Source organism: Schistocerca serialis, chromosome 2, assembly GCF_023864345.2.
Source record: "Schistocerca serialis cubense isolate TAMUIC-IGC-003099 chromosome 2, iqSchSeri2.2, whole genome shotgun sequence".
In the NCBI taxonomy this organism is placed as follows: Eukaryota; Metazoa; Arthropoda; class Insecta; order Orthoptera; family Acrididae; genus Schistocerca; species Schistocerca serialis.
The window spans coordinates 500,511,343-500,781,123 of NC_064639.1; the positions used below are offsets into that span (position 1 = coordinate 500,511,343).

Consider the following 269,781-nt stretch of genomic DNA (forward strand, 5'->3'; position numbering starts at 1 on the left):
CAACGCTACCTTGGGGGAAGACAGAAATGTTTTACTCGATGACTTTCCGTCAATTACTACGACGTGTGACCTCTCTGACAGGAAACCACGAATCGAATCACATAACCGAGAAGATATTCCATAAGCACGCAATTTCACTACAAGCTGCTTGTGTGGTACAGTGTCAAAAGCCTTCGGGGAATCCAGAAATACGGAATCCATTTGAAATCCCTTCTCAATAGCACTCAACACATCGTGCGAGTAAAGAGCTAGTTGTGTTTCACAAAAACGATGTTGTCTAAATACCTGTTGACTGTATGTCAATAGACTGTTTTCATCGAGGTAATTCATAAAGTTTGAAAACAATATTATATCTTCCAGAAATGTTACAGGTCCATATAATTCACGCTGAATTTATGGCCTTTAGATTAGACTGATTTATCGTGTAACCGAAGTTTAACATGTTCCTTTTAGCACTCATGTGGATGACCTCACACTTTTCGTTATTTAAGGTCAACTGCCACTTTTCGCACCATTCCGATATTTCTTCTAAATCGTTTTGCAGTTTGTTTTGATCTTCTGATGACTTTATTAGTCGATAAACGACAGCGTCATCTGCAAACAACCGAAGACAGCTGCTCAGATTGTCTCCCAAATCGTTTATATAGATAAGGAACAGCAAAGGGCCTATAACACTACCTTGTGGAACTCTAGAAATCACTTCTGTTTTACTCGAGGACTTTCCGTCAATTACAACGAACTGTGACCTCTCTGACAGGAAAGCACAGATCCAATCACAAAGCTGAGACGATATTCCATAAGCACGCAATTTCACTACGAGCCGCTTGTGTGGCACAGTGTCAAAAGCCTTCCGGAAATCCAGAAATACGGAATCGATCTGAAATCCCTTGTCAATAGCACTCAGCACTTCATGTGAATAAAGAGCTAGTTGTGTTTCACAAGAACGATGTTTTCTAAACCCATGTTCACTGTGTGTCAGTAGACCGTTTTCTTCGAGGTAATTTATTATGTTTGAACACAATATATGTTCTAAAATCCTACTGCATATCGACGATAACGATATGGGCCTGTAATTTAGTGGATTACTCCTACTACCTTCCTTGAATATTGGTGTGACGTGTCCAACTTCCCAGTCTTTGGGTACGGACCTTTCGTCGAGCGAATGGTTGTATATGATTGTTAAGTACGGAGCTATTGAATCAGCATACTCTGAAAGGAACCTAACTGGTATACAGTCAGGGCCAGAAGACTTGCTTTTATTAAGTGATTTAAGTTGCTCCGCTACTCCGAGGATATTTGCTTCTACGTTACTCGTGTTGGCAGCTGTTCTTGGTTCGAATTCTGGAATATTTACTTCGTCTTCTTTTGTGAAGGCATTTAGGAAGGCTGTGTTTAGTAACTCTGCTTTGGCAGCACTGTCTTCGATAGTATCTCCATTGCTATCGCACAGAGAAGACATTGATTGTGTCTTGCCACTAGCATACTTCACATACGACCAGAATCTCTTTGGATTTACTGCTAGGTTTCGAGACAAAGTTACATTGTGGAAACTATTATAACCATCTCGCATTGAAGTCCGCGTTTAATTTCGAGCTTCTATAAAAGATCGCCAATCTTGGATATTTTGCATCTGTTTATAGGCTGGGCAGACTGGCAAAACACGACAGGTGGCGAACTGTGGCGGAACTAACATCAGACTTTAATGCTGGGCAGTGTACAAGTGTGTCTCAACACACAGTGCACTGAGGAATCCTAACGATGGGCCACCACAGGCGACAAGACAAGCATATGCCAGTGCTAACACCATGACATTGGCCCGCAATCACTGGCAATGGACGTTGGCTCAGTGGCAGACAGTTGCACGATTTGTGGAATCCCAATACCTTCACCATGCCAATGGGTGGGCGCAAATCCGTCGTCTTCCAGGGTAACAGCTCCTTGACACCTATACTGTGGAACAGAGAGAAGCTGACTACGGCTCCATATGCTCTGCAGTCTATTCACATGGGCATCCATGGGTCAAGTGGAGCTTGTGCAAGGCACTATGACGGCCAAAGAGTATCATACACTGCTTGCAGACCACGTACACCTCTCCATGATGATCATGTTTTCCAATGGAAGTGGCATTTTTCAACACAATAATGCGCCAGGAGTGTGATGGAGTGGTTGGAGCAACACTGTAGCGAGTTCTAAACGATGTGCTGGCTGCCAACTTGTCAGATCTGAACACAATCGAATACACATGTGACGTCATTGAATGTGACGACAGAGCTCATTGCCACTCTCTCTGGTATTTACAGAAATTAGGTGACTTGTGTGTACAGCTGTGGTGGCAACTTCCTCAAGCAGCCTATCAAGGCCTCATTGCTTTCATGCCACAATCTGTCGCCACTTTTACGCATATTGGCTATTAGGTTGGTGGTCATAATGTTCTGACCCATCAGTGTAAAGTATATCAGCGCCAAGACACAATCAGTATCTTCTATGGGAGATAACACCGGTAATGGTAATGATATCTGCGCCACTGAAGTGGTTAGTAACCATGGTTTTCCAAAATTCCTTCATCAAATAAGATACAATGAAATATTGCAGGATTCGAGGGTCAAGAAAAGCTGTCATCATGACTAACTAAAACAAATGTCGTGTGACTAGGGCCTCCCGTCGAGTAGACGGTTCGCCGGGTGCAAGTCTTTCGATTTGACGCAACTTCGGCGACTTGCTCGTCGATTGGGATGAAATGATGATGATGATTAGGAAAACACTACTGGGTAGTCCCTGAGTGGAGAAAATGTCTGACCCAGCCGGGAATCGAACCCGGGCCCTTAGGATTGACATTCTGTCGCGCTGACCACTCAGATAACTTAGGTGATACCCTCTGTATAGCAAAGCAACTTCAGCTACTTAATAAAGGCTATATTTCTGATCCAGACTGTATATCAATTAGCGCCCTTTCAGAGTACGCTGATTTAAGAATTCAGTATTTACCAGACATATACAACCATTCACTTGACAAAAGATCTGTACCTAAGGACTGTAAAGTTGCATACGTCACACCAATATACAAGAAACGAAATCTAAGTAATTCACTGAGTTACAGAACCATATCACTGATATCGATTTGCAGTACGATTGTGGAACATACACAATATGATCAAACGTATCTGGACACCCACAAAAACATACGTTTTTTATATTATGTGCATTGTGCTGCCACCTGCTGCCAGTTACTCCATATCAGCGACCTCAGTAGTCATTAGACGTCGTGAGTGAGCAGAATGGGGCGCTCCGCGGAACTCATGTACTTCGAACGTGGTCAGGTGATTGGGTGTCACTTGTGTCATACGTCTGTACTCGAGATTTCCACACTCTTAAACATCCCTAGGTCCACTGTATCCGATGTGATAGTGAAGTAGAAAAGTGAAGGGACACGTACAGAACAAAAGAGTACAGGCCGACCTCTTTTGTTGTCTGACAGAGACCGCCGACAGTTGAAGAGGGTCGTAATGTGTAACAGGCAGACATCTATCCAGGCCATCACTCAGGAATTCCAGACTGCATCAGGATCCATTGCAAGTACTATGACAGTTAGGTGGGAGGTGAGGAAACTTGGATTTCATGGTCGAGTAGCTGCTCATAAGCCACACATCATATCAGTAAATGCCAAACGACGCCTCGCTTGGTGTATGGAGCGTAAACATTGGACGATTGAACAGCAGAAAAACTTTGTGTTGAGTGACGCATCACGGTGCACAATGTGGAGATCCGATCGCAGTGAATGTCATCTGCCAACATGTGGTGTAGTGCCAATAGCAAAATTCGGAGGCGGTGGTGTTATGGTGCGGTCGTGTTTTTCATGGAGGGGGTTTGCACCCATTGTTGTTTTGGGTGGCACTACCACAGCACAGGCCTACATTGATGCTTTAAGCACCTTCTTGCTTCCCACTGTTGAAGAGCAATTCGGGGATGGCGATTGCATCTTTCAACAGATCGAGCACCTGTTCATAATGCACGACATGTATCGGAGTGGTTACACAAAAACATCCCTGTAATGGACTGGCCTTCACAGAGTCCTGACCTGAATCCTATAGAACACCTCCTATAGAACACCTTTGGGATATTCTGGAACGCCGACGTCGTGCCAGGCCTCACCGACCGACATCGATACCTTTCCTCAGTGCAGCACTCTGTGAAGAATGGGCTGCCATCCCCCAAGAAACCTTCCAGCACATGATTGAACATATGCCTGCGAGAGAGGAAGATGTCAACAATGCTGAGGGTGGGCTAACACCATATTGAATTCCAGCATTACCGATGGAGGGCACCAGCAACTTGTAACTCATTTTCAGCCAGATGTACGGATACTTTTCATCATATAGTGTATACTGTGTTCAAACATTATAAATTATCTCAAAGAAAACGATCTATGGACACATAGTCAGTACAATTTGACTAAACGTCGTTCTTCTGAAACGCAACTGGCTCTTTATTCGTAAAATTAACGAGTAATATCGATGGCGGATTTCAATTACTTGGATATTTCTAGATTTCCAGGAAGCTATTCCTCACAAGCAGCTTCTGATTAAATCGTATGCCTGTGGAGTACCACGACAGTTATGTGACTGGTTTCGTGACTTCCTGCCAGAACGGTAACTGTTTGTAGTAACTGATGAAACGCCATTGAGTAAAACAGAAGTGATATCTGGCGTACCCCAAAGAAGTTTTACAGCCCTTCCGCAGTTTCTAATCTCTATAAACGATTTAGGAGACAATCTGATAAGCAGTGTTACATTGTTTGCAGATAATGATGTCGTTTAGCGTCTAGTAAAGTCTTCAGAAACTGTATATCAATAGTTAGACTGATTTAGATAACTGTAGGGTGCAAAAAGTTCTATATGAGTCTAAATAAAGAAAAATGTGAGATCCTCCCCATGACTACCACAAGAAATCCGTCAAGTTTTGGTTACATGACGAATCACACAGATTTTTGGGGATTGCAATTAACTGTTATGGGGAAGGTGACCTACGACTAGTTTTTTTTTTTAGGAAATTTTGTAGATGCAACATCTTCTATTATAATAAGAAGCATACATTACACGTGTCTGTCTTCTTCTGGAGTGTTGGGGATGGGATCCTTACCAGATGGGATCGATGCAGGATATACACAGATGAACTAGAATATTGTGACCATCTCCCTAATATCCAGTATGTCTACCTTTCGTACGTATAAAAGAGGTGATGCATTGTGGCATGGAAGCAATTAGGCCTTGGTAGGTTGCTGGAGGAAGTTGGCACCACACTTGCACACACAAGTCACGTAACTCCCGTAAATTCCAGAGAAGGGTGCAATGAGCTCGTATGCCACATTCAGTCGTATCACAGATGTGTTCAGTTGGGTTCAGATCTGGTGAATTGGGGGAGCCATCCCATGAACCAGACCTTGCCACATGGTGCCTCAAAACATTCCATCATACTTTTGGGGTTGTGACAGGGAGCATCATCTTACTGAAAAATGCCACTTCCTTCAGAAACATGATCGTCACGAAGGGCTGTACATGGGGTGCAACCAGTGTACAACCGTCCTAGGACATCATGGTGCCTTGCAAGAGCTCCACTAAACCCTTGGATGCCCATCTGAATGTTTCCCAGAGCATAATGGAGCCACCACCAGCTTGTCTCTGTCCCACAGTACAGGTGTCAAGGGGCTGTTATGGAATACGACAGATTCGTGCCCTCCCCTCGGCATGATATAGAAGGTATTGAGATTCATCAGACCATGCAATGCTCTGCCAGTGCACCAAGGTCATGTATCCTCTTCAGTCGTAACTGCCGATGTTGTGGTATTACCTACCTCCAGCAAAATACTAAAAGCTTGTTCTCAACAGATAAGTAAGATTCTCAGCCACCTGTGTAATAGCTCTCTGGAACAGGGCATTTTCCCTGATAGACTGAAATATGCTATTGTTATACCTTTGCATAAAAAGGGGGATAGATCTGATGTCAACAATTACCGTCCAATCTCCCTTCTAACAGCTTTATCCAAAATTTTTGAGAAAGTAATGTAGCTTCACATATCTGTAAAAATGAAGTACTAACAAAATGTCAGTTTGGTTTCCAGAAAGGTTTTTCAACAGAAAATGCCATATATGCTTTCACCAGTCAAATTTTGAATGATCTGAATAACCGAACACCACCCATTGGGATTTTTTGTGATCTCTCAAAGGCTTTTGATTGTGTAAATCATGAAATTCTGCTAGACAAGCTCAAGTATTGTGGCATGAGTGGGACAGTGCACAAATGGTTTAATTCGTACCTAACTGGAAGAGTGCAGAAAGTTGAAATAAGTAGTTCTCGTAACATGCAAAGATCAGCACATTCCTCAAACTGGGGAACTATCAAGAATGGGGTTCCACAAGGGTCAGTCTTGCGTCCTTTGTTGTTCTTATTATATACACTCCTGGAAATTGAAATAAGAACACCGTGAATTCATTGTCCCAGGAAGGGGAAACTTTATTGACACATTCCTGGGGTCAGATACATCACATGATCACACTGACAGAACCACAGGCACATAGACACAGGCAACAGAGCATGCACAATGTCGGCACTAGTACAGTGTATATCCACCTTTCGCAGCAATGCAGGCTGCTATTCTCCCATGGAGACGATTGTAGAGATGCTGGATGTAGTCCTGTCGAACGGCTTGCCATGCCATTTCCACCTGACGCCTCAGTTGGACCAGCGTTCGTGCTGGACGTGCAGACCGCGTGAGACGACGCTTCATCCAGTCCCAAACATGCTCAATGGGGGACAGATCCGGAGATCTTGCTGGCCAGGGTAGTTGACGTACACCTTTTAGAGCACGTTGGGTGGCACGGGATACATGCGGACGTGCATTGTCCTGTTGGAACAGCAAGTTCCCTTGCCGGTCTAGGAATGGTAGAACGATGGGTTCGATGACGGTTTGGATGTACCGTGCACTATTCAGTGTCCCCTCGACGATCACCAGTGGTGTACGGCCAGTGTAGGAGATCGCTCCCCACACCATGATGCCGGGTGTTGGCCCTGTGTGCATCAGTCGTATGCAGTCCTGATTGTGGCGCTCACCTGCACGGTGGCAAACACGCATACGACCATCATTGGCACCAAGGCAGAAGCGACTCTCATCGTTGAAGACGACACGTCTCCATTCGTCCCTCTATTCACGCCTGTCGCGACACCACTGGAGGCGGGCTGCACGATGTTGGGGCGTGAGCGGAAGACGGCCTAACGGTGTGCAGGACCGTAGCCCAGCTTCATGGAGACGATTGCGAATGGTCCTCGCCGATACCCCAGGAGCAACAGTGTCCCTAATTTGCTGGGAAGTGGCGGTGCGGTCCCCTATGGCACTGCGTAGGATCCTACGGTCTTGGCGTGCATCCATGCGTCGCTGCGGTCCAGTCCCAGGTCGACGGGCACGTGCACCTTCCGCCGACCACTGGCGACAACATCGATGTACTGTGGAGACCTCACGCCCCACGTGTTGAGCAATTCGGCGGTACGTCCACCCGGCCTCCCGCATGCCCACTATACGCCCTCGCTCAAAGTCCGTCAACTGCACATACGGTTCACGTCCACGCTGTCGCGGCATGCTACCAGTGTTAAAGACTGCGATGGAGCTCCGTATGCCACGGCAAACTGGCTGACACTGACGGCGGCGGTGCACAAATGCTGCGCAGCTAGCGCCATTCGACGGCCAACACCGCGGTTCCTGGTGTGTCCGCTGTGCCGTGCGTGTGATCATTGCTTGTACAGCCCTCTCGCAGTGTCCGGAGCAAGTATGGTGGGTCTGACACACCGGTGTCAATGTGTTCTTTTTTCCATTTCCAGGAGTGTATTAATGACTTGCCATTCTATATTCATGAAGAGGCAAAGTTAGTTCTCTTTGCTGATGATACAAGTATAGTAATCACACCTGACAAACAAGAATTAACTGATGAAATTGTCAATACTGTCTTTCAGAAAATTACTAAGTGGTTCCTTGTAAACGGACTCTCACTGAATTTTGATAAGACACAGTACATACAGTTCCGTACAGTGAATGGTATGACGCCATTAATAAATATAGACCTTAATCAGAAGCATATAGCTAAGGTAGAATATTCCAAATTTTTAGGTGTGTCCATTGATGAGAGATTAAATTGGAAGAAACACATTGATGATCTGCTGAAACGTTTGAGTTCAGCTACTTATGCAATAAGGGTCATTGCAAATTTTGGTGATAAACATCTTAGTAAATTAGCTTACTACGCCTATTTTCACTCATTGCTTTCATATGGCATCATATTTTGGGGTAATTCATCACTGAGGAATAAAGTATTTATTGCACAAAAGCATGTAATCAGAATAATAGCTGGAGTCCACCCAAGATCATCCTGCAGACATTTATTTAAGGATCTAGGGATATTCACAGTAGCTTCTCAGTATATATATTCTCTTATGAAATTTGTTATTAACAACCAAACCCAATTCAAAAGTAATAGCAGTGTGCATAACTACAATACTAGGAGAAAGGATGATCTTCACTATTCAAGATTAAATCTAACTTTGGCACAGAAAGGGGTGAATTATACTGGCACTTAAGTCTTTGGTCACTTACCAAATAGTATCAAAAGTCTGACAGATAACCAACAAGTATTTAAGAAGAAATTAAAAGAATTTCTGAATGACAACTCCTTCTACTCCATAGAGGAATTTTTAGATATAAACTAAGGAAAAAAAAAGAAAAAAATATTTAAAAAAATAAAAAAATTAAAAAAAATAAAGTTGTTATATTAACGTAAGTATGTTGTTAAATTAACCTAATTATGTCATGTATTGGAAAATTTGACTCGTTCCACATCATTACGAAATATCGTATTCATGATCCATGGAACTAGTATTAATCTAATCTAATCTAATCTAATCTTAACATCGACACATGCATGTGTCATCAGCTGCGGAGGTCCATCATTAGGAGTGCTCAGTATGCTGTGTGTTCAGACACACTTGTACACTGCCCAGCATTTAAGTCTAATTTTAGTTCTGCCACAGTTCATCGCCTTTCCTGTTTTACCAGTCTGCTCAGCCTATGGCGTCCCACATCCGTAATGAGGGGTCGCTGCACAACCTGACAATGTCTGGATGTTGTATCAGCTTGATTTCACCATGTGTTGAGGATATTCCTTGAACACCTGACAAGTCGTGCAGTTTCTGAAATGATCATGCCAAGCCTCATGGTCATCACTGCCTGCCCTTGGTCAAATTCACACAGTTTTTGCACCTTCCTCGTTCTACACATGGACAGCACACTCACTGAAACTACATGCACAATGCGTGTGTCTGACTAGCAGTCATTCCTTGCAGTTGATGCTGCTATCGCCTGGATGGGTTTATATCGATAGTAGGTCGATAGTCATAATGTTCTGGCTGACCAGTACAGTTTTGTACTATCGCAAAAAAGGGGAGACTGTCATAGATACGATACACTAGTTGGCATGGCAATCATTAAAACAAAGGTGTTTCTCGTTGCAGTGACATTTTTTCACGAAATTTCAATCGTTAAGTTTCTCCTCTAAATGCGAAAATATGCTGTTGATTCCATCTAAACACTGAAAAATGATCATTGTAAATAAATAAGAGAAATCAGAGCATGGGAAAATTCAAGTGTTTGCTTTTCCGATATGCTATCTGAGAGTGGAGCGCTATAGAAATAGTCTGAAAATGGTTCAATGAAAGCTCTGCCAAGCATCTAAATCTCAATTGCTGAGTTGTCATGTGGTGGTAGGTGTAGATGAAAAGCGTTATTTAGGTTTTGTCAGACAATTTCGGAATCCATGCAGCAACTGTGATTTTTATTGGTTCTGTAAATTTCCTTTTGTGCAGCTCCACACCTGTAATATAGGAGATGTCAGTATCTTTACAATCTACATAATGTATACAAATAATATATACAAATAACAGCTTACAGTTGGGTCCATATCTAGTTCACTTTCTCTGAATATGGCGCATAGAACTTATCATTTACTTGGTGAATCATCTGCTCGTATATTTTTCTGTACTATATGCCAGTAATTATTCTTATATCTGAAACTTTTTTAAGGTTGAAGGGAAAGTCTTTCCAGTTTTAAGTGTTTCTTATTACCTTCACATCCTTCTATTGATTGCTACTTGTTTATTGAGATTCTTTTTTCAAAAATTTGTAGTATCTGCTAAGGACAAAGAAATTATTTATTGTTTTATGGGGTTAAACAATATCATTTGTTTCCAGGTTTCTGGGATATCATAATGGATTCATGTTGGTCTTTAAAATATAGAGAGTAACAGAAAAGTTAAAATATTAAATCCATGATATTATTTTCACTTCTTTTTCAGTATAATTTGAATGGCTTTTTTCATTACCATGAAAATGTTTTCGTTCACATGATGGTAGACTCGCCACAAACTTTAATTCCGTATTGCATATATGTCTCAAAAAGTCCATGGTTGACAGTGCACAAGAGGTTTTGATATGTATGCTGAGCCATTTGTCTCATTACAAGTTATCGGAACAGAGGGGCTCATTCTGTTCAAGATATCTCCTTACATTAGAGCTCAGAATATGCTCTAAGAATCTATTAAAAATTCATATCAGTGATATTGTACCACATTCATTAAACTTAAAATTTACAAGACAAAAGATAATACAAATTCCAAGGTTTGCCTGTAGCATGAACATTTCTTCAGAAAATGAACAGGTAGTAATTATGGTGACTAGGAGCTTAAAACCAAAAATTGCAGCAGGTGATGATGAAGTACCAGTTTCCATCATAGTAAAGACTGCAGTGTAGATTGCAGAATCTTTAGCACATATTACAAATTTGTCCTTTAGTGAAAGTGTGTTTCCTTAGGAGCCATTAGAAGTAGAGACAGACATAAAATAGAAAACTACAATCCCAGTACTTCTTACTGCTTTCTCCAAAATGTAGAAATGGATGAGATGGAGAGTCTACATCTACATCTACATCCATACTCCGCAAGCCACCTGACGGTGTGTGTGGTTACCTAAACAACAATGAACTTTGAAAATTTAATCAGCATGGTTTTTGTGAAAAATACAACACAGAAACTGCAATTATAGACTACACCCAAGAAATAACTACAAATTTGGAGAAAAACAAAAGTGCAGTTGGAATCAATTTAGACCTGTCAAAACCTTCAGTAGTGTCTGCCAAGAAATGCTCCTTCCTGTAATACCTATTACAGGGAGAGCTAACATGTGGTTTCAGTCATATCTCAAAAACAGATCTCAAGTTATAGAGCTTACCACTGTTGATTCAAATAAAAAATAAGGTTAGTTTGAAATACAAAAGAAGTGTCTTTAGGAGTACCCCAGGGCAGCATCTTAGGGCCACTGCTTTGCTCATAGATATGAATGATTTACGGTTACAGTATACTACAGCCCCAGTTGTATTATGTGCAGATGACATAAGTCTAATAGTAAACGACTTTAAAAATTCATTACACTCCTCTACTGATAAAATTCTAAGAAGTATTAAGACTTGGTTCACAGCAAATAAACTTACACTGAATGAAAAAAACAGTCACATATAGTTTGGTAAAATGATTGAGGGTGAAGACATTAATCTACAACTGAATAACAGATTAATAGAGAGAGTGAAGTTTGCAAAACTGTTAAGAATGCATACAGTTGAAGCTAACAATTAAGGGGATACGGAATCGGATTTTGGGTTAAAAAATCGAATTTTTTTTTATTGGTGTATTATATTCTGCCATGTTTCCTCTTTAAAATGACGTATCATACATAGCTCTACTACAATTATAACTATTTTATTTTTATATATTTGTGAGATCGGGTATTGCGCTTTAGTTATACACGTCTCTCGTGGCTGACCATGAACTTTTTGGCAGTACCTTTAAAGTGACATGAATTCAAATATCCCGGTTTCCAGCGACTATTTATACACTAGTTGCCCGAAAATGTTTCTCTCTGGTTTCCTCAAGTTACTCTTTGACTTTGTGGCGGGACTGTTTTGTAAACAGTGTGATATAAGAAAGTAGTTGTTGTTGAGTTATTTCGTATTTAGTGCTTCATTTTTCGCAGTGAAAATGCCTAGAGCTAAAGCAAAAGTATTTAAAAAGCGTGTGAACTGGCAAAAGAAAAGAAATAATGATTCATTAGCAAAGCAAAGCAGTTCATCATCATCACTGTTGGAAAATGTGAATCCACTTATTACTGATTTGCCGAACGAACTTACACCAAATGAAAACAGTGCTTCTCATAAAAAACTAAGAGATTTGGAAGAGAAATATAATTTACTTGATAGAGGGAATGAAGTTTTTGAACTCATTGATACGAATATATTGTGTGAAGCTCTTGAAAACAGTTTGTGCTGCAAAAAATGTCATGGAAACGTTTCTCTGAAAGTAGAATCCCATGTTGGCCTGGCTGCCCAGTTTAATTTAATATGCAGTGTTTGTAAATACAGCTGTAAGTTTCCAAGTTCGGTTTCAGTAACTGTAAATAATGGATACAAGAAAACTGAACTTTATAGTGTAAATATTAGGTTAGTTTATGGATTGCGAGCAATTGGTAAGGGCAAAGCAGCTGGTGATATGCTATGTGGTGTTCTAAATCTTCCAAGTGCACCTTCAAAGTTTGAAGCTTACAATTATGTACTAGGATCTGCAGTTGAAGATGTAGCACAGAAGTCAATGCAGGTTGCTGTGGAAGAAGCAGTGGAAGAAAATGACGGCAGTCGTGACCTCACAGTGGCGTTTGATGGCACGTGGCAGAAAAGGGGCCACACCTCCAACAATGGTGTTGTAACAGCAACTAGTGTTGATACTGGCAAGGTTATTGATGTTGCAATAATGTCTAAATACTGTAGGTGCACAGGCAGGCTGAAAAATGAACACAGTGATGACTGTATTGCTAATTATTATGGTAGTAGTGGTGGCGTGGAGGTTGCTGGGGTGAAGAAAATTTTTCATCGCTCTTCACAGTGGTATAATGTTCGCTATGTCAAACATCTGGGAGATGGTGACTGTAAAGCATTCAAAGAAGTTTTGGAAAGCAAACCATATGGGAACAGTGTAAATATAAGCAAACTTGAATGTATAGGACATGTGCAGAAGAGAATGGGTGCCAGGCTGAGAAGGTTAAAATCAGTTATGAAAGGGAAAAAACTAGATGATGGGAAAACCTTGGATGGCAGAGGAAGATTGACTGATTCCATAATAGACCACATTCAGAACTGCTATGGCCTTGCAATCAGGCAAAATACAGGCAATCTTGAAGAAATGAGGAGAGCTATATGGGCTTTATATTTCCACACCGCATCCACGGATGAGCATCCACAACATGGTTTGTGCCCCAAAGGTGAAAACAGCTGGTGTAAATACAATAGGGGACTAACAACAGGAGAGAAATACATTCACCACCACAGTCTACCATCAGCCATCATGGCAGAAATAAAGCCCATTTTCAGAGATCTGGCTGACAGAAGTCTTCTGATGAAATGTCTTCACGGAAAAACGCAGAACCCCAACGAGTGCTTGAATAGTGTGATATGGCATCGTCTCCCAAAAACAGTGTTTGTCGGAATTAATACACTACATTTTGGTGTGTATGATGCTGTGGCAACCTTCAATCTTGGAAATATAACTAAATGCCAGGTCCTTCAAAAGTTGGGTATGTGTGTTGGTTCCCGTACGGTACGTGCTATGTTCTTTTTAGATCAGCACAGACTAAGGCATGCTGATAATATAATCAAGACATTAGTGAAAAAAGCAAGACAGGTGCAGAGGGGTGCCAAAAGAAGACTTGAAGATGATTATGAAGACTGTGAAGGGGGTATTAGCTACGGATCAGGAATGTTTTAATCTTCTTTCTCCGTTTCCCGTAAGTTTACTTTTTACTTCATCTAGGAACATTATCTCAGGTACTGGTCAACCTAGAAGTCTGAAATTTTTATGACGTAGTGACATAGGTCCCTATTACATACTGAAACAACGATTTTTTAATTACTTGATTTCCAAAAGACTTAGGGGTGATAGTCTAGTAAAAAGCGATGGAAAAAATTTACTTAAAAATAAATGTACAATATCTCTGTAAGAAAATACTTTGACAATAAACTGTGGTTTCAGTATTGTTGTAACATATGAATGCACATACAGTAAAATTTTTACCTCTCTGTCTCCAGTAGTTTGTGAGAAAATGTTCCCTATATTAGGCATATATTAACATTGCGGGGATAGGTGATTCCATATCCCCTTAAAAGCCTTGTAAGATTCCTTGCACTGACTTTACTCAACTTGTTGCGCACTGAGAGTTGGAATGAAATTTTCATTGTGTTTCCTCATGTGGAATAGTATTGTGGGCCAGCTCAAAATCTAATTAAAAAGAAATTTTTATCCTACAAAAACAGGCTGTTCGAATAATCACCCACACTCCTACACAAGTTCACCACAGACCTCTTTTCAGAAAATTACGAATACTTACTCTGCCATCGATCTATAGGCTATATTTAAATGTGTACTCTTAACCATAGCAAATCTAAGCAATACTCACACAAATGCTGTCATAACTGTAGCATAAGGAACAGGTTATTATCTCCACACGGAACAAATAAAAAGAGCACAAACTAAGAAGTATGTATGTTATGTGGGTATTAAGCTCTACTATAAACTGCCTCAATACATTAAAGAATTATATAAATTTTAAACTAGAACTCAGAAAATTTTTAATTGATAAATGTTACCACTCATTAAATGAATATATGGGATATCAAGAAAATATTTTATCAACTAATCTCCAATATACATAATGCACTTGTGTGATAGATCCTGTGAGAAATTTCTATCTTCATAAATTTCAGTTAATACAACACAGGAGAACTATCTAGATTACTATTTATTCTATATGAAGTCTTTCCTGGGAAAAAATATTATTCACTATTCACACGCAAAGAAATTGTAATTTTCTGGTATGTGTTGTAGGCAGTTTTATTTTGTACATTCCATATTTTTAATTCCCGTGCATGACAAGTCCAATATCGTTTATGTAGTGACATGGATGCTGAATAAATTAATTGGACAGCACCGCTACCATTCTTGTAGGCACATTGTTCGGACAATCTTGTGATTCTATGGTTAACAGAGAAGGTAAATCAGCTGGTGGTTGGGTATATAATTAGAAAGGAATTCCTACTAAGAAATGAAGTTATTTATAGTACTTCAGCTACTTCGATGTCACTGATTTAAAGATCTTGCAGTGATATACATTTTTCATTTCAATTTTATGTATTTGCATTCATCTGAGCACTGAAAACATTTATGGGACGTATTGTTCTTTATTGTTCCCAGATTAATTTTTTGTGTCATAAACACTACTTCGGTTAGTCGCATTAGTTGAAGACAAATTCACACTGGCTGTCATGTCACGTCACATCAACCATTCCACAGTGAATTTCAAATGGCGGGATTCACACAAGTTGTCAACTGACTGTTACGTCACGCCACGAGACGTCAAGGTTTCTCGGGAAGAAAGTTTTAACAGTGTCATCCTCTGCTGACATCGGAAATTAACCAATTTTCGCTATGCTCAGGCATCATATTGTAGTGTATTTTGTTCATTTGCTTCTTCTTAATCTTTATTTTCGTACTGTGCTTTATTTTCGTTCAAAATTGCAACTGTTCCATGACAATATGAGTATTTTTTCCATAGAGTGCTCTTCCACAAGCGAGGTCAGATATCTAAAAGTGAGAAATTCTTTAGGTTTTGACAGTAACAGAAGAAACCTGTTGTTCACACTGCATATAAATAATAACATAAGCTGTTTCTGACATTATTGGTTACGTAAGAAAAAACACAATGAATAAGGACAATAGGATCTATCTATTCCATTATAAACATAGTTTAATATGTTAGTGTGTATATATTTTCACTAGCAAATAAATGTCGATGGTTTAAAATGTTGTTTCACTTCTCAGCATCTTACCACACAAAACCGATCGACTACATACGTTATGAAGTTTGCTTTCATCAGGAATAACCTTTATTGTTGTTGGTTCCTCAATTAGGATACTATACTACAACTTTTTGTATCACGGATGGTAACTCATAACTTCACTTTTACCGTTCTGTACTGGGCTAGGTGAATTGACGTGACGTAACGTGACAGCCAGTGTGAACTGGCCTAATGACTGAATTCCAGACATAAATTTCGTCATGTCGCCATAGTAACGCACCGAATCTTTGATATCAACGGTGTACTGGATGTGGTTGTCCATGGTTAACGGTTTTTGTAGCTACTAGAAATCACAGAACTGAAACAATTTACTACAAGTTCTCTTGTTCTCTGAATCTACAGCTGTGTTCTTGTAATCTCTAAATGATGGACAAAAGCTCTTTTTATCTTCCTGCCAGGACCTTCGCTGCGGCAGAAGCAATTGAGGTAAGTACCGTTATATTCCGCACTAAAATGAAGCCAGAGTTATACAATTCGAGGATTAACGTTAATGATTGCGTAAAAGTGACTCTTACATTTGCATATGAATGTCGACGAATAAATAATAATCGAAGGGGCGTCGTCACAGATTACATTTCAGGATGCTATACGGGCTGATTGTAGTATCTTTGGTGTTTGGCGTTTATGGAGCCGAGAATGTACGTTATTTCCAAATTTGTTTGCTAAATTGCTTAGTTTGGCTGGAAACAGTGTTTTTAATAAGTGTTTACAATCACACGTGCTAATAGCCTGATTGTGGAAAGTCACCAGTTTCGCTCGTGGACGTTTTAGTGACGTGAAGCTTTGTGGCGTCTACCGGCAAGAAGATTAGACAAGGTAAGTCGTTCTGACTTTTTTACGTAGTGTTGTTAGTTTGTCTTCTAATATTACTGTGTGTGCTATGATAAGTAATTAAGTTAATAATCGGGTTGTACACAGAATTCCTCATTTCTTTTTAGTGAGAAGTGCTACAATTGTAGAAATGGGAAAACTGCAAAAACACCAACACAACTCACAAAGCGTAGTGGTGTCTTATTTTTCGTACTTCTACATTTGCATTTGCACAGAGGCTCCTATGTTGAAACACATGCCTTTGGGTAGGGTGAGATTGATGTTATTGCATGAGGGTTAACACTGTATAGTTCTGTTGGGTAATTAAGTTCCCACTAATATGAAGTACGGAAGTAAGAATGTTCTAGATCTATATGGTTGTTTAAACATAGTCTTTTATATGGTTGCCCATTTTGTTATCTTAGTGATATTTACAGTTACCTTCAGTCTGACAATTTTTAGGTAAAATCTCAAATATCTAATACGTTGAAATTAATCACAGTTTAGCACAAGACAAATAAATTTGAAAGACAAATTTGCTAGTGACCCATGTCGAATGGGTTGAATTGTGAGACAGAATATCAGGGTGACCCAGAAAAATTACTTATTACCAGTAGATGTGGTAGAAGTGCCCCGTAAGGTTATGCATTCATTGAGTTCTGCACCAAGTTATTATCGAAGAGTCAGCTGCTGTTGACTTGTTCCATTTGTATATGATATATAGATGTGAACATATTCAGAAGCTTTAGATTGAAGGTGGTCACAAGGGCCACTCGTGCTGTATCAAGCCATGCTGAACTACTGGGCCTCAGTACGATCACACTTGTGAGTATATCTGTATGGCAACTTTAACGGGCTTGTTTAAAGATTCTTTTCTTCCAAGTGCAATACATCTGGATAACATTAAATGTATTCTTGGAGACAATTCTCTTCAGCCCAACAGTTGTCTAACGTAGTAGTGTTTGTGGTATAAAATTTATTTGTATGCCACCAAATGCAACAAATCTGTCAGCTACCGGATGTCATGTTCTTCAGGTGTGGGAGACGTGTACCGTGAAGAGTCTGAGGCAAAGGAGGTATCAGCCAGCGTTAGTAAAAATGTGGAATGCCTTGAGGCAACAAGTATACACAATTTAAAGAAAGGTTTGTTTGCACTTTTGAAATTTTTGAGAAGGATCTAGAAAAAAAAATACAGATTACAAATAGTGGTGGAAGATGGAGAAATAAATTACGTGCATGGCACTGACATCTCAGTAGGGGGTGTGAGGAATATATATTTTTCACTTTCGCTCATTCTTAGTTTCTTCAACATAATTGAAGTACCACCAGACATTGTTTTGCCAATTGTCTTGAACATGGCTGAATGAAAATTCATGAACTATCAAGGATTTTTCTTTGATTTTGTTTCAGTTCACTAATACATTTTGATCTGTGAGCTTTTATAGTTTTATAATTTTCATAGCAGTGTTATGATACAGATACATTTACACATTTAATCAGATATTGCTTAGCACTAGAAAATTGATGTTTTGATTATAGAGATTAAAAGGAATAAGGGGTGCTTTCTATGAAGCAAATAAATCAGTGACATTTGATTTAAATCCATTGAATGGTCATCAAAACCTGAGAAGTTAACCCAAGAAATGTAGTGTGAAGTTTGATAATGAAAGTGTGTGGTTTATTGGTGATTTTAATGTCCACAAAACTAATACTCATGTACTTCCAGTTTTTCTTAGTAGATTAGGTACAGTTCACTTCTTGATACCTACAAAATTAGATAACAGCTATGTCATGTTTGCTCAGACAATTACTGTTGTTTTTGGTGTTGATATGTTAGGATTTGCTATCTAATTACATATCTTGCTATTGATGCAGGCTCATTGACATACATTTTCTTTTTATGTTAATTGCTGTAATGAAGCATTTTTATTTTCCTTGGTTTGGTGTATGGTTTATGTCATATTTGCAGTTTCCAACTTGTTTAGTATTTCAAGTAATTTTTAGTATACATTCTATGCTCTTTATCCTTTATCACTCATTAAAATGTCATCTTACAGGGTATCATACTGTTGCCACCACCCTTAGAAGCTTCGCAATGTGGAATACTGCATTTCTTTCAGCTAAGTCTTTGTGGAATACGACACCACTGCAAGCTCAAATTCGTATGGTTCAGTTGCTGTATTAACATAGCCGATGAAAGAACATGTCCCTCGCTTGAACAGAATGTCTGAAGGGCCTGTGTGACTTAGTCTATATGACCCATATACCAAACAGTTCTGTATTATTATCCTTTGCATTGCATCTCAGCAGTCGGAACATGTTTTTTAATTGTGAGTTTACATGTTGTATTTTGTCAACCAGAAACTTCACTTCAGTAAAGTCATTGTATGTTGCAGGAATATTGTGACTATATATGTAGTGAAATTATTGGAGGCAAGGCTCACTGCAAGGATTAACAGGTGGGATGTTGTAAAAAGAGTGAGTGGTAGTCTAAGAGAACAGGTGGTCTTGTAGGCTTAATGGTTACTGATTAAGCAGTGTTGCTGACGTATATTGGGGCTTGCTTCACCTCACTTAAGTTATGGCTATATATAGCACTGTGGTGATATCACAGAAGGGTGAGGAGAGACACCATTGTGGAGAGGAGGATTCAGAAAACTATACTGCATTGAGTTGTGAATCCTCTATGTTAGATAAAGAAAAGAACTTGTGGTAATTAATGAAATACATTACTTTACACTGCAGCAGAAGATATTAAATATCACAGCTATTTCATACAGTGTAATGTTTCCTTCTACTGGGAGATGAAGAAGCTTGCACAGGATAGAGTAGCATGGAGAGCTGCATCAAACCAGTCTCAGGACTGAAGACCACAACAACAACAATGTTTTCTTCAGCTGTTGGAAACACAGTTTCAAAAACTGGTGTTTCAGTACACCAGTATGAGTATACCAGGCACAGCTGTGGGAAATTTTTGCTCAACCCCCAACTAACGATCGTGGAGTAAGGAATAACAATAGCTTTACGCATTGATTGCCGTCCCACTCTTGTCATTTGCCACGATTGCTTAAGAACCCTAGAATCCAACCATACTATGGACTGTTGTTATAGCTTAGTTCAAGTCCTGATGCCCACTATGCCCTTTGTTGCTATTTTGTTTTTCAGAGTTTACACTGATATTCCGTGAAATGCAAATTCTCTCAGCATTTCCTACCTCAACAACATCTTTCTAATTTGAGAGCAGACCCCAAGCTCTGGTTAAATTGAAATCTCCATCCCTGTTTATTAGGCTTTCTGATACTGTTATTTCAATACACTCTTTAATTATGCTCTTGATGTTTCCAACACAATACTGGCCTCATCATATTGTGCTCAGCAACAGCTGGTTTGCTTGAAGGTTGTAGTTGGGTGTGCAGCTGATGTTCCTTGCATCTCTGCTTGACTCCTGATAGTCTGCCTCAACTGAGACATTGGAAATTCATATGGGATGCAATACACATCCACCTTTAAGCAGTCTGGATCATCTTTAATATTACAAACAAGATTTTTTACCTTAGTTGAAGGGAGTGAAATACGTTGGATGGTATGTTTCTGTAGGAGTCTACTGATCTTTATGGATGATGGGCCAGCATAAGGTAGATAAACAATTCTTCAGTTCTTACATAGTAATTTCGAGTGAGAAGATTGCAAGATGTGTTTCACTTGCCATGTAAATGTAAAACATTGGCATAAATGCGCACTTTTACTATACATTGTGAATTTTAACAACTGACAGGCATCAGAGGAGTGCTACATATGTAGACACACCAAGTTCCGCTAGGTGCATTTTTGCTGCGTGTTTTTACTTGTGGCAAACCTGCCGTAATTTTATTTTTGATAAACCTGTATGGAATGTGCAATATACTCTCCACTGAAGTATTAACATGGCATGACTAGTGAATGCACAATGGAACACGATGTACAACTAAAAGAAAATTTAAAGATGTGAAGATGACAATCTTACCTGTTGAAACCGGTCAGTAAAAACAGCTTTGAATGTGATCTCGCCATCAGAAAATTTTCTTTAATATTTCCAAGTGTGTTTTGATAGGTTTTGTGATGTGGTGTCAAGTGTTGTCATGCTGCAACATCACATTTTCATGTCTGTTGCTATACAGTGGCCATTTGCCTTTCAGTGCTCTGATCAAACCCATCAGTTGCTTTCAGTAATGATCTACTGTGAATGTTTCCATCAACATCAGTAGCTTCAAAAACCTTCTTTCTTCCAGCATCATACTGGTGTTAGACATCAAAATCATATATTCCGAACTGTTGAAACCATCTCTGCACGTTATCACTAATAGGTGCTTCACCATTGGTCTTTGCCAGCATTTTATGAGCCTCAACAGCAGATTTTTCATTGGAAAGCAGAAAATCAAAACTTCCCACAAATGATGAGAATTGGGCTCGCAAGTTGAATATTCGGTTGAGAACAACTTTTTAAAGCAATCACAGATTGACTAATATTTTGACAGTGTTATGTTTACAAATGTCTAAGCTTATTGTATGACAAGACCAACCACCTACACCACCACTGACCACTACTCTCATCTGTTGCAAATCAGTATAAGCAAAGTTGTAGACCTAACATCAGATATGAAGATCTTCATCACCTTTGTGTCACCTCCTGGAGAAAGGCAAAGTTCTTTGTTGTGGCCAATGAAGATCATTAGCAGTTATCACTGGTCCTTTGGATAGTATATCATGGTCATAAACAGGTTGTGTATTAATGTGACAACTATTGGATCTCTTTAAATGTGAAACCTGTATGATTTGATGCAAAAAAACTCATAAAACAGACCTTTACCATCCATCTTATTTCATCTGTATGCTAACTGTTACTGTTGGATGGATGGCAATATGTTAAAAGGACCCAGCTTGATAGTTAAAAGTTGCTAATGCAAGCTGCTACAAAGAAGCCTATCCCAGCGATTTCTGGTTCAAATCCTTGTGATGGAAGGTACTTCTTTGCCTAGATGTTACCTGGCAAGAGGTCAAATCATACAGTATTTGAGCCCCAGAAAGTTCTCCAAAGTCCTAGTCTTGATTCCAGACTTGTGTAGTTTCTCCCAGTGTTCACATGTAGTGCAGATGGGGTGACCCATCAGACGTTGACGTTAAGTTCGTTGTTACCTTCGGTGTTTTTTGAGAAGTCTAGGTTTTCATTCAGCAACTTGCTTAAATTCTTCCTTTCTATCATTCTGTACTAATCCATAACATTAAACTGATCACTAGAGTGAACAGCTGTTCACTTGATACAAATAACTGTTCATCAATTTAACACGTTGGGACAATGCAGTTGTAATCTGCCTGCATTTCGATGTGGACAAATAGACAAGCTTCTTATTGACTCCCTCCCTCCCTCCTGTGGGGTCTCTCTGTTACGTTATGTCAAGTATTTGACAAGCCTGGCATTTGGGAAATGTGCTATTGGTTAAACTTACATACGTTAGATTTATTTTATAGCTTCTAAACTATATTTTGCAGGTGCTGACATGAATGGTGTGAGAGCTGGAGACTGGGTGTGCCCAGATCCAAGCTGTGGCAATTTGAACTTCGCACGTCGAACAGCTTGCAACAGATGTGAAAGAGAGAGAGATGGTGGACCAGGTGGAGGAAGCAGCAGCAGGAGACGGAGGGGTGCTGCACCTGAAATAGGACGAGCTGCTGCTGAGAAGAGTCGTGGCCTATTTAGTGCCGATGACTGGCAATGTGGCAAATGTGGAAATGTCAATTGGGCTCGCCGCACTGCTTGCAACATGTGTTCTGCTCCACGTGTAGCTGATGAAGCTGAAGAACGCACTGGTCTTGGAGGCGGTTACAATGACCGTGATGTAGTTGAGTATGTAGAGCGTGACAGCGATTCAGATGGTTACGATGAATTTGGACGTCGTAAGCGCAAGCGCAGGGGATCCAATAGAGATTCTGACAAAGGACGCAGTCGTAGTCCTCAAGAGGAGGAAGACAGACACAAAAAAGGTGATGATGAAGAGGAAGAGGAGGAGGAGGAAGAAGTAGATGATGATGAAGAAGAAGAATCTGGAGATGAAGGGGACTTAAGTAAATATGACCTAAGTGATTGGGGTGTAGACTCCAAGAGGAAGTCACGCTCACGTTCCCGCTCACATACGCCTGGGCCTCCAAAGAGAAAGAGCCCTGGACGATCTCGCTCCAGGAGTCCAATCAAATCCTCTGAATCAGTGAAGTGAAGTGTTCCTCTTTGATACTGTACAGTCTGCAGGAGACTGTGTTCGCTGTCTAAATGAGCAGAGGGTTGCATAGAATGTTTGTTTCTGGACAAGATTCAACTTTTAGGTTACAAGAGGTAGTCACGTTCAGTCTCATATTCTGCTTATTCTGTGAGCATTCCATTTTTCTTTTCCCAGAAATTAGCCATTGTTAATAATTGTTTGGCTTATGGACTGCAGGATACTGACTCTCTATTCTCATTGCTCATCTGAAAAGCACTGCATCTGTTAAAATGTTAGAGAAATTGCAATTATGTTTTATTGTTGATTATGGGTAGAACCACTTGTTCTAATTCAGCACCTTTCTTCATGTGGAGGGCTTAATGAGAATAACGATGTATGGAAGAAAATTTGTTTCCAAAGACATCATCTCAAATCCTTCTCAGCCTGAAGGCACTGTTTACTCTGTAAATAAATGTACAACCAATGATGAACTGTCAGTATGTTTAATGATGAAATAATGTGGCATGAATTTGAAAAATCAAGTGCCACTCAGTGTTTTTGTAATAAATTTTTATTTGTAGCATTAAATGCTTGTTGGCATTTCACTTCTTTTACCTGATGGTAATTGGTATATTGTGATTTGCTGTCATATTTTGTAGTTTAGAATGCATCATTTCTGTTGTATGCTTCTGAAACAAACATGTATAAGAAAGATTGTATCTATATCAAATAAATGTGTATGTGTTGTGAGGAGGGACAGTGAATGGTGTTAGTTATTCCCATTATTTTTATTAAATCTTTGAGCACATTTTTCAGAATTTTTGACTTTTCACCCAAAATATTTTATGAATAGACCATTTAATGATCTATGTGTACCTACACAATGGCACTGCAAATATTGGTGTAATGTGAGAACTGTTGTTGTAATTAATCTTACATTTTTTGTAATGTGGTAGAATAAATAATAAACTATAATATATACTGTACAAGTTAAAGTTATCTGGACTTTGAATCAAACTACATGTCATACAATTATGAAGCATCCCAGGTAATTCCTTTTGTGAGGCTGGTTATTTGTTTAACAAAGAAGGTGTTTACATTCTTTACAGTACTTTTTTACTTTTTTAATGTGCTTTCTGCCTACTCCCCCACCCATTGTCCTCTCCTCCCCCCTGTTAAATATGTACAGTCTTTCAAATAAGATGTAGCCACTGCCACAATCCGAGTCATTCACTTAAAGTGTCAGTAGAAGCAGCTGCCCCTTAGAATTCAACATCTGGTCATCTGCATGATCTGGCAACAACACAGAATGCAGAAACATCTATCAGAAGTGTTGCCTCCATTACAAGCTGTCAGTATTGTATCAGCTCATTGTATAGTGGTAAGTGTTGTACGGTAGCTGCAAAGTCCCAGGTTTCATCCACTTATTCCTTTATTTTTAAACCACATTACAGTACTTTTTTACTTTTTTAATGTGCTTTCTGCCTACCCCCCCACCCATTGTCCTCTCCTCCCCCCTTTTAAGTATGTACAGTCTTGCAAATAAGATGTAGCCACTGCCACAATCCGAGTCATTCACTTAAAGGTGTGTAAGCAACATATTATTAGCTTTGAGTTTAATAGAGTGAAGTCAGCTCAAAGCATTTAAATTGTGTGTGTAGGTGAGTGTTATCAGATAAATCACATTATAAAAGGATTTTCATGTTTGAGGAAAGATCATTCTGGCATGAGTGCTATCCTCATTCAGGAAGTCTCGATACTTGTCATATGTCATGAATTACTATAATTAAACCTTCATGCTAGTTTTGCATTCCGTACCAAGATTCAGAAGTCAGGTGTAACAGTAATGTATGCTTTAAAGCAAAGCAAACTGCTAAAAGTATCAGTTTAATGGCACCTCAAAGATAACCAGTAATAGCAAAACCTCCCAGAAACATTTCTTCGAAAGAACTTGCGGTTGCTTGAGTGTCTGCTTATAATAATGGCACCTTTCAGCCAGCCACCAACTGGTGGCAGTGGGTGTCTGCCTGACCATTGATACATGGTGCACCTTGGGCACATTTTGATCTGGTATTGGAAAGGACAAACATGTTTAGGAGTTGTTTTTCTGTGCAAAATAACTTCAATAAAGCAAGTGAACACCATGCAGTAACACAACGTACGTAGGTTGCTACGAGTAAATTTATCAATTGTCCCTTTCTTATTTGAAGTTCTAATACTTGTCTTGCTGTTATGTATTGGATTTTGCATAATTGAAACTTATGAACTTTGTTCAAGGTTTGTAAAAAAAAGTTGAAACTGGAAAAAGGTCTAATACTTGCAACATATTGTTAGCTTTGAGTTTAATAGAGTGAAGTCAGCTCAAAGCATTTAAATTGTGTCTGTAGGTGAGTGTTATTAGATAAATCACATTATAAAAGGATTTTCATGTTTGAGAAAAGATCATTCTGGCATGAGTGTTATCCTCATTCAGGAAGTCTCGATACTTGTCATATGTCATGAATTACTATAATTAAACCTTCATGCTAGTTTTGCATTCCGTACCAAGATTCAGAAGTCAGGTGTAACAGTAATGTATGCTTTAAAGCAAAGCAAACTGCTAAAAGTATCAGTTTAATGGCACCTCAAAGATAACCAGTAATAGCAAAACCTCCCAGAAACATTTCTTCGAAAGAACTTGTGGTTGCTTGAGTGTCTGCTTATAATAATGGCACCTTTCAGCCAGCCACCAACTGGTGGCAGTGGGTGTCTGCCTGACCATTGATACATGGTGCACCTTGGGCACATTTTGATCTGGTATTGGAAAGGACAAACATGTTTAGGAGTTGTTTTTCTGTGCAAAATAACTTCAATAAAGCAAGTGAACACCATGCAGTAACACAACGTACGTAGGTTGCTACGAGTAAATTTATCAATTGTCCCTTTCTTATTTGAAGTTCTAATACTTGTCTTGCTGTTATGTATTGGATTTTGCATAATTGAAACTTATGAACTTTGTTCAAGGTTTGTAAAAAAAAGTTGAAACTGGAAAAAGGTCTAATACTTGCAACATATTGTTAGCTTTGAGTTTAATAGAGTGAAGTCAGCTCAAAGCATTTAAATTGTGTCTGTAGGTGAGTGTTATTAGATAAATCACATTATAAAAGGATTTTCATGTTTGAGAAAAGATCATTCTGGCATGAGTGTTATCCTCATTCAGGAAGTCTCGATACTTGTCATATGTCATGAATTACTATAATTAAACCTTCATGCTAGTTTTGCATTCCGTACCAAGATTCAGAAGTCAGATGTAACAGTAATGTGTACTTTAAAGCAAAGTAACAAAAACCAGTGGGGTGACTTTTTGCTCAAATGTCATTAGTCTCTTAAGAAGGGCAATGTGAATATTGTGCACCACCATCTGCTCCACAGGGGTTTATCTATAGCAGCCAGCTTGAAACCTGACTTTATATCTTTACTTTGAGCCAGTAGGTTTATTTATGCATAGACTAAGATATTACGCACTTGGGACTTCAAAATGATCAGAATGTAAGTATCGGTCTGTGTCATACTGAAGTAGTATGAAATAGTGGGTGCTTGTGTAGATGCATAAAGAAACTTCATAAATTATTCATTGCCACAATGTCAAACAAAACAGGTACAGTACTGAAAGATGTTTTGCCCTTACACTGTGGGGCGCTGAAAAAAGCGAGGAGACGTGATGCAGAAATTTTCTTAAGACTTCCATACCAACTTTTGGTCTGGCTGCTTTGTAGCTGTCACAGAGTAGGTAAAAAGCTGCCTTCCATCAAAATTATTACTGAGAACCAGTGGAGCACGATCCTGTTACCTCAGAGTTAGCCAACAGCTTCAGCATTCATCTCTCCTTTATGCTCCATTGATGGCCAGGACAGATAAATTGCAATGTAAGAGATGAGATAAGTTGCAGTCTCTGTTTGGAATGACCTTCCTCGACTCAAAACAATGAATTGATAATGATGTGCCACACCTTAAGTGAAAATCCTTCAGCAGTAATGACAAGAAAATATCAAGTTAATTTGACAGGATACTTCTTTACCAATTCAATCAGAATGCAAAGATTTTGCATTGCTTCCCAGGTTCAATTATACTGCCAGCAGGTAGAATGTTTCCCCAGTCAGTGCTTGGTTGAGTGGACTCAGAAGCGAGTACAGCTTGCATTTTAAAGAAGCAGCTGCCAAGGACCGGAATACGAAAAGTGTAAGCCAGTGAATTTTATTCCCATTTCTGTAACAGCTTGGTCAACCTATTGTGTGTCGGGGTTCTCTCTGTTTTTAATGTACTAATATAAAAGCTCTGTGACATAGGCACTTTTCACTTTAATAATCAAAGGCATTAGCAGCTATTGTATTGCAAACATTACAAATAAATGATACTTTTTGTTCTTTTGGTATTTATAGACTGAATAGTTGTTTTGCTTAAGGATGAGTTATTCTCGACATCACTCTCGGCCTTTTGCATTTCTTGATGTGGAACTATATGTAGTGCGTAGGTTACCAAGACTCTGTGGAGTTTACATTTTTCAATCAGATCAATGGTTTTTCCATTCGATTCGTGTTCCTCTGTTTTGAGATTGTGGCAATGACAGCAGTCTTAGTAAAAATGTGTTCTAAGCTTGTAATGATCAAAAGAGGTGTTGCCTTCTCTGTGAATTGCATCTGGTGAATGAGCTTTTCAGTTTATAGTAATAGTGTTATGGATTCATGGTGTTTATTTTGCAGTTGGTCCATCTGAGTATTATTAGTTACTGTGCTCTATTCCGTAACCTCATTACAGATATGGGAATGAAGATCGCTGATTCATATTTTTGGTGTTCTTGCTCCCAGTGGCCAAATCTTTGAGATGCAAGCTGTACTCACTTCCTTGTCTGCTCAACAACATATTGCCTGTGGAATCCGATTCTTCCTGCTAGCACCATAACAGAAACACAGCAACAACACAATATATCTCAAGCAACGTTGTGATATGTATTAGCCACCAGTGAGGCAATAAGAGAGATTTAGTTACTAAAGCTGTTTGCTGGCTCTGAGGTAAGTGGGTCATGCTGTTAAGTAAAGGCTGTGTTTGGTGCTTGGTTCCAATTCCTTCAGAGGCCAGCTTTTTACCTATTCTGTGGTAGAGCTACAAACAGCCAAATCGAAAGTTGGTAAGGCAATCTTAAGAAAACTTCACCATTGTAAGTCTTCTCCCTACTTTCTGTACCTCATCGTGTAAGGGCAAAAAACTTATAATACTGCACATTTGTTAATACTGTTTTCTGCTTCAGCCAACATAATTTTTGGTTTTTGGGTATGCACAATATTATGTATGAAATAGTGGAGCTGAATAATTTATGAATTTCTTTATGCATCTACAGCAACTACTACTACATTTCCCCCACTACTTGAGCATGACACAGGACAGCATTTAACACAGATTGTTTTGAATACCAGAGGGCGTAATATCATACTAATTCATGTTGATTTGGACACACTTGTATTGCATGCACTTCCTTTTATTAAAAATATACTTTTATGGTAAGGTTACTGTGGTAAGTTGTAATTTACTTGTATTTGTGGAGTGTATATTTTAATAGTGTTTTTCCATTAGTTTATTGAACACAGCAGTAAGCAGAAGATTTAAATTAACTATCAGCAATCTATTCTCTAACATTGCCTAAAACAATGTGACAGTGCTCAGATAATTTAGCAATCCAATATCTGTAGAAACCTACTGGCTCTTCTTAAGTTGACACAAAGACATTATAACTTGTCACCAGTGACAATATTTTGTAGGAATGCTCAATAAATGAACTAATGATGTCCAAGCCAAAATGCAGTAACAGGACCCCATTGATTTTTGTTGCTAGTGAATGCAAATGTTGCATGAAGGGTAAACAGTCTTAGTTCATCATGTATGCCAGCTATCAAGACTAGCTGAATGTGGAATCATTCATGCCAGAATGACCTTTTTTGAAACAAGCAAAGTCTTTTCTGACTAAATTTATCCAAGAGCACTCTCCCCACATAAGATACAAATATTTCAAGCTACTTTAACCACCATTAATCCCAACGCTAACAATATATTGCAGATGTTAGGCTTTCTCTTCTTGTGACTACTTTATAATGATTAAACAAGATTCATGAGCTTGAAGTATGAAAAATCTAATACATATCTGCAAGAGAAACACTAGGACTTCAAACAAAAAAATGAAAATTGAGTAATTCACTCACAGCAACCTGCATGGCGTTAACTTACTCAATCAAAGTTATTTCATGTGTAAAATCAAATTGCAATAATAAACAATTTTTGGCTTGCCAATGCAAGAGCAGAAACATCCCAAAGGCATGATTTGTTGCAATCACCTAAGTGGATGCTAGCCTGCATCAGATGACATGTAGCTGATGATGGTTGTATGGTGAAGAAAAATTCGAGCATAAACTATTTTGATCTTGACACAGGTGAAGCAATTTATCTTCGGGTTTCCATCAGACTGATACTTTTAACAGACAGAAAAAATGCAGTTTATAAAATAAAGGAATGAGTGGACTGAATCCTGAGACTTTGCATTTACATTGTGTGACCTTTATCACTAGACCATGAGCAGGTACAACACTGCAACAGCCTGAGCAGGTAACAACATTTCCTCTAGAGACTTGCGTTTCCTACAGTGTTGCTAGATTGTGCAGAAGACTAGACTTAAAATTTTGAGGGGCAGTCAGTTTTATCAGCAACTAAAATGAACGATTTGGACTTTGTCTCTGTGGTGGGCAGATTTCATAACAAAAACTGTACATTTAATCTGTGTCATAGTTGCACACACAAATTTCATTTTTTAGTGATGTATTGTTTTCGTAATCGTCCAAAGTCAGTATCAGAAATGGCAAACAGAAAAGCAGAAGAGTGCTATCTGAGTCTAGAATTTATATTTCACAATTACTCTGCACTTCTGAATACATGTGTACAAATAGATAATGGGTAACTGCAAGTGTTGGTGCCAAAGTAAAAGGTTAACTTTCCAGTGGTATCAGTGGTGTTCTGGGAAGGGGAAAAGTTTAAGATGCAGAGTGTGTGGTATGTTTTTTTGAGCCATATATGTGAATGATTTAATATACAATATGATAGTGTGTTTTTAAATACAATTGTTTGAAGGAACAAAGGAGGTGCTGTGGAATTTTTAATAATGAAATTAACTAGTGACACTTTAATCACAACAGCAAATAAGTTGCCATAGTGTGAATTCAAACACACACAAAATTATTGTGTCAAACCAAGGAAATACACACATAAGGTGACCCTAGAATTAGTTACTTTTACCATCTTTTTTTATTATGTTTATATGCAGAATGAAGTGACAAATGAAATTTTGTACCCAGGTCGGGATTTGAACCCACGTCCCCCACTCACTAGACAGATGCATCAACCACTACGGCACAGTGGCTTTGCACAACTGCACAGACTAATCTAGCATGCCTCCCTCCAAGTCCAAATTCTCTTGGACACCTTAGTCCTCTTGGTATTCCCCCAAACTTGAACAGCATTGCAGAGGCATTCCAACTGTGTTGGAATCGAATTAAATGGGGATCCTGCCTGAAATCTAGACATAGGTGCTTTGTTCTTATGAGCAAGCTTGGAAATTTTTCTTCAGTGTGACTGAATTTAGACTAGATTTAGAGAAAAAGGTCTCGCATTTCACACAAAACATAACTCAGGGCTGTAGTGATTAAAATACTATTTCTTGTAGTATTTAATGTCCATGATTTTAGTTCATTAGTTCTGCTGTCTAAGATGACAGTCGTTCAATATAAAATGAACTTTACATAAGTATACAAAATATTTACTTTTGGACTTGGCTGTGAGATATACTAGATGGGTAAACCTGTTGCATTTCATTGTTCCCTCCTTTTCAAATGGCAATTTTCGTAATTATTTGTGCTGTGGAAACGAGACATGATATGTGATGCTTCTTTGTGGTAAAATGTTGAGTTGGATTTTGTAAAAACTGAGTGGTGTCAGATTATCATTTATATACTAAGACTACGAAGCCTGGATAAATATATTGAGAAATAAAAACAGATTTCTAAAAATCTCCTGAACTTGGCATGTTAGATACAGTAATCTTCATTTTATGGAGTTTAATTTTATTATGTAAAACTCTTTGACTGATGACAAACAAAATGTCTACTTTTATTTTTGTGAAGGCGATGTAATCTGAAGCAATGTGTAGTAGTAGTAGTAGTAGTATGAGCTGTATCATAACTGCCTTCTTTATTGTGAAGACGTGAGACTTTAGTTGCCTCTGTTATGTATGTACGGAGTTACATAGAATAAGCTACAAAGAGAGTGAGATGTGATGTAAAAAGTTCTGAAATTTCAAAGCACCTATAATCTAATACAGTTTTTGATAATTTGATCATGAGTAGGGTAGTTTGAATTTATAGATGTGCTATTCATTAAAAACTAAATCTTTTTTGTTTCTTTTTCAATAATTTGACAGCTTTTTCTTTTACTATGTCACCATCTATATGAATGTTACTGAAATATGGTGTTCTTGGCATTGCAGGCCAATGATATTTTGTAGTGTGCAACAATAATAGTTATTTGTGTTACTTGAGAAATAAATCCATTACATATAAATTTCACTTTCTTCTTGTCAACTATTTCACGAGCAACAAATATTTTTTATGTAATTAACAGATCTTGTTTGAGATGTCCATAAAAATGCTATTGTTGATTCATCTAGTTGCTTGTTGTCGAGTTTTGATACTGCTGTCACATCTTGCATCATGAAATTTTACGCTTGAAAACTTGCCGAGAGGTCAGTGGAGAAGTTATGGTCACTGTGTTTAACTGCACCTCACTGACAGTAAAGAGGTGACCATAAACTGCCGCAGTATACAACTGAAGATGGTTATATGCAATTATCTAAGCTATAATTTAAAATTATGTAAAATTGACTGATGACCTCAGCTGTTAAGTCCCATAGTGCTCAGAGCCATTTGTAAATATTGGATTGTGAATGATATCACTTTAGGTGGCATATTGCAAATCATAAACACCAGTTTATTCAGTCAGTACAAATTAAAACCACAACCTGCTACAGTTAAGTACTGAATTATTAGTTGCTGTGGCCACAATTACAAGTCTGATTCTGTGGAAATGCATCAGAACTGGTTCCAAACTCAAATTCACTAAGTGCCAAGTTACTCCGTAACTAATTAATACCATCACATACAGTATGTTGTCTGCCATGGTGTAGCAGTTACTGCCATTTGTTGTGATATTCAGGTCAGCGGTTTGATTCCTGTCTCTGACAGTTATTTCATTATTTAGGATTTGTAATTTCTAGAAGGGTTTGGGACTTATCGCAGGCATCACAAGCAGTCATAAAGGGTGGGCACAAGTGAAGTCTTACTTATCCCACTGTCATTCACAAGATGAGTCTGGACCACACAAAAGAAAGGTTGGACAGGGAGAGCTCTTGGGTCACCAATCACCAACTAATCCCCAAGTGTACGTGCATAGATATAGTTGAACTATTCAAGGAAGGCCTGCTCAGTGCCTTTAATTGCCGATGATTCTTTGTTACAATTGCTGACTGCACACTGGATGAATCTGCTACCCTGCCACCAATGAGCCCCAGCTTGATCTTAGTACAATACTGGTAAGTGTTGACCATTCAGTGTCAGTTTTTGGGTACATTCAAGTGTAGAGAGAAGATGAGGCAAACCAAATGAGACTTATGTGAAATGCCACATCAACATTGGCAATCATCCCACAGTCATTGCTCAAACAAGGTGGCTTCAATTAAAAGATGGATAATTCAAAAGAAACTGGGGAAGATGATGCAAGATGATGTAGTTCAGTGTCGGAAAGTTGTCGATTCTCTCTGAAAGGAGTGAAGTATTTCTCCACTTTGGTTATCCAGACTGACTGCTGGTAGATCGAAGCTGAGAAGGAAATGACTGCATTCATAACACCTGATGGTCTCTGAGTACAAAGTTGTGTAGTTTGGTATGTGAAGTGCTCCACCCACATTTGGACACATGATGGACAGTCTGCTTTGACTTCTTAGTGGATGATGTGTATTTGGAATCTAAATTACACTGTTCTTTTCTTGAAGCATTTGAAGAGCACTAAGTTACTTAACAATTTGGGATACATGGAGTCTTAGCTTGAACTCAAGAAAGTGTCTTTTTCACACAAGAAATACGAGAGATATTTAATAAGTAATGCAACACATTTTTTAGGCAATTTTGGTTGAAAAAGTGAGATTTTGTTGTGGGACATCATGGAATATTCCTGATTCAGCCCCTACAGTTTCAAGAAGTTGCAATAGGTGGCACAGCCATATGTTTCCTTCAAAATGGTGTCCCTAACAGAGATATGTTCCAAGCAGAGAGCTGTTATTGCATTTCTTTTGATGGAAAACCATAGCATCACAGATACTGATAGGTACTTTCAGAATGTCTACGGAGACCTGCCAGTGAACAGAAGCATGGTGAGTCATTGGACGAAGCTTTTGTCATCATCACAACAGGGTTGCACAGATCTGTCCGATGTCCCATGTGCTATCCACCTGCACACAGTTGTGACTCCTTGGAATGTACAGACACATTCGTTCAAAGTCATCAATGGATCAAAATCCAACACTTTGCTGCTGAGCTGGACATCTCTATTGGTAGTGCTGACACACTCATCCACCGGTTGAGATACTTTTAAAGGTATGTGCCGATTGGGTTTCTTTCCATTTAACAGAAGACCATCTGTGCGGAGTCACTTGTGCATCACAAGGCTGACCGTGACAAATTTTTTGTTGAACATCGTCACAGGTGATGAAACATGAGTTCATCACTTCAAACTAGAATAAAAACAGCAATCCATGGAATGGTGCCACACCACCTATCCTCTGAAGAAAAAATTCAGAGCTGCACCCTCAGCCAGTAAAATTACGGCAATAGTCTTCTGAGACTCTGAAAGAGTTATTCTGTTTGATGTCCTACGTCATGGTGCAATGATCAATTCTGAAGTGTATTGTGCTACCGTCAGTAAACTGAACAAACTATTTCAGTGTGTTCGTCACCACAAAAATGCAGACAAACTTCTCCTTCTCTATGACAATACAAGGCCTCAACACAAGTCTGCACATCTGAGAGGGGCTCACGTAACTTCTTTGGACTGTTCTTCCTCATCCACCCTACAGCCCATGTCCCACACCTTCTGACTCCCATCTGTTTGGATCAATGCAGCATGTACTATGTGAGAAGCAGTTTGTGGATAACGGGGAGGTTAATGATGCAGCAAGACACAGACTTCGATATTGACCAGTAGAGTGGCACCACACGGGCGTACAGGCCGTCCCAGTAAGGTGGCAAAAGGCCATCATATTGAACTGAGGTAGGGTTTTTACCCAAAAGAGTAGGGGTTAATGTGGTGTTTGGAGTCTTGAGTATAACCCGCTTTCAGAAAAAAAAAGGTGTTGCATTACTTATTGAATGCCTCTCATAAAATATTGGGGCACCTAACTAATGGGTACAGACTCTATACTGTTCTAGAATAAGTAAGATCCATAACAGGTTCTGCAATTTCTCAGCACATTTATGATGTAGCAGGCTTCCTTGCTGTGTGTTCCTACTACAGACATTTCATAATGGATTACAGTTGCAAGACACAGTCACTAGATGAACAAGAAAGACTTTTGTTAGGGAGGTATTGGGATATGGCTAATTTTGATGAAAATTCTGACACAGAACTACACACTGATGCTAGTCCGCCGCTCGTGGTCTCGCGGTAGCGTTCTCGCTTCCCGAGCACGGGGTCCCGGGTTCGATTCCCGGCGGGGTCAGGGATTTTCACCTGCCTCGAGATGACTGGGTGTTTGTGTTGTCCTCATCATTTCATCATCATCCAGGAAAGTGGCGAAATTGGACTGAGCAACGATTGGATAATTGTATGGGCGCTGATAACCACGCAGTTGAGCGCCCCACAAACCTAACATCATCACCACACTGATGCTAGTGGCTAGTGGTTAAAGGATAGCTGTAATACTAGCACAGACCTAGGAAATTACTGAAACACTGATTGTTAACACCTACATAGTACTCCAACTGTGAGAAGAATTACCATCATACTGAGACTGAGTTCCTTGCAGCTTTTAAACAATACGTAAGTTCTGATCCTGTTTAGATGGCAAATCATTTGATTTTGTAATTGACCATCATTTATACTAAATGACAAGCCTGAAAAATTGTTCAGTATAATTGGCAAGATAGTCATTGCAGTTTCAGGAATATGACATCAAAGTAGTGTATGTATCTGAATGCAAACATAGAGATGCTGACTGCCTATTGCAGACTACATTGTAAGTACAGTACAGTGTTTGTGGTAGCCTAGTAATCGTTACACAAAAAACCAAACATTGCAGCTGCAAAAAGGGAAGATCCAGCATTACTGAAGATCAAGAGGCCTTCCAGAAGAAAGAACCATAAGGAAGAATTCAGACTAATGCATGGAACATTTTATAAAAGCAATTTCAACCATATGGGCAGAAATGGTAACTTGCCATCTCAGACAATTTACAGCTAGCCATTCTGAAGTATTTCCATGATGCTCTGATGTAAAGTAACCTGGAATTTACAGAGACTATTGACTTGATTATAGGCCAGGTCTCTAATGTATGGAAGTAACTCGTCCACAGTAGTGAGAGGTTGACGGCTCAGGGCACTTTCAGACATCAATAACACAGGCGGTGCATAGCACCTGGGGAATGAATGAACAGGATATGTGCACACACCCACAGCAGCAATTTTCAGGGGCTTATTTATGAAACATTGGAAGTTACTAGAACAGTCTATCTAAAAATAATAGGAGCTCTCTCTTATGAGGCAGATAGTTCAGCTCTATCTGTATTTTCATTGTGAAGTGTTAGTTCTTGTTGATGACCCTGCTATCATAATATTCACAATATGATACTGCAAAGTGTAGGGTTCAATACAAATGGAAGGAGTAAAGGTAACAATTCAGTCTAATTGAGGCATTGAATGGTTGACAGGCACATAAACAAAATTGAAAATATTATCTTACAGACAATGTTCAACTGAAAATTTTGCTATCTCAGACAATGTCCTGAAGATTTTGTTACCTCAGACAATGTCATCCTTCCAAGCTAACTAATACACCATCTGCACCCATGATATTGCCCTGGTGTTGTACTTCAGGTGAGCTGAGGACTTATCAGGTAGAGGGAAGGGTGACCGACAGATGGGAAGGAGAGTCCTCAAGGAAACAGGAAAGATAATAACACCAGTGAGCTCACCTTGTCTTGTCACAGGAAAGGGCAGGAGGGGTCACCCAAATCAAAGGAAAGTGGTGCATGGGGGAAGGGCGTCCAAGGAGACAGTTCATCCATGGAATTTAGAGAAACAGATATTTCAGGGTGGGATGGGTGCAGATGGAACAGGTTCTGAAGCAGCCACTCAATTTCAGCATGTTCTGCAACTGCATGATCAGTTTTACTAATGGCCACAGTTCAGCAGTGCTTATTTGTTAGAAGGGCTACTGATTGGTGGTCACATCCACGTAAAAAGCTGTGCAGAAGCTACAGTGGACTTTGTATATGCAAGATTTTTTTCACCAATGGCCATCCCTCTGAAGGAGGAGGATATCCCAGCAATGGCACTGTAATAGGATGTGCCAAGTGGTTGCATAGGACATGTCTTCTACTGGGATGTGACCCATGTGGCACGAGGTGGGACCAGATGCGGCAGAATGATGAAGCAGTATATTTTATCGATTGGTTGGTCAGTGGAACATCACTTTGAAAGAGGGTGAAGGGTTTTATGATGGATACTCCTAATTTCTGTTCACAATGCTGGTCAAAACCCAACTGGAAGGTTGTTCCAATTCAGAGTGAAAGTGGGGGACAGGCAGTTGGGTGCAAGGATGGAGGGTTCTCTACACTTTTGCTAAAACTATGTCATCTTCCCTTCAGGGATTCCCATTGGAGTCACAAAGCATCAACGTAATACATGTTGATCGAAACTACTGGCAACAAATCTTGAAGCACGTGTCTGAATTGTCTTGATATCTTTGTTTAATCTGACCTCATGGGGTTATGAGCAATACTCAAGAATGGATCGCACAGTGTCCTATATGCTGTCTCTTTCATAGATGAGCTGCGCTTTCCTAAAATTCTCCCAATAAACCCAAGTCGATCATCTGCCTTCCTTCCTACTGTCCTTAGATGTTCCTTCCATTTCATATCACTTTCTAATGCTATTTCTAGATATCTCATTGATGTGACTGTGTCAAAAAGAACACTGCTAGTTCTGTATTTGAACATTATGGGTTATTTTTCCTATTCATCCACGTTTTTTTAACATTTAGAGAAAACTGTCATATATCACACCAATCAGAAATTTTGTCTAAGTCAACTCGTATCCTCCTACAGTAAATCAGTGATGACAGTTTCACATATACCACAGCATCCCTTTGAAGGAATAGGACAGATTCCTGCCCATCAGGGACTCCCATTGGAGTCACAAAGCATCAACGTAATACATGTTGAGCAAACCTACTGGCAACAAATCTTGCAGCATGTGTCTGAATTGCTTTGATATCTTCCTTTAATCTGACATGGTGGGATGACATGGAACAGATTCCTATTCACCCTGTCTGTCAGATTATTTATACAGAGAATAAGAACAGTCCTATCACACATTCCTGGGGTATTCCTGATGATAGCTGGAGATTCCTATTCACCCTGTCTGTCAGATTATTTATACAGAGAATAAGAACAGTCCTATCACACATTCCTGGGGTACTCCTGATGATAGCGTTGTCTCTGATGATCACTAGTCATTGAGAACAACATACTTGGTTCTACTACTTAAGAAGTCTTTAAGTGACTCACTGGGAATCTAATTCACGTACTTGGACCTCTGTTAACTGACTGTTGTGGGGGACCATATCAAATACTTTCCAGAAATCTAGGGATATGGAACCTGTTGCCCTTCATCCATAGTGCACATGATACTGTGCGAGAAGAGGGAAAACTGAGGTTTTCACTAGTGATGGTTTCTAAATCAATGCTGTTTTTGTTGACAGATGTTTTCAAGTAAATTTATTATAGTCAGACTCAGAATATGTTCAAGAATCTGCAGCAAACTGATGTCAATGATATTGGTCTGTAATTTTGTGGGTCCATTCTTTTACCCTTCTTATATACAGAACCACCTGTGCTTTTTTCCCAGTCAATTGGGACTTTGCACTGAGTGAGAGATTCATAATAACTGCAAGATAAGTAAGGGGCCAATGCTGTAGAATACTATCTCTAAAATCAAATTGGAATTCCATTTTGACTAGGCAACTTTTTGATTTTCATTTCCTTCAGTTGTGTCTCTGTGCCAGAAATGCATATTACTATGTCCTCTGTATGGCAATCTGTATGACAGTCAAAGGACTGTATGTTGGTATGATCCACTTACTTGAATTTTTACTTAAACATGAGATTTAAAACTTCAGAATTCCTTTCACTGACTTCTATTGTCATGCCAGATTGGTCAATGAGTGACTGGATAGAAAGCTTCGAACTGCTTAGTGATTTTACATAGGACCAGAATATTCTCTTTTGCTAACGTATGCCAATGGAAGTTATTGTATCATTCGTGTATCAATATTTTTACACACACACACCAATTTATAATAACTATTGCTTATTATCAGTTGCATGCTCTTTTTTGAACCAAGAGTAGCAATAGTCTCTGCTTTCACAGCCTTTTCCAAGTTTTGCTATTAAATAGTGCAGGTTCTTTTCTGTCCTTAATCCACTTACTTGGCACATGCTTCTCTAGAGCACACTTTACAATCAGTGTAAATTTTGCCCATAATTTCACTACATCCACTGTATTGGAACTAAATGATGAGCATTCATTGTCGCAGTGCGATGTTAAAACTGCTTAGCTTCTCTTTCCAGGAAAATTCTCACCTTTCCTTCCTAATGGATTTATTACCTCAGCATGATGATATCATCCCTGCCTCTTTAGTGATACCATCAATAAGGTCAGGCCTGTTTGTAACTACACGGTCTAAAATATTTCCACTGCATGTGGACTATTGAACTAGTTGCTCACAACAGTTTTCAGAAAATGTGTTCAAACTACTACATAAGATTGCCTCCCCATACCACCTGCTGTGAATGCATAGATGTCCCAGTCTACATTCGGCAGGTTAGTCGCCTCCAGTACGGTATGCTCTAGGTATTTCCATACTACTGAGCTTGGACTTTCGTTGAAAGATTCTAAAATTGTCATGGCAGAATTTTTTGGCCAATAAAAACATCTGATAACTAACTTAGAGTTCATTTAGGCCCATTACTAACATCCAGGTGGTAACTTCACCTCTTAGAGTCAATTTTGACCTCAACAAACACAAGATTTTTGTTGATTGTAATGAACACTCCCCCTCTGGTGGTATATAATCTAGCTTTTTGATATATACATTCCATGTCTTTCTAAATGTTTTGAAGCTTTCTACTTCAGGTATCAGCCTGCTCTCAGTTCCAAGAATAATTTGCGAGTGACAATTTCCCTGGAGAGGTATAAATTCAGGAATTTTATTACAAATACTTGGACAATTTACTGTTAAAACCATGATAGTCAAAGTGTCTTTACTTTGCATGTGGTGTGATTTTCCTCTCTGCATATCAACTGGCAAGCATTCACCAGAGGACTTCAAACTACTGCCTAACCTAGAAAAAGCCCATGTCTACTCCACAAGTACTCGGCTACCTGAATAGCGACATATCAACTGGCAAGCATTCACCAGAGGACTTCAAACTACTGCCTAACCTAGAAAAAGGCCATGTCTACTCCACAAGTACTCGGCTACGTGAATAGCAACTTCCTTTTGGTAGTGCACACCTGAACTATCAAGAAGTATCCAACTATTTGTAATGGATCACCCTCCTCTAACGTTACCTTTTTTTTTTTTTAAAGAAATATCTGATACCATGTATATTATCGATTCTTGTGTAGGTGAACATTATATCAGCTGTCTAACTGAATGAACTTCACATGATTTTGTATACAATGTGTTATATTTCAGGCTAAAATATGTAAAAAGGAATCAATTTGTTAGTACTCTGAATGTACAGTTAAAATTACTCTTCTTTCAAAAATATTTGAAATAATGAAATTTCTGGTATACTTGAAATTCATATTATTAATTGCACAACCTAACACAAATGATTAAATTTATTTCTGGACTTATTTATAAAATAAAGTTATATCTTGGGGATGATTCTTCTTTTGTCAAGAAAGTTTGTAAACACCTTTTGCTTTGTAAACTCTTTGGAAATTGTGAGTACTGCAGAATGTGGTAGTAGTGGGCATGCCTCTGATGGAAATGCACATATATTTTGCTAACCTTGTCAACAAAAATGTTTATTAGTGTTCTAAAATGGAGATTGTAAAGCCAGTGTGATATAAAAGAATGGGATAAAAAAATATATTCATAGCAACAGGCAAATCTTCATTAGTTATTCAGTTCAACAAGAACGAACAACATTATAAAAATTACAGCCCCAAGAGCATACCCTAGACACAAGGCTTCGAGCCAACAACACTGATACAAGATTACAAGTTCTCCAACCTATCACACAGGTTCAAAAATCTGCAGGTAAGGCTGTCGCAGGATTGATGGAGCCTGTGGTTGAGACTCTCCACTTGGTTTCATACCAAAGGACCCCAATCAACTCTGGGAACAAGGTTACAGATTGAGAGCTCTGGTTGTATTCCATGAGCAAAGCCAGCGCTCTCCACAGCTTCCTCCAGTTGCCCACATGAAATGAGGATGGCCTCAGAACCCAAACAATAGATGTCATTGCTGCCAAAGCAGTCCACAAATCCACAACTTGTGTGTTACTACACCCTTGATAGCCACAAGCATGGCCTCCTCCACATCTCGTATGAAGCTCGCTTCATCCCCACTCACCCCTGCCCCCCTCTGCCCCCCCCCCCAACCTCCAATGCTGCAGGAGCAGAGCCCATGACTGAAGAAGCAACACCTGTGCACCTGTTTTCTGCCATTGTTACACCTGGAGACAGAAGCCTGAAGACAGCTGGCTGTGACCAAAAGTGTCTTCAGCTGTCCATGAACTGGCCAACTCCTCCTGTGTCAACACACAGCATGCACACGTCTTATCCATATTAATAGTACCAACTTAAGAATTAACTACAGAAGCAAACAGAGAAAGTTAAACAAGTAACATGCTACTCCCCTGGTGTGTCAGAGGTGGCAACTGAAGCCTGATAGGTACCTGCAGTGACGAGCATTGCCCTCCAGACCAAGACCACAAACACATATCTGTTGTCATTTCCACTCATGCCTCTAATTCTCCAACTATCCACATGAACCAACTGCAGTGAAGTTCCTTCCCCCACATTACCCAACATCACTTTGGAGTAGAACAAGTTAATAACATCCTTTGCTAGGACTTCAACTACCTATGATTCTGCATCAAAAAAATTCATCCCACCTCTTCCAAAATGGTATTTGCCACCAGCCCAGTCTATGAAATATCCTTGACCATCCAAATGCTAGCCTTACTCCTGACCCTTTGTTATATAGGTTGTATTCCTGTGTAAGACAAAGGTGCAAGAACTGCCCAATGCAGTTACACAATAGATACCATTCCAGTGCTGTGGAAGCAGTCATGTCATACTCCAACTGTGCTGTAAGCCCACACAGTCTTTTATTGTAACATAACCTTCAACCAACTATCCACTCAAATTATCTCGACTCTAAACTGTCTCCAAGAGCAAAACTGACAACCCAGTGGCAGAATATTTCTCTTAGCTCAACAAACTCAACTTTATTGGCTGCTTTTCAAGCCCTGCAGTCTGGACACTCCTGGCCCCCAACATGAGCTGCTCTGAATTACATATTACATAGATGGGAATTGTCCTTACACTCCCTCAATCCTGACCGCATTCCTCAGTCTCCATAAGCTCCTGTCCCTCTTCCACCTTCTTTTCTGTCCCTGTACCTCCTTCTTACTCTGTTAATCAACACTTACAGTTCCCTCACCTTATCCTCCTCTTCCTCTATTTTATCTTCTTCCTCTCAACCCATTTATCTCCCTCATCATGTGTGCCACATTCATCTCCCTCTGCCTATTCCAGGGCAAGCTCACTGCTTTTTTACTTGTGTCTGTGTGCTAATTCAGAAGATGGATGTTGTCCAATAGACCAACAATCTTTTAAATCTTGTTTATGTGCCTCTTAACTACACAGTGTCTCAGTTAAATGTTATTTACTCCTTCCATTATTTGTTAATTAATTATGTATTTTAAGACTATAACTGTGCATAAAGATTTTGTGAGTGTGATTATCTGTTTGTACCAAAATTTTCTGCTCAACCACATGGTCTTTTGTTTACCTGCTTAGTATGCCTGGTTTCTTTGTCACTCTAGCTCCAACCATCACTGCCTCAATGACAGGAGGAATGTACAAAACTGTGATAGCCAGTTTATATCCACTCTGCTGTGCTCAATATGGTGTGTCACATCATACATAATCTGCTTAGCCGAAGTTTTTATTACCATCAAAAGTTTATCAAAGTCAAAACTATTTACATATGTAAATCTTCATAAATGCAAATATGAAGATTATTTAAAAATAAAGTAAATGTTAACCATGTTCAAAGTTATGATTGCTTTTTGAATGCTATTGCTGATTAATATGAAATTTTCTGATTATATTAGTAATATTTAGTGCACTTTTGGCACAGATATATCACAAACTTCTGAATAATTACATAGAGGGTGTCTTTCACAAGAGCTGTTAAAAAAAATTCAATAGTATTAACTCTGGGGAATATGGGAGTAAATAATGTGATTTAATGCTTTTTATCAAGCATCATTATAATGTTGCGTCTCAAGTATTCTTAACAGGGCAGTCAGTGGAGTAATATTAACACTTCTACTGTAGTACTTTAGGCAGTGTAAGATGACAATCTTCTGTTGCTTTAATTTTGTTTTTTGACATATTGTTAGTTTTACAATTTCCATACTTGTAGATTATTCTTACTTGCCAAAAGTAAGACAAATTTGATATATTTAAGGAAAATTGTTTTGAGTTAGCCCCCTAGTTGTACTTGTTACATGAAATTGGTTGTTGTAGCTTGATCCGTTGACTTAGTTTGCACATTACTTGCAGTTTAGGTGCCTAGAGAAATGTAATTTTGAGATTTTCTTCTGTCATTTTTAGCTATGCTTGAAATTCTCACAAAATCTAATAAATCATTTTTTTGTCTTTGTTAGACAGTCAGCCACTGCTTACCTTCTATTTTTCAGCACATCCCATATATGCAGAAATGTTTGTACTCTAAATTTAGCTCTTCAGTTGTGGACAGTGTTGAACGCTACAACTGTTTTTTAATTGAATCAAATTCTTGGAAGAGCTGTAATATATTTTTGCTTCAAAAGGATAACTGGTGTTCTGCTGTGTTCTCTCTCTCTCTCTTTCCTCTCTCTCAACCATCCCCCTCTCCTCCTCTCCCTCCCCCTGTGCCTGCCCACTTTCTTCTGTCACTCTTGATTTCTCTTTATTTTCTATTGAGGTTTGGTTCATTGGTTCTTGCTCTGTTCCATTCGCATGTGGTAAGAGGGAATGAAGGTGGACTGTATGCCTCCATACTTGCTCTAATCTACTGAAATATGAGATGGAGGCAGTGGAATTGCTGCAGTATCTGCTTCCAATATTGCTCATGACATTCGCTTGCTTTATTTCTTCATTGATAGTCCTCAGTGTCGATGTACTGCATTGTTATACTGGCTGAAAATGGGGGGGGGGGGAGGTGGAAGTTCAACAATGACTACTGTAAACAATGTAGCCAACATATGCGCAATTACGTTTCACAATTCTTTACTTTCACTGTTCATAAACCCCCAATAGTACACAATTATATGGCCAGTTCACTATTGGTAAATGTTGATAAGCCTCATTAATAGGTTGCAGGCAAACATCAGCATACTGCTACAATAGTTTGCTGTTGAACATTGAAATAATGAGAAATGAACTGAGCAGAATAGAATGGGCTAGAATACTAACCATCAACAAAGGCATAAATGAAAACTTTTCTGCATACATATGCAGTATAAAAAATACATTAGATAGTAAGTGCCCTATAATTACCAAGAGATCTAACCATAGCAATATGCACAAACCACAACATACAAAAAAGTGTTACATCTCAATAAAAATCAGTATCCTCTTACTCATGCTGAAGGACAAAATTGAAGGTAGTCAAGAAAACAAGAACAGATACATAAACTTTAGAAAAATATACAAATCTGAAAGTAAAGCAGCAAAAGTGAAAGAAGAGTATATTTTAATTCTAAAATCAAATGTAAAGCTTCCTGGAAAATAGTTGAAAGTGAGATGAACACAGGAAAGGGAAGCAATCAGTAACCCAATTAATCGTAGCATTCACAAAAAACACATCATAAATTCAGTAAATGCCCATGTACCAAAAAGTGACAATTTCACTGATGCAGAAGCTTTTCTTTTGCAATCACAGAATAAAACAGATAAAAGGTTTACCTGGAATAGAATAACTGTTACAGATATAAATAACTCTGTAAACAAGCTGAACAACTCTAGAATAGAAGACTATTATGGATTCAGTAACTTTGTAATAAAGGCTATAATTAATGAAATTAGAGCTCCTCTACTCTACCTTGCAAATAAAATCCTTGATGATGGCATTTTTCCTGATTGCCTTAAAATTATGGTTACACTCCCCATACACAAAAAGTGTGGCAGAGAAATACCAGATAACTATAGACCAATAACAGTTGTCCCAATACTGGCCAAAACCATAGAGAGCTGTTCACACACACAGATTTACATATATTTTGTGAGCAATAAATTACTTAATGACAGCCAGTTTGGATTTAGAACTAATCAATCAACCATAAAAGCTATTGAAAGCCGGATAACTGAAATCCACAATACTTTGAAAGGAAACTGACTACCTGTGCATCACTCCCAGACTTAAGCAAAGCACTTTATTCAGTATCACTTGAGGTACTTGTCAAAAAATTAGAATATTATGGTATTGCAGATAAACCACTTAATTTGATTAAATCATACCTAAATAAAAGGCAACAGTTCATGTGTGTGAATAGTGACAGGTCAGAACTAATGAAAATTAAGAGAGGAATTCCACAGGGCTCCGCTCTTGGACTCTTTATCTTTATTGTCTGTGTTAATGACTTCTCAAACTACATAGCATGTAAAAATGTCTTACATGGAGATGATATTGTAATGTTCACTTGCTTTATTTCCTCACTGATTGTCCTCAGTGTCGACTTACTGCGTTGTTATACTGGCTGAAAAATGGGGGTGGAAGTTCAACACTGACTACTTTAAATGATGTCACTGACAGGTGCATATTTGTGTTTCACAGTTCTTTACTTTCACTATTAAAAACTTCCCCCCCTTCTCCCCCCTCCCCCCACCCAATAATACATAGTTATAGGGCTAGTCCATTATTGGTTAACTTTGATAATCATCATTAATAGGTATCAAGCAAACATCAACATACTGCTACAATAGTTTACTGTTGAATATCTATGAACAGTAAAAACCTAACCACATAGTTCACAGTTATTGCAAGATAATATGGTACATAATGAACAGACATTGTCATTGTTTCAACATATGGCCTATTTGTCTTACACTTATTTCACAGTTAAGTTGTTGCCTTGTTGTTGACCTAATCAGCACGGGTTTCTCATCTGAAAATCTGACGTGGACTTACTGTCTCGGGGAACAAACATTGGGCTTTTATATATCATTACAATAATAGGTACTGAAACTATACAGTGTTTGATGTTTAAGTTACAGAAATCACAATTAAAACTTAACTCATTAAATTAACTGAAAACATCAAAAAATTGGTTCTTTTTAACAGTTAATTCTACTACAAGGGTTAAGCCATATTATTTGTTTAAATCAAGAAATTAACAGATATAGTCATGTAAACAATTCTTTTGACAGAACTGGTAATTACTTTGGAATTAATTAAGGGCTGGCTTTGCTAGCATGTTTTCAAATAGAACCAAACAAATACTTAAAGAATGCCAGTGTTTTGTCTTCCAAATGTTTATAATTAGTACAGAATTTATATTTGTTTATAAGTCAACAGGAATTTAAGTTACAAAACAAGTACTGATTTCACCCTATAACAAAAGGTACTAACTAGGAATAGTCAAAATAAATTAGAAAATCAATTACATACATAAAACTAAGCACAAAATTATACCTGGTGTTATAGTCTTTAAAACTGGGGGCCCACCTTTCTCTTTTATGAAAATGAAGATTATACTCACTTATGTTAATGGTAAATGGTCAAAAATGAAAAAATTAATTTTAGGAGTCAGATGGCAAAACAAGAGAGGAAGTAAAAAGATCCCAGCTTGCTTTGTCACAATATGACCACGATCTCCACATGTGAGAGTATGCAAGAGGTCGTAAATAAAAATAATGAACTTTTTGAACAATGTAGGTTTTGTGTATTGCTAACCAGTTATGTGTAAACAACACAAAAATGGAGGAAATTTATTTTAATCTGAAGGTACAGAAAGAAGAGAATCACAGTGTCAAACTATTGGGACTAAAAATAGACCACAGGCTCACATGGGATGACCATATAAGGTATCTGACAGGCAAACTTGCACACGTGATATTCCTGCTGTATAAACTAAGATATTCCCCCATTAAAGTTTATTGGTGTTTCACTACTATGCATTATTTCAGCCACAGCTACAATATGAGATTATGTTATGGAGTAATTCAAACGCATAAACTGTGTATTCAATTGGAAAGAAGAAAAAAAAGTTCAAATGTGTGTGAATTCGTAAGGGCCAAACTGCTGAGGTCATCGGTTCCTAGGCTTACACACTATTTAAAGTTACTTAAACTAACTTATACTAAGACAAACACACACACCCATGCCCGATGGAGGACTCGAACCTCCGGTGGGAGGTGCTGCACAGTCTGTGACATGGAATTGGCAAGAAAAAAGCAATTACAGTACAAGGATTGGCTCCAAGAGAAACCTGTAAGGAGCACTTCAGCCTATTAAGCATAATGACCCTTCCAAGTCTCTCAATGTATAACTGCTTAATATACGTAAAAGAAAATTTACAACAATTTACACAGAGAATGAATTTACATTTGCACAGCACTAGAAATAACTACATGCTTGATATACCATATTCTAGGCTGTCACTGGAACACAACAGTCAGAAACACCAAAGTCTAAAGTTATACAATAAATTGCCACAATCATTCAAAACCCTCACCCTCCTCAAATATAGGGAGGTGTTAGACACATGGTTTAATAATAAAGCATTCTACTCAATTTAAGAATATATTGGAAGTAATTTGGAAGGAATGTATAAACAATGAAACAACGTAACTATCATCAACTATAGCTATATTTCATTCCCGCTATGTTCTATGTATTTTTGTGCACTACATAAATATTTTCTTTTATTTGTAATATAAATTTTGTATATGGTGTTGTATAAATGTTAGTTGATAAACATTGTACTTGTGACGCAGTCTGTCCAGCCATGGCTGGTAACTGACGAAGATATAGTAAAGTAAAGTAAAGTAACTAAATGTGTAACTATCATTAACTAAATGTGTAAAACTGTATGATTAATTCTTGAATGTAAACTACATAATAATTATTACTGAAATCTTCTGATCAGTAAGAAGTTTATCTATCTGTGAGTATATGTAAAATGAAAATGTGTGTAAAATGTAAAAAATGTAAAAAAAAAAAAAACTACTAAAAAGATATACATATGCATAATGTATAATGTAAAATTAGTAATAACTGTACTTTTATGAATATGTAAAATGTATTTTGACAAAGCCAATTGCATGGTAAACATGCTGGAAAGCAAAAAAAATAAACATATCAACATATGAAAACACAGTTCACAGTACGTGCGACACTATTTCTCAAATAAACTGAACAGACATTGTCATTAATTGTATAAAAACTTGGCCTATTTGTGTTACCCTAATTCCACTATTAAGTTGATGCATTGTTACCGTAACCGATACGTAATTCCCATCTGAAAATTGGGCGTGGACTGGCTGTCTCAGGACCAAAAATCGATCTGTTATATATCCCCACAATAATAGGTATGAAACTACACATTGTTTGATGTTTAAGTGACAGAAATTACAATTAAAACATAACTCATTCAATTAACTGAATACACCAAAAAATTCTTCCCTTTTAACAGATCCTTCTATCGCGAAGGTTAGGTCAAATTATTTGTTTAAATAATGAAATTAACATGCTGGTAATTGTTTTGGGCTGGCTTTGCTAATACATTTTCAAATAGAGCCAAATAAGTACTTTAAGAATCCTAGTAGTTCTTCTTCCTAATGATTATAATTAGTACAGAAGTTATATTTGTTTATAAGTCAACAATAGAATCTAAGTCACGAAACAATTACTGATTTCACCCTATAACAGAAGGTATTACCTAGGAAAGCCCAAAATAAATTAAGAAAGTAATTACTTACACAAAACTAAGCACAAAATTAGACCTGGTGCTACATTCCTTAAGACTGAGGGCGAACCTTTTTCTTTTATGTAAATGCAGATTATACTCATGCATGTTAATGGTAATTAGACAAAAATGAAAATAAAATTAATTTAAGGAGGCAGATGGCAAAACAAGAGAGGAAGTGAAGAGATCCCAACTTGCTTCATCACATGCTTAGCAACTTTATCCTCTCTTGTTTATGTACCTACTGATTGCTCAACATCTCAGCTATATGATGAGATGCTAACATTGCTGCTTCCATTATTATTAACTTTTAAAATTTGTTGAAAAATGTAATAACTCTGATTTATATTCTTGTATTTTGATGAATTTAACTGAAATGGTGTGTGTTTATACCCTTTGTTTTATATGAAATGTAGTGATTTATTCTATGCTATAAAGTTTTTATTTTAAATGGACCTATAGTTTTTTCTACCATCTACCTTGCAGAAACACTAATCTGAAAGTCTCCTGATTTAAACATCAGAAATCAAGTTTGCACACCTTCTTACTGGAACTGTTCATATGCAAAGCATGGGGCTTACAAGGGGTTTTAACAGTCACCTCAAAAACATAAATTAGTTTCTTGCTTGTTCACAGGTATTGCAGGTACATATCTGCAGCCCAGGTACACACTGAAATACTCATTCCACAATACTTTTGCATGCTGCTAGAGGAGCCAAAATAATATGATGCGCCCCATTGATAAAGTGTATTATAGTGTGGTATTTCATTTTCAGCATTTGATGGAGAATAATGCTGCAACGATACATGTTGATTTGGTGGAATACATAGGGAACTGTAGCATATTCCTAGAGCCATCATTTAAAGCTGGTTCTTGAAACTTGGTTAACAAACTTTCCCTGCATAGTTTATGTTTATCTTGAAGAGTCTTCTGGTTCAGTTCCTTCAGTAGCTCTGTGGCACTGCGCCACATATCAAACAAACCTGTCACCATTTTTGCTGTTCTTCTCCATATATGTTCAAAATCCCCTGTTAGTCCTATTTGGTATTGGTCCCACACACTTGAGAAATATTCTAGAACTGGTCACATGAGTGACTTGTAAGAAGTCTCCTTTGTAAACTGATTGCACTTCCCCAGTATTCTACCAATAAACCAAAATCTACAACCTACTTTACTCATGATTGAGCCTGTGTGATCATTCCAATCCATATCCCTACAAAGTTTTATGCCCAAATATTTGTATGAGTTGGCTGATTCCAGCTGTGACTCATTGATATCATAGCCATAGGAATGCATGTTTTTTCATTTTGTGAAATGCACAATTTTACATTTCTTACAATTTTACATTTTTAAGCAAGTTGCCAGTCTTTCAGCACTGAAATTTTATCAAGATCTTATTGAATATTTATGCAACTTCTTAAAGGTAGTGCTTCACTATGGATAACTGCATCATCTGCAAAAAGTGTGAGGTTAGTATTAATATTGTCTGCTAGATCATTAATATGCAAATGAACAGCAAGGGTTCCAACAAACCTCTGCAGGGCACATATGAAATTACTTCTACATCTGATGACGACTCTCCGTCCAAGATAACATGCTGTGTCCTCCCTACCAAAAAGTTCTCAATCCAGTCACAAATTTCACTTGTTACCCCATATGATCATACTTTTGACAATAAGCACAGGTATGCTACTGAGTTAAAATGCTTTTTGGAAATCAAGAAATACTGCATCTACCTGACTGCCTTGACCCAAAGGTTTCAGTATGTGATGTGAGAAAAGCACAAGTTGTGTTTCACATGATTGATGTTTTTGGAATCCATGCTGATGGTAGCAGTGGAAACATTGCAGCTATGTTAAGGCAATCCATAGGACTTCTTTAGCCATCTCGTCACTGTGATTGAGCACTAGTTGTATTGCTATGACACCAAAACAAAAGAGCAAAGCAAGCTGTGAAAATGTGGATTCACTGCCACTGAAAAAGGAAAAGACCTAATCTTCACTGAGAAAGGTGAGGATGAGAAATTTTTGGGATGTTAACTGATCTTGCTCGTAAGGGACAAACTATCACTGGAGCATACTACAGAAATATTGTGGTACATTATGGGAGGCTCTCAAGAGAAAGTGGCATGGGCAGCTGCCCAAAATGGAGTTTTTGTTTCATGACAATACCACAGCTCTTTCTGCACAGGAAACAGTGATACACATGCTCCTCTGGGCTGTCAAATTTTGCCTCACATTGTATCCTCCAGGCAGGCCATCGAGTGACTACTTCCTCTCCCCTTGCTTGAAGAAACCATTGCATAACAGGCATTTCCAGAATGACAACATGAAGATGTATGAAGCTGAACATTTCCTGAACATTGAAAGTAAAGACTTTGACAAACAAGATCTCCCCAGGTCATTTATCATTCGGAAAAATGTGTTGCACTGAAGAGTGAGCATGTAAAGAAGGATTAACACCATCACCAAGTTCCATACTCACAATTTGATTTTTTAAAGTGTTAATCAAAACTAAAGGACTACTCCAAGCACCAGCTGAACTTGTAATGTGTGGTACATCACATACAATCATGTCTCAATTCTCCCAGTCACCTAGCTGATACTCCAAGCAGTGCACTTAATCAAATATTTCATCCAGGCTTGTCATATTACCAAAATAATGTCTTATTCTTTCCACAACTGTGAGGTCTATTGAAGCAATCTCTGCCTCTGAAAACACCTTAACACCACTGGCAGATAAATTGTGATTTGATTTTTGTACTCCTGAGATGTTATTGATAGGAAAGAAAAGCAGTATATTTTACTGTGAGGACTTTTTTCTTTTAACTTCCAGTTGGTCACAGCACAAATCCAGTAAAGCTTTGTACAGATGTGTTGCACAGTGTTTCTAGTATGCCCATCTGCCACATCATGTCACACTTTTCAGTACTGAGTGCACAGTGAGCATGTAAAGATGCCTGGAAAATAGTGTCTCCTGCCAAGTGTGATGCATCTCTTGAGAGGTTTCACCTGACTTCTTGCAGCCCATGTAACATAACTCTCATGAGTTTCCTCCATCACGTTATTTATCGGCTGCACTGCAAGTGCAATGTGAACATTCGTGCAGTGTTTTCAGTGGGAATGACAGCCCACCATACAGCCAATACTTGGCTCACTCTGATTTTCATCTCTTCTCTCACATGACCTGCTGACTATGAGGGCAGCATTTTCTCCCAGACCAATGTAAGGAATTGGCAGAAATCATAAATGGCTGCCTCTTATAATGCAGGTATTGGAAAGTCCACACCACCCTATGATAAATGTCTAATTTGGGTCAGCATATATGTAGAGATGTAGCTGGAAGGTGTAGCTAAATGTTGAAATTAAAACATTTTTTATTTTTATTGTGGTTTCCATTTTGAGACTGACTGGAGGTCATGATGAATGGATATTTATGCCAGACTGTTATGCCAGCCCTCATGTATACTGGACATAATGCCAAAGAAATGGGGTGAGTGTCCTGCGAGGGCTGGTCCAATGATGGAGTAGCCCCACTGATGAAGTAGCCTCATTAGCAGCTTCATATGTTGATGTTGGCAGTGGCTGAAGGCAGAGTAGGGAGGTCAGCCACTGCAGTGTAGATGTCAGGTGACAATAGTGGGGCCCACATGAAGTGTAATTTGTCTGGAACAGGTAGGCTGATTTGTCATGTTTGGTACATTTAGTGTTAACTAATATTGTCACTGTGTCAGCACTGTGGTTCACAACCATATAAGGCAGTTCTAAAGGGACTTCGACAGTGTCCATGTGATGCATAATGTGAGAGCATGTACTGAGGTCTTTCTGAAAGAAAATAGCTGGATCTGTCTGCTGGAATGCTGTGGATGGATGGAAACTAGAAAAGCAGATCTTGACTTTCTGAATTAAGAATGGAGGCTGTTGAGTGGGTAGATTTGTTGTTGGCTAAAGAATTGCAATGGAAACCTGATGGTCTTGATGTATGCAAACTCTACCACTGGTGCACCAAGATCAGATTTGAATGCCCATTAAAACCAAGCAGCAGGAGGAACAAGGCCACCAACCAAGAAGAGCTGATGGTATGATGATGTATAAAACCACATAATTCTACCACCTCACAAAAAATGTGGACACAGATTGACAGCCCTGGTCCATTTACATTCATTGGGCAGCTGGATCATGAGATCCATTTGGTTAGAAATGTTTGTGTGACCATTTTTACCAAGATGTCCATCAGGGGCACTGCTTCCACCCAGTGGCTAGACCTACCAATTGCTGAAAAAATATACTTAAGACTTTCACAGGTATGAGACTTTCTACCAGGTTGATATGGGCATGAGAAAAGTGTTGTGTAAGCTCCTTGAATGAACAAATTGGTTAGTGGATGTGATATCCTACTTTAGCAGCTTGATAAACCAAACCAGTTTTTACCCACAACCTGCAATCACATCTCACATCTGTCCATGCAGATCTGTCTGTCACCATCTGTATAGTGCCTCTGGCTCCAGAATGAGTGAGCCCATTTGTGGAATTAAAAACCTGTTTCCTAAAAGACAATGAAATGAAAGGGCATGTATAGCTTGGATAAATGTTGCATCACATAAGGAAGCTGGCCATTGAAAACTTGTGGAGATGCAGTCCTGTATTTGTCTGCTTGATAAAGCAGCATGTCAGCATTATGTACCATAGCCAGTTGCAAGAAGTTGATGCCCACAGTAACCACATTTATTCTAGAAAAATATCTGTGCACAACATTATCAGCACTTCACAGATGAAAAGCATCAGTAGTACCCTGGCTGATAAATTCAAAATAATGAAATTGTCATGATGAGAAAGAGATATGAGGTATGTTGAAAACCAAGGAAACTGATTTGTGATTGACAAAAATTGTGAAGTGGTGTGCTTCTGTGTTTGTTTGGTCTAACATGCATAATGGTTTCATAGACTATTAAAATTTCTCTGTCACAGGTGCTCCATTTTGGTTGCGGCTCTGTCATTTTGTGGGAAAGGAACCCAAGTGGCTGCCACATACCACTTACTTGCTGTTGTGTGGCTGCTCCCATTACAGTCTGTCTAACATCAACAGTGATAGCCAGAGATGCAGAAGAAATAGGATGTGCTCAAAGGCATCTGCTGCATAAGAGCACATGAACATCCTAACTTCTAACACCTAACATATTTATTGGTTATTTTTCTTTGAATGATGTTAAATGTGACATAGATACTGCCTCTGAAACATATGGTTCTCATATCTACCACACTACTGCTTCTCAAGACTCAGTGAAACTTGGCAACAGGGCTGTGATCATACCTTCAGTTGCACACGTTTAAAGGTGCTTTTGTGCACGCACAACTTGCATGGCGTAATTGCCTTATGGGCCAAATACATCCAGCTTTGATTGTCAATGTGCACGAGTAATGATGTGCACAGCCCTTGCCACTCAGCTAGAAGTTTACGTCAGTGGCACCAGGTGGTAGCACACTACGCCAGACTTTTGTAACCATTCGCTTGGCATAAATCCTGCTAGATGATAGCACACTCCTCAGATATGCTAATTCACTCACCACATTCTGCATTGAAATGAGATCAGTCATCAGTACATGTTAAAGTTGTACTGACAGTAATCCTATTTTGTGGTTTACTGAATGATTTATACTATATTAAGTTATGAATTTTGTCATACAGTAATCCATTTGATGTGCTGACAAGGGAAACTCCCCATCTCACCTTCCTCTGATTTTGTTGTAAGAGGGCTCAGTGTACAGGCCATCGAAACCTGAACGCAGACCAAACAGAAAAACGGGAATAAGGTGTACTGAACTGTAAAAAAAAGAAATAGAAATGGTCCAAGGGAAAGAAGTGCAATGTAGAGCAAGCTAAAACAGCAATGGCGTTACGGTTAAGTGATCATGGTGTTGGACTACTAAGCAGGCGAATTGTGATCAAACCACCAGGTGCCATTTCTTTCTACTGTTCCCTGTATTCAAATTTATGTCTGTGTCATAGTGTAACATCCATTAGCAAAAGCAAGGTGTAAGGAAGGGACCTACAATGACTGTTCATTCTGCACAACTACTGTATTAGCAACTGAAAGGAAGAGACTTTCACATGGGAACTGCAAACGTTTGATGACAAGGTGACAAGTCTACTGAATCCTTCACCAGTAAACACATCTGCTCTGTCATACACAACATTAGTGACAGTACATGTGTCATATGATACGAATCTCTCATCAACACAACTAATTTGTATGCCTGGTAAGTGGGTGAGATATGCCCCCTTGCCCAATTTAGGTGTTTGTTATGTATGTGAATGTGATCACTCCCAAGGAAATGATGAAAACATAATAGTTTGTCACATAAGCAGCAAAAAATGAATGCAACTGTTTCACAATCACACAGTTTATCTGTGATCTGTCAAAACATATGTTTTTAACATTTTTGAAGCTCTGTTCTGTTTTGGAAGTTTCGACTCTTGCATTCCTTTGTTGTAATATAGGTCACACCTGTTTGTTTTTTTCATTTCTGTGAGATGCCTTTGTGGTATCTTGCCTGCCATTACTATTCATCATGTTTATTTGTGTCAGTAACATATTCTTACCACATGACTCATATTCTGTAACCAGTGTATAGTACTCCCTGTTGTGAAGCTTGATCTGCATTCACTTTTTGATGGGCTGTCCAGTGGGCCATATTACCTCCAAATCTGAAGGGGAGGCAATGGGGAGTTTCCCTTGCAAGAATCATAAGGGCCTAAAGCACACCACTGTCTATTGTGAGCTTGTAGGGTTTATTCAGGCTTCTGAAATCTGTTGATCTAATGGTAAGTTAGGTTTATCTGTGCTGTAGGCCCACTTTGCATATATGAAAATTCACAAAAGCAGTAATGTTGGTTCCTTTGTTATTAACTAGAATGTGTAATTGATGGCAGTATGCTTTAGGTCCTTATGGATATCAGGACCTCATTTTTATTCTAATCGAGTGACCATTTTGCTATACTTTACACTTGAGTTTAATCATTAGCACAAATGCAACTTTGTGTTTGAAGTTGGTTGTTTACTGGGTGGGAATTGGCTTTCATGCACATTGTAAACATGAACTATGCTGAATCTATTTTTTTAAACACTAACAGAAAAGTAAAGCTGTGAGGAGGGGTTGTGAGTCATACTTGGGGTAGCTCAATCAACAGAGCACTTGCCCACAAAGCAAAGGTTCCGAGTTCAAGTCTCAGTCTGGCACACAGCTTTAATCTGCCAGCAAGTTGCATATCAGTACACACACTGTTTCTGAGTGAAAATCTCAATCTGGGAACAGAAAAATAAATTACCAGGAAAAGTAAGCCACAAAAGAACTAGGGTCTCTGAGAACAGATCCTTTGATTGAGAGAGTGGCGAAATAAATAAGCATGATTAAAAGTAAATATTTAACAAGGAAGTGTACAATTAGCACAAGTTGTTGTGAGGGTGCAGCATAAGAATATCTGATTTTTCAGCCCTAAGGTAAATTTGTGAACTACTACATCTCTTAGGAATCTTGCAGATTTGTCTGAAAAAATGTAAAACCACAATAACTCCCACTTACACAGAAATGTAAAATGAAGAGTTGTGAAAGCTTACACATTATTGCCACTGGATGTGCTAGAAGCACTTTAAACTGGATGAAAGCTGATAACGTCTCTAGAATCCTCATGATGTTGGGCTTCAAGGCAAATCAAAGAGGGGTACTTGTGTGGCCACAGCATCAGGCAGATAGCACCTGCAGAATTTCATCATACCATAAAAACAGAGTAACTGTTGAAAATTCTCTCATCCTTAGTTTGAAATGGCCAAACATCACAGAAGGTCACCAAATGTCCCCAAAATTTCACCTCTTTCTGCCTAAGCATACATTTATCTTTGCTGATGTGCAATCTGTAATGGGAAAGTTATCAAAAATAATCTGGAGATGTTTATTGTGTCCTATGACAGAACTGGAGAAAACTAACATACCATCCAGATAACCGAAGCAGAAAGGCAGGCCCAAACACTTTTTCAATGACATGCTACCATGTTTGAGCTGCATTCTTCAGGCCAGATGACATTCTGATGTAATCAAAGTGGCCAAAAAGTGTAGTCACTGCCATCTTCTGCAAATCTGTGAGTGCTGCTGGAACCTGGTGATATGGGTTTTGTGAATTGATAAAACTGAACAGCTAAGTGCCTGCTAATGGGGCTGTAAAGTCCTGGAAGTGTGGAACATGATAACCATCAGGAGTTGTCTGCATCTTTAAATTATGATAGTCCTCATAAGGATGCCAAGAACCACCTTTCTTCTTGAGGGCAGATACCCACAAACTATCTGAACGTCAAATAATCCTCGCAGCCATTAAGTCTGCAGATTCTTTCTTTGCTCTCACATACTTCTCAGCAGGACTTAATTTCAGCTGGAACAGCATTCTGGCACCTCCCATTGATTTTTAATGCACTTGAATTCAAGGTGGCACCAGAGATTAAAAATCATACATATGTATTAAATTGCAGCAGCAAGGTACTGTGCTTGTGTGTCTTGCGTTTGGTGTGTCTTGCGTTTGGTGTGTCTTGTGTTTGGTGTGTCTTGTGTTTGGTGTGTGTTTGTGTAATAGGGATCAAAGTAACACTGCTATGGGGACACATGGTTGCACCTATTATTTATTTTTAACCTCAGTTTTATTGTTGTGATAATAAGAAATTATGTTTTGTAAAAGGAAAAATGATTTTTTTATTGTAAGTTTTATCACAAGTTTTTAAAAATTGCTATTTTTATGGCTGGGTGGAGGTGGCAGATGTATCTAAGATTTTAAAAATTAAGCAGGTGCCAAACAGTGGGCTTTAAAAGTAACCGGTGGTGCCAGCATAGCTGGAATGTGATGTCTAGTGTTGTGTAGTATTCCTCTGAGTGGTGCAGACAGCTGTTTCACATCATCCTAGGTCACCTGGGGAGTAAGGTCATCATGTAACATACTTGAGGGCAACAGTGTGATCAGTAATTTGAGCTCATAACACAGAATTGTCTGCAATAAAAAAATGTTTTCTCTTCCTCAAATATCATTTCTTTTCCAATTAGTTTACTAACAGTGCCTATATTGTAAGAAGTTCTTTTAGTAATGATGATTTTCTGTTGACAGATGAACACATGGGTGTCCCTTCAAGTACTGCTGTGCATGAAACCACAATTTTTTTTTGTTTATGTGAACAGCTAATATGTTTGTAAACTGCATCACCATTCATTTGAAATTGATATTCCCATATGAACTTTTTAGTCTGAAAATGCTGTAGAAAATCCACCGCAGTAACAGGTTTGGTGACTAACAATTAGGAAGGTCCTGTGCAATTTCTTCATGAAACCTGAAGTCACCACATTGCTGCACTGTCGGAAAGTAGGTATCCTAGATTTATGCACAACAGTTGGTCAGGAGGTGACAGAAGATGGGTCTTCAAGTTTTACTATTAGAATACTGGCATCAAATTGCAGGTTAATTAAATAAATCTGTGCATTGCTAGTGTCTTGAATGTACAATCAGTGTATTGTAGGAAAACTGTGGAAAGCAGAATGTCAGTCTGACATGCCTGGCACAGTCATAACTAATACAAGGGAGAAATCCTCCATTTTGTGATTGAGCTGATGTCTACCAATTATGAAGTGAAAATTCTTGTAGAGGTGGTTTGTAGGCACTTTATATCAGAGCAGTCAGTCACACCTATTCCTGACTGCTGCACTCATTTAAGTAGTTGCCTGGAGGGGTGCATTTTATAGTCAGTTGTCCAAAGTCAGAATGGTGGCAACACTTTCTGGGGTGCTTGCTGATGTCACAGTGATTGGTCTATTGTTTGGCTGGGGGCTGCTAGAATTACCAATGGAGGGCACTGAAGTCATGCAGTAATGCCCTAACTTGTTCTGCTAGCAAGAGGAACCACACCAAAGAACTTATCAGTCAATAATAAGGCAAATATTTTCTATACTTTCTGTCTCGTTCTTAATGTTTGACTGTTGGCATCACCACAGATGGGAGCAACTAATAAAATTAAAAACAGGCTGCCACTAACTGACAGATGAATCATGGGTGGTACACAAGTACACAGAAAGATTTGATACGTGCATTTAAAAGTTCGTTCTCTCTCTCTCTCTCTCTCTCATGTGTATCTATGCACTGTCCACAATACATGCTTAGAGAAATGGTCACTTGCTATAATTCTTTATAAATGTAACATAGTCCTATTTATTAAGGCCATCCTCAGAGAGCTTGCATCACAGATGGCATTGTTGAGATCTTCACAAATCTCATAACCGAAGGCAGAAAGAGTGTGAATGTGAAATCAAGAGAGGTGTTGAGGGACAATAATACTATTGCTACTTTATTTTAATTATTGTATTACATTATACACAAAATAGAAAGAGTTGGAACACTGACAATTTTAATATCTTTCCAGTATACTGGTAGGGTACTTTAACAAAGATAATCGAAAAGCATACAGTTTGCTTATTCTTGTTTATAATTAAGATGGCACAACAAATTTTTTTCCAGAAACCTAATATCATTATAACTTGCGTGTATTCGTAAAATTTACTATATGGTTTTGAAAAGATTTGTGGTGTATACACCGAGTGTGTGTGTGTGTGTGTGTGTGTGTGTGTGTGTGTGTGTGTGTGTGTGTGTATGAGAGAGAGAGAGAGAGAGAGAGAGAGAGAGAGAGAGAGAGAGAGAGAGAGAGAGAATGTGAGAGAGAGAGAGAGAGAGAATGTGAAAGAGAGAGTGACAGTGTATGTGGCACAGAAGGGGGAAAGGGTCTCAGGGTGGAGAGACTTCCTTACTAACACATTGTCTATGTTGCAGCCTGCTGAGGCTCCGGGCTATGTGCTGTCCCAAGATGATCCATATCCCTCACAGCCTGCTGTTCCAAGATTATACCGCTTGCCTCCAGGTAATAGATATTTAGCTGTGATATTTATTCTTTATTCCTAAGAAAGCATCAAGGGTGAAAATACAAAACAGAAGGAACATTTATTTATGTGAAACCCAATATGCTGGGGAATTGTTCATGGACTTTCGTATTGCACATTCCTAGTTTTTTGGGATTTAAAAACGAACTGAAAGATAATAATTTTAGGTGAATGAAATTTTTAAAATAGTTCAGGTAATAAAAGTTATAGAATAGCTGCTGAAATTCAAAATAGTAACTGACTAAGTAGCAGTAAGGGCAGGAATAAACAGATGCTCATAAAATTTCCAATGACTTCATCTGCCAAAAGAGAAAGGGTTCAAAGAAGCAAGAATAAACTGAGTTCTCACTTGTCCTAATTTCCCCTCTCCCCTGATCTACATTCTTCTCACTTCTTCTAGTCCTTTCTTGCAAATGAAGGAAAGCTAATAATTCTGTTTTTGTCATTATCTTTCTATCTCTGCTGCTGCTTGGAAAGTATATATTTTTCTGTTATATTTAGTTGTAATTTCATTCTAATGACAATATACGTAAAATTGTAAATGAGAACATTTTTAGATGCAAGGGATGACACAAAAATCATTTGATGACAGAAGCATGCAGGCTAATTCTCACTTCTCTTAGTAAGTTACATGTGGCTCGTGGGTCATACAGAACTGAAACCATCTCATGCAGTTTATTAACAGTGATGGAGTTTATGTTTGGCAAACCTAAACTTCCCCAATTGCAGGTGTAGTAACATGGTTCACGTTTCCGTCGCACTTCAAAGTAGACCGGGAACTGTCTCATAGGCATGCCCGATGTGAACCGACTGGGCACGGCCTGTGCTGCCTGAGTTGTTGTTGTTGTTGTTGTTCTGCTGGCAGAGGTCGCAGCCGAATTCTCGCATGCCCTCTGGTGGACTGGACTATTTGCGACAACTACCGTCCGTGACGCGCCGTGCCGATGTGTGCCTCCCGCGATCTTTCTGGTGGCTACTGCACTCCTTCTTCGGGGAGGTGAAGCCACTGTGATCCACTGCATCGGAAGGTGGAGTGTCGTGCAGGAGTGAAGACCTCCACGTCCATCGGAAAGCTGGAGTCTAGGGGATCTGCCAACCCTCGAGCCGGAACTTTCGAATACGGCTGGAAGTGACCCACACGAAGAGGCCCCCGTCGTCCCACCGCCGGAGCCCAGGACAGAATGGGAGACAGGCCATCAAACTCTGGATCCTGGTCCACCCTGGGAGGGGCAAGACCCAGTGGCAGGGATGATGGGGAAGGGACAACCACAGGTGAACCAGCCTCCTGAGAAACCGGGCCTGCGATGGGGGCCAGCTCTCGCTGGGGCATCGCTAACGATTGTGATGCCGGTGCTGGAGCTACTGGAGACTGCCAAGGCTGAGAGCCAACGCAGTGCGGCGGAATCACAGGGGGGAGGGGTGGTAGTGTCCCCTGAGAAACCAACACAGGTGCCGGCAATGGGGAAGCCAGTGCCCGAGGGGTCGGAGGGTGGGTGCCCAAACGTGGACGTAGCTGATTTTGGTGATGACGTACCTCCCAGTCCCCCATCTGCAAGGTATAGAGCCGGCGGCCATGTCAGTGCAGGACCACCGCCGGTATCTAACGTGGATTGCGACCAAACCCACGTGCCCAGACCGACATACCCGGTGGAAAGTACTCCATTCTGCGAAGACAGGCAAGGACTGGGTTGGAGGAGGTGCAGCAGAGTCCTAGGTTGGCGCCCGTGGAGGAGCTCTGTGGGGCTGCATTCTCCCATAGGTGTGATCCGGCATACCGTCAGGAAAAACGTCAACGCCTCCTCCGCAGGAAATTCGTGCACATACTTTTTCATCTGCGTCTTAAATGTGCGCACCATGCGCTTGACTTCCCCATTCGATTGTGGATGAAAGGGGGGAGAGCAAATGTGCCGAATACTGAAGCACCTACAAAAATCCTGGAAGGTCTGCGACATAAACTGAGGTCCATTGTCCGAGACCAGGGTGACTGGCAGACCTTCCACAGAAAAGATTTTTGCTAGTGCATGGATTACAACTTCTGAAGTGGTTGAGGAGCAGCGAACCACATATGGAAATCAGGAATAAGCATCAATGACAATGAGCCAAAAGCCATTGAGAAACGGGCCCACAAAATCGATGTGCACACGTTCCCATGCCTGGGTTGCAGGCGGCCATGAAGAGAATGCTGTCCTGGGAGATGCCTGTTGGCTCGCACACTGGGAACAGGTGGCCAAGTGCTCAATTTCTCTGTCAATACTGGGCCATTACACATGTCTGCGAGCCAAGGTTTTAGTACGGGAAACACCCCAGTGCCCCTCATGTAATAACGTGAGGACTTCCCTTTGCAAACTTGCAGGAACAACCATGCAAGGAGCTGTATCATCGGTAGCCAGAAGGAGAACTCCTTCCAAGATGGAGAGGCGGTCTCGTAGAACAAAATAATTACGAAGAGGGTCCGAGACCTGGCCTGGAGGTCGGGATGACCATCCCTACTGAATGAGGCGAACTACTTGCCGGAGAACCAGGTCAGCTGCCATTTCCCTGGCGACTCTAGAACTAGTGATCGGGAAGCCATCAACTACTTGGTGGGACGCTACATCCAAATGAAAACATATATCTCTTCTCCATCGAACTTAGGATCCGGGCCCACCGGAAGACGGGAAAGAGTGTCTGCGTTGGCATGCTGTCTGGTAGGGCAAAAATGAATGTCATAATGGTACTTAGAGAGGAACAAGGCCCAGCGCTGTAGTCTGTGGGCCGCCCGATCCGGAATCGGAGAGGCGGCGCCAAATAACGATATTAACGGCTTATGGTCAGTGATTAACAAACTTCGTGCCATACAAGAAAAGGTGAAACTTGGTAACAGCGTAGACAATGGCCAAAGCCTCTTTTTCTACCTGGGAGTAATGGGCCTGTGTGGGACTAAGAGTTTTAGATGCTAACGCCGGTGGCTGCTCGGAACCATCTGCGTTGTGATGGGCCATGACCACCCCCACCCCATACTGTGAAGCATCTGTAGCCAGGACCAATGGCTTATGGGGGTCAAAAGTAGCCAAACACGGCGCTGACGTGAGGAGGCATTTCAGTGAGGTGAACGCTCGCTCGCATGCAGGCAACCAATCAAAAGGAACACCCTTGCGCAGAAGGCAGTACAGGGGGCGGGCGATGGTGGAAGCCCTGGGAATGAACCGGTGGTAATAGGCAATCTTGCCTAAAAAAGCTTTTAACTCCTTCAGCAAAGCGGGCCACGGAAGGTCGACGATACCTTGGACCAAACTTCCTAGCGGCTGGACGCCGTGCCGAAAGATTGTGTAGCCCACATACGCAATGAACGGTTGGAAGAAGTTTGACTTACGCAGGTTGCAATGCAAGCCCACGGACCTGAATTTGAGATAGACGGTGTGAAGGTTGTGCAAGTGTTCCTTCATGCTGCGGCCCGTAACAATTATGTCGTCCAGGTAATTAATACAATGAGGGATTGTCGACGTGATGTGCTCAAGATAACGCTGGAATATCGCCGGGGCACTGGATATTCCGAAGGCCAACCGCTGGTATTGGTAAAGGCTAAACGGGGTGTTGACAACTGCCAGCTGTTTGGAGTCCTCATCAAGAGGTATCTGATAAGCATCCGAAAGATCGATTTTCGAAAAATATTGGCCTCCCGCCACGGCGGAGAACAATTCATCAGCACGAGGCAAAGGATAGGTGTCCACCACCAATTGGGAATTAATGGTGGCCTTGACATCGCCACAAAGACGTAATTTTCTCGAGGGTTTCCTGACAATAACGAGGGGCGAAGCCCACTCACTAGAAGAAATGGGAAGAACGACCCCTAGGGCTGTCAGCCGGTCTAGCTCTTCTTTTACCTGAGGGCGGAGAGCCAAGGGGATCTGCCTCGCGCGTAGAAAACGTTAAGTGAGCTTCAAAGTCTGAAACACGCCCCAGGCCCTCCTCAAAGATATTCGGAAAGTCAGAGATCAAAGATTCCAATGATTGATAGGGAACGTCTTTGGAGACCAACTGTATGGTGTTAGTTATAGAAAAACCGAAAGCTTGAAAGGCATCCAAGCCATAAAGGTTAGCGGAGCTCGCATCACTGACAACAATAAAAGTAACAGGCCGAGTGACTGATTTGTAAGTCATGTCGGTAGTGAATTGACCCAGTAGGGGAATGAACTGTTTACCATAACCGCGTAGACGCCGGTAAACTGGCGCCAACGGGGGCGACCCAAGGTCAGAGTAAGTTTGTGCATTCAACAAAGAAACTGCCGCGCCCGTATCTACTTGCAGTTGTAATCGGCGCGACCGAACCGACTCCTCGATAAAGAGTTTGTGTGCCAGTGCGTCGGGAGCCTGGCCCGATGAAACTGCCTGAATGTCAACGTCCATGTCCTCTGGAACTGCGTCCTATTCTTTTGAGGCTGAGCGGCAAACTTTAGCAATGTGTCCTTTTTTATTACATATGCGACAAACGGCCCAACGCTGGGGGCACTCCGACCGATCGTGATGTATATAGCACGACGCACAGGACGGTAACAGGGGCCGGCGGCCGGAACTCCGTTTACGCGCCGTGCGGGAGCGGCCGTAACGGCCGGATTGTACCGCTCGCACGTCGTCCACCCCGGACACAGTGGACGCGGCTGCGCCGCCCTGAACCACCGCGACGTCGCACCACGCTTCCAACTGTTGACCGGCGGCGTGAGAGACTTCATACGATTGAGCAATGGACAGGACTTCCTCGAGAGAAGGGTCTTCTAACCGCAGGGCCCGTTGCTGGACCTCCCTATCAGGGGCCGAACGAACAATGACGTCGCGCACCAAAACGTGGGCATACGTCTCTCGCGACTGCTCCGTGACAAAATGACACTTGCGACTAAGACCGTATAGGGTAGCGGCCCACGCCCGGTAAGACTGATGGGGCTGCTTCTTGCATTGATAGAACTCGACCCTAGCCGCCACAACATGCGTGCGGCGGCGATAATATGAAGACAGCAATGAACACAATGCGTCAAAAGACAAGGACGAGGGTTCCTGCAACGGCGCTAGCTGCCGCAAAACTTGATACAGCGAGGGAGATATCCAAGACAAGAAAAGAGCACGACATACCTCCGCATCGGCAACATGAAATGCCTGGAAATGCTGCCGAAGGCGATGTTCATACGCGTCCCAATCCTCCGCCGTCTCGTCGTACAGGGGAAAGGGAGGAGGGAACTGCGCTGGAGCAGACGGCGTGGAGAGCAACGCCGGAAGCACTTGTTTCATGGTGGCCATGAGCTCCGTCTGCTGCTACACCAAAACCCGCACTAAATTCTCCATGCCGCGGAGAAGCTGCGAAGCCGGAACAACGACGCAACACGCGAAAGAACGACCCTACTCGTCGCCAATTGTGTAGTAACACGGTTCACGTTTCCGTCGCACTTCAAAGTAGACCGGGAACTGTCTCATAGGCATGCCCGATGTGAACTGACTGGGCACGGCCCGTGCTGCTTGTTGTTGTTGTTCCGCTGGCAGAGGTCGCGGCCGAATTCTCGCGTGCCCTCTGGTGGACGGGACTCTATTTGCGGCAACTACCGTCCGTGACGCGCCGTGCTGATGTGCGCCTCCCGCGATCTTTCTGGTGGCTACTGCAGCAGGCTTTTCAAAACTACCATTCTTCTGTAGCTGTAATCTCTAGGAAAGACTGGGGGACTAATGACCTATGCTGTTTAGTCACCCTTAAACATCCCAACAACCACCACCATCTAGGAATGACTCATTGTTTGGCATGACTTCACCACCTATGTTTTGAGAATGGCAAAAATCTCTGTAGAAAAGAACCTCAATGTATGCTGTGTAGTAACTAGGTGGATGGCTTTTTAAGTAGAACAGTCATCACTGGACAACTTCTAGGGAATTTCCTTAGTTGCATTCACATAGCTAGATACATAGAGCCTTAGTAGACTTGGCGTTTTTATAGCTCTTTGCATGACAAAAAATGAACCAATTGCTCAACCTTTAAACAATCTCAGCAGTTCAAGTGCACCATTGAACAGCATCAACACCCAAAAACCTATTAGGAGAAACGGGAACTGTAGTACACCGAATCTGGTGTTTAATGAGTTACTGTTTCTTAACTTAGGTGGGCCCTTGTTCATGGTAGAGTCTTTGAACAGGGCAGACTGGAATAGCTTACAGCCTTCGTTCAGTGTCATCTGGTGGCCAGGAAAACTTGGTTCAGTGGCATGCTTGACAGTAAAGGGGTGCCAAAATGGTCAGGGATGGTATGATAATAAACCTGCCTTGTACTCCTGGTTCACACTGCACTTCACTGCTCTATTTACACCAGACTGCATGCAGTATTCCAGGTGTTGATACAGGGTCGCTGAACCAGGTGTCCATCATCAGGCTTTGTACAGCCACAGTTGATGGAAGGACATCAAGGGAATGTGACTTACAAAGGCAATGCAAAAAAACACAGTAGTAATCCTCTTACTAAACAAACTATGACCAAATGATTAATGGAAAATCTCATATAAAGATGTGAAACAAATACTAACAAAGAGATAGAGGGGCTGGCCAGTACCTACCTCAGCTCAGTTCAGCCGATAGATACACAAAATAGAACAGAAAATTTTTATCCTAGCTTTCAGAACTTTGTTCCTTCATCAGGGAGGAGAGAGGGGAAAAAAGGAGAAGAAGGGAAAGTGGATTCAGTTACTCACAACCAAGGTTATGAAGCAACAGGGGAAAGGTAAACAGGGAGGGTAGCAAAGATGGAGGCATGGGTGTCAGAGGGAAGCCAAAGATATTCTACTGTAAGTACTGTGCCAGCTTCAAACCAAAGTGGATGCATACAGAAGTAAAGAGGTATATAATATAAACATATACACAACTTGTTGGATAAAAAGATGCATGAATGGCTAAAGAGGAAAGGGAAAGAGGAGAAGACTGAAGAGTAAATGGGAGTGAGGTTGGTTAACGTAGGTTCAGTCCAGGGGGATGGCGGGCTGAAAGGATGTGTTGGAGTGCAAGTTGCCATCTCTGCAGTTCCGAGGGACTGGTGTTGGGTGGGAGAAGCCAAATGGCACGTATGGTGTAGCAGGTTCCTAGGTCCCTACAATTATGCTGGAGGGCATGCTCAGCTACTGGGTATTGGACATCTCCTAGACGGACAGTTCATCTGCGCCTGTTCGTGCGCTCAGCCAGTTTAGTTGTCGTCATACCAATGTAAAAGGCTGTGCAGTGCAGGCATGTCAGCTGATAATGACATGTGTTGTTTCACATGTGGCCCTGCCTTGAATTGTGTATGTTTTACCAGTAGCGAGGCTGGAGTAGGTGGTTGTGGGGGGATGCATGGGGCAGGTTTTGCAGCAGGGTCAGTTACAGGCGTAGGAACTGCTGGGTAGAGAAGGTGGTCTAGGAATATTGTAGGGTTTGACAAGGATTTTACGGAGGTTAGGGGGGCAACAAAAGGCAACTCTGGGAGGTGTGGCGATAATATTGTCAAGGTATGATCTCATTTCAGGGCTTGACTTGAGAAAGTCGTATCCCTGGTGGAGTAATTTGTTGATGTATTTCGAGGCCTCGAGGCATAGAGTACAGATGCAGATGTAGGTGCAGTTTTATGGGTAAGTGTCAAACTATAAATCCAAAGGGTCAAAGTTCCATCTCCCATGTTCTTAGGATCTATTTCTGTTCATAATTGCTTCTTTCATCTATAGCTATGATTTGTGTATCTGAAAAATGTGAAGTTTCAGTGTGGCTTAGAGCCCAAGTTAAACCATAGGTTCCCGTATAAACTACTGGGAAATTCAGTACACAGAAAGGAAGAGCATACTATCATTAATAGGACCATGCCTATTACAGCACTGTATTGTTAAATCAACATAGGGCAAGTACACTTTCTAATACTGTGTACAGAAGATCAGTGGACGTTGAGGCTACAGGATACTGTTTGATGTGTCTGTTCTCAGATGGTGGCTCTGTGCCAGCTGGGGGTGTGGGTCAGCAACTGGCTGAGGATAGTGTACCTGTGCCACCACCTTACCTGCCACAGCCAGAGGACCTGCCAGAACCACAGCTGGTACCAACCACTGCATGGCGCTCAGAGCCTGAATGGCGTGCACACAACTCACGGATCATGTCAGCTGCTGCTGCTGCCGTGCACACTGCCAACCTGTGAGTATTCCACCATAACAGCAATTGTGCCATCAAAGTAACAGTAGGCTGCTTCTACTAAGACCTTAAATTCAAATTTTGTGTTGTCTAAGGTACGCAATCACAATTTAAAGAGACAAAGTAAGAAGTGATATTTCTCATTTATGTATTTTCACGTTTGTCCTTCATAGGTAAGCCCCACGTTGTCACCCAACAATGCCCTACAACATTACTGATTTGAGATACCTTTCTGATTGTTTCACAAGTTCCTAGAACAATAATCGCCTCATTGATGATTTCAGTGTCTGGCAACACTGTTGTTAATAGCCATCTCTTGGTGGCTTCCAAGGTGATACTGCTGTTTCCAGCCGCTCTGGACAGAGCAGCCAGAGATAGTGGTCATGGGTGCATAAGGTGTGACTGTGCGTGTGTTTTTATTTCTTTTCTGAAGGAGGATTTGGTCAAAAGCTCAATGTGTAATAATCTTTTTGTTGTCCCTGTCTGCAACTCAACATGTCATCTTTATGGTAAGTAACAATTCACCTTTTTTATAATTGTTTATATTCCAACCTGGGTGTTTCAGTGAACAGTACAGAGAATTCAGCAATACAAATGTGATTTAGGTATGTTCCATTATTATATATTCTTTCTTTTTCTTCCAGATTTGGGTTGTGAAGATTTACTTTAGAGCTGCCAAGAATAGCTTTTGTGATATGCAAGCTCCCTGAACGATTCCTCTTTCCATTCTGACTTTTCCACTATCCCAATGGAATGTAACAAAAACTGTGATACTGACATAAATATTCTCCATCGTACTAATGTCTTGTTGTTGAAGGCTGTGAATACAGATTTTGTTGAAACTGAATCAAAAAAATTTCAAACTATATAAATACCAGATAAAGTGATAATTTATATTCATTGGTTCATTCTATAATCTAGGTCATGCCATGTAAGTGGTTCATTGTGACACACACTTCTAAATAAATATGGATGGGAAAAGTGTGATACAGCTGTAACAGATTTTAGACTTTCAGGTCATTTCTACCAAATAATAATAGAAAAATCATGTTTAGAAAAAAATCATAAACTACAGTTCTACTAAACACCTTTGTCAAAATGCAAGATTTCTCAATATTTTCTAAAAAAAAAGTCAGGTTGAAGTGAATACAGAAATCAGGTAACTGCAAAATGGAACAATAACAAAATAAAAGATGTTCTAGGATCAACAAGAAATGTGGTTGACAAGCTAAACACTGGTGATGAAATCGATTGTGAATGTGGACTGGTGTATGTAGGCAAGACAGGATGGCCAATCAGCTCACTAATTGCAGACCATCGAAGATATATCTGTCTGGGACAATGCATCAGGTCAGCGTTGGTGGAACACCAGGGTGAGTGCAATAAAGAGGTAGTGTTCTGTGAAGCCCGGGTACTAGAGACACAGGCATTTACATTGTGGAGGAAGATTAGAGAGGTGACAGAAATAACCAAGAGACCTGCCACTGTGAATAGAGAGGACAGGTATAGGCTTCTGGCATCCTGGCTGCCTGCAAAGTAATTCACACAGGTATGCAGGAGACCACGGTGGCCATACATGCATAGAACACATACAGGCAGTGTGGTTTTAGTTGCCTGAGACTGCAGTCATGTATGTGAGTTGCATTTGCATGTGTGTGTGTGTGTGTGTGTGTGTGTGTGTGTGTGTGTGTGTGTGTGTGTGTGTACGTATGTGTGTCTATTGTTGACAAAGGCCATTGGCCGAAAGCTTTAAGTGTGAAAATCTTTTTGTTGTGCCTATCTGTGACTCAGCATCTTGGCTATATGGTGAGTAATGACTTCCCTTCTCAGAATATTGATGTAGAACGTTAATAACATTTGTTTTTTTTAAAAAAAGCTTTAAGCATTTTCACATAAAAAATTAGAGGCATTAATTTTCAGCACCCACTTGTATGTGTGTATGTATATGTATGTATGAATCTACACTGAGGTGACAAAAGTCATGGGGTAGCGATATGAACATATACAAATGGTGGTAGTATCGTGTACACAAGGTATAAAAGGGCAGGGTATTGGTGCAGATGTCATTTTTACTCAGATGGTTCTTGTGAAAGGGTATACAGCATGGTTATGGCTTCACAACAAGAATTAACAGACTTTGAACGAGGAATGGTAGTTGGGGATAGAAGCATAGTCCAGTGAAACTGTCAGAAAAAAAGCCTGTACCTTGCAAAAGGTGGGGTAGAAGATTTAATTTTTTTAACTCGTTCATATTGTTGGAAAGGTTAGAAAACCAAGTTTTGCCAACAAAATTTCTCTTGGGAAAACTTTCTGCAGTCAAAAAACTTCGAGAATTTCGGACTTTTTTCAGTTTTTTTCAAAATATCTCAATTTCATTTGCTCCTATCGCTTTGACGTCTATTTTCTTTTTTTGAAGAACACAAAATTCTCTACAAATTTGATTCTTACCATTTTTTTCTACTCCCAGTATCTAAGGCGCTACAGCGCCTCAAAAAATACCAATTTTTCAAATTTTGAGCATAGTGGCAAGATACCTAATTTTTGAACACTATTTTCTCAGTTTCTGTTTGTGTAGTACAAATACATTATACATCATGTTGTAAGTTGGAATTTACCACCTCACTTTCAGGTATTCAATTTCTCTGTATGCAACATGAGGATTGCTGGGCACCCAACTATTGTGATTCTTACATCACTACCTCAAGTTCACTATGGGCCCCTCAATCCAACAAGCTCCAAAATGTTGCAGGAGCATTCTTCAACCTATGTGGCATCCTCCAGTACTGATAATGACCCCAGGTTCCTGGCAATGCTCTCTGCAATCTGCCCTACAGAACTACCACCATCTGATGGAATTCACTTCTTAAATTAATTTTGAGAAATACTGGCTCTGTCCCAAGTTATTGATTATCTCCGTTATGTTGGGTACGGGGTATGCATCCGCCACTGTCTCATTATTAAGGTGATGGTAATCACAGCAGAATCTGCACTTCTTAGAAATGTCTGTAGGCGCAGTCACAATATTTGCTTCTCCAAGGACTATTGCCCTCTTCTATTATTCCATCAGCCAACTGCTGGTTAATAAACTCCATAACCAGTTGTAGATATCAAGGTATCTAATAGAGTTTTCAGTACACTGGTGTTTCATTTGTGGGAATTAGGTGCTGTGTTATGGACATTGCTGGCAATGGACCCTGAGGAAAAAACAAGTCTTTGAACTCCAACTATAATTCCCCTGTTTGCACTCTCTCTACCCCATGTAGATGCTCCATCTTCTTACATAATGCAGTCTTAGCAGCAGCCAGTGGGTGCTCACGGTATACAGCCTCTGTACACCAATCCTTCTCCTCCAGAACATCTAAACTTGCTACTAACATCTCCTTCATCAACTTCACTTCTTTGGCACCAAAATTATGGAGATTTATGCCTTCCTGCCACCTCTCTAGCACACAGTCATGCGAATCAAGCCTCAGTGTATTAGTACACAATTTTATCAGATTGCCCAGTATGATAGACTCACCCAACAGCAGCTCTACACTAGCAACAGCCTTCCCTTAACTAAAATGTTTTTTTCATTAAGTTCTGCTACACATTGCCAAAGGTCAATTTTGTCATGATGTTGATACAAAAAGTCTAACCCTAGGATCATGCTGCAACCCTTGCTTATATGAGGCACTATTTACACATTTTGCTTAAACTGCACTGACTCCAATTGAATACCTACCCTCCACTGACCCCAATGGCCTTGTATCATTACCTCCCACCCCATGCAACCTACAGTGTGATGGTTTATATCACCTCTGACCCACTCGCTGTGTACAGGGATAGGTGCATGTGCCCCTACATCCTACAAAAACTCATACTTCTTGTCCCTTATAATATCTATTATTGCACATTCCACCTCTGCATACATACTTGTTGCTTCTAACAAGGAACCCCTTGAGTGCTAGGTGGCAAGTTCAGCCTTTAGGAAGGCTCATTTGAAAGTATTGTGTTAACAATTACAAAAGGAAAAATATTAGCTGCTAATGACTCACCATGTGCATCAGGAGGGCAGCAGAAACTGAGTGCTTGGGAGGTGAGGGTATTAACCTTCTGTGGGATGTATGCATTACACTTCACAATATGGACATAATTGACACCCAAGAAATATTCAAAACAAACAATTAACATGCAACATGAGCACTGAATGAAAAATGGTATGCCACAGTGTTCAAAAAGTTTCGCACCATCAAGATCGAAGGTGAACCTATAAACTGTGCAGGACATTCAGCTAGGTATCCACTTTTAAAGAATGCATATAGAATCATACTGGTGTAATGAGGTGATGAGAACTGATGGAATGCAATGGCATGCATCCAAATGTGAAACAGTCTGTCATGGAGCTTATCATGAAACTGGCTATCCCTTAAGGCATAGTACGATAATAAGTGATTCATAGGCATGGAAAAACGCGACATCCGGAGGCTGAATTTGTCTAGTTCCAGGTGGTGTGAACTGCACTGTCTCACACTTTTCAGGAGGGATAGTTAGCTCTAAAGGTGTATAATTTTTATAAGCTGACCAGGAATCAAGGAAAAGCAAGTTGGGCTTCTTTCTGATGAAACAACTATTGTTGTAGATATAATGCAATGTTTGCTTTGTTTATCATTGCCATTGCTCTGCTTTGTATCAACACCACTAGCACTGTACCACTGTTGTGAGTCACTTGTCAACTAAGCAGTTCAACTATGCTCTGTAGCCCCATGCTGTGCTCACCATTGGATACCTTATGACCCCTGTCGCCATTAGCAGCCAATACTTTGGTTGCATGGTGGACAATAGTGTGGCATCGAATGCGTTAAACATCATTGGCCTTTTGCTGCCTTGCACTCAAAGTGTTCCTTGTAAGTCTAATGTGAACATCTTTTGGCAGGCTTTGGGTTCCCCCTTGTGTTTAATAGCTGCTTATTTCTTCCCTGTCCACATCTATCACAGTTGTCAAAATTCCATTGCTGACACATATGAACTCTCCCCCACTGAAACTAGCCGCACTGCCTCTGCACATGCATTGCCCATTCACATTTGTAACTTCTTACATTAGTGGAGAACATGCCACGTCTATCACATACACCTGTTGACATAGCAATCTCATGACATTCCATTCTTAGCAGAATTGAACCATTTGAAGCACCTGGGTGTAGCCTTCTTGACATATCATGTGATAAGCCTCTTAGGAAAGTGTTGATTGCTCTTTGTTCAGCTTCCTGCAGCAAAATTTTATTTCATTCATTATTCTTCCCCACCTCAAGTGTACCCACATCCACTTTTCTCATCCTATCAGCAAAATCTTTAATGTTTCCCGATGCCTCTTTGCAGTGGTAATCAATCACTCCAAGGGAACATAGCACAGTTTTGTTCCTTATGCCTCTGCAGAAGGTCCCTCTTCACTTGTTCATGTTTCACTGCATTCCTCAGCGCCTCTCTTCGTCTTACAGAGGTTTAACGTCTTCCAATAGATGTAATTTTTCCACCTGTAATAACTGCTGATGTCATCACGTTCTCCACCAATGATACCACATCCACATCCTTCTGGAAAAGGCAACGATTAGGCTAGCGGCAGCTGGATCTACCTCACTCTTGTTACTGGAGCGATACTGTTTGTCATCCTGAGCTGCATTTTGCCCCCATAACTTCATGTTATCTGTGACAGCTGTGTTACATTTTCCATAAAAAGACATACTGCCCCACATCCCTTGACTCTGCTACTGTGACACCTTTTGCCCACAGTTACCCACAGTACACACATCAAAAATATACAAGAATTCAGACTAAAAATTACCAATAAATTACACTATACACCTTATTAACCATCTAGACTCCCTACATTGCCACATAATGTGATCACAACAGTGGCACATCAAACAAGTTACTGACACTGACTCTGTGCACAGTGCAGTATGCCCAATGAGACTACACTGTTCGCATGTAAGAGGCACCAAGTACTGCTCCTTGCAGTTACCCTGACATTCAAATGATTAGCCAGTTTCTCTGCCCTTAACAAAGTAACCTTTAAGTTATGGTGACACTCTGACCTAGACTCAATGTCTGTCACACGTACCAAAAATAACCAACAGTTCTTTCGCCCACATCACTGTGTTAACACTGCAGGCCATTGTCCACATATCAATCTGCATGAATGATGAACCATCTGCTGCCCACTGAAGATGGTCCTCCTATGTCTGGCATCAACTGTAGCTAACCCAAGAGGTGGTGGGTAGTTCCAGTTCAGGATGGTGGACAATGAAATGCTGGTGCGGGATTGCAGGCTGGTGATGCCCCAGAGAGACTTTTTTTTTTTTAATAATACATCATGTTTTTTCAGAGCAAGGTGATACCACAACCTCCACTGCACACGGAGAAGGCTGTGTGACCTAGTAGATGACAGCCAGTGTCCGGCCAGCTGGTTGCAACACACGTACCCAGCTTTGCTTAAGCCTGTGCTCAGAATGAGACCCATGACTCCGTTGTGTGAGTTGCACCACAAGCGCCTTACATCAGCAGTACTTAATGCTGATCTTGCTACTGTAGCTCGGCAATGAATGGGTCCACCCTAGCAGTGATGGTGGAAGACGACTGCTGTGCATGGGATATGACCCACCGTCCCCTGGGCAGGAGTCTGCTTTGTGAGGATGGCCTTCTGCACCACAGCACTAAGTCTGGGAATGGACTAAGTATAGGAAATAGGTACCATGACAAGAAACAACCTATGACTGCTGCTGGCTGCTCCGTGTTGATCTCCTCTTATGGTGTAACCCCCACATCTTGGTAGAACTGCTGGGCTGCAAATGATGCTGCTGCCAAAATGCAGCTACTTATACAAAACTGTTACGCCAATGTGCTACTTCTAGTCACGTACTCAATGACATCACTGGGGCTTGTTGTTGGAGAAATCCCCTTGCCTGTACTGCAAGAACATGCATTACCGCCCTGATGGCAGGTTCACCAAGCGAGGCCACCCTGTCACACTGTAATTCAACAGCTCTGTTGTTATAACCAAAATGACAATGCATTGCGCTCACGAGCTACCTGCAGCTGCTGCACAGCAGCACACAGCCCTACAGATATGCCCATAAAATGGTAGCGGCACTACAGAGCTAAGTGCATCGTTTCCACGTAAACCATGTTATGAATAAACGTTGGTTCAGCAGTAGTGGTTCCTTTATTATGCTACATGTCATTACAAGAACAGCATGCGATTACCGTTGCGGGTCAAGGGAAAGGCTAATTCTAATAGGCAGAATATGCACGGTCCAGTCACGTTAATGTGACCACCACCTGTGTTCGATGTCAAAACGAGCAATAACCACTCACAGACGGCCGGTGGTAGCGCTAGCAGTGAAGTGCACATAAAGTGTGTTGGGGGACACGGAAAAAGGTGGAGAAGTGATCGTAATGTGGAAACTGAAAGATTTATCTGATGTCCAAAAGGGCATGATCATTGGCTTCCGGACCAAGGGTGGAAGCACTTCCGAAACGGCTAAGTTTTTAAACTGTTTGCGTGTCTCTGTTCTTAAAATATTCTGTACATGGCAGAATGGTACTACCCAAAACTAGCGCTGTGTGGTGCACCACGGGCTAGCGATGACAGGTATGAACAACGGCTGTGGCGACGTGTACAGGCGAACAGACGTGTAGCTATTGAGTAACTAACCATGCAGATGAACCAAGCAGTTACCAACAGTGTCTGCTCAACCACTGTTCAGCGAAAGGTGCTGCATATGGGCCTCTGCAGCAGATGCCTTCTCTGCGCGATGGCGATGGAAATACTATCGACGACAGTGCTGCCAAAGCAGTCTTCCGAAATTCCTTCACGAAAGAAGACGAAGTAAAAATTCCAAAATTCGAATCAAGAACAGCTGCCAACATAAGTAACTTAGAAGTAGATATCCTCGGAGTAGTGAAGTAACTTAAATCGCTTAATAATAGCAAGCCTTCCAGTCCAGACTGTATACGAGTTACGTTCCCTTGAGAGTATGCTGATGCACCAGCTCCATGCTTAACAATCATACATAACCGTTCGCTCGACGAAAGATCCGTGCCTAAAGACTGGAAAGTTGCACAGGTCACATCAATATTTAACATAGGTAACAGGAATAATCACCTACATTACAAGCCCATATCATTAACGTCGATATGCAGCAGCATTTTGGAACATATATAGTGTTCGAACGTTACGAATTATCTCGGAAAAAAAAACCGGTCTATTGGCACACAGTCGATACGGATTTAGAAAACTTCGTTCTTGTGGAACGCAACTAGCTCTTTACTCACACGAAGTGTTGACTTCTATTGGCAAGGTACTTCAAATTCATTCCGTATTTCTAGATTTCCACAAGGCTTTTGACACTGTGCCACATAAGCGGTTTGTAGTGAAATTGCGTGCTTATGGAATTTTGTGTCATTTATGTGACTGGATTTGTGATTTCCTGCCAGAGAGATCACAGTTCGTAGCAATTGACGGATAGTTATAGAGTAAAACAGAAGTGATTTCTAGCATTTCCCAAGCTAGTGTTATAGGACCTTTGCTGTTCCTTATCTATATAACGATTTGGGACACAATCTGAGGAGCCGTCGTAGGTTTTTTGCAGATGATGATGTCGTTTATCGACTAATAAAGTCATCAGAAGATCAAAAGAGATTCCAAAACGATTTAGAAAAGATATCGGTATGGTGCGAAAATTGGCAATTGACCCTAAATAATGAAAAGGTCATTTACATGAGTGCTAAAAGGAATCCCTTAAACTTCGGTTACAGGATAAGTCAGTCAAATCTAAAGGCCGTAAATTCAAGAAAATACCTAGGAATTACAATTACGAACAGCTTAAACTTGAAGGAACACAAAGAAAATGTTGTGGAGATGGCTAACCAAAGTCTGCGTTTTACTGGCAGGACACTTAGAGAATGTAACTGATCTACTAAAGAGACTGCGAAACCTACACTTGTCCGCCCTCTTTCGGAATACTGCTGTGCGGTCTTTGATCCTTACCAGTTAGGATTAACGAAGTACATCGAGAAAATTGAAAGAAGAGCAGCACATTTTGTACTATCGCGGAAGAGGGGAGAGACTGTGACTGACATGATACAGGATTTGGGGTGGACATTATTAAAACAGGCGTTTATCGTCGCGGCGGGATATTCTGGCGAAATTTGAATCACAAACCTTCTCCTCCGAATGTGAAAATATTTTGTTGACGCCGACCTACGTAGGGAGAAACGATCACCGTAATAAAATAAGGGAAATCAGAGCTCGCACGGGGAAGGTATAGGCGTTCGTTTTTTCCGCGCGCAGTTGTAGATTGGAATAGCAGAAAATTATTGTGAAAGTAGTGTGATGAGCCCTCTGCGAGGCACTTAGGTGTAATTTGCAGGGTAACCATGTAGATGCAGATGTGATGTACCCACGTTAACTGCCGTTCATCGGCTACGAAGACTGGAATTTGCACGCCGATATCACAATTGAACGTCCACCGACTGCGGACAGGTGGCCTTTTGGGGGAGGTGAATCACGTTTCATGCTCCATTGGACAGATGGCTATTGGCGTGCATGGATGAAACATCTGAACGCAGACGCCCTGCAACAACTGTCGGAAAGATCCAGGCCAGAGAGTATTCTCGTCATACCAGAAGGCGCAATGGAGCAAACAGATATGCGTTTATCCCTGAGGACAATATCCACCCTTACATGCAGTTTGTTTTTCATCGACATAATGACATTTGTTGTTGTTGTTGTTGTGGTCTTCAGTCCTGAGACTGGTTTGATGCAGCTCTCCATGCTATCGTATCCCGTGCAAGCTTCATCTTCCAGTACCTACTACAACCTACATCCTTCTGAATCTGCTTAGTGTATTCATCTCTTGGTCTCCCTCTACGATTTTTACCTTCCACGGTGCCCTCCAATACTACATTGGTGATCCCTTGATGCCTCAGAACATGTCCTACCAACTGATCCCTTCTTCTTGTCAAGTTGTGCCACAAACTCCTCTTCTCCCCAATTCTACTCAATGCCTCCTCATTAGTTATGTGATCTACCCATCTAATCTTCTACATTCTTCTGTATCACCACATTTCGAAAGCTTCTATTCTCTTCTTGTCCAAACTATTTATAGTCCACATTTCACTTCCATACATGGCTACACTCCATACAAATACTTTCAGGAAAGACTTCCTGTCACTTAAATCTATACTCGATGTTAACAAATTTCTCTTCTTCAGAAACGCTTTCCTTGCCGTTACCAGTCTACATTTTATATCCTCTCTACTTCGACCATCATCAGTTATTTTGCTCCCCAAATAGCAAAACTCCTTTACTACTTTAAGAGTCTCATTTCCTAATCTAATTCCCTCAGCATCACCCGATTTAATTCGACTACAGTCCATTATCCTCGTTTTGTTTTTATTGATGTTCATCTTATATCCTCCTTTGAAGACACTGTCCATTCCGTTCAGCTGCTCTTCCAGGTCCTTTGCTGTCTCTGATAGAATTACAATGTCATCGGCGAACCTCAAAGTTTTTATTTCTTCTCCATGGATTTTAATACCTACTCCGAATTTTTCTTTTGTTTCCTTCACTGCTTGCTCAATATACAGGTTGAATAACATCGGGGAGAGGATACAACCCTGTCTCACTCCCTTCCCAACCACTGCTTCCCTTTCATGCCCCTCGATTCTTATAACTGCCATCTGGTTTCTGTACAAATTGTAAATATCCTTTCGCTCCCTGTATTTTATCTCTGCCACCTTCAGAATTTGAAAGAGAGTGTTCCAGTCAACATTGTCAAAAGCTTTCTCTAATTCTACAAATGGCATCTATCAGCAAGATAATGCAACGTGTCACACCTCACAGTGTACGTGCAAGGTTCGAAGAGCACCGAGATGATTTTACTGTTCTCCCCTGGCCACCAGACTCTCCGGATTTAAACCCAGTCGAGAATTTGTGGGACCGCCTCAACTGGGCTGTTCGCGGTTTGGATCCTGAACCGAGAAAGGCAGTGCAGCTAACCATGGCGCTAGGGTTGTCATGGTTCCACATCCATGTCGGTACCTTCCAAAACTCTATGCACTTTTCCTGCACGTCTCGTGGCAGTCTGCGCTGCTGAAGTTGGTTATTCAGGCTTTTTTGACAGTTGGTCACATTAATGTGCCTGGACAGTGTAGGAAGACGAGGCATAGGAGAACTGCATCTACATCTACATTTACACTCCGCAAGCCACCCAGCGGTGTGTGGCGGAGGGCACTTTACGTGCCACTGTCATTACCTCCCTTTCCTGTTCCAGTCGCGTATGGTTCGCGGGAAGAACGACTACCGGAAAGCCTCCGTGCGCGCTCAAATCTCTCTAATTTTACATTCGTGATCTCCTTGGGAGGTATAAGTAGGGGGAAGCAATATATTCGATACCTCATCCAGAAACGCACCCTCTCGAAAGCTGGACAGCAAGCTACACCGCGATGCAGAGCGCCTCTGTTGCAGACTCTGCCACTTTTTGAGTTTGCTAAACATCTCCGTAACGCTATCACGCTTACCAAATAACCCTGTGACGAAACGCGCCGCTCTTCTTTGGATCTTCTTTATCTCCTCTGTCAACCCGACTAGGTACGGATCGCACATTGATGAGCAGTACTCAAGTATAGGTCGAATGAGTGTTTTGTAAGCCACCTCCTTTGTTGATGGACTACATTTTCTGAGGACTCTCCCAATGAATCTTAACCTGGCACCCGCCTTACCAACAACTAATTTTATATGATCATTCCACTTCAAATCGTTCCGTACGCATACTCCCAGATATTTTACAGAAGTAACTGTTACCAGTGTTTGTTCCGCTATCATATAATCATACAATAAAGGATCCTTCTTTTTGTGTATTCGCAATACATTACATTTGTCTATGTTAAGGGTCAGTTGCCACTAACGTATGTTTCCAGGTTAATTCTTAAACTATCTATATTTCTTGCTTCCATCTCCGCTTCATCTCCCAGTAATTGTGCTGCCTGTATGTCCGCAGCCTCGGCGGGGCCATACGACGCCACACTCTAGTTACAGCCCCGTCGGCATGTCAGACGCGTAATCTAAGACACAGTATAGCGATGTCAGTTGCTGTACGCGCGCCGGTGGTGACTGGCCGGCAGGTCGGACACGGCGACGCGCCAGTGCATGGAGCGGTCGGCGGCGACGACGGACGCGTCGCAGCGGGCGTCCACGGAGCAGCTGCGGGCGCGCGCGCACTCGCTGCACTGCGCGCTGGGCGAGCTGTCGCGCGCGGCCGATGCGGCGGCCGGCGAGCTGTCGCAGCTGCTGGCGACGCGCCGCCGCCTGCGCGCCGCCCTCGACGCCCTGCGGCTGCCCGCCTGCATCGTCGCCGAGTGCCTCGACCGCCGCAGGGACCGGCCCGGCGCCGAGCTCGTCGCCGACTGCGCCGACCGCGAGCTGCGCAAGGTCTTACACCTCTTCCTACTGTTGTTGTTGTTGTTGTCCAGAGACTGGTTTGATGCAGCTCTCCATGCTACTCTGTCCTGTGCAAGCTTCTTCATCTCCCAGTACCCACTGCAACCTACATCCTTCTGAATCTGTTTAGTGTATTCATCTCTTGGTCTCCCTGTATGATTTTTACCCTCCAGGCTGCCCTCCGATACTAACTTGGTGATCCCTGGATGCCTCAGAACATGTCTTTCCAACCGATCCCTTCCTCTAGTCAAGTTGTGCCACAAATTTCTCTTCTCCCCAATTCTATTCAATACCTCCTCATTAGTTATGTGATCTACCCATCTAAGCCCGCTCAGTTGGCCGTGCGGCCTAACGCACGGCTTTCCGGGCAGGAAGGTGCGCCTGGTCCCCGGCACGAATCCGCGTGGCGGATTTGTGTCGAGGTCCGGTGAACCGGCCAGTCTGTGGACGGTTTTTAGGCGGTTTTCCATCTGCCTCGGCGAATGCGGGCTGGTTCCCCTTATTCCACCTCAGCTACACTATGTCGGCGATTGCTGCGCAAATAAGTACTCCACGTACGCGTACACCACCTTTACTCTACCACGCAAACATAGGGGTTACACTCGTCTGGTGTGAGACATTCCCTGGGGTGTCCACTGGGGGCCGAACCGCAGCCAGCCGGGGTGGCCGAGCGGTTCTAGACGCTACAGTCTGGAACCACGAGACGGCTACGGTCGCAGGTTCGAATCCTGCCTCGGGCATGGATGTGTGTGATGTCCTTAGGTTAGTTAGGTTTACGTAGTTCTAAGTTCTAGGGGACTGATGACCTCAGAAGTTAAGTCCCATAGTGCTCAGAGCCATTTGAACCATTTTTGAACCGCACAATAACCCTGGGCTCGGTGTGGGGCGGCAGAGGGATGAAATGTGCTGCGGTAGTCGTCGTGGGGTTGTGCAAGAAAATGAAAGTTTTTGGAAAAACCGAAAGTAAGAAATTTTCAGTTTTTTGACTGCAGAAAATTTAGCCAAGATAAATTTCATTGGCAAAACTCGGTTTTCCAATCCTTCCAGCATTAAGAACGAGTTAAAAAAATAAAATCTTCTACCCCGCCGTTTTCAAGGTATAGGCTTCGATGTTGTATACGCTTTTTTCGTCTTCCCGACAACTGGACTGGTCTGTACTCATTTAAAGCAAATTGAAAATATTTGCACTAATATGAAACATGAACAATAAGAGTCCTAACACATTTCCATTGGGCATGATGATTCTTTCATCCAAGGTAACATACTACGTCCTCTCTATCAAGAGATCCGCAACCCAATCACAAATTTTGTTTGATACCCCATTTAATTGTAACAGAAAGTGTATAAATAACTTAAATGTCATTACTCGATATTACCGGGTACTGTGCACGCCAGCGATTGAATTATGCTGGGAACTGCTAAGTCAATGAAACTACACTGAACGAATGTGCAAGTTTTCATGCGTTCACTTCTACGCACTCGCTGGCTACAGTAAATATTAAAACGAAGCATCTTTTAGCGTCATCTCCTCTTTTCGAAATTTCGACATTGCGTAGTCAATTCCGATGTCTGGTGTACTTCACGATTTATGCCTGAAGGTACGGTACGGTGCTCCCATGAAATAAATCTGTTGTCTTTAGATCCTTCGTAAATCATTCATCATCATCATCATCATCATTTCAGACTGATTATGCCTTTCAGCGTTCAGTCTGGAGCATAGACCCCCTTATAAAATTCCTCCATGATCCCCTATTCAGTGCTAACATTGGTGCCTCTTCTGATGTTAAACCTATTACTTCAAAATCATTCTTAACCGAATCCAGGTACCTTCTCCTTGGTCTGCCCCGACTCCTCCTACCCTCTACTGCTGAACCCATGAATCTCTTGGGTGACCTTGCTTCTCCCATGCGTGTAACATGACCCCACCATCTAAGCCTGTGCGCCCTGACTGCTACATCTATAGAGTTCATTCCCAGTTTTTCTTTGATTTCCTCATTGTGGACACCCTCCTGCCATTGTTCCCATCTACTAGTACCTGCAATCATCCTAGCTACTTTCATATCCGTAACCTCAACCTTGTTGATAAGTTAACCTGAATCCACCCAGCTTTCGCTCCCATACAACAAAGTTGGTCGAAAGATTGAACGGTGCACAGATAACTTAGTCTTGGTACTGACTTCCTTCTTTTAGAAGAGAGTAGATCGTAGCTGAGCGCTCACTGCATTAGCTTTGCTACACCTCGCTTCCAGTTCTTTCACTATGTTGCCATCCTGTGAGAATATGCATCCTAAGTACTTGAAACCGTCCACCTGTTCTAACTTTGTTCCTCCTATTTGGCACTCAATCCGTTTATATTTCTTTCCCACTGACATTACTTTCGTTTTGGAGATGCTAATCTTCATACCATAGTCCTTACATTTCTGATCTAGCTCTGAAATATTACTTTGCAAACTTTCAATCGAATCTGCCATCACAACTAAGTCATCCGCATATGCAAGACTGCTTATTTTGTGTTCACACATCTTAATCTCACCCAGCCAGTCTATTGTTTTCAACATATGATCCATAAATAATATGAACAACAGCGGAGACAGGTTGAACCTTGTCTTACCCCTGAAACTACTCTGAACCATGAACTCAATTTACCGTCAACTCTAACTGCTGCCTGATGTCCATGTAAAGACCTTTTTAATTGCTTGCAAAAGTTTGCCTCCTATTCCATAATCTCGTAGAACAGACAATAACTTCCTCCTAGGAACCCGGTCATATGCCTTTTCTAGATCTATAAAGCATAGATACAATTCCCTGTTCGACTCATAACACTTCTCCATTATTTGCCGTAAGCTAAAGATCTGGTCCTGACAACCTCTAAGAGGCCTAAACCCCCACTGATTTTCATCCAATTGGTCCTCAACTAATACTCGCACTTTCCTTTCAACAATGCCTGAGAAGATTTTACCCATAACGCTGATTAAAGAGATACCTCTGTAGTTGTTACAATCTTTTCTGTTTCCATGTTTAAAGATTGGTGTGATTACTGCTTTTGTCCAGTCTGATGGAACCTGTCCCGACTCCCAGGCCAATTCAATTATCCTGTGTACCCATTTAAGACCTGATATTCCACTGTATTTGATGAGTTCCGACTTAATTTCATTCACCCCAGCTGCTTTATTGCACTGCAATCTATTGACCATTTTCTCCACTTCCTCAAATGTGATCCTATTTCCATCATCATTCCTATCCCTTTCTACCTCGAAATCTGAAACAATACTGATCGTATTTTCACCTACATTGAGCAACTCCTCAAAATATTCCCTCCATCTGCCCAAGGCATCCACAGGATTCACCAGCAGTTTTCCTGACCTGTCCAAAATTCTTGTCATTTCCTTCTTACCTCCCTTTCGAAGACTGCTAATTACACTCCAGAATGGTTTTACAGCAGCTTGACCCATAGTCTCCAACCTGTTTCCAAAGTCTTCCCAAGATTTCTTCTTGGATGCTGCAATTATCTGTTTGGCTTTGTTTCTTTCTTCAACATAACTTTCTCTGTCTACCTGAGTTCTAGTATGAAGCCATTTTTTATACGCCTTCTTTTTCCTTTTACAGGTTGCCTTGACTGTGTCATTCCACCAAGCTGTTTGCTTCATCCTACTTTTACACACTACTGTTCCAAGACATTCTTTAGCCACTTCTAGTACTGCGTCCCTGTACCTTGTCCATTCCTTTTCCAATGACTGTAATTGACTACATTCAACTAACTGGTACCTTTCTGAGATCGCTGTTATGTACTTCTGTCTGATTTCCTTATCCTGAAGTTTCTCCACTCTTATCCTCCTACATATGGACCTGACCTCCTGCACTTTCGGCCTCACAATCCCAATTTCACTGCAGATTAAATAATGATCAGTGTCATCAAAAAATCCCCTGAATACACGTGTGTCCCTCACAGCCTTCCTGAATTCCTGATCTGTTATTATATAGTCAATGACAGATCTGGTTACCCTGCCTTCCCAAGTATACCGGTGAATGTTCTTATGTTTTAAAAAGGAGTTTGTGATTACTAAGCCCATACTGGCACAGAAATCCAAGAGTTGTTTCCCGTTCCTGTTGGCCTCCATATCCTCTCCAAATTTACCCATAACCTCTTCATACCCTTCTGTTCGATTTCCAATCCTGGCGTTAAAATCACCCATGAGCAGAACACTGTCCTTGTCCTTTACTCTAACAACTACATCACTGAGTGCCTCATAAAAACTATCCATCTTATCTTGATCTGTCCCTTCACAATGCGAATATACTGACACAATCCTAATTTTCTTGCTGAACACTGTCAAATCTATCCACATCAGTCGTTCGTTTACATACCTTATTGCAACTAAGCTGGGTTCCATTTCTTTCCTGATGTAAAGCCCTACACCCCATTGTGCTATTCCTGATTTGACTCCTGACAGGTAGACCTCGTATTCTCCCACTTCCTCTTCTTTCTCACCCCTTACCCGAATGTCACTAACAGCTAAAACGTCCAGCCCCATTTTACTTGCAGCCTCTGCCAGCTCTACCTTCTTCCCAGAGTAGTCCCCATTGATATTAATAGCTCCCCATCTCATTACGATTTGTTTGCCAAGTCGTATCTTAGGAGTCCCTGGTTTGTCAGTTAGAGGTGGGACTCCGTCACCTCCAAAGGTCCGAGGCATTTTGCTCTGATTATTGCCAGCATCATATTTATAGTACCAGGGAAGCAGGTTGCTGGCCTTACTTGCCCCCGAGTCCCATTGGGTTTTACCCCTAACGGCTGAGGGACTAACCGGTGGATTTGGTAGTCTTTGCCGTATGAGCACAAAGGTGACCACGACTCAGAATATGTCCGAGATGCCCAGCCTTATTCCAAAGTAACTGGTTTCCCGACTGTCGGGACCACTTACTTGGCCACTCATACGTTGCCCGTGGTTCATGAGCTAGGACATGACTACAGGAACCCACACCATGAACCACTCGTAAATCATTTATTAAAAATAAACCAACTTTAACCAAATATCCGTGGAAGTATCAGTAGTTTATCGTAAATAGTATGCCTTCATTGTTGAATAATCTTTAAGATTAAAAGAGTGAAGTAAACTATAGTAGGGTTTTGCACTGAAGTTCTAACCGGTGCTCTTTTTAGTAAAGTCAATAAATTTTCTGCTCTAGAAGCTCTGACACAAGTAAAGATAGAGCCCACAGCCTTTGGTAATGAGTCCTGTGTCTTGTTTATCTGGTCATTATTTACAAATCCATACATATCAGTTACTAACTGCACCAGATAGAACGCACCAGTTTAACCATCACACTTCGTTGGTTCGCTTAATGCAAAGAAAAATAACAAAATGGTTCAAATGGCTCTGAGCACTATGGGACTTAACTGCTGAGGTCATCACTCCCCTAGAACTTAGAACTATTTAAACATAACTAACCTAAGGACATCACACACATCCATGCCCGAGGCAGGATTCGAACCTGAAACCGTAGTGGTCGCGCGGTCCCAGACTGTAGCGCCTAGAACCGCTCGGCCACTCTGGCCGGCGCCAAAAATAACAAAGGGCTATTATAATCAAGAGAAGAAGACAACATAAGTTACTTAGTTTTAAAATTTCGTGTAACCAGCGAGAGGGCAGAAGTGCTCGTAAACAATCTTGCACATTTGCTCACTACAGGCTTCTTGATTTAGCTGCTCCTAGCATAATACAACCAATGGCGCGCACAGTACTCTGTAATTAATTGCATGTCAGTTATTCATACACATTCTATTACATAATTATACTCTCGTTATTAAACGTTGGTATAGCACTGAGTAAAATTCTGTTCGGAAGACAAAAATCACTGCTTTCGCCTGAAAGGCTTGATGCATGGCTTTCGTAATATCATGTAAGAGAAGCACAAGTTGGTTTTCTCATGATCGATATCATCGGAATTCATCCTGAACGAGGACAATCTGTCCGGATTCCTGATAATGTTGAGCTCAGAATATACTCTTAAGATTCTACTATAGATGGATTTCAATGAGACTGGGCGTTAGTTTTGTGGATTACTTCTGTTACACCCCTCTTGTAGCCAGGTTTGACTTGTGCTCTCTTCCAGTCGCTGGGAACTGGTTTTTCTTCAGGGGATGTACAGTGAATTTTTGTTAAAATGGAAGTTCTGCACAAAATCTGACAGGAATCTGCCCACACACAATTGATCCTCACCTGTACCTTGACCTCTGTGCTCTGCCACACAACACACTGTATGAAACATCAGCAGGGATTAACAAAGGGCAAAGAGCGCCAGTGGGTCCAATTCAGAACAAACGAAGGTTTGTCAAGCTATCTATTAAAGCTGTCGCCAATAATCCAAAACAGACTTCCTCAGTGAACTTTGTTACTGCACTACTGTTTTAAAATGCTATTATTCCCGCCGGGGTCAGGGATTTTCTGACTGGGTGTTGTGTGATGTCCTTAGGTTACTTAGGTTTAAGTAGTTCTAAGTTCTAGGGGACTGATGACCATAAATGTTAAATCCCATAGTGCTCAGAGCCATTTGAACCATTTGAAAATGCTATTATTTACTACAAAACGACTAGGTTACGAATTGTTCCTTAATTGGGAAAAGCGTCTTGTATGAGTGGTCTCTTCTCCTGTATAGCTCGCACAATAAACGTATGTGCCAGCCAAACAGGGACCGATCCCAGCGTCCAACCTAATTTTGGTTAAATTTATTTTATAATTTCTGCAACTTAAAAAAAGAACTTATTAATCTTTCCAGGTGACTTGCTTTGAGACGTACCCTCCTAGCAGAGCTGTGGTTGGCTTGCTCAGTTTTTGTCGGACTCTGGATTTTTTTAGGCATGTAACGTCGGCTGGACCATTGGCTCGTACCTAGACTTGTGCTGTACCAAAACTACGGTTCAATAGCGTGTAAGAGAGAAAATGGAAGCCGACAACTTCCCTTCGTTTTTTTTTTTGTTTGTTTTGCGCATAATTAAAACCGCAGATCTTTCAGTGGTAGTCCCTTGCGTTTTTTATATCCTTACAGAATCTACATTGCGTTTTATAAGAGATAAAAATTTATTGATCGCGCAACGTCTGCGCTTTTATGCAACAAAAGCAATTACTTTCGATGAAACTACTGTTTCCATGCGCAAATACATAAAAAATTTATAATTATTGTTGTTATTGTGTATTCAATAGATCGTTCTCCATCGTGATCAAAGGCAAGAGTTTCCTGCTATTATTGACAAATGCAAAAGCTGTTAAAGAATAATAGAAAAATGTTTTATGTAATTAAGACAAAGTATTGAATCAATGTTTGATGTATTCTTGTTTTTCGTTTTTTTTTATCATCTTATTTCTTTGGCAAGGAATTGTGTTTTCTAGCGCTATATGATAAATCTATATTGCCTTCTTTATTTTTACTACGGCATTCTTCTGTTCCACGTTATAAATCAACAATTTTCAAATAAAACCTGAATTAAATATTGACAATTTCAGTTTCGCTATAAATACTGTTTATTCTTAAATATATCAGACAGGAAGATACTACGTCAAAAATGTTCCGTGGGTTACCCAGGCCTTTATATATCTTCACTCAGTTTCTAGACGGTTAACCACTTCTGGATTTTAGAGGACTCTAGTAAGACACCGATCGCATGCGTAAGGAAAGCGATTGTTGTGAGTTAACGCCTAATTGGTATGCAACACACCCAGCATTCAGGTAACACAGGTACGGCGTTAATTGACCAAAACTAAGCTTACTTATGGTACTCCACAGAAACCTATGGTAGTGTTACAACTCTACTCCTACCCCAGGATGAACAACAATTTTGCCTGGCGCCAGCCTATGGATTACGCCATATGTCGTTAGTGGCAGGATTACACCAGCCGTAAGCGCCTGTAATTATTTGCAACATGTAAAGCAGGCATCTGTCTCTTTGCACACGCTAAGCATTGCTTGTGGCACTTGTAGCAGTTTAATCTATGCTCTTAGGTTCCTGCGTAACCACACACTCGAAATCGCCAAATATTTGTTTCACCCTCGTACTCTAATCAGACAGCAGTCACAAACTCGAAGAAACTCATTCCTCAAACGCGCGTTTATATGTAAAGAAAGCATCGAACATTGCAAAAGTCCGAGAGTGTGTTGAAAATGCTAAGATGAAAAAGGAAATTAGCGTATAGCATGGCGCAAAACTACTTCCTTTGACTTTGTAATCCACATCCTAAACGACTACGCTGTTCCGAAGACATGCGATTTTCGTCTTTTGTGTCGGTTATCGTGGTGTTTCGTGAAGGCTTATATTGTTGATGCGTCGTTAACAGACATTTAATTACAAAGCTGGCGTGTTTCTGACAAATCCTCAGTGCGTCATTGCCTTGCAACAGCATACAGCAAGTTATAATATGAGGGTGCATTGGAAAGTAACACACAACACTTTTTTCTCTCCTGGTGCAGCAACTGGAATGTTGAAATTTCACGACGATATAGTCTGAAATTTGTGCTATACAGGGTATTTTGTTTCCATGTGCAGCTCTAACGAGAGAAGCCTGAACTAAGAAACAAACATGCAGTGCATGTTACTGTCGCCAACGTGTGGAGAGCACGAAGTGTAGTTCAATTTTTGTGAGCCAAATGACATAAAACGAGCGAAATTCACAGGGACATACCTGGCGTGCGGGGGGACGACTGTATGGACCGTAGCAGTGTCTCCAGGCGGTGGGTGTGCATTCTTCCAGGAGAGCCCTGTGAACCTTAGTGATTCGCCACGCTCCGGGCGGTTGGTAACAGCTGCAACCCTGCGGAATGTCGGAGCCATTGAGGCAGCAATTCCAAACGACCGGCGTGTGCGGCTGCGAACCTTGTCTCAGCAGTTCAACGTTTTCTGTGGTATAATGTACAATATTGTTCATGACACGTTGAAATTTCGTAAAATTAGTGCTCGCTGGGTGCCTAAGGACCTGACAGGCAACCAGAAGGGTCAGCTTCGATCACTTAACGCGTTACGCCGCAGAATGGCATGACTTTCTGAAAGGAATCGTTACTGATGATGAGTCGTGAGCATACCACTACATGCTGTAAATCAGGCAGGCCTCTATGAACTGCAAATATACTGTTTCCCAAGCGCGAAAAAAATTGAAAGTGACACAATCTGCTGGGAAAGTGCACGTGACAGTGTTTTGGGATATGCGTGGTGTGCTATTGGTGGACTTTACTGGACTCAGGACCACTGCAAATGCTGCAGCGTGCAAATAACTTTGGTTAAGTTGCGTCATGGCCCTTGTGACAAACGCCACAACATTAATGATGACGTCAAACTTCTTCAAGACAATCTTTACTCCTATATTGCTGCCCCTGTTCGTGAGGAAATTGCCAAATTTGAGTGGGAGATGCTCCAGCACCATACCTTGCACCATCGGACTTTCATCCGTTTGGTCCCATGAAGAAATTCCTGGCTAGCCAACACTTTGCTACATGCGGTAGTGAAATCAGCAACCTGCAGATGGCTGTACTCCAAGCAAACGGGCTTTTACGTAAATGGCATATTGAAACTGATACCATGACAGGAGAAATATGTTGTGAACATTGACGACCATGTAGAAAAGCAGATAAAAGATGTAAGTTCATTTGCGATTTTTTGGTTTTGTTACCTATTAAACTTTTTGGTAATAAAATTAATGTGCGTTACTTTCCGATCTTCTCTCGCACAAAACAGGTTTTTATTTAATTTAATCGTATGGCTAGGGCCCCCCGTCGGGCAGGCCGTTCATCGGGTACCGATCTTTCAATTTGACGCCACGGCGCGATCTGCAGTTGATGAGGATGATAGGATGATGATGAGTACAGCGCAACAACCAGTCCCTGGGCAGGGAAAATTCCCCGACCCAGCCGCGAATCGAACCCGGGCCCAGAGGAATGACAGTCCGTCACGCTGACCATTCGGCTACCGGGGGCGGACATAAAACACGTAAATACACCTAGATCAATACGGCGTCTGCCGGATCGGGTAACATGTCACTCTGACGTCACTTCTGAGTGAATAATGGTGTCTGGCCCTAAAGGGAAGTGGTATAATTGTGCTGTTAACGTACGCTGTCCTCACCCTGGAAAGCATTCCACTGGGTCATCTACAAAGATGTACTCTGGCTCTCCAAACCCTTGGCCTGCATGTATATGTCTGACCGATACCTTTCACTTCTGCAACAGCACCCACACCATTTTAGAGTGCATCTACAGTACTTAATGCTAAACTTATCTCCTTAGTTAAGTGTTCCATTCCACTCCAAACTATTATTCTACTTCTATATAATAATGTTAATTTCCCTAATCTAAACACTATCAAATACTAGTCAAAATATCCACGGGTGTGCTGCCGGTCTATAGTGTCCAACGGGCACAATATTTCGGCGATCATACATGTCGCCATCATCAGGTGAACTGACGGACTGAGCTCCCGTGAACGTGCCGGCACGGAGATCCGTACGCTATGGCTGCTCAGAGGGAACTGGGTTCGGTCGCGGCGGCGGCCGATTTACATACCCTCCGCCCGCGGCGCGCTCCCTCCGCCGTCCGCGCCCCGCGCCACGGTCGCGCGGTGGAACAGATTGCGACGGCGTCTGAGATGACGTCGGAGTGATGGCTCTGTCCGCCGTGGTCGTCACAACTATACGTTTGCTCGATTTACTCTTGATTAACCCGATCGCTGGTTCCCAAGCCTTGCTAAGATTATAGCCACAGTCACGGTTTATGAGGTCGTCATTGGTGCGAATTTCGATGGCCTCTCTAACAACGCTGTCCCAGTATCTCGACGTCTGTACCAGAATCCTCGTGCGGTCATATTCCATGGCGTGATTTTCCGACAAACAATGTTCAGCGACCGCCGACTTGCTCGGATACATCAGGCGAGTGTGCCTCTGGTGTTCACGGCATCGATCCTCGACGGTACGCATCGTCTGACCAATGTACGACTTGCCACATTGACACGGAATCTGGTACACGCCGGCCTTCCTCAAACCGAGGTCATCTTTGGCGCTCCCCACCAGTGCACGAGTTTTATTTGGAGGACAAAACACAGTTCCGACCCGATGCTTCTTCAGAATGCGAGCGATTTTCCCCGAGAGTGCGCCTGTGTATGGAATAAATGCAGTGCCTACCTCCTCCCTCGTGACTTCATCCATCTCAAGAGGTTGTGCTGCAGTGGTTGGGCGGAGAGCACGTTGAATCTGCCACTCTGAGTACCCATTTTTTCGAAATATAGTTCTCAGATGTTCCAATTCCTGGGGTAGACTCTCTGCGTCAGAGATAGTGCGCGCCCTATGTACTAGAGTTTTAAGTACCCCATTCCTCTGTGAAGGGTGGTGGCAGCTGTCTGCGTGCAAATACAGATCAGTGTGCGTAGTCTTCCGATACACCCCATGACCTAGGGTGCCGTCAGCCCTTCTCTTGACCAAGACGTCAAGGAAGGGTAATTTACCCTCCGTTTCAGTCTCCATAGTGAATTTGATGTTGGGGTGTATGGAGTTTAGATGTGTAAGGAAGTCAAGGAGTTTATCCATACCATGTGGCCAGATGACGAACGTGTCGTCCACGTAACGGAAAAAGCAAGTAGGTTTCCATACGGATGACGACAGGGCTTCCTCCTCGAAGTTCTCCATGTACAAATTCGCTACCACCGGTGATAGTGGGCTACCCATGGCGACTCCCTCCGTTTGCTCGTAGTATTCTCCATTAAAAAGAAAATACGTGGAAGTCAAGACATGCCTAAAAAGTTCAGTGGTCTTCTCGTCAAACTTCTGACTAATCAATTCTAGTGACTCTCGCAGGGGTACCCTCGTAAACAAGGAAACGACGTCAAAACTCACCATGATATCTGACTCATCCAACCTGAAGCTGTCAAGGCGTTTAACAAAATCCACGGAATTACGGATGTGATGAGGGCATTTACCCACATAAGGACTTAATATTCCCGTCAGGTATTTGGCCAACAAATATGTAGGTGCCCTGATGTTGCTGACAATGGGGCGTAATGGTATCCCCTCTTTGTGAACCTTCGGGAGTCCATATAGTCTAGGCGGTACCGGACCTTGGGGTAACAATTTCTTAGCGTCACCCTCCGGTAAATCTGCGTCCTTGAGAAGCGCCCTCGTCTTGTTCTCCACCTTCTTTGTAGGGTCAACGCTGATCTTCCGGTAGGAATCGTCATTTAGCAGGCTCTGCATCTTATCAGTGTAGTCCTTATGGGAGACAACGACTGTAGCATTGCCTTTGTCAGCCGGTAAGACAACAATTTCAGAGCGCTCCCTCAGATCACGAATGGCCGCCCTCTCTTTACTGCTGATATTTGACTTCATCGGCTTGGATTTCGTCAACGCACGACAAGTTTCACGACGTATTTCCTCGGCTGATTCTGGCGGAAGTCGAGCTGCAACCTGTTCAACAGCACTAACAATTTCTGCGACTGGAGTGAACTTGGGGGTGGGAGCGAAGTTGATACCTTTCTGCAAAACCGAGACTGCATCATCACTCAACACCATGCCACTCAAATTGATGACAGTCTTGCACGGAACCTGCAGAGATGGTTTGTTAAGGAGACGTGAGAACTTAGCTGTTTGACGTCCCGTAGCCTTCTTATGGGCGGAATCAGCTGACACCCAGGTGACACCATCAATCCAATCCCAGGAACAAGAAGTAAACTTACTTGCCAGTTGCAAATGTAGTTTGAGTAATTCCTGTGAGATAAACTCAAGGCTCCGGCGGGTGAATTGCACTCTCTCACGTACCAATGCCACATGGTATGGATAAACTCCTTGACTTCCTTACACATCTAAACTCCATACACCCCAACATCAAATTCACTATGGAGACTGAAACGGAGGGTAAATTACCCTTCCTTGACGTCTTGGTCAAGAGAAGGGCTGACGGCACCCTAGGTCATGGGGTGTATCGGAAGACTACGCACACTGATCTGTATTTGCACGCAGACAGCTGCCACCACCCTTCACAGAGGAATGGGGTACTTAAAACTCTAGTACATAGGGCGCGCACTATCTCTGACGCAGAGAGTCTACCCCAGGAATTGGAACATCTGAGAACTATATTTCGAAAAAATGGGTACTCAGAGTGGCAGATTCAACGTGCTCTCCGCCCAACCACTGCAGCACAACCTCTTGAGATGGATGAAGTCACGAGGGAGGAGGTAGGCACTGCATTTATTCCATACACAGGCGCACTCTCGGGGAAAATCGCTCGCATTCTGAAGAAGCATCGGGTCGGAACTGTGTTTTGTCCTCCAAATAAAACTCGTGCACTGGTGGGGAGCGCCAAAGATGACCTCGGTTTGAGGAAGGCCGGCGTGTACCAGATTCCGTGTCAATGTGGCAAGTCGTACATTGGTCAGACGATGCGTACCGTCGAGGATCGATGCCGTGAACACCAGAGGCACACTCGCCTGATGTATCCGAGCAAGTCGGCGGTCGCTGAACATTGTTTGTCGGAAAATCACGCCATGGAATATGACCGCACGAGGATTCTGGTACAGACGTCGAGATACTGGGACAGCGTTGTTAGAGAGGCCATCGAAATTCGCACCAATGACGACCTCATAAACCGTGACTGTGGCTATAATCTTAGCAAGGCTTGGGAACCAGCGATCGGGTTAATCAAGAGTAAATCGAGCAAACGTATAGTTGTGACGACCACGGCGGACAGAGCCATCACTCCGACGTCATCTCAGACGCCGTCGCTATCTGTTCCACCGCGCGACCGTGGCGCGGGGCGCGGACGGCGGAGGGAGCGCGCCGCGGGCGGAGGGTATTTAAATCGGCCGCCGCCGCAACCGAACCCAGTTCCCTCTGAGCAGCCATAGCGTACGGATCTCCGTGCCGGCACGTTCACAGGAGCTCAGTCCGTCAGTTCACCTGATGATGGCGACATGTATGATCGCCGAAATATTGTGCCCGTTGGACACTATAGACCGGCAGCACACCCGTGGATATTTTGACTATCAAATACGCCGGGAGAAACTCAAGAATCACTATCAAATACTGTACAATTCTTTTTGACAAGTTCAAGTGATCAAAATGGATTCTACGCGCCAGAAAGAGAAAGACAAATAAAAACAAAAACTTAGGTCGCAAGGCTTTATTTTAATTTTGTTTATGGTTGTTCGAGTCCGTTCAGTCCTCGAGTCTGCATTGTGTTTCTGTACGTGAAAGATTTGACAACACAAAGTATCGAATAGTTTTTGTTTTAAGATATACATACGTGCATAAACGTATCTAATCATATCTAAATGTAGAGTATGTAAAAATGGATGATTGGTGTCCTAATTCATAAATGGAAGTAGAGGACTTAAAGCCTAGAGCAGCGGAACTGGCAGACACCTATGCAGACAAGAAAGTAAACAAAAGTAATTCAATTTAGTCGAAGTAAATCAGGTGGCAATGAGGGAATTAGATCAGAAAATGAGGCATCAAGTTTTGCTTTTTGGGCAGCAAAGTAATTGCCAGTGTCTTAAGTAGAGACCATATAAAATATAGACTGGCAATAGCAAGAAATGCATTTATGAAAAAGAAGATTTTGTTGGCATATAACATAAATTTTAGTGTGAGAAACACTTTTTTTATGAAGATATTAGTGTGGAGTGCAGCGTTGTAGGGGAGTGAAACGCAGACGATAACAGTACAGAGAAGAAGAGAACAGAACCTTGTGGTGAAACATTTTGCTACAGAAATATTTTGAAGATTAGATGGGCAGATCGAATAACAAATGAAGAGGTACGGAAATGAATTGGAGAAAAAAGAAACTGATGGTACAACTTGACTACAAGAAGGGGATCAGGTTATAGGACCCATCCCGAGAATTCAAGTAATTGTCAGTTTAGTAATGGAGAGAAGTGTTGGCGGTAAATGGAGACCAATGCCTGGTTAAAGTAAACAGTTTCAAGTGGATGTAGGTTGCAGTATTTATGCAAAGCTGAAGAGGCTTGCACAGGATATACCAGTGCGGAGAACTACAGCAAACCAGTCTTCGGACCTCAACAACAATATCGGAGGCTTGACGGGAGTTGTTTCCACGGACCATCTGCCAATAGAACAGGATGTGGTGGAAATGATAATTGTGCTAAAGTACTCTGCACTACATCTACATAGATAGTCCGCAAGCCACCGTACGGTGTACCACTACCTGTCATTTCCTTCTCTTTTTCACTCACTACTAGTGATTCCCTTTCCTTTTCCACTCGCAAATATGGCGAGGAAGAAATTGACTGTCTGTATATTTCATTGATGAGGAAGAAATTGACTTTCTGTATGTCTCCATATGAGCCCGCCGCACAGCGTAGCCGCGCGATCTAGGGTGCATTGTCACGGTTCGCGTGGCTCCCCCCAGCAGAGGTTCGAGTCCTCCCTCGGACATGGTTGTGTGTGTCTTGTCCTTAGCGTAAGTTAGTTTACGTTAGATTATGTAGTGTCTATGCTTAGGGACCGATGAACTCAGAAGTTTGGTTCCATAAGAACTTAACACAAATTTCCAAAACTTTCCGTATGAGCCCTAATTTCTCGTATTTTATCTTCATGGTCCTTCTGGCCACAAAATCCTATTTTTCGACGTAGTATCCGTTCACTACGACGGCATTATGCCACCTTAGTGGGTCTCCGTCTATGTCCGTACGGTACTACTCTACTAATCGACGTCGAAATCAACGTCTGGCTGCGTCAGTAACCTTCCCGTCACCTACGCAGCGCTTCAAGAGAAGTGCATTCTTCATTGATAGAACGATAGAAATCGGAAGGTGCGAGATCCAGACTCTAGGGGGATGAGGAAGAACAGTCCAATGAAGTTTTGTGAGCTCCTCTCGAGTGCGGACACCCGTGTGAGACCTTTGCGTTGTCATCGAAAATGAGAAGTTCTTTTACATTTCTGTGGCGACGAGCACGCTGAAGTCGTTCCTCCAATTTGCTGAGAGTAGCACAACTGTGTGCGGCCGGCCGGTACGCGGGTGACCGAACAGATTTGCGCGACCTTGTTGCGATAATGACAGACGCCTCCCCCGACGACTCACCGAGCTTTTGTTCACTGCCAGGCATCCGTAGAAATTCTGCAAGCGCCTACGAATATTTGTGATGCCCCAGTTTTCGCCAAAATAAACTCAATAAGACCTCTCTGCTTGGAATGCACCCCCGTTATAGACGCCATTTTAGAGGCTAAGGTAGCGTCGTCACCTATTGGAACTTCATGAAACTATAGTGGCTGAAGCAGGAATATTCCACGATGTCCTACAACAACTTTCCCATTTTTTCAACCGAAATTGGTCGAGACAAAAATGGATGCATTACGCCCCTCCTAGGAAAGACCAGAGACACGATGCGAAGAGGATTTGCAAACATTAATACTCGTCTGGTGTGCTTTGGCAGGAGCAGGCGATGCTGTCGGAGGCAGCAGCCGAGGAGCAGCGCCTGCTGGAGCAGCTGGAGAGCCAGAAGGCGTCCGTGATGGCGGCCAAGGCGCGCCTGGAAGCGGACTGGAGCGACAAGCGGCAGGCGCACCACATCGAGGCGGCCAACGTGGCGCTGCGCAACGCCTCGCGGGACCTCTTCTGGCGGCCGGGCGCCGTGCGCGAGCCTATGGGGTCAGTCCGCTGGCGCGACGCGCGGCTGCAAAGGGGGAAGGAGTCTGGGTCTCGTGCCCACTCCCACCCGCCAAAAAAAAAAAAAAAAAATACATACACTGTCTGACAAAAAAGTGAAGCATCCGCAACGGGAAACGAAATGAAACTTCACATGCTGAGAGACTATGTGATGTTATCGAGTCAGATTTATAAAGAACTTGTCAGTATGAGCCACTTACCAGTAGACGCTACATTTCCTCTAGCCTGGATACATCCACCGATTCCGTAGGGAAGGGTGGCATAAAGTCGTTCTATCGTCTCTTGAGGCACGCTGGTCCACAACTGTGGTAACTGGCCCTTCATATGCTGGATACTGACACTGACATGGAGCTGACGTCCGAGCTGGTCCCTCACACGTCCTGTTGGGGCAGATTTGGGGATCTAGCTGGCCACGAGAATAGCCCAACGTCACGCAGGCAGTTCATAGAGATATGTGCCACGTGTGGACGAGCCTTCTGCTGTTGAGAAATGGAATCATGATAGTGTTACATGAGAGGCAATACATGAAGACGCAGATTGTCTTTGAGGAAGCGTTGTCTCGACAGAGTTCCCTCAGTCACTACCAACTGGGACCTGAAGTAGCAGCTGATGACGTGGGAGTAACACTGTTGTGCCTGTCCAAACCATTGGAAGAATGAGACCTCTCCCCAGATCGTCATCTTGGGTAGTGCAGAATTATAATTCATTGTTGAACACAATGTGAAGATACTCATCAGCGAGCTATGCTTCCCTGCCATGGCAGCACTCCAAATGCAGCCGTTTGAGTGGTATCGTTGACGGAAGCCTACTCATGGGACGGTAATTTCGTAGTCCGGCTGCTACTAGTCTCCGACTAATTGTGCAGGATGAAAGTAAATGTTTCAAGTAGCCCATTACTTGTTCTCGGGTGGCAGGCTGAGATGTGAAGGGGTTACGATGTGACTGGTGCACAATACTGCGATGGTGGTCAGTCGTGTCGACTAGAACCTTGCTGATGAGTGTGTCTTCTCGGCTTCCTATGCAGTCTGTGACGGTACGTCACACAAATGCACATTTGGAGAAAGGGAAAAGAAGTTTTTGCTGTGAGACGTGTGAAACATAAATTATCTTAAGATTATGTACGTCTGCGCGATGTATAACAAATAGTAAAAAACGTAAGTTATTATTATCAAAACACAAATATCGATGTAATTAACAAAACACAGTTTTTTTTGTTATAATCGCTGTGTAACATAGGTCAAGAAGATCAGAGACAATACTTTGATTGAACCAGCTCTCCTGTTTTTGTTTCGTCTAGAGGTAGGCCGCCATTGTAGCGCTGGATAATATTTAATGTAACTTTGGTTGTAATTTAGTAAAATATACTTATAATTTTTATTAGAAAGTGTGTGTTATTGACTTAGTTGTCACCTCTCATGATCGCAACCATTAATTATAATTAACAAAGCTTTTACAGTGCTTTCGTAGTGCAGGGAGCTCATCTCCTCTAGCAGGATTTAGTCGGCCATTACGCTGACAGTATTATTTAATTAAAATTTCATGTTATAATATTAAAGTAAACGTAAATGTGAGAGACTTCTCAATTTTAATATTCCATCAATTTCAAAGTTAACAAAAAGAGTAGTGATAGATTTCATTTACCAAAATTCACAGCACTGAATGAGTTCAGTATGTTTCATTTTGGCCGCCTAACGGCAGATGAGATTCTCTCCAGTTTTGCCTTGCAAATAATGAACAAGAAATATTGAAAATCATTACAGTCAATAAGCTCCGCAATATCTCAGTTAATCTTTGTGACATTTGGTACATAAATAACCAGTAGCCGGCCGGAGTAGCCGAGCGGTTCTAGGCGCTACAGTCTGGAGCCGCGCGACCGGTACGGTCGCAGGTTCGAATCCTACATCGCACATGGATGTCTGTGATGTCCTTAGGTTAGTTAGGTTTAAGTAGTTCTAAGTTCTAAGGGACTGATGACCTCAGAAGTTAAGTCCCATAGTGCTCAGAGACATTTGAACCATTTGAAATAACCAGTATCCCCTGAGACCCATATTAATAATTACAGTTTGCGTAAGAATACGCATATTTTCTTTTCTAAATAACAGCGCTCACGTAAACTATTTATTAGAAGGCGGTGAGTCGCGCGTTGTGTTTAAAAAATATTATATCGTACGTACTTCGGGGCAGCCGATGTCCGTACGAGTGTTATCGCGGTATAAGTTAATTGATAGTCTCATGCTAGCCCACAATATTTAAAGGCACCTCAACCAAAATCATATAATATATAAGCATAAAAATAAAAATATATAATTATCCCGTGATAGATGGCACCATCCATACACATACATATACAGTTATACCGCGAAAAGTCCAACATCGGGCAATGCCACATCCGAATGCATCAAAATGCTGGATATTACATGATCCGACCAGCTGATCAAGTAGAGACCCACAGTGAGGCTCCTGCTGCTGATAATGCTGTCTCACACAAGTCATAGCATCTCTTTCCTTCAAAGTGGCCACTCAACATCTGACGTTTTTCACACTCCTAACACATTCTGTCAGTTCCGGTAGCAACATTTAACACTGACAACACTAATGCACTCTGCTAACCAGTCTGCCCGTCACAGAGAATTCTGACTCTAATCAATTATATACAGGATTTCTCCGTAAGAGCGTGCAAAAATGTAACAGGGCCTAGAGAATGGTCCACTGAACAATTTGAGGTATGGTTAACTTGTCTACCGCTTTGTGTAGCATTTTGTTTTCCAGCTTATTTACACCTGACACGCGTACAAGTTTACACGTATGTGCTGTTTATTGACATGTACATTCTGTATTTGGTGCAAGGCGACAATGATATTGGGCCATATCTTCTACCTAGACGTCTGAATGGCCACCTGTACTTTGAGGTTCGTGCAAAGAGTTTGTGCAAAGAGTTGTAGGAGAACGTACCCTTGGCTGTTCGTGAGAGGATGTGGATACAACATGACGGTGCACCGCCTCACTTCAGTGTGGATGTCCGCGACCATCTCAATGCTGTATTTCCTGGTCGCTGGTTTGGTAGGGTAGGTCCTATTCTATGGCCTGCGAGATCACCTGACCTGAATCCCTTTGATTATTTCGAATGGGTATCTCTAAAGTCACTTGTGTGACAGTGGATACGGACATGGAATTAGTTTCCAGAATTGTAGCTGCCTGGGATGTGATTCGAAACACACCACGGATAATTGCCAAGGTCCGTCAGAATCTTGTTCGCCGATGTCGTGCTTGCATTGATGTTGATAGCCCTCAGTTTCAGCACATTTTGTAAGATACGGTACAAATGCTAAGTTCATTGTGTCATTGATGGTATTTGCACTTAACTCTAACTAACGCAAATAAAAAAAGTACACAGTAATGTGATTACTGTATTCCTATTATCTCCTTAACCTCCGAAACCCAGATTCCCTACCTCAAATTGTTCACTGGAGCATCCTCCATTTCCTGTTAAATTTTTGCACGCTCTTACAGAAACACCCTGTATACGCCGATGGCAGGTGCGTGTACTAAGTCACGCTGACGTCGGATCGTGTCTTCTGGGTGCTTCACTTTTCTGTCATGCAGTGTATATGAATTTCCTAATTCCTTAGTTAACTTTTGGAGGCTGCAGTACCTTAAAACTATGAGTCTCAAAAATGGTAGAGATTTCTATTGAATTGCAAGCTACCTTTAAATTTCTTGCCCATGTGGATGGGCCTGCGTCCTGTCCACCTGCGGAGAACATTCGAGCCAGGTAAAAGCGTCCATTCACAGCCGGACCGACTTGCTGCCGGCACAGATAGAACAGGCAGCCCGCAGTAAGTTGGGTAAGCCGAGACAAAAAGGGAAAGAAAACCACCCCACTAAGAGAAAAATTACACAAACATCATCTCCCACAATTTTAATTATTTAGCAACGACTATCTTTCATCTCAAGGTAAACTTTAGTTTTACTTTCTGGCAAAACTGTTGTCCTTGACGCTAAAAACATTTTTTCATTCATAACGTGACACTCGGAATGTACGCCAGTAGGACACGGATCCTAATGACGTGGTGGAATGACGACTACGAAGTTATAATTAAAGTTCACGCAAAGTTTATTTCGTCCACTCACACCAAACACTCACTAGCCTTTTACAAAACTTAATTTCTGAAGTGGCTCTGTCTTATACTACTCTGCAGGTAACAAATACAATATTAATATCTCTCGTTAGCAACTAATAATATTCATTATACTTGCTGTAACCAAGCAGTACTCTTCCTTATTCCTCTCGAAGCATCGTTATAAGTCAGCAATGACTGTGAACCTTGGAACTTGCAGTGGCTCTCGCAAGCACAAGAAATTACTGTACACACATTTGATACGTCACAGCGACTCACACTTGCGTCCCTCCTCACCCACCTTTTCTTAATGGCGCACTGCTGTTGCCAGAGACCATTTTTCTTAATGACTGAGACATTTTCAGTGTTTTATTGTAATATAAAGCCACAGATAATCTGAGTGCCAATACTGTACAGATGTTATAAAATTGTTTTTAATGGTTTCAGGGAATATTCCATTTACAACAAATTCATTTCTAATTTTTAGTTTATTACGTTCATACAATATTCAAACTAATCACATATAAAGAGGAGTTTTAAACAATCGCAGTAGTGAGAAGGAAAGCAAGTACATATCTCAATAGCAATGTTGTTTATAATCTTACATACTGCGTTGTAGTGTCACAGTGTGACTAAGTTTCGACAGCAAGCCATCCTGGGAAACCCTCTTACTTAGTGCCGAACGTAAAGCCTACAATAGCGTGAGACTTCGTGCCGACCATGGGAATTACACCTTTCCTCCATCATTCATACCCACGAAAGAATGAGCCTATTCGTCCTTACCTTTCCAACCGTTGCTTGAATTACTGTTCCTCCTAAATTTCATCACTGAATACAAGTCCTTGTATGTCATGCTTCCCATCGCGAATTCCACATCCGACTACTCTTTCTTGCAATCTTTCATTGCTTGCTATTAAACTTTCCACTTCCTCGAATTCCTGGAAAACTTTCGCACTATCTCATCATGCTCCTTACTCAATGTGAATCGCTATCACGGCTTCAGCCAACTCCTGCTTCCTGGTCCACAAATCCGCACAGAAACCTATCCATCCTAGCAGCTATGGTTCTCCCTTTCCTCTCATTCCATAAATGAAGGTCCTGCTGTTCCCCTCCAGCTCCCACTTCAGATATCCATCACCTCTCCATATATAACACACATTGGCAGATTCCTTTCCAACCCACTCGTTATACTCGCAGCAAGTTCCTACTACCCTTGTTACTTGATTGCCCACGTACCCATTCTTCTGCCCATTTTACAGGAACAGCTAATCATTCACCTGCAGTGAACAACCATCGAACTTGATTCATTAACAGAATTTATTTATTTCATTTTATACTTATCCACCATTTTAAAATAATCGTGAAAGTTTTAAAAATTAATGTACGGTACAAATTAATGTAGGCTGAAGAGTGATATAGGGGCAGTTAGTCCATCCCCGTGACAGGAGGATGTAATGACCAACAAAAGAAAAAGAAATTGCGAAATTCAGCAGAGATTTACACTGTACTGCAGGAAAATATTGACTGAGACAGACTCTTTGAAATTCTGATCGTGTCAGGATAAAATACAGGGAGCGAAATGCTATCTACAATACGCACAGAACTTAGGCAGCATTTATGTGAGTTGAACATAAAAGACAAGTAATAAATGAGATGAAAATGGGAAAGAGTTGTAGCCTGTCCACCCTGTTGTTGAATCTGTACATGAGTAAATGAGACCAAGGAAAAATTAGGAAAACTAAGTTCAGGAGGAAGGAATAAAAAATGTTCAAATGTGTGTGAAATCTTATGGGACTTAACAGCTAAGGTCATCAGTCCCTAAGCTGACACACTACTTAAGGACAAACACGCACGCCCATGCCCGAGGGAGGACTCGAACCTCCACCGGGACCAGCCGCACAGTCCATGACTGCAGCGCCGTTGACCGCTCGGCTAATCCCGCGCGGCAAGGAATAAAAACACTGTGGTTTGCTGACAACACTGTAATTCTGTAGGAGGCAAAGGACTTGGAAGAACAGTTGAATGGGATGGATGGTGCCGTGGGAAGAGATTATACGAGAAATATTAAGTGAAGTGAAAAGAGGATAATGAAATGTATTCGAATCACCGTAGGTGCTCTGAGGCAGTTAGTTTAGGAAAGGAGAAGGTGAAAGCAGATGAATTTTTGCTATTTAGGTGGCAAACTATATTGGTGGTGGATTTCTTTTAAGGCCTGAGTGTATTTTGTTGTTGTGTTTTCCGTGTTCTTCAACACCCGTGTGTTTTTATGTGAATAGAATAATTGTGAGTGCCGCATACGACGCACTTTAGCCCCTGGATTACGGGTCAGCGCACACCGAAATAAAGCATCAATAAAAAAAGAAAATGGTTCTATTTTTTGCTCTGGATTCGACATTGGTCCAAATTGGTATTGCAGCTGCGGTACGAACAAACCTAGTTGCTCACCCCATGCAGCTGTCATCTGGAACCAGGACGACGAGCGTATGCACCATTTTTTATGAGGTATGACTACATTTATCAGGATACTTAACCTCGCAGAACAATCGCTGTTTGACTTCGGAAAATCTTATTATCAAAAAGACCTCGTCATACTTTCATAGTTCCATTATCCGTTGATAATATCTTTTCGTGTTGGTTCTCTGAAAGAAGATTGCATTATATTATACGCATACCTATCAGAAGTTACGGTCAGGTGGGAAAAGATCGATCCAGTAATTCGAGTTGAATTTACTGCACGCCACACTCCTGCTTTCACATTGTGCAGAGGCTCTTGATGGAATTGATGAGAATTTTCAAAACTCTAATGTCGATTGTTCTGGGCGTCCACGTACCCCGATAAACGCAGCCACGCTTCAGCAGAAAAAAGACCATTTCAGGATTGGCCTGTCCATCATGTACAGGCTGTAATAGCCAGTCGCAGCACTGGCGTTGGGCAGCATTATCTGAACGGGACAGACGATGCACTACGCTGACTTGAAAAAGTTTAAGCTTCTCTTTCAGTACAGCTCTGTGAGCAGACGCTCCTGACACGCGACGTGAAACGGTAAATGCTGCAACGATTTTCTCGAACTTCTTTCCAAGGCCGTTCTTAAGTCGTCCAGGTTATTCCAGGCTAAAATCAATACACCACCTGACGCACTGTAGATCGTATTGTGATCGCGGCCTGTCCACAGGAGTACAGGCTTCCGCACAATGCCTGGGACAACGTGAAATACGCTACACAAAGAATAGTGATTCTGTCTTTTCTACAGGCGTTGTAAGCAGGCGATGAAATTTTCTTTTTTGCCCTCTCCCGATAGGAACACGAAATCTGTAAACAAAGCCAAGTTCGACGAGGGCAGAACACCGAATGAAAGCCAATAATGAGGACAGGGAAGTCCAGGCGCAGTGCAGGTTCGAAATCCAATAAGCCGTACGACGTGATTGATTGCAACGAACTGTGGGTATTACACTGATTCACGGCTCCCTGGCTGACCCCATTGCCACTGGCGGCTCGGCCCAAGTGACGTGTCTCGGATGCCTTTCTGGCGATCGCCTGCTCCGAAACTGTACCGCCTCTGAGCCACTATCGTTATCGACCGTTGGAGGGGATATTAAATTTCCCATATCTCAAACTTGCCATAAAATGCCAGAGCGGAAATACGAATCACAGATACTAAAGTACGTGATACGGGAATCACGAGGTGTATGCGAAGTAAAGCCGTGCCGCTGACGTCAGAGTGAATCCAATCAGCGCTCAGTAACCAGCAATTGCCGTAACGTACTGTGCTGTACTTGCGTTTACGATCGAAAACAAGGTTGTTTACTGCAGTGTGAATTTTTATTAGTGACTGGAGATTGAGTACAGAATTATGCCGTAATTATCAGTGTATTCCATGATTTTTTAGATTAAATTTTTAACTGAAAAATAAAAAATTCGCCCGTTGTACTAATCACAGCAGACAAGTACGTAAGTTAGAATTAAGTTTCGTGTATTTCCTAAAAACAATGAGACGAAACGAGGATGGATAAATGCATGTAAAGTTTCAGTAAAAATGCGCGTGTCTGATGAGTACATTTTTCTGATTCAGGTTATGCAAGGGATTTGATAAGTGAACAATTGAATATTCCTTCGAAACGCAATTTGAAGACTGATGCTGTTCCATCTCTAAATCTACCATTGTACGGTCCTGCTTTAGCGCGTAATAATGAGCCTAATAATGAGAGAAATATTGGGCACAAAAAAAGTTACTTTAAATAAGTAGAAGATATTTTACAGGTAAATACATTACAAAACAAGGAAGAAATTACTAATAGACAAGACATTAACCGTGAAGACAAACACTGCTGTGAATGCGTCAGTGCGTTCTTCCACCAATAACTAGAAATTATGGAAACACAGATAAAACATCTGAGGCAAAATAAAGCAGATTTACAGGAACGTCTCTCTCGAAGTAACGCAGAGATACTCAAATTAAAACACATTCAAAAAGTGATTCAGGGTTATTTTTGTGTCAACAACAGGCGGTTATGAAAGACGGTGTCATCTAAAGATATTGCAAAGGCTACGACTTCACGTTGCCTATATTAAAAATAGTTATCTTTTGTCAGGGACATATTGAAATATTCTCCAAATTTGAAAAAGACGTAGTTCGTAGCTTTAACGAAATGAGAGTAAAGAGTAATTTATGTTTAGACCAAGCAGAGGAGATCGTAAGACGACCACACAACAATGCTCAAATTGTGGTCATCAGAAGTTTGTTAGGAAAATGGGTGCAGCTTCTTCATTATAACTTTCACACAGCAGTTTCTAAGGACTTGTTGCCGGAAACGATTCAAGTAGCTGAAAACGTTGAATTGAAAGTGAAAGCATTTGTGTATGATATGTGGCCATCAAATAGAAAACTTGTAGGGAATCTGAGGGTTACCTCTGATAACTCGTGATTCAAAAAATGGTTCAAATGGCTCTGAGCACTATGGGACTTAACTACTGAGGTCATCAGTCCCCTAGAACTTAGAACTACTTAAACCTAACCAACCTAAGAACAACGCACAAATCCATGCCCGAGGCAGGATTCGAACCTGCGACCGTAGCGGTCGCGCGCGGCTCCAGACTGTAGCGCCTAGAACCGCTCGGCCACTGCGGCCGGCAACTAGTGATTCGAAAACCCACAAAATCAAAATAGGAAATTGTGCATAAAATTATTACGGAGTCATCTGCCTGACGATGGTTATCGTCCAAAATCTAGTAGTTTGCTCACGAAAGGACCGTTCATTATGTTGAACTTCAAAACACTGTCGTAGATTTACAATACGACCATAAAGTAACCATCAACCATTTGCTTGTTGCTGGTCCGGAAAGGCAAAACTTAAGGAAAGCAACTAAGCTGTTTTTCTCTCGCTGTAAACTCCGTCCGAACAGGCCTTGGAAGGCCCAACGATACCGACCGGCCGCCGTGTCATCCTCAGACCACAGGCGTCACTGGATGCGGATATGGAGGGGCATGTGGTCAGCACACCGCTCTCCCGGCCGTATGTCAGTTTACGAGACCGGAGACGCTACTTCTCAATCAAGTAGCTCCTCAGTTTGCCTCACAAGGGCTGAATGCATCCGCTTGCCAACAGGTCTCGGCACCCATCCAAGTGCTAGTCCAGCCCGACAGCGCTTAACTTCTGTGATCTGACGAGAACCGGTGTGACGACTGCGGCACGGCCGTTCGCTTCTCTCGCTGTAGGGCACGCCATTTGTCACAATCTTCGTCGATCAGTTATATTGGTGAGACTGTAAAAGTCATAAACAACGGATCTGACGTACTGAGCTCCAGAACTCATGTATGTGGATACAAATTAAAAAGTGCACATGGAAATTATTCACCAGAACAAGATAACGCGTTAGAAGAACTGCATGATACCATTCTCACAATGCGAGTAATAAAAAGAAAATAAGAGGGAGAGAAAAAAGGACAAGAAAAAATTGATCAGCGAATACACTCCTGGAAATTGAAATAAGAACACCGTGAATTCATTGTCCCAGGAAGGGGAAACTTTATTGACACATTCCTGGGATCAGATACATCACATGATCACACTGACAGAACCACAGGCACATAGACACAGGCAACAGAGCATGCACAATGTCGGCACTAGTACAGTGTATATCCACCTTTCGCAGCAATGCAGGTTGCTATTCTCCCATGGAGACGATCGTAGAGATGCTGGATGTAGTCCTGTGGAACGGCTTGCCATGCCATTTCCACCTGGCGCCTCAGTTGGACCAGCGTTCGTGCTGGACGTGCAGACCGCGTGAGACGACGCTTCATCCAGTCCCAAACATGCTCGATGGGGGACAGATCCGGAGATCTTGCTGGCCAGGGTAGTTGACTTACACCTTCTAGAGCACGTTGGGTGGCACGGGATACATGCGGACGTGCATTGTCCTGTTGGAACAGCAAGTTCCCTTGCCGGTCTAGGAATGGTAGAACGATGGGTTCGATGACGGTTTGGATGTACCGTGCACTATTCAGTGTCCCCTCGACGATCACCAGTGGTGTACGGCCAGTGTAGGAGATCGCTCCCCACACCATGACGCCGGGTGTTGGCCCTGTGTGCCTCGGTCGTATGCATTCCTGATTGTGGCACTCACCTGCACGGCGCCAAACACGCATACGACCATCATTGGCACCAAGGCAGAAGGGACTCTCATCGCTGAAGACGACACGTCTCCATTCGTCCCTCCATTCACGCCTGTCGCGACACCACTGGAGGCGGGCTGCACGATGTTGGGGCGTGAGCGGAAGACGGCCTAACGGTGTGCGGGACCGTAGCCCAGCTTCATGGAGACGGTTGCGAATGGTCCTCGCCGATACCCCAGGAGCAACAGTGTCCCTAATTTGCTGGGAAGTGGCGGTGCGGTCCCCTACGGCACTGCGTAGGATCCTACGGTCTTGGCGTGCATCCGTGCGTCGCTGCGGTCCGGTCCCAGGTCGACGGGCACGTGCACCTTCCGCCGACCACTGGCGACAACATCGATGTACTGTGGAGACCTCACGCCCCACGTGTTGAGCAATTCGGCGGTACGTCCACCCGGCCTCCCGCATGCCCACTATACGCCCTCGCTCAAAGTCCGTCAACTGCACATACGGTTCACGTCCACGCTGTCGCGGCATGCTACCAGTGTTAAAGACTGCGATGGAGCTCCGTATGCCACGGCAAACTGGCTGACACTGACGGCGGCGGTGCACAAATGCTGCGCAGCTAGCGCCATTCGACGGCCAACACCGCGGTTCCTGGTGTGTCCGCTGTGCCGTGCGTGTGATCATTGCTTGTACAGCCCTCTCGCAGTGTCCGGAGCAAGTATGGTGGGTCTGACACACCGGTGTCGATGTGTTCTTTTTTCCATTTCCAGGAGTGTATCTCTTATACCAAAAGGAAATGAGGAAGCAGACAGGAGTAAACCCAAAAAATAAAATAAAAGAACCTATTGATGATTTGCTTCCTTTTCAGAAAGGGTTTTTGATGTCTGTAGGCAGTCCGCGTTCATTGTTTAAGGAATTAACTGTGGAAAGCTACAAGTACGTCATGTCTTCAAAATGCAATTACGATATTCTTGAGAGCTACTTCTCCACAGTAAGACGGCTGGGGAGATTCTATGGCTACCCTTTGCCCACCACCGTCTCCCAAGGAGTTAAGTCTTTGATTTTGAGCCTAATACGAACAGCCGGCCGCTGTGGCCGAGCGGTTCTAGGCGCTTCACTCCGGAACCGCGCTGCTGCTACGGTCGCAGGTTCGAATCCTGCCTCGGGCGTGGTTGTGTGTGATGTCCTTAGGTTAGTTAAGTTTAAGTAGTTATAAGTCTAGGGGGCTGAAGACCTCAAATGTTAAGTCCCATAGTGCTTAGTCCTAATCACGAGTGCGTACGGACGTGTCTCGCGCGCGCTCCCGCAACTACGGTCTTTTGGTCGGTTCTATCGGGAACAATCACGCCAGTGAACGAAAAAACAGTGATCAGTGATGGATAATAGTGAAGTGAAGCAGTCCTACAAAATTTTCTCGTGTTTCGACTAGAGAAATAGTGCATTAGTGACTTCGCGGGCACATTTACAGCATGTCGGACCTCATCAAAGGTATTTCACTACAACTAACATCCACAAACACTACTAATACGATTAGGAACGCTTGAAATTACTAACCGCAGTGCTGTGAAAGTGTTAAAAACAATATGAAAGGAAAGTTATCGTGTGACGAATCATCAAAGTAACGTATGGTAGGATTTTTCCCCGTAATTAGACTTTAAATATCCACCAAACTCACGATAACATGTTAGAACAGTGAAGGGTAGCTTCCGAAGTGTCCCGAATAAAAATAAAAAAAAAACTGATAATAACGGACTTAGACTAAAAACGAAGACTAACATATGGTAGCAAGTCTCGCAGAACAGACTAGCTTAATATGAAGAAAACCAGTGTGAACAATACCCATACAGTGAACGGAAACGAGCATAATTCTGAATTATAGACATATTATAGGTAAAAGTCATAAACTGTCGATAGTGAGGAAAATTGACTACGAGTAACGTAAAGCGATACGCCGAGCGACGGAACGCAAAGTCCCGAGAGTAGGTCGCAGTGCGCCAGCTGACACGCACTACGCGTGAGGTTCGCAAGTAGGCCAAATTGCGCTGGCCACAGCGAACCGGTGTTGCTAAGCACGGCTCGTGTTTCCGCGCCCAACCGCGGGAGTCAGCAGCTTACGCGAGCTCACAGTCCCCACCTGGTCCCGCGAACCATGTGGCCGGCTGACGTGCGGAGCTGACCGCGGCGCTCGGTGTCGATCGGACATCGCCGGCGAAGCCACCCAGCCCACATTCGACCTCGCTCTGTGACGTATCGCTTTTGGGACTTACGTGTCACAATGTGGTGCCGCACACGCAATACACACCAAATAAAGGTCACTCTTTAAGAACTATAACACAGATCCGCAATCCTGGATCGAGCACGCCAACTAAGTGGTGCTAACACCACACCCAAGTCCACGAAAGGGACGCTTAGCAGAGCGCAGAGCAGCACCAGTTGCAAAGTATCGCCTATAGGCATGGCGTCTGGTACCCACGAATATGCCGTCATGTCACCGAGCCAGAAGATCGCTGCAATTGACGAGCTATTAAATGACATTGGGACGGAATTAAAGGCCAAACACGTATCGAGTAGCGTACTGAATACGATAAGGAATAAAATATTCCCTTTGGCTTTCCAACTCACGTCAGCAGAAGTAAAGGTCGAGCTGCTGCAAGAGCAGAACAAAGATCTACCGCGCGAACTTCAGCACTCAGCTGACCCAGTTGAGGACCTTAGAATTGAGTCTCTCACAGAATAGGTCAACAAACTCGAGGAAGACAATACGAAACTCGCTGAAATAAACCAAGAGCTCAGGGACCAAATTAGGGATCTGACAGGAAAGGTTACTGAACAGGCACAGCAACAGGCCAAAACACTATAGTTGAATTCTTTTATCTTGGCGGCTCGCGCATGCCCGCCCAGACGCGGGAGATTGCTGCGTTGCCAGTTGCACACGACGCACGCGCCAATAGAAGCAGCGCCATAGTATAGCATAGTTCGCAAGCTTACGTTTAGGGGGGAGCACGCAGTTCATGAATTAAAGCCACCACGGCCGCATTAACCCTTCCGCTGCTTCAAAGTCGTGCTCCCTGCATTCCGCGCTGTGCGCGATTTTGTCACTGCACTGCTCGCTTGTGCAGACACATCGTGTTCCGACTGCTTTGACACTCCTATCATTCGATTCCACAAAAACTATTTGGCCCAAAAATTAGATTTTTACACATTTTCTTGACTGATACCTTCCCCCCATAAATGACAATTTTGTTTCGATGCTCAACGCAGTTATTATGCCCCATTAAATATAGTAAACCATTGCACGAAATTTTGAAGAGTTTGCAGAGGTAAAGGTCCATAGAGTATACTTTCCGTATGGTCGATTTTAGTTGCCACAATTTACACTGAGCACGTTTGACTTTATTTTAAAGCACTTCAATCAATCAAAAGGAAGTAGACAAAATACATTAAACAAAACTGTGGACTTACAAAAACATTAGGACTTGAATATACCGTCTATCAGTGAAGTGCTCTGAGCTATGTGAAATATAATTTTTGTGTGTGGCACACACAAACATCATTTATTTGCTAAAACACTGATCAGCCAACACAAACGTTGAATATTGTGTTACCGCAGCACAAAACTACGAAAGGTGACTTGGCAATGGAAGAGACAAAATACTGTCCACTGAAGATGCTTCAAAAGAGAGAAACGCGTCTGGTCTAAATAAGTCGCTTATTACAGTTGCAGAAGTATTTCAGTACCATTGGTAAAACTGCGACTGTGGAACAAAAACAAGAAAGAGAACATGCGTACCATTGTGTATGTGCCATACCTTTCATTGACTGAAGTGCTTTAAAATAAAGCCAAACGCGTCCGGTGTAAATAAAACTTTTATTACAGTCGCGAAAGACGGAATATTACTCAATATTACATACGACACCTATGTGGTACTTAAATTAAATGAGATATTGTTATACAGTAAATTTATATGAAATTTAGGTATCTTGTCCACATTTCATTCTCAACATTGTAGCAACTAAAATCGACCATACGGAAAGTATACGCTACGGACTTCTACCTCTGTAAACTCTTCAAAATTTCGTGCAATGGTTTACTACATTTAACGCTGCGTAATAACTGCGTTGAACATCGAAACAAAATTAAATCATTTATGGAGGGAAGGTACCAGTCAAGAAGAAGTGTAAAAATCAAATTTTTGGGCCAAATAGTTTTTGTGAAATCGAATGATAAGTGTGTCAAAGCAGTGGGAACACCATGTGTCTGCACAGGCGAGCAGTGCAGTGATGACAAAATCGCGCACAGCGCGGAATGCGGGGAGCACGTGTCTGCAGCAGCGAAAGAGTTAATGAAGAGAGAAAGCACCAGAAATTTCAAAAATTGCATTCAAACTAATATAATTCGTGAAAAAAGGCACTTCGATATTGTTTTCAAATAATGAAAATATAAAGCACTGCACAAGGTTTGTCCCCACAACCTTTCATATAGCAGCCCAAGACTTTAACCGTTACGCTATGGCGGCTCTTTTACTACAGTATGCTGTGAGGGCTATAATACGTCACGCAAAATGCTGACAAACACTGTTGGTATGACTATGAATTACTCACGCTTCGTCGAAGTACAATAGGAAATAAACAACTGCCGCTGTTCTTTATTGCGAAAAAGCGGTTCGTGAGATTGATACAAACATCTTTCCTTGCTATCGCCTGAATTAGGAGTCTTATTGCTTGTTTGGTTTAATTAATTAATAGAATATGAAGCAATTGGTATAAAGAATGCTTTTTCCATACTTACTATGAAAGAATGTCTGCTATCAAGACATTGCTTTTGTTCTATTACTTTATTTATGACAACGTTTCTAGAACTGAAGACACTCGTCCATGCTCTGCACTGCAGTCGAGATCTGGCAACGTCGTTCTCTGTTCATTTGCTGACTGTGTTTTGTGACGTCAGATGCGCAGAACAAACCTAAACTCGGCCGCCAACATAAATGACGAGCACTTTAACATACGCTGCGGCACTCTCCTCCGCACCCAAAGAACATAAACGCATTGAGGTGGCAAAAGCCAAGCAGGCAACCACTCTCTTCATAAAGTCTACCAACAACCAAGACACGAAAACAATAAAACTAACGTTGACAAAAAACATCAACCCAAGACGAGACAACCTACACATTAAGTCAATAAGAAACACGAAGACAGCTGTGATTGTCGAAGCAGCAACGCAGGAGGACTGTAGGAAAATAATAGAAAAGACGAAAGATATTGAGAATATAGCGTGTGAGGGGCCCAGAAAGCGGCAACCTTTGGTGATAGTCTATCGAGTGACAGACACTATCTCGGATAGAGAATTTCTTGAGTGTTTATACGACCAAAATCTCAGTGACGATTTCACAAAAGACGGCAAAGACGTGAAAATCAGATTCCGCACAGGGCCCAAAGGAAAGGGATACAACCATCAAGTGTTGGAAGTCACACCCAGAATTTATTGGTACCTCACCAAAAGAGGAAGGGTGTACATAGACTTCCAATCCCTATCTGTCAAAGACTTTACGTCAGTGAGCCAGTGTTGCAACTGTTGTGACCTTGGCCATACAACCAAAGCCTGCGCAGATACAGGTACGACCTGTTAAAGATGTGGCAAAAAGGGCCACAAACACGCGGACTGTCGAGCATCAGAGCCCATCGATTGCATTCCGTGCAGGAACAGAAACCGAATTTGCAATAAGAGCAGGGGTGGCGTCTGCCAGACCTACAAACAGCTGCTTGATAGACTAATTGACAGTACTGACTATGGCAACTGAACACCCCCCTGAGTCAAACAACATGCTCCATAAATCAACCCCTGAAAAAACAAGATCATACAAGTCACCATCCACCAGGCACAGAAACCATCTACGTGCAATACTCTGGCGTAAGAGGCAAAAACTATTACCTGACGACTACCCCAACAATGGTCACATTCCAGGCTTGATACACAATACAAACCTGGAGGACAGCCATCATGCAATCACTGAATACATAGACGACCTAACACTCACAGGACAAATGTCACCAGAAGCCGCCAAACTTATCAAAAGACAAATAATGTACTGGATGACATTCCAGACGACCCTTATGAACAGGATAGACGAACTTGAAGACGAACTACTGAGAGTAGACATGATAACCCCAAATCCTGATACCGACAGACCAGAAAACCATACCACACATGACCAACCAAAGCAACTGCGCAAACCAGCGTTGCTAACGACGCAAGATCACCCATCCACTCCAGCACAACGACGCACATACGACACTACAAAATGCGAAGGACGCATCAAACCAATCAAATTTATACAAGGTGAGACCTTGAACCCAACGGTGCTTAACACAACCGTAACGCAAGCCAGCACAACTGGAGCCCAAACGGAAAACATGGACAAATCAGACACCTCAGACTGTAATCAAATCAAACGCAAAATAACTCTCTCTGACTCACTGACAGAGGAAGAAGACGACGTCTACTATTGCCCTTACGCCAGAGATTGTAGTGTTCATAACAATGATATTCGAAACCGTAATACCGACCTTGAACAGGCCACAGCGCCGGCAGACACCACGAATGCCATACGAAAAGCCGCAGCAACAACCGCAACAAAAGTCTGCGGAGGGTCTGGCAACAGAGGCGACAGTGCGCATAACATACCAAAAGCTGTTATGTCTGTCACAGATAGCGTAGATGAGCAGTCAAGTGGGAACCAAATCACGTCAAATCAATGCAGAATGGAGGCACAAACAAACAACACATCTGATACACATCAAGACTGCACAAACGAAACACACACAAAAAACAAACGAATCATCGCAGCCTTTAGGAAACTAAAACCGCATAGAAAACCCAAACAGCCTAAGAGAGTCAAGAAAGTGAAAGCGTGTGACGACCAATCGCGGCAATCGCAGGCTGCCTCAAAACCTAGTGATACGAAAGTGCATACCCCTGATGATACCAACACCTTCGCAGCCCCCCAACCAACAACCTCAATGCCGACGCCCAAGGAAACCCCCACAACAACCAACGAGGAAGCCAATCCAGCGCCCCCCGCAGAGGTGCACAACAACGCCACTACACCATCAAGACACGTCACGGCTGCAGAGACGCCAACACACGCCATCGACACCGATAGTTTTAGTTACGACAAGCTAGATATAAATGTAAAATTAAGTAGGTTAGAAGAAAGAGACATCTTAGAGACGGCACAGCGGATGCTCATCCGCACCCTACACCCGTACGGCCAATCTGTTTGTTTCCGTACATCAGAGCAAACCGATAGACTGATTCTCAAAACGGAGAATATTCCAACAGATCCAGACAGCCTACTAGACCTGCTCATGCAGGTGTGCGCCCGCAGGGAGGAACCATTCGATATGGACAAGCTTTACAAGGATCACGTAAGGGCTCATGGGAGAACATACTTCGATTACAGTCAAACTGGCAGCAAGTGCTACGCCACAGTTAAACACCCAAACTGCTAATAGCACAGCTTAATGCTATGCGGAGTATACTTGTAAATTCGGAGCTCCCACGGGTCCTACGTGAACTAAAATGTGACATTCTGTGCATACAGGAGCCCTACACTAGACAAGGGCATATCCCCAACTTTCCTCCAAGTGCGGTGACAGTTGCGGAGGGGACAGGCTGCATGGCATCTGTCATAATCCTAAACAAAGAAATACATCCAGTCAAAATTACAGAACTCTGTTCCGAGCACCTAGTTACAGTTGAAGTCACACGCAAGGGGGATACTTGGATCATCGCGTCGCTGTACGCCCAATTCTGTCATTGCATCAAACCATACGCAGACCTCATCAGAGATGTTGCGCAATACGCTGGCAACAAAAAACTTCTCATCTGTACAGACATAAATGCCAGATCAACCCTGTGGCATTCAGACAGAACTGACGACAGAGGTAGAATAATAAATGACATCATCCAAGAAAACAGACTACACGTACTCAACAAGGAAGGACATCACCCGACTCACATCGGACACAACGGTCATTCATCAAACATAGACATCACCCTCGTTAATAATGCCGCCATCAACCACGTACGAGACTGGACCGTACATGACCAGATCACTGCTAGCGACCAAATCATCATCACACTAGCCTTAAGTGGTACACCAAACGTCAACACAGAAACACTACCAAAAAAACTATTATTTGACAAAACAGACTGGGACAGGGTCAGACAAAAAATACATGAGCACATACCGCAAGACATCACCGGCAGTGTTGATTACAGAGCACACATGCTGACAGATATCACCACACACACACACACACACACAGAACACCTGCATACCCACACAAAGAATGACAAAACACCAAAATATTCCCTGGACTACACAATTAACACGACTCAAACAAGACTCAAAACGTAAACGTAAACTTTACCAACGAGCAATTTCAGATAGAGAAAGACAATTACGACTACACGACTACCGGCTTGCCAAGGATAAATATAAACTTGAGCTGAATAAGACCAGGAAAGACCATTGGAACAGCCATGTAGCAGCACAAACACAACCAAACATTTGGGGGGAACCAGACAAAATCGTGACAGAGAAAATTAAGAGCCCACTGGTTCTGGGAACGCTGCGACAGGAGGATGGTGAGATGACTAAGGGCTGGAGACGCACAGCGGAGTTCCTGCTGAGCAAACTCCTGCCCGACGACATCGCAGACACAGACACACCACAACATGCAGCACTGAGACGCGAGGTAGACACAGTATACACCACACCAACCACCAACCGTCACCAGTCCATTTGCGCAGGAAGAAGTGGCGACAGCGATCTCAGAACTCAAAAACAAAAAGGCGCCTGGACCGGATGGTATCCACTCTGAGGTACTGAAACAAATTGCACCGCAGATCACCCAGTTTCTCACAACGTTGTTAAACGATGCATTAAGTCTGGGCCGTGTGCCTGCAGTGTGGAAGACATCGAAGGCGGTTATCATCAAAAAGTCTCCAGACAAAGACCCATCAGACCCCAAGTCATACAGACCAATTTGCCTTATCAATACACTCGGTAAAGTACAAGAAAAACTACTCTGCAAAAGACTACAAGCACACCGAACACTACGGGGACTGACACCACGCCAATACGGCTTCAGGGAAGGGAAATCTATAGACGACGCAATTAACAGAGCACTCCAAATAGTATACGACACACCCTCCAAATACACACTTGCAATTATGATAGACATCTCAGGTGCCTTCGACAACCTCTGGTGGCCGGCCTTGTTCAAGAGGCTCAGACACCTGCAGGTACCGGTGTCTCTGTATAATAGTTTCATGGACTACTGCAGAGACAGAACGGTCCTTTGGCAAATGGACAACCAGAAAGTGATTAAACGAATTACAAAAGGCTGTCCACAAGGGTCGATCTGCGGACCCATCTTCTGGGACATAGTTATAGAACCGCTCCTACAGTTACTAGAGGAGCACATCTTGACAGATGGAGTTTTCGCTTATGCTGATGATCTACGCGTCGTAGTTTCAGCAAATAACCGTTCCCAGCTAGAAGAAAGAGCCAATGGAACACTTAGGACAATAACCCAATGGTGCACAGATAATACAAGATAGCAGGAAACAAAACAACTTATACATTGCTAAAGGGTATCCTGCGCAGGAACCCAATAGTCAAAATCGGGGACACAAACATAAAAAGACTAGCAGTCACACGCTATCTAGGAGTATACATTGATGAACGATTGAACTTCCACGAACACATGCGAATATGCACAAACAAAGCAGAAAAGATACTATACAAACTGGCTAGGCTAAATTCGGAACAATTCAGACTACCCCTGTCAGTGACACGAACATACCATTGCGCTCTCTTCGAGTCAGTACTATGCTTTGCTGCCAGTACGTGGGCCCACAGGCTAAATCTCTCAACCAACAGAACCATTGTACGTCGAGGCCAAAGAAGTGTTCTACTTCGACTAACAGGGGCATTCAACACAACATCAAATGACGCACTATGTGTCGTCATGGGAATTTTCCCCGTAGATATCACCATCAGGTACCGCGCAGCAATGTACTGGCTTAGGATGGGGAGAATAGACCAGGTTCGGCAGATCACTGGTGTACCGATTGAGACAACACGCCAACTCAGAGCATGGCGAGTGGATACCTGGCAGAGCGAGTTGGCCAACAGCGATAAGGGCCGCCGTGTATACAACTTCTTCCCTGACATCCGGGAAAGACTAAAACTAAAACATATTGATCCCAGCCGCGGTATGGTACATTTCATCACAGGACATGGCCCTTATCCCACGCACCTGTACCGCGTGAGTCTGCAGCAGACTAATAGATGCACATGCGGGGAAGAAGGTTCCCCTGAACATACTGTCTTCTTCTGCGGACAATGCACGAACATAAGAACATAAGACACACAGTACACATAAATCGCCTGAACACACAGAACGAACTACATGCCATAATACGCGACCCGGAAAGGTGGACTGAACTCAACAAACTAACGGACGAAATCTCGAAGATCCAACAAATAGAATACTTGCGCAACAGACCCTACCGAAGGCAAGTCGGTCCAAACAGACGTCACGATGCCCAGGGGGACACAGATATGATTAGCACCACGAGTGATGAAGAAGAAACAGATACAGACCAGGGCACCAACACAGATATTGAAGCGTCCAGCGCGGATGATCCATAGTGTCAACCAAGTCAAATTCAAAGAACAGAGTGGAACAACCGACAAGAGGTGCACAAGTCACACAGAATCCTAAAAACAGATTGCACCTTATATGTAAATAGTTAACAGCATCTCCATGTCTAATAAGAGCTTAAACCTAGGTACCTCTTCAAGGGACCTACGCCTTCCGTTAAGAGGCAGCGCACAGTCTGGATGGAAGGATCTTAGTTGTGGTCCCTCTCTTTTGAGCCCAACCCGACGGATACCTATGGTAGATCTGGGAAAACCACCGCTCAGGCTGTGTTGCTGGCGGGGCTGGAAGGTGCTAACTGCCACACCACGTATCATTGTAAGTCTCATTGGCTCAGTGTGAACTGTTTGTACAACCAACCTACACAGCCTATACCTCAACCTCCACTACACTAACAACTTCTGATCTGAAGCTTAAAGTGACCTTCAAGGGACCTACGCCCCCCTGGTAAGAGGCGGCGCACGTCCTGGATGGAAGGATCTTAATTGTGGTTCCTCTCTTTTGAGCCCAACCCGACGGATACCTATGGTAGATCGGGGAAAACCAACGTTCAGGTCGTGTTGTCGGCGGGGCCGGGAGGTGCTTGCGCCTGATGTACTCTACTAGGAGCCTTGTAGGCTCAACACAAACCGTTAGCGTCATTACCTTATTACTTTTACCACGAGTACCCTTTCATTAGCAACTTTGAGCCAAGCACAAAATCAGTTACCTCTCTATTGTATATCGTAAATACACTCCTGGAAATTGAAATAAGAACACCGTGAATTCATTGTCCCAGGAAGGGGAAACTTTATTGACACATTCCTGGGGTCAGATACATCACATGATCACACTGACAGAACCACAGGCACATAGACACAGGCAACAGAGCATGCACAATGTCGGCACTAGTACAGTGTATATCCACCTTTCGCAGCAATGCAGGCTGCTATTCTCCCATGGAGACGATCGTAGAGATGCTGGATGTAGTCCTGTGGAATGGCTTGCCATGCCATTTCCACCTGGCGCCTCAGTTGGACCAGCGTTCGTGCTGGACGTGCAGACCGCGTGAGACGACGCTTCATCCAGTCCCAAACATGCTCAATGGGGGACAGATCCGGAGATCTTGCTGGCCAGGGTAGTTGACTTACACCTTCTAGAGCACGTTGGGTGGCACGGGATACATGCGGACGTGCATTGTCCTGTTGGAACAGCAAGTTCCCTTGCCGGTCTAGGAATGGTAGAACGATGGGTTCGATGACGGTTTGGATGTACCGTGCACTATTCAGTGTCCCCTCGACGATCACCAGTGGTGTACGGCCAGTGTAGGAGATCGCTCCCCACACCATGATGCCGGGTGTTGGCCCTGTGTGCCTCGGTCGTATGCAGTCCTGATTGTGGCGCTCACCTGCACGGCGCCAAACACGCATACGACCATCATTGGCACCAAGGCAGAAGCGACTCTCATCGCTGAAGACGACACGTCTCCATTCGTCCCTCCATTCACGCCTGTCGCGACACCACTGGAGGCGGGCTGCACGATGTTGGGGCGTGAGCGGAAGACGGCCTAACGGTGTGCGGGACCGTAGCCCAGCTTCATGGAGACGGTTGCGAATGGTCCTCGCCGATACCCCAGGAGCAACAGTGTCCCTAATTTGCTGGGAAGTGGCGGTGCGGTCCCCTACGGCACTGCGTAGGATCCTACGGTCTTGGCGTGCATCCGTGCGTCGCTGCGGTCCGGTCCCAGGTCGACGGGCACGTGCACCTTCTGCCGACCACTGGCGACAACATCGATGTACTGTGGAGACCTCACGCCCCACGTGTTGAGCAATTCGGCTGTACGTCCACCCGGCCTCCCGCATGCCCACTATACGCCCTCGCTCAAAGTCCGTCAACTGCACATACGGTTCACTTCCACGCTGTCGCGGCATGCTACCAGTGTTAAAGACTGCGATGGAGCTCCGTATGCCACGGCAAACTGGCTGACACTGACGGCGGCGGTGCACAAATGCTGCGCAGCTAGCGCCATTCGACGGCCAACACCGCGGTTCCTGGTGTGTCCGCTGTGCCGTGCGTGTGATCATTGCTTGTACAGCCCTCTCGCAGTGTCCGGAGCAAGTATGGTGGGTCTGACACACCGGTGTCAATGTGTTCTTTTTTCCATTTCCAGGAGTGTAGTTTAGCAGGCTGGACATGGAGGTCTTAGTCTTAGTTTCTAGCTTTAACGTACCCTAATCTCTTCTAGTTAAGGTAGTTTTTAGGATGGTAGGTGTTAAGGCATGGTGAGCATTCCAAGACCCGGGCCGCCGCCCACAACCAGGTGACGGGCAATATTATACCTATAACTTCTCTATTCAGTTCTCTTCCTTCCTTCTTTCTAAATATTTAATTTCGTTTTGTTTATTAATATCTTACTTGATTTTGTATTAGTTACAAGTTTTTCTAATGCTGCACAAAAAAAAGATATCAAATGGATCTAAACAGAGCCCGCCTCCACGTGGCGGGACACGGGCAACGGTGTGAGTGGGACGGGAGCCGGTGTGGAGTTACTTTCAGTCACTGCGGACCCCGGACCCAGTCACAGCGGCTAAGTGGCAATATACGACCAACTATAAGAAATTAGACGGTGGGTCATAAAATATAAGCAGCTAGTGGAAAAAAAGTGCTTGGAGCCATTTGTACCTAATGCGAACGAAAACGGAGAAAGAATTTTATACTTCAAGTGGTAATATATTGACGGAAACCCGAGATACGAGTGTACAACCGTCATCTTCTAAGCAGCAAGACACTTATTGTCTACAGCAACGTGATTGCGATAACGAGGAATTTGAAGCGATTGATTCAGAAGTGGGAGAAATTATTGAGCACTGCACCGAATACGAAGGGGAAAACATTCCAGATTTGAAGGAAAATGTTGAGCTGTTAGAGATGATTGCACGTTATGTTGTTCTTAGAATTAAACGCAAACTCACCGAATTAGCGCATTTGTTCGGTAAACTAACTGATCACGTAAATGTGTCAGGAAAAAAATGGCTTCAAACATCTCGAGGAGATCTTTAATAAAGCCAGCTGAATCTTTTATGAAATTCGCTTTGAAAATGGAAAGAGAATTTCAGCTGCAATGATCGTTACCCAAAAGTTTTGTAAGGTCTAAGGATATTATAAATGAGAAGTAACCAGGAATGGAGGACTTTGCTGTAATGTATTTCGCAAGGACAAACACTTTCATCAGAATATAAGCTATTAACAAGGAAGAAAATGCAAAGATGATAGATGAACTGAGAGTCAACCAAGACAAAAAAGGATTGTCAAGTGCGAGAGGGGCTCGTACACTGAGGGTTCCACACAGACTTAATTACGTAATATATATAAATAGTTCACCCGTCCTGGGACACGAGAATCTCAACTATTTTTGCCTGTTATTGATACCGACACTGGCAAGATATTGGTCCCGGGAATTTCAAGACTGTGTCAAAATCTCTACAGTAATTCCTCGGACTAGTCCTGGCATAGAAAAAGAAGCGAGCAGAGGGGCTCGGTTTATGCATGTAGAGAGAGAAGAGTTACTAAAACATTTTTATTTACTTACTGAAACGTGACTACAACTTACATTTATGTTTGTCTGAAGTAATGTTCGTCTATTATGCTTTTGACGTGTGATGAATGCAATGTATGTTCAAACGGCAAAATAGTTTTTTATGTGTTGTAATTACAATTTAATAAGTTTCAGATTTTCTCTTTACTTGTACTGTGAAACCTTACTTCTCGTCGAATTTCATGATTACCGGTGAAGGTTTTGGTGAGTGAGTTTGCGAGTATCAAAACTTGTGACAAAAATGACCAAATCTTTTTTTTGCTTTTGACTTAGAAGGTTACAATTTTTACGCCGCCAAAGGACCATAGACCTTAGTATGTCACATAAATTTGAACTTGATATGCCAAACTCTTCCGGAGAAGAAGGGTCTTATTAGACGAACAGACAGAGAGGCGGATAAAAAAATGAAAAAAATACATCTTGCCAATGATATAATTACAAAATAACAATTTTTGGATTTTTACCCTTACTTGTAAAGTGAAACCTTACTTCTTGTGAAATTTCATGATTCGAAGTCAATGAGAAGCACTCTATAGCTTTTGATGAGTGATTTTCCGAGTTTAAAATATCTGACATAAATGGCCGCATCTTTTGATTGAAGTGACTTAGCAGTTCAGAACTCTTACACCTCCAAGAGACTATAGACCTTAATATGTGACATAAATTTGAACTTGATACGTCTGCCCGTTCCTGAGAAAAAGGATTCTTGACGGTTGCACAGACAGATAGACTGACTGACGGACAACAAAGCGACCCCGTAAGGTTTCCTTTTTTTACGGATTGAGGCAAGAAACCCTAAAAACTGTAAAAAAGTTCAAAGTTGTAACATAACTTTCCAGAATGGAAAAGAAAACCTGTTACTACAGTTAAAAAGTTTAAAATGGCAGTATAGGAGGTTTCTCTTCACTGAAGATCTATGAGGTCTAAGCTAGTGTGAGCCTCTCTTCCCCCACAAAAAAGCAGTGCTCTCTGAGTTGGTGAAAGAGGTTGACGTCCTTCGGCGGCTTTACGCTAGCATTTCACCGACCATAGAAAAAGAATAATCCAACTAATATAAAGCTTAATAATAATAATACACTAATACACGAAAAATCTCGATTTCATTCATACCTGCGTTAAGAGTTAATCATGTGTGCGCCGTGCCACATTTATTCGTTTATTCATTTAATACTTATTTCTTCACAAGCGTTTAAAGGCGTTAAAAAGCATCTCCACAAAGTATATGCAACATTTGTGTTTCAATAAACATGTACTTTTTCATAATTATTAATGAAAAAGTTACTTAATATTAATAATTACATTTAAAAAATAACCAAACTATTCAGTCGGTGACTCTGCCTAGTACATGTCATCCACTAAGCCACCATATAAATACATTATAGAAACGTAGTAGCCATCTGGTGTAGGGCTTTGTCTTAAAACTTTTTATTTTTTTTAATATCGCTTATATGGTACAGCATACAACAATATATAGCATGCCACTTGAAAGATTGAATAAAACTGACTTGTAAAACGTGGCCCTGTATGTGATATTTTTTTAAAAAATTTAAAAAGTTCTAAGGTAGAGCCCCAGCAGATGCCTACTACGTTTACACAATGTATTTACATGATGATTAATTAGATGACATGTACTAGACAGAGTCAACGATTCCCACTTTGACTATAGATAATGTGATTTTACGTCCTACGTCTTCTGAAGAAAACGATTTTAAAAACGTAGAAACCATCGTCAAGGTATTTTGCATTGAAGCTTAGTTCGATTCATTAGGTCTCATATGTACCATTCTTTTTCTTCTTCCTAAAAAAAAAGATTGTCGCATTTTATCTAGTTTGTAAAGTATATGTTTCCGTCATTGCCATAAATGAGGAACTGTGGAGATCTTTTACGAAATTTCGGGAATACTGCAGGATGTCAGTAACTTTCTGCACGGATACTTCACGGTCTGCTGTCAACTTCAGGTGTATACCGGCAAATACAGAGTGCCCATAAAGTAAGTATCCATTTTACGGAAAACGTTGGATTATTTCTGTTACAAGTACCGTGAAGAGACATCACAATGTTAACAGTTGCCGATAGACTCACAATTCTGGAACATCGTTTACGTGGCAAAATCTATGCTGAGATCCAGAGACTATTTCAGAGAAAGTATCGGAAGGATGCCCCTACAGGACTTGCCATTCCGAAGCTCGTCAACGAATTCCGGCGTACACTGTCTGTAGCTGATGAGAGACGCGCTGGGCGACCACTGGTCAGCGCACAATCCGTACAGCGTGTGAGGGAGCCTATCGAAAGAAGTCCAACGGCATCTACCCGCCGGCTGGGTCGTGAACTATCCATGCCGAAATCCACAGTGTGGAAAGTGCTTCACTACACCCTTAAAAAGAAGACATATCATACCCAGGGGCTTCACCAGCTAGATGATGAAGATAATGCGGCACGAGCAGCCATCTGTCATGATCTGTTGGAGGCTGTAGCCGAGGAGGACCTGATGAATCATGTTACGTTCAGCGACGAGGCGACATTTCATGTCTGCGGCGTCGTCAACAAACACAGTACCGGATCTGGGCAGAGGAGCAACCCCATGAATGCACTGAAGTTCAAAGGGACTCTCTCAAAATCAATGTGTGGCTTGGTCCCATGTACAGACAATTGCCAGAGCAACCTACCTGGACACGCTGCAGATGTTCTTGGAGCCACAGTTGCAACAGGATGGTATTCTTGCCTCTGTCATGTATCAACAAGATGGGGCGCCACCCCACTATGCAAACATTTTCCGGGGCTACCTGAACGGGACCTTTCCTAACAGGTGGATAGGAAGAGCTGTAGGTCGCATGCGGGGTTCCTCGCTCCCCCAACCTCACTCCCCCCGACTTTCTTGCGTGGTGTTTCATCAAGAGCCGAGTTTATGCTACCAGGGTGCAACATCTGAATGAACTGAAACGTCGAATAAGAGAGGCATGCTTGCTAATAACCGCTAAGTATTACAGCGCGTGTTCCACGCAACCACAAGGCGGGTGGAACAGTGTGTTGCCAGTGAAGGTGGACATGTTGAACAGTATTACCTACTCTCTCCAAATGTAATGTTTATTTTGTTGTAGCACATCTGGAAAATGAAAATGGATACTTACTTTATGGGCACCCTGTACAGTGAGCTACTCTGTCGAAGCAGCAAGTCCCACTGTGGTCCAGAGATTTCACGAAATACGAGGTTTATCCGGAAACTAAGGTTACAAGGTATGTAGCTTTAGCATGGAATGTCCGTGGGGGAAGTTGGTTCCACTGACCTGTAGCGGGAAGCCAGCGGAAGGAACGAGCATTCCCAACAATCAGTAGCTCGTCGATTAGTGTTGTGGTGACTGTTAGAAATGAGCGTCCTATTTCCAGATATCGCCAAGTGCGAAGTGTGCGCTATATTTCGCTTCCTAAGTGCTAACGGCGTGAACGCCGCTGCGATTCATCGCGAAATTGTTTCAGCTTATGGAGAGGACGTAATGTTAAGGGAGCATGTGACGAATTGGGTCCGAAATTTGAATTCTGGAAGGACAAATTCACGATGAGGACAGATGCGGAAGGCCGTCTGTTGTGACTGATGATGTGGAGCAGAAAATTGAAGCACATTTTCTCTCTGATCGCCGTTCGACAATTGACGACCTGCAAGCAATTTGTGCAAACATTTCAAGAACTGTTGTCCATGAAATCGTAACTGATCGATTAAATTATCGCAAGTCGTGTGCGTGATGTGTGATCAAGATGCTTACCGAAGCACACAAAATGAACAGAGACAGTGCCGCTCGCCAATTTCTTGACCGTTTTGAGACTGAAGGCGAGGCTTTGCTCAAATCTATAGTGACAGGAGTTGAAACATGTGCTTATCAGCATACCCCAAAGAGCAAACGACAATCAATGTAGTGGCACCACACTCACTCTCCTGCAGCCAAAAAACTCAAAATTCAGCAAACAGCGAAGAAAATCACGGTGTCAGCGTTTTGAGACAGAAAAGGGGTTCTGCTCGTTGATTTTTGGGAAAGAGGTGAAACAATAAATGCTGCGAGACATTGAGGCCATGAAGAAACTTCGCGGGGCCATACAAAACAAACGCTGCGGGATGCTGACAATGAGAGTCTGTCTGCTTCATTAGAACGCGCGTCTGCACACCGCTCATGCAGTTGATTTCGGCTGGTTGGAATCCTTTAAGCCATCCCTCTCACAACCCGGATCTCGCACCGAGTGACTATCATATGTTCATTAAATTGAAGGACCACCTTCGTGCAAAACACTTTTCCGACGACGACGAGGTTAAAATCGAAGTGAAGAGTTGGCTGAAAAAAGCGGCGGCAGACGTCTGCGACACAGAAATCAGGAAGCTCGCCCCACGTATCACAAAATGTATTGAGATAAATGGTGATTATGCAGAAAAATATTGCAAGACCTATCTACATCTACATGGATACTCTGCAAATCACATTTAAGTGCCTGGCAGAGGGTTCATCGAACCACCTTCACAATTCTCTGTTATTCCAATCTCGTATAGCTCGCGGGAAGAATGAACACCTATATCTTTCCGTACGAGCTCTAATTTCCCTTATTTTATCTTGGTGATCGTTCCTCCCTATGTAAGTCGGTGTCAACAAAATATTTTCGCATTCGGAGGAGAAAGTTGGTGATTGGAATTTCGTGAGAAGATTCCGTCGCAACGAAAACGCCTTTGTTTTAATTATGTCCACCCCAAATCCTGTATCATGTCAGTGACACTCTGTCCCCTCTTCCGCGATAATACAAAATGTGCTGCTCTTCTTTCAATTTTCTCGATGTACTTCGTTAATCCTAACTGGTAAGGATCAAAGAGCGCGCACCAGTATTCCAAAAGAGGGCGGACAAGTGTAGTGTACGCAGCAGTCTCTTTAGTAGATCAGTTACATTCTCTAAGTGTCCTGCCAATAAAACGCAGTCTTGGGTTAGCCTTCCCCACAACATTTTCTATGTGTTCCTTCCAATTTAAATTGTTCGTAATTGTAATACGTAGGTATTTAGTTGAATTTACGGCTTTTAGATTAGACTCATTTATCGTGTAACCGAAGTTTAACGTGTTCCTTTTAGCACGCATGTGGATGACCTCACACTTTTCGTTAGTTAAGGTCAACTGCCACTTTTCGCACCATTGCGATATTTCTTATAAATTGTTTTGCAGTTCATTTTGATCTTCTCATGACTTTATTAGTCGATAAACGACAGAGTCATCTGCAAACAACCGAAGACGGCTGCTCAGACTGTCTCCCAAATCGTTTATATAGATAAGGAACAGCAAAGGGCCTATAATACTACCTTGGGGAAGGCCAGAAATCACTTTTGTTATACTCGATGACTTTCCCTCAGTTATAACGAACTGTAACCTCTCTGACAGGAAATCACAAATCCAGTCACATAACTGAGACGATATTCCATAAGCACACATTTCACTACGAGCCGCTTGTGTGGCACAGTGTCAAAAGCCTTCCGGAAATCCAGAAATACGGAATCGATCTGAAATCCCTTGTCAATAGCACTCAGCACTTCATGTGAATAAAGAGCTAGTTGTGTTTTAAAAGAACGCTGTTTTCTAAACCCATGCTGACGGTGTGTCAATAGACCGTTTTCTTCGAGGTAATTCATTATGTTCGAACACAATATATGTTCTAAAATCCTGATGCATACCGACGTTAACGATATGGGCCTGTAATTTAGTGGATTACTCCTACTACCTTTCTTGAATATTGGTGTGAGCTGTACAACTTTCCAGTCTGTGGGTACGGATCTTTCGTCGAGCGAACGGTCGTATATGATTGTTAAGTATAGAGCTAATGCATCATCATACTCAGAAAGGAACCTGATTGGTAAACAGTCTGAACTAGAAGACTTGCTTCTATTAAGTGATTTGAGTTGCTTCACAACTCCGAGAATATTTACTTCTACGTTACTCATGTTGGCAGCTGTTCTCGATTCGAATTCTGGAATATTTACTTCGTCTTCTTTTGTGAAGGCATTTCGGAAGGCTGTGTTTAGTAACTCTGCTTTGATAGCACTGTCTGCGATGGTATCTCCATTGCTATCGTGCAGAGAAAGCATTGATTGTTTCTTGCCGCTAACATACTTCACATACGACCAGAATCGCTTTGGATTTTCTGCCAGGTTTCGAGACAAACTTTCGTTGTGGAAACTGTTATAAGCATCTCGCATTGAAGTCCGCGCTAAATTTAGAGCTTCTGTAAAAGCAAGATCGCCAATCTTGGGCATTTTGCGTCTGTTTAAATTTGGTATGTTTGTTTCGTTGTTTCTGCAACAGTGTTCTAACCCGTTTTGTGTACCAAGGAGGATCAGCTCCTTCGTTTGTTAATTTATTTGGTATAAATCTCTTAATTGCTGCCGATACTATTTCTTTGAATTTGAGCCACATCTGGTCTACACTTATATTATTAATTTGGAACGAGTGGAGATTGTCTGTTAGGAAGGCGTCAAGTGAATTTTTATCTGCTTTTTTGAATAGGTATATTTTTCGCTTTTTTTTCGAGAATTTGGGGATTGCAAAATTCAATCTTGCTACGACAGGCCTCTGTTCACTAATCCCTGAATCGGTTTTGATGCTTGTTATTAACTCAGGATTATTTGTTGCTAAGAGGTCAAGTATACAATTCAAGTAAATTTTGTTGTTGTTGTTGTTGTTGTGGTCTTCAGTCCTGAGACTGATTTGATGCAGCTCTCCATGCTACTCTATCCTGTGCAAGCTTCTTCATCTCCCAGTACCTACTGCAACCTACATCCTTCTGAATCTGCTTAGTGTATTCATCTCTTGGCCTCCCTCTACGATTTTTACCCTCCACGCTGCCCTCCAATGCTAAATTTGTGATCCCTTGATGCCTCAAAACATGTCCTACCAACCGATCCCTTCTTCCTGTCAAGTTGTGCCACAAACTTCTCTTCTCCCCAATCCTATTCAATACCTCCTCATTAGTTACGTGATCTACCCACCTTATCTTCAGCATTCTTCTGTAGCACCACATTTCGAAAGCTTCTATTCTCTTCTTGTCCAAACTAGTTATCGTCCATGTATCACTTCCATACATGGCTACAATCCATAGAAATACTTTCAGAAACGACTTCCTGACACTTAAATCTATACTCGACGTTAACAAATTTCTCTTATTCAGAAACGATTTCCTTGCCATTGCCAGTCTACATTTTATATCCTCTCTACTTCGACCATCATCAGTTATTTTCTCCCTAAATAGCAAAACTCCTTTACTACTTTAAGTGTCTCATTTCCTGATCTAATTCCCTCAGCATCACCCGATTTAATTTGACTACATTCCATTATCCTCGTTTTGCTTTTGTTGATGTTCATCTTATATCCTCCTTTCAAGACACTGTCCATTCCATTCAACTGCTCTTCCAAGTCCTTTGCTGTCTCTGACAGAATTACAATGTCAGATTTACTTCTTCTCCATGAATTTTAATACCTACTCCGAATTTTTCATTTGTTTCCTTTACTGCTTGCTCAGTATACAGATTGAATAACATCGGGGAGAGGCTACAACCCTGTCTCACTCCCTTCCCAACCACTGCTTCCCTTTCATGCCCCTCGACTCTTATAACTGCCATCTGGTTTCTGTACAAATTGTAAATAGCCTTTCGCTCCCTGTATTTTACCCCTGCCACTTTCAGAATTTGAAAGAGAGTATTCCAGTTAACATTGTCAAAAGCTTTCTCTAAGTCTACAAATGCTAGAACCGTAGGTTTGCCTTTTCTTAATCTTTCTTCTAAGATAAGTCGTAAGGTTAGTATTGCCTCACGTGTTCCAACATTTCTACGGAATCCAAACTGATCTTCCCCGAGGTCCGCTTCTACCAGTTTTTCCATTCGTCTGTAAAGAATTCGCGTTAGTATTTTGCAGCTGTGACTTATTAAACTGATAGTTCGGTAATTTTCACATCTGTCAACACCTGCTTTCTTTGGGATTGGAATTATTATATTCTTCTTGAAGTCTGAGGGTATTTCGCCTTTCTCATACATCTTGCTCACCAGATGGTAGAGTTTTGTCATGACTGGCTCTCCCAAGGCCATCAGTAGTTCTAATGGAATGTTGTCTACTCCCGGGGCCCTGTCTCGACTCAGGTCTTTCAGTGCTCTGTCAAACTCTTCACGCAGTATCTTATCTCCCATTACGTCTTCATCTACATCCTCTTCCATGTCCATAATATTGTCGTCAAGTACATCGCCCTTGTATAAACCCTCTATATACTCCTTCCACCTTTCTGCCTTCCCTTCTTTGCTTAGAACTGGGTTTCCATGCTAGCTCTTGATATTCTCTTCTCTCCAAAGGTCTCTTTAATTTTCTTGTAGGCAGTATCTATCTTACCCCTAGTGAGATAAGCCTCTACATCCTTACATTTGTCCTCTAGCCATCCCTGCTTAGCCATTTTGCACTTCCTGTCGATATCATTTTTGAGACGTTTGTATTCCTTTTTGTCTGCTTCATTTACTGCATTTTATATTTTCTCCTTTCATCAATTAAATTCAATATTTCTTCTGTTACCCAAGGATTTCTATTAGCCCTCGTCTTTTTACCTACTTGATCGTTTGCTGCCTTCACTACTTCATCCGTCAGAGCTACCCACTCTTCTTCTACTGTATTTCTTTCCCCCACTCCTGTCAATTGTTCCCTTATGCTCTCCCTGAAACTCTCTACATCCTCTGGTTCTTTCAGTTTATCCAGGTCCCATCTCCTTAAATTCCCACCTTTTTGCAGTTTCTTCAGTTTCAATCTGCAGTTCATAACCAATAGATTGTGGTCAGAATCCACATCTGCCCCTGGAAATGTCTTACAATTTAAAACCTGGTTCCATAAATCTCTGTCTTACCATTATATAATCTATCTGATACCTTTTAGTATCTCCAGGATTCTTCCAGGTATACAACCTTCTTTTATGATTCTTGAACCAAGTGTTAGCTATGATTAAGTCATGCTCTGTGCAAAATTCTACAAGGCGGCTTCCTCTTTCATTTCTTCCCCCCAATCCATATTCGCCTACTATGTTTCCTTCTCTCCCTTTTCCTGCTGACGAATTCCAGTCACCCATGACTATTAAATTTTCGTCTCCCTTCACTACTTGAATAATTTCTTTTATCTCGTCATACATTTCATCTATTTCTTCATCATCTGCAGAGCTAGTTGGCATATAAACTTGTACTACTGTAGTAGGCATGGGCTTTGTGTCTATCTTGGCCACAATAATGCGTTCACTGTGCTGTTTGTAGTAGCTAACCCGCACTCCTATTTTTTTATTCATTATGAAACCTACTCCTGCATTACCCCTATTTGATTTTGTATTTATAACCCTGTAATCACCTGACCAAAAGTCTTATTCCTCCTGCCACCGAACTTCACTAATTCCCACTATATCTAACTTTAACCTATCCATTTCCCTTTTTAAATTATCTAACCTACCTGCCCGATTAAGGGATCTGACATTCCACGCTCCGATCCGTAGAACGCCAGTTTTCTTTCTCCTGATAACGACGTCCTCTTGAGTAGTTCCCGCCCGGAGATCCGAATGGGGGACTATTTTACCTCCGAAATATTTTACCCAAGAGGATGCCATCATCATTTAATCATGCAGTAAAGCTGCATGTCCTCGGGAAAAATTACGGCTGTAGTTTCCCCTTGCTTTCAGCCGTTCGCAGTACCAGCACAGCAAGGCAGTTTTGGTTAATGTTACAAGGCCAGATTAGTCAATCATCTAGACTGTTGCCCCTGCAACTACTGAAAAGGCTGCTGCCCCTCTTCAGGAACCACACGTTTGTCTGGCCTCTCAACAGATACCCCTCCGTTGTGGTTGCACCTACGGTACGGCCATCTGTATCGCTGAGGCAGGCAAGCCTCCCCACCAACGGCAAGGTCCATGGTTCATGGAGGGGAAGTAAATTTTACTAAAATAGTTTTTTTTTTTTTTTGCTCAAAAAATTCTTGTAACCTTACTTCCGGGTTAGCCTCGTAGTCTGTACTGCGGGGATGTTTTAAATGCCGGAAGAACGAAAATGCGCAGAGAGCGACAGACCTTTCCACACGAAGGATTTGCTGCCTGCAGTTTGACCAAAGGAAGCCATTGCGACACGGGCTGAGGACGTAATTTCTCTCTTTATGCTACACGCTCGCCCGCTCTTTTCGTCTTCAAGGCCTGTACTGCAGATCTACTCGGCGTCCAAGCCATTACATCACCACGTCGAGTGTAGCCGCCGCGTCCTCTAGGCCGTCCAGAAGCGTCGATGACTCGGAGCTGTAAGGACATTCGTCCACACATTGCAGTCTCGTCGTCCTCCACATAAGGGGTGTACAGCGCTTTCATAAATTGTGATCACAGACGCAGAATAGTTTTTTGCTTCATCCGCAGTCCGGCCAGATAGATGTTAGCACATTCAACATTCAAGGGATAGATGAGAGTTTTCCAGGCCTGCATGAATTCTATCACTGCAGCTGTCATGTATGTCTGGCCAACACAAACTATTTCGTTCGAAGAAATATGTAACGTGAAGCAAGTGTAACTTTAACGGCACAAAAAGGCGTCACACACTGCTGTTGAGATACCCAAAACGACACGAACTTGATGCCGGTCATAGAGCCTACATTAATCTGCGTGTCATCAGATTGATCTGTTCGCGAACTTCATGTAGATCGTTTTTAAAGTGACTCGAAATTCTCGCTCTGCCATCTCTTTACATATATTCCGTCATGAGATTTGTTTTTGACAGTTCTGACTCAATCAGAGCAAGCTGCAGCATACTGTCAGCCGTGAGTGAACACTGGACTGAAAACTTAAATGCACTTGAGTAAATATCCTTTCCCGGCGGGGTCAGGGATTTTCTCTGCCTCGTGATGGCTGGGTGTTGTGTGCTGTCCTTAGGTTAGTTAGGTTTAAGTAGTTCTAAGTTCTAGGGGACTTATGACCACAGCAGTTGAGTCCCATAGTGCTCAGAGCCATTTGAACCATTTTTTAGTAAATATCCTTTAACGTTGTACAGAAAGCTACACACTGTTCAGTAGGTTTAAATTTTACTAGGCCTCCAGCAGACCTGAAAAAATGTCAGTGATAAACCGGAAGTATTTAAAGCCAAGTTAAAATGTTTCCTTGTGGCACACTCCTCCTATTCTGTACAGGAGTAGTTGAGAACTTTTCTCTGTAATGTATTATTTATTCGTACATTCTGTCACAATTTTTTTTTGTTACATTAGTTCATTTGTTTGTAAATTTTCTATTCAGTATACTGAAACTGTGTACGGACTCGTTCCGTGATCAAATAGTTCTGGCGCGCATGGTCCCATTTTGCACGACAAATAAATAAATAAAATAAAGTAAACACCGTTGCTATCGCCAACCACCACTTGTACGATGACCAGCAATTTACCGATATGCATGCGTCAGCTTCCGCTCCTAATGAGTTTCAAAACGCCGCTCATAAAAACAAAATTTTCCAGTGCTCATACCTCGGGTTCTATTGGTGACTTAAAGATAGGGTCAAGTTTTTTGGATAGGCCTTGGGCTAGACACCATTTGTATACCCAACAGAAGGCAAGTCTTAGTGTCACTTCTCTGTAGTACAGGGTCAAAGTATGAATATTACACACTTCCCCCAGTTTAGGCAGCAAATCAGTTGTCTCTGTTTGCATTTGACACGGTTCTACGATGGGTTTGATGAGACTTATGGAGGCAATAGTTCATGGGCGGTTCCTCGGATAACTCGAAAAAATGGTATTTTTACTATATTTTCGCCGTTATCAGCGAACCCAAACGCAGCCGAGGATTTCAAGACGGCTATGCAAAGCAAATGGCAAATGGTTGTAATTTTTACGATGTATTCCTAAAAGCCCGATCTCGAACCACCCTGAAAATGTTCTTCATTTATTTATCCGTTTCCGAGATACAGAGATTAAAATGTACCCTATTTGTACACGTAAAATACGCACGTAAAATCCGGTGACAAGCGGAAACGTTGTTTATAAAGTCGCTTAGAACACAGAAATATGCTGTAAAGGTCTGCGTTACCATCTGAGCCCCATGTTGCAGCACTGAAGCAGATGCAACATTTTTTTGCACGTAGAATCCGGCCTGATGCGTAAAATTAGTTTTGTGTTATTTCAGTTTCGCATAAGTAAGTTATCTGTATTTTACTGACCAATACATTTCGTTTCAATGAGTTACATGCCCTGCTGCAGCACAGAAAGTAAGAGAATCAGCGGAAAAATGTCAGTATGTTCCTGCTTATTAAAAAGACTCTGACTGAAACGTGGGAGGCCAGCTGCCTCATTCCACCTTCCTCAGCACCTTTAAAAGTTTCCCCAAAAATTTTGGCATGTGAGCATATTCACGCTTATTTATGCTGAGAGGGGAGAAGACAGTGGCAATGGCAAAGAGACGGAAGCAATAATAAATACTGGAAGACAGTAGACATTGGTTGTGCTACAGAAAGAGTGAAGGAGGCAGTGACAGTGTGAGAGAAAGAGAGGAACACAGTGGCAGTGGAACATAGCTGACAATGACAGAAAAATGCTAGGAAAAGAGTGTAGAAGACAATGGGGAGGGGGGATGGGGTGAGGAATAAAGATAAAGGGAAATGGAAGTGGGTGAGAGCCAGTGATAATGAGATACAGAGTATATTACAATGACAACTAGGAAGAGAGAGGTATGGCAGTGAGAAGAAACAGCGGCAGTAGGAAGGAAGGAATGATATATTAGCTGTAAGAGAGAGCAAGAGGGAGACAGGGAAAGTGAGAGGAGGCTCTAGTAGTGGGACAGAACGGATGAGACAGTGGCTGTGAGACAGAAGACTGTCAAAGGGAGATACAAAGAGGTAATGACAATGAGTTGTGCTGAAAGAGTAAGTGAGCCTGGGCAACTGGGAGTGGATGGGTATGAGCGACTTACAGCGATGCGCTATTGGGTGTGAGTGAGTTCCATATAGGGGAGATCGTAAGAGTTTGATGTGAGCTGCATGTTAAAAAAAGTGCAAATATGTTACTATACAAAATTTTTGAAATTTTTTTTAAAGTGCTAAAGAAGATAGAATGAGGCAGCTAGTGCCCCACTTTTCACTCAGAGACTTTTAAACAAATAGGAACATATTCGCATTTTTTTGTGCTCCGACAGGAGCATTTTTTCGCTGGTTAACTGTTGGCTTAGTTTTCAGTTCAAAGGCTGGTTTGATGCCGTTCTCCACGCTAGTCTAGCCTGTGCAAGTTTTTTCGTATCTGCTTAATTTTTGCAAAGTATACCGACTTGAACCTGATTGCTGCAGTCAAGACGTGGTCTCTCTGTACAATTTTAATCCCCTACACTTCCTTCCATCTCCAGCATTGATGCCTTAGAATGTGTCGTGTCACCTATTTCTTCTTTTTGTTAGTTTGTCTCATAAATCTCTTTTCGCCGCAGTTCGATTAAGTACATCTACATCTACATCATACTCCTCAAGTGACCTAATGGTGTGTGGCGGAGTGTACTTTCGGTACCGCTATCTGATCCCTCCAACCCTGTTCCACTCGCGAATAGTGCGTGGAAAGAATGATTGTCTGTATTGGCTCTAATTTCTCGAATTTTCTCCTCGTGGTCAATATGTGATATGTATGTGGGGGGAAGTAATATATTGTCCGACGCGTCCTGGAAAGTGCTGTCCCGAAATGTCAATAGTAAACCTCTCCGTGATCATTGAGAGAATGAATAGATGATTTTGACCAACGTACTGATTCCACATACGACCAAAATCTCTTATGGCTTTCGCTCAGGTCGGTGGACAACGTCTTACTTTCAAAATCTTTGAACGCCTCTCTCATTGCTCTCCTTAAGCTCATTTTCGCGTCGTTCAGCTTCTGTTTTTCAGCTAGGTTTTTACTTCTCATGAATCTGAGATGAAATGCTCTTTGTTTACGTAGCGCTTTTCGTCTTCTTCATAAGTTACTTGATTTCCCACTTGATCTTCAGCATTATTCTCAAGTACCACATTTGAAAGAATTATGTTCTCTTCTCGCCCGAACTCTTTCGCATCCACGTTTCACTTTCTTAACAAGGCTATACTCCGGACATTTACCTTTAGAAAAATCTTCCTAACACTTAAATTTACATTCGATGCGTAGTAACTTTTTTTTCAGAAACTGTTGCCTTCTATTGCCAGGCAGCATTTTATATTCTCTCTACTTAGGCGATCATTAGTTATTTTGCTGCTCCGTTTCTCATTTTCTAATGTAATTTCTCCAGTATCGCCTGATTACTTCAACTACATTCCATAACTTTTTTTTTTTTACATTTGTTCATGTTTATGTTATGACCTCTTTTCGAAACACTATTCATTAGTTTCAACTGCTCTTCCAAGCTATTTTCCATCCCTGACAGAACTGCAATTCGATCGGTAAATCTCTTAAGTTTTTTCGTACTTCTCTCAGAACTTTAACTCCCATTCCAAATTTCTCCTTAGCGTCCTGTACTGCTTCCTCAGTGAACAGACTGAATGACGTCCACGATAGACTAAAATCTTGCCTCGCCCCTTCTCAGTTACTTTTGCACTTTCATGTTCTTCAACTCTTATAACTGAAGTCTTGTTTCTGTACAAATTGCAGATAACCTTTCGTATCAATTGAATACATGAAGTCTGAAAATGAGTCCGTGATCATATTTTGGCACTTTGTTTTACAGCTCCACCTTGATCACACAAACTTTTACACTTCATTATTACCGATTTCGGCTACTGCCATCTTCAGATCTGTTACAAACAAAAATGGTGTGAAACTAACTACGTTCAGTTTGCTGACGTTAAATCTATAAAGGGCCTGGTGTTACGTAAGGAAGATAAAACATATTTACATGATTAACAAAAAATGGTTCAAATGGCTCTGATCACTATGGGACTTACTATCTATGGTCATCAGTCCCCTAGAACTTAGAACTACTTAAACCTAACTAACCTAAGGACAGCACACAGCACCCATTCATCACGAGGCAGAGAAAATCCGTGACCCTGCCGGGAATCGAACCCGTGAACCTAGGCGTGGGGAGCGAGAACGCTACCGCACGACCACGAGATGCGGACCGTGATTAACAGCCGCGTATACCAGCCGTACATACCATTAAGATATTCTGATGTAGTATCAACGTCAAACTAAACAAGTAGGTATGTAGTAAGTACTGGTGATGATCAGAATGCGTCTAGTATTTATGCAAAGGAAATGGCGTCAGCAGAGGGCACTATAGCCAGGCTACATGATTAACCAGTATTGCAAATATAATGGTTAAAATGCGGTATGCGTAGTCATTAACTGAAATTACTTCACATAGCAAAACGAGCGTCTGACAGTGAAACATATACTGACATACTGTACGTGGAATTAGATCCTTACTTAAAATCAACATAAAAAGTGCAAATATTAATAACGTGAAGCTCCTAGCCTGGCAAAATAAAACATACAATTGTGTAAAAGCCAGTATAAAAAGTGTAAGGTTAAAATCACAACCATAAAATGAAAACTTCCAGCATAACAAAATCAATTACTATATCCGTAATAGTAAGGAAAGTAACAGAACAGTGATTATTAATTAACAATTGTAACATCGACAGTCGATGATACGTCCGGAGTGGTATCTGAATGGCGGCACATAGAGGCTTATCTGTATGATGTTCTTGTTTTGCTGCGGCGTAACTTGCGGAAAAAGGCAGTCTCTTCGTCGCCGGCGGCCGCACGCCAATCCGCTAGGGCGCCCGCAGCTCTCTCTGAATACACCAAAGTAGGCTTTTAGGTTAAACTCATTCTGTTCATTCAGCGGTGATTCCGGCTGCCATTTTCTGTGTACATAAATCTCCATTTCCTGGAGTAGACTCAGTAACTGCCCCTTTGGCGCCCTATGCGACACTTTCATATTATTCTCTCTGTTTCCTATCTAATGTTTTTTCTCTGTCCAAATGTATACCGAAAGCGCTTTTATTTCGGTTATACGCGTGCTCTTTAAAACGAGTCTTGAAATTACTTTCTGTCTGACCGATACAAAACTTGTCACAGTCTTAGCAGATGTTCTTATAGACACCATTGCTGCTGTCATTTTGGAAGACGAGAGTGTGCATCTCATACTAATCGTGAACGTTTAGGAGAATGGCTTGCACTGTGTCACTAACAATGTTGGAAAAACATCCTAGTTCATGTTTAGGGCAGCATGAATGAATGGACCCAAGTCATGGCACGAAAACACCAGCAAATCATCACAGAACCGCCGTCCTGGTCCACACTCTTCACGCGCTGCGGGTTATACGTCTCACAGGATCTTCGGTGCACTCGACGCCTTGCATAATTTGAAAAGCGGCTGACTCAGATTGTAGGGCCCACATTACATACCTACAGCCGGCTACTGTCCACTTTCTGTGTTGATTGCCCCGTTGTGCACTTATCAGACTTTAAATTTCCATTGACGCATTTCCCTTCGCAGTGATTCATCTACATTTGCGTCTATATCACTACTCTGCAGTTCACACTTAAGAACCTGGGCGAGGGCTCTTCGACTCACCTTAAGACTATTACTCTACCGTTCCATTCTCCAACAGATCGTGGAACATTTAAATGTGAACTCTTGATTTCTCTTACTTTATTACAAAAGTCGTTTCTCCATATATAGGTTGGCTACAGTAAAATATTTTCACACTCAGTGGAGAAAGTTGCTGATTGAAATTTGGTGAAAAGATGTCGCAGCAACGAATGGTTCAAATGGCTCTGAGCACTATGGGACTTAACAGCTATGGTCATCAGTCCCCTAGAACTTAGAACTACTTAAACCTAACTAACCTAAGGACACCACACAACACACAGCCATCACGAGGCAGAGAAAATCCCTGACCCCGCCGGGAATCGAACCCGGGAACCCGGGCGTGGGAAGCGAGAACGCTACCGCACGACCACGAGATGCGGGCTCGCAGCAACGAAAAACGCCTTTGTTTTTAATGATTGCTCTGGCTATACGTTGGTGCCTACGATAAAGGTGCTTTCAGTGGAGGTTACGACGTGACTGGAGACGCCAGGTACTTTCACATGTCTACATCAATGTTTTTTTTTTTTCTGCTCTACAGTCGCAGCGCTGAAACGACACAGGATGCACTGTTCCCATTTCAGCGGAACGATACTCATGATGACTATGTGCAAAACCTAATCAGCAGAACCTAAGAAGCGAAACAGTTTGCTCACATACGGATCCCGGACGCCCAGGAAAATAATCTAGAGCGCTATAGCACAAGCAACGGCCAGTGACGTACAACCCGCGAAATGCTTGTACGGAAAGTGAGACTGCCGGTAAAGTTATTAAAGCGATGCTTCAAGCCGGATCGTACCCTTCGTTGTTTGTCGGATGTCACACACGAAGTCGAGGATTGTGACTCTTCGTCAAGAAGACAAACGCGCAGATGTCGTCCATAACCACAACTGTGGCGCAGATCGATGACTGGGGCTTCTCGTTCGAGCTAACTCTTCTCGTTCGAAGAAACTGAAGACCCGTTCGATGATTGTGAATCTATGGCGCAAGGGTCTACCATCGGTGCTCACGTAAGTGAACAACGCGATCAGAACGCTAGGATCATCCAGCGGCGTCATACAGATGACCCTTGACAAGATACAGATCCAAGATGCTGTAGTTGGGTCCGATTGGAACCCCTGAAATAGCAGGTCGCAGTTTCTACAGGACATGGGGCAATGCAGAGAGCTGTGCTGCAAGCCTTGTGCAGTAGCTGTTAGTGCTAGTGCATTGCGGGTCGTCAGTTCAAATCCCATCACCAGCAGTTGTTTGTTATTTAATATTCATTATCCAGAATGAAATTTTCACTCTGCAGCGGAGTGTGCGCTGATATGAAACCTCCTGGCAGATTAAAACTGTGTGCACCGACCGAGACTCGAACTCGGGACCTTTGCCTTTCGCGGGCAAGTGCTCTACCATCTGAGCTACCGAAGCACGACTCACGCCCCGTCCCCACAGCTTTACTTCCGCCAGTATCTCGTCTCCTAGCTTCCAAACTTTACAGAAGGTCCGCAGGAGAGCTTCTGCAAAGTTTGGAAGGCAGGAGACGAGATACTGGCGGAAGTAAAGCTGTGGGGACGTGGCGTGAGTCGTGCTTTGGTAGCTCAGATGGTAGAGCACTTGCCCGCGAAAAGCAAAGGTCCCGAGTTCCAGTCTCGGTCGGTGCACACAGTTTTAATCTGCCAGGAGGTTTCAATGGTTCAAATGGTTCAAATGGCTCTGAGCACTATGGGACTCAACTGCTGAGGTCATTAGTCCCCTAGAACTTAGAACTAGTTAAACCTAACTAACCTAAGGACATCACAAACATCCATGCCCGAGGCAGGATTCGAACCTGCGACCGTAGCGGTCTTGCGGTTCCAGACTGCAGCGCCGTTAACCGCACGGCCACTTCAGCCGGCGAGATTTCAATATTCATTATTTCTGGAAAGTACCGAAAAACTCAAACCTCTTATGTTCACGACGTTGTCATATTCTGGAATATTCTGTGTTTCTATAAATAGCAGCAGTATTAGTCCAGATCTGTTTTGTTCTGGTTCTATGTTGGTGTCCGCAATAAACGTGTTTTGTGTGCTAAGTGTTGTACTTCATTGACGACCCAGTTTTCGGACGTGAGCTTCATTGTGGTTACCACGTGACAGTATTGGCCATCCGTTAAAACAGCACACACGTCGGTTTGTAGCGCTGATGCTGGGTGCAGAACTGATATCACGCAGTCTTGCTAGGCTTCACTGCTGACGTGAGGCGTGACAGGATAGTGATGCGCACGTGTCAGTCGGTTGCATGGAATCAGTGCAGAGAGGAACTATCGAGTTCGGACTAGAGATGGGCAAAGTCGTTCATCCTTGGGAACTAGTTCACTGGTGATCGCTCTTTTTTGGGAACCGTTAATTTTTACTCGTTCACTGTTCATTGTGCTAGGTACATGGTTATTATGAAATATTAAAAATTAATAGCATAGGTGACTGAAGATGGAAGGCGCCAAGAGGGGAACTTGCCTCCCCACTGGAGTACAGGTTTTTTTTTCATAACAGAATTCTCACACACTTGTAATTTTCGGGATTCGGCAAAATATCTCGTTTAGCCAACTGTAGCGTTATGTGGCTGATAGCAGTGAAATAATATAAGGTGGCGCACGGAAAACCGGCTCCGAGTACAGACTGCTCGCCAGTTACGCACGATTTGTTGACCGCTATGAGCAGAATAGATAAACATCTAATAATTAGGCACTGAAGAAATAACAAATAAGCTAATGCAAACAACCTCGAAACAGTACATGACGATTGGTAAGCGACAGCGAGCACTCTAGTACTCGGTAGCAATTTTTCGTGCGCCACCCTCTGTCACTGAAATAATATTGTAGGAGTTATCGTATTCTCTTTACAAAATGTGACACCATAAACTCGATTACGAAGCGCGGGCTTCATTCGGTTGTAAGTCGGTCCGTCTTCCATAACAACGAACATACTCTTTTACCTTGGATCAAAAAAAGACGGAAAATGGCCACTCGTTTGTGCCGAGCCGAAGTCCTTCGCATGTGTAATAACAAAAAATCTTGCCTTTTTACATGTATTTCTTCTGCAGTTTATCGAAATAGTGAAGTAAAATGTTCAAATGTGTGTGAAATCTTATGGGACTTAACTGCTAAGATCATCAGTCCCTAAGCTTACACACTACTTAAGCTAGATTATCCTAAGGACAAACACACACACACCCATGCCAGAGGGAGGACTCGAACCTGCGCCGCGACCAGCCGCACAGTCCATGACTGCAGCGCCTTAGACCGCTCGGCTAATCCCGCCCGAAATAGTAAAGTAAGCTGGTACGCTGTTTTGTTACTTGAAAAGATGTATGTATTACATACCCCGTAATTTTTATGTTGTTTACGTAATTATAAAATAAATTTTAATTACCGTCCGTGGACGCTTAATACCATACGAAAAGAACGAGAAGTTCAGAGTTAAAAAAAAAAAAACAGATCTAGGATGGGCGTGCGAAGCCAACGAGACGAACAACAACAACTCGATGCTGAACTAACTATGAGCAGTCGGCAGTGGAACTGCGACGAGTGGCCACACGAAGAAGGACGAGTCCGGCCGGGCGAGACCGAGACCGAGACAGACGGGCACGGGACCGAGGTTGGAACGAGGCCGGCTGACGTGCCGTTGCGGGAACGACACCGATCGTTTCCCGTTTCCTGGAACTATAAGTAGAACGCCGCGACCGAAGTGAACTGTGAAAGACCGTTCCTTAGAATTCGTTCCTCGCTCGTTTTGTTCATCTTGGTGAACCGTTCTTTTGGGCCCATTAGTTCGCGAACGACCCATCTCTAGTCTCTAGTTCGGACTTGAATAGGACCACTCCGTGAATGAAGTTGCCCTATATGTTGGTGTATCAACGTGGACTGTGCAACGAATTAGTCAGGAATTGTGTATCACTCTCAGCTATGTAACAGGCCATAAGAACAGTGGTCATAAAAAGGGTCTAAATGACAGGGTTCAGGCCGGCCGGAGTGGCCGAGAGGTTCTAGACGCTACAGTCTGGAACCGCGCGACCGCTACGGTCGCAGGTTCGAATCCTGCCTCGGGAATGGATGTGTGTGATGTCCTTAGGTTAGTTAGGTTTAAGTAGTTCTAAGTTCTAGGGGACTGATGACCTCAGAAGTTAAGTCCCATAGTGCTCAGAGCCATTTGAACCATTTGACAGGATTCAGAGACGAGTGTCACATCTCGTCAATGACAAATCTGTTTCAAACCCGACAGGAACTGCCGCTGTCAGTGTGTGCAGGTCCATCTCAACCTGTTTCCAAACAAACGAAACTTGGTCTCGAAACCTGGCAGAAAATCCAAAAAGATTGTGGTCGCATGTAAAGTACACCTTTGGCAAGACACGCCCAATTACTTCACTGTGCGTTACGAGTGGTAATATTACCGATGACAATATCCTCAAAGCGAAGTTATTAAACACAGTTTTTCGAAATTCCTTCACCAAAGAAGAAGAAGTAAATATTCCAAAATTCGAATGAAGACCAACTGACAAAATAAGTAACTTAGAAGCAGGTATCCTACATGTAGCGAAACAGCTTAAAACTCTTAATAAAGACAATTCTTATGGTGCAGATGGCATACGAATTAGGTTCCTTTCAGAGCACGCCAAAACATTAGCCCCATACTAAGCAATCTTATACACTCCAAGACAAAAAGAAAAAAAAAAAACGCACCACGAAGGAACTATCCCAATGGGACTGAAGTCGGTAGATGTGATGTACATGTACAGATAAACAACTGATTACAATTTCAGAAAATTTTGATTCTCCACAAATTGAGCGAGTGAATAACGCATTTGTGAGCCTCTGCCCTCTAAGCAAGCAGTTATTCCGCTCGAAATAGATTGACAGAGCTGTTGGATGTCCGTCAATGGGATATCGTGCCAGATTCTGTCCAATTGGCGCGTTAGATCGTCAAAATCCCAAGCTGGTTGAAAGGCCCTGCCCATAATATTCTAAACGTACTCGGTTGGGGAGAGGTCCGTCGACATTGTTGGCCATGGTAGGGTTTGCCAAGCGTGAAGACAACCAGAAGAAAGTGACGCCAGCTGAGTGCGGCCACTGTTTTTCTGAAACGTATGCCCAGGATGTCTTCCCACGAACGGTAACAAAACGGGGCACTACTATCATAGGCACCAGTGTACAACCAGAGCAGAATAGAATTCCTGGACGGGGAATGCAGCTATTTATATAAACATGTAATATCAGTGCAAAAATGCTGCCATCGGAGCACAAAAAACGCGAATATGCCCCTGTTTATAAGACTCTGACTGAAAATTTGGTTACCAGCTGCCTCATTCTACTTTCCTCAAAACCTTTAAAAATTTTGCCCAAAATTTTGGCATCCGAAGCTACTCGTGCTCCTCTTAACATGTAGCTCACCTCTCACTCGTTTAATTAACTATTACTCGCTCACGCCCACTGGTCCATCGCTGTAAGTCGCTCATACCCATCCACTAAGCCGGCCGGAGTGGCCGTGCGGTTCTAGGCGCTACAGTCTGGAACCGCGCGACCGTTACGATCGCAGGTTCAAATCCTGCCTCGGGAATGGATGTGTGTGATGTCCTTAGGTTAGTTAGGTTTAAGTAGTTCTAAGTTCTAAGCGACTGATGACCTCAGAAGTTAAGTCGCATAGTGCTCAGAGCCATCTGAACCATTTGAACCCATCCACTACCATACGCCTATTCTCACTAACTCACTCATTCAGCCTATCTCATTGTCACTCTACCTTTTTGTCTCTATAGTTATCACTGTCTGGTGTCTCACAGCAACACTCTCCTTCGTTCCATCCCACCACTACCGTCCCCTCACAGCCATTATCTGTCTCTTTCTCGTTGTCATTCTCATACACTCTGTCGCTCATTATCACTGGCTCTCACCCACTGTCATTTTATTCTTCTCTTTATTCCTCTCCCATTGGCACTGTCTTCTCCACTCTTTTCCTAGCGCTGATCTGTCATTTTCAACTACGTTCCACTGCCACTACGTCCCTTTCTTTCTCCCACAATGCCGTTAACTCCTTCGCTCTTTCTATACCACAACCACTGTCTCCCAGTATTTATTACCTTTCCGTCTCTTTCCCACTGCCACTGTCTCCTTCTCTCTCAACATAAGAGAGCGCGATTACTTTCACAAGCCAAAATTTTTGTGAACATATTTAAGGATGCTGAGGAAAGTATAAGGAGGCAGTTGGTACCTCACTTTTCAGTCACTCTCTTAAACAGAACTCGCACTTTTTCTGTGCTCAGATAGGAGCATTTTTGCGCTGGCTCCCTTCTTTTTCACGCTACAGCAAGTCATGTCACTGATATGGGTCAGTAAAATTTTGAGAGTTCACTTACATGAAATTCAAATAACTTGAAACTAATATTACACGTCAGTCCGATTTTGTGTGCCCAAAAGTTTTGAATGCGCTTGAGTACTACAACATGGGGTTCCCAGGACACATCTGTCGATAACGGAGACACTTTACAGCATATTTCTTCGTGCTACGTCTCTTTATAAACTACGTTTTCATCTCACACCCGATTTAACCGCTTATCTTACGTGTACAAGTAGTAAATGGGAACTTCCATATACCGGAAATGTATGAAGATATCAACCAAATTTTCAAGGTTGCTCGAGATCGGGATCTTAGGAATATACGGTAAAAATCTCAGCTATATGCCACCCATAGTCATCTTGGAATCAACGGCTCGGCTTTGGTATCCAAAAACCAGGTTTTTCGGGTTTTCTCAGAAACAACCCGTGAACTAAATCAGGCTGTTCCGGCTCGAGAGCTCAGATGCGAACAACCGGGCGCCCGCGGGCACTGCCGGGCAGGAGGGAGTAAACAGCTTGCGCACGGGCACGCAATATCACAGGTGGGCAGGGCTGAGCAAGCAGCTTACATGCAGCACTGTACACAAAACACTGGCTAGGGACGAGGCCATGTACAAGGCGACCGATTATAATTAACAAAAAAAATTAATATAATCCAAATGTACGATCATTTTATTTAGTGTGAGAAATACATTTCTGTTTATTGAAGTGTGTGCAGATGGGACCTTTCTGCAGTCTTCAGTCATTTCGTTATAGAAAACAGTTGTTCATAACCAAATGTTGAGCCGGACGTAGGTATGATGTCACCTGCATTCGTGTGTCATTTTGGGAAAATCATCTGCATGAAGATCGTCGTGTTGTAAAATCTGTCCTTGAGCAGTGCGCTGTTTTACATATCTATTGGTTCTAGTTGCCTTTCTGAAGGAACAATATCTGGTACAACTGAAAATGGACTGCTAAACAGCTTTAACTCGGTTTGTGGGCACTTCGTGTCCTGAAAATTCGCCTCAAAACTTTGTTAAAGTTGTACGATAATTTCTGGTAATCACCAAAACTTATTTCTTCAGGCAATTAAACGGGTAAAAAATACTCGAAAAAAGTTGTTTCCCCTAAGAAGTTACCTTTCATATAGATGAAGCTTGTCCACGAATGCTTTAATTTTATCGCACATATCAGCAGTTAACAGGTCCTTTCCTTGAAGTGACGTATTTAAGCTGTTTAAATGTCTTGTAATGTCAGTTTGGAAGGCCAGGCCCGCTGCCCGCTTCTCGTCACTCAGTGATGGTGAAGTTCCATAAACAATGCAATTTCTTTCATAACTGCGAAAAATACATCAAGAACTTTGTATCTTCAAAGCCACTGTATTGTGCAGCGATAAGGAATATCACCACAGGCTGGTTCCAGGTTGTGCAAAAAGCCTTTGAACTGGCGGTGGTTGACACCGTGACGCCTTACAAAATTTACACACTTCACCGCGATCTTCACGATGTCGGCGCATTTCACACTTTCAGCACAAAGAGCTTCCTGGCGCGCAAACCAGTGTATGCTTGACATTCCTTTCCGAAATTCCGCCATAAGTTTTTTTCCTTTGCGGTGCACCATCTGTTGCCACAAGCCACACGGGATTAGCCGATCGGTCTTGGGCGCTGCAGTCATGGACTGTGTGGCTGGTGCCGGCGGAGGTTCGAGTCCTTCCTCGGGCATGGGTGTGTGTGTTTGTCCTTAGGATAATTTAGGTTAAGTAGTGTGTAAGCTTAGGGACTGATGACCTTAGCAGTTAAGTCCCATAAGATTCCACACACATTTTTTTGTTGCCACAAAACAAAGCCTGCCCCATTGAAAGCACATGTTTTCTACACACTCACAGGTAACCTGAAATATATCGTGACCTGTAATTGTGTACTCCATCGATATAACATCTAGCAACTCCTAGAAAACTTTTAGTTCAGATTAACGCCCTTAACAACTATTGGGAGCTAAGCAATCTGTGGTTTCGACAAGGGCTAAATGTCTGGCACTTCTGCTTTAGTTGATTTTTCAAATCCGTGCGCACATCACGGATCCGATGAGGTACCGTCCGCTCGGAGAGGCAAACTTCTTCAAATTTCGTGATGTCTGCTGGCGTTAAGCACTCGACGACGGCCAGCAGGCACGCTTTCACCGAGGGGCCATTGAGAATGGAGTTCCAATTGTTGCAATCAAGTGTGAATTTCGAAGCTTGATCGAAGCGCCGCATCAGTTTGGATTTTCGTCAGCGTGAACAGTCTACAGTAGTTGCATAACACATACGTCATAAATGAAATCAATACGCCGGCCGCTGTGGCCGAGCGGTTCTAGATGCATCAGTCTGTAACCGCGCGACCGCTACGGTAGTAGTTCTAAGTTCTAGGGGGCTGATGACCTCAGATGTTAAGTCCCTTAGTGCTCAGACCGTTTGAACCATTTTTGCATTACTGTCCAGCTCATCGTACTGCGTCGCGTGAAGAGACGTGTATGACGTTGTATATTATACTTCTTCGTTGTATTCAGAACTTTTGGCACACAAGGCACTGAGTCAATCCATCTTTCTCAAAAAACAAAAGCTGTTAATCCCAACTTGGCAAAAATTGCAAAGGGCTGCTTCTAGAATTCATTGCCGCCACTGCGAGGCACAAGAACTAACTAAGCGACATTCACGTAATGCAGCAGTGCCCATCCGCGGTGAAATGGACCGTTGCCAGCGGCCTACCCCTTAGCGCCTGCTTGCCGGACAAGCCCGTGCGCGCCCGCGGACGCCCATCCTCCATGGTGCGTTTGGAACAGCCTGAACTAAATGGTACCACCATAAGCCACATACAATTCAAAAAGAATGACCCGATTGGCTCCTTCTCCGTAAGCTGGAGGAAGTATGTCATATTATCTGTGTAAGCTGGAGGAAGTGTGTAATATTCACTTTGACCGTACACTGCAGTATAGTTACAGTAAGACGTTCCTTCTGTTGGGTACACAAACGCTCGATAGCCCAAGGGCTATCGAAAAACTCTTGACCCTGTCTTTATAATATTATGAAAAGGATAGTTGCTACTCACCACACAGCGGAAATGCTGTGCGGCAGATAGGCACAACAAAAACACTGTTACAGAATAAGCTTTTCGCCAACAAGGCCTTTGTCAAAAATAGACGACAAACACACACACACCACATACAGAAACGCTCGCACGCAAACGCAACTCACACACACATGACTGCAGTCTCTACCAGATGAAGTCACACTGCAAGCAGCAGTAGCACTGCATGATGGCAGAGGCAACTGGATGGGGGCAGGAGGAGGCTGGGTCGTCGAGGGGGAGGGATCATAGGGTACGGGTGGGGGATGGTGAAGTGCTGTTAGGGAGTGTGCAGTGACAAAGTGGAGACACGGCAGGGTAGCTAGGTGCATTTGGGAGGTGAGATGGAGGGCAGGGGACAGGTGGGATGGGTGGGGTAGCAGAAAAGTAGAGAACTAAAAAGACTGGGTGCATTGGTGGAATAGATGGCTGTGTAGTGCCAGAATCAGAACAGGGAAGGGACTGGATGGGTGAGGTCAGGAGGGTTACAGGAACGTGGGATATATTGCAGGGAGAGTTCCCGCCTGTGCAGTTCAGAAAAGCTGGTGTTGGTGGGAAGGATCCATGTGGCACAGGCTGTGAAGCAGTCATTGAAATGAAGAATGTCGTGTTCCACAGCTTGCTCAGCAACAGAACGGTCCATTTGTTTCTTGGCCACAGTTTGTCGGTGGCCATTCATATATACAGACAGCTTGTTGGTTGTCATGCCCACATAGAATGCACCACAGTTGTCACAGCTTAGCTTGTAGATCACATAACTAGTTTCACAGATAGCCCTGCCTTTGATGGGTTAGGTGATGTTTGTGACCGGACTGGAGTTGGTGGTGGTGGGAGGATGCATGGGACATTTCTTGCCCCTAGGTCAATTACAGGGATATGAGCCATGAATTAAGGGGTTGGGAACAGGGGTTGTGTAGGTGTGCTGGCCGCGGTGGTCGTACGGTTCTAGCGCTGCACTCCGGGACCGCGGGACTCCTACAGTCGCAGGTTCGAATCGTGCCTCGGGCATGGATGTGTGTGATGTCCTTAGGTTAGTTAGGTTTAAGTAGTTCTAAGTTCTAGGGGACTGATGGCCTAAGATGTTAAGTCCCATAGTGCTCAGAGCCATTTGAACCATTTTTTTGTGTAGGTGTGGATGAGTATATTGTGTAGGTTCGGTGGATGGCGAAATACTGCTGTGGGATGGGTGGGAAGGATAGTGGGCAGGACATTTCTCACTTCAGGGCACAACGAGAGATAGTCGAAACTCTGGTGGAGAATGTACACTATGTGATCAAAAGTATCTGGACACCAGGCTGAAAATGACTTACAAGTTTGTGCCGCCCTTCATCGGTAATGCTGGAATTCAGTGTGGTGTTGGTCCAACCTTAGCCTCGATGACAGCTTCCACTCTCGTTGGCATACATTCAGTTAGATGCTGAAAGGTTTCTTGGGGAATGGCAGCCCATTATTCACTGAGTGCCGCACTGAGGAGAGGTTCTGATGTCGGTCGGTGAGGCCTGGCACGGAATCGGCGTGCCAAAACATCCCAAAGGTATTCTATAGGAATCAGGTCAGGACTCGGTGCAGGCCAGTCCATTACAGGGATGTTATAGTCGTGTAACCACTCCGTCACAGGCCGTGCATTATGAACAAGTGTTCGATAGTGTTGAAAGATGAAATTGCCATCCCCAAATTGCTCTTCAACAGTGGGAAGGAAGAAAGTTCTTAAAACGTCAATGTAGGTCTGTGCTGTGATAGTGCCACCCAAAACAACAAATGGTGCAAGCCCCCTCCATGAAAAACACGGCCACACCATAACACCACCACCTCCGAATTTTACTGTTGGCACTACACACACTGGAAGATGACATTGACTGGGCATTCGCCATACCCACAACCCGCCATCGGATCGCCACATTGTGTATCGTGATTCGTCACTCCAAAAAACGTTTTTCCACTGTTCAATCGTCCAATGTTTACGCTCCTTACACCAAGCGATTCGTCGTTTGGCATTTACTGGCGTGATGTGTGGCTTATGAGCAGCCGCTCGACCATGAATTCCAAGTTTCCTCACCTCCCACCTAACTGCTATAGTACTTGCAATGGATCCAGATGCAGTTTGGAATTCCTGTATGATGGTCTGGATAGATGTCTGCCTATTAAATATTATGACCCTCTTCAACTGTTGCAGTCTCTGTTAGTCAACTGACTAGGTTGGCCTGTACGCTATTGTGACGTACGTGCCCCTTCACGTTTCCACTTCACTATCTAATCAGAAACAGTGGACCTAGGAATGTTTAGGAGTGTGGAAATCTCGCATACATACATCTGTTGGGCCTTGGGAAAGGTAGTGTTCCATAGTAGTAAGGGTATGGGCATTAGGGATATTAGTATAAAGGGAGGTGGTATGTGTGTGTGGTGGTAAAGAGGAAGGAACTATGGAGAGTCGATGGATGAAATGGTTTGTATATTTTATATAGGAGCGTAGGTTCTGGGTAAAAGGCTGAAGGTGCTGGTCTACGAGAGCAGAGATTCTGTCAGTGGGGGGCATAGTAACCGGCCACAATGGGGCATCCTGGGTAATTTGGTTTATGGGTTTTAGGAAGTATGGAGAAGGTAGGAGTGCTGCAAGTGGTAGGGGTGAGCAGAGAGATGGACTCCTGGGAGAGGTTCTGGGATGGGCCTAAGGTTTCGAAGAGAGACTGGAGATGCAGCTGGATTTCTGGATTGAGGTCTCTGGGGCAAGGTTTGTAGGTGGATGTATTTGACAGCTGCCAGAGTCCTTCTGCCAGGTGACCCTTGTGGTTCAAAACAAAAGTGGTGGAGCCATTGTCTGCTGGTAGGATTATAAGTCTGGGATCAGTTTTTAGATGGTGGACTGCAGTTCTTTCTGTGGATTTAAGGTTAGTTTGCATGTTGAGGAATTTGGGGAATGATGGTGAGACAAGGTTTGCAGTTAAGAAATTCTGGAAAGTTAACAGGGATTGTTACATTCCATCCTGGATTTTACATTATTTGGTCTTGACCCTATCTTTCTATCACTAACAGAAACCGAGGTACGAGCCCTGGAAAAATCGCGTTTTATGCCCGGCGTTTTGGAACGAGTTTGTTCAAGAATATTCACTACTGGCCATTAAAATTGCTACACCAAGAAGAAATGCAGATGATAAACGGTTATTCATTGGACAAATATATTATACTAGAAATGACATGTGAGTACATTTTCGCCGGCCGGAGTAGCCGAGCGGTTCTAGGCGCTACAGTCTGGAACCGCGCGACCGCTACGGTCGCAGGTTCGAATCCTGCCTCGGGCATGGATGTGTGTGATGTCCTTAGGTTAGTTAGGTTTAAGTAGTTCTAAGTTGTAGGGGACTGATGACCACAGCAGTTAAGTCCCATAGTGTTCAGAGCCATTTGAACCATTTGATTACATTTTCACGCAGTTTGAGTGCATAGATCCTGAGATATCAGTACCCAGAACAACCACCTCTGGCCGTAATAACGGCCTTGATACGCCTGGGCATTGAGTCAAACAGAGATTGGATGGCGTGTACAGGTACAGCTGCCTATGCAGCTTCAACACGATACCACAGTTCATCAAGGGTAGTGACTGGCGTATTGTGACGAGCCAGTTGCTCGGCCACCATTGACCAGACGTTTTCAGTTGGTGAGAGATCTGGAGAATGTGCTGGCCAGGGCAGCTGTCGAACATTTTCTGTATCCAGAAAGGCCCGTACAGGTCCTGCAACATGCGGTCGTGCATTATCCTACTGAAATATAGGGTTTCGCAGGGATCGAATGAAGGGTAGAGCCACGGGTCGTAACACATCTGAAATGTAACGTCTACTGTTCAAAGTGCCGTCAATGCGAACAAGAGGTGACCGACATGGCACTCCATACCATCATCCCGGGTGTTTCGCCAGTATGATGATGACGAATACACGCTCCCAACGTGCGTTCACCGCAATGTCGCCAAACACGGATGCAATCATCATGATGCTGCAAACAGAACCTGGATTCACCCGAAAAAATGACGTTTTGCTATTCGTGCAACCAGGTTCGTCGTCGAGTACACCATCGCAGGCGCTTCTGTCTGTGATGCAGCGTCAAGGGTAAATGCAGCCATGGTCTCCGAGCCGATAGTCCATGCTGCTGCAAACGTCGTCGAACTGTTCGTGCAGATGGTTGTTGTCTTGCAAACGTCCCCATCTGTTGACTCAGGGATCGAGACGTGGCTGCAAGATCCGTTACAGCCATGCGGATAAGCTGCCTGTCATCTCGACTGCTAGTGATACGAGGCCGTTGGGATCCAGCACGGCGTTCCGTATTACCCTCCTGAACCCACCGTTTCCATATTCTGCTAACAGTCATTGGATCCGATCAAAGCGAGCAGTAATGTCGCGATACGATAAACCGCAATCGCTATAGGCTACAATCCGACCTTTGCCAAAGTCGGTAACGCGGTGGTACGCATTTTTCCTCCTTACACGAAGCATCACAACAACGTTTCATCAGGCAAGGCCGGTCAACTGCTGTTTGTGTATGAGAAATCGGTTGGAAACTTTCCTCATGTCAGCACGTTGTAGATGTCGCCACCGGCGCCAACCTTGCGTGAATGCTCTGAGAAGCTAATCATTTGCATACCACAGCAACTTCTTCCTGTCATTTAAACTTCGCGTCTGTAGCACGTCATCCTCGTGGTGTAGCAGTTTTAATGGCCAGTAATGTACAAACATTATGAACATAAGAAATTATTGGAACCTCTCACAAATGGTAAATGCTACATAATACATGATGGTGTTTAAACTGACGATCCTCAGGCCGACAGCAAGCGACTCTAACCGCTACTGCACAAGGCATTCTGCACAGCTGGCGACAGTATTTTGTCGGGTGAGCTTACTTTCGCTGGTGTCAGATGTCCAGGTATTCTACACCGCCGGTCGAGTGAGTGAGACGGCGCCTGCTTTGCCGGCAGGCAGACGGACGAGGCGTCGTGGGCGGCGATGACGCGGGAGAACGTGTCGGTGGCGGCGGCCGAGGTGCGCCGCTCCGAGGAGCTGCGGGGGCGCGTGGACGCGACGCTGGCCGCCGTCAGCCGCGCGCTGCGCTCGCAGGCCGACGCCGCCGACGCCGCGCTGGCCGAGCGCGCCGCGCACACCGACCAGTGCGCCAGGGACATGCAGGCCGACCTGCTGCAGGTACCGGCGCCAGCATCATCTTGTACGGCCGCTGGGAGAGTCACGTCCATCATTTTCTCCAGTCTTCTCGCCACCTCCCTGCTCCAATATTCTTATCCCTTACTTCTTTACCCCTCTACTGTAACCTCTCTGTTGTCCATATACATTGATCACCCAGAACATTATGACCGTCTGCCAAATAGCTCGTAGGTCCACCTTTGGCACTGATAACAGAGGTGACGTGTCGTGGAATAGAAGCAATGAGGCCTCGGTAGGTCGGTGGAGGGAGATGGCACAACATCTGCACACACAAGTCGCCAAATTCCTATAAATTCCGGGGAGGAGGCGATGAGCCCTGACGCCAATTTCAATCACGTCACAGATGTGTTCACATCTGGCCGATTGGGGGGTGAGCACATCACTGTCTTCCTCGGACTGCTCTAGCATACTCCTGACCTTGTGACATAGCCCATTATCTTGCTGAAAAGTGCCACTGTCATCAGGAAGCATGATTTCCATGAAGGGGTGTACGTGGTCTGCAACCAGTGTAGGATATTCCTTGCCTTGCAAGAGCTCCATTGGATCCATGGATGCCCTCGTGAATGTTTCCTAGAGAATAATGGAGCCGCCGCCAGCTTGTCTCCATCCCGCAGTACAGGTGCCGAGGAGCTGTTACCGTGGATGACGACGAATTCGCGCCATCCCATCGGCATATTGAGCCATGGTAAAAATTGCTGTTTTGAAGAGCGCGCCACAGCGCATTGTGTGAAGCAGTCGCCCTCCGTTTCTGGCGGTGGCGCCTCTGGTGGGAAAGGGGAAAGGTTGCCTGTTCACGTGCGCTATGAGCTCGCCTGTTGGTTAGTCGGAGTGAGTCTGGGTCAGTCACTCGTCACCAGTTGCTGGTCTGTCTCTCGTCCGCATTTGTGCGGCAGTTAGTGTCTGTCTGTCGTCTGGAGTTTCAGTATGTCTGTCGTTCGGATCAACCTTCAAGGCCGGTTGGATCGATCGGTTGGTCGGTCGCGCACTGCGACACAAGATGCCTTGTCCGTCTTGAGCGTCGGCGCATGTGAGGTCGCCACGTGAGTCCAGTGGGCCACGCAGTATAGCGAGGGATAGTGGCTTCGCGGTCGACACGAGAGCAACAGGAGTCAACCCACGACGTCAGTCTGGCCGGTGCGACCTGCGACTTCGTGGTGTAACTAGTCCTCCGAGCGCTTCTGGGCCCCTTCACTTACCATCTTGTGGAGCTTGGCTCGGTCCTTTCCTGGTGCATGGATGTCGTTTTGCCAGTGGGCATGTTTCTTCTGCATGGTTGGGTCCGAGCCAGTATTTCCGCCATCGTGTGTCTGGAAGTGAGTGGGAGACGCACCAGCAGTGCATTCGCGACGGAGCAGCAGTCGCGGACGGAGCAGCGGGCAGTCGGTCGGTTCGTGGGCACCAGGAAAGACGGGAGATCGGCGCGCCTTCCTGCGTCCGGTGTAGCGGCTGGCAGCCGACGGTTCGGGAGAGCGATTCGGGGGTGCTGCGCCAGGTCTTTTCCAGAAATCGCATTTCATTAGAACTTAAGTTCAAATGGTTCAAATGGCTCTGAGTGCTATGGGACTTAACATCTATGGTCATCAGTCCCCTAGAAGTTAAGTGATTGGTGATATGTTCTGTGATTTACTCTCGTTAAATTCTACTTGTTTTCTTGGTCAGTCTCTCGTCCCCAGCTTGCTCGTCTGTCTCTCGTCCGCATTTGTTAGGCAGTTAGTGTCTGTCTGTCGTTCGGAGCTGCCTCTGTGATGTTTGTCGGATTCGGTGTGTTAACGAATTTATTGCTTGAAGTGTAACGGCCTAATTCCTGAAATATGTTTTTATCTTGCCTATCATCTTGAGAGGAGGAATATGTGTACCGTAGATCTTGTTGGCCAACCTTGTATAATTTTATGTAAGATTGCATTTCATGGGCTTTTATTTAAATGGTCATTTTAGTATATAAAGTTGCCACCCTTCCACCGTAAGGCTTTTCTTAGAAGTTAAAATCAAGTTGCACCGTCGGTGGCAAGTTACTCATTTAATTTTAGTGTTTTGTACCATTTCCATCACTCCTACGGGGTGCATAGTTTGTGTGCTTGTATGAATTGTTAAAACTTTTACTTAAGGTAATCTGGTGTGTTGCAGATTTGCACCAGTGTAGTCTTTCAGAGGTTGTTGTGAGCGGTCGTGACTACGGCCGTGTCAAAAGGGAGCGAAAGCTCATACACTCAAAAATTTGTTTCTTTCTGCCTCTGAATAAATTGTAACTTGATATTTAGAGGGTGCTTTCTGCTTATTATTTTCAATCTGTTTCTTAAAAAAAAAAAGGCTTTTGGGAAAAGCAATTTCATTTTGATTTCATTAGTTACTCCCTGGCAACTACTTCCACGCTCACGTAGTGTGATTAAATGTTTTAATGTTCTTGATGAATCGCTAGTAAATAAAGTAAATTCTTAAGAAAAAGTTTTGAAAGTAAATTCACAGTTCAATGATGAAGAAGATATTGAGATCCATCAAACCAAGCAATGTTCTGCCATTGTGCCAACGTCCACTATCAATGGTCACATGCCCACTTCAATCATAGTTGGTGATGTCGTGGTATTAACATTTTCGTAAGCACGAGTCGTCCGCTGTGGAGGCCCATCTTTACGAGTGATCGGTGCACTGTGTTCAGACACGAGACATTTGTACTCTGCCCAGCGTTAAAGTCTGATGTTAGTTCCGCCACAGTTCGGCGCCTGTCGTGTTTTACCAGTCTGCCCAGCGTACAACGTCTGACATCTGTCATGAGGTATGGCTGCCCAACCCCACGACGTTTGGACATGGTTTCACCTTGTGTTGAAGAGACTCACCACAGCACTCCTCGAACACCCGACAGTGGTGTAGTTTCCGAAATGCTCGTGCCGAGCCTCCGGGCCATTGCAATCTGCCCTTGGTCAAATACAGGTCGCCCACCTTTCCCATTCTGTATATAGACAGCTCACTCACTGATACTATGTGCACCGTGTATGTGTCAGACTAGCAGTCATTCCCCGTCAGGTGACGCTGCTGTCGCCTGGACGTGCTTATATCGATAGTAGATCTGTGGTCATAATGTTATAGCTAATCAGTGTACGTCTGATACCTGTAATGACCGTTAAGAGCCAAAAGATTATTTTTCGATCAGTTTACCGGTACTCATCCTAGCTTTATTGGCCAGAAGAGCTACATGAAACTGGAGTTGACAAGAAAAAGAGGAAGCACTAGGGGCGCCATGTGAACTTAGACACCAGACAAGAGCGTCCTAAGTAAAGCCAGAATTCACTGCTCTCCAGGTAGGAAATTTCTCTGAGCTAGTGACACGAGGTTTGTCACTCAGTAACACAATAGATACTGGCGTAATTAGTTGAAGGTACTGCCACCACAAACATTAGACTATTCCCAGATAGGAGTATCACGCAGAACTCAAGAATACTGCTCAGAACCATTGAAAACTTCTATAAAAGAAAAGATTCTCACGCAAGCGAGGGAGACAGTTTTGAGTGGCTTAAGGGAACCCTCTCTGTACCATCGTCGCCACCGAAAGAAGACGACCGCAATGAGCTGATACTGAATTCGTAAGAAGTAATGGGATCTAAATCTACAGACAGAGAATAAATACAAAGTCTCCAGTACCGTGATTGAAACTTGAATACCTTTCAGTAGTAGTTAGCCTTCTCCAGAAGACTGAAGTTAGTGATTTTAACTTTCAGTCATTCAGAATATCTGTGTCTTATTCAGAACGAGTTGGCAATCAACCCCTGTTCCTAGAACAATATCCCTGTTAGAGTTCAATGCAGATAGAACAGAAACAGTTCTACTGTGTATCTCTGTGGTATACACTAGTGGAGGATCGCCGTCGATTCTGGCCAAACTACCACTTTCGCTCTTCTCTGTATAAGTGTTCCAGAAACCAGTGACCTGATCGTCCACTAGTCAGGCACTTGTGCTTGTTATATTTTGCTGTCATCAGCATCAGCATATTACTACATACGCCACCCTGGCCTGCTCTGACCGCTACTGCCATACAGCAGTGCTGCTCATTCGCTGTTGGAGTACTGGCTATTCTTCCAGTTTTATTGTTCGTGCTAATACATATAAAAGCGAAATTCGTGCTAGACTAATGTGCGGACACTCTGTTGAAAGGGTACGTAAAATATCACTTCAAAAATCATTTTGCCCGTAATGGGAAATAGACTGACACTTTCCGTCGACAAGGGCATTGCATGAAAGATGGAGTGAGCAGCATTTGTCTAGGCTCACTCCAGCTACTCACTGCAAAAACGGAACTTCAAATATCTGTCGAAACACCAGAGAAAATGCGCCTGACGACTCTTGGGACAGACATTGATCAGCCAGAACATTATCACCACTGTCCTACTATCGCCATAAATCCACTCTGGGGAACATTCACATGGGCATCCATTGGTGGAGTGGTGCTCATGCAAGGTACCATGACGGCCAAGGAGTACCATACACTGGTTGCAGACCATGTACATCCCTTCATGACGATCATGTTTCCCGACGACAGTGGCATGTTTCAACAAGATAATACGCCGTGTCACAAGGCCAGGAGTGTGACGGGATGGTTCGAGAAACACAGTGTCGAGTTCCAATTGATGTACTGGTCCCCAACTCGCCAGATGTGAACCCAGCCAAACACATACGGGATGTGATTCAACGTAGCGTCGGGGCTCATCACCCTCCTCCGCGGAATTTACGGAAATGAGGTGACTTGTGTGTGCAGATGCGGTGCTAACTCCCTCCAGCAACCTACCAAGGCCTCTTTGCTTCCATACCACGGCGTGTCGCCGCTGATATTTGTGCCGAAGGTGGACATATGGGCTATTAGGTTGGTAGTCATTATGTTCTAGCTGATCAGTGTACATTTTACTCCTAACTCTGCTTCCTAAGTAGATATTTAGTGATATAGAGCAGCTGTGCACGTACAAAAACAAACTTCTATCAGCGTCTTATTGGTTCCACTTGAATCCCACCAAACGTGGGATTCTCATACAATGTTGTCTCACAAGACTATGTAATAAATGTATATTAACAGGTCTGACAAGCTCTCTATGGTTCTTAGTCGCCATGCAGCAGTCATATGAACCTACGATAACAGACTTTGTGGTCAGTCTTCAGGGGCGGTATTTGGGGGAAGACTCCATGTCAGATTACTCACAGGAAGAACCAATTACCAGAGGGCAAGCATACAACTAAATTGCCTCCCTGTATAAATGTTTAGTGTCATAGAACAGCAGTGCGCATACAAACAGATGTTAGACACATATTGTTGTTGCGGTCTTCAGCCCAAAGACTGGTTCGATGCAGCTTCCCATACTACTCTATCCTGTGCAACCCTCCTCATCTCCGAGTAACTACTCCAATCTACATCCTTCTGAATCTGCTTAATATATTCATCACTTGGTCTCCCTCTACGATTTTTCACTCCACGCTTTCCTCCAATAATAAATTCGTGATCCCTTGATGCCTCCGTAAGTTTCCTACAACCGATCCGTTGTTCTAGTCAAGGTGTGCCACAAATTCCTCTGCTCCTCATTACTGTTCAATACCTCCTCGTTAGTTACGTGATCTACCCATCTAATCTTCAGCATTCGTCTGTAGCACCACATTTCGAAAGCCTCTATTCTCTTCTTGTCTAAAATGTTTATCATCCATGTTTCACTTCCATACATGGCAGCACTCCACACAAATAGTTTTACAAAAGACTTCCTGAAACTCTTACCTTGCATCGCCAGTCTACATTTTATATCCTCTCTTCTTCGACCATCATCAGTTGTTTTCCTGCGCAAATAGCAAAACTCATCTACTACTTTAAGTGTCTCATTTCCTAATCTAATTCCCTCAGCATCACCTGATTTAATTCGACTGCATTCCATTATCCTCGTTTTGCTTTTTTTCATGTTCATCTTATCTCCTCCATTCAAGACGCTGTCCATTCCTTTCAGCTGCTCTCCCAAATCCTGCGACATCTCTGACAGAATTATAATGTCATCGGCAAACCACAACGTTTATATTTCTTTTCCCTGGATTTTAATTCCTATTCCAAATTTTTGTTTACTTTCCTTTGCTGCCTGTTCAATATGCAAATTGAATAACATCACGGATATGCTACAACGCTGTCTCACTCCCTTCTCAACCACTGCTTCCCTTTCGTGCTCCTCCACTCGTAACTGCCGTCTGGCTTCTGTGGAAATTGTAAATTGCCTTTTGCTCCCTGTATTTTATCCCTGCCACCTTCAGAATTTGAAAGAGGGTATTCCAGCCAATAATGTCAAAAGTTTTCTTTAAGTCTACAAATGCTATAAACGTAGGTTTCCCTTTCCTTAACCTATCTTCTAAGATAAGTCGTAGGGTCAGTACTGCCTCGCGTGCTCCTACATTTCTCAGAAATACAAGCTGATCTTCCCCGAGATCGGATTCTACCAGTTTTTCCATCGTCTGTAAAGAATTCTTGTTAGTATTTTGCAGCCGTGACTTATTAAACTGATAGTTCGGAAATTTTCACACATATCAGCACCTGCTTTTTTTGGAATTGAAATTATTATATTCTCCTTGAAGTCTGAGGGTATTTCGCCTGTGTCGTACATCTTGCTCGTCAGATGGAAGACTTTTGTCATGGCTGGCTCTCCAAAGTTAGTTCTAACGGAATGTTGCCTACGTCCTGAAGCCTCATTTCGACTTAGGTTTTTCAGTGCTCGGTCAAATTCTTCACGCAATGTCATAACTTCCATCTAATTTTCATCTACGTCCTATTCCATTTCCATAATATTGCCCTCAAGTACATCGCCCTTGTCTAGACCCTCTGCGTACTCCTTCCCCCTTTCTGCTTTTCCTTCTTTGTTTAGGACTGGTTTTCCATCTGAGCTCTTGATATTCATACAGATGGTTCTCTTTTCTTCATAGTTCTCTTTAATTTTCCTGTAAGCGCTTCTATCTTACCCCTAGTGACACATGCTTCTACATTCTTACATTTGTCCTCTAGCCATTCCTGCTAATCCATTTTGCACTCCCTGTCAATCTCATTTTTGAGACGTTTGTGTTGCTTTGCTTCATTTACTGCATTTTTATATTTTCTCCTTTCATCAATTAAATTCTGTATCTCCTGTCACCCAAGGATTTCTAATAGCCCTCCTGTTTTTATCTTCTTTATCCTCCGCTTCCTTCACTTTTTCATCTCTCAAAGTTGCCCATTCTTCTTCTACTGCATTCCTTTCCCTTGTTCTTGTCAATCGTTCCCTAATGCTCGCTCTGAAACTCTCTACAAACTCTGGTTCTAGCAGTTTATCCAGGTTCCATATCCTTAAATTCCCACCTTCTTGGAGTTTCTTCAGTTTTAATCTACAGTTCATAACCAATAAATTGTGTTTAGAGTCCACATCTGCCCCTGGAAATGTCTTAGAATTTAAAACGTGGGTCCTAAATCTCTGTCTTCCCATTATTTAATCAAACTGAAACCTTCCGGCGTCTCCAGGTCTCTGCCACGTATACAACCTTCTTTTATTATTATTAAACCAAGTGTTGGACACATATGCTTACCAATCTGTAATTGAAGGCCACAGACATAAAAAATGCTACAAATAGATTACGTTTTGCTTTACTAGGCAACGAGATAACATAGTTGAGACTTTCAGTTATACAAGTACCAAAATAGATTGATGTGGGACTGAAACCAGCACTTTCCAGGCAATTAAGACTGATAATTGTTACGTAAACTATCAAACAGTGATACTGAAATAGATGGTCCCCTATCTGTGATTTAGAAATCACCACGTGAAGTATTTGAAATATTTTTTAGTGGAGCATTTATTAACGGGTAGAGGGAGTGAAATTCGATTTGTCACCTTTGATGCTGCCAAATAATCAAGACTATGTGTATTATTATTATTATTATTATTAGCAATTATGCACTCACAACTATGCTTAGCAAAAACACCATTTTGCAATGCTACAATTAAACCACATATTAACGTTATGTGATAAGTGTTGGCTTTGGCAGTTAGTATTGTGTTCGACTGACACTGCAAAGAGTGGTGTGTTCCTAATTTAATAGACTGTCTCTCTGGTGTACATGGCAGGTGTGAGCGGCCATGACATGTTTGTGCTTGATGGCTGTTGCCAGCTGGATTCTGCACTACCGTGAAAAATGTTGCAGCCGTGTCTCTTCCACAAACTGTACGTGCGTGATTAATTTTCGAGAAAAAGCAGCTCATATCTGTCTACTTTCCCCACAAAGATTCGTACTGCAGAAAAAAATTTTAAAAATGCCTTAGCCTATCTCATTACGTTGTGACTGCATTTTGCTGGAGCTGGCTGACTGACTGCCGACGTCCATGTGTGTGTGTGTGTGTGTGTGTGTGTGTGTGTGTGTGTGTGTGTGTGTGTGTGTGTAACGACCTAAAGCAGGAAGACCAAGCGCTGAGTGCAGCACCATTCAGCCGCATGGAGAGGTCACTACAATGTGTGTGTGTCACATCCAAAGCCGAGAGAAGGTGTGATGTATAATGGCAGTTCTGTATCTTATATAAAGTTATTTTTATTATTATTGGATTCAAACGTGTTGCAACAATTCTCTCTCCTACTTCTTAGGGGTGTTACAAACCCATGATAAAAACTGATTACACTGGGCGGTGGGTGTGTTTTTACTTCAATCGACAGTCTGTATGGCATACCTGGAAGGCGTGAACAGACATGACATGTTTGTGCTTGGTGACCATTGCAGCTGGCAGTTACAGCTCTCCTACTACTCAGTCTCTCTGTGTCGAACTTGGAAGTTCCATAGACTGTCAATACTACTCATAATGTCTTAGCTGCAAACTCCCTAGAAGTTTAATGTACCACTAATCGTGTTTAGGATGTGTTGCACAGTTGTATTTTGTTGTTAATACGTCGCATTATGCTGGACCTAAGTGAATTCAAAGGTGTGGAACTGTCTTTCTTTTTATTTTATTTTATTTTTATTCTTCAAAGAGTAGCTTTCCGGTTCACTCAGTGTTTCATGTTAATGTGAGGTGCTTTCTGTTGACTGATCTCATATTAATATCCTGATCACATAGAGGCTATGACAGTGTTTCTTTTTTGTTCGTCTTGGCTATTCCTTCTGTTATGTAATATATGGGCGAATGGCAACTATGTGTTGCTGCCTGTAACGTACACAGGCTTGAGGAGTGAAGTGTACCGACTGCACTTTCTCATTCATGTATCATACAGAATGTTAATAACGTTCGAAGGCATTACTTTTCAGCTTGCCCTCGTACCTTCCACTGATATTTCCCACCATTTACAGAATACGCCAACACACTCTAATGTCAATGCGCCTTACGTTAATATTTACAATCATTCTTTAAGGCTGCCGCTAATGGTCTTCTCTCTAGAGCGTACACACCTTGGTGCATTATTGGACTATTATTAAAACAAATTTGCTAACAAACACCCGCAACCTAATCCTCTTACTACAGAGTAAAAGCCTACATTCGAAATCGAAGCAGTCAAAATCAGTGGAGCTATGACTGGAGGAGTCGAGAGAGAGGTGCTGTATTCTTTTTTCTTTTTTTTAAGTTTGGATACTTCTTGAGCACTGCACAGAATACATCATGCATACTCTCTGATGATGACAAAGTGACTTACGTTAATAGTTGGAGGTCAGTGGGGCGTAAAACACCATGATGTCAATGTGACGTCGAGAGCAGTGGGATGACACTCATATAATTCGAATAATAATAAAATTACTTTGTTACTGGAAACGGTCCAAAAGCAGTGGAGTCCCCCAACGACTGCCCAAGAGCATGATGATGCTCATGCAATCGAGTTATACTAATTACACTTTGGCGTTACTTTGGTGCACATATCGTCTAAATACTTTGGAGCACAGCGCACAATATGTCATACATACACTCTAATGTCAAACTGTCTTACGTTAATAATTTGGAGAACAAAAGTGCAGATTATTCGGATACTTTCGGGCATGCTATTGTCAACATGAAGAACAAGTATCAAATGGTGAGCATATCATTATTTATGGGCACTGACGTGGTGTTACACAGGCGTTTTGTGTGTGACATACCGACGCTACACATGTCTGAAGAAGCAAGTCTGACATGTGTAACAGTTGTATGAAGCCATCAGAGCGTTCACATACTTCCGAACACATTTGTTGTTGTTGTTGTTGTTGTTGTTGTGGTCTTCAGTCCTGAGACTGGTTTGATGCAGCTCTCCATGCTACTCTATCCTGTGCAAGCTTCTTCATCTCCCAGTACTTACTGCAACCTACATCCTTTTGAATCTGCTTAGTGTATTCGTCTCTTGGTCTCCCTCTCCGATTTTTACCCTCCACACTGCCCTCCAATGCTAAATTGGTGATCCCTTGATGCCTCAGAACATGTCCTACCAACCGGTCCCTTCTTCTAGTCAAGTTGTGCTACAAACTCCTCTTCTCCCCAATTCTATTCAATACCTCCTCATTAGTTATGTGACCTACCCATCTTATCTTCAGCATTCTTCTGTAGCACCACATTTCGAAAGCTTCTATTCTCTTCTTGTCAAAAATATTTATTGTCCATGTTTCACTTCCATACATGGCTACACTCCATACATATACTTTCAGAAACGACTTTCTGACACTTAAATCTATACCCGATGTTAACAAACTTCTCTTCTTCAGAAACGCTTTCTTTGACATTGCCAGTCTACGTTTATGTTTACAATAAATAAAGTCTTCACAAGTGTGAGTTAAACAACACCACAAACTAATAACTTCCGCGACACGCGGCGCGGGGAGTGGGGAATGCAGGGGGGGCCTTGGCACATGGGTGGCAATGGGGTAACACCGCTGAGATCGTGGCAGGCGGCGAATTCCAGGAATGCTGATGCTGCTGACACAAGCACAATTGCCTGAGCACTGGATGCTGATGGCGGCGATTCCGGAAATGCTGACGCTGATGTCAGCGAAATATAACAGGCACAACTGCCCGTTAAACTGATGCTGACATCAGCGAAAGTGGTCCATCGCCCGATGTTTACTCTGCCCAGAACCCGCAGTAAACCTCTACTCACACTTCAGCAATAAAGTTTCACTGCTCTGAGTAGTCGAGGATATAATCTAGGGAAAAGATATTACACCCGTTCTCAAGATTTAGTAGATATACGTAGGTTGGAACTTAAATAGTGGCAACACTGCTATGGTGACGCTATGCAATGGAGTCTACTATTGTCGCTTGTAGCACACATTGTTGACATACCGACCTTACCTCCGAGCAAATGGACTCGCCCGTCCCATGTCACCGGCGTGCGCACAATCGAGGGAAACACAGTCACTTGTGAGCGAGCGGTCTAACTAACGTAACGGTGTCACTATGTTTTCGAAAAAGGAACAACTGAGTTGGATCAAGATTGAATGTGCCAGAGGTCGTACAGCACGAGAGTGTCATCAAGGTCTTCAAGAGGCGTACGGGGAATCGGCATTGCCGTACACAACAGTGGCACGTTGGCTAAAAGCCTTCAACGAAGGTCGGCAAACATGCATCGGGCAGGTCGTCCTAGTGTCCCTGAAGAAGAAGTGCGTGCTGTTGCCACGTTAGTGGACAGTAAATCGACGCCATACGATTCGTGAGCTCGCTCACGAAACCGGATTAGTGCATACGACTGTGCTTCGCATCCTGGGCAACCGAAGAATTGCATCGTGATGGATAGCACATGACTTGACGGAAACGCACAAATGGATGCGTTACGACGCTGCTCAGACGCACTTGGAGCGCTATGAGCGCGAGAGGCGTTCTTACGCCGTATCGTAACACTGGATGAGACATGGGCCACATCGTACGAGCCAAAACTGAAACGCCAATCCAACGAATGGCGTCATTATGCGTCACCGCGAAAGCGAGTCAGTGCCCCTGTATGGTGAAAGTTGCGATGATTCTCGTGTACGACTGTGATGATGTTATCCTAAGGCATTACGTTCCTCCACGGCAGACCGTCAATGCACAGTATTACTGTTCGTTTTTGGAACATCACCTGCGACCAGCTTTGTGAAAGAAGCGGTGACACTTTCCGTGGGCGCATACGGCGCAAGCAGTGGCTGTTCTGTTCGGTCGATGGGACTGGAAAGTACTATACCATCCACCATACTCCCCGGACGTAAGTCCTTGTGACTTTGATTTGATTCCGAATATGAAGGAACCACTTTGTGGCATTCGCTACAGAACTGTTCCAGAGATTCGATAGGCGGTAGACCACTCCATTCGCACCATCAACAGAACAGGCTCTGCTAACGGTATACTACACCTTCCACATCGCTGGCAACGGGTTCTACACAACGCTGGTCACTACTTTTTAGAACAGTAACAGGTGCAAACATGTAACTCTTTTGTATCAGTTGTGAATAAATACAATAATTGCCACTATTTAAGTTCCAACCCTCGTATATTATAGTTAGTATGTAGGAACAAGATTTATATGTCTGTGCAGAATTGCTTACTTTAATAAAATGTGATAACCAAGGTCTGTAGAAGCCTTTTCACCCCAGAACTTCCTCTAATTAATTCACGTATTGGAAGCAACTATTTCAGTGACATTTCTCATTTTGAAGACTTTACTGAAAGACCACCCTTCAGCCATTTATGCCCAACCTTAATTCTTTTTAAGGCGCAGCTAAAACAGCACAACAGCTAAAACAGCAGGTCACTACAGTGCGATCAGTCATTAGCTGAAACACTGGGTTACTGAAGTGCGATAATTCATTAATATCGCACCTTTTGGAACATAGCGCATCGACATTTACCAAGTGTATTGGTATAGAACAGAGGAAAAAATAGTGTTATGGTCAGCCATGGGAAAAACCCCCTGCAGTCTGGACGGGTTGTAAGGCTGTTGACGGATTTATACTGAGACAGTTCACGCTCGAGTGCAGGGACTAGTAATAATACGGAACTGACCGTTATCACTGAGCAACAGCACTGGGCTAACCGCACTGGTCTAGATGCTGTAACATGCCAAAATCGTCATCAGAATTGTCAGTCTGAGTGTGGACTCAGTCGCTCAGTTAAATTATAGCGTGGAATTTGTTTGTGATTGTTTTGTTGTAAGGTTCCCTGTAGTAGCCGATTGTGTAGCTGTTTTAATTATAGCGTGAAGAGCCAGACAGAGTTTCTTGATGCAATAATTTACCAACAGACGAAAGTGGTAGCACATAGAAGTTCATAAAATAAAATAAACTTCCACAAATCATACGGCTGTTGGTAAATTATTGCATCAAGAAGTTCATGCCAGCCGTCGTCCCACGATCCGTAATGGATCAACGAAGACACAGTTTCTGTGATACTCTTCCATTCTTTGTTAACTGCCGATGGCCGCTTTTCGCCTTTTCTGAATCAGCTGAAGTCGATTTCTATCTTTGTCATTTACCGCTTCTCCCAGATATGGGAAATTCGGACGTCGTTGTTCCACAGAAGTCGTATTGCAAATATATTGCTGATTATTTGAAGAAATCAATGACGTATTATCTCTGCCCTCAGCTTCATATTGACACCTTCGTCCTTGATGATACTTCATTGTTTTCTGGAACTATGAGTACAGTTCACCGTGCTGGCTATTTCACATAATGCATTCGTTTCACCCACTTCGCCAGTCCCATGTACACTATGTGATCAAAAGTATCCGGGCACCCCCAAAAACAAACGTTTTCCATATTACGTGCATTTTGCTGCCACCTACTGCCAAGTACTCCGTATCAGCGACCTCAGAAGTCATTAGACATCATGAGAGAGCAGAATGGGGCGCTCCGCGGAGCTCACAGAACGTGGTCAGGTAATTGGGTGTCAGTTGTGTCATACGCCTGTACGCGAGATTTCCACATCCCTAAATATCCCTAGGTCCATTGTTTCCGATGTGATAGTGAAGTGGAAACGTGAAGGGACACGTACAGCACAACAGCGTACAGGTCGACCTCGTCTTCCGACTGACAGAGACCGCCGACAGTAGAAGAGGGTCGTAATGTGTAATAGGCAGACATCTATCCAGACCAACACACAGGAATTCCAAACTGCATCAGGATCCACTGCAAGTACTATGACAGTTAGGTGGGAGGTCAGAAAACTTGGACTTCATGGTCGAGCGGCTGCTCATAAGCCACACATCACGCCAGTAAATGCCAAACGACGCCTCGCTTGGTGTAAGGAGCGTAAACATTGGACGATTGAACAGTGGAAAGACGTTTTGTGGAGTGACAAATCACGGTACACAATGTGGCGATCCGATGGCGGGTTGTGGGTATGGAGAATGTCCGGTGAACGTCATCTGCCAGCGTGTGTAGTGCCAACAGTAAAATTCGGAGGCGGTGGTGTTATGGTGTGGTCGTGTTTTTCATGGTGGGGGCTAGCCCCCTTGTTGGTTTGCGTGGCACTATCACAGCACAGGCCTACATTGGTGTTGTAAGCAACTTCTTGCTTCCCACTCTTGAAGAGCAATTCAAGGATGGCGATTGCATCTTTCAACACGACCGAGCACCTGTTCATGTGTGTGTGTGGTTTGAGGTTTTCGGGCGCTAAACAGCGTGGTCATCAGCGCCCAAACGCATAGAAACAGGAACACATGCAGTGAAGGGACGAAGACGGACAGCGAACAAGGAGAACGGCTAAAAGACACAGACCTGACGCAGTTACAATCCTCACATACAGAGGCAAAACAAGAGGAGAAGAAACGCACTAAAAAAGGAAAGGAAACACAAGGAAAAGAGAACAGCATTCGAAGTGAAACAAGTAGGTAATCGTGACTGGCGGACCTCTTACCTAAAGCCTGGGTGAGCCAGTCACCCAGCAGCACATTAAAATCCTCTCCCTAAAATCCGAGGCAACACATTGGACAGGACACAAAACCGTAAGACCTTAACCACAGTCGTTGCGTCGTCTTGCAAAATAGAGGGCAAATCTGGTGGCAAGGAAACCACCGCCCTCTGGTCAGAGAATAAAGGACAGTCAAGTAAAATGTGACGGACAGTTATCTGGACGCCACAAGCACTGCAGATTGGGGGATCCTCCCGCCGGAGTAAAAAACCATGCGTTAAGGGACTGTGCCCGATGCGGAGGCGAGTGAGGAGAACCTCATCCCGCCTGCATGACTGGTAGGACGTACGCCATGGCCGTGTGGTGGCCTTGACCAAACGCAGCTTATTTTCACCGACTGCCAGCCACTCCTCTTCCCATTGACGCATAACACGAAAACGCAAAAGGGAGGTAACAGCATGGATGGGGACGGCACATTCAACAACGTGAGGGAGGGAACATGCATCTTTGGCAGCCACATCCGCCAGTTCGTTTCCCCTAATACCCACGTGCCCCGGCACCCGGCAGAAAGAAACCTCCTTCCCCTGCCGTTGCAGGTGGAGTAGGGCATCATGGATGTTCTGGACGACCGTATCCGCTGGGTACAAGTGTTGCATGGTCTGAAGGGCGCTCAGGGAGTCAGAACAGATGAGAAACTTAAGACTGGGAACACATCTCATCTGCTCCAATGCCTGCAAGATCGCAAACAGTTCGGCATCAAAGATGGTAAGCGCTGCAGGAAGCCGTAACTTGACGACTCGATCAGGGAAAACAACAGCACAACCAACAGAGTCCCCCTGTTTAGAGCCATCCGTAAATACTGGTACATGGTCGGCATGCTGGTTTAAAATATCGTAAAATAAGGAGGTAAAAACAAACGCAGGAGTGCAGCTCCTCCGGTACTCTGACAAGTCTAAAAGGACGCTGGGCCTCTGGAGCACCCAGGGAGGCAGGCGGGTAAAACCCTGGAGTTGGGGTGCCACACGCTCCACACCAAGGGACTCAAGCAAATGCTTGGCACGAATCCCAAATGGTCTCGTTGCCCTTGGACGACTGGAAAAGAGACGTTCCATAGGCGGTCGGGCAACAGTAGGGTATGCAGGGGAGGTAGGACAGGCACGGAATTGACACACCCGTCGCACCATGAGGAGTTTCCGCCGGATGGCGAGCGGCGGTTCCCCTGCCTCAGCACACAGGCTGGGGATGGGACTGGTACGGAAGGCACCAGTAGCCAGCCTGATACCCTCATGGTGTACTGCGTCAAGAATCTTCAGATACGAAGGCCTCGCTGACCCATACACAGTGCATCCATAGTCAAGACGCGACTGGACGAAAGCCCTATAAAACTGCAGCAGACGCGCCCGATCTGCTCCCCAGGACCGATGGCTCAGACACTTCAAAATATTCAGTGCCTTCAGGGCCCGCACCTTGAGGTCTTTAAGGTGCGGCAACCACGACAACTTGGAATCAAAAGTGAGGCCCAGGAACCTCACAGTGTCTCTAAATGGAAGAATGGTGTCCCTCAGACGCAATTCAGGGGAGGTAAAAGCACGTCGAGAACGATTAAAATGAACACACACACATTTGTCTGCAGAAAAGGTAAAACCCGTCTTCGCAGTCCATGCCTCTAATCGCTTTATCGTAAGCTGCAGCTGCCGACTAGCAGTGACAAGACTGGAGGAAGAACAGAAAACAGCAAAATCGTCCACAAACAAGGAGCACTGGGCAGGACTCCGGATAGTGGACGTGATACTGTTAATGGCGACGGCAAAGAGGGTGACACTTAAAACGCTTCCCTGAAGAACACCATTCTCCTGCACCTACAAATCAGATAGCACATTACCAACCCGATATCGAAAGAGGCGGCGGGAAAGAAAGGACCGAATGAAGATGGGGAGATGGCCACGAAAGCTCCACTGATGGAGTTGATTGAGGATAAGGCGGCGCCAAGTAGTGTCATACGCCTTATTAATGTCAAAGAATACACCTAGACAATGCTGGTTACGTAGGAAGGCCTGCTGGATGGCCGCCTCAAGCAGGGTCAAGTTGTCTATAGTTGAACGACATCTCCGAAAGCCACACTGAGAGTGGCTAAGGAGCTGCCTGGTCTCGAGCAGCCAAACCAGGCGACGGTTGACCATGCGTTCCAATGTCTTCCCGACACAGCTCGTCAAAGCAATACTCCGATAACTACTGGGATGCATTCGGTCTTTTCCCGGTTTGAGGAGGGGAACCAAAATCGCCTCCCTCCATGAGTCAGGGAACGTGCCGGATGACCATATCATATTAAAACAATTCAGGAGAACTTCCTTGGATGGCAGCAACAAGTGCCGCAGCATGCTGTACAGGATTTGATCATCACCTGGCGCAGTATCATGAGCCACAGACAGCGCCGAATCCAGTTCCCACATTGTGAAGGGGCAGTTGTAGGGTTCAGAATTTGGAGACCGGAAGTCCAAGTGATCCCTCTCGATGGCAGTGCGGTAGCGGCAGAAATCTGGATCACAGTTAATAGTGGCAGTAGATTCGGCAAAATACATGGCTAGTGTCTGGGCAATGTCTCTCGGCGCCGTGAGTAGACAACCCTGATGCAGCAATGCCGCGACAGGTAGTTGGCTGCGTTTCCCGGAAATCTTCCTGATGGCTTCCCATACTTTTGTAGAACTAGTGGAGCGGGAGATGGAGTTCAGGAACGATTGCCATGACCGTCGTTTGCTCTCTTTAATCACTCGCCGCGCCTTGGCCCTTGCCACCCGAAAGGCCGCAAGATTGTCAACTGAGGGACGGCACCTGAAGCGGCGCAGAGCTGCACGGCGGGCTCGGATGGCTGAGTGGCACTCAGTGGTCCACCAAGGGACAGGGCGCCTCTTGGGATGACTTGAGGACCGTGGGATCGACAATTCAGCAGCATGGGAGATCACGGCTGTAACATGGTCGACCCATTCGTGGACGCTGGCACGGTGTTCCAAAACAGCTAAATCGCTGAAAAGTGTCCAGTCAGCTCTGCAGAGGTGCCACCTGGGCGGCACTGGTAATGCCACAGTCTCATCCAGGAGGCGAATCCAAAGGGGGAAGTGGTCACTAGAATGGAGGTCAGCAGCAACCTCCCACAGAGCAGAATCCGCGAGTGCTGGAGAGCAAAAGGAAAGGTCAATAGCTGACGACGACCCAGAAGTCAGTACAGAAATGAGTGGGAGCACCAGAGTTGAGGATGCACAGTTCTTCGGATGCCATGAGGCTTTCCAGAATGCGACCCCTGGGGCAAGTAGTCGTAGAGCCCCATAAGACATTATGAGCATTGAAGTCCCCCAGAAGGAGAAATGGGCGGCGGAGTTGGGTAATAAGGTCTGTGAGAGCCTCAGAGTCTATTGCATCCTGAGGCGGTAAGTAAACGGAACAGATTGTGAGCCTCCGCCCCACAAGAATGTCAACTGCAACTGCTTGCAAGTCCGTAACGAGAGGGAGCTCAGATGAGTGGTGCATGTCATGGACAAAAACCGCAACATCACCCTTTGCCCTTTCCCCCATCAGATCATCTTTTCGATACACGGTATAGCCCCGTAAAGAAGGAGCATCAGTGGCCCGGAAATGTGTCTCTTGGAGATATAAGCACAAGGGGCGCTCTTGTACAAGGAGTTGTAATTCGGCCACATGCGTCCTGAACCCATTCAGGTTCCACTGTAATATGGGAGCCAGTGATCAGGTTGGCTGAATTTTGACCCTGCCCCTATGCTTTGGAGGAGAGCCCGTACTGGCCAGAGATTTATTCCTGGGGCGAGAAGATCGCCCCCGGTCGACATCAATGTCCATCAGCTCCGATGGCGACCCAAGGGAGATGTCAGATAGTATGATGGCATCGTCATCGGACTGACCCTGACTAGTCTCCTCAGGTGGCAAAACCTTCACCTTCGGCGTCTTCGTCTTGGGGGGCTTAGAATGCAGAACCTTGTCAACAGTTGGAGCTTTACTCGCCTGGGCAGAAGGTGCCATATGGGGAGGGACAGGAAGTACCCCAATGTCAGCAACCACGGCCTTGTCCGACGTTGTTTGGAGAGCTGCAGGTTGCAAAACAACCGCAGCAGCACAAGTGCACTGGCAAATGCAGGTATTAGTGCTGACACTAGCAACCTCCGTTTGTGTAGCAACAGTGGCCAACTGTACCGGTTTCTGCAGAGTGGAAGCGAAAGATGTTGTAAACACAGGAGACTGCATGGCCTTAAAGAGCTTCTTGGCCTCACCATAGGGGATGCGCTTAGATGTTTTGATCTCCTGTATCTTCCGTTCCTCGAGATAGATGGGGCAAACCCGGCTCCAGACAGGGTGACTCCCAGAGCAATTCACGCACTTCAAGGCGATGAACAATCGGCTCCTTCATGGGCAGGCTGACCACATTTACCACAAGTGGCTATCCCATTGTACCCCAACGTAGTATGCCCAAAGCGCTGACATTTAAAACAGCGCATTGGGTTGGGGAAATATGGCCGTACTGGCAAACGTAAGAAACCCGCTTTAACATGCTCTGGGAGTCTCGGGCAATTGAACGTGAGAATAAACGAGTCGGATTTGACTAGGTCCCCATCGACTCGTTTCATAATATGCTGCACGTCGACAATACCTTCGTCAGCCCACTCAGATTTCAACTCGTCCTTAGGGATATCCACCAAGTCCCTACATGTCACAACACCCTTACTATAGTTCAAAGTGGAGTGGAGCTCGGTCTCGATAGCGTACTCTCCGAGACAGGTTGCTTTCCTAAGAGAAGTGACTTGACGGGAACTAGAAGTTTCAACTAACAGAGTCCCATTGCGCAGACGCTTCACAGATTTCAGTGTTCCTGCAATTCCCTCAAGACCCTTGTGGATGTAAAAGGGAGAAACTCTCTCAAATCTACCTTCCTTCCGTTTGACAATCAAAAACACATTCTGGATATCAGCATGTGCTCTGTTACGACAGTCTGATAAATCTCTAGTAACACCAGGCGCTGGAGGACTCGCAGCACGAAGTCGCTTTTTCGATGGGGTGTGTTTTCCTACCAGTGGGCCACCCAATCCACTGGTAGGGGGAAATGTAGAGGTCGAAGGGTCCATTGTGGTCCCACGAGCAGCTAGGGAACTTAAGGTCCGCTCAGACAGAGCCCCGCGTGCCTGAGTAAGCCTTATACAACTGGGGTGCGGCAGGCGCCCCAGAGGTTGCCCGCTTGTGACTGTTCCACCCTAACAGCCATGCATCTTATAGGCGCGCAGCACACCGTAAGATTGAGGGGTTTTTATAGAGGTTACCTTCCTCGCAATCCAGGCGGTCAAGCCAAGATTACCATTCCCCACAGCAGACAACATTCCACCGCTGCGCCATGCGGTGGTCGCTGAAGCATGTCCGGGGTTTACGGTGACAGGAGACTGGCGGCGCTGACCAGTCCCCAGCTCAGGACCCCGGGGTCGCCAAGCCCGTACTCAGCAAATGAATGCTGAGCCCCTGGGGGGACCTGTTCATAATGCACGGCCTGTGACGGAGTGAGTACACGATAATAACATCCCTGTAATGGAGTGGCCTGCACAGATTCCTGACCTGAATCCTACAGAACACCTTTGGGATGTTTTGGAACGCCGACTCCGTGCCAGGCCTCACCGACTGACATCGATACCTCTCCTCAGTGCAGCACTCCGTGAATAATGGGCTGCCATTCCCCAAGAAACCTTCCGGCACCTGATTCAACGTATGCCTACGAGAGTGGAAGCTGTCATCAAGGCTAAGGTTGGGCCAACACCATATTGAATTCAAGCATTACCGATGGAGGGCGCCACGAACTTGTTAGTCATTTTTAGCCAGGTGTCCGGATACTTCTGATCACATAGTGTATACACGATTGAAAATCTGTTTTCCATTTCATGAAGTAGTAATAAATGATTGTTCTCTAAGCTATACCGAACACAACGTCCTAATTATGGCATCTTGACTGATTCACTAATTAGTGAGACCAGTTTAGTTCACATTAATATCACAGTGGAGCCATTCCGTAAGACACACAACTTTGTTTACAAGTCTGGAAACCTTTCAGCGTTCTGATTTGATTGTACACCGAGTCGTTACGATTACCCAATCTGAAGTTGCGACAAGAATTGATATTTCAGGGAATTTCTTTATTAACAAACGTATTTGTGTACGCATTTGTCACATGTGTAAGGATTCTAAGGATGAAACTGTATCAGTATGTATTAGGAGTCGTGGAATATCTATGAAGTTTAAATTACTTGGTTATATGGCTATATCTAATAGTACACTCCTGGAAATTGAAATAAGAACACCGTGAATTCATTGTCCCAGGAAGGGGAAACTTTATTGACACATTTCTGGGGTCAGATACATCACATGATCACACTGACAGAACCACAGGCACATAGACACAGGCAACAGAGCATGCACAATGTCGGCACTAGTACAGTGTATATCCACGTTTCGCAGCAATGCAGGCTGCTATTCTCCCATGGAGACGATCGTAGAGATGCTGGATGTAGTCCTGTGGAACGGCTTGCCATGCCATTTCCACCTGGCGCCTCAGTTGGACCAGCGTTCGTGCTGGACGTGCAGACCGCGTGAGACGACGCTTCATCCAGTCCCAAACATGCTCAATGGGGGACAGATCCGGAGATCTTGCTGGCCAGGGTAGTTGACTTACACCTTCTAGAGCACGTTGGGTGGCACGGGATACATGCGGATGTGCATTGTCCTGTTGGAACAGCACGTTCCCTTGCCGGTCTAGGAATGGTAGAACGATGGGTTCGATGACGGTTTGGATGTACCGTGCACTATTCAGTGTCCCCTCGACGATCACCAGTGGTGTACGGCCAGTGTAGGAGATCGCTCCCCACACCATGATGCCGGGTGTTGGCCCTGTGTGCCTCGGTCGTATGCAGTCCTGATTGTGGCGCTCACCTGCACGGCGCCAAACACGCATACGACCATCATTGGCACCAAGGCAGAAGCGACTCTCATCGCTGAAGACGACACGTCTCCATTCGTCCCTCCATTCACGCCTGTCGCGACACCACTCGAGGCGGGCTGCACGATGTTGGGGCGTGAGCGGAAGACGGCCTAACGGTGTGCGGGACCGTAGCCCAGCTTCATGGAGACGGTTGCGAATGGTCCTCGCCGATACCCCAGGAGCAACAGTGTCCCTAATTTGCTGGGAAGTGGCGGTGCGGTCCCCTACGGCACTGCGTAGGATCCTACGGTCTTGGCGTGCATCCGTGCGTCGCTGCGGTCCGGTCCCAGGTCGACGGGCACGTGCACCTTCCGCCGACCACTGGCGACAACATCGATGTACTGTGGAGACCTCACGCCCCATGTGTTGAGCAATTCGGCGGTACGTCCACCCGGCCTCCCGCATGCCCACTATACGCCCTCGCTCAAAGTCCGTCAACTGCACATACGGTTCACGTCCACGCTGTCGCGGCGTGCTACCAGTGTTAAAGACTGCGATGGAGCTCCGTATGCCACGGCAAACTGGCTGACACTGACGGCGGCGGTGCACAAATGCTGCGCAGCTAGCGCCATTCGACGGCCAACACCGCGGTTCCTGGTGTGTCCGCTGTGCCGTGCGTGTGATCATTGCTTGTACAGCCCTCTCGCAGTGTCCGGAGCAAGTATGGTGGGTCTGACACACCGGTGTCAATGTGTTCTTTTTTCCATTTCCAGGAGTGTATTTAAGTATAGTGCATAGAGAACCTGTAGCAGTTAAAGATGTAGCAGTTTATTAAGTAAACTACGCATGAATAAAAATTATAAAAGAACATTATTATTTATGAAGCATTGTCTTCTACGTCTCACCTTTTTAGGAAAGAAGAATGTAGTTGTAACAACGTCATTCTGTTTTCAGGGAGGTTCCACCTTGTGTTTATAGTAAGAAGCGCACTAGGGGCGAAAATTTCCTAAAGTGAATGCCGAAAGTGCTGCATAACAAGGCGAAGCTTAATGACAATACTTTCAAAATATTTGGATAAAAAATCCTATGTCAAAATGGCTAGAGCTCCTTTATTTGATAACTAGTATCGGCTCATTGACGAGCCATCTTCAGAACAATAAAAATTTTATTATTTGATTCCGTGTGTAGCAGCCACCAGGCATTACACATCGTCATAATCTGTTCAGCTAAATCGCTCTTATCTTCGTGGTTACATACAGTCTAGCACTAGCCATGTGTATCACTTGCCATTATTAATCTGAAGATGGATCGTCAATGAGCCGAACTAATTACCAAATAAAGGGGCTTTAGCGATCTTGGCCTAGGATTTCTTTTCCACACATTTTAACATAACGTATCGAGTATCTCCCGATTCCACAAAGTCAAATAATAACGGAAATACTTCCGCCATACTTGAGTGTACAAAAACCCTAATCATAAAAAATTTGTAAAAGGAAGTTTAACGTAACCAGAAAACAGGCACCAGGGGCTGTGATTACCTCCCGCTATCATACATGCTTAGCGGCAATATGGCTTGTTGTCCTTAGGTTGGCGTGAGAGCCTTCTTGGTAATCGATCCTACTCTCAGGAAAGTAAAGTACATTTCTTACAGCTAGTGCATACCGCACATGCCTCATAGAACTCACATCGAGAGCAGTCCACATGGTGGATACCTTCACCTGCGAGCAGTTCATCCTCCATAGCAGGTCGGCGCGAGAGGACATTGTCGTCCGCCAAAAAGTAGTCTACACCAACTGTACGATTAAAAGCATCACATGTGTTTGCGTTACCCGATCTCTGTTTTTATGGACGTTAACAGTACACATCCGTCTATTAACACAGTACTGAAGCTTACACATCCATCAAACACAATAATCACTGTGCAAAGTAATGTGAAGAACACAGTCCTATATTCATTCATGATCCAATTTCAGTTTAACTGACTATTGCAGTAGTTTTCTTTGCTGGCCTTTTTATTGCTCATGAAAACCACACATTGTACGTTGTACCACCATACAGCTAGATCTTCAGAGGTGGTGGTCAAGACTGCTGTACACATCGCTACCTCTAATATCCAGTAGCACGTCCTCTTGCACTGATGCATGCCTGTATTCGTCGTGGCACACTATCCACAAATTCATCAAGACACTGTTGGTCCAGATTGTCCCACCCCTCAACGGTGATTCGGCGTAGATCCCTCAGAGTGGTTGGTGGGCCACGTCGTCCATAAACAGCCCTTTTCAATCTATCCCAGGCATGTTCGATAAGGTTCATGTCTGGAGAACATGCTGGCCACTCTAGTCGAGCGATGTCGTTATCCTGAGGGAAGTCATTCACAATATGTGCACGATGGGGGCGCGAATTGTCGTCCATGAAGACGAATGCCGCGCCAATATGCTGCCGATATGGTTGCACTATCGGTCGGAGGATGGCATTCACGTATCGAACAGCCGTTACGATGCTTTCCGTGACCACCAGCGGCGTACGTCGGTCCCACTTAATGCCACCCCAAAATAGCAGGGAACCTCTACCTTGCTGCAGTCGCTGGGCAGTGTGTCTAAGTCGTTCAGTCTGACCGGGTTGCCTCCAAACACGTCTCCGGCGACTGTCTGGTTGAAGGTACATGCGACACTCATCGGTGAAGAGAACGTGATGCCAATCCTTTGCGGTCCATTCGGCATGTTGTTGGGCCCATCTTTACAGCGCTGCATGGTGTCGTGATTGCAAAGATGGACCTCACCATGGACGTCGGAAGTGAAGTTGCGCATCATGCAGCCTATTGCGCACAATTTGAGTCGTAACACGACGTCCTGGGGCTGCACGAAAAGCATTATTCAATATGGTGGCATAGCTATCAGAGCTCCTCCGAGCCATAATCCGCAGGCTGCGGTCATCCACTGCAATAGTAGCCCTTGGGTGGCCTGAGCGAGGCATGTCATCGACAGTTCCTGTCTCTCTGTATCTCCTCCATGTCCGAACAATATCACTTTGGTTCAGTCCGAGATGCCTGGACACTTCCCTTATTGAGAGCCCTTCCTGGCACAAAGTAACAATGCGGACACAATCAAAGCACGGTACTGACTGTCTAGGCATGGTTGATCTATAGACAACGCGAGCCGTGTACCTCCTTCCTGATGGAATGACTGGAACTGATCGGTTGTCGGACCCCCTCCGTTTAATAGGTGTTGCTCATGCATGGTTGTTTACATCTTTGGGAAGGTTTAGTGAAATCTCTGGACAGTCAGAGGGACAGTGTCTGCGATACAATATCCACAGTCAACGTCTATCTTCAGGATTTCTGGGACCTAGGGTGATGCAAAACGTTTTTTGATGTGTGTAGAATAGGAACATGATTACATGAAAGAAAAACCGCTAATACAGAACCATACACGTAAAAATTAATTAAAGCATTATTGATACAAGTTTTCAAGGGCACTCTAAAATGAAACAATCGATAGTGTATTTCCAGATATTCAGCTGCGTTGTTTCTATTTTATGCCCAGTATTTCGACGACTGACTCAGTTGTTTTCTTCAGGTGTTGCGAGTTGTACTGCTACGTGTACTCGCTGCCTGGACTCGAACCAAACTGTGAGCTATTGTTGGCCTCGCGTAGCGTTTCCCAACTGTTGCGGACGCGATGGCCGATGAGATCTTAATACTCGTAACTGAGTACCGGCCCTCAAGCCTTGTTTAAACTGACACCTCCATCCCTGTTTACTAGGTATTCCAACATCATTATTTCGATTAACTCCTTAAATGCTGCCCCAGAAACTTGACGTCTGCTCCCCGATTCTGGTCTCCTCGCATTTCTTTTCATGATTAGATGCATTTCGCCCCCACCAACAAAGATAAAAAAGTATTCTTTGTACTCGTAATGTTAAAGACAATCCAGGTCGCCGAAATCCGGATGTGTACCTCATTTCCTGGGAAAGTGGCATGTCCTAGGTGAGGCAGACAGTAGAACAGTCGAGCAGGTGTACAAAGAACTTCAGCGAAACACTCGACAAAAATAACCAAGCACTGCCTTGAAAATAAACATAGGATGGAATACGATGAGACAAGTATCGTGGTGCAAACGTCAAGTTTCTGGAACAGCGCTATTAAGAACATCGAAATGAAGATGTCGGAAAACCTAGTAAAAAGCGACAGAACTTTCAGTTTAAACAAGGTTTGGGATTCGGCACTCCATTTATTAAGAGATTACAGTGTACGAAATGGTTCAAATGGCTCTGAGCACTATGGGACTTAACTTCTAAGGTCATCAGTCCCCTAGAGCTTAGAACTACTTAAACCTAACTAACCTAAGGACATCACACATATCCATGCCCGAGGCAGGATTCGAACCTGCGACCGTAGCGGCCGCGCGGTTCCAGACTGTAGCGCCTTTACCCGCTTGACCACCACGGCCGGCTTACAGTGTACGAGGGCGGGGAAAAATCTCAGATAGTCGTGCTCTGCGAGTTTAGATGGCAACCCCCGTCTCTCGGCAGCTGATAGCCGAAGGTCTCAGACGAGAAAAACTATACCAGCATTGTCGGGAGAGCTGAGATACTCCGAGATTGCTGAGCGGTCATATTGCGTCCCAGATTTGTGCCGTATTTCTCAGTTTATACATTAATACTAAATGAAGCTCCGCCCGAACAGGCCATGAAGGCCCAACGGTACCGACCGGCCGCCGCGTCATCCTCAGCCCACAGGTGTCACTAGATGCGGTTACGGAGAGGCATGTGGTCAGCACACCGCTCTCCCGGCCGTATGTCAGTTTACGAGAACGGAGCCGCTACTTGTCAGTGAAGTAGCTCCTCAGTTTGCCTCATAAGGACTGAGTGCACCCCGCTTGCCAACAGCGCTCGGCGGACCAGATGGTCACCCATCCAAGTGCTAGCCCAGCCCGACAGCGCTTAACTTCGGTGAGATGACGGGAACCGACGTTAGCAGTTCGGCAAGGCCTCTAGCACATTAATGCACCTTGGTAATATGTTTTGCCGTACTTATGCACACATTAACTAACTACGTGTTTTGAGCCGTAATATGTGGTTGTGGCATGTTTCTGAGCAAAAAAATTACACGTTTCATCTCGTAAACGAACAGTAGGAGCAGTTAGCCTGTTTCGAAAGTTCTAGACTAAACAACACTACGAAGCAAATAAGTAATAAAACGTCGTAGACATATTATGTAGAATTAACAAATGAAAATTAAAAAGTTGTCCCTGAAGAGACTAGATCCCACGTTAATATGAATGTAAGAATGAAAAAACCAGCGCACTACCCACTGAGCCCCTTTAACACAATGACAATACGCTCTGTCAACTTGTACCGGCATTTTCGGGACAGTTGAGGCTATTGTCGCGGTGGATACGCACTGTGAGTGAATTTCAGCTATGTTTCGGCAAAACAAGTAATGAAGAAAGCTGCCAGAAAGTAGACTCACGACGAAGTTGTGGAATTAATTATTCTGCACGAGGAAAGGCCACCGTTGTAGAATGTGCGGTTACTGGACGACAGGAGCTGAGATAAGAATCAAAGTTTGTTGACTGAAATGGTTTCAGTATTTTGACGCATCCATAGAAGAAATTTACCAGAATATTCACAAGTCACAGAATCAAGAAAAGTGGTTTCATAACATAGATTAATTAACATAGAGAACAAGGAAGTTGGGTTTGAAAGTAATCGTTTTGGCACTCCGTTCAAATGGTTCAAATGGCTCTGAGCACTATGGGACTTAACATCTGAGGTCATCAGTCCATTAGAACTTAGAACTACTTAAACCTAACTAACCTAAGGACATCACACACATCCATGCCCGAGGCAGGATTCAAAACTGCGACCGTAGCAGTCGCGCGGTTCCGGACTGAAGCGCCTAGAACCGCTCGGACACCATGGCCGGCTTGGCACTCGGAAGACTCCCATTTCACTTCGAGTAATACAGCTGTATATACAATTTTATATAACGAGGTATGTATGAATTATATTATTATATTGGGTGCTGAGAACAAACCTTCAGGAATTTATTACAAATGAGAAATCGAATGAAACAATTGGCCATTTCATTTCAGAGTGTTTGTGTTGGATGGGCCGCTGAATTCATTCGTGTAATATATATCAGATGATTCTCGGCAAGCTGAGAACAGTGTTGTTCTTGGTGAAAAGCAAGAGTTCGTCCCTTGGGGTGCCGGTAGGTGTGCTTCACTGTCCATGTTGCCAGCGACGATCATCACAAAGCCGTTAAGGCAGTTAACCACTGGCCTCTCATCTAGGTTACATGTCTGCGGAACATGACAGTAAGTCAGTCAGTGAATGATGATGAGTGGGTCATGATTTATATAGCCATCTCACATGGCTGTGCATATCGACCACAAGCGACATCAGACGGATCATAATTTTTAAGTGTTTGCAGCCCCTTTCAACTGCTAGATCTCCCCTCTTTTATAGCATTGGGGAAAAATTTTTCCTGTCTGTTGTATATGAGAAGTAATATGTTTTTTCTGCTAATGGTGGAAGGTGTGATTACTCGTTCAAACTTCTTCCTTCTTTCAGTATACCCATGAACTTCTTTAGCTCCAACAGGTTCGTTAAGTATCACTTGTATCTAAAACAACCCTCTCTACGCGTTTTCATTGGTTCTCAGGCACCGTATATCTTCACATATTGTGAGCACAGTCTGCATCCGCTGTCATTTACGGAACGGTGGACTTCGGTTGCACTCCATAGGAGTCTGGTCTTCTGGTATCTGCTCACACAAAAGGCTGCTGTGAAAATACAAAGAATGCAGCTGACTGTCCTTGGCTTCCAGGAAGGACCGTCAGTGGACGACAATTTTAAGAAAAAAGTGTTCAAAGCGTGTGTCTTGTTATACCCTCACACTAAAAGTGGTTGTAACCTGATGAATAACATCGTAGTTTTAGATTTTTAGGACTCGACTTAGATCTAGAAGATGGTGGGATTCAGAAAGTTTCGACGAGGGAACATTGTCCGATGATTATTGCTAGCTGCGTTGTCAGAGGACTAATGGGCATATGTTTATGGCTATCTTGCTCAAACGAGGTCTGACGCAATAAAGCATACATCGCACTATAGAATAAACATATCGGCATTTGCAATGCCGTGAATGGGACTCAAACTGCGTGCTGTTTGACACTCTGACATTATACACTAAAGAGCCAAATAAACTGGTACACCTGCGTACTGTCATGTAGGGCCCCCACGAAAACGTACAAGTGCTGCAGCACGACATGGCATGGACTCGACTAATGTCTGAATTAGTGCAGGAGGGAACTGACAGCATGAATCTTGCAGGGGTGTCCATATATCCGTAAGAGTACGAGGGGGGTGCAGATCTCTTCTGAACAGCACTTTGCAAGTCATCCCAGATATGTTCAATAATGTTCATGTCTGGGGAATTTGGTGGCCAGCGCAAGAGTTTAAACTCAGAAGAGTGCTCCTGGAACCACTCTGTAGCAATTCTAGACGTGTGGGTTGTCGCATTGTCCTTCTGGAATCGCCCAAGTCCGTCGGAATACATAATGGACATAAATGGATGCACGTGACTAGACAGGATAATTACGTACGTGTCACCTGTCAGAGTCGTATCTAGACGAATCTGGGATCTCATATCACTCCAACAATACTTGCCCCACACCATTACAGAGCCTCCAACTTGAACACTCCACTGCTGACATGCAGGGTCCGTGGATTCGTGAGGTTGTCTCCATACCCCTACACGTCCATCCACTCGATAAAATTTGAAACGAGACTCTTCCGACCAGGGAACATGTTACCAGTCATCAACACTCCAATCTCAGTGTTAACGGGCCCAGGCGAGGTGTGAAGCTTTATGTCGTGCAGTCATCAAGGGTATACGAGTGAGCCTTCGGCTCTGAAAGCCCATATCGGTGATGTTTCATTGAATGGTTCGCACGCTGATACTTGTTGATGGCCCAGCATTTGCGGAAGGGTAGCACTTCTGCCACGTTGCACGATTCTCTTCAGTCGTCGTTGGTCCCGTTCTTGCAGGATCTTTTTCCGCCCGCAGCGACGTCGGAGATTTGATGTTTTGCCGGATTCTTGATATTCACGGTACACTGTTGAAATGGTCGTATAGGCAAATCCCCACTTCATCGCTACCTCGAAGATGCTGTGTCCCACCGCTCATGTGCCGACGTTCAAACTCACTTAAATCTTGATAACGCCATTGTAGCAGCAGTAACCGATCTTACAACTGCGCCAGACACTTGTTGTCTTATATAGACGCTGACGAACGCAGCGCCGTATTCTGCCTGTTTACGTATCTCTATATTTGAATACGCATGCCTATGCCAGTTTCTTTGGCGCTTCAGTGAAGAACGTTCACACAGATCAGCTGCGCTGACTGAACTTGCCACTCACAGTTTGTCATATAACTTCTATTTCGCACGCCTCTCTAAGCTCAGCAGAAAATCGTATCGAAGATGTTGATGCATTTCGTCATGAAATTATTACGTGAGATGTCGAACCTGTTATGGAGCATGAAACTTCCTGGCAGATTAAAACTGTGTGCCCGACCGAGACTCGAACTCGGGACCTTTGCCTTTCGCGGGCAAGTGCTCTACCAACTGAGCTACCGAAGCACGACTCACGCCCGGTACTCACAGCCTTACTTCTGCCAGGGTAGCTCAGTTCGTAGAGCACTTGCCCGCGAAAGGCAAAGGTCCCGAGTCCGAGTCTCGGTCGGGCACACAGTTTTAATCTGCCAGCAAGTTTCATATCAGCGTACACTCCGCTGCAGAGTGAAAATCTCATTCTGTTATGGAGTAGTTTCTCATCGACGAACTTATAAAATCCTACGACGGACGTTTTCTGTAACTGGCAACCATGGCTAAAGCTACAAAAGCACATTTTTCGACACAGTCAACACTGCAGCCTGTGTGAGAGTCGCTTCAAGTCATTCGAAGATCCAACCATGAAACTTAAGTCTAAATGACGTGTTTGCGGTATTACATCAAACCGCTTCAAGAGACTGGAATGCGCTCACTATTGAGACACTATGGGTCTACCACGCAGAGCTGTTAGTTACACAGGGTGATTCACGAAGATATGCAAATATTGTAGTATGTTATTCTACAAGTAAAACTAAAGAGAAAAGTTCATATAAACGTAGGTCCACAAATTTTTAGTTACGGAATTACGGCTAATACAAGTTTTTGCTTGAAATTTAGCAACTTCGCTAACATGAAGCCATCGCAAACCTGCACGAGGTTAAAGTAAAGTACGATTTCCATTTATTTTATTGTTATTGGTCTGGTGAATCTAATAAAACATGTCCCAGACGTGTATCTGCAGTAGTTTTCCAGAACATCCAGAGAAACAAAGATTATTATACGAGTTTATTTTCCATTAAGAATGTAGAAATGTTTATGTCATTGTTGGTAACCGTTAGTGAGTTGTTTCAGTCGTTTTCTAACCTTGAAACGAGTTAGTTTTCTGTACTGTTCAGTGAAAGAACATAATAACAATAGTGTAAGTGAGCCCACATATTAACTGTTGTAGTTTGTAGATTATTTATGAAATAGGGATGCCTTTAAATTTACGATAGAGGAATACGCCGATATGATGTTTGTTTATGACAAATGTGATCGTAATGCTACCGTTGCAGTTAACGAATATCGCGTACGTTATCCAACTCGGAGGATTCCGTAAGCACGAACCATTAGTGGAGTATTTCGAGTTTTACGGGAGACAGGCATTCATAATCAGTACGAGCGCTCGATACGTGTAAGACTATGGTGATTAATTATCGATGCTGTTCAACGTAGCCCGGGTACCAGTACACGACGAATCTCTCAACGATTAGGCATTTCACAATCTAAGGTATGGCTCGCACTGAAATACAATAATCTGTATCCTTACCATAAACAGAAAGTACATCATTTATATCCGGGAGATCCGGCCCTTCGCTTGGAGTTGAGCAGCTGGTTAAACATTAATCGGCAGTTACACAAATACATTTTATTTACTGACGAGGCACAGTTTACTCGAGATTATATAAACAAGTTACATAACGAGCACATATGGTCTGAAGCAAACCCACATGCAACAGTGCAACGCAATTTCCAGCAGCGATTTAGCATAAATATGTGGTGTGGTGTAATCAACACAAGCTTTATTGGACCGTTCATTTTCCCGGGACGTCTAACTGGCGAGACGTACTTACAATCCTTTCAAAAAGAAATGCCCCGCTTGTTCGGAGATGTTGCACTTGCTACGCGATTGCAATGTATTTTCAACGCCACGGCGCGCATCCACATTTCACTAACGCCGTTTCGACACACTTAAGTGAACATTTTCCCCAGAAATCGATCGGTCGTGGTGCTACACGTCTGTGTCCACCCACTTCGTCCGATTTTACAAATGGTTCAAATGGCTCTGAGCACTATGGGACTTAACATCTGAGGTCATCAGTCCCCTAGAACTTAGAACTACTTAATCCTAACCAACCTAAGGACATCACACACATCCATGCCCGAGGCGGGATTCGAACCTGCGACCGTAGCGGTCGCGCCCCGATTTTACACCAGTAGATTTTTGTGTATGGGAATGGATGAAAGACATAGTTTATGAGGACAAAGACAATACACGTGAAGCATTACATGCTCGCTTTATGAATTCAATAGACGAAATTAAGAAGAACCCTGTGAAAATGAAAGGAGCAACAAAATCTGTTCATACACGTGCAGCTAAATGCGTTCACCTCGGTGGAGACATTTTTGAACATTTATTATGAATGTATTGTGATATTGTACGTACACTGTACAACTTCCTTAACACTGAGCTTTGTTTTTTCCAGTTTAACATGAATTCATGTGTGCTATGGTACTAATAAAAGCAGATTATCTCACACATTAATACAGTTTCGATTAACGTTATTACCATAATTTTACCAAAATTAAATTCTCTACAACTTCTGTTGAAACTTTGTGCAATTGTCTGGGATTTGAAAAGCAAATTGGGCCTAGTGGTTAATGAATTAAAAATTTTACGAAATTACTTCGTTACTTCTCTGGATGTTCTGGAAAACTGCTGCAGATACACGTCTGGGACTTGTTTTATTACATTCACCAGATCAATAACAATAAAATAAATGGAAATCGTGTTTTACTTTGACCTCGTACAGTTTTGCGATGGCGTCATATCAGCGAAATTGCTAAATTTCAGTCAAAATCTTTTATTAGCCGTAATTCCGTTACCAAACGTTTGCGGACCTATATTTACCTGAACTTTTCTCTTTAGTTTTACTTGTAGAATAACACATTAAAGTATTTGCATACCTTCGTGAATCACCCTGTATGTGTATCACAAGCCATACTGAACCATGAAGTACTCCTCTCCTTCAATCGTAGCACTGTTACAGTTTGTGTGGCAGCTGAAGTCAATGCAGCACTCCTCTGGGCCACCTTGTACCAGTTTTGGGCCCTGAGTTGCTGTCATAACCAGTAATGGACATCGATATATCATACAACACATGTCTCCAATTTATTTACTTGTAAGCTCAAAAATGTGTGTGAGTTCAAAAAAAAATGGTGCAAATGGCTCTTAACACTATGGGACTTAACATCTTAGGTCATCAGTCCCCTAGAACTTAGAACTACTTAAACCTAACTAACCTAAGGACATCACACACATCCATGCTCGAGGCAGGATTCGAACCTGCGACCGTAGCAGTCCCGCGGTTCCGGACTGCAGCGCCTAGAACCGCAAGACCACCGCGGCCGGCTGTGTGAGTTCCTAAGGGACCAAACTGCTGAGGTCATCGGTCCCTACACTTACACACTACTTAAACTAACTTATTCTATCAACAACACACACACCCATGCCCGAGAGAAGACTCGGACCTACGGCGGGAGGGGCCACGTAGTCCGTGACATGGCGCCTCAAACCGCACGGCCACTCCGCGCGGCTACTTGTAAGTGCTCTGGGATGAACCCAAACAAGTGACATTCAATGATCATGAGCTAGAACTATAGAGTGACAGCCAGAAAAGAGCTCCTACGCAAGGCTGTTAATGCTGTTCTTGTTGTGTCCCGGGTACAAACTACCAAATGGGAAGTCGGAATTAATTACAACTTAGAAGATTTATTCTGAAAACAAGGTGAAAAGAAACTCAGTGTAATCACTCGTGTCCAAGTCCGTAACCGAAGTTCATCTCCCGTAACCACTATGACAGAACAGCGTCGCAACTGAAAGGAGACGTGCTCCTTACGCCTGGACGACCACCAGACGACTCCCCCTTCCGGACCGCGACGACGCGACTTAAACACGTAGGGCTGCATCTAGTACGTAAATTAACATGAAGAACAGTCATTTTCCTAGATAACATTCGTGATTTCTTCTTCCTAACGACGTCTTAGAGCAACTGGGAATAATATTTAATATTAATTGCGGCTAGTCACTGAGATCTCGATGGCAATAATCATATTCAATATATCATGGCAAATGAAACTTTGTGCCAAAATGGGATTCAAATCCGAATTTATTATTTGTCTCAAGTAGTTATCTTAACTATCAGACTATCTCAGTCTCCTCTAGCCCCAACTCAAATTTTCAGTGTCTCTGACGTTGCCTCCTATTACTTCTGAAACTACAATCAGACGTTTCCTTTCAGACTATGTAGGAACGTTTCCACAAGCGTTACGCCAGTTCATTAGAGTCACTGAAGGAAATTAATGGAATCAATGGCGATGAAACCTGTGACATCAGTTTATTCAGTAAAGCAATGTGATGAATATACTATGAGATATGAAAACCTCTCATCAGTTTCTTTTTCATTACTTACAATTATTTCATTTCGTCATCATCATAATCATCATCAACAATAACAAGGATCAAAATCACTGTGGATTGTGTGAATGTTGACTTTTTCGGCATGTACTGCTGTTGAAAAGCTCTTGGGTTTCCAGCCAAGTATTGAGGTACGGGTACCACGACAATTCGACGTGCGTTCGCCAGTGACTTTACTGTTCCGCTTTGTTGTAGTCTTGTTACATGCTAGCTTCCTTTCTTCCTGTACTCCACTATTTCTTCATTCAGATTAATTATGTTTAATTCTTTCCTAATTTATTCATTTTACTTCTTAACAAGTTTATATAGGTAACTACAATTTCATCTCAGCACTTTTTGTATGCCACTTAGGACGTATCCAACACTCACACCGTACAACAACGTTGGTACTGTCATTACTTTACATAATTTGAGCAATGTATTTCTTCTGCTACTTTTAAAATGTTCGACTGTGCCATATGTTAACGGGGATTTACATGGCTTTCCACTAACAACGTCCTTTGATATGTAAGTAATACCACACCCAAGATAAAGGAAGCTGTTAGCATGCTCTGTTGTTCATTATTAATGATTATTTTGGTATTTTGATCCTAGCTGGTTCACATCCTCTAAATGCCATAACTCTTGTTTTTGGTATAGAAATCAGGGGTGCAGCTAGCCTGTGGCAGTGGGGTAATGCCCGAGGGCTCCCGAGAACAGGGGGCTCTGGCGCCCTAAGGAAAGGAAGGAAAAAATAATAACGAAAACTGAAAACAGAAAGAAAAAGTGGAGAAATTAGTAAAACTGATCAGTTAAGTGATGAGTTTTGCTATGTTAAAATAATAAGAGATGGCTCTGGAAATCCTTCCAAGTCAAGGACCAATCTACATTGACTTAAACAAAAAAAATTGAATCTATAGAATGAAAATGGACTAAATATGAGAAAATATTGCGGCCAAGGCTATGACCATCCGGCATGAGCGGCGTGTACACCGGCGTGCGAACAAGAATAAAATCACAGTTTAAATTTAATACTTAAATATGCTGTAGAGGCTAATAAAGAAAGAGCCCTGTATTTCGAAGTAGCCGAGAACATCTTTTGGGCTCAGCATGGTACAGTGGAAGTATTTAAAAATTCGTTGTTCTTACAAGGTAACGATAATCGCATTAAACCTAATGCGTTGGGCTGACTTGTACGACTATGCAGTTAAAGGCAGACTTATTGACGTCCTTAACTCTCTACTTACTGTACCTTATGCGATCGGGCCCAGAAAACTACACGCAGCTACAAGGCTCTTCTTCTACTGGGTTCTGTTTCCTGTTTTCTGCCGCCAGTCACCCTCTGTGCCGAATGCAGTAAGTTCTCATGCATTCCATCTGTGTGACATGGCCTGCCCATACAAGCCGTTTGGTTCTCATCAGGCATGCAATATATAATGTGTTGTACATCTCATCCAGCTTACAATAATGCTGGATCCTCCATTTTCGAGTCATCTGATCTTGAAATGAACCATATATCTTCTTCCGCTCGAAAATGAGAACATTATTGAAGTCTTCTTTTCTGGGCACTTTAAGTTTCATAAACACACTGATCTACGGTTTGGATCAGTGTTTTGTACAGCTAGAGTTTGCAGTTACTTACAACTCTAACTGCAACTAAAGTATGATCAGCTTGTGGCTTCGATCCTCACTTTATTTCTGTCTGTATGATGCGTCGTCAGTAAGCATCACCCCCAGATATTTAAAATTATGAAGCCTTTTTTAGAATTGGGTTCCAATCACCAGTGGCTGTGTTGGGCCTCTTGAATAGGCATGAGTCACGGTCATCATAAGATACTCGGCCTTCGATTCATTCACAAGAAGACCAGTCTTGCTCTCTCCTGCATGGTGCCACTTACCTGCATCAGTTCTTTCTTGGATCTGGACAGCAAGACCCGTCATCAATAAATGCGAGATTTCTAATTTTCTCACCTTCTACCTTGAGCCCCAAGAAAATGGCAGGAAAATTTTACCGGGAAAATGGTCACTCGGGGTACACAACTAACCTAAGTCACCTAACCACCACCTCTTCCTTGGAATTGGTGGGAAAAGGACTCAGCCTGTGCTGGGCTGCTGGAAAGTGTGGGAATAAGTCTTTATTTTGCATGCATTGTTTGTTTAAACAATTTCAGTTGCCATAGGCAGTACCTCCACCGAGTATGTTCATCATGAGGTCCAGAGTCCAACAGACCTAGTACACACTACTGCCACCAGATGGCACTGTCTTCCCTTCCGTGACATAATCCAAGATGGCGGTCTGGGGAGAAATGGCGGGAAAAGGGCTGTCTGTTCTAGCTGCTGGAGTGGAAGGAGTGTATTTTATTTATTTTCAGTGGGAAGTTGGAACAATTTATTTAGGGACGGATTTCACGTAGTTTATTACCCTGATAAAAGACACTCGCCCTGATGTGCTTGCGGTCACAATAAATAGCCTACAGACCTGCAAACTACTCGTAAATTAGCGAAATAAAACATGTAAAATGCTCTACAAACTCGATCACTTATTGTAAACTGTCGAAATAATGCGTTGCCCAGCCTACAGACATGTCCACAAAATAATGCAGTACACTAATGCACAGACACGTTCACAAAACGTAAAACTGTCAAAAAATAATGCATGTATAACGCTCTGCAGACACACTCACAATGCTTAAACAGCCAAAATAACGCAGTGCACAACCACTCATTGCACGAAAAAATGCTTTTGACCTATCGTTAAGAAATTCGACTGCAACATATCAGCGATCTTTTCCCTACAAAGGTGTAAGTCGGATTGATACCAGATGTAATGGGCGCACATGCTGGTCCAGCCTATCCCAAATGCAAGCCGCGTCTGGCTGCACGCATGTGTTTACCTGCCCAGTGTGGCTGCTGCACTGACACATAGCCTTTATACCTGTGGCTCCAGTTGCCTAGCAGCTCACCATTGCAGGCACAGCTAAAAGGTTGTCAGTGTTATACTGACACCTCGTGTCTATGTAAATAACAGCCAAGTCTCCCTCTGGATACGCTATAGAAATCTTTTGCATTGCTTTCAGAAACCGTTTACAAGAACATCACACAATAACACAGGATGCAATCTTCCTCGCAAACCTAAAGGGACAGCTCAACCGTCACGTGTTACCCTTCCAGGAAATCGTAACTCCTGCTTTCAACATACATCTCAGAAACAGTAAACGTTCACCCTTGTTATCACTGCTAAAAGCCTTCATCATGTCTGTGCAAGCTTTCGAAAACACCATTAATCATAAAAGAATTCTTGTTGTTTGGGAAGAGAACACTGTCTAAGCACAGACAGGAAAATCAGAACAATTACGCAAATAAAATTCGAAGCGCTATTTTACAGAAGAGAAAAATGGCTGGCTATTTTCGGTGTCCTACAACTGCTGATCTGGAGATGTCCTGATGCCACGATAGAGGATGAGGGACAACATCCCACCAGAGATGGATGATCAGCTTCAAAATATCTTTGAACAGATGAACAAAGAAGACATTACGTTACTCTCAGAACTTTCCATAGATTCCTTCCCCCATCTTGTTCAACCCAGTCTGTAGAGGCCCGTATACCCTCCATAAAAGGATGTCTTATGAATGAATGATTGACTCTAACTGAATTTACCCGCCAAACTGCTGCTGTTGCCGGTATGGGAGCACTGTCAGCCAGTTTTTTCTGCAGACGAGACTTTCAGTGGCAAAACTATTTCATACAGATTGCTATATTGCACTGACAGGTAAACCCTGCAAAAGTTTCTCCATATTCTGGGATAAAAAGAACATATGTATTTTCCCATGGCTGACCAGAATAGCATACCATTTACGAGATACTTCTCGGTATCGAGCATATAACAATATCGCTTGCATAGCAGTATCACTTGCACAGTATAATTCCGAGGATATGGACTGGAAATTATTTATCTAGAAACCGGAAACTTTAACGAGGTGCAGCGTGGTGGAACGTGCTGTAAGCTACAGAGAACAAGAAACTTATCTTGTCTGCGAAGACCTTTATGTGAAAACTCGAAAAAAATAGAGCAAACTGATACTTCCACTCTGTGAATTAACAGATCCCAAGTTATCCTTATAATTTACAAAGACAACTAAGGTTTTTCTCTTGTCTAGAGAACCAGAAAACGTGTCTTCCACCTGTCCTTCACCTGCTATATGCACACAACACACATCACAATTGATGTTCTCTCAACCAAATAAGGATGGGAAATGTGCAGAACCAATCAACCCGACAATTTACATGGGAGGGAGTAATGCTCTAGCACAAACACATGTCCATATTGAATCTTCTCAAATTTCTACGTAGAACACACACAATCACGAACGCTGTCCAACACATACTGAGTATTAGTTCGCTATCCAGCTGTCTAGAGGGCGACACGATTAGGTCAGATCTATTCCTGTACCCCAACGGGCCTTTCCACTCGGGAGGCTGCTGCCGTAACCCAGAAATGTGAATCGTTCCCACCCAGCCTCGCGCCACGCACGCCCAGACAGAATCGTCCTAGGAAACTGGCCACATATGTGTTTGATCGCTGTATTTATGGTTAAATATTATGATTGCAGCCTCAATTGGAGGACTTTCGAAAGTGAATGAAGTATTGGAATTACCCCCTCCTGACGACTGTGGCTTTGAAAATATCTGTACCATTCTTATGACTTGACATAATTTTCAAGTAAAACAAAATCTTTCATCCCCTTTGCGGCTATCACAGTTTAGCATGTCAAATCCATACCTTTCCTTACGACAGGACATACCCATTTTCTTTGCACATGTCGGAACACATACACTTACTTTATAAGCCTGATGATCAAAGCGAATCTATCACGCATCCCCTACTACTAAGAATAATACTTCGCCAATAACTGAATGCTGGCGATACGAAACAATATTGAGCGAAAATCAGCGATGGGTGGGCATGTCAGATAAGTTTTTGTTGTGAGTGGTACCACTGTGTCTTAGAAAGAGAATCATAATCGTCTTACTAGCCATGAGATGTTAAAAACACTATGGTCACGACTATGTTACTGTCACAAATCCGGCAACCTAGCGGGCCAATTAATAGGACTATCCCTGCCACTCTACTGATTAGTGTAAACATGGTATAATACCTCCACAGCTTCAACTGCGTAATGCACTGGGCAACCACCACGCTGAAACCATGTGCGTTGTCGATCATCTAGGGCAACATCCTACTGTAGTATTGGTAGTTCCTGTTCCATAAACATTCGATATTTGTGTCCACTCAATGTGCCGTGAATAAAATATGGACCAATGAGTTTGTCCCCCATGATGCCATATTATGCGATAACCGACCAAGGACGTAGGTGGTCAACTTGCTGTAACCAGTGGGGGTTGCCTAGATCCCAGTAATGCATGTTATGCCAGTTATGGCTTGTGAATGTAGACTCATTGGAAAATAGTACCTCTGCAAAGAACGTGTGAGTCGTTTGCATTTGTTGGCGTTATCATCCACAAAACGCTATCCAGTTATGGAAATCGGCGCCATGAAGTTCTTGATGCAGTGATGCTTGGTAAGTATGACACGATGAAGCAGTATTGTGACAATACTACCTACAATCATCCGGAATCGCAGTGTAATAGCCAGGCACTTATCCGTGTGTTGTGGTGAGTAGTAGGGCAAGGGCGGCACCATCCAACATTGCATTGTTGCCATATTTATTCAGGATGACTGATCTAAGATAGTGGCGATAGATACAACAATGATGTCCTGGTGGAAAGTTCGATTTTTGGCGTGAAGAATGGTCAATTGGCCTAATCCCACTGACCTAACCCACTCCCCTTCCCCTCCCCTCTCTTCCCCAAGAAAATGGCGGGAAATTTTAGGGGGAAAAAGTCACTTGGGTTACCTCCACTAACATAAATCATCCAACCGCCACCTCTTTCTTGGAATTGGCAGGAAAAGGACACAGTTTGTGCTGGGCTGCTGGATAGGACGAATGTAAGTCCTTATTTTGTATGCATTGTGTATTTAAACAATTTGAGTTGTCATAGGCAGTAGCTTCGCCATGAGTTCCAGAGTCAGACTGACCTAGTACATACGACTGCCACCATACAGCACTGCCTTCCCTCCTGTGACATAATCCAAGATGGCGGTCGGGTGAAAAAATGTCGGGAAAAGGACTGCGCCCAGCTGCTGGAGAGTAAGGAGTGCATTTATTTTTTTTCATTGCGAAGTTGGAACAATTTATTTAGGGACGGATTTAACATAGTTTATTTATTATGCCGATACAAAACACTCGCCCTGATGTGCTTGTGGTCACAATAAATAGTCTACAGACCTGTAAACTACTCATAAATCACCGAAATAATGCAGTACACTGATGTACAGATGTGCAAACAACTCATAATTTGTCAAAAAATAATGCATGCATAACGCAGACACACTCACAACCCTGAAATAGCCGAAATAATGCAGTGCACAAACACTTTAACGCTTTCGAACTATCTTTAAGAAATTCGACCGCAACATATCAGTTATCTGTTCCCTACAGAGGTCTGAACTGGAATGATGACCAGATGAGATGGCGCACATGCCGTTCAGATCTGTACCACATGTGAGACGCATCTGGCTGCATGCAGATGTTCACCTGTCCAGTGTGGCTGCTGCACTGACACATGTCCTTCATATCTGTGGCTCCAGCTGGCTGGAGTGGCCAAGCAGCTCTAGGCAGTACAGTCTGGAACCGCGCGACCACTACGGTCGCAGGTTCGAATCCTGCCTCGGGCAGGGATGTGTGTGATGTCCTTAGGTTAGTTAGGTTTAAGTAGTTCTAAGTTCTAGGGGACTGATGACCACAGAAGTTAAGTCCCATAGTGCTCGGAGCCATTTGAACCATTTGCGGCTCCAGCACTGGCCTAATTGCCAAGTGAGATGTTTGCCTAGCAACTCACCCTCGCAGGCACAGCTAAAAGGTAGTCAGTGTTATGCTGACATCTCATGTCTATATAAATAACAGCCAAGTCTCCCTCTCGATATGCTATAGGAATCTTTTGCAATGCTTTCAGAAACTGATTATGAAAATATCGCAGAATAACACAGGATGCATTCTTCCTAGGAAACCTAGTGGGACAGACCGTCCTTCATGTGTTACCCTTCCAGAAAATCGTAACATCCTGCTTTCAACATACGTCTCAGAAACAGTAAACGTTCACCCTTGTTCTCACTGCTAAAAGCCTTCATCATGTCTGTGCATGCTTGCGAAAACACCGTTAATCATAAAAGCATTCTTGTTGTTTGGGAAGAGAGCACTGTCTAAGCACAGGCAGGAAAATCAGGACAATCACGCAAACAGAATTCGAAGCACTGTTCTACAGAAGATATTTCTGTCCCCCATCTTGTTCGAACCAGTCTGTAGAGATCCCTATAACCCACACAAATGATGTCTTGTGAATGGATTTACCCACCAGTGTGCTGCTGCTGGTGCGGGAGCACTATTCACTAGTTTTTTCTGCAGATGATACTTTCAGTGGCAAAACTATTTTTTACAGATCGCCATATTGCACTGACAGTTAAACTCTGCAAAAGTGGTCTATAGATCATCAAATATGGAGGACACTTCCTCAATTACACTACTCTGCTACTGTCGAGGAAAGCTTGAATATTTCAGCGTGAAACTGATCTCCAGTCCAGCTGTATCACCACATACTGTATCGATGTAGTAAACACACAATCAGTACCATGCACATACAAAATCACCACTTCCGCATACTGCATATTGCTGTTGAACACCAGACACTCGTACATATGCCATGAAGACAGATAATATAAGCGCATATATATTCCTCTCAGCACTAGATATTTACTACAAGGTTGGACGGTCATCCACTGCAGCCGACTGTCAGAAGTCATCTGCCCCCACCCACACACTGGCCCAACATGGAACCAGAGCATCCTCAGCACATCGAGTTCACTATCCAAACTGTTGTTCAAAGGCTGTGTTCATTGCCCCCAGCACAAAATCATTAGTATTTCTGAAGCCAACCTGCTTGCTTCTTTGCATTCTATATCCATCTCCAGACTCTGGGATTCGAGAACATATGTATTTTCACATAGTTTACCAGAATATCATACCATTTACGCGATACTTCTCGATATCAAGCACATAGCAAGATCGTTTGCATAGCTGTATCACTTGCACAGTATGATTCTGAAGGTATAGACTGGAAATTATTTCTCTATAAACCTGAAACTTTAATGAGGTGCAGCGTGGTGGAACGTGCTGTAAACCACAGAGAACAAGAAACTTATCTCGTCTGCGAAGACTTTTACGAGGGTCACTCCAAAAGAAATGCACACTATTTTTGTAAAAATACAGTTTTCATTCTGCATGTGTGAAAGTTTTACAGTGTGTAGATACATCCTTCCCGCTTGTTTTCAAACTTAGTTCAACCAGTTCCCATGCGTGGCACCGTCACAGCATGTCTTCAAGATGGCTGCTACACTTGACGTTCGACAGAAGCAACGTGCTGTCATAGAATTCCTGTGCTGTGAAAACGAGACAGTGGGAAACATCCACAAGAGTTTGAAAAAGGTGTACGGAGATGCTGCTGCTGATCGCAGTACAGTTAGTCGGAGGGCAAGCAGGTTACGTGACGAAAGCGGGCACGGCAATATTGAGGGTTGTCCTCGGAGCGGCAGGCCTTGTACTGCACACGCTCCAGACAATGTGCAGAGAGTCGAACGAATTGTCACGCTGCGTTGGGATAGGGGAAGGAAGTGTTTGCAGAATACTGAAAGTGTTGGCATTAAAAAAGGTTTGTGCCAGGTGGGTTCCCTGGACGTTGACAGTGGCTCACAAAGCGAACTTTTGGAACAGTGTGAAAATGGTGGAGATGAATTTCTTGGAAGAATTGTGACAGGTGATGAAACATGGCTCCATTGTTTTCCACCAGAGACGAAGAGGCAATCAATGGAGTGGCATCATGCAAATTCACCCAAAAAAAAAAATTCACAACCACACCTTCTGCTGGAGAAGTTATGGCTACGGTGTTTTTCGATTCTGAAGGACTCTTGCTTGTGGACGTCATGCCAAGTGGAACCACCATAAATTCTGATGCATATGTGACGATACTGAACAAACTTCAAGCTCGACTGAGTCGTGTTCGACCACATCGGCAAAAGCAGGATGTTTTGCTGTTGTACGACAATGCACGGCCACATGTCAGTCATAAAACTGTGGAAGCGATCCCAAAACTCGGATGGACAACACTGAAACACCCGCCTTACTGTCCTTACCTGGCTCCATGTGACTATCATCTCTTTGGGAAACTGAAAGACTCTCTTCGCGGAACAACGTTTGAAGATGATGACTTCCTTGTGCACACTGCCAAACAGTGTCTCCAACAGGTTGGTCCAGAATTTTACCATGCAGATATACAGGCGCTGGTTCCAAGATGGCGTAAGGCAGTTGAAAGGGATGGAAATTATGTGGAGAAATGAAAATATTGTTCCTAAAGGATGTACCTACACACTGTAAAACATTCAAACATGTAGAATAAAAGATGGATTTAAAAAAAATAGTGTGCATTTCCTTTGGAGTGACCCTCGTACGTGAAAACTCGAAAAAAATAGCGCAAACTGATAATTCTACTCTGTGATATAACAGATTCCAAGTCATCCTTACAATTTACAAAGTCAACTAAGGTGTTTCTCTTGTCTAGAACATGCTATATGCGGTTGTATACGAGTCGAATGCAGGCGATGTCACACAACTGATGCATCCTGATGGAACATCAGGAAAAAAATCGTCAAATGACTTGTAGCAACTTCTCCCTCCCTCACTCTCTAAAACACATCATCACTCTACCATTAAACCATAAATCATCATGTTGGAAAAAATAAATGTATGTCAGTGCACAAAAAGTGTTGAAGCAGTAAAAAAATAATGCTCCAAACAACGACACAGGGTCAGAGGGAGCCTGTCTTGCGACTGATGGTCTATGGGATACGGTCTGCCTCCTCCTACAGTAGGGGTGTTGACACTGTACACAGGTCTGCGCAATGGATCAATACCTATATATTTAATAGGATCGCCACATAAGCTCGATGCTGTAATACATACGGTATTTGTTTTCGATAGATTGGCAGAGAGAGACGCAGTAAAAATCTTATCGAGTTCTCTCTCAGATGAAGTTAGCGGAGCTTTTATAGTTTATAACTTTTCACTGTTGATTAGTACAGAATAACGAAGACAGAAAGGGACGTGGATCTGCTTTGGACTACAATACCTGTTTGATTTCAAGTCATCCCAATTTTCCCAATAAGAAACACCACCGTAACTGTTCATACTGTCTTTTATACTGCCTCGTGTTGCAGGAGCGGGCTTTGTTTGGGGCTGACCTTCCACATCATACACAGTTGGTGGAGCCACGACAACATATTCCCATTTCCACGGAGTGGTCAAAACATGATCCTGTCACACTAACTCAGCTTAGCCCATTTCTACACAGGTTCCAGAGATGGTAGATATAACTGTCTCCAACTACCGTTCTGTTCCGACTTAAATCTGAATGATCACATGTGCAAAGCTGCAGGGATAGAGGAGGAGGAGGAGATTAGTGTTTAACGTCCCGTCGACAACGAGGTCATTAGAGACGGAGCGCAAGCTCGGGTGAGGGAAGGATGGGGAAGGAAATCGGCCGTGCCCTTTCAAAGGAACCATCCCGGCATTTGCCTGAAGCGATTTAGGGAAATCATGGAAAACCTAAATCAGGATGGCCGGAGACGGGATTGAACCGTCGTCCTCCCGAATGCGAGTCCAGTGTGGAGGGATGGCAGGACACAGTCTGAGGAGCAGTTGCAAGCTGCATAGGTACTATCTAAAACCACGTTGGGATTTTACTGTAGCATATTGGTTCGAAAAAGGTGATTTTATTATCAGCTTACACTGTCGGCGGTGTGTAATGGCAATTTTGGTCTGTTAATAACACTCTGGCAATCACCGTCTATATTCAGTGTCATGGTATTTGTATGGAAAAACCACATCATCCGGAGGTAATATCATACCTCAATGTATAAGGCTCATATAGTTTATAACATGTATATCTTTAGTGATACTCGTAAGCAACTGTGGAACCAAGACCAATTGTGACAGTAACATAGTCGTGACCATAGTGTTTTTAACATCTCATGGCTAGTAAGACGATTATGTTTCTCTTTCTAAGACACAGTGGTACCACTCACAACAAAAACTTATCAGACATGCCCACCTATCGCTGATTTTCGCTCAGTATTGTTTCGTATCGCCAGCATTCAGTTATTGGCGAAGTATTATTCTTAGTAGTAGGGGATGCGTGATAGATTCGCTTTGATCATCAGGCTTATAAAGTAAGTATATGTGTCCGACATGTGCAAAGAAAATGGGTATGTCCTGTCGTAAGGAAAGGTATGGATTTGACATGCTAAACTGTGATAGCCGCAAAGGGGATGAAAGATTTTGTTTTACTTGAAAATTATGTCAAGTCATAAGAATGGTACAGATATTTTCAAAGCCACAGTCGTCAGGAGGGGGTAATTCCAATACTTCATTCACTTTCGAAAGTCCTCCAATTGAGGCTGCAATCATAATATTTAACCATAAATACAGCGATCAAACACATATGTGGCCAGTTTCCTAGGACGATTCTGTCTGGGCGTGCGTGGCGCGAGGCTGGGTGGGAACGATTCACATTTCTGGGTTACGGCAGCAGCCTCCCGAGTGGAAAGGCCCGTTGGGGTACAGGAATAGATCTGACCTAATCGTGTCGCCCTCTAGACAGCTGGATAGCGAACTAATACTCAGTATGTGTTGGACAGCGTTCGTGATTGTGTGTGTTCTACGTAGAAATTTGAGAAGATTCAATATGGACATGTGTTTGTGCTAGAGCATTACTCCCTCCCATGTAAATTGTCGGGTTGATTGGTTCTGCACATTTCCCATCCTTATTTGGTTGAGAGAACATCAATTGTGATGTGTGTTGTGTGCATATAGCAGGTGAAGGACAGGCGGAAGACACGTTTTCTGGTTCTCTAGACAAGAGAAGAACCTTAGTTGTCTTTGTGAATTATAAGGATAACTTGGGATCTGTTAATTCACAGAGTGGAAGTATCAGTTTGCTCTATTTTTTTCGAGTTTTCACATAAAGGTCTTCGCAGACGAGATAAGTTTCTTGTTCTCTGTAGCTTACAGCACGTTCCACCACGCTGCACCTCGTTAAAGTTTCCGGTTTCTAGATAAATAATTTCCAGTCCATATCCTCGGAATTATACTGTGCAAGTGATACTGCTATGCAAGCGATATTGTTATATGCTCGATACCGAGAAGTATCTCGTAAATGGTATGCTATTCTGGTCAGCCATGGAAAAATACATATGTTCTTTTTATCCCAGAATATGGAGAAACTTTAGCAGGGTTTACCTGTCAGTGCAATATAGCAATCTGTATGAAATAGTTTTGCCACTGAAAGTCTCGTCTGCAGAAAAAACTGGCTGACAGTGCTCCCATACCGGCAACAGCAGCAGTTTGGCGGGTAAATTCAGTTAGAGTCAATCATTCATTCATAAGACATCCTTTTATGGAGGGTATACGGGCCTCTACAGACTGGGTTGAACAAGATGGGGGAAGGAATCTATGGAAAGTTCTGAGAGTAACGTAATGTCTTCTTTGTTCATCTGTTCAAAGATATTTTGAAGCCGATCATCCATCTCTGGTGGGATGTTGTCCCTCATCCTCTATCGTGTCATCAGGACATCTCCAGATCAGCAGTTGTAGGACACCGAAAATAGCCAGCCATTTTTCTCTTCTGTAAAATAGCGCTTCGAATTTTATTTGCGTAATTGTTCTGATTTTCCTGTCTGTGCTTAGACAGTGTTCTCTTCCCAAACAACAAGAATTCTTTTATGATTAATGGTGTTTTCGAAAGCTTGCACAGACATGATGAAGTCTTTTAGCAGTGATAACAAGGGTGAACGTTTACTGTTTCTGAGATGTATGTTGAAAGCAGGAGTTACGATTTCCTGGAGGGGTAACACGTGACGGTTGAGCTGTCCCGTTAGGTTTGCGAGGAAGATTGCATCCTGTGTTATTGTGTGATGTTCTTGTAAACGGTTTCTGAAAGCAATGCAAAAGATTTCTATAGCGTATCCAGAGGGAGACTTGGCTGTTATTTACATAGACACGAGGTGTCAGTATAACACTGACAACCTTTTAGCTGTGCCTGCAATGATGAGTTGCTAGGCAACTGGAGCCACAGGTATAAAGGCTATGTGTCAGTGCACCAGCCACACTGGGCAGGTAAACACATGCGTGCAGCCAGACGCGGCTTGCATGTGGGACAGGCTGGACCAGCATGTGCGCCCATTACATCTGGTATCAATCCGACTTACACCTTTGTAGGGAAAAGATCGCTGATATGTTGCAGTCGAATTTCTTAACGATAGGTCAAAAGTATTTTTACGTGCAATGAGTGGTTGTGCACTGCGTTATTTTGGCTGTTTAAGCATTGTGAGTGTGTCTGCACAGCGTTATACATGCATTATTTTTTGACAGTTTTACGTTTTGTGAACGTGTCTGTGCATTAGTGTACTGCATTATTTTGTGGACATGTCTGTAGGCTGGGCAACACATTATTTCGACAGTTTACAATAAGTGATCGAGTTTGTAGAGCATTTTACATGTTTTATTTCGCTAATTTACGAGTAGTTTGCAGGTCTGTAGGCTATTTATTGTGACCGCAAGCACATCAGGGCGAGTGTCTTGTATCAGGGTAATAAATAAACTACGCGAAATCCGTCCCTAAATAAATTGTTCCAACTTCCCACTGAAAATAAATAAAATACACTCCTTCCACTCCAGCAGCTAGAACAGACAGCCCTTTTCCCGCCATTTCTCCCCAGACCGCCATCTTGGATTATGTCACGGAAGGGAAGACAGTGCCGTCTGGTGGCAGTAGTGTGTACTAGGTCTGTTGGACTCTGGACCTCATGGTGAACATACTGGGTGGAGGTACTGCCTATGGCAACTCAAATTGTTTAAACAAACAATGCATGCAAAATAAAGACTTATTCCCACACTTTCCTGCCTCGGGCATGGATGTGTGTGCTGACATTACGTTAGTTAGGTTTAAGTAGTTCTAAGTTCTAGGGGACTGATGACCTCAGAAGTTATGTCCCATAGTGCTCAGAGCCATTTGACCCATTTTTGAAGTCTAAATAGTAGTTGCCATGTATTCTAAGAACAAACACAGATGTGAATATGGTACATTACATTTTTCAGTACTCCGCGTTTTGAAGCTAGTGCTGTAGAAAATCGTCAGAAATTAATTGTACCACTCACAATATTCTGAGATCCAGAAAGTGATTTTGAGTTATTCGTTCAAAATGGTTCAAATGGCTCTGAGCACTATGGGACTTAACATCTATGGTCATCAGTCCCCTAGAACTTAGAACTACTTAAACCTAACTAACCTAAGGACATCACACAACACCCAGTCATCACGAGGCAGAGAAAATCCCTGACCCCAGTCATCACGAGGCAGAGAAAATCCCTGACCCCGGTGGGAATCGAACCTGGGACCCGGGCGTGGGAAGCGAGAACGCTACCGCACGACCACGAGCTGCGGACTATTCGTTCAAAAACGTGACGTAAAATTAAAGATTTTAGCTTAAAAACAGAATTACATAACATTAAGTGCAGAATTAATTAAAAAATTTTAGAGTATATCTCTGGGTTATAGCACATTACAAATAGAATTACAAAGTTGTAAGTAAAATCGCCAGAGGATCAAAATGTACACTACTGGCCATTGAAATTGCTACAACAAGAAGAAATGCAGTTGATAAACGGGTATTCATTGGACAAATATATTATACTAAAACTGACATGCGATTACATTTTCACGCAATTTGGGCGCATAGATCCTGAGAAATCACTACCCAGAACAACCACGTCTGGCCGTAATAACGGCCTTTTATTCGCCTGGGCATTGAGTCAGACAGAACTTGGTTGGCGTGTACAGGTACAGTTGCCCATGCAGCTTCAACACGATACCACAGTTCATCAAGAGTAGTGACTGCCGTATTGTGACGAGCCAGTTGCTCGGCCACCGCTGACCAGACGTTTTCAATTGGTCAGAGATCTGGAGAATGTGCTGGCCAGGGCAGCAGACGAACATTATCTGTATCCAGAAAGGCCCATACAGGACCTGCAACATGCGGTCGTGCATTATCCTGCTGAAATGTAGGGTTTCGCAGGGATCGAATGAAGGGTAGAGCCACGGGTCGTAACACATCTGAAATGTAACGTCCACTGTTCAAAGTGCCGTCAACGCGAACTGGAGGTGACCAAGACGTGTAACCAATGGCACCCCATACCATCACGCCGGGTGATGCGCCAGTATGGCGATGACGAATACACGCTTCCAATGTGCATTCACTGCGATGTCGCCAAACACGGATGCGAGCGTCATGATGCTGTAAACAGAACCTGGATTCATCCGAAAAAATGACTTTTTGCCATTCGTGAACCCAGGCTCGTCGTCGAGTACATCATCGCAGGCGCTCCTGTCTGTGATGCAGCGTCAAGGGTAACCGCAGCCATGGTCTCCGAGCTGATAGTCCATGCTGCTGAAAACTTCGTCGAACCGTTCGTGCAGATGGCGGTTGTCTTGCAAACGTCCCCATCTGTTGACTTATGGATCGAAACGTGGCTGCACGATCCGTTACAGCCATGCGGATAAGATGCCTGTCATCTCGACTGCTAGTGATACGAGGCCGTTGGGATCCAGCACGGCGTTCCGTATTACCCTCCTGAACCCACCGATTCCATATTCTGCTAACAGTCATTGGATCTCGACCAACGCGAGCATCAATGTCGCGATACGATAAACCGCAATCGCGATAGGCTACAATCCGACCTTTATCAAAGTAGGAAACGTGATGGTACGCATTTCTCCTCCTTACACGAGGCATCACAACAACGTTTCACCAGGCAACGCCGGTTAACTGCTGTTTGTGCATGGGAAATCGGTTGGACACTTTCCTCATGTAAGCACGTTGTAGGTCTCGCCACCGGCGCCATCCTTCTGTGAATGCTCTGAAAAGCTAATCATTTGCATACCACAGCATCTTCTTCCTGTCGGTTAAATTTCGCGTCTGTAGCACGTCATCTTCGTGGTGCAGCAATTTTAATGGCCGGTAGTGTATATAGGCGCACCAGACAAAAAGTTTGTCGCCTCCTCCCCCCCCCCCCCCTCCCAAGAGTGATGATAATAGCCTGTAACTCTGCCTCTAACTTAGATAATGACCACAATTCAGAGAGAATGGGAGTCCACAATAGAGGGATGTGACTCATATAAATCAGAGATTTCCTGTAAATGGACCTTGGTTCACTGCCAGGCCACTAAAAGTGCTGCTGTCGTTCTTCACTTCCATATCATAAAGACTCACATAGACAGTCAAATAGGTTGTCCAACTTTATTAGGTTTGTCAACTATTTGGCCATGTATGGCGCTGTTTGACTTGTATGTCAAACATAGACTGTGTTTTACTTGCTTGGAAGAAATTTTGTTTGATAAGATGGCGGGTGTTGCTTGTGTTGATGTTTTGCCGTGCATTTTTAGTGAAAAAGAGTTTTATTACAGTTATCTCACTGTACCGTGAGCTTCCACAAGTATAGAAATTACGATCAAAGATAAAAACAAAATAGCACTGGCAGTTACGAAAATGGTAAAGGTGCCGCTTCTTCCCCAGTCATATATCATGCAGGAAGAGGTTAAGAAGAGAATCAATATCCTACGCACAACATACAAGAGGAAGTGCAACAAAATAAAAAATCGAACCTCTCCCGTTCTTCCACAGACGATGTAGGTTATATGTCCGCAAGTTGTGGTATTTTAGTGAAGAGAAACAAGTAAAAGAGAACAAATTTTCCTTACTTGTGTCTTCCTTTTCAATGTGAGGACGAAGTCACTGTAAACAATTTATTAAAAGTTTCACTTTCAATGTGGAGAAAGTTCCGAGCGTAAAATTTCCTTTAACAGGATTCTGTGTGTATATATCTCTGTCATTTTAAGCCATTTCCTGGAAAGTGTCTTCTTCTTCTTTAAACACAGTGCCAGAGTCAATTTTAGAAATGTTTTATCTGCAATTCTAACTATTCCCATTGGTGTCAAAATAATGCATACACGAACAATGTCTGCTTTAAAAGTGAGATTAAACTGATCAAGTTGATGGATCATGCAAAGGCTTGTTTGACAAACCCGTGGATAGATAAAGAGTGAATTCGACAAATACGTTTGGTCATGTATGGGGCCTTAACATGGGCAGAGCACTCCTTATACTTTGGTCTGTGTCCATAAGTTTCTTCAGATACATTGCGGCCATGATAAGTTGACACTTCATAATGGCGCTGCGAACAGCGGAGAAAATAGGCACTATTTGAAAGATAATCATTTGTCTCCGAGCGCAGCCAGTATTTCCGCAGTGTCATACAAACACAAAACACGGGAAGCGGAGCAGGTGTATGGAAGCCATAAAATTTTTCAGAGATGGTTTGATTAACAAGATGCTAATAATGGATATTTAGGCATCCAACCCGGGAGTGACATCACTGTTATGGATTGTCAGCAAAAGATCTAAGTAGACAGCTCAGCTGAAGCCACTGACAAGGAGTTCAGAGTAAGGAAGAGACTCTTGAAGAAGTGTGCAGAGAATTGGCTAGTCATCAAGACTAGGCAGCTGGAACATACGAAAGAGTTATATAACACGAAAAAGTTGCAGTGAACTTCTCTTATTTTCGGGAAACTACATTGTCAGTAGGCCCCTGCTTCAGGTACATGTTTTTTCACAATGGTTTCAGCTACATTCACCAAGTTTCTTCCAAATGAAGATTATGATAATCTGTATTATCCCTAATACCTCATAGAAATGCGCCGATGTGTGTGTACTATATATTTGCTGGTGGCAGTTCTTAAACAAAATAATGATTGGGTGAAACAAATTTTTGTTTTTGGTCAAATGTTTGAGTGGAGTGAAAACAGAACTCCCTAGAAATTATACTATGCATTTTTTTTCGAATTTTTATGTACAAACAAAGAGTGCAAAATGGACAAATGACCTATAAAAGTGACTAGCAAGAGGTGTATATTTGCTATACAAAAGTGATTTAATTACTTGAAAGTAGTCGAGGTAATTAAGAAATCTTACATAAAGTAGTGACTCGAGAGAAAATTGAAATACTTCACAAACAGCTACTGCTAGCTATATAAATGAACTGTCTAAAAGTGTCAGATCAACTATCTAATTTCTCTTGATCTATATACCCTTAATAATAATTGAAAACAGGTCAATACTTAAATATATTTCATGCTTTCTGAACGAAATAAAAAAAAATTGAAGTAAGAATGGTCAATATTTTGTTGAAGTATTTGTCCAAACGAAAGAAATAAAACAGATTAGAGAAACATTTGACACGCCTTTTGTTATTTTCGAAATTACGAGGACTTGCTGAAAAGTAATGCCTCCGAATTTTTATTAAGACTCTTAATGTTTTTTAAATAAAACAAACGGTGTTAAATACTACATCTTTATTCTTCGGGTTTACAATTTATCTGTCAATATAACCACACTGATGACGAACACATTTCTCCCATCGAGAGACTGCTTTTTGATACCATAACTGTTGCTTTGTTGATGGAGCCACAAGCTCAACTCATCGCATGAGAGACCACGACTTCTGCATTCAGTAAAAGTCGACAGACTCCCGATAGATACTCCTTAGTTATTCATAAGTTAGCAACTATACTAAAGGAATAGTACAACACATTAAAGATAAAACGAGTTAGTCTGCGTGGACATCTTTCACAGCAAGCTCAGAAATATATGTTTTCTAAATAAAAATCGCCTTTTCTTGCTGCACTGTATTTCATTTGTCCCAACCGCGTTTCGCCTTTTTCACTGTAAGACATCATCAGTGGGATCTAGAATGATAGAGTTTTGTTTTGATATGTGTTGTTCGTAGATCTAAAAACATTTCACGTCTCGTTTTTTATGTAAATAAGTGATTACTTCTTTTATTCACGTATAAAAAACTTAACATAAACTGTTTTAACATCCACAAATAACACATATCAAAACAAAACTCTATCATTCTAGATCCCACTGATGATGTCTTACAGTGAAAAAGGCGAAAAGCGAAGCAAGAAAAGACTGTTTTTGTTTACAAAACAAATAAATTGAAGATAATGCAGAATTTTGTCTTCTCTTATCACACCACTGACTGATTTGTACTAAGTGTAACATTTAAGCAAAATGATGTTCATTTAAGCAAAATGAACATCATAACAAAAACACCAATACCGTCGACATTACTGTCCGTGGGCGTTCGTGTCGTCTGTATTTCTTGGAGCAGCGTACGGCGCGGCGGTCTCTTTGCTGCACTTGCGGTGACGTCAGGCGTAGCTCGACTATACTCGGCGCCACGCGTAGATACACCTCGGACAGATAAACAGAACTTAATCTAAAGAAACGATTATTCCAAATAGAGATAACTTTAATTCTCAAGAAGATATTATCCCACTTCTCACTAATGGGAAATTCGTCACACTTGTTCATTTACATTCCACCACGGTACGAGAGTTTCCGATCAGTCCACTACCTTTAATCAGAGTTATTACTGATAAAACCACTGCAAATCTCCTGCTCTCTGAGGCACTATCAAAGTAAAGTCGTCGAAGGATGAAAATCAGATGGGGCCAGTTCGGAACCAAATGGAGGATGATCGACGACAAGAGAACTGAAAGCGTTAGATTGCTGAAGACGTTGCAGCGCTGGTGTGTGGTCTGGCATTCTCATGCTCAAGGAGAGGGTGTTACACGCTTTTTCTCTTGAGGTATGGAATTACAAAACTATTCTGTAAATATGCCTGCCTTGACACAAATTGGCAACCAACACGACAGCCTTGTCAGCAGGAAGTACGTAAAACACACCAAAAAGACAAAGAGATCAGCAGTGTATACCGCGATGTGAAGGTATTGTTTAACACTGATCTTCTTTCGCTTTCGCTGACGCCATAGTCTCGCAGCGATCGCAGGGTTGGCGTGGTAACAATGGATTTGGCAATGTTAGTGTTAGGGATGGCCAGATGCCCTTTCTGCCACCACCCCGTACCACCCAGGATGGAATAAGTGTACCCCAACTGTCTGTGTCTAGTGTAAATCGTGAAATAGTGTGGACGTGTTTCAAATGTATGCGACGTGTGTAACTAATGCGGAACGTGGGGACCAGCCCAGTATTCACCTTGTGGGATGTGGAAAACCGCCTAAAAACCACATCCAGGCTGGCAGGCAGACTCGTCGTTAATCCACCGGGCGGATTCGATCCTGGGCGGCGCGCCTACCTGAGTCCAGGAAGCAGCGCGTTAGCGTGCTCGGCTACGCTGGCGGGTCTGTTTACCACTGATCTATACAATCAAAAAGAAATGTGTATGTACTTAATACTTGGCTGAATTGGCATTATAGATGCTATAAATGATCATAAAATTGTAGAAATAATAATGAAAATAATAATTACGAATGTTTTTCAAAATTGTAAAATGTGGTTAACACGTTTTTAGTATTTCAATCTCTAGTCTAAAATAACTTTTCGTTACAAAGTTTCATATTTGAATATGAATAATTTATACTTAACTATCTGTTTAGCCGTAAACATAAATGAAAATTTTGTGTTTCTCCAAAAAAGGTTATTGGATCGAGTAGTTGGAATGTATGGAACTGAAAACTAAAAACAAATGTGTGCCACTGAGCAGATCCATTAGAAAGTCCCCATAAGACCGATGTGTCGCTCTCGACATGTCGTTTCTGAGTCTTTTCGCATCACTCATAGGTGCCGTCTGTGTGTGCAGGTGCTGGAGCGGACGGCGGCCACGGAGCAGCAGATCGCGGACGTGAAGCAGGCGCTGCGCAACCACGAGGTAGCGCTGCGGAAGGTGCAGACGCGCCTGCATGCACGCCTCGCCAGGCCCGGCGCCGAGAACTGCCGTGACGCGCCGCAGGCCGCGTGCGTTTCCTTTCCTTCTGTTTACTTATTTGTGTATCTAAATTTTTGCCTTCCAATCATCAAGACCGTGGCTTTTGTAAAAGACATACAAGAAGGCAATATACACTCCAGGAAATTGAAATAAGAAAACCGTGAATTCATTGTCCCAGGAAGGGGAAACTTTATTGACACATTCCTGGGGTCAGATACATCACATGATCACACTGACAGAACCACAGGCACATAGACACAGGCAACAGAGCATGCACACTGTCGGCACTAGTACAGTGTATATCCACCTTTCGCAGCAATGCAGGCTGCTATTCTCCCATGGAGACGATCGCAGAGATGCTGGATGTAGTTCTGTGGAACGGCTTGCCATGCCATTTCCACCTGGCGCCTCACTTGGACCAGCGTTCGTGCTGGACGTGCAGACCGCGTGAGACGACGCTTCATCCAAACATGCTCAATGGGGGACAGATCCGGAGATCTTGCTGGCCAGGGTAGTTGACTTACACCTTCTAGAGCACGTTGGGTGGCACGGGATACATGCGGACGTGCATTGTCCTGTTGGAACAGCACGTTCCCTTGCCGGTCTAGGAATGGTAGAACGATGGGTTCGATGACGGTTTGGATGTACCGTGCACTATTCAGTGTCCCCTCGACGATCACCAGTGGTGTACGGCCAGTGTAGGAGATCGCTCCCCACACCATGATGCCGGGTGTTGGCCCTGTGTGCCTCGGTCGTATGCAGTCCTGATTGTGGCGCTCACCTGCACGGCGCCAAACACGCTTACGACCATCATTGGCACCAAGGCAGAAGCGACTCTCATCGCTGAAGACGACACGTCTCCATTCGTCCCTCCATTCACGCCTGTCGCGACACCACTGGAGGCGGGCTGCACGATGTTGGGGCGTGAGCGGATGACGGCCTAACGGTGTGCGGGACCGTAGCCCAGCTTCATGGAGACGGTTGCGAATGGTCCTCGCCGATACCCCAGGAGCAACAGTGTCCCTAATTTGCTGGGAAGTGGCGGTGCGGTCCCCTACCGCACTGCGTAGGATCCTACGGTCTTGGCGTGCATCCGTGCGTCGCTGCGGTCCAGTCCCAGGTCGATGGGCACGTGCACCTTCCGCCGACCACTGGCGACAACATCGATGTACTGTGGAGACCTCATGCCCCACGTGTTGAGCAATTCGGCGGTACGTCCACCCGGCCTCCCGCATGCCCACTATAAGCTCTCGCTCAAAGTCCGTCAACTGCACATACGGTTCACGTCCACGCTGTCGCGGCATGCTACCAGTGTTAAAGACTGCGATGGAGCTCCGTATGCCACGGCAAACTGGCTGACACTGACGGCGGCGGTGCACAAATGCTGCGCAGCTAGCTCCATTCGACGGCCAACACCGCGGTTCCTGGTGTGTCCGCCGTGCCGTGCGTGTGATCATTGCTTGTACAGCCCTCTCGCAGTGTCCGGAGCAAGTATGGCGGGTCTGACACACCGGTGTCAATGTGTTCTTTTTTCCATTTCCAGGAGTGTAGTTATAATTCTTGGAAAGTGTAAATTACGCTACTGGCCATTAAAATTGCTACACCAAGAAGAAATGCAGATGATAAACGGGTATTCATTGGACAAATATATTATACTAGAACTGACATGTGATTACATTTTCACGCAATTTGGGTGCATAGATCCTGAGAAATCAGTACCCAGAACAACCACCTCTGGCCGTAATAACGGCCTTGATACGACTGGGCATTAAGTCAAACGGAACTTGGATGGCGTGTACAGGTACAGCTGCTCATGCAGCTTCAACACGATACCACAGTTCATCAAGAGTAATGACTGGCCTATTGTGACGAGGCAGGTGCTCGGCCACCATTGACCAGACGTTTTCAGTTGGTGAGAGATCTGGAGGATGTGCTGGCCAGAGCAGCAGTCGAACATTTTCTGTATCCAGAAAGGCCCGTAGAGGACCTGCAACATGCGGTCATGCATTATCCTGCTGAAATGTAGGGTTTCGTAGGGATCGAATGAAGGGTAGAGCAAACGGGCCGTAACACATGTGAAATGTAACGTCCACTGTTCAAAGTGCGGTCAATGCGAACAAGAGATGACCGAGACGTGTAACCAATGGCACCTCATCCCATCACGCCGGGTGATATGCCAGTATGGCGATGACAAATTGAAACGTCCCCTTTGAACAATTTATACACGACTGACCTTAACCTGACACACAATATTTTGTTAGCGCAACGCAATCTGACTTTCAAAATTCCCTACAAAAGAATGGCCCTGACTAACATTAAACTATACCTTTCACAAATCACTTACCTCACAAAAATCTTCGCTGCTCAAGCTACTGCAATACAGCGAGCGCCACTACTGCCAGCTAAATAAAAGATTCAAACTATGGAAGGCACTAACTACTGATAGGGATAGTTAGCAAATGAAAGATATTAATGGAGAACAAACAATGTATTTACCTTGATATCATCATATATAAATATAGCAGTTCATGACAAATTACAAATCTCCGCCATCTCTCTCCCCACATCCACCACTGCTGGCGGCTCACCTCCAACTGCGCAACGCTACGCGCTGTTCACATCCAGCTGCTGCTGCCCAACACTACAATGGCAGACAACAATGCAAACTAGCCACAGACTGCACACAGCACAGCCAGTGATTTTCATATTGAGCGCTACATAACGTTGCCAATAAGAAAACATAAACAGCCTACTTACATAGAGAAAACATAAACAGCCTACTTACATAGCCGCCATGCTCCCCACAAAAATTTTTACAAATTGGATTGGGCAGTGGCCAATACAGATTTGAAAAAAATTTTTCATAATTACAATAACAAAGAAATCAAATGCACACACTTATTGATACAATGTTGGTCAAAAGCTAAAATTTTCTCACAGTTTATAAAGACAGTCCTGATCATTCATTACGGTAAAATATAGTGTTTTTCTCAAAGTCTGAGCAGTAGAAGAAAATGCACACGGAAGTAGTGGATTTCCATGCAGTCTTGAAGAAGTAGTGTTGTCCTTCCAACGGAAAGACAGTGCTGACTCTTGACATGCATACAGGTAATGGTCCACAACAGAGCAAACCCACAGCAGAGTCATTCGAAGTTTTGAAGAGTATTGGTAGGTAAGTCATCACAGAGCAGACCCACTGGAGTCCTGGTAGAAATAATGGCGTTGGTGGGTCATCATAGATGCAGACCCACTGTAGTCCTTGTAGAGAAGGCCAGCAGCCATCTGTTGCGATTGTGCAGGTGCACATTAACCATCGAAGAGTCTTGCGGAGAATATAGCAAGTCCATAAACCACCACTTGTGCACTCACAAAGTTTTTTGGAATTGTCCTTAGAACGAGCAAAGCTGTTATCCAGTCCCTTGCTGAATCATTAACACACATGCAAACACTATCAGTCCCTACTTCTCACATATTGTCCATATACTATGACCAACAGAAACGTGTGCAGTGAAATGTAACTAACAAGTTAATAATATCATGAACTGGTGACAATTACAAATTTATAACATAAGAATACAATAACAAAGGTACAAAATATATCATTAAAGAACATAACAATACAGAGAACATTTGTAGTACAAGCTTTACAAAAGAATCGAAATAACATATACGTCAGTGTTCCAGGAATTATGACATGAGTACATACATAAAAGATCAGAATAACTTTTGAAACATCAATTTCACACATGAGCATGAAACAGAACAGAATTAATAATGTCTAACATCTTTACAAAGTAAATAACATATTGTTAATGCCAATTATATTCGAGGATAACAGTATTCCTCATCATAGTGAATGTAGCTTAATATTAAAAGAAGAAAAAATTCTATGAAACTACACAGAGACAGGAAGAAAACAAATACACAAGGGTACACAAACACATAGTGGGATAACACCAATGGGAAAGGACAGGGTTCGTTTTCAGTGTAACATTTGGTACTGCAGTCCAACCCAAAACTTCATATATCTTTCCTCTTATTTCATCCTTTGTTTCCACCAAAAAAAATTATAACTAAGCATGCTTTCTGTGTTTATATGTTCACACATCTCTTACCTCATTTTTATTTTCCATTATCTTACCTCATCATTTATTTCCAAGAAAATCCTACCTAAAATACCTTTTTTTTTTTTTTTTTTTTTTTTTTTGGCCAAACCATTTTCTTATAGCGTCTAAATGCATTTCTTCCAATTCATCATAGTTAGTTTCTTATATAGTCTACCCCTCTTAAGCTAACTTAAATCTACTGAGCTCAGATGCTAAACTAAGGGACGAGGCAATGCAGCATCACATAACAATTAACACAAACAGCAATGAGAAAAAAAATGGAAATTTGCAAAGCAAGCTACAGTAAATCTAAATTAACAAGCAATGCAACATTACAACTAATATGAGCCAATGCGCAGTAAACAAAAAATTAAATCTGGCTTAGCAGAGTAACACAAATTAAAATTCAGTAACACGATGCCTGGCAAACAGCAGTAACTTATACCTAAACATGACATAGCTCAAGCAGAAAAAATAGTACACTAAAGATAACAATGCAGATAAGGGAAATGTATAATCACATCTTAATGTCTAAGTAATTAAAGTGGTGCACCACAACAACTGATTGTAAAAAGAAATATTACCATGTACTTGAAAAGAAAATTACGTGTTACTGTTACTAGTTCCTTCTTATTGTTCTTTCCTGTCCTAGTGCTCCTTTTTTAAAGAATGTGGATCATAAAATAATTATTTAATAGATCTGTTGACAGAAAGTGTTCACATTAGCAAATGCATTTTATTTTATAAAAGCAATGCTGCAACACAGCTGGAAAACAGATGTCAAATGAAATAAGCAACTATGAAAAGCAAAGCATAAAAATATCATTCAATAGTCATGTGGCATTTCGTAAGTCAGTAGCACTCAACTCTCGGAGAAAGACACTTGTCATAATCAGGTGTGCAGATGTACGAATATTTCCCATCAATTCATAAGCATTTCAGTAATTAGCACAAAGTGCGAGTAATCATATGTTTTCAAGTAACGAGGGTGTCGCATTAGCGATGAAAGGCACACCCTAATGGCTTGTTCTCCAGGTGTTTGACACAGCTGTGTGCCCACAACGCATTACAAAAATCATATGTTTTCAAGTTCGACCGTGTCGTTTTTGCGATGCTTTCTACAAAGGAATGTCAGAAGCGAGGTTAATGGCGTTCCCTTTTTTTTTCTTCCTGTGCTCTGAAAGGCACGCGCTAATGGCTTTTTCTCCAGGCGTCTGACACAGCTGGGTGCCCACGACGCATTATGTGTAGGTGGTCCGTTAACTTTCTTACGGAAATATTTACGACAGCAGTTTCCGCTACAGTGACAGTCGCATATAAAAATATTTCACAGGTCAAGAATTTGCGTTACAAATCTGTAGAAACAAAATGCTATTGATATAACAGTGTCCAAAAAAATTTTCGTCTGCATTGTAATACATTCACGAATATACACACACATTTCATGACTCTTAAAGTACGTTTCTTGGTTTCCAACATCCTTTTCATAAATCAGAGTCCCTAAACACTACTCATTATTCCTTACCTCATTATACATATACATATTCGTCGACACTTCTTCAATATTTCATCATGAGAAATACGTAGCATAATAAACATTCCTCAACAACATAATACACATCGTCGTCGTAATAATAACATCATAACACTTCAGTCAAATCTCAAAATCGTCGTAACTTCCTCCAATAATTTCTAAGCCTAAAAAAATTCTCTGCTCATGTCAAAAGTGTCAGCTGCCTCAAACGTACTTTAAAAATCATGATCTCATACCAAATACATCATTCAAAGCTCTCATAGTATCACAATGATTCCGAAAAAAATATGAACAGTTTACAAAGTACAGACAAAATACAGTTTCATAAGAGTGAAGTTATCCAACTGTATAATTGCGTAAACATGTGTCACTGATGTAGTAAAATAAATGTTTGTCTCTCTCAGTTAAATAGTCAGATAGCTGTGTAATTCTGTGTTTTAGAGAAATATGGTACCGATGTGTAAAGTTGTATAAGCAAAATACCATATTAGCTAGGGTTCCTTGTGGTTGCCACACACATGGTACACAAAGTAAACGTGTACCCGCCTGAGGATAAATGTATTTATACCCTCAGGTGTTACAAATTACAGCAATGGAATGAAATGTATCACGGAAAACTTTCTTTGTAATTAAAAAATCTTTGAAAATAAGTGTTTTAAGTATAAGATTAATCACTCAAATGCGTGTCCTGTAGCGCTAAATGTGCGTCTTGTTGCAACATAATCTCTGTGGAAGTGTCGTAGTTATCGTCCTCCGAAAGCTAAGTTCTGCAGAAGTCAATGTACTTACCTCATAATACACAAAAGTGAAATGCTTTGCGTATAAATGTCGTAGTTATTACGCTTATTGTTGTGATGAAGAAAGTACTGTACTGTAACGTATTGTTGTGCTACGGAAAACCCTGTCTCATTGTAGCTATACTACAAAAGTTACTACTAAAACCTGTTTTACTTTCCAGAAGAATTCAGAAAAACTGTGCAGATATAAAACAGATACACTGCAAAAGCAACATTGTAAATTGTCACTCATTAGTAGCGTCGTGATAAAAATCGTGTAGCTGTCACATAAACTAACCTCTGTGTCATCTGGTATCTCTCAGAAAGCACATTAAATTCAGAATGTATTTTCAAATAAACCAAAATGTTGCATTAAAATCTCCTTAGCAGTACTGGTAAATGTTCTAAGTATGTGAGCCTTATAGTCGTTACGTAATCATGCAACAAACAAGCAAGAATGTACACACACAATAACACTGTGACGTCTGTTCACTATAACAATGCATTCGTCATTTCTGTTTAAATAAGTTCTCTTGGTTCTTGACTGGATATTTCACTTCAAACATTGTTACATGTTAACAGTTTCTAAATCTGACAAAGCATACTAGAAATGTGAAGTGAAAAGTTTTATGGCAAAGACAAAGTTAAAAAGCAGATTATCTCTCAGTAAACGGTTTTACATGTGAAATGTGGTGTAAACCTTTACTCTTCCTAGTGCACAGAGTTTCAACTTCAAAGCAATTATCATGTTGTATACATCGGTAAAAAATGCTAAAATTTTTCTCCAGGCTAGCGTCTTATGTTATTTTTCTCGGAGCCAGCGGGCGCACGCGGCTGCCTGCTGTGCGAGTCATTGTCTGTCTCTTTGTTGGCGCGCGTCGTTATTGGGATTTGGAGACCTAACTTCTACAAATTCACCGTGACGAGAGGGCCCTGCTCTGTTTGAATCCCGCCAGTTCTGATGCAATTCACGTCTGTCGTTACGATCATATCGTCTGTCGTCATGTCAGTAGATTCCATAGTTTCTTTCTTGTCGGTCACATGGTGGAGAATTTCTCCCTGAATCGTAACTGCGCGCTGGTCCGTTGCGTCTAAAGTTATTCTGTCTCCCTTGATAGTATTTATTTTGGTTCCCATATTGTTTGTTTCTCTTATTGTCTCTGTGATAGTCATTACTATGGAAATGCGATCTTTCTCTGTAACTATTATTACTCTGCCAGTGGTTGTCATATGGGTGGTGTCTGTTTTGGTCACGATTTGCGTTGTAAGAATAGACCATTCGTGTCCGGTTATTGTTTCTGTCGTCACGGAATTGTGACGGATGTGACCTGTAGTGATTGTTTTCCTGTTTTCGCATCCCGCGACTGTCTGTGTCAATTTCTAATTCTTGTAACAGTCCCTGAAAAGCTTCAATGTCGTCTTTGCAACGTCCTGCTAAAATAATATGTCGTAAATGTTTAGGCAGTTTGATTAAGCAAATGCGGATGAGTTCTGAGGGGCTGTATGGGTTTGACAGGTATTGATTCTTGCGCAACATGTCTTCAAAATATTTCACAAGACTGGAAAATTCAGATTGTTCGAAGTGTTTCATCATTATGATGTTATGTTTTACACGGTCTTGTGTAGCTTGAGACCAATATGCTGAGAGGAAGGCATGGTAAAATTCTCCTTCACTGTGGCAATTGTGAATGACCGATCGCATTCTTACAGCTGGTTCATTCTCTAAATAGCCACACATGAATTCTAATCTGTGTTCTAACGACCAGTTGGGAGGAAAACAATGAGAGAATTGATGGAGCCATGCTTGTGGATGAATGTCGTTGCCAGAATTCTTAAATGTTTTGAATTTACGTGTAGTAATGAACAGCTTATAGTCAAAATCATCATGTCGGCAAGTCGCATGTCGGTCATTGTTACGTCGTTTCGGCGGTTCCATCTCAAAATTCGGCGTACCTTGCCAACTTCTTTCACAATTTCCGAAGTGCCCTGTGTTGTTATTTTGTGTCTGTTCCGTATTTGTATGTCCCTCTTCCCGTATTGGGGCGCGAGTGTCCTCTGAAATACGTAATTCTTGTACTACTTGTGCCAACTGATCTTGCACTTCCCGGATTTCTCTTTTGTACTGTGTATTGATTTGATTTTGATTTTGTTTGAATTTTCTAATTTGTTCATACTCTTCAGTGTCCATGAAGGCTACAGGTGTTGTGTCATTCAGATCATCATCTACCTTTGTAGATAAGTTAGTGAACTGATCTGAAAGTTCAGCTACTTTATCCGATAGTGAAATCATTTCCTCTCTATGTTTTTCTGAACCAAGTTTCAGAGTGTCCATTTGTGTTGAAATCGTGTCTACTGTGACCTTTAAATTTTCCTGAGTTTTTGCAAGTTGCATAACCGTATCGGTAGATGCAACTGAGTCAAATTTTGCTTGCAAGGTCTCATGATTTTCATGAACAATAGTTTGCAGTTCTTTTATGGCTGCTTCGTGATTCTGTAGTGCATTTTCATGACGCGAAAAAATAGGTTGGAAATGCTCACAAATTTGTGTTTTTACGTCATTACAGACTTTTTGACATTTCGATTCAATGTGATGTAACTCAGCAGTTAAATCCTCACGTGTTCGTTCAAGAGTTTGCTCCAATGAGTCTAACTTTTTAAGATTTTGTTCCATTGTGTCTAACTTTTGAAGCTTTTGCTGTGTTTGTCTCTGATTTTGTTCCATTGTGTCTAACTTTTGAAGCTTTTGCTGTGTCTGTCCCATTTGTTGTATTAATTGTAATAACAATGCATTGGTGTCTGAAACATGTTCCTCAGTGCTTTTCGGCAGTGAATTTGCACAGGCAACATTCACATTTTGACAAGCGGAAAACGTGTCTTGACTCATTTGAGAAAACGGTGAGGACGCAAAACCTGAATCTACAGTGTTTGCAAAATTGTGTCCTATCATTTCGGATTCCTGAGGCGAGCTGTTGCCGACCGATCGATCGATAATGCTTCCCTGTTCACTACCTGTTTCACTGCCTACGCCATTGTTTGACGCCCGCTCCATTTCCCTATGCACAGTTACCAAATTACTACTTTGAATATTAGTTAATTCATTACATGGTGGGGCCAACACACTGCTTTATTCTTCACTGTCATTTCTCAGTTTACTTTGGAGCCGAGTGTTACGTTTTTCACACGCCATTATTGTCACAATATTTCACACGATAACACAGAAAAGCACAATTTGAAGTGCAAAAATAGGAGAACACATTAACATAGCACTGAAAATAATATCTAGTTAATTGCAAGCGTAGCTGCGAAATACTTGGTGCAAATCTATATGCATGCCACAACTGTTTTACTGTACAACAATGAAAGGCTACAACTACAAAGGAGATTCTCTCTACAATTACGCGCTAGCAATAAACAAAAGCTACACTAAATACACAAACTACAAGAAAAAAAATCAGAAGATTCCAGGTTCGAATCCTGGCAGGGTCGCCATATGAAACGTCCCCTTTGAACAATTTATACACGACTGACCTTAACCTGACACACAATATTTTGTTAGCGCAACGCAATCTGACTTTCAAAATTCCCTACAAAAGAATGGCCCTGACTAACATTAAACTATACCTTTCACAAATCACTTACCACACAAAAATCTTCGCTGCTCAAGCTACTGCAATACAGCGAGCGCCACTACTGCCAGCTAAATAAAAGATTCAACTAGAAAAAAAATCAGAAGACTCCAGTGAGGTATCCTAGGCCAAGGGTCGACATATGAAACGTCCCCTTTGATCAATTATACAAGACTGTGCTTAACCTGACACACAATATTTTGTTAGCGCAACGCAATCTGACTTTCAAAATTCCCTACAAAAGAATGGCCCTGACTAACATTAAACTATACCTTTCACAAATCACTTACCTCACAAAAATCTTCGCTGCTCAAGCTACTGCAATACAGCGAGCGCCACTACTGCCAGCTAAATAAAAGATTCAAACTATGGAAGGCACTAACTACTGATAGGGATAGTTAGCAAATGAAAGATATTAATAGAGAACAAACAATGTATTTACCTTGATATCATCATATATAAATATAGCAGTTCATGACAAATTACAAATCTCCGCCATCTCTCTCCCCACATCCACCACTGCTGGCGGCTCACCTCCAACTGCGCAACGCTACACGCTGTTCAATTCCAGCTGCTGCTGCCCAACACTACAATGGCAGACAACAATGCAAACTAGCCACAGACTGCACACAGCACAGCCAGTGATTTTCATATTGAGCGCTACGTAACGTTGCCAATAAGAAAACATAAACAGCCTACTTACATAGAGAAAACATAAACAGCCTACTTACAAAATATATGCTTCCAATATGCGTTCACCGTGATGTCGTCAAACATGGATGCGACCATCATGATGCTGGATTCATCCGAAAAAATGACTTTTTGCCATTCGTGCACCCAGGTTCGTCGTCGAGTACACCATCGCAGGCGCCTCGGCTGTTCAATCTCAAAATTCGGTGCACATTGCCAATTTCTTTCATAATTTCCGAAATGCGCTGTGTTATTATTTTGTGTCTGTTCCGTATTTGTATGTCCCTCTTCCCGTATTGGGGCGCGAGTGTCCTCTGAAATACGTAATTCTTGTACTACTTGTGCCAACTGATCTTGCACTTCCCGGATTTCTCTTTTGTACTGTGTATTGATTTGATTTTGATTTTGTTTGAATTTTCTAATTTGTTCATACTCTTCAGTGTCCATGAAGGCTACAGGTGTTGTGTCATTCAGATCATCATCTACCTTTGTAGATAAGTTAGTGAACTGATCTGAAAGTTCAGCTACTTTATCCGATAGTGAAATCATTTCCTCTCTATGTTTTTCTGAACCAAGTTTCAGAGTGTCCATTTGTGTTGAAATCGTGTCTACTGTGACCTTTAAATTTTCCTGAGTTTTTGCAAGTTGCATAACCGTATCGGTAGATGCAACTGAGTCAAATTTTGCTTGCAAGGTCTCATGATTTTCATGAACAATAGTTTGCAGTTCTTTTATGGCTGCTTCGTGATTCTGTAGTGCATTTTCATGACGCGAAAAAATAGGTTGGAAATGCTCACAAATTTGTGTTTTTACGTCATTACAGACTTTTTGACATTTCGATTCAATGTGATGTAACTCAGCAGTTAAATCCTCACGTGTTCGTTCAAGAGTTTGCTCCAATGAGTCTAACTTTTTAAGATTTTGTTCCATTGTGTCTAACTTTTGAAGCTTTTGCTGTGTTTGTCTCTGATTTTGTTCCATTGTGTCTAACTTTTGAAGCTTTTGCTGTGTCTGTCCCATTTGTTGTATTAATTGTAATAACAATGCATTGGTGTCTGAAACATGTTCCTCAGTGCTTTTCGGCAGTGAATTTGCACAGGCAACATTCACATTTTGACAAGCGGAAAACGTGTCTTGACTCATTTGAGAAAACGGTGAGGACGCAAAACCTGAATCTACAGTGTTTGCAAAATTGTGTCCTATCATTTCGGATTCCTGAGGCGAGCTGTTGCCGACCGATCGATCGATAATGCTTCCCTGTTCACTACCTGTTTCACTGCCTACGCCATTGTTTGACGCCCGCTCCATTTCCCTATGCACAGTTACCAAATTACTACTTTGAATATTAGTTAATTCATTACATGGTGGGGCCAACACACTGCTTTATTCTTCACTGTCATTTCTCAGTTTACTTTGGAGCCGAGTGTTACGTTTTTCACACGCCATTATTGTCACAATATTTCACACGATAACACAGAAAAGCACAATTTGAAGTGCAAAAATAGGAGAACACATTAACATAGCACTGAAAATAATATCTAGTTAATTGCAAGCGTAGCTGCGAAATACTTGGTGCAAATCTATATGCATGCCACAACTGTTTTACTGTACAACAATGAAAGGCTACAACTACAAAGGAGATTCTCTCTACAATTACGCGCTAGCAATAAACAAAAGCTACACTAAATACACAAACTACAAGAAAAAAAATCAGAAGATTCCAGGTTCGAATCCTGGCAGGGTCGCCATATGAAACGTCCCCTTTGAACAATTTATACACGACTGACCTTAACCTGACACACAATATTTTGTTAGCGCAACGCAATCTGACTTTCAAAATTCCCTACAAAAGAATGGCCCTGACTAACATTAAACTATACCTTTCACAAATCACTTACCTCACAAAAATCTTCGCTGCTCAAGCTACTGCAATACAGCGAGCGCCACTACTGCCAGCTAAATAAAAGATTCAACTAGAAAAAAAATCAGAAGACTCCAGTGAGGTATCCTAGGCCAAGGGTCGACATATGAAACGTCCCCTTTGATCAATTATACAAGACTGTGCTTAACCTGACACACAATATTTTGTTAGCGCAACGCAATCTGACTTTCAAAATTCCCTACAAAAGAATGGCCCTGACTAACATTAAACTATACCTTTCACAAATCACTTACCTCACAAAAATCTTCGCTGCTCAAGCTACTGCAATACAGCGAGCGCCACTACTGCCAGCTAAATAAAAGATTCAAACTATGGAAGGCACTAACTACTGATAGGGATAGTTAGCAAATGAAAGATATTAATAGAGAACAAACAATGTATTTACCTTGATATCATCATATATAAATATAGCAGTTCATGACAAATTACAAATCTCCGCCATCTCTCTCCCCACATCCACCACTGCTGGCGGCTCACCTCCAACTGCGCAACGCTACACGCTGTTCAATTCCAGCTGCTGCTGCCCAACACTACAATGGCAGACAACAATGCAAACTAGCCACAGACTGCACACAGCACAGCCAGTGATTTTCATATTGAGCGCTACGTAACGTTGCCAATAAGAAAACATAAACAGCCTACTTACATAGAGAAAACATAAACAGCCTACTTACAAAATATATGCTTCCAATATGCGTTCACCGTGATGTCGTCAAACATGGATGCGACCATCATGATGCTGGATTCATCCGAAAAAATGACTTTTTGCCATTCGTGCACCCAGGTTCGTCGTCGAGTACACCATCGCAGGCGCTCCTGTCTGTGGTGCAGCGACAAGGGTAACCGCAACCATGGTCTCCGAACTGATAATCCATGCTGCTGCAAACGTCGTCGAACTGTTCGTACATATGGTTCGTGCATACTGTTCGTACATCTGAAATGTAACGTCCACTGTTCAAAGTGCCGTCAATGCGAACTAGAGGTGACCAAGACGTGTAACCAATGGCACCCCATACCATCACGCCGGGTGATGCGCCAGTATGGCGATGACGAATACACGCTTCCAATGTGCGTTCACTGCGATGTCGCCAAACACGGATGCGAGCGTCATGATGCTGTAAACAGAACCTGGATTCATCCGAAAAAATGACTTTTTGCCATTCGTGAACCCAGGCTCGTCGTCGAGTACATCATTGCAGGCGCTCCTGTCTGTGATGCAGCGTCAAGGGTAACCGCAGCCATGGTCTCCGAGCTGATAGTCCATGCTGCTGAAAACTTCGTCGAACCGTTCGTGCAGATAGTGGTTGTCTTGCAAACGTCCCCATCTGCTGACTCAGGGATCGAGACCTGGCTGCACGATCCGTTACAGCCATGCGGATAAAATGCCTGTCATCTCGACTGCTAGTGATACGTGGCCGTTGGAATCCAGCACGGCGTTCCGTATTACCCTCCTAAACCCACCGATTCCATATTCTGCTAACAGTCATAGGATCTCGACCAACGCGAGCAGCAATGTCGCGATACGATAAACCGCAATCGCAGTAGCCTACAATCCGACCTTTATCAAAGCCGGAAACGTGATGGTATGCATTTCTCCTCCTTACACGAGGCATCACAACGACGTTTCACCAGGCAACGCCGGTCAACTGCTGCTTGTGTATGGGAAATCGGTTGGAAACTTTCCTCATGTCATCACGTTGTAGGTGTCGCCACCGGCGCCAACCTTGTGTGAATGCTCTGAAAGTCTAATCATTTGCATATCACAGTATCTTCTTTCTGTCGGTTAAATTTCGCGTCTGTAGCATGTCATCATCGTGATATAGCAATTTTAATGGCCATTAGTGTGCATTACAACCTGGTACACAGCAAGTACGCCCCATTTCGAACACATACACCAAGTGCCAGAGAGATCTATCATTTTCGACAGAAAAAGTGCTACTGACGATTAAGCACACACTGTTTATACTTAGCTAGTATCCCCGTCAGTTTGAGAACTGTTCCCTAATACGAAGACACAAATTCAAGTCCAGTAAAGCTCAGATATGCGCTATGGTCCTCACACTGTCGCCTTAAGGTTACCGAACGCGCGAATCGTGCAGTGGAAGCCTACGGAATTGCCCCGGCGGCTCGGCACTCACTCGCGACGTGCCGCTGGTTCTGTATCCCGTAGGCTACGGGTGTGCGTGTTCCCGGAAGAAGCGAGGTGTCGTGTGTGTGTGCAGGCTGCTGGAGGAGGCGCGGCAGGTGCAGGAGAACGTGGGGTCGCAGCAGGTGGAGCTGCGCCGGGCGCAGGCGGCCCTGGCGGCGCTGGTGGCGCGCCGGGCCGGCCTCGAGCACGAGATCGCCTGCAAGCAGCGCGCGCTCGCCGTGGACCGCCGCTGCCGCGCCCTGCGCGCCGACTACCCCTCCACCACCGCCCTGGCCGGCTACTGACCGCTGCCTGCGGCACACCCGCCTCTCCGAGACCGGCGGCGTCCCGGGTCACGTGCTAGTGTGCGTCTCCCCGTTCCCCAGACGAAGCTCGAGACAGCCAGCGTGGCGTTCCTGACGTCGTAAGAAACGCAGCTTAGTCGTGCACGAACTGATAGACGTCTCTGCGGTCAGGTTATCGTAATCCTGCAGCAACTCGCGATACCTTCAGGTGGAACTTTCATTGCAGTTTTCGATACTATTGCTGGCTTTTCTTACATCATAGCCGAGGTCATGCCTGCTTCATTTGGGATTTCTTAGGCCGGTATTACACTATCAAATTTCTTTGTCAAAGATTCGATCAAAGATGTGATCAAATATTCCGTCAAATATATTTGACAAAGATCTTTAACGTAGCGCTAGAAGGGGTATTACACTGTCATCATATTTTTCGTCAAAGTTCAAGATGGTGGACAACAATAGCTTGTTGTCAACAGCAGCAGTTGCATGTACCACAATTGCACTGTGTGTACATGCGGAAGAGAAGCGGGGGAAAAAAAGTAAACATACCTGGGTGAAGCCGTGGGTTTTACGACGACACGATAAAAGCATTCAACAAAACTTGTTACATGAGCTTATAGTAGAGGACGTCAAGTCGTACATCAATTACTTAAGAATGGATGAGCATACATTTCTGTATGTGCTCAATGAAGTGTATCCTCATATCATAAAGCACAATATTCACTTAAGAACTGCTACATGTGCAGAAAACAGGCTCACTGTAACACTCTGATTCCTTGCTACAGGAGAGGGTTAGGTTAGATCAGGTTAGGTTAGGTTAGGTTAGGTCAGGTCTCCAATCTTCTTAATCTATTTTTGTATTCAGTATGCCTCACGTTGTAAAGCGCCTCATCAGCTTCATTCATCTCTATTAATTATGTACTTGTCAGCACACACCAATTGTATTTACCGGCATTGTTTATTAAAACACTACATAAGACAGAATGCTGTAGCGATGATGGCGCTCCATGTGGTAACATGTCACATTGCAGTGAACAGAAGACAACCGACTTCTTTGATCAAAGCTACAGTGAGGCCCTAGATTTGATCAAATATTGGACGACATTTGACAAAGTTCCCTATTACACCATCAAATATCTTTGACAAAAATACTGGACAAAAATATTTGACAAAGAAATTTGATAGTGTAATACCGGCCTTAGGTCCATCCCCACCCTCTCCACTATACAAGGCTGACTGTGTAAGTATGTGCATATAATACTCCTTAGCAAATATGGTAGCTCATTCACAAATTGCTCTACTACTGTGTTCTCGGAGTCTTTCGTGGCAGCATGTATAAATAAAATCTCCTCGGATTTTCAAGCCGCATCAGTTCGAATAAACTACTCGAGACTTAGATGGCTATCTCCACCATCGTCTTCAGGAGTAAAAATTGCTGACTACGAGGGCTGGTACGGTTTGCCGCTTATACAAGCACGATTGCAGCCACTGGTACCAATGAGAGAGGGGTGAAACAACGCGTGCGCGGGAGGCGAGATAGACAGCGCATAGCAGCAACGGCGCGCCGTCGGACCAAGTGACGTCAGGGGGCCTATTCTTCATTTCCGCCATTGCGCCGACCGTTTCGGTACTCAAGAGCACCGAACGGTCTAGTACTCGAATTAGAGTCCCTGCATTATTCAGTGTGCATTTCGGTAGCGTAATCGTTCGGGTCCAGAGAACCGAAGCGCTGTTTTCGGTTCGTGTCGCGCGAGCCAATCAGAAGCAAGCGGCCGTAGATCCGCGCATGCGTACTGCAGCGCGCACAGCGACACGAACACAAAGCGTCTAGCAGACGACACAGGCGCGCTATTCTTCCAAGTACCGAAAATTGCGTTTACGTTGCCATAACGCATGACGCCACTTTCCATCGAGCTGACGTGCCCGCCTTCATCGCCCTTGCCTCCTCCTTAACAGTATCAGGCGCAGTATATCCATTTCCATGATTCTCAGCTGAAATGCACAAGAATTTTTTCAGTTCCTCTGACCACATGTTTCTGTGCAAGCATAACAACGATACCGTATTTGACTGTATTCTGCAGATTGTCGTAAATGCAGCATTATGTCATCTTATTCTCATTCACACTGACATTGTGTTTTGAATTTTACGTTTCGGAAAATTAGTTAGTAATAGTGTATAGTACCACATTGTACTAATACATCTATAAAAACACCCGAAAAATTGATTCTGAGAATTTCAAAGAATAAGAATATAAACAGAATGTTTATGCCCCCCTACAAGCGTCAAGCATCCGTCTTTGCTTCCTTTCGATATACAATGCCTGCCCCCACGGTCTACTACATATGTACCATTGGTCCCTGTAAAAACTGTTGCCGTTTATTCTAATCTCAAGTGCCTCCTTTATAACGGAATCCCAATATATTGAAGCATGAGCCAAGATTCTCGTTCTTTCTAACTGCATTTTGCGTCCGTTTTGTAGGCAATGCTCCCCTTTGTTTAATACGTCGAATGTGCTCGGTACAACGCTCTGCAACTGTGAGAATAGTTTGACTTACATAGATGCTGCCGCATTCGCAAGGGACATCATACAAACCAGGCTATGTCGTCTCTAACAGGGCGCAGCATACCTCAGACCATATATCTGCAGAAAACGTCCTAACTTGCAGCTAAAGGTTGCCCCACAGTACGGCAGAAAAGCAGCCGGCTTCGCCTCTTCTGCCGATTCACAGGGTGTTCTTCTTCGGTGACTCCTGAAATCACTTTTAATGTCTCCCTTGCTATAACTATTTTCTCTGAACATGTCTCAAATGCTGCAGTCAGGCTGTGGGTGGTCGTCGTCAGAAATAATCTACTACTCTGTCTACTACTCTTCAGAAGGAATGGGATTCAATCCCATTTGAGTGCTACAGTTTTTATTTTATTTTTTTCATTCGTCGTTTTTTTTCACCTCTAGCAACGATTTACTAATGTGAAATATGCAGAGTTGCTCCGGAGCATGGTGTCCACTCTAAGGTTAGGTTTGTACCCCTGTTACTGCTGTTTGGTGTGGTCCCGCGTGCATGAGAAATTTTAGAAAATGGGACACATGATTATTTTGTAAGCACTCCTCTTTTCAAGCGCGCTCTTTAATTATACTTGGAGCATACCACTTTACAAAACACGAGTAGTTTCCTTTTCAATTGGGCTCTTTCATTTTCTGGAAGGTTGCACTATCTGATCTTAAAATTTCAGTCTCCATAGTTATCCCATGCTATTGCCACCGACATTGAGTGTGTCATAGAGTGATGTACTTCTGGCAAGTGAGAGACTGTTTGTTTATTCTTAGGACAGTGTATTTTTGACATGTTGTATTGTATGTTCTGTGAGTATGAAATAAAGTGTTAGACTGCTAATCGCTACTCTACTGTGATTCACGACATAAGAATTTGGTGCCGAAACCCGGAAAACAGTTTCCACGATTTCCGTTGTGAACCACGAATTCTGGACGCACGTCACGCGGCAATACTACGAGGGGGCTTACTGCAGCGATTTGCCACACCACGCAACAAACAGTCTCTCACTTGCCAGAAGTACATCATTCTGTGGCAGAGTGCTTTTGATATATAATTTGCTCCGCAAACTGACCGCATCAATTATTTCACACCCGTTCCATTTGACGATCACTGGTAAATAAGATGCTTCAAATCCCATGCTTCACGGATGTGTGACGAATGATGCTCTCGTGGCAGCGAAAAGTTTGCTGGATTCGTTTAATTTATGCGACAAACGTGTTTGAAAACTTGAAGAACTATTTCAGCACCTCGCTACAAAATCCATTTTGAATATCACCGCTACAAAGGGACACATTAGCGTGAGCATACTGCAAAGATTGCCGGCACATCTATTGGTTCGTGCTAAACTACCAAGCTGCCTTTCTTGAAACGCGAAAGACGTTAGCCAATCAGAAGACCTAATACACTGGCTGCTGCGACTGGCAAATTCATCCTCCCATGCCTTCTTGACAAAAGTCTCCTCTGAGCGACGCTCCAGCTTTTTCATTCAACAACTATCACTTCCTCATGTCATAAAAATTTCTTCTCTGCCAACCAGTTTCACGTTAGAGAACAAGAACAGGCTTGGTGCTAAGTCTGTTGTAGTTTTTCTTTATGTTCCTTGCTGGTTCAGTGGTAGAGTCCGCATAAAATGACTTGCCCGTACCTGCGCAGATGGCGTGGTAGAGAAATCGGCAATGGTACTGGGAAAAGGGTGCCGTTGTGAAAGCCACCGCGCAGTAGCGAGGGTGCAGTTCCAAGGCAGAAACTTTCTCAGAAACAAGTAACCTGCAAGCTAGAGCTAGCAAACCTGCAAACGACCGCATTAAATATTTATGTCAGTACGACTAACAATTTGACAAATATGAGAGTCGTTTGATAAGCCTAGTAAAAATGCAAGAAAAAAAATGTTTGTTTCATAAACAACTCACCTTACTTCTTGACAAAAGTCTCCTCTGAGCGACGCTCCAGCTTTTTCATTCAACAACTATCACTTCCTCATGTCATAAAAATTTCTTCTCTGCCAACCAGTTTCACATTAGAGAACAAGAACAGGCTTGGTGCTAAGTCTGTTGTAGTTTTTCTTTATGTTCCTTGCTGGTTCAGTGGTAGAGTCCGCATAAAATGACTTGCCCGTACCAGCGCAGATGGCGTGGTAGAGAAATCGGCAACGGTACTGGGAAAAGGGTGCCGTTGTGAAAGCCACCGCGCAGTAGCGAGGGTGCAGTTCCAAGGCAGAAACTTTCTCAGAAACAAGTAACCTGCAAGCTAGAGCTAGCAAACCTGCAAACGACCGCATTAAATATTTATGTCAGTACGACTAACAATTTGACAAATATGAGAGTCGTTTGATAAGCCTAGTAAAAATGCAAGAAAAAAAGTTTGTTTCATAAACAACTCACCTTACTTCTTGACAAAAGTCTCCTCTGAGCGACGCTCCAGCTTTTTCATTCAACAACTATCACTTCCTCATGTCATAAAAATTTCTTCTCTCCCAACCAGTTTCACGTTAGAGAACAAGAACAGGCTTGGTGCTAAGTCTGGCGAATAGGGTGGATGACGAACCGATTTAATGCGCGGTTCATGCATTTCGCCATTCTTACGGCTGATATGTGGGATGTTGCATTATCCTGGTGAAAGAGCACTTTTTTTGCATGCCAACATTGGTCTTCCTTCAGCCAGTGCAAGTTTCAAACGATTCAACGATGAGGCATGATAGGATCCAGTTATGGCGCTGCCTTTTTCCAAATAATCTGTGAGGATTATTTCTTGAGTATCACTAAAAGCGGTAGCCATCACCATACCAGCTGACAAAATGGTCGTTATCTTTTTCAGTGCACTTCGTACATCCTTAGTCCAACTATAGAATTTTCTGCATCTTCTTCCAGTTCTTTTCTAAAGTAATGAAACCATGGTAATTGCTTGTACCTGTGTTCTACCCCCTCCTCCTTTATTCTCTTTATTATGCGATTACAATGTGTAGTGATCCCAAATAATTATACAAGCTTGATTATGATACTTCCCTGCATTTATGATGCGCAAAGACTATGATGCAACACTATGTAGTAAAGAGATAGCAACAAGAATGCTCGAAGTGTGCGGGTCGGCAGGCGGCAGCCCCTTCAGAACAAATGCGTTACTGCGGATGGACCATGTTATTTTACAAGACCTCTTAAGTGTCAAACTATGCAATCAAAGGTATTGGGTTCGATCCCCGGTTGGTATTTTTATCTTTCACTTTTCACTCCCTTTATCTCGGGAAACGTTCGTTAATGCAAGAAATGCCGAGTTGCACCGTGCCTTGGAATCCACATTAAACTCTATGTCCGCCAATAAACGGTTGGACAAATCATTTCAAAGGTCGCAAGATGGCAACGATATGTCATCTCCAATAGGACCATGCCTAGTAAAGCACTGTAATGTTCAAGTCAATCTTCAGGTTTATGACACAATTATATTTTCTATTTTGTTTACAAAATTTTGATTCCATATTACCAAAAAATGTTATCAATAATAGAATTAAAAGAAGCATATCGTGCTCTTCACGTTCAACAGTCACCTTTCTTCTATGAACAAACAATTTAGACTTTCATGTATTGCGTTTCATTTGAGAAAGAGGGAGACGTAATAACAACTTTCACTTAGAATAACAATGAAACAAATCAAACCGATGCAGTTTATTTACAGAAAGAAAATAAGTTTATGTACTTCAGTGTGAAAACATCATTAACGTTGAAAGTTGGCACTACACCTCAGCACCCTACACCAAGGCCTGCCTGCTGCATGTGTAATTGTAGCGCTGTACCTCTCATGCACTATGCACTCTTTCTAACTTGGCACTGTAGTACTCTACTCTGCTGAGAAACCCAACATTATATACAGGGTGAGGCAGTGAAGACAGACCACCCCAATATATCCAGAATGAGTTACGCTTATATTTCATTGCCTATTAAGGTTTATAACTTTATTTGTCCAACATTGTACACAGGAGCTCAAACATTTTTATGCATGTTGGTACTGTTCAATGTGGACACCGTTTGTAGCTAGACATATATAGAAACGGTACTCCACTTCTCACCACATGTTCATAAGCATAACATGTATTAGGGCTCTACTGCAGCATAGATCCGTTATCTCTGTTCTGCAAATAATCTCCTTGATAAAAAAACTGAGATCCAGAGGAGTGAGATCGGAAGACAGAACGGAGCCAGGTCAATTGGGGACCCCATCCCCCTTCTGATCCAGCGCTCTGGAAATGTCCCATGGAAAAATGTGGTAACTTCCCCACGATAGTGGTGTGGGCACATGCTGCTGGAAAATAACGACGGGAGGCATCTGTGGAATTGCGTAGTTCGACAGTATGTCGAGAGAGGTGTACCCTGTCATTAGACTCCGTAAAAAAATGGGCGAATCACACCATGCTTACCTAATCCAAACCACACATTAACTTTTGGTGTATCCCTTTCCTACTCAGTCGCTTCTCCTGGAGTCTCACTTACCCATATCCGACGCTTATGTCGGTTAACTTTGCCACAGATTTGGAAGGTAGTAGTTTCATCACTGAACAGCACTACATTGAGGTAGTTCTCGTTTCATCTATACGATGTAACATTTCAGCAGCAAAATCACATCGTCTGCGGTGATCTTCAGGGTTAACGTGATGCAAAAGTTGGAGTTTGTAGGCACGCAACTAGAGACATGTGTGCACAATGTCGCACACTGTCGAACGGGGGACAGCTAGTTCCTTACTAGCTTGTCTGACGGAAGAGTTCGCCCCATTGATAAATGGATTTACGTATTGGACGACCCAAGTTCCATTCTGTTCTTGCACGCCTCTAAAGACGTATTACATATTTTAATTATGCTAACTACAGCACACACTACACCTTTCGGTGTGACGTCCAGATGGTGACTGTCAGGAGTGCGTCTAACAGCTGCAAACAGTGAAGATTTGTGCGTACGCGTCGTACGGCTCAACCCTGTCATGACATGTTGAGGATCACATCTTGGAAAGTCCCTTTATCGATTGCGTATTTACCAAACAACGTAAGATGTCGAGCTCTTTCGTTATAAACATTTCTTTGTGTAATACCTCTAGTCTGGACTCACTGTATATAGAGGTGCGGTCTTCGCTACGTTATAGCAGACAATATGGCGAATTTCCTGACGGCTGCAAGTAATTTTTATCGTTCATAGTCGCCCAGTTACGACACCGTCTTTGTTTTTTTCTAATGCAACTATATACTTTTATCTGTGAATTTGAAAGAACCTCCTAACAGAACTTCAACGACATAACATGTACAGGAGTTGATCAAATAGTATCAAGAGGGACTCGGCCAAACAGCATGAAGACAACAGCGCCGAAAACTACCGTCCCGCTCTCAGAAGTGATTTCTCAAACGTCTGCCCTGTTATACCAAATTTAAGCAAACAGGTAACTCAGGTATGGTTCTTGTGTTTACTTGTGTGCTTGAAGCCAATCAGTCCAAGTTCTGCAACTGTAGCAATAATTTGATTGTAAAGCTACTGAGACGTTCACAATGTACACGACAGTCAAAAAAAGTGAATGTCGTTTATGATGAATGTCACCAAACTATTAAGATCAGAAGCGGTGTTTTATACTGATGAGTATCCGGATCTTGCGACTCCCGAAAGCATGAAATGCCTTATAACACGACAGTTTGCAGCCGTTAATTCCAGGTGAAATTCAACATGTGGTATTGTTTCTCCAGAAACACTTTATAGTTTGTAGCAATGCTCAATGTCAACAATTTGAGCACTTGATATGACAGCCGTGATAACACACATACGAATTGTAGACGAGTTACGTGCTAGCATACATTTGGTATAATGCGATGGACGTTTTTCGAACCTCTTCTCAAATGGCTCTGAGCACTATGGGACTCAACTGCTGAGGTCATTAGTCCCCTAGAACTTAGAACCTCTTCTCACTGTGTGACAGAGGTTTGCGGTGCTGTTATCTTGATACTATTTGACCAAGTCACATGTACATTATGTCGAAACTCTGAGTAGGTGAACGCAGGAAAATGTCTCAAAATTACCCTCAAACTGGGGAGTCCACGCATCTTTCAGTTTTCCACATTTTTGTACACCCATAACATCTGTCTCGTTTTGTTGCACCCCATAGTGCTTGGCAAGGTCACAGTTTATAGAGTGGACATCTTTTCGCCCTAGAAACTTCACACTTTTTCCCTTTTATTCTAGCGCATTAAAACGATATTCTTTCTTTTGGTCTGATGTATCTGCTCTATAGGCCACAACATATCTTTTGCTCGATCACAATCAGAACAGTTCTTAATCAGCAAAGAATAAATGTCTTTCTTCAAAATCCGCTATGCTTGCAAGGAATAAACAATGCACTTCACTGGTAGTTTTCTCACCCTTCCCCCCTAAAAGTGTGGAGCACCAGGAATGTAGGGATACTTGGATTTGATTTGTCATCTGGCCGTTATAAGATGACCAGTTGTGTCGGTGCAAGCACCTGTGTGACCAGCTGTTCCATGGTCTTTTGGCATCTTGGCATTGACTCTCTTGTACAACAGTTTCTAGACTCATTTGAGCCTCCGCCACCTCAACCGAAGGAGTGCTGTTGAGTGTTGGTGATGGTATGATCCATGTTGGCTTCACTCTTTCAATGGACACCCAGATGCTTTTTCCATTTTGCAAGATGTCTAGTAGTACTTCACAAGACTCAGTGTAAGGGGGCTGTGGAGGAGCCCAGACAGCATCTGTGTGCAACATGGCGTGCATACGTTTTGTGCACCAAAACTGGATCTTCACTACGGTGGGACGCAGGTGGCCACCTCGCCCTTCCCAGGTGGTCAAGAACATGCTGCACCGGCAGTGGCAGCTCTGTTTGTGCTGGTAGTGGTAATATAGTCTGCCACAATTCGCAATGGCTCACTGTAAATCATCTCTGCCACCTATGCGCCTTACATGCAGTCCGTAAGCCTAGAAGCATTAATAGTAATGCCTTCATCCAACTCTCTCGGTGACACATGAGGGCTGCCTTCAGCATTCTGTGACAGCTTTCCTTTGCTCGCTGATTAATAACTGGTTATGTGATGGCGCTAGAACCTACACAGTCTAGACAGTTCATTGAACAGGTTAGTTTCAAACTGTTTGCTCTGGTCTTTCTTAATATGCAGAGGGCATCCGAAAAGTGCTATCCAATGTGCAATAAACGTCTTTGCTACTCTAAGCTGCTACGTATGTGACTGGTATAGCTCCTGCACTTCTTGTGCACCTGTCTGCTGCCGTGAGCTCTGAGGGTTATAGTTGCAGACAATTACACTATAGTATGGCTGTGTTCAGAGACCACTACAATAGTTGTGTCATGTAGAACAATGTATAATCAAGCCAACAAGGATCTTCCGTGTCCACACACAAACAGTAAACTACTGACTCAGTTGATCTGCAAGGGAAGAAGGCTACCCTTTTGCAGCTGTAGATGGTTAATGGACACACATGCTGCTCTTTAAAAATAAATAAAATAAAAAAAATTGTATAATGCAATGATTCCTAAAGTCACAATATTCCCAGTCTTACTTAGCAATTCTAAATCTGCAGCTTATTAGAGTCACAGTCACTGCTAGAAATTTGTGAGAATGGTGTAATGACGAAAGAATCTGTACCTCAGGTGTGTGAGAAACGTAATGATACTGATTTTTTTCCTACCAAAGTTTCTAATTTTTCAAACAACAATATTGTCCAGTTCAAAGCAGTTACCTTCAGCAGCTATACAGGGGCAGTCATTATTCCCAGCCTTGGTAGTTGCACTTAACTTGGAGGGCCTTTAACATGTCAGTCACATTCTTTTCAATGCTCTCCAGAGCCCCAAAATGATGTCCTTTTTAAGACATTTTTCAATTTCAGGAAAAGAGAAGTCACTAGGACTAAGATCAGGTGAATAGCAGGGCTGTGGAACAACAAGAATGCCTTCTGAGGTTAAAAATTCCATGATGGAAGTGGCCGTGTGACATGGGGTGTTGGAATGATACAGCATCCACTTGTCTGCAATGGCCGGCCGGAGTGGCCAAGTGGTTCTAGGTGCTACAGTCTGGAACTGCGCGACCGCTATGGTCACAGGTTCGAATCCTGCCTTGGGCATGGATGTGTGTGATGTCCTTAGGTTAGTTAGGTTTAAGAAGTTCTAAGTCTAGGGGACTGATGACCTCAGATGTTAAGTCCCATAGTTCTCAGAGCCATTTGAACCATTTGTCTGCAATTCCCAGTCTCATTTGAGTCACTTTTTCCTGGGCCTTTCAAGAAAATCTTTGTAAAACTCTTGGTTGACATGCCACTTCCTGGCAAATTAAAACAGTGTGTTAGATCAAGACTCAGACTGCTGTGAGGCTGGGTCGTGAGTCATGCTTGGGTAGCTCAGTCAGTAGAGCAGTTGCCCTCAAAAGACAAAGGTCTTAAGTTCGAATCAGTCTGGCACACAGTTTTAATCCCCCAGGAAGTTTCATACCAGCACGCACTGCTGCGGGGTGGAAATTTCATTCTGGAAACAACCACCACCCTGTGGTTTATCGCCGCAGTATACTTTCTTCTAGGTGTATTAGATTTCAAGTTTCGCAGGAGAACTTCTGTGAAGTTTAGAATGTAGGAGACAAGATACTGGCAGAAATAAACCTGTGAGGACACGTCGAAAGTTGTGCTTGGTAACTCAATCGATATGGCAATTGCCAGAAAAAGGCAAAGGTTTTAAGTTCAAGTGTCAGTCTGGCACACAGTTTTAATCCACCAGAAAGTTTCATATTGGCGCACAGTCTACTGCAGAGTGAAAATTTCATTCTGGAAATATAGTGACAGTTTTTCCTTACTGTTAAACGTTGTTCTGGTCTCACAAGAGCATGCATGCATTCTACTTTTCTGCCACTTTTTGAAGTTGAAGGTCTCCTGAGAGAGATTCATGTTCAATGTGTTCTCAGCCTTGCAAAAAATTATTTGTGCCAGCAAAATACTTGTGTTCTTGATAAGGGATGTTCCCCATAGGTCTATTTCAAATTCTGAAAGGTCACACTTGCAGATTCCCCAAGCTTATCACAGAACTTAATGGCATTACGTTGCTCTAAATTCCGCTGTTACATTTTCATAACACACAACAAAAACACAACTTCATTGACGGCACTCTCAAAAATCACATGATGGCTGTATGGAGCTGAAACTCAGATTGAGCATCAAAGGGATGAACACACTGGTCTACACAAGTAGAAGAATGCATGCAATATTGTCAGTGTCATTACTTTTCTCACACACCTTAGACATCAGGAGGATGTCAAGTCCTCTCTCTTGTCCTCCGCCCCCTCTCCCCACCCCACCCCACCCCATCCCTGCAGACACCAATGGAGACAATCAATTTCAAGGTTGTTAACCTATCTTCAGTTACAGGGGGTGGACAAAGATATGTAAACACCAAAAACACAACAAATTACCATGTCTAATATAGTCCAGGAAAACCATTGGCATTCAAAACAGTTTCCAGTTGTCTCAGAATGGATAAATACGTCTTGTGTTATTTTCAAGGAAATCTTATACCATTCGTCCTGCAAAATAATGGAATGTTCAAATGATGATGGAGGTCAACAGTGATCATGTACCCTCTCTCTGAAGTAGGGCACAAAGGCTAAATAATATCGAGATCTGGTGACTGGGGGTCAGGGAAGATATGACAATTCATCCTCATGCTCACGAAGCAAGTTCTGGACAGTGAAAGAGGTGTGAACTGGGACTCTGCCATTTTTTAACACATCATCACCGTTAGAAACAATCCTTATACCATGGGATGGACTTACCAGCTAAAATAGTCACATAATACTTAGCAGTAATGTGACCTTGCAGAGCGACCATGAGGCCCGTGGAATACACTGATAGGCTGCCCAAATCACCCAATTGTCATCATGTTTCACTCTTGGGATGTTAACTCAGCCAGAAGTTGGGAACAGTGTGAAACGAGACTCATCTGACAAAGTGATATTCTTCCATTGCTCTATAGTACAGCTTTTATGACTTCAGCACCACTTCTTTGTGCTACAGTTTGCATCACTGACAAGTGATTTTAGAATTCCATCTCTGCCTGCAATTCCCTGCTTACGGAACTTCCTCTCATTGTTTTGGTACTGATAAGATTTGCACGTTCCGTTCTGCAGCAACTTTTGCAGCTGTCTTCTTATTTTTCATCACAACCCTCTTCAATGACCATCCATCACATTCACTCAGCCTACACTTTTGTTTGTGTTGTGACTTTCCCTGTATGCAGTGTAAGTCTTTCATGTGGTGCCCCTTAAAAACACCAAACACTTTGGCCACCTTGGTTGCAGAAGCACACACCATACAAGAACCAACAGTTTGCCAACATTCATCTTCACTGAGCTCTGACAATATGTTCAACTGCACACAACACTGTTCTAATCATGACCTACTTGCAATGTATTGAAGACATTGCACAGGTGCATTTGTGGCGAAATGCAACAGTGCAACCTGATGGCTTGGCTAGCATTTGTATTTGTGTTCAAGCATGTACGAGGGTTGTTTTTTAACTAAGGGCCATTTTTATTTTTTAAAAAAGATACAAATACTTTTGTAAAAAAACTTTTATTTTCTGATTCTACACACTTTTACCTATTTTCTACATAGTTGCCTTGTTTATTTAAGCACTTGTCATACCGTACAACTAAGTTTTTAATTCCCTCTTCAAAGAATTCGGCCGCCTGCTCCGACGGGCACTTTCACTTCATCGTCGTCATTGAAGCGCTGCCCACCAAGATGTTGTTTCAGGTACCGGAAAAGGTGAAAATCGCTAGGAGCAAGGTCAGGGCTGTATGGTGCATGGTCCAGAACTTCCCAGCCAAAAGAATCAATCAAATCCCGAGTCTTTTGAGAGGTGTGAGGCCTAGTGTTATCGTGCAGGAGCAAAACTCCTTTTGTCAGCATGCCGCGCCTTTTGTTTTGAATTGCTCTGCGGAGCTTCTTTAGAGTTGCACAGTAGGCATCTGAGTTGATTGTCGTTCCTCATGGCATAAAGTCCACTAGCAAAACACCGCGCCGGTCCCAGAACACAGTTGCCATAAGCTTGCGCTTTGACAGTGTCTGTTTGGCTTCGACCTTGATGGGTGAGGTTGTGTGTCGCCATTCCATCGATTGTCGCTTGCTTTCGGGAGTGATATGGGATACCCATGTTTCATCTCCAGTGACAATTTGACTCAACATGTCATCCCCTTCTTCCTCGTAACGAATCAAAAAGTCCAATGAAGTGTCAAATCTCTTCCCTTTGTGGTCCTCTGTGAGGAGTCTGGGTACCCACCGAGAACACAGTTTCTTAAAGTTTAGGTTTTCAGACACAATTTTGTACAAAACCGATCTTGAAACTTGTGAAAATTCCAAAGATAGAGTGGAAATTGTGAATCTTCTGTCCTCACGAATCTGTTTCGACTGCAGCCACCAAATCATCAGTGATCACAGAGGGCCGGGCTCAGTGTTCTTCGTCATGGACGTTTTGACGGCCATTTTTAAACTCTCTAACCCATTGATGCACTTTACCTTCACTCATTGCATTCAAGCCATAAACTTCCGTGAACTGACGATGAATTTCTGCAGCTGATAGGCTTCCCGCGGTCAAAAAACGTGTTACCGACCGTATCTCACACGCGGCGGGCAATTCAATAATCGTAAAGATTATAAAGTAGCACAGCGATGCGTACACATCAGCTACAGAGCTGCAACTTGTATCAGTGTGAACGGGAAGGATGCCGGCAAGTGGCGCGGTGGCTTGTTGTGGCGTCCGCGTGAACTACGGGACTATACGCGCGAATGGCCCTTACTTAAAAAGCAACCCTCGTATTTCTCACTGCATTTCCATATTTTTGTCTAACCACTGCATGTATGTTCACATTGAAGAATTATATTCCAGTGCATACGTGATGTAATTGCATTACTTCCTGATCATATTACAGTAAAAAAATTATCATTTATTTGTAATTTGAGGCAAATTTGTTCTTACTCTCAACTTACACAACTGGATTTCTATGATATTGTCCAACAATGGGAAGTTTAAATATATACATTTTACATATTTACTACTAAAAGAAGGTTATGCACCACCTGCACATCTGAAAATGTGTGTGGAATTAGATTCAAGTGAAACAGGTAATAAAAGAACAAGACTCAAACTTAAAAAAAAAAAGCACTTTACAGTGATTTTTGGACAACATGGTTGTGGAGAGAACCAGTGATTAGTATGACTAATCAATAATTCAAGAACAGTCTTAATCACATTTATTATTATTATTATTATTATTATACCGCCAACCGCTTTCAACCCAACGTAGGGGTCATCTTCTGGGCGTTTACACCATTGGTCGCTGGTGGTGTCACTCCTGTCTACATAACGGCAGGAAACTAATGGTGTAATGGTGTCAATGCCCAGAAGATGACCCTTATGTCGGGTTGAAACCGGTTGGCGGTATAATAATAATAAATGTGATTAAGACTGTTCTTGAATTATTGACTTTACAGTGAAATAAAAACATAACCAAAATTAGTAGCAATCTGAGCAAAAGTGCACATCAGTGATCTGCTACTGGGCAGCTTTAAACCCATGTTGCTCCATCTTGTGCATTGCAACATGCTTTGATCCTCCTTGGCAAGCTGCCCACAGGGTGGTTGAGACATTACTACTGAAGCCCTCTTCAGCAGTGGTCCTCCTTGCGTTACTGGTGGCCCCACTGGCTGCCATCTGCAAATAATGGGGTCATTTCTACAGCCTCTAAACAGTTCCATCGTTGCCATGAATGTAATTACCTTCTCACTTCATCAGTTTATCACACCCTCATCATGGACTAATTTCTTGTGCTGCTCTACAATTGTTTACTTTCAGTTCCATTATTGCAATTCATGCTACTGCTTGGAATGCTCCTACAGAGGGCATCTTACTAGTCTACAAAAATGGTGCTTTTCACTGTATCACCTTCATCTGTTCTTCAAGATATTCTACTGAACTTGTGTTAGTGCAGAGGCTAAAAGCCATACAGTAAATACAAAGGTCAGCAGTTCAGTCCCACTCAGTCCTGGGATTTTTATGTTGATACTTCTTTCACTTCTGCCAATGTTTGCTAATGTGGAAAAAGCTGAGTTACACCATGGTTTAGTGTCCATTATAAACTGTAGGCCCATGATAACTGGCTGGAGGAAGGCAAGGGGGTACCACCTCCAATAAGTCCATACCTAGTAATGCATAGTGGTTTTCAAACCAACCTTCAGGTTGACTTTTCTTTAGTGCATGCACTTAAGTATGCCTATAAAATTAACTGATAGGAAAGCCTTAAAGTTGAAGCGTATTATAATTACCCGACACTAGACGTCCATTGCAGAGCACTTGTGTTGTTACTCAGATACAGAGGCCAATGACTTGAAAAACAATAGGCCTTGCTTTACATGGTTGTGCTTTTGGAAAGGAGCCATGGAACACAATAATGACTGCAGTTAGAGCAACCCAGTTATTGCCATCACTGATCTGGAGGAAGATTTTACAGGAAGATGAGACAGTAAATAAAGCAGGTATTCATGGAAATATGCTTCCCATAGAAGACAATGGTACATTTTGCAAATTGATCTATGTACCATTGGTAATGCTTGTTTCCTAAGAATAATGTAGTTCCAAGCTAGTTAATTGCATTTCCTGCACTAACATGTTCAGAGTCATGATCTGAACTCCCAACACCAATGAGGTTAAGTAGAATGTCACAGGCAGATTAATTTATACATAAACTTTTTGTAGTGTAATATTGTCCCCCTTTAAATCCTGGTTGTGGTGACAAACTTATCTGCGGTGTAGTCCACGGACAACATTCACTCCATATTAGTGCACTTTTCAGTAAAAATTCATTATCAAACGTAGACTAATCTTCAATATTTAGGTGTATATCATGCACATATAAGATACACTGAGTTTGGAAAAATGCAAGGGGGGAGGGAGGGGTGGAGGCACAACTATGTAACTATTACTTGAAACTTTTCTACACCCACCATTCAACTATTCAAGCTGTCTGGAAAGCCTCTGACCAACATTTATTGTTACAGCAGCTAATGTGGCCGTTCAATTACCAATAAACAATAATGCCTAAGGACTTATGTACACACAATATAAAACCACAACAATTTTTCCACATCATTTTGATCAATGCAAGATCAGAAATTTAAGATCAGAGGTGGCATTGTCAACAGATAGTCCTTTGTTCTAATGCTCGAGAAAGATCCATGGGCCAGATGGAATTGGATTATTACCTTGTTCATATCAAAGAAAGTTGTGAATGCATGAAACTCTTTACAGCTAATTAATCTCTATTTTGTGCTGCACTCCATTTGAACCAAAAGCTACCAATTTTTGTGTATCACTGCCATGATTATGGCAATAAAGGTTTCAATTACGTTTTTGCAAGAATAATCACACTAATCTCAGAATGACACACCATCTTCTTGGGCACATCCCTCAGCAAAATACAAAAGCAATGAGTTGATACTCCTCTTCTGCTTAACTGCACTGATGCCATCTATGACATACAAATGGTGTGGTAGTAACTGATGGTTAACAATGAATCACAATAAAATTTGACACTCTAAAATTTGAAAATGAGTCTTACTGTAGCACTTAGATGTCAGCACATATAGCATAAGAATATAACAATGTTGAACTGGATTAGTACACTGGACAAAACCATTAGTTGAGTGATCATGCAAATAAGGGATGAGACTGGAATTCAAGGTAGTAGTAAACTACTGCCAGTAGTGTCTTGCTTCCAGGGTGCTGATCCTTTACAATAGTTTCTCTGTTAAAAAAAAGTATAATGTCAGTAACTATTAAACTACTATTGTAAAGGACAACTCAGTGGTGTCTCAATTTGTGGTTGTTTGAACAGCAGTTTCTCTGTTTAATGAAGCCCTTTTTGTACCATGTCATCCATGCACATTTTTACAGACATCATTAGTCCTTTGGAGCAGCATCAATATTACCCACAGAATAGCAGAATATAAAATGCAAACAATAAGGTGCCATCATAAAATATGCTCTGAACTACTGCTAACAAGTTTGTATGTATTTGAAAATTGAGTATTGACTTCACTTAATGGAAATGAAGAAAATGAGAACAAAATCTGTGGCTGTACAAAAGTGTTAGTTCGTAAAAGGTAAAGTTACCACTCGTGCTTGCCTGCAAGTCTATATTATGCGAAAACTACATTCTCTCTTAAGAACTATGAAGCTTTAGTAGACCAAACAAAAGTACATGTAGTTTCAATGGCTGAAAACAGTGCTTATTCTATTCTGCAACAATTTATGAAATATTAAACAGCTAGTGCATCAGTTACTACACACAGCTTTATAAAGTTCATCATGTAAGATATTCTGATATCTGAAAATGATAGGTCAGTAGTTTCATTTCACTATTGCTATCATTTCTTTTAATATGTAATTCATGTTGTATATAGTGTGTACGTCCAGTTTCATAGAATGCCATCAGAAAAAAATTAAATGAAAATTCAGACAAGAATGACATTTTATTTATAGTATAAATAATAAAATTTATAATATAAAAATTAGGAAACTGATATAAAATTTAAAAACCGAGATTGCTAACAAGTTCTCTGCTGATATTTGAAATGAGGAGTTCATGGTATTGTTGCTGTCATATCTACAACATACAATAGCATACACATTAAACATACTAACCGAAGTACGCATTAATTATGTCGTCCTAAAAATTCACGGCAAGTGGAACAGAAATTATACTCTCTAGAATACATTAAAGGGCATATCTCAATTTTCCTCGACTTCCCCCTCCTGTTCTTCTTCAAACTCTGCATCTTCATCTGCAGTAGCTTCCTGGTACTGCTGATACTCTGACACCAGGTCATTCATGTTTGACTCCGCCTCAGTAAACTCCATTTCATCCATCCCCTCTCCAGTATACCAATGAAGGAAAGCTTTACGGCGGAACATAGCAGTAAACTGCTCAGATATGCGCTTGAAGAGCTCCTGAATAGCAGTAGAATTTCCAATGAATGTAGCAGACATTTTGAGCCCACGGGGTGGAATGTCACACACTGCAGTTTTAACATTATTTGGGATCCATTCTACAAAGTAGCTGCTGTTTTTGTTTTGGATGTTTAGCATCTGCTCATCCACTTCTTTCATGGACATTCTACCTCTGAAGATAGCTGCAACAGTCAAGTATCGACCATGACGAGGATCACAAGCTGCCATCATGTTCTTAGCATCAAACATCTGTTGTGTAAGCTCTGGAACAGTAAGGGCTCTATACTGTTGACTGCCACGAGCTGTCAGAGGGGCAAACCCAGGCATGAAGAAATGTAGGCGTGGGAAAGGAACCATGTTAACTGCTAATTTGCGCAAGTCAGCATTTAACTGTCCTGGAAACCTTAGACATGTTGTTACACCAGACATTGTTAAGGAAACCAAATGGTTCAGATCTCCATATGTTGGCATTGCAAGTTTCAGTGTGCGAAAACAAATGTCGTACAGGGCTTCATTGTCAATACAATAAGTTTCATCAGTATTTTCTACTAGTTGGTGTACCGATAGGGTGGCATTGTATGGCTCCACAACTGTGTCAGAAACCTAAAACAAAATAATAAACAATTATGCATGTATAACAAACACGAGGCAACTTTAACAATTTGTACTAAACAAAGAAGTTTTATAGTCTGTTTTTGGTGAACAGAGCACACAGTATACTGTCCTGTACTGTAAAATTTATCCTAATTTTAAAAAAAGACTCACTTATAAGACTGAAATTCTTGCACACTGATTTTCTGCATCATATTACATGCCTATCAATTATTGGAAGTAGGTCATAAAAATAACAATCTAGATATGTTTATGGGCATGGCCATCTTAGGACACAAAAACAAACAATAATTCCTAATAATCTGAGTTCAACAAAAAAGTTACAATACAACTTCACACAACATGCCAAAAGTCTCCTTGCAAATTGTCAACTATTCTTCCTAGATAAAAAATATACACCACAAACTTCTACGCAATATTGTTTACAATTTACTTTTAAGTATTTTCCTTTTAATCTAGCCAGCACTCACCAAAGGCAGAAGGTCTATCATGAATGTTGCAAGAGTATTTGTGCTTGGTAATGCAGACTATCACTGAAATCCTACCTGAAATATGACTGACAATATTTAGATCTAATGTGGCAAATGTAGAAGAGGTTTTGTCAGAGCTTTAGCATATTGCAAATCTCTCTATATCAATATGTATGAAGCAAGAATCATTTTGTTTCATTGTTACAATTCAGGAAATATGTAGACTACATAGTGTGTTATACCTGTCTGAGCAAGAACATAAGGTATCTGACGAGTAAGCTATGTTGCAATTTCTCAATTTATAAAAAGGGCTATGAAAAAATCAAAACCATCTCCACAATCAAAACCTTCGCAAAATATCTACGAAATTATGGTACCTACTTTCAGTCTCTCATGGATCTTTATGTTATCAAAATAAACAATAACTAAACAAAAGCTCAAACATAAAATGCACCATCTTTAACGATCCCACTATAATACCACAGTCTGACCACAACATAAACTAAAATATAGGTTACATTTAAATAAACACTCTCAGTCTCAAAGAATTACTTAAGCTTTTCAAAACAGTCAACGCATTAGGTGCAACCCACTGAAGCACAACAGGACCTCTACAACTCAAACTAAACAAATTAACAAATTCTTTATATAGATTGGAGCAGTAGCATTCTTAGAATATTTTCTTGTGCTGTATTAAAAAAAGTAGAGGTCCCTGTGTGACTGCAAGAAAATGCAGAATGACAGATGTTTCCCTCTTAAGGCAGTGGGCGGTAGCTCTCCTCAAATGCAGATAAATGCGACATAATGCCAATAATAAACAGCAAAATAATGCAGTAGTATCAGATTACAGCACCACTGGCAAAAGTGATATGAAATGGAACAAAGACATAACATCAGTGGTAGAATGGCAGATCTAAGATTTACATTTATACAAAGATTTTTGAATAGTTCAAGACAAGTAAACATCTTTCCACGAACTGCCACCAAGTAAGGAAATGAGGTTATGGGCAAGCAAAAAGCAGAGCAGAATCCTGAATTAGTAAAAGACAGGAAAGTAATATGACCATGGCCTTGTTTAATCAACCACCACAGCACCTGAATGATTAGAGGAAATACAGAAAACCTGGATTAGATCAGCCACAAGAATATTTTGGACTGCTCATCCCATGAGTTAATGTAGTTTATAGGAGAGGGGCTAAAATAAAATAAATAAATAAATAAAAACCTACTTGTAAACATAAGGGGCAAGTGTGTTTTGTCACATGGAAATTAGGAAAGGGACAAAGGATGGTACGATTATCAGCAGGAGAGATACAAACACGGTGACTCCTAAGGCAGAAGACTTGTTCCACCCATTAAACAGGATGGGGTAACAACAAAAGAGATATTATGATGACAGGGTTTCTGATAACTAAGCACCTTTGTTTTTCGTAACCAAGCAGTGGGGAGAGTGGGGAGGGGGGGGGGGACAGGGGGCTTGAAGGAAAAGGACTAAGGAGAGTAAATTAACATAAAAGAAAATAAGAAATTAAGATCTGTAAAAGTGAAGAGAGCAATAGGATAATTTATCACAAGGATATGGACACTAATAATGTCATATTTATTTCCCTAAAGAACCCAATAACATCCAACGAAGTTATAAAAAGAATTTGGGAGAAGGAAAGCATCAAAAATGGGTCAAACATGCTTTTTTAGAGATCCTCCATCAGGAGCCATACTGGCAAAGTGCTTCAAAGAAAACTTTGAGAATCTTTTAACTGTTTCTTGGTCATAGCAATGACCAAAGAAAGGGAGAGTCACGTGATTAAAATTAGTGCCAGAGTTCAGCATTATTGCAAGATTTTTCTTAATGTTTTACTGAAAATTACCTCAAGCAGACACAGAACTAGGTGCTGAGAGCAGTTTCTTAGACCTCCACATACCTAACAGAGACGCGCTTTTTGAATATGTCAACTTAAAGGAGGGTAAGAAAGGAAGGAAAATATTTTTGCTTAGCAAGAATATCAGGAAATAAATTACAGAGTATGAGAGCATTCAACACCAAATATCCAGCACTGGGCACAAAGATGTGGAACACAGATATATAAATTTAAGAAGCATTATGCTGTATGTATGTGCCAAACAAGCTTTTAATGGATAGGAATGACTCAGTGTGGTTCAGTATGTATATCAGAAATTTGCTATATAAGCAAAGAGACCTTCATCACAGACTGAATCAAAGCAAAAGCTTTGTTGACACCCTAAGCTGAAAAAAGATAAAATAAGTGTATGGTGAGCAATGTGAGAAATGTTCAGTGAATTCTAAAGTAAAATTCTGCCATATTCTGAGAGTATTTTGGTCTCATGTAATGTTACTAAGCAGCCTGGAATAACTAGTCACCATACTGGCACCAAAACAGAAAATGAGGGGGAGAAGCCTGAAATACCTATTTCAGTCTTCCAAAAATGTTTCACCACAAAAGTTCACAATATTGTTCTTTCTTTCAGTTGTTGTATAAACTTTGAAATAGTGGATATTGAGAAACATTATCACAGAACAGAAAATCAACTAAAATCTTTCAGATACTACTGAGATTAAGCTAAATAGCTTGTTCCCTTTCTAGCACTGTTTTATTTTAGGTCACTAGAGCAGTAAAGGGTCTCTAGCAACTGGAAAAAGTACGGGTTACCAACTTCACAAGAATGGTCATTAGTAAGACATATTTCTGACACTCTCTTGAATTACAGGATGTATTTTATGCTCACACATGATATTTATGGAAAACAAAAATCTGCTCTATAAAAATCAGCATGGAATCCACTATATCCCGAGCTGTACACAAAAGTGACTGGGTCAATGATGCACCACTTGTCTCGCACCAGAAAGCATTAGAAACAGTTCCACACTATCTGTTAGTGAACAAAATATGAATTTACTAAGTATTGGACAAGATTTGTGACTGGATTCAAAATTTCCTTGAAGATGAAAATGGATATATTGATCTTAACTGGAGAAATTGACATATGTAAAGGTAATTTTGGCAGTATTCAAAGAGAGTATTACAGGACTATTACCATTTACAATATATGTAAATGATCTAGTGGATAAAGTCATGAGGGTGCTGCATGTTATCTTGGATGGAGAGTCACCATCAGAGCTAACTTCAGGTGTGTGCCAAGGGCATTTGTTTGGACTCTTGCTGTTCATGTACATTAATATCCTTGCAGACAATATTAATAGTAACCTCAGACTTTTTGCAGATAAAGCAGTCATTTGTAATAAAGTACTGTCTGAAAGAAGCTGCGTAAGTCAGATATTGATAAGATTTCAGAGTGGTGTAAAGATTGGCAACTTGCCTTAAATGTTCAAAAATGTAAAATCGAGCACGTCACAAAACAAAACATGTAGTATCCTAAAACTATAACATCAGTGAGACACTGCAGGAATCTGCCAACTCATAAAAATACCTCGGTCTAACACTTTGTAGGGATATGAAATGGAATGATCACATAGACTCAGTTGTGGGTAAAGCAGGTGGTAGACTTCAGTTTATTGGTAGAACAGTAGGGAAGTGCAATTAATCCACAAAGAAGATTTGCAATCAATCACTCGTATGACTCATTCTAGATAATTGCTCAAGTGTGTAGGACCCATATCAAATAGGACTAGCAGAGGATATTGAATGTATACAGAGAAGGGCAACAAAAATGGTCACAGGTTTCTGTGATCCATGGGAGTGTGTCAGATACTGAGGAACCTGAACTCGCAGACTCTTTAATACAGATGTAAACCATCCTGAGAAAGTCTTAACAAATTTTCAAGAACCAGCTTTAAATGATGACTCCAGGGATGTACAACCACCCCTATGTATCGCTCAAATGGGGATCGTGAAAAAAAGGTTAGAGTAATTACAGCATGTGCAGAGGCATTCAATCAATCATTCTTCCTACACTCCATACATGAATGAAATGGAAAGAAACCATAATAGCTTGTACAATCAGATGTACCCTCTGCAATGCACTTCATGGTAGTTTGCAGAATATAGATGTAAATAGCTCCATGAGGTTGTTTCTAAACAATGTTGTTGCCTAGTTAACTGCATGAAGATCTATGGAGCATCAGTGATTTGATATAGGGTATGGAAGTTGACATTACACATAAATAAATGAAGCATATTACACAAATATGCAAACAGATCCATCAATGTGTGATTATGCTGTTAATGATAAATCACAAGAAATATTAGCTGTAAAATATTTAGGAGCAATCCAGAACAACAGAGTGAAATGACCAAATAAAACTAACTGTAGGAGAAGTAGATGTCAGGCTGTGATTTACTTGAAGAATCCAGCATGCGGTGACATGGGATGATTTATTAGGTGTGAGAGAATTACCGAAGTGATCTACGAACTCCCCTTGCAGATGCTGCAAGAGAAGTGTTATGTATCACTGAGAGCTTTACTATTGAACACAGTATGTTCCAATAAGCGACATGACGTAACGAACACCGTGAGAAGAATCAGAGAAATTAAACCTGTCACACTTCTGCCTATGCCTTAAGGGAGGTCAGACTCGAAATACTGAAGGACCATAAAGTTTGTTGGAGCAACAGTTCCTGTCGGTTCCGTTCAAAAGAATTTGGAATTTGTACAGGACTTGAAATAGAAAGTCATGTATATTGTTATGACCAGCATTCTCTGAATGGGTGACCTGTTTCACTTTTCAAAACAGTCTTAATGCATCTCTACAGCTCTATTCAGTATGGAAGAGCCTCTTTGTGAAGGGCATTCATTGAGGAGTACATGTGATTGGTTGCTATGCTCACATAGCAAACAGTATAGTGGTTGCAACAGGGATGGCAGATGACACAGCAACTGTCAAACAGTTCTCTTATCTTGATGGTTTGAGTGGCACTTATGTCATGCATAGAAAAAAATTTTAGACAGCATATTCTGACAAAAGATAGACAAAGCTGGGAACTTGCAGATGTTTTTAAAGAACAGTCACATTTCATGGACACAAAAATGGCATGAGCTGTTTTTCTGTAAGAAAAGTAGTCCAAATAAATATTATGTCTTGCAGAGGGTGACAATTCCCCACCTTCCCCTATGGTATCACAGAAGTACTCTCTGCCACACACTTACTGAATTAAAAAGTTTGAATGATAGTATGTAGTCAAATAGAGTTCCACAAGAAGTTGTGCTGGCATAAGACCAGCTATATGAAAATTATTATAACTAGTCCCTTATGGCAAATGGCACAGCATATGCAACCGCATCAAATTATTGAACTCACAAAGTTAGCACACTGCAATGAACAAACATTTGGCACATCTGTACAAAAGCCGTTTCACATTGCCATAGTAAAACGATAATGTTCCCCACTAAATGAATGAAATAATGACGCAAATTTCATTAATATATACGGTATTTATTGTTTTCACGACAATAACGCTCTATGCTTCCTTTACTAGCGAGAATCTGCGCTTCTGGTATGCTAAGTCGTTCTGACGGTAACCAGATTGGGCATGCATTTCTCTGCAACATGCTGCAAGCAAAAAATGCGCATACACTAGATTCCTGAATACGTAAACGCTTCCATATCTCATTAATGCCAAATATGATCGATATACTCCGAGTTTCCGTAACGAGCACTTGGAAAAATCCGCTGTCGTCTCCAGCGCTGTCATCAATACAAGCGCATTTCTACTCATTGCTTTAAATATCCTGATCGCGTCAGCGTTACAAACAACCTACTCAACGCCCAGCTTACCGGGCCGCTGTTCGAGCAGCTCTTCATTGCACCGGCTCGTTCCACATTTTGAAAGGTCTCCAAACAAAGTTCTACAAGTCGAAGTTTGCGTTCAAATCAATTGCTACCACATCACTTTTACATTCTAGTCGTAACCGTACATTCAAACTCTACCTTTGTACTTGCGCAAAATAGTAGCACATTTTTATTAGTGCTGTAAAGGGGGCATTGTTATGGATATGAACGACAACAGTAATTTTGTATTTTATTATCCTACTGCAAAAAGTGCTTTTTAATGTAATACAAATATTTCTCTTGTAATTTAAAGTTCACGAGTGGTATGAACAACTTGATCGATACAAAACGCCCAATAGCGCTACATTAGCTGGGTAAAGGAAATTACTTAATTCAGTTACAAGAATGTGATCTCTCTTTGGCGTACTTACCTTGGGCGAGGGCACAACGGAATAAGTATTCATAATTCTGTCGGGATATTCTTCACGAATCTTTGAAATAAGCAAGGTGCCCATGCCAGAACCTGTGCCACCACCCAGGGAGTGGGTTAGCTGGAATCCCTGTAAGCAATCGCAGCCTTCTGCCTCCTTGCGTACAACGTCCAGCACGGAATCTACAAGTTCAGCTCCCTCCGTGTAGTGGCCTTTTGCCCAGTTGTTGCCGGCTCCACTCTGACCAAAAACGAAATTATCTGGTCTGAATATCTGTCCAAAAGGCCCCGACCGAACAGAATCCATCGTACCGGGTTCGAGATCCACCAAGATAGCACGAGGCACATATTTGCCCCCTGATGCCTGATTGTAGTAGACTTCAATGCGTTCCAGTTGCAAATCGGAGTCTCCGTGGTAGGCACCAGTTGGATCAATCCCATGCTCGTCCGATATAATTTCCCAGAACTGAAAGAAAAAATTACTTTAATTCATGTAACAAATATCTTTATTCATTTTATATCTAACCATATTTGCAAATTTTAGGAGAGGAATGTTCGGTAAGTTAAGAATTTAATTCTACCCAGAGCGCAAAAGCACTTCAACAAATACCTTACTAGGCTACAGTGTCAAACTCAATTTATCGGCAAATGACACGTGATCAAAGATTTTTTGGTTCATTTTTTTCACATTTTGAACAGGTCAGACTCCTTATGTGACAAATCTGTGACTATTATATTTCTAACAGTTACAAGCTGGTACATGAAAGTGTTTAAACTAGTTAAACACTATGAAAAGCGCTCCGCAGTAGAGTGCACTGCCTACACCAAGGGGGGCGGAGATGTGGTTGACAGTGAAATTAACATTTGTGTACAGTACATTTACAATGATGAATAATATGATGACGAAATATGTTCAACGGTCATACCTTTGCGCCGATCTGGTTACCGCATTGACCAGCCTGTATATGAACTATTTCTCTCATATTGCGACGGCTGGACTGCTTGCCGCACACGTACTCACTCTCGCTCGTACTCTCGCAGACTGCAATCGATTCGGTGCCGACACAGCAGCACACTTTCCGCCAACGCTCCGTACAGCGCAGCGCAAAGTAAACGCAGTGCAACCAACTAAGATACACGTATTAAGATGTATTGATTGCCAGCGACATTTATGTAAAAGTTCCCTATAGTCTCGACTTCACAGGCGTAAAATGTACTTTTTTTTACTGATACATTTATTTATGGAGAATATTTGTTTATAATGTTTGCCAACGAAGACCGGACTACAATTTTCGCCTTTCACGGAGAATATGCTATACATCCAGTATGTATGATACTTCAAAAATTATATTTATTTATATTCGCGTTTCACTGATTCAGGCAGCAAAACAGTTATTGAGGTATGGAAAGAATAAAATATTTTACAAAATGAGAAATAAAAATGTCGTTTCAAACACATATATTTCCGAAAAAGAGGTGATTTGTGATTCCATCATATTGAACTGCAGCTTAACGATACAACATAAAACTTACAGATGACGTTGTACTTGAAAGTGAAATGAATTTAGAAACACGATGTAACTTAGTTGGAATGACGTTTCACTTAGTGGACCAACGCATCATCGAGGGCAGAGTACTGATGTCAGAGGTGGGCAAGAGCGAGTGTATCCAAGAATCGAGAACTCTGTTGTCTGTAACCAAAAGGAACCCGATACACAACTGAGAACGGAAACTGAAAATAGTAATACCTTGCACGTGCTAAAAGTGATAAAATCTCCTTTGTAGGAACCAACATAGGTTCTGAAAACATCAATCGCGTGAAACCCAGTTCGCTCTCTTCGTTCACGAGACCCAGAAAACAGACGTTCAACACGGCTCTGCGCTGCCTGCTAATGAACGAAGTATAAGCGTACGGAACATAAGACCTTCTGTCTGACTGGACTGGTGATTGTTATAGGATGCATATTTTATATTGCATATGCATAAAGACCCTTTATTATATGATTACACAACTGCAGAACAATCTTTGGAGGGAATGATAACCTCGCTGTTTAGTCCCCTATCCTGAATCAATCAACCAACCAACATTCTTTGGAAGCACTTACTTCCATAAAACATCCAGGAGTATGTGTGCAAATTGATTTGATGTTGAACGACCACATAAAATTAATCGTGAGTACAGCAGATGCCAGATGGATTAATTTGAAGAATTCTCAGGAAATCTAGTCAATCAACAAAGAAAGTAGCTGTATAAGACACTCGTTTGATCATTACTTGCATTTTGCTCATTAGTATGGGATCCGTACCAGATAGGATCAATAGAAGAAATAGAGAAGAGCCAAAGAAGAACAGCATGTTATACGCTCCTTTAGAAAGCACGAAAGTTTCATAGAGATGCACAGCCAACTCTAGTGGCAGACGACGCAAGAGAGTCGTTGTGCACCACAGTATGGTCTGCTGTTAAAGTTGCGAGAGTGTATGTTCCTAGAAGAGTCAAGCAATATACTGCTTTCTCTTACATACATCTCACGAAAAGACCATCAAGATAAAATCAGAGAGATTTAAGCCCACACGGGGGCTTACCAGAAATCGTTCCTCCCATGAACCAAATGTGACTGGAACATGAAAAGGTGGAAATGACACTGGTACACAAAGTATCCTCCGCAACACACCATGCAGTGGCTTGCGCAGTATAGATATAAATACAGATGTAGAACAAGAATGAAATGCTGTTAGATTAGAAATGAGAGTGCAGACGTGTTACGAGTGACCTAGTGAATCCAAAAACTGGATTTGACAATGTCGGCCATTTGCAATACATTTAACTGTCTTCCTACTGATACTCCCACCCACAAACGTGATAGGAACATCTTATCTTCACATCATGTTTATCCACTAAGTAAGTGGTTTGTGAAACAACACTGACTGATATTGCTCTGTTCCTTCCAGACACATGCAGAAATATGTACATATACATTCATTTGTATCTGCACATCACTGGAAAAAAATTTCACATACCATGCTCTATTCTGATCTGAACTTCTTTTCACATATAAGCAATACATCAAAATGAAATCTGACATTGGCTGGTACTAAATTCTAGTCCACAGACAACTTCACCTTGCATCTTCCACTAAACTAGTCAAAGGCACCATGCCACTACACATGTGTAACCCAGACTCTTGGGAGGCTGTTGGGTGGGAAAGATCTGTAGCCAACTACAGATTCTGTCAGTTTGTGAGCCCAGAAGCATCAATGGTGCTTTCATTGTGCGGAGAATTTTGACGAGGGCCTCTTTAGAAGTTAAGAGATGAGAAACCAGACTTATAAATCATGATGACTGAGACTGTGGATGGCAGCTCCCCAGATGGCTTACCAAGCCTGAGTGGAGGCATGCGGAACACCAACTGTGGCGACATTTCCTGGTGGCATTTGTCCCTATTTTCAGTGTGTCCAAAAATATAGCTGCAGCCTTAATTTCAACATTTTATTAGAACATGTTTCCAAAAAATTACCCTCCCAGGTGTACATAATCATTTTTAAAGTTAATTGAACATTTCTTAGTGCAATGCTGTGTGGTTGCTATTGTAAATACAATGTATTTTAAGTTTTTTAAATATTAGTACATATTTCAATGTAATGTTCTGTACTGTGTGACAAGTGAAGAATTCAGTGAAACTGTATGAATTCTTACAGTAATGAGCAGCAGACACAAAATGGAAATGAATTCAAATCTGAAAACTTTGGCCTGTTTTTGCTCAACAAAAAGAAATACGTATCCACAATAGAAGAAGCCAGTGTATGGGACCAAAAAATTGGGAGTTTTCATTTTGTCAGTCACTTACCACAATTAATCAAGGGTCTTACAAATGAGACAGACTTAGCAGAGGAAGCAGACAAAGTGTGACTCACAGTGTACAAAAGAATCTGAATGGCATTGTTCGAGAGAGCAGATAACTCAGTGTAGGAGAGACTCAATTCACAGCTCTTTAAGTGCTGTATGATTGGGATCTGTTTTCTGCATGTGAAGGGCAACAACAATGTAACAATACATGGTAAGTTGATGGAACAGGACAAACACACACACACACACACACACACACACACACACACACACACAGAAGGGTTTCACTTAGTAAAAGTTAAACCCTTTTGTGTGTGTGTGTGTTGTTGTCCTGCCACTGCTTGGTGAGTAGATTTTTTATGTTCCATGTTGTTGTTATTCAAGAAATTGCTCTTTAATTACTAGACCAGAGAGACACAGATCAATGTTGATACAGTTTGGCCAAATGAAGCTAAGAAAAAAGGTACAGGCCCTGAAAAAGACAATATTGTATTTACTGTGGTGTAAACAAATGGGGTTGGCCTTGTGTGCTGTTAAAAAGTACAATAACCTGAGGCCAAATAAATGACAGAATTCTGCAGATACATAAGGAGACAAGTAATCATCCAAAGCTAGCCATGGAACTTGAATGAACCAAATGATGAGACTCATGTAAAAAACGAAAGTGCTGGCAGGTCGATAGACACACAAACAAACACACAAAATTCAGTCAGGAAAGAGGGAAGGAGAGGGAAAGATGAAAGGATGTGGCTTTTAAGGGAGAGGGTAAGGAGTCATTCCAATCCCGGGAGCGGAAAGACTTACCTTGGGGGAAAAAAGGACGGGTATACACTCGCACACACACATACACATATCCATCCGCACATACACAGACGGCCTTTACAAATGTCTGCTTGTGTCTGTGTATGTGCGGGCGCGCGCGCGCGAGTGTATACCTGTCCTTTTTTCCCCCAAGGTAAGTCTTTCCGCTCCCGGGATTGGAATGACTCCTTACCCCTCTCCCTTAAAACCCACATCCTTTCATCTTTCCCTCTCCTTCCCTCTTTCCTGACGAAGCAACCGTTGGTTGCGAAAGCTTGAATTTTGTGTGTATGTTTGTGTGTCTATCGACCTGCCAGCACTTTCGTTTGGTAAGTCACATCATCTTTGTTTTTATATATTTATATTTTCCACATGGGAAAAATATATCTAAAAACAAAGGTGATGTAACTTACCAAACGAAAGTGTTGTTATGTTGATAGACACACAAACAAACACAAACACAAAATTCAAGCTTTTGCAACCCACGGTTGCTTCATCAGGAAAGAGGGAAGAAGAGGGAAAGACGAAAGGATGTGGGTTTTAAGGGAGAGGGTAAGCAGTCATTCCAATCCCGGGAGCGGAAAGACTTACCTTAGGGGGAAAAAAGGACAAGTATACACTTGCACACACACACACACACACACACACACACACACACACACACACACACACACACACACACACATATCCATCCTCACATATACAGACACAAGCAGACATTTGTAAAGGCAAAGAGTTTGGGCAGAGATGTCAGTCGAGGCGGAAGTACAGAGGCAAAGATATTGTTGCATGACAGGTGAGGTATGAGCGGCGGCAACTTGAAATTAGCGGAGGTTGAGGCCTGGTGGGTAACGGGAAGAGAGGATATACTGAAGGGCAAGTTCCCATCTCCGGAGTTCTGACAGGTTGGTGTTAGTGGGAAGTATCCAGATAACCCGGACGGTGTAACACTGTGCCAAGATGTGGGACAGGTTTTACACCGGGGGCGGTTACAAGGGTAGGAGCCAGAGGGTAGAGAAGGTGGTTTGGGGATTTCATAGGGATGAACCAAGAGGTTACGCAGGTTAGGTGGACAGCGGAAAGACACTCTTGGTGGAGTGGGGAGGATTTTGTGAAGGATGGGTCTCATTTCAGGGCAGGATTTGAGGAAGTCGTATCCCTGCTGGAGAGCCACATTCAGAGTCTGACCCAGTCCCGGAAAGTATCCTGTCACAAGTGGGGCACTTTTGGGGTTCTTTGTGGGAGGTTCTGGGTTTGAGGGGATGAGGAAGTGGCTCTGGTTATTTGCTTCTGTACCAGGTCGGGAGGGTAGTTGCGGGATGCGAAAGCTGTTTTCAGGTTGTTGGTGTAATGGTTCAAGGATTCCGGACTGAAGCAGATTCGTTTGCCATGAAGACCTAGGCTGTAGGGAAGGGACCGTTTGATATGGAATGGGTGGCAGCTGTCATAATGGAGGTACTGTTGCTTGTTAGTGGGTTTGAGGTGGACGGATGTGTGAAGCTGGCCATTGGACAGATGGAGGTCAACGTCAAGGAAAGTGGCATGGGATTTGGATTAGGACCAGGTGAATCTGATGGAACCAAAGGAGTTGAGCTTGGAGAGGAAATTCTGGAGTTCTTTTTCACTGTGAGTCCAGATCATGAAGATGTCATCAATAAATCTGTACCAAACTTTGGGTTGGCAGGCCTGGGTAACCAAGATGGCTTCCTCTAAGTGACCCATAAATAGGTTGGCGTACGAGGGGGCCATCCTGGTACCCATGGCTGTTCCCTTTAATTGTTGATATGTCTGGCCTTCGAAAGTGAAGAAGTTGTGAGTCAGGATGAAGTTGGCTAAGGTAATGAGGAAAGAGGTTTTAGGTAGGGTGGCAGGTGATCGGCGTGAAAGGAAGTGCTCCATCGCAGCGAGGCCCTGGACATGCGGAATATTTGTGTATAAGGAAGTGGCATCAATGGTTACAAGGATGGTTTCTGGGGGTAACAGATTGGGTAAGGATTCCAGGCATTCGAGAAAACCCCCGGCATTACCTCATTCCGATCACTTTGTTTGCACTGCAGTTGGTGTTGCAATAGATTTCCCTAGAAACTGAGAGAGGATATATGAAGATCTGCGTAACCTATGGACCATTTTGGTCCTACATAGTTATCCTCCCGTCTGTTACTTAAAAGCAAACTGTATTTATACCACAATTGAAATTGTCAGTGTTTAATTCAGTTTTTATTTAAAATCATTGATTTGTAATGTGAAACAGGGAGAAGTTATAACAAAAATTTAAAAAAAAAATCAGGTATAGAACTAGAAAAAACATTTTCAATTTCCTAAAAAATCATCAAACTAATACAAAACGTTTTTCTGTTATTCATAAACAACCTTCACATTTATCAGTAATATCAGGAAGCTCTTGCCCTTGATGACTGAAGACTGTTCTGTTGAGTACAAAATAACAACAATAATTATACAGATTTTTATGTTTGTGCATGAAACTGCACTTACATCGAAAGTAGTAGCTTTGGTTACACAGAAGTGCGGGAGTTGTGCAATCAATTAATTTTTATTACTTATAAAATACAATTTGTATTTTGTAATAATATAAAACACACAATGTACTAACACTGGACAATTTCTTTGTTTTCTCCCAAAAAAAATTTTCCCACCCCAAGATACAGGCCTCCAAAGACAACACTGTGAGCACTATTTTGAAGATACGAATTTCAGAAAAATTTTGAAATGCTGTATCTCCATAATAGTTCTAGATATTTCATTAGTTTTTTTATTTGAAAGATAATAGCTTTATGATTACAATGGTATCCTCCATTTGGACATATCTGTCAGTTCTATATATATAAATATGCTCTAACTTACCAAACGAAAGCGTTGGTATGTTGATAGAGACAATAACAAACACAAACACACACATGAATTTCAAGCTTTCGCAACCCATGGTTGCTTCATCAGGAAAGACGAAAGGATGTGGGTTTTAAGGGAGAGGGTGTAAGGACACACCCCTATCTGCACATATACAGACATAAGCAGACATATGTAAAGGTTGCCTTTACGCGTCTGCTTTTTGTGTGTGTGTGTGTGTGTGTGTGTGTGTGTGTGTGTGTGTGTGTGTGTGTGTGTGTGCGTGTGTGTGTGCGTGTGCGTGTGTGTGTGCGTGTGCGTGTGTGTGTGCGCGCGCGCGATTAGTACCTTCCACTTTTAAGTTGGACAGGTTTTTTTTTTTTAAATCATTTTTTATAACTTTCAAGGCTAACATATGTCTTCACTGTAGTAGTTTCTTACTAACTTTTTGTTACAATGTTTATTTCTATTGTCTTTGTTGCAGTTATTTCTTTTCACTTTCATTATTACAGATATTTCTTACACTTCGTTGTAGTTTCTTGTCAGTTTCTTTGCCATGGTTGTTCATTGCAAAGTTTCTGTAATGTAGTTGTTCAGTGCTAATTTGTTTACTGAAGAGGCTTCTAAGAAATCTGAGACTATCCAGTGATTTCTGTGTTTTTTGTGAGGAATTTACCAGTTGACACATTTGCAGTGTGTTTTGTGAAAAGGACTGTTGGAAATGTCCTCTGACTGGGGCTACACAAGAGTGAAGTGTGCTGACTATTTCTTTACCCATAAAAAAGTGATATATAAGACAAACAAAAAACACTTTGTGCAGTTTGGGAATAAGTGTTCTCATTTGAAGTCTCTGTTTCAAATTGAAGACGTTTCCAGTGACGATTTTTTGTGTTCTAAATGTTTTGACAATAACAACGATAGTATGTGAACAAGGTGAATCCACCCTTGGTGCATGGCAAAAATTCCAATTTTTCATAGAACCTGTCCAACTTAAAAGTGAAAGTTCTCCCTAACAGAGAATTTAGTACTACAAGGTACTAATCAACAAAAAAATATCTAACTTTTGTGGATTGGCATTTTTGAAAAAAAAATTTTTCTCTGAATTATAAAAAAATTCAAAAATCAACAGTAAAAGAATTTTGACAGGTAAGTCCAAATGGAGGATTTCTTTGTAATGATAAAGCAATTATCTTTCAAAAATAAAATAAAATCTAGAACTGTTCCAGAGATTTTAAATTTTTTTCCAAAGTTCACATCTTGAAAATGGTATGTGCAGTGTTATCTTTGGAGAGCTGTATCTCTGAGCAGAATTTTTTTTGGAGAAAACAAAAAAGTGTGTGTTCCATACTTAGTCCTTCACTATAACATATGTTAAATTTATTAACATCTGCGACTATGAAGGCAAGATTTTTCCTAGCCTGCCTGAATTGATATGGACTATGCCAACAAAAACAAACAAATTAAAAGCAAAGAGAAGTTGTTGGCTGCTCCCAGTTTCTGTCATGTATTCATTTATGTTTCTTCCCCTACCAATTCTACCGTTAATCTTGCCATTTATTATGTCCTTTATGTACTGTACCAAAACCAATGAACAATAGTTCTGGTAGAACGCAACTGTCCAGTGGTAACTTATTTCTACACCTGCATTCAAAAGACAGACATGTTTCTTGCTAGCAGGTCAAATGCACTTCAATTGGAAGTGTAACATCTAATCAATTCTTCAGATTATTTTTGCAAAAGTGTGTTCTATAATCTTGAATGGCCATACCATTTTTAACAGCCAAAACTATGCTTCACTAATAAAGTATTGCGTGTCTTAATGCAAGATCCACCCATTTCTTCAGAACTGACCACTTTTCCTCTGAAATGTTCACACACATTTTCCAAAACTTCCTTTACAAAAATTTTCCCATAACAATGCTCTGAATATTGGAGATGATCATGTTGGATGATAATGATGACTGCCTTGAACATCTACATGTGCTTTCTTTACTTGTGTGAAATATGGCGAATCCCAATGTGTGGATTATGATTTGCCTTCAGGATCGTATACAAAAATCTGTCTCATGAACCACAACAAACTTTAAAAACTGTTGTCTTCGTTAACCCATTTAAAAGATCAGAACATTTTTCCTTACCTTATACTAAATATGTCAGTGTAACTGGATTTTAGGATTGCAGAATGTTACATACAAAATAAATTTTCTTAATGTATTGTGGATATAACAACTGTGAAACCCTGCCAGCAGTAACTTTCAGGGCGCACGGCATCATAGAAGCCAACAGATACATAAAGAATTACTTACTTTATGTGGATACTGATACTCAAGAAATCTGTAAAGCAAATGTACTAGATTTGTACAAGTTGAAGAGTGGCAATCTTCATGGTTTGAGACCAAGAATGGAGTTCAGTAGGCCAGTGCAATGCGCCCACTACAGTTCATCACTGCTATGGATGATTAATATAAAACACCAAGAAAAGTTTTGGTGAACTTAATGCAGTTGTCTTTGCTCATGACGCCATGATCTGGGACGAAACAGTAGTAGTTCAGACCAGGCTCAACATGTGGACATCCTAATTCCAGAAACACAATCTCAACATCAACAAGGCCAAAACAGTGGTGATGGCAGTCAACAGAGATATGCATCCCCAAGTGTGAAACTAGGAGACCACAAGCTAGAGTGTGTGGGCAGTTTTCTATACTTCGGAAGTATAGTCTCCAGGGACAGTTTGATTAAAAAGGAGATTACCAATAGTGTGCAAAAGGATTCTGATTTCTAACAACACGTGAGTACCTTTTTATGCGATGACGTGAGTTCATAAAAGGCAAATCAGAGATGTTCAACTGCCACTTCACACCATTGCTGACATATGGTATCGAAGCATGCATCCTCACAAAGAGGGAGGATCATGGAGACTCCAGTAATCAGAAATGAAATTCCTTGGATTCATTACCCGGAATACCAAGGTGGATAAATTAAGGAATAAAGTGAGGCAGAAAGCCATAATCAAGACATCCCCCTTAGACTGAATCAGCACTTCCAAATAACAGTGGTACATGCATGTAATAAGGTTGGAGAATACAAGAACAGCCAGAAAACTTTTGGAAGGAATATGTCCTGTAGGAAGACTCAGAACCCATTGGAGGGACATGATAAAGGACGACTTTACTTCCAGAGGAAGTACAATGAATGATGTTCACTATGGCTGATTATACGTGGGCAGAAGGAAGGGAAAGAGGTCCCTTAACAGTACCCAGGAAACTGGAACTATTCGATGATGATGATGATGATGATGATGATGATATTAATGTTGAATTGGGCAAAGAAAAGGAGGAAGTTGTTCATAAAAATCAATATCTGTAATGAATACAAAATTTTTGGTAACATTTACAAATTATTGTTCACAGACATACCTTCAGTATTGTATTGTCTGTTGAAATTGTCATGGAAATCCAGTTAGTAGAGAGGCAGCTGTTTCGAATATCACTAGAGGAAATTTAAAAATCAAAATATGTCTCTACAAATTTGCTATGGTCAACAGACAGTTGGGAAGAGAGACAAATTTAACAGCTGCACTTAGATAGATACAACTCAGTATCATGTTACTGCAGACATAATGCGTGAAAAGGTTGAGTGGCTGTATACACGGAAGGTGGAATGAAGTTCCGTCGTCGTCACCATCTAAGTAGTATGTAAATAGTTCATGATCTCTCATTGTTGCACAACACAAATAACTATGGCATGAGGACACTGGATAATGCATAGAAGCTTCTGGACGTTGGACCCTAGGATTCCACGCATACTCTATCACTAAATCGGACTCCAGCCTAACTTATCAGATGGAGCATCTAAGAATACAAAAGATATCCAAAGCAGCTGTTGAACTGTTTGGACACTGCGAGTAATGCATACTTCAACATACATACACATGCTACCCAAGTCTGCAGGTTCTGCTGTTGCATTTGACTAAACTGCACCTGCTCAAGGTCTTTGAAACATGGCAAGGCCAGTCGTGATCAGAGCACTGTTCTGTATAGTTGTGAGTGCGTTATGACAGAGAAGGTGAATTTCAGAAGCAGGCAAATTGTTGGTATTTGTATGGTGGGTGCTTCCATCACCTAGGTAATGGAAGTGGTCAGTGATTCCAGAGGCAATGTATTGAAAATTAAACCACATTTGGGAAAAACATCACCCACTAAGTGACAATGCAGACAAAACTATCTGGTAAGTGATGTTGATGGAAGGTCGTTTAAGAGACTGATGCAGCTGCAAAAGCTACTGTAGAGCTGAATGTTACACTCACAAACTCTGTCAGCATGAAAATACAAAGGGGCTCCATAAGCAGGGAATTGCAGGGCCAGCTAGGATTCCAAAACTACTCATCACTAATGCAAGTGCCCATAACAGGTAAACTTCGTACAGAAGCCATAAACCTACACTGTGGAGCAACAAAAGAAAGTCATCTGCAAGATGAACATCACCAGTGATCTCCCATGTCTCCCGACTTCACACACTGACTTTTGATCTGTGGGTTATGTAAAAAAACTACGTTTTTACCCCCACTATGCCTGACACTCTTGGACGTCTGCAACATCTTACTGTTGAAGCTGTGAATTCAGTAACAAGAGACCAGTTGCTTTGTGTGAGGCAGGAAATGAACCTTTGTTTTACATTTGACGTCTAGCACATGCTGCTCGCACTGAATGCATAAAAATTTGAACTTTTCTCTTTCCAGGGATGTTGGAACTGTGTTTCTATCTTTCATAATTTGGAAGCAATGAATGTTTGAAATCTGTTCCTTCTTTCAGAATAGCCCTGTATATGAAAGATTCTCTCAAGAACATGCTTCAAACTGCTGTCACTCCCATTTAATAATGGTGGAACTTGGCACAATGATGCATCACGTTTCAAACCAACCACTGGTCATTATTGATTTTAGGCATGGCACCGGCATGACTCTGCACTCGGCAGAGTACTGAAATGATTAAAAAACCAAAGCCTGAATTTTAATGTTCAGCTGCAAAATAAGTTTTCAATACTGATCCATATTTATATCTCTTACTAGTATGTAACTGAAAACCTCACATTTGTTTTTGTTCAAGTAATGAATTCTCAGCTAGGTGATAATTTCTCATGGACACATTACACTTCAAACTCTAAATCATGCTATTCACAGATAACGACTTCGCAAGGTCAGCAAACATGCCACAGGGAGCCACCATTAAGCAACAAAATAATATAGCAATACAACGCCCTTCTTCATCTTTCATTACACAACTTCGCAGCTAATTGCTTCTGAAGCAAAATCAGTGATCTGAATAAAACCTTCAAACATTTCATTTCATAAATATTCAGCTCAATTCCACCTATATGCATTCTGAATTCCTTGACTTCTGAAAAACAATTTTTGTGAGCATTCCCAATTTTTGGGACAAGTCCCCATTCGATTTACAGTCCTTGTGAGATTTTAAAAATAGCAGCAACACACACGATGTTTAGCAGTCATTTGTCTAAAGAAACCAAAACATGATGAAATACTTCAGTTTATCTATTGCTGCACTTGTCATTTCTCTGCCTAACAAAAAATTATCCTGTCACATTTTCACTACATGTGTTGGAGAGTTTTACAGAGACATTGTTTCATCAGTTTCTAAAAAAGCAAGCTGGGACCGATTCCCTTTGCTAAATGACATTAGTCAGAATAATTTCCTAAGTAATCTGAACCATTTCAAGTAACTAGTTTTGCTAAAGCTCAGTTCGACTAACAATAATTATTTCCCATTCCAGTCATATTGTTGACATGTAAAGAGATGTATTTACTATAGTTAGGAAAATAACCCATAGAAATTCTTAAAGTTTTCATGTAGCTAATTTACAAAACATGGTAGGAACATACTCACTTTCTGGGTAACTAACACTTATGTATGGTACTGTTTATTTAACTATTTTTCCAGTTTTCCATCATCAAGAACACTTATTAGTCAAAACGCTTACTGCACAAGCTCAGATTGTGTTAAGGATGGGAAAGGAGATCGGCCATACCATTTCAAAGAAACCATCCCAGCATGTGCCTGGAGTGATTTATGGAAACCATAGACAATCTCTATCTGGATGGCCAGTTGTGGGTTTGAACCATCATCCGGCCGAATGCGAGTCCAGTGTGTTAAGAAGCACTGCACCATCTCACTCGGTAGCCATTTTTGCAAAGCTATATAAGCACTGGGCCATTTTGGAAGCCAGTCTAATCTGAGATTTCAAATGTGGAACCCATGTCAGTCTAAACAGCAATAATGTAATAGTGCAATGATGTGTTGTGAATAAAATGACTGGCAATTAACAAAGACTGCTGGTTAACTAAAATATAAAAGTGCCACTGGTATTGTTCATCAAAGTGAGACTGTTGTAGATTGGATAGGTTATAATGCAGAATGACTATGGTATGAATAGAAGGTGCAGTATGTGCACACCTAGTACTGGTAAGTGAGACTTAATTACATAATTAACACACTGACTGGCCATAACCACTTCAGTGAGGCTGAGGCAGTCTGGGGTCTTATTTATGGAAGTAAAACCTGTGGAACCAAACAGAGTGAGAGTGTGTGTGTGATTATATATATATATATATATTAGACACACACACACACACACACACACACACACACACACACACACACACACACACACACACACCTTTACAGCCAATTTTTCGTTATGGTTGCTGCCACTGAGGAACTAGAAGCTGATTTATGACTTATGTCACAAGTTCCACAAGAATTTTACCACTGTCAACCCTTTTTCTTGCCAATGAAGAACGTTCCATTAGCAACAAAATTTCAATTTCTCTCTCTGTGGGATAGGAATATGGTTTAAGTGAGCACACCATATGATGACTGTAGGAGGCACAGCACAGAGAGAGAGAGAGAGAGAGAGAGAGAGAGAGAGAGAGAGAGAGAGAGAGAGAGAGATCCAATAGAATTTGCTGGGTGGCTACATAGGACAGATACCGCCCTTGATTCTTCCACAGCACATAGCAGAGAGTTGGGGAGGGTGAGACATAAGGGACGACCAAGGAATCTCTCAAACCTTAGGTAGGCAGATGAATACAACTATGTGAGAAGTTGCAAAGATGTTCTTGATTTATGTGCATGGTAACATGCACACAGTGCCCTCAAGGAGGATGGGTTAAGCAGTACCAGTCCAAGGTGATACTGGGTAATAATAGGAGTTCTTTGCAACAACTGCTGAAAATATCAAACTTTTTTATTTTGTAACTGGATGCTAGCAATGAAATGAAAACATAGCAGTTAATGTATAGTGTTAAAACATGTTCAAATGGCATAAACACAACCAATCCACATAGTGGAACTTATCAAATTAGAAGCCTGCAAACCCTATAACCATTGTCAAATGAGGTTGGTTGACTTGAATACGATACTGTGCCTGTTTTACTCCTTGGGGGATAGGAACAGTATACATGAATTGTTCAATCACAATGGTGTCCCAAGAATACCTAGGCAAAATATTTCACTGCTTCCCAGTCAAAAATACTGAACGAAGAAATTTACCAAGCACACACTCCAAAGATAGTGAACAATTTGACAGGAAAGGTTAATCAAATTGCTCTGGCTTATTTTTTTGTATTGAACATCTTGAACAGATTGAAAAGCAATTAAGAGAATGATCTCCCTCACCTCTCTAATGTCCTTTGCAGACTTGATTAATTTAAACTCGATGTTCAAGCAGTCATCAAGTTAAGAGAATTCTTTTCCTATGCCTACCCTCTGGATTATTACCTTTGTCTGCTTATTATGACAGAATTGGAATATCCAATTATCAGTAAACAAAACTCAATAACTGACACTCGTAAACCTGGAAATATTTGAAGGAAAACAGCTATTGGCCAGTCACATTCTCTAACTTAATAGCTGTATAATCAATGTAGGCTATCCAGTCACCAGCATAGTATAAATACACTGAGGTGACAAAAGTCATGGGATAATGATATGCACATGCACATATACAGACAGTGGTAGTATTGTGTACACAAGGTATAAATGGGCACTGCATTGCCTGAGCTATCATTTGCACTCAGGTTATTCATGTGAAAGGTTTCTGACATAATTATGGTCGCATGATGTGAATTAAGAACCTTGAATGTGGAATGGTAGTTGGAGCTACATGCACGAGACATTCCATTATGGAAATCGTTAGGGAATTCAATATTCCAAGGACTGCAGTGTCAGGAGGGTGCCAAGAATACAAAATTTCAGGCATTAGCCCTCACCACGGACAATGCAGCAGCATTTGCTTAGAATTGTCAATGTTAACAGACAAGCTATAGCTGCAGAAATCAATGTGGGACCTACAACAAACTTATCTGTTAGGACAGTGCAGCAAAATTTGGTGTTAATGGTCTATCGCTGCAGACAACTGACAAGTGCCTTGGTTAACAGCACGTCACCTGCAGCACTTCTGTGCTCTTGACCCTACAAGCTTCACCCCAGATGAATGGAAAATCATGTCCTAGTCAGATGAGTCCTGATTTCAATAGGTAAGAGTTGATGGTAGGGTTTGCCATGGATCCCCGTTGTACAAGGCACAGTGCAAGCTGATGGTAGCTGAATTTACATGGAAGGAAAATGGTCCTCTGGTCCAACTGAACCAATCATTGCTGGAAATCTTTATGTACAGCTACTCGAGAGACCATTTGCACCCATCCATGGACTTCTTGTTCCCAAACGATGGGACTTTTATGGATGACAATTTGCAATGTCACTGGACTATAGTTTTTCACGATTGATTTGAAAAAGTTCTTGAATGATTTGGCCACCCGACACAATCAAACATTTATGGGACATAATAGAGAGCTCAGTTCCTGCACAAAATCCTGCACCAACAACACTTTCACAATTATGAATGGGTATAGAGGTAGCATGGCTTAATATTTCTGCAGGCTACTTCAAACGACATGCTGATTCCATGCCATGTTGAATTGCTGCATTACGCTGGATAAGAAGAGGTATCCCATGACTTGTCACCTCAGTGTACAATCCCTCTAATGAAATGTAATATATAGTGTAGAGAACACATTAAAGATTACATAACTTGGTTTGGGGAGGGGGGAATTATCAGATTTATCCTCTATATCAGTGGCTCTTAACCTTCTGAGCCAATTACCCTGACCACAATCATATAGCAACCAGTATCCTCAACAGTCTAGTAACCAACTGAAGTTTAGAGAGGGGGAGGGGGGGGGGGGGTTGAATTGAACAATCCTATTTTTAAATTGCAAGACAATACACAATATACCATTAACATTTAATAGAACACTCATTTCTGCAAGTGTTATACTCAAATAAGAAATTGTGAAGGCCAATGAGATGGTTGGTACTGCTTATTTCTAACAATCTTAATTATATTGGGTTTGGTATCAGCAAATGCACATCGGACATCGGGTTCCAAATTCAGTCAGTTCCCTGCTTTTGTTTTCATTTCCATCATAGTTCCAAATCCACTTACACACCTGAACTTTTGAGAAAGGGAATCTTTATTCTTCTGGCTTTTTCTGATAATAGGAGGTACTTATCACCAGCCTTTCTCTAAAATTTACTAGTTCTGTGTTAGAGAAATTTGAGTGTTTCCATCACAGCCCAAAAATTTCTCCTTTGGGTTGAATTTCATTGCCTGAAAATGTTCTTAAAACTGTGGCATTTACTTCTCATTTCTCAGGTTCAAGAATAAAGTTTACTGATAGAAGTACAATTAAATGCCGTTTTATTTCATGTGTGAATGTGCATTTTCACTGTTGGTGTCAAGCATCAATATACTGTTATATATATTTATGTGCTGCTGTCATTTAATTGCACATGGCTATAATCTGAAAGTCATGTTCATCATAAGTTTAGCACAGATGTTGAAATTTCACTAAGTACTACATGGCAAAGGAAAGGATATCAGTATTGCATTTACATCCAGCGGGATTCTCCGACTGGATGTTGTGGAGTATTGCTAGTGTGATGCGAGCCAGTGACAAGTGACTATCGCACTAAGCTGCTATGCAGAATGCAGCATGATAAATCACAACATCCCATAAACAGCTATCTCTTCAAAGATCCTGGTGACTATTGCCGCCATTGCTAGTGTGATAGTCCGAAGTGGAACTGCAAGGAAACCGAACTTTTAGACCTCTACAGATAAAGGTAGGTGTGAGACCCTAAGGCCAATAATTATCACAAAAACGAAATAATTATTGACAAAGGGACCTGCCTGATTTTGGCTTAGTAAACTGATGACAATCTGTGCTGTATTTTGGATATCCTGGATAGGTACTGCAAAATCAAAGCAATCTCCAGTGTCACGAAGTGCAATGTTATTGCAGCTGTGCACTGTGTCCATTGTGCATAGTTAAGATTCAACAGTTTTATAGTCTTCAAACAACATTCAATACATATTTTCAAAATGTCCATTCTTGCCACCAAACAGTCCTATGAAAATATTTCTGCTGTACATTCTATTTTTAACACTGGTGTTACCCACTGACAACAGCTTCTCTTTTAAATGACTAAAACATAATAAATGTGGCACTTGCAATCTTGACACGATTCACGGACCTTCGCACCTCTCAGTGGTGCAGCAGTGACAAAACTGGGAGCAAAAACACACCCCACTACTTCTGAAGCTCCAATAATGGGAGTAATGTGCGAGGCGTAGCATGGAAGCACCTTAACATATTTTGTTATTTTTTGCATCCTTTGGAATTATATGTAAGGCTGGCAAATTTACCACCTCTGGTGTGAGAGAAATATACTTCCTACATGATCATAAAAAGTAATTTTGATATGTTAGTTACATTTTGTACACAGCAACATATAATGTAAAGTGCACCAATTGAAAAGTAGCAGCATTCCTAATATACATTGATCAATTCATGAGGTGCTTAAAGAGACAAGAGTGTCATTATCTTTAAGTCTTTAAAAACTGACGGAAAAGGAATTCTGTGAGAATTACTACAGAAGCTTTGGAAGTACTTTTAAGAGCTGGATGAGGTATGCATTTTGGGGAGAAAAAACACACACACACACACACACACACACACACACAATTTATGCATCTCTAAGAGTAGCAATCACACTTTGCATTCATAATTCACAGCAAATTCCTCAAACAGGCAGTGTTACTGAATTTTTAAATATCGTGATTAAAAAGAACAAAAAGAATGCCAATTCATTGTGAAGCTGAGATGGGAGACTATAGAACGGGAAAGTATTAATATTTTTCACCAAACGGTTTTCCAGCAATTATTGAAGAGCACTGCTTAGCAAAAAGTTGTGAGAATACAAAATATGAGTCTTATTTATGGAGCAAGTTAAACTTTTTCCAACAAACTACTTCAGCAAATGATGTGGAATCATTTCATTCACAAAGAACCTCTTAAATAGCAAAGCAGATAATTAAACTTCCAGTTTTCTCCTTTCCTAGAATCAACTCTTGATGCATGCATTCTTTGCATGGCAGGGCAAAAATGTTTACTACAAAGAATTGTGGCAATAAATATGAATAATGAGTAGGGCATGTTAAGCTTTACAAGAGAAGTGCTGTCACAAGCTATACATCTAGATCAGGTGTGTCCAGGAGGTAACTTGACGAGACCACCTACCATGATAAAGGAGATGGCAGTGCTATTTGGCGCAAAATGTGCACCACCTTTTGAAGCATGACAAGATTTATATTTGTTGTACATTCAATTGCAAGCAAAGTCACTCACTGCACTGTGATGATTCTCAATATCTTTCTTTTTATGTCAATGACCATACTGTACAAAAGTTCAGATTTTTACAGGCTTTTCTTCATTGTACCACCACCCTCTCAAGACTACAACTACGATTATGGCCCTATTTGAAAACTTAGACCTTTGTGTCCAACTTTTATTCTGCAGTGAAAAAGCCAGATAAAGCACACACTAAACACAGTTCTATCTTTACTGTGTGACTGTCAGATGACTGTTTTATGATTACTGCTCAGTGGAAAAAATAATCTTACCCACTTAGACCTTATTAATGCCACTTCTTATGTGCAATACTAAATGAAAGGCTGGGCTGTAAATTAGTGACATCTTACCCAATAGATGGCACTTTAACACCAAAATTTCACTCACCTGCTATGTTTCTTGTCTCTCAATCCTGAGTAAGTTGACAAGGCATTGAAATCTTGGGCAGCAACAATGTATTCACTTCCTATGTCTGTCGACTTGGTTGGCAAAGTAACTGCTGGCTACCAAAGGAAGAACGATGAGTAGCCGAGTCAATGACGCACCCCACAAAACAAGTGCCTCGTTGCAGCTAGTTGTCATTGCTGTCTGCAGGCACATTTCATATAATAATGTTAACACACTCACTGTGTCTCTGCCACTTCACTTCATACATGAAAGCCCATAGTTGACAATTTTTGAATTATTAAGTAACCTTCCCAAAAATTATTAGTGTAAGGAAGTTGACTTTTTAAAACAATTTGCT

At 42.5% G+C, this 269,781-nt stretch overlaps 3 protein-coding genes and 1 non-coding gene across 4 annotated transcripts; 2 read left to right on the forward strand and 2 right to left on the reverse strand.

The window, feature by feature from the left end:
• The first annotated feature begins 16,651 nt into the window (after positions 1 to 16,651).
• Positions 16,652 to 24,075, forward strand: LOC126455620 (zinc finger Ran-binding domain-containing protein 2-like). Its single transcript, XM_050091382.1, has 2 exons — positions 16,652 to 16,862; positions 22,383 to 24,075. Exon 2 carries the CDS (start codon positions 22,391 to 22,393, stop codon positions 23,102 to 23,104), a length of 714 nt encoding a protein of 237 aa, XP_049947339.1. The 5' UTR covers positions 16,652 to 16,862; positions 22,383 to 22,390; the 3' UTR covers positions 23,105 to 24,075.
• Positions 24,076 to 52,597: 28,522 nt separating this feature from the next.
• LOC126456141 (tektin-1) lies at positions 52,598 to 223,936 on the forward strand. Its single transcript, XM_050091893.1, has 8 exons — positions 52,598 to 52,765; positions 59,536 to 59,623; positions 67,592 to 67,796; positions 79,959 to 80,265; positions 96,693 to 96,907; positions 152,936 to 153,158; positions 208,704 to 208,858; positions 223,726 to 223,936. Exons 1-8 carry the CDS (start codon positions 52,598 to 52,600, stop codon positions 223,934 to 223,936), a joined length of 1,572 nt encoding a protein of 523 aa, XP_049947850.1.
• Positions 139,886 to 139,959, reverse strand: Trnas-cga (transfer RNA serine (anticodon CGA)). Its single transcript has one exon. It is a non-coding gene; the product is annotated as a tRNA-Ser (tRNA).
• An 18,086-nt stretch (positions 223,937 to 242,022) lies between the features above and the next one.
• Positions 242,023 to 250,861, reverse strand: LOC126457448 (tubulin beta-1 chain-like). Its single transcript, XM_050093728.1, has 3 exons — positions 250,704 to 250,861; positions 249,779 to 250,243; positions 242,023 to 243,122 (listed from the first exon to the last, which is right to left on the reverse strand). Exons 1-3 carry the CDS (start codon positions 250,758 to 250,760, stop codon positions 242,301 to 242,303), a joined length of 1,344 nt encoding a protein of 447 aa, XP_049949685.1. The 5' UTR covers positions 250,761 to 250,861; the 3' UTR covers positions 242,023 to 242,300.
• Between the last annotated feature and the right edge of the window lie 18,920 nt (positions 250,862 to 269,781).

Bases quoted from the DNA above. Each gene is read 5' to 3' on its own strand.
- LOC126455620 (XM_050091382.1), top strand. From the start codon at position 22,391: ATGAATGGTGTGAGAGCTGGAGACTGGGTGTGCCCAGATCCAAGCTGT.
- LOC126456141 (XM_050091893.1), top strand. From the start codon at position 52,598: ATGGAGGCTGTTGAGTGGGTAGATTTGTTGTTGGCTAAAGAATTGCAA. The intron at 67,797-79,958 runs GTGAGTATTCCA...ACTGGCCGGCAG, and splicing joins GCCGTGCACACTGCCAACCT to GTCGGACACGGCGACGCGCC. The intron at 80,266-96,692 runs GTCTTACACCTC...GTGCTTTGGCAG, and splicing joins CCGACCGCGAGCTGCGCAAG to GAGCAGGCGATGCTGTCGGA.
- LOC126457448 (XM_050093728.1), bottom strand. From the start codon at position 250,760: ATGAGAGAAATAGTTCATATACAGGCTGGTCAATGCGGTAACCAGATC. The intron at 250,244-250,703 runs GTATGACCGTTG...TTTTTCTTTCAG, and splicing joins GTAACCAGATCGGCGCAAAG to TTCTGGGAAATTATATCGGA. The intron at 243,123-249,778 runs GTAAGTACGCCA...ATTTTGTTTTAG, and splicing joins CCGTTGTGCCCTCGCCCAAG to GTTTCTGACACAGTTGTGGA.